The sequence below is a fragment of the Crinia signifera genome, chromosome 6 (genome assembly GCF_055691185.1).
Source record: "Crinia signifera chromosome 6, ASM5569118v1, whole genome shotgun sequence".
Taxonomy (NCBI): domain Eukaryota; kingdom Metazoa; phylum Chordata; class Amphibia; order Anura; family Myobatrachidae; genus Crinia; species Crinia signifera.
In genome coordinates, this window is record NC_139222.1 from 119,854,803 (window position 1) to 120,143,160 (window position 288,358).

Below are 288,358 nucleotides of genomic sequence, written 5' to 3' on the forward strand. Positions count from 1 at the left end.
AGGGACCTCCAGGCTCTCCCTGAATACAGGTACCTCCGCGCCGCACGGACCCCCCTGCCAGCTCCCTGCTGCACCCACAAGCAGTGGGGAGCTGGCAGAGAAAAAATAGCGCCCGCAGACCCCCGGCGCCTCCCCGCCACCGCGGGGGCTGCGGCCTTATAGTTACGCCAGTGTTCCAGTTCACTCTTTCTGACAAAATCCTTTTTAGATGGACAAAACCATGTGCACTGCAGAGGGTAGATGTAAATTGTGCAGAGATAATTAGATTTGGGTGAGTTATTTTTTCTGTGCAGGAAAATACTGACTACTTTATTTTTACACTGCAATATAGATCTCACTTTGAAGTAAAACCCCACCCAAATCTAATTCTCTCTGCACAAGTAGTATCTGCCCCACCTGCAGTGCACATGGTTTTGTCCATCTAAGAAGGATTTTGTCAGAAAGAGTGAACTAGAATAAGGCCCTATGTGTATTCAATGAGCACCATATCCGACCTGCTCTGTACCTCACACTTTATATAATCCACACTGTATCCAACCTGCACTGTATCTAGCCCAAATTGTATCTGACATGCACTGTATCCAACCTGCACTACTGTATGTCCCTCACTATATCTAACCTGCACTGTGTACAAACCGCAGGGTATCCAACCCAATCTGTACCCTGCATTGTATCCAGCCCACGCTGTATCCTGCACTGTATCAGACCTATACTGCATCCTCCCCACATTGTGTACCACATTATATCCAACCTGCTCTGCAAGCCGCACTGTATTCCAAACGGGATACAGTCGTATCGTCGACCCCACTTAGGTCCACAGTCATTAGGTCGACACCATTGGGTCGACAGGCAACACGGTCCACATGGATGAAGGTCGACAGGTGTCTAGGTCGACATGGGACAAGGTCGACATGGTTTTAGTTCGACAAATGGGTTAGGTCGACAGGTCGCGAGGTCAACATGGGTTTTTTCACAGTCTTTGAGCCAACATGTGACGACAGGCGGTATTTCATGCCCTACCATCCACTAGGGCGTAGTGGGAGAATAAAATAGTGTGTCGAGGCACCATGCCCGAAGCATGCGAGTGAAGCATGTTGAATGTGTCGACATTCTGGTAAAAAAACTGTGAAAAAACCCATATCGACCTCGCAACCTGTCGACCTAAACCATGTCGAACTAACGCATTTGTCACACTAAACCCATGTCGACCTTGTCCCATGTCGACCTAGACACCTGTTGACCTACTTGCCTGTCGACCTAAGTCAGTCGACAATACAATCCACACCCTTCCAAACAGTATCCAACCTGAACTTTATCCAAACTGCACTTTATCCCACATTGTAATCAACCCACACTGTATCCAGCCCACACTGTATACCGCACAATATACAACCCACTCTGTATCCTCCATTGTATTCAGCCCGCACTGTCCTGACCCATACTATATCCAACCTGTACTGTATCCAACCTACACTATATCCCGTACTGAATACTGTATTCAAACTGCTCTGTATCCCACGCTGTTTCCAACTTGTGCTATATCCAACCCACGCTCTATGCGACCTGTTGCCAGCCCCCACCATATCCTGCACTGTATCTGACATGCACTTTAACCAACACTGTGCCTGACCTGCACTGTATCCAACAACCCACACTATATCCAGCACTATATCTGACGCGAAGGGAAAAAAAGATATATAGATATAGCTAGGGTGCTATATCTAACGCGCTGTCTAACCGACACTGTATCTGGCCCACACTGTATCTGGTGCATTTTGCACAGTATCTGACCAACACTGTGTGTTACCTGTATTACCTGTTACACTGTATCTAATGCTCATTGCATCATTCACTGTATCCGATGCACACTGTGTATAATGTTATTGAGGTTAAAATCCAAAACCAGTCAAGACGTTTTGGCAAATCCAAAACCGGATGATGAATCAGAGCCAAATCCAAATCCAGCAAAAACTACCCAGTGCACATCTCTGGTGCTTACTGTACTGATCATACTGATCTGTGCAGTGATACCATTTGGACAGTTTGGCGTTGTTTTATCCCTTCTATTTGCCTTTGGTGTTGAACTGAAAGATAAACTGCAAGGTGAACATCAAAATCATTTAGAAGAGCATAATCCAACTGACATCGCAGTCAAGTTTCAATTAAAGGTGAACCTCGATTCATGATAAAATATATACGGATTATCAAGTCAATTTTTGATTTATTAGATTGTAGATTTGACATTGACCTTAAAAATTCTACCTTTACCACTTAAACGCGCTGTCAAGCCTGAACTCCACTAAACTTTCCTCCAAGCTCACTCAGCCATTGATATCTAAAGGAGATTAATTGCATTTAATGTCTGTGATTAGTTATTGAAGACAAAATAAAGGCAGCTACTAATACAGCGTATGTAATTACACATTATATAACCACAAGTTATCCTCACAGGAGAATCTATGGATCTGAAACCAACAATTGCTTTGCTAAAATGGACTGTAATCTTTATAATATCAAGCAACTAACACCCGTGTCCCTTATTGCCAGCTACCGCATACAAAATTATCGCATATGCTGTAACATATAATTATGGCAAAGGACAGCTCTTGCGTTAAGAGCTGTCCTTTGCGGTGAGTCAGCAGGTCCCATTGGGACCCGGCGGCTCGCCCCTCCCTTACCCAGCACTTTGCTGCTGCTGCTGGCTCTCCTCCTTCCTGCACCCGGAAGAGGATCATAGTGCAGGGAGGAGGAGGTCAGAGGTCTGGGCAGCACAGCTCTGTGCTGCCCGGACACAGGTGAGGGGAGGTCGGTGTGGGGCGGCGGTGGCTTGGTGCGGGGCGGTGGGGGGTTGCGTTAGAAGCCCATAGGCTTCTATGGGGCATCCCCCGGCGGGGGATGTAAAAACACAGATAATGGGGGTTTTACTGTATTTTAAGTTTAGAGAATCCCCCTAAATCTGTGGGACTATTTATCTTCTATATTCTCCTGTATACCTAGATTTTTTTTAGGTGATATTAGTAACTCATTTAAAGTATTAGTATTAATAAAGTAAAAAAAAATAACAGCTTTTTTAATTACATTATAATTAGTTTTATTAGTACCTGCATACAGTATATTAATATATATATTTTATGTGTAGTAAATTGGATTCCATAAAACCAATAATCTTCCATTTGGTGCTGCTGTCAGCCTGTATTTCTACACTGGGTGAATTAATAGCAGAGACATCTACAGGAAAGACACAGAGACACTGGAGGGGAAAAGCATCTTTAATTATATATTGAAAGCAGGGAAAAACGTATGCTTGTAAACAAAGCACAGCTCTATAGACGGAACCACATTGGCTGTCAGCCGATAGTCTAAGCCGGCATGTCCAAACTCTGGCCCTCCAATGGGTTGTTGCCATATTTTTAGCATTCCCTAATAACAAAACTGTGGCAAGGCATGATGGGACTTGTAGTTTCACAACAGCTGGCGGGCCATAGTTTGGACATGCCTGGTACAGTATGTATCTCACATTCACTGCCGTTTTATCTATAATGGGTGCACACTGCATAAAAACACAGGGGAAATGGCACTTTTAGTATTTTAGCATTTTGTATACAAACAAGACTGAAAGCCAGTCCTTACATATAGAACCAGCACTAGTGCTTATAGGGGGAGATGCTCTAAAGCGAAAATGCATTAAAAACCCCATTACCCCATACTCTAAAATGCCCGCACACCAGTGCAGCGATACGGAGTGTATCAACAGGTTTTTTTTGTCGATACTCTATAACAGCCTATGGGCTTCTCTCCACAGCACTGGCAGAGGGATCCATCACAGAGGCATGCAGTCAGAGGCATGCAGTCAGAGGCATACAGTCAGAGGCATGCAGTCAGAGGCATGCAGTCAGAGGCATGCAGTCAGAGGGATGCAGTCAATTTACCGACGGTCAAAATACCGATAACAATTGCCAGACAGCCAATATACAGAAAGACAGAAATCCACTGTCAGGCTTTCCAACTCGCACAGTTAGTAAGTAACAGCAAATACTGTACTTGTGAAGTTGCAGGAAGCAAACTGCAAATCTCAGAATCACATCAAAATACACCAACAGCCAAACTCACTGCACTTTCCATAGGAAACAACTACACTCACAAATTTACCAAGAAGTAAGTTTTGAAACTCCCACTGGAAATGAACAAACTTCCACCAAAATAGACTTTTCAAATATGCTCCTGTACCTCCTGAGAGAGTATTTGCAGAAGCGCTGCACAAACCAGTAAAATCCATGCAATGCTTCTAAAGGGCCACTTTACTAAGATGGGAGTTATATTTCACATGGGTTGTTGCTGTGTGCAACCAATCAGAATCTACTTCTTAAATATTCAGCATCTTCTAGAACAGGGGTAGCCAACTCCAGTCCTCAAGAGCTACCAACAGTTAACATTTTCCAGATCTCCTCACAGATCACAAGTAATTATCTCCACCTGTGGATCTTTGTAATTTGCCAGTGAGTAAAGAGTGCACCTGTGCACCTTCTAGGTCACGGGTGTCAAACACAAGGCCCGCGGGCCAAATCCGGCCCGCCAGACCTCGTCATGTGGCCCGCGCAGCCGCCGCCACCCACCCCCGCCTGGCGCCGATTACAATACTGCGGGAAGCCATCACAGTGTGAGTGTCACATCACATTCAGTGACACTCACATGACGACTTGAGACTGAGAGACATACCTAACAATGTGAGGAAGCCGGGTGACACACGGCGCTCGCTGGGAGGAGGAGGGAGGCAGGACAGTGGACACAGACTTGTTAGTGTCACTGTGTGACGTGCCCGACTCCTCCCCGGCTCCTCCTGCGGGCAGCGGCTACGGCGCTGCCATGTGTGACACACGCCCGCCTGACAGCAGTGCCAGTGACACCGTGACGTGCATGCTGCTGCGGCTGCCTGCCGGACTTGGACGCCGGCCCGGCGGTGAGCTGCCTCCTGCCTGTGGTGCCGCGCTGCGCAGCAGTGGCATCAGTTGGTTCAGTATATTTACTGTAAGTTCGGCAGTGGGGTGGGCACAGTTGTGTTGTCTCTTGTTGTCCATACCAGTCTGTCCAGTCCAGAGTCCGTGGCCGGGCAGGCAGAGAGCCAGGCCAGCAGCACACAGCCGCAGCCTGAGCCCACAAATCTGCAGTGCGGCTGCCTGTGTCTAGGGTCATTATCATTATCTGTCCCACTGTCACCACCAGTCCAGAACTCTAGCAAGATTCCTGCGAACCCAGAGGCCCAGGTCACCTGCTGGGCGATCTGACATCACTGTGCCCTGTCCCAGGCCCCCAGCCAATCTCCCTGCTAGTTATTACTTACATTATTACAAAAAACAGTAATAATTGAATGCAGTGACAATAATTTATGATAATAAAGAGTGGACACATAGTCCTACAGATACAACCGGCCCTTTGAGGGTGACCAAACTGCTGATGCGGCCCCCGATGAATTTGAGTTTGACACCCCTGTTCTAGGTGGTCTGGAAAACATGAACTGTTGGTAGCTCTTGAGGACTGAAGTTGGCTACCCCTGTTCTAGAAGATAATATATAGGGTACTTGTTTCCTAGAACGGCGCCCACTAAGCAAATTGCTTAGTGGGCTATTCTGCGTAGGGAAATCGCATCGCGTACCATGTATAGTGCTGTTCGATGCGTGCGATGCGATGTTCATGCTAAGTGCCCAGGAATGCTTATACAATTAAATATCGCATAGGATCGCATGGCACCAAATGCGATGCAATGTGATGCGATATTTGATTGTATAAGCACCCATGCCATAAGATGTGATGGGTGCTTACTATGCCTTGTGATGCAATGAGATGTGATTTGTGCATAGTATAGCATGTGATGGGTGCATACAATTGTAAGCACATGAGACTTGTAGTTTCACAACAGCTGGAGGGCCATAGTTTGAACATTGCAAAAAATGGGAGTTTCTGTAACTTGCGCCCCCAGGGTAATGTGTTTGTGTGTACAAACTTAGTAATATGAACTGTGTTTGCGGAAAATAAAGCTGATGGGCTGATTGGGTACAAAGTAAACTTTATTAGGATAAATGGTTAGGAGGAAAAAGGGTCTGTGGGGGGCTGGGTTGAGGGTTCAGGTCTGGGTCACCTCTACTCCGTGGTCACCTCTACTCTCGCTGCGCTCGCCACGCTTCGGGCTCGGTGGCTCGCTGCGCTCGCCACACTATCTAAAATCAACTCCACCCGACATTAATAGTGGGGGTATGAAAAGGTCAAAGGACGCGTCCCGCCGCCGCTCGCCACGCTTCGGGGTGGCATGGATAGTGGAGGTGTTTTAGGAACACTTTCACAACTGCATTATCATATAACTGACAAAATAATGACGACATGTGTTAATGTTACGGAAGACAGGGAGTGAGGGCCTGCGCTCAGGGTGTGTGAAAATAAAGATGGATGATGCCGATGTTAGAGTATCTGAAAGTTTTATTTCACTGACAGTATACTGTGCACTATACACGTAGTATGGAAAAAATGGGGGTAAAAGTACAAGGGTGGTGGTAGGACAGTGGTGCTGTTGATGAAACACAACACTGTGTGGGTGGGGAAAAGGCAGTCAATGGGAGATAACACAGTCACAGGTTGCCAGGTGTAAGTGGTGCGGGGGGCTGGCGTCCCGTACCTCCCGCAGTGCACTTTTACCTGTTCACCCCGTCCGGGTGATGCTGGTCCTTGAAGTCTTTCTCCTATGTCCGCTCTCGCACACCACGGCTGGATCGGCGCCTTGACCGCTCGATCCGCCGGTATCCACAGCCTAACACAGACGAGACTTCCGGGGTTCCGTCTCGCGGGATTTCGCCGCCGGCGTCTGACGTTCTGTGTCAGTGCTGCGCGCTCGACTCCCAGCCGGGAGGAGACTGGGTATAGGTGTTAGTGATGAATCAATTGAACTCCAACGCGTTGCGACCCTAGTGGGTCTTCTTCAGGGAGTGATGTGGAGTCTCAGTTCTGGCCCTGGTTTTAACCCCGTGTTAGCCCTAATGGGTGCACACAGCCGCAGCCTGAGCCCACAAATCTGCAGTGCGGCTGCCTGTGTCTAGGGTCATTATCATTATCTGTCCCACTGTCACCACCAGTCCAGAACTCTAGCAAGATTCCTGCGAACCCAGAGGCCCAGGTCACCTGCTGGGCGATCTGACATCACTGTGCCCTGTCCCAGGCCCCCAGCCAATCTCCCTGCTAGTTATTACTTACATTATTACAAAAAACAGTAATAATTGAATGCAGTGACAATAATTTATGATAATAAAGAGTGGACACATAGTCCTACAGATACAACCGGCCCTTTGAGGGTGACCAAACTGCTGATGCGGCCCCCGATGAATTTGAGTTTGACACCCCTGTTCTAGGTGGTCTGGAAAACATGAACTGTTGGTAGCTCTTGAGGACTGAAGTTGGCTACCCCTGTTCTAGAAGATAATATATAGGGTACTTGTTTCCTAGAACGGCGCCCACTAAGCAAATTGCTTAGTGGGCTATTCTGCGTAGGGAAATCGCATCGCGTACCATGTATAGTGCTGTTCGATGCGTGCGATGCGATGTTCATGCTAAGTGCCCAGGAATGCTTATACAATTAAATATCGCATAGGATCGCATGGCACCAAATGCGATGCAATGTGATGCGATATTTGATTGTATAAGCACCCATGCCATAAGATGTGATAGGTGCTTACTATGCCTTGTGATGCAATGAGATGTGATTTGTGCATAGTATAGCATGTGATGGGTGCATACAATTGTAAGCACATGAGACTTGTAGTTTCACAACAGCTGGAGGGCCATAGTTTGAACATTGCAAAAAATGGGAGTTTCTGTAACTTGCGCCCCCAGGGTAATGTGTTTGTGTGTACAAACTTAGTAATATGAACTGTGTTTGCGGAAAATAAAGCTGATGGGCTGATTGGGTACAAAGTAAACTTTATTAGGATAAATGGTTAGGAGGAAAAAGGGTCTGTGGGGGGCTGGGTTGAGGGTTCAGGTCTGGGTCACCTCTACTCCGTGGTCACCTCTACTCTCGCTGCGCTCGCCACGCTTCGGGCTCGGTGGCTCGCTGCGCTCGCCACACTATCTAAAATCAACTCCACCCGACATTAATAGTGGGGGTATGAAAAGGTCAAAGGACGCGTCCCGCCGCCTCTCGCCACGCTTCGGGGTGGCATGGATAGTGGAGGTGTTTTAGGAACACTTTCACAACTGCATTATCATATAACTGACAAAATAATGACGACATGTGTTAATGTTAAACTGATATTTACTTAAAGAATTAAATAATCATTAAATAATCATAAATAATTAATAACATCAATTACAAGAATGATTGATAATTGATTACAACAAGAAAATATAACATTAAGAAAACATTCACACAAACCTATTCGTCCTTTGGGAGCAGTTTAAGTGCTTACAGAATCCTTTTGAAAGGATCCTCAGCACCCAGTGTCTTTCGCCACATAAATTCTATGAGGTAAGATTCAAGCTGATGCCTGGCTGTTCCTCTATGGCGCTTGTTGCGCCATTTCAATTGGCCTCACAACCTCTCCACAGTTTGTGTGTGAACACCTGTTGCTGGATCAATAAAGTTATATGTGTGATTAACAGTAAAATGGTGGTAGCCAGCCTGTTCTAATTGTTCAGAGCTATATGCCCTCCAGCAGTCGGTGTACACATTTGTGCCTGCCTCTACATTCTGCATGATGCAGTTCATCAATGTGGCCGTTTCCTGGGTGGCCAACTTTTCCAGAAAACATTGTCCAATTTCCCAGCATATGCCGCCAAAGATCCACTGCTGTATAGCACTGTAGTCTTCTTGGAGATGTGGAGCTGCTGCGCACAGTACTCCACAGATGTCATCTCCTGTGCCCACGAGTACAGGAATCGTACCAATGTGAGAAATGCTAACCGGCAGCCAGGGAACCGTTGTGCCGCTCGCAAACTAACCTTAAGGCAGCATGCCTTCACGTGGCACTGCCACATCGCCTCCTTAATTGCAAGGCACATCGTGTGGCCATTTGCACAGTTTACGGCAACTGTCCATGGTCCTGAAAAAACTTAATCGCCTCCTCCTCGGACTGAGGCAAGGTGAAGATATCCAATGAGGCTGCCATATCAATATTTAATACCAATTCAATAGCGTATATTAATACAACACCAGGAGCTCTGAGTGATGCTTCCAGTAGTCACAGAAAATCACCTCAGAGTAATTTCTGACAGAATCCAACAGGGGGCGGGAATGTCAGTGAGCAGGAACCTGAACGGTACTGAAATTGCATCGCATCGCACGCATCGCATGTCACGCAATATCTGTATGGTACCGTACTCAGAAAATGTGGGCGCTGTGCTAGGAAACAAGTACCATATATAGTACCAGAGTGGTTGCCCATAGCAAAATCCCATGTGAAATACAACTCCCATCTTAGTAAATTCCCCCCTGAATTTGTTAAAAATAAAAGAAACAGCGTGTCCCCACCATTAAAATAACCATCATGGGCTATTTGAGCTGGCATTTGTTTCCAAAATAATGGGACAAAATCCATAGGGTTCTTTCGTGATTTATAAACCAGCATCGAGCTCTTGGCCCCGATGCTGGTAGAAGAAATAAGTGGAATATATTGCGTGAGGCCATGGGCTCCTATAGCTGTCCATCAGCTTGCTGTGCTATCCCTTTGTGTTACATCCAACCAGAATTGACTTTTGACATCATCGTGTTCCAATTGGATGCCTCTCATGGAGTAATGTGAGTAGAAGCCATCTAAGAGCTTGATGCATGTGCAGTAAGCGAACAAACCTTAGAACACAGTTTTTTTTGCAGTTTGACCACAAAATAAGGCTTGATGCATCCTGTACCTTGTTTTGTGCCTCTTCTCTGCTCCTCTCTACTGGTGGACTGCCCTGCTACTACTATAAGCAGGTAATAACATGGCGAACTATGACTGACTTCTGTGATTGGCCAGCTCGTGGAGATCTCTGCTTGAATTTAAATGTATACAGATTCAAGCCAAACATGGATTAAATTCCTTGGAAATGTAGCAGGCTGAACTAAAAATGACACTGGTAAAATCTTAAGAAGATCCTTATTATTCCCTAAATCCTTTTCGCATTCTGATCTTCTCCACTACCAACATCTTTACCGCCCTGGCCATCATTTTCTTATAGCATTCGGCACCATTTTTCTACTCCAGCTGGGCAATCTCAAGTGTAAACAAGGTTCAGTTCTGACCAGCACCTTTTATGTAGGACATTTGTATAATACGATCACTAGATACAGTATCTGTGTAGGTTTCCACCCACATTCCAAATACATAGGGTCTAACTTCTAGTGTTGCAACCAGGGGTGTAACTCTCAGAGGCATTGGAGACTCCTGCCTCTGGGCTCCATGTCCTTATGGGGCACCTGCTGGTTCACAGTGAGATCCAAATGTGACTGCAGCTATTCCAATTGAGCTTTGAGGCACACCCGCTACTGCTGCACCATTAATCAGCTGTGTAACAAATGCCCTGCTAAAACCTCCAATAGTGGAGAGGACGACTCCTGCCTGATACCAGTCAGCCGGCGCTGCACCAAGCAACAGTGCACCCTCCACTTTACCTTTGCAATGACACTTGCAGTGAGGAATCAGTAGAAGAGTGATTAAAAGGAAGACGCTATTTGGTGAAGGTAACAACAAGGAGTGTCTGAAAAACCCGGATGTGTCATGACAATATTCAAGCCGTGTTTCAGCGCGCATATTCAGACTTCGTCATATACCTTGCCATTCAGATTTTAAGCAAATATGATTGATATAAATTAAATATAATTCATGTAAAATGACTAACCCACATGAATTATCATTAAAACTGAAATATAAAATTTAGAAAGAGAGCAGTCTGCTACCCACGACCTCACTTGAAAAGAAATGTCACCTGCTTACAAATACACAATTGCCTGTTACACTTCAAAAGAGTCACTCAATTACCAAATCATTTATACAAATGCACATGAAGTAACTGGAGAGAGATTATCCATGTTCTTTATTCAAATGGATAGCATTAATAATACATTTACAACTCACATATTCTGTGCAAGGTTACTTAGGAAGTGAAGGGTGTAGTTTAAGCAGTTGCTCTGCAAACACTTCACCTTTGCTGCTCTTGGAAAATGAACTAGAACAGTGGAATGTAATAGGAAAATTAACGCTTTTTTAAAGTGTTCTATTGTTCAGTGCCCAACTTTACATCCCCCTCATTTATTATACTTTTCACAATTTCCATGTGCAGTATCCATCAGTTCCCCTCCTCTCTAGCCAGTCAGCAGCATATTCATGTGTGCACTGTCAGAGTGTGAGGCTGAGTGCTAGTAGATTCTAGCGCTATGCTAGAGGCTACTGTGCAGGTCTCTTGAAAAATGGCGTGGTGGTCAATTTCCTGGCAATTTCCCTACTGCACATGGAAAAGATGCCACTAGATTAGTCGCCACACCATTTTCCTGGTGATTTTGCATTGGTACTCTAGAAAGGTAACTGAATAAATGGGTGCAGCATGTACAGTGTGGGCCACTCTGGACTCAGTACTACACACACAGCTAAATTGTATGCTGATTGATGCTAAATTGTAGTGGGCTAAAGGACCTTCCACGCCCAGGGGGAGGAGCAAGGCCGGGGGGCTTGCTCCTTCACTATCCACGCCACCACAGGTTGCCTTTAGTAACCAGGTGGCGAGTGAAGAAAGCCACCATGCCCGAAGCGTGGCCAGCGTCCGTTTGGGACCCTTCTTCCGACCTTGCTCCTCCTCTCTCCACCCCCTCTCCTCCCCTGTAACGTCAGGAGGTCCTTTAGCCCACTACAATTTAGACCTAACCAGCAGCCCTCCCTAGTGTCTAACCTTAACCCAAACCCCTGTACTTACAGTGCATCCGGAATATGTTGAGATTCTGACTGTTGAGATCCCACTATCAGTGGCGGGATTTCGGCCACATAGTTACCAGAAAGGGATCCAGATGCACTAAGCTTCAAAAGTGATAAAATAGAGAGTGATAAACAGCCAGCCAATCAGCTCTCCCGGGCATGGCTAGCACGGCCAGGAGCGTCAGCATTGCACCACCTGAAGGGAGGATGCCAAGCAAGTTACCACAGCGTTCGGCTGCGCACTTGGTGACAGCGGCGCCCCCCTCTCGCCACCTGACACCACAGGTATATACCCTAGGGGGGTTTCAAGCGCAGGCTGCTAGTCCTGCTAGTTTTTTGGCAGCGAGTACCCCCACTCACCCCCTACTCCCGGCAGACACGTGGGCTTCCCCCAGGGCATCCACACCAGGGGCAGCCCATTACTGGTGATTACGGGGGGGTCCTGGGGTGGGGCCAACCACCATCTTGGGGCCTGCCAGCATGCCGGTCACTGGACAACCGGCCATCCCCAGGCATACATGGGGGGGGGGAACCCCCCACCATCTGGCGCAGCGGCCCAACCTTGTTCCCCTGCAGCCCCAGGTTCCCTATTTTACGGGAGTCTCGGGTGGGCGGTCTCAAGTGGGAGACATGGGGTTTTCCTCACGTTTATGCCCAGTGGTTAATACTATGCATGTTTCTCCCGAGTTTGCTGCAGGGGCAGGTTTGGATGCTACATCCAGAAGGTCTTCTCGAAGAGAAGAGCTCAACACCTCGCACGAAGCGACAGAGTCAAGGAGGCCACTGATACCGCCCGACACGAATGTAGCCAACAGGAGAGCCTCCCCGATTCCCCAGGCCGAGGATCGCATTGGCCCTATTTCCCAGGGAGCAGGCCTGGTGGCACCGTTGGTTTCTGCCAACACCGCAACTCCGGCCCCGACGGCTGTCGAGCAAGGAAAAACGTCCATGGGTGGTGAGCATACTTCTATGTATGACCCAATTTGGCTTCTATAACTTAAATAAAAATCGTCGAGAAGGCGCTCTCGACCAGCAGTCAGGTGAGGTGTGAGGTGGTCACTGTGCGGTATTGCCCCTGCTTTGCCAAGGCGGCTGGTGAGTACCGACTCACCAGCGGGGGGACGTTGGACACTTCCTGGAAGTGTCCTTGCCATGCCATAGAAGGGGCAGTGAGTCCGTCAGAGTGTGGGCTGTACCTTACGGTAAGGGGTGTTATCGGATTGGGGCGTTTTCAGTCGCTTCCATGATTAACACCGCTGACTGGGGCTGGTCTCAAGTGCTTTCTTTGCCATAGCTTAGACAAATAAGGGTCACACCATTTCAATAAATATATATGACCATTTTAAACTTATGCAGTTGATGTCTATGTCATCATTTATAGAATAAGGTGTCTGTGTGAGTTATTTCTAGGCAATTAAAGGTTAAGTAAAAGTATAGGCCAAGCAGCATAATTTATTAGGTGCCTTAAGGACTGTATTATAGTAGAAAAGGCTTGATCTTAACATTATGAAAACACTTTATTACATTATGCAATTAGTGGCATCACTATGGGACAACACTGTTGACTCTGCCTGCAAAGCCATGCCACCTGACATTTTAGAGGCATGACCGAATGTCACATCCCCCGTTGCTGGGGGCTTGCAGCCCTTTCCAGCACAGTGAATTACATGTGCATGCCATGTCATCCATAACCGCTGCATGAAGTGATTTTGGAGGAGGTGTTTATCAGGAGTCCAGCCCATTTCAGAATTCAAATAAGCATGCTCACAAGAAGTTATAACTTATGTATAGTCTGTGTATGGATTTAATGTGTGTTTTATACCCCTTTCACACTGCACTTGTTAAACTGTATATTGCAGTTTTTCCCCTTTCAAAACGTTTAAAGCTGCAGTGGGAAAGCGCCAGAGTTGATTTACTGGTTAAAGATAACTGATATTTCAAAACGTGTAAAAAGCAGAGTCCTACACGTTTCAGAGCCGTTTTTATGCAGTGAGAATGGCTCTGAAACGGTATTTAGTAAAAACAACAGATTACAGACCTGTGATAGACTGTCCCCTGCATTCTGCCTTGAAACGCGTTCAGGGGATTAAACGGGTTGACTGATGTGTATGATACTTAAACGGTATTTAAAACGGTAATCTACTGCAATGTGAAGGCTCAGACCCATTTTAATACTGTTTAAAAATACCTTTTTTTAAATCGTTTTGGCAGTGTGAAAGCGGTATAAAACCACTATAACCTGCTACACTATCAATGCCCTCTCTGTGTTTCTAATGTATGCAATTTTTTTCCAGGTCCTGTCTAGCAATGATCTACAGACTAGAGCAGCAACTTATTTTTTTATATAAATATTTATAATATAAAGCTGTACTGAATGAAAAAAAAACTCTCGGTTTCATTGGATCAACAATGACGGGATAACAGTTACTAAAGGTTAAACATGAAGGAAGTGTAATCAAACTTCAGTCACGGCACTGAAAACATTGAAAGTTCCCATTAAAAAATCCTACGTATATCTTCTCCTGGAACCCTTCATTTGATCTTAAGCTGAAGGTGACAAAAGGATGGCATCATCACCAGTGGTTACGTTATTGCCATTGTGTATGGTCTCTTGGCGTATTCAGAGGCTGATCCCATTGTACAACAATTCAAATATGTTGATGTTTTTTAAATGTTAATTAGTGGTTTGGTAATAGCAGCCACTTATGCAGGTTGTTGTGAAGTGGAACCCTATAATTTATAAATGCAAGCTATAGTTTATCATGTCGCCCCTGCAGGAGAAGCAGCAGGATAGAATTATGTTCACCAAACTTCCAAGAAAGCTGCCTGCTGATGTGTTATCGGCTGTTCACTGAACTATTAATAAACCCCCAATATTTTGCATCTGTTTTCCCAACTCTGGGCTGAGTTTGGCAGATATACAGAGAAAGAGCAGAGACAGTGATAGACTGAAGGGTACAGCACTCGAAGGAGGTTTGAAATGAACACACATGTTAATTGATACGGACTGCAGAGACCGTATGTGCAGTAACAGTTTGGGTGGATGGGTTTTTACCTAATTTTCATATGCAATAAAGCCAGAAAAGATATGGCGATACCTTATAGAAGCCTATGGGCTTCTCTCCACAGCGCTGTGTAAGGGATCCATCACTGATCCCTCCCAGTATGCCCTGGGGCCAGCGCTGTCACTCTGAGCATGTGCAGAGGGACTCCTGGGTCTCAGACGCGGAAGTCCAGGGACAATGCTGCAGCGCAAATGAGAGCACTTATCGCAAGATCTGTCCTTTGCAATAATAATTGCATGTGTTAGTGCATATGGATTATTCTGGACACGGTAGCCGGCAAAGTGCTACCGGGGTTGTTAGTGCATCCTGCCCTTGTTTAGACCCGGTTTCCCGTTGGTCCAATCTGCCCCTGTTTGGACCCATAAACCACAAAAGGCCACTGATTTCTAAAAGCATGCTTCAATCAGATTTGCATGCAAATACATCTATTCTCCTGTATACATCTATGTGGCTGCCTGCATATCCATCCACTTCTGCAAGTAGCAGTCAGCACTTCTCCCAGCTCAATCCTTGGTGCAAGACATCTCTTCATACAATCTCATATACAGTAGTTGTTCAAAGTTGTTGCTACAAATCATGGCATTGGCTGCAAACTCTAAATCTCCCTATTTCATTTTGCACTCGCTGGTATGAGGGATTTTGCATTTTTTCAAACACTCTCAAACAGTGGCGTAAGTTCATTCAAGTTGCCCGGAGGCAAGATATATATTGGTGCCCCCCCACACACATACAACCCTATATAACCTTATATAAAATATATATTTCTGTTTAGATAGATAGAGAACACATATATTTCAGAACTCGGCCACAGAAGCAATATTATTGGCTTTTAAATAACTGATTTAAACTTCCAGGGAGAGGAGAGTGCCCCCTTGGGAGCAGGAGCCCGGCGGCAGATGACTCCAATGCCTCCCAGAGTTCTGCCTCTGCTCTCAAACACAATGATACTATGTTTGTGAGTATGGTCTTCATGTTTTGGTTCTAGGTTCCCATCACTGATCGCCTATTTCATGCTGGACTGTGGTCGGACAAGATGCCGTATGCACTCACCTACATGCAACTTCGTACACATCATGCAGTGCAGAATTTGTTGTGCAGTACAATCGCATTTACAGTTGCCTTGAAAACTGGATATGTGTCTGTTGTAACAGATGCGTTCACCCCAGAAACATAACAAGTACAACAAATTACAGATGAATTAGGTGGGTATATAAGCAGCAAAGCATACATTCATCCCAGTCATACGGAGGCCAGATTGATTTTGGTGCCCCCCCTGGCAGGGCCCCAGCTACACTGTGTGACAATGGCCAGTTGGTCAGCGTCAGACATGAGAGGTAGCCGTATGCAGCAGCAGAATCAGCATTCACCAGTGAGTATCATCTCATAGTCCAGCAGCAGAAGCTAGTGCACCATCACTTGGTGCAGTGCAGGCTTAGCGCTACCAGGCTGAAGCCGTTCTGTCCCCCATTGCAGGTGTTAGCACTGCAGGGCTCCTGGGACAGAGCCAATACCTCTGCAGCAGTGGGTGTGCTGCAGAGCTCTGCTGGAAGAGCAGCGGTCACAAATGGATCCTGCTATGATCCGCACAGGTGCTGCTTGGGGTCTCGGACACTGGTGTCTCCATTGCATCTGGGATTTAAGCACCATTGCATCTGGGATTTCAGCAAGATGACATCATTATTGGATAATGCTTCACACCCGCTCAAAAAACGTTTTGACGGATCTGTGTAGCACTTTCAGTGATAGGTTGCTTCAGCCACGATGCTCAACGGAGAGGAATCGCAGATCGTTCCTTCCAGCTGCAATTAGAATGTACAACTGTCATGTTTTGAAGAAGACCTGCATGCAGGGCCGGATTAACAATGGGCCTGATGGAGCTACAGCTCCAGGCCCACTCTCTAAATAGGCCCATTTTGTAGCTGAGGGCCAGAGCTTTCCAACGAGCCTGGCACTGCATTGCTAGCCTCCCGGGAACCAGAGATACCGCCAGGCAAAGCTGGAACGTTTTGCCCGTAGGATAACATGGAACCCGCTAATTCCAAACCCACCCGGTTCCAACGGCTGACAGTTTCCCCCTCCGGCATCACAGAAGCTTGAGGTTGATCTCAAATTGCTGGGACTTCAATATGATACCAGGCTGGTCCATATGGGTTCATTGGTTCTAGAGATATTGCGGGTAAACCAATTTTTTTCATTTCTGAAATTTAATTTCATGGCTGTTCATGTTGTTTGAGGGCAGATTTCTCTGGAACCAAATGGGCCAGATTCACAGCACCAAAATCATTTGAAGCCCTCATGAAAACGGGTCAGTTGGTTCCGAATATATAGCTGGTTGTTTAAAGGGGGGGTATCTCCCCCTCAAACCAGAAAATGCAGGGACTAGGCTGGTATAAAAGGGGCCAGCCCGGGAATGGCCCTGCATGACCATATTATTGGGTAAGAGTGCATAGCCACTGAAAGCAAAACCAACCCAAAGAAGTTACATAACAAGTAAACGTTTAATTAAGGAAAACATAGGCCCACTAACTGATACTAGTGGAAAAAGTGTTACTGAGGAAAAGGGAAAAGCAAAACTGTTAAATAAGTTCTTCTCATCAGTATTTACATAGTTACATAGTAGGTAAGGCTAAAAAAAGACTTGCGTCCATCTAGTTCAACCTGGTATAGATATCCATTACTGATTTGGTAGGTTCTGGTATTTTACAGACAAATTATATTTCTTATTTGTACCCATGGATGTTTTTCTCCAGTAAATGTTTGTCCAACTTTGCCTTGAACGCATTTAATGAGCCAGCCGTTACCACCTCTCTGGGAAGAGAGTTCCAGAGTTTGACTGTTCTGACCGTAAAGAAATTCTTTCTACTAGCTGAATGAAATCTTTTTTCTTCTAATCTATACTCATGCCCTCGCGTCCTAGATTCCTTTCTAGTAGAAAAGAGGGTGTGTGACAGTTCCTTATATTGGCCCTTGATATACTTGTACATGTTGAGCATGTCCCCCCTTAAACGTCTCTTTTCTAATGTAAATAGTCCCAAATTGCTTAATCTCTCCTCGTAGCTTAAATTCTCCATTCCCCTAATAAGCTTTGTTGCTCGCCTTTGGACTTTTTCTAATTCTATGATGTCCTTTTTATAGTGTGGGGCCCAGAACTGTACTCCGTACTCTAGGTGAGGTCTCACCAATGCTTTATATAATGGCATAATTACCCTTGAGTCCCTAGTTTCCATTCCCCTCTTAATACATGCCAGAATTTTGTTGGCCTTTTTTTGTAGCTACATTACAATGGGCACTACATCCTAGTTTGCTGTCTATTTGGACTCCTAGATCCTTTTCAAGTATGGAATTACCCAGTTCCTCTCCGCTAAGGTTGTAACTTGCACACTGGTTGAGTCTCCCAAGGTGCATAACCTTACATTTATCTACATTGAACCTCATCTTTCATTTTTTTGCCCACTCATCTAGAATTGCAAGATCATTTTTGAAGCATGGTGACATCTTCTGATGATTTGATGACTTTGCTAAGTTTTGTATCGTCCGCAAAGATGGATACATTGCTGAGTAACCCTATCCCAATATCGTTAATAAAAATGTTAAACAAAATGGGCCCCAAAACCGAACCCTGGTGCACTCCACTTAGTACCGGTATCATATCTGATACGGCACCATTCACAACCACTCTTTGTTCTCTATTACATAGCCAATTCCCTACCCATCTGCAGATATTTTCACCCAATCCTAGGTTCTCCATTTTATTAATCAATCTCTTGTGTGGGACAGTATCAAATGCTTTAGCGAAATCTAGGAAAATCACATCTACAGCATTTCCATTATCAAGGTTTTTGCTAACCTCTTCATAGAACCCTAGTAGATTAGTTTGGCATGAACGATTTTTCACGAACCCATGTTGGTTAGTACTGAGTAGACAGTGATGATCTAAATATTCCTGGATACCATCCCTTAAAAATCCTTCAAATAGTTTACCCACAATTGATGTTAAACTAACGGGTCTGTAATTAGCGGGATCTTCCTTTTTTCCTTTTTTGAATATTGGCACTACCTCTGCTATTCTCCAATCTTTTGGTACTATACCTGACGATAGTGACTTGCTAAAGATATAATGTAGGGGGTAGCTAGTTCATGCCTTAATTTCATTAATACCCTCGGATGAATCCCATCTGCCCTGGTGATTTATTTGTTTTGAGTTTGCTTAGCCTCAGTATTATTTCCTTCGGCGTGAAATCCACAATGAGATCTGGCTTATTTGTCCCGTTTGTGGTAAATGTTTGTTCCACAGTCTGCCTAAGTAAATACTGATGAGAAGAACTCATTTAACAGTTTTGCTTTTCCCTTGTCCTCAGTAACACTTTTTCCACTAGTATCAGTTAGTGGGCCTATGTTTTCCATAATTAAACGTTTACTATTTATGTATTAAAAAAAACTTCTTTGGGTTGGTTTTGCTTTCAGTGGCTATGCACTCTTCATATAATATTTTAGCTGCTTTGATTACCCCTTTAGAAGTTTTGTTTGATTCTTTGTATTTTGCGAACGCCTCCTCATTCAAGTTATTTTTATAGAATTTAAAGGCTCTGGTTTTATTGTTGATAGCTGACCTTACTTCTTTGTCCAACCATGGTGGCTTTTTTTTGTTGAATTTACCTTTAGTTACTTTAGGAATGTATTCAATAGTTAGTGAATCAAGCACCTTTTTTAGAGTATCCCACATTTCCTCTGCATTTTTTCCCTTCATAACCGTTTCCCACCCAATTCCTGTTAGGGCTTCCCTGAATAATTCAAAGTTCGCTTTTCTGAAGTTTAGTATTTTTGCAGATCCTTTTTGATGTAATTTACTGAAGTTGATTTCCAGTGAAACCATATTGTGATCACTGTTCCCTAATTGTTCAATTACTTTTGTGTTTGAAACTAAGTCTGTGTTATTTGTTAATACTAAGTCCAAGAGTGCCTCATCACGAATTGGAGTTTCTACCGTTTGTGTAATAAACTGGTCTTTAAGTAAGCTTAAGAACCCATTGCTTCTTGCTGATTTACCTGTTTCGTTTTCCCAATCAATGTCGGGTAAATTAAAATCCCCCATAATTAATACCTGACCCTGATTTGATGCTTGTTTGATTTGGTTTAAAAGAAGAGACTCTTCCCTTTCGTTTATATTTGGTGGTCTATAGCATACCCCTATTATAAATTTGTTTTTTGTTTTTTTATTATTGTCGGTTATCTCTGCCCACACTGTCTCCGAGTTGTCGTCTTCCAGGTCTGTGCTCATATTTTTCTCACATGATGTTAAGTTATTATTTACATATAGGCACACACCCCCACCCCTTCTATTTTCCCTGTCTTTCCTGTAGAGTGTATATCCCTCCATGTTTAATGCCCAGTCATGCGACTCATTACACCATGTTTCTGTAATACCAATGATGTCGTAGTCGTCCCTCCTGATCACCGTTTCTAGCTCCCCGATTTTACTCACTAAGCTTCTTGCATTAGCCATAAAGCATTTTAATTAATGTTTATTTTTAGATATGGCTCTAATATTGTGATTATTTTCACCCCAGGACCCATTTGAATTCTTTACTAGCTTCCTCTTTCCCCTCTCCCCTTCAATAGACTCTCTACAGGCCTCCCCACCATGCACACTGCCTGCCCTCTTTATAGTTCTGGGAATTCTTCCTCTGTCATTCCCTCCTTCCCGTATACTAAGATCATCTGTACCTAAGAACTGTAATGGGGTAACGTGACTGTTACAACATAACATTTTATTACATGACATTCCTGATGCACCCTGAGAGTTACCCCCGATTATACCCTTGTTATGTCCCAGGACTTTGTCTATGTCTCCGTCCCCCCCCCCCATCTCCTTCCCCCATATGATTCCTGATCCCAGTCCGGCTTCTCTCCCTGATGGTCCCATAATGTCTTGCTGCCCCCACCCCCCCCCCCCCCCCCCGTTGCCTAGTTTAAAATCTCCTCCAACCCTCTAACCATCCTTCCCCCCCGCACCGCAGCCCCCTCCTCGTTCAGGTGCAATCCATCACGGCAAAAAAGATGGCGCCTGACCGAGAAGTCCGCCCAGTGTTCCATGAACACGAATCCCTCTTTCCTACACCAATCCTTAAGCCACACATTTACCTCCCTGATCTCCCTCTGCCTCCCTGAGCTAGCGCGTGGCACTGGTAATATTTCCGAGAAAATTACCCTAGATGTCCTCGCCTTTGGAGAGCAGACTGTGGAACAAACATTTACCACAAACGGGACAAATAAGCCAGATCTCATTGTGGATTTCACGCCGAAGGAAATAATACTGAGGCTAAGCAAACTCAAAACAAATAAATCACCAGGGCCAGATGGGATTCATCCGAGGGTATTAATGGAACTAAGGGATAAACTAGCTACCCCCCTACATTATATCTTTAGCAAGTCACTATCGTCAGGTATAGTACCAAAAGATTGGAGAATAGCAGAGGTAGTGCCAATATTCAAAAAAGGAAAAAAGGAAGATCCCGCTAATTACAGACCCGTTAGTTTAACATCAATTGTGGGTAAACTATTTGAAGGATTTTTAAGGGATGGTATCCAGGAATATTTAGATCATCACCGTCTACTCAGTACTAACCAACATGGGTTCGTGAAAAATCGTTCATGCCAAACTAATCTACTAGGGTTCTATGAAGAGGTTAGCAAAAACCTCGATAATGGAAATGCTGTAGATGTGATTTTCCTAGATTTCACTAAAGCATTTGATACTGTCCCACACAAGAGATTGATTAATAAAATGGAGAACCTAGGATTGGGTGAAAATATCTGCAGATGGGTAGGGAATTGGCTATGTAATAGAGAACAAAGAGTGGTTGTGAATGGTGCCGTATCAGATATGATACCGGTACTAAGTGGAGTGCCCCAGGGTTCGGTTTTGGGGCCCATTTTGTTTAACATTTTTATTAACGATATTGGGATAGGGTTACTCAGCAATGTATCCATCTTTGCGGACGATACAAAACTTAGCAAAGTCACCAAATCATCAGAAGATGTCACCATGCTTCAAAATGATCTTGCAATTCTAGATGAGTGGGCAAAAAAATGGAAGATGAGGTTCAATGTAGATAAATGTAAGGTTATGCACCTTGGGAGACTCAACCAGTGTGCAAGTTACAACCTTAGCGGAGAGGAACTGGGTAATTCCATACTTGAAAAGGATCTAGGAGTCCAAATAGACAGCAAACTAGGATGTAGTGCCCATTGTAATGTAGCTACAAAAAAGGCCAACAAAATTCTGGCATGTATTAAGAGGGGAATGGAAACTAGGGACTCAAGGGTAATTATGCCACTATATAAAGCATTGATGAGACCTCACCTAGAGTACGGAGTACAGTTCTGGGTACCACACTATAAAAAAGACATCATAGAATTAGAAAAAGTCCAAAGGCGAGCAACAAAGCTTATTAGGGGAATGGAGAATTTAAGCTACAGGGAGAGATTAAGCAATTTGGGACTATTTACATTAGAAAAGAGACATTTAAGGGGGGACATGCTCAACATGTACAAGTATATCAAGGGCCAATATAAGGAACTGTCACACACCCTCTTTTCTACTAGAAAGGAATCTAGGACGCGAGGGCATGAGTATAGATTAGAAGAAAAAAGATTTCATTCAGCTAGTAGAAAGAATTTCTTTACGGTCAGAACAGTCAAACTCTGGAACTCTCCTCCCAGAGAGGTGGTAACGGCTGGCTCATTAAATGCGTTCAAGGCAAAGTTGGACAAACATTTACTGGAGAAAAACATCCATGGGTACAAATAAGAAATATAATTTGTCTGTAAAATACCAGAACCTACCAAATCAGCAATGGATATCTATACCAGGTTGAACTAGATGGACGCAAGTCTTTTTCCAGCCTTACCTACTATGTAACTATGTAAGTCCCTGCATTTTATGGTGTGAAAGGGGTATTATTTCAAATAGCCGGGCCCTGCAGTGCTCTGAATACAGCCGGGCAGCCCCCTGTTCTCTACCCAGCTGTCCTTTCTGCCCGGCGGCGGCTGTCCCCCAGTTACTGCAAACATGTATTCCCCATTGGTAATGAGCATGTAATCCCACATGGCAATGAGCATGGAACCCCTGGCAATGAGCATAGAACCCCTGGCAATGAGCATGTAGGTAAGCAGCACTTATGTAGCATAATTTTTAATAGGCATTATGGAGTTTGGCATAATACGTAATGGACATTATGGTGTGTGGCTTTAACATGTAATGGGCATTATGGTGTAAATTTTTAGTGCGCGCCTTCGCCGCGCAATGCCCTAGTGCTTCATTGCTCAATTTGTTTTGTATAGTGTTTATTTTGGGTCAATCCATGTGGCAAAATGTGAATTTTGCCTTAATCTGTGTGACATAACATGAATTATGACTCAATCCATGTGCCATAGTGTGAATTTTGGCTCAGTCCGTGTGAATTTTGGCTCATTCCATGTGGCATATTGTGTAAGAGGCAAGTACAGTATAAGGGGGTTACTATTGTGTTGCATGATTTGTATAAGGGGTATATGGTGTGGTAAACAGAGGTGAACACATAAAAGGTGCTGAAATGTTGTCTACCACGTTTCGGCTTTCAGTATTTTTTTTATGACTGGAGTACCGCCTCACCCCGCAAGTATCTTAGGGCATCGGCATCCTGCAGGTGCACCTTTGGAGGGCACTAGCCAATATATCTCCCTGCATTTTTCCTATGCCAGCCCCCTGCCTTTTCCAGGCATATTTAATTTGTTGAAAGTATTTAGACAAATAGAGACACACCCATGAGCAGACCACCCAACCAGAACACTGGTCACGCCCCCTACATTATTAGGTGCTGGCCACAACCCCTATCATTGCGCATAATAGGCCCTTGATAATTTTCAGCTCCAGGCCCATTTAGACCTTAATCTGGCTCTGCCTGCATGTTCCTAGATTCTTGAGTTATATTGTTTGGATCTTATCTTATTATGTGTGTTCTTATTATTATGCTATTACTCTTATCTGTACTTGAACCTTGCTGTAACGATTGAAAATGTCTCCATTGTGAGACGAATAAAGGAATTCTATTCTGATAAGCAGACCTCTTAGTACCATTTTCTAATCCTCTGAAGAAGGCAGTGAAGCACCAAAGAAACCTAATGACAGTAGGTGTCTCCATAGTGTTGTTGTTTAAATGAAATGTAAATAGCCACTTCTTCCACTTGAACAGTTTTCATATATTTGGCTACCTGCCATGATGACTTATTTACTGACTGGATCCAATAGCTGGAGAAGGCATACTCATTGTTAACAAAATCTAAAAGAAAATATATTTTAGCCTAGTTTATTTAAAGTTAAAAAAGTTTACAGTATATCATATACTAGGGATGTGCGAGTTCGGATTGGGGGAAATCCAGACACCCCCGAACACCCTCAATCCGAACCCACTCTCCTAGCCTAGTATTTTCACCCAGACTTGGAGCGTGGGCCTCCGGACCCTATAGAGGGGCTATAGAGGGGCATGCGACCGGGCGCAATCTTCACTCCAGTCTAGGAGAATGAAGACAGCGTGTGTCCTGGCCACCTGCATGCACGCCTGCTCGCCCGCCCACTGTCCCAGGCCAATACTAGTATAGTACTAGTAGTAGAGGGCAAGAGTGGAAACAGTAGTACTGTCTGCAGCTGTTGTGTTTGTCCAGTCCAGTGATAGTGTTGTATAGGCCAGTCCAGTGATAGTGCTTTATAGGTCAGTCCAGTGATAGTGCTGTATAGGCCAGTACAGTGATAGTGCTGTATAGGCCAGTCCAGATTTAGTGCTGTATAGTCTAGTCCAGAGATAGTGCTGTATAGTCTAGTCCAGAGATAGTGCTGTATAGGCCAGTACAGTAATAGTGCTGTATAGGCCAGTACAGTGATAGTGCTGTATAGGCCAGTCCAGAGATAGTGCTGTATAGGCCAGTCCAGTGATAGTGCTTTATAGGTCAGTCCAGTGATAGTGCTGTATAGGCCAGTACAGTGATAGTGCTGTATAGGCCAGTCCAGAGATAGTGCTGTATAGGCCAGTACAGTGATAGTGCTGTATAGGCCAGTCCAGATTTAGTGCTGTATAGTCCAGTCCAGAGATAGTGCTGTAAAGGCCAGTCTAGTGATAGTGCTGTATATAGGCTAGCCCAGTGAAAGTGCTGTATAGAAAGTTTATTGGTACTGCTGCATAAGTCCAGTAATACTGTCGTTAAAGTGCAGTCCAGTGATATTGCTGCATAAGTCCAGTGGCACTGAAGTAAAAGTCCATTGGTACTGCTGAATAAGTCCATACTGCGGTTAAAGTCCAGTGATATTGCTACATAAGTCCAGTGGCACTGAAGTTAAAGTCCATTGGTCACCTAGGGACATCCCTGTTTATGCATCACCTGAAGTTTGTTCATTAGTCACTGTTTAGTTCAGAAACTGTGTATAGGACCGTAAGCAGTCCAGGGACACCTAAATCCCTTGATCCTGTTGTATCCAAGCACCTGAAAACCACACCAGCAAGTCACTCCTTTTCAATTTCCTCCTCGATCCGATGGGAGGTAGTCCTGCAGGCCATGTCACCAGCAAGACTGACTCCTCTTCTATTTGGAATTCTTCCGGAGGGTCCTGAAACGCTACACCTACTGCTGCCACTGCCTTTGTTGCTGCAGGGAGTCGTTCATCATCCCAGAGGGGAAGTTGGAACACCACTATGTCTTTTACTAAGCAATCGACCATCCAACAGTCATTTTTGGTGAGGATGAAGTATGACAGCGGTCATCCTATCACGACCTTGACAGCTATGTCGGTGTTAGACGTGCCTCTAGTGTCAGCCATCCGTGGAGTGGGATTAAAACGATTGATGGGGGTATTGTGTTCCCGGTACCAAATCCCATCTACCAAATCCTCCACTTCACTAGGCAGGCGAAACCCAGGATGCACAGAGTAAGTGTCCTCAGTGCCCTGAAAAATGCATATGTGCCCACTGTCCACTTAACCACGGACATGTGGTTCAGGGCAAACTAAGGACTGCAGGGCTCTCCTACCTCCAAGTCTGTCTGTTGTTACCCAGTTTGTATTTTCACTGTCTACTATTGTAAAGCACAACGGAATCTGCTGCACTATATAAGAAACTGTAAATAAATAAATAAATAAATAAATATGTCTGTGACAGCCCACTGGGTAGATGCATCCACAACCGCAGCAACAGCAGCAGCATCTCTGAAACCCTGTACAAACTGGCTCTACTTTACCTCAGTTGTCCCCCCTCCAGTGTGTACTCCAAAAAAAGTATTTAGTGCTGCCGGGAACCTGATCAGTAAGCGGCGTAGGCGGTTGTTTCCGCCAAATGTGGAGAAGATGATGTTCATCAAAATGAAGTATCAATTCTTCAACAAAGACCAGCAATTGCCTCCAGAGACTACAGAGGAACCTGTGATTGTGGAGTCCAGCGGGGACAAATTGTTAATGTGTGAGGATGAGGATGTACCTAATGAAGGGGGTGAGGAATCGGAGGATGAGGATGATGACGACATCTTGCCTCTGTAGAGCCAGTTCATACAGGGAGAAATGATTTGTTTCTTATTTTCCGGGGGCCCAAACAAACCAATCATTTCAGCCACAGTCATGTGACACACCCTGTCGCTGATTGGTTTGTTAAAGACAGTGTGTATGTCCTATTTATAGAACAAAAAAGTGTGCATAGGCAATAATAGCGCTCAGTGATAGCTATGTTTCAAGGTGTTAATAGCCTTGCAGGTAATGATACAAAACCAAATACAACTTGAGCCGGTAACACATATATGACCAAAATCCAGATGGTCCAGTGGTTATATCAACTGCTCCCATGAGATGGTTATCGCGTCCTCCTTCAGTCTGGGTCCCTTGTCCAAGAAACAAGGGGGGCTCAGTCCAGGGTTCGCCAATCTGCAGCTGTCCAAACAGGTCCAAACGTCAAGCCGGATGGTAGTACGTCCTATTTATGCAACATTTAGGACCCAGGACCCAAGGACAATTCCATCTTGCACCTATTTTCTTAGCATTATGTGCTTTTTGGAGCTTTTTTTGGTCAGTTTTTCAAACTGCCAACCTGTCTGCCGCTGCAGTGCCAATCCTAGATGGGCCACCTGTTTGTGCCACCCACTTGTGTCACTTAGCATAGTCATCCAGCTACTTCAGTGCAACCTTTTGGCCTAAAAACAACATTGTGGGGTGTGAGGTATTCAGGATAGACTGGAAATTAGTGGAAATGTTATTGAGATTAATATTAGCGTAGGAATAAAAAAATAAAATTCTGCAATTTTTGCGATTTTTATATATATACAGATCCAAAACATGAAACACAACAAACCCAAAACACTGGAGGGTGGTGTTTCGGAACAGATCCACATTCAAAACACTGGCGGAGATACAGATCCAAAACACATTTCACAAAACACTAAAATTGGCCGGTGAACATCCTATTATATACAGTACGCTTTTTAAATTGCTAAAAATATTTGAAAGAATTCTGCATGTGATAACATTATTTAATACCATGAACAAAGCATTTGCAATACGTCTGTTTCTGTGACACCATCTGTGGATAAAGGTATTATACTGTAGCAAGAAGTGCGAATGTTAGACAAATAAGCTCCCCCCCTACTTGTATTATTACCACTGGAATCCCCATCAATAATGTTTGAACCCCTGGTTGGAATTTGCCAGCCAGAACCAGCGTTTTATTTATTTTTTTATGAATGAACCACTAGTTAACTGTGTAACTTCTGCACCTGTTAAACAGACTGTGTTCTAAACTGTGCTGAATGGAATTACTGGCCAGGTGACATGACAGCCAGCATTATCTAGTAATAAGTTACTCTCTTTCTAAGTACTGTGCACTTACAGCCTATTAAACTGAAATCAAGGTCATAACTGTATTGAGTTTTTAGGCAGCAATAAGTCTCCACAGTTGTTTATTTTCAATGCAGCTTCCTGCTCACAATGAAATCAGAGTGGTGCTTCCAAGGCCAGGATCAGCCACATTAAACTGTGCTGTGCTATTGATCGAGAAATTGGCTTCTTTATAAAATTCATTTTGTTTGTTCTCTCTGAATTCAGAATCTCCAATTACCCAGTCTATGGTGTGATGGCTTAGCAGAAAACCATTTAACCCTACAATGCCCACAAAAATTTCTTGAAAAATGGTGCTTGGCAATCATTTCATAAAAAAAAGTGTTGCTATCATGTCCACACTGAAAATAGTAATTTAGTTGGTTCATATTGGCTACTTACACTTACGACCTTATTCTGGTTTGGTCGGTGAAACGTACGTACGGTCCGTTTCACCGTACGTTTCCTGTACGCGGACGGTGAGCGAAAGTCCGCCGACAAAACAGCCGCATACAGACGGTCACAAACACCGACAATGGGGAGTGGCGTACACTTGAGCGTTCGCCACCGTATATGGATGGGTCTTCTCTTAGACACCATTAACTGGCGTACAACAGAGCGTACGCCACCATATACGGATGGGTCTCGACGGTTTTCACACCGACATCTTCCGTATATCTGAGCGTACGCCACAGTGCATGGACGGGTCTCGCCTTTTTTCAATTGAAAACTCAGCGTGTGTCACCGATCGTGAGAGTGAGCATACGTCCATGCACGGTGGCATACCCTTCACATATATGGCACTGCAAATCAACTATCAACTATAATTAAGACAATTAATTAATTATTCTAACTGTTATTCAATAATTGTTTTCTATTAACTCAATTGTCTACCTTAATAAACACCCTAATAAAACAACATGTTAACCCTCATTACATGTATATTTATTATGTTCTAATGTGGCATTTTAATCACTATCTATGTGTCCCCACATTGGTTTTACTTTTAAATAAAGTTATGTTGGTGTTACAGTGAAAAAGTTGACACATGTCGACTTCTGTGAATTGAGTGTCCTGCTTTTTAAAGTATACAAAAACACTTACTGAATGGGTGTAGATGGTTATAAAGGGGGAAATTTACTAAAGGAAATTTGTAAAAAATAGGTGTATTTGTATCCAGAAATACACTCATTTTTGACATTTACTATCCCGAAAATACGGCAATTCGTAGTCGTATTGATGCGCTATCAATACGAATATGAATTGCCGTATTTTCGTGATAGTAAATGTCAAAAATAAGTGTATTTCTGGATACAAATACACCTATTTTTTACAAATTTCCTTTAGTAAATTTCCCCCAAAATAACTACCTTGACATATATAAGCAGGTCTTTGAATGAATCTTACCTAAAATGAAACCAACCTTTACATGAAGAGAAGTGTAGAAAGATATGCTTCTAGTGTGTTTGAGGGCTGTGTGTGGCTTGCAGGTAGTGAAATAATGGTTTTCACTTAATAGCCTGCAGCATTGCTTATTACATTCAGGTGTATGTGTTTGTGTAGTAATCAGCGTTAATTAGCAGACCCAGGCGTCCGCTCTCATACGGTATCTCTAGGGGTGGTCTGGAGCTATCTTTGGCGTCCGCCTGTTTTTGGGCCGATCGAGGCGGTTGTAGCACCGTACATTTTTGGTGCACACCCCCGTGTATGCCCATGTTTACGCCCAGTTTTCCTCATTATTCCAGCCGCTCTCCACTAAAAACGCCCCCATGCCGCCCCCATGCCACTCTTGCGGACAGGTTTTTTTGCACGGAGAGACCCATCGTGAGTGGTGTGAGGTCGCCGCACATGCGCATAGCGAAAGCTACGCATGCGCAGATGAAAAAAAAACCTGATCTGCCAGTATACGGTCCCACCGTACCAAGCAGAATAACCCTCTTACTGTTTATGGCAGGGGTGGCCGCACCGGTCCTTGAGATCTACCAACGGTCCACGTTTCCAAATCACCTAGCTGGTGCACAGCTGTAGTCATTACTGACTGTCGCATTTTCAAACATGCTGCATTCATTCTTACTATATATCCACATGTTGCCTGCAAAAAAATAACTGTTGGGGGACAGGTTTGGCCACCCCTGGTTTATGGCTTACCTTTTACCCAAAATAATAAGGTCCCTAGGCCTAGATCCATCCTCTGTACACCTCTGCTGAACATCCAGGCAGGGCCGGATTAACAATGGGCCTGATGGAGCTGCAGCTCCAGGCCCACTTTCCAAATAGGCCCACAGCACCTGCAACCAGTGGCAGACTCAGGATGAGGGCACCCAAGCACGTTCCCCCTCACCGTAATTTCTGACATAGCTCATTTTGTAGATGAGGACCGGGGCTTTCAAACAAGTCGCTAGCCCCCCAGAAGTCGGAGATACCACCGGGCAAACCTGGAACGTTTTCCCCATAGGATTTGGTTTAGGACCATTCCGACCCCCACCCAGTTCCAATGGCTGCCAGCAGGGCCGTTTCTAGACAATTTAGCTCCCAGGGCGAAAAAAAAAAAAAATGCGCCCCCCCCCCCCCCCCCCAAAATACAAAACATGGCATAGAAGAAATTGAGCGCGCAGGAGGCGCGCGCCAAAATAGGGGTGTGGCTTAATTTAAAGGGGTGTGGCTTCATATAAGGGCGTGGCCTAGCCGGAAAACAATTACCTTACATCACACTTTTGCGACCTGCATGACCAGACATTGGTTACCGCAGGAGTTGTCATTGTCCTCCTGCACTTTTTTATGCCACACAGTGACATAAAAAACATAAAGGCCCACACAGTGACCTAGAACGCCTCACGGATCAAGGCCAAACAATGACAGGCAACTTGAATCATTATACACTATTTATCCGTGATGCCAATTACACATGACGCCGCACACCGTGATGACAATTACACATTACGTCGCACACTGTGATGACAATTACACATTATGCCACACACTGTGATGCCAATTACATATTACGCCGCACACCGTGATGACAATTACACATTACGCCGCACACTGTGATGACAGTTACACATTATGATGCCCATTACACCCCACACTGGGATGGCAATTACGCAATACTCCCCACACCGTAATGCCCATTAAACATTATGCCCCACGAGCCGCTGCCGCACAACTGATGCCATTTACTAATATGCCCCCACAGTGCCAGATATGCCCCCACAGTGCCACACATATATGCCCCCACAGTGACACACATATGCCCCCACAGTGCCAAATATGCCCCCACAGATATGTCCCCACAGATATGCCCCCACAGTGCCAAATATGCCCCCACAGTGCCACACATATGCCCCCACAGTGCCACACATATGCCCCCACAGTGCTGGATATGCCCCCCACAGCGCCACACATATATGCCCCCACAGTGACAGCTATTCCCTCAAAGGCCACACATATGCCCCCACAGCGCCCCACAGAGACAGATATGCCCCAACAGTGCCAAATATGCCCCACAGTGCCACAGATATATGCCCCCACAGTGCCACAGATATATGCCCCCACAGTGACAGCTATTCCCACACAGTGCCACACATATGCCCCCACAGCGCCACACATATATGCCCCCAGTGACAGCTATGCCCCAACAGTGCCAAATATGCCCCACAGTGCCACAGATATATGCCCCCACAGTGCCACAGATATATGCCCCCACTTTGCCACAGATATATGCCCCCACAGGGCCAAATATGCCCCCACAGTGCCACAGATATATGCCCCCACAGTGCCAAATATGCCCCCACAGTGCCACAGATATATGCCCCCACAGTGCCACAGATATATTCCCCCATAGTGCCAAATATGCCCCACAGTGCCAATATGCCCCACAGTGCCGGAAGCAGCATACAGTAACTCACTGTCTCACTCTCTGCGTCTCCCCCTGCTGCCATCGCCTCTGCTGCTGCCTCTTCTTCATCTTCCTTGGGGAGGGGAGGGGAGCGCATCGCATGTCTCTCCTTCCCCTTCACTGAGCTGTCAGCCATTCATACATCGCGGGCTGTCTCCTGATTGGCTGACAGCCCAGTGACACAGTGAGAGAGGGGAAGGAGATACGCACGATGCGCTCCCTCCCCTCCCCTGGGAAATCAATCAGCGGCGCCGGCGGTGGACCGTGAGAGCTGAGAGGCGAGCCGGAGAGGGGGAGGAAGGGAGTCAGCGCTGGGGGGAGCTGCTGCCGGGCGCCCCGGCTGTTTATTAGAGGCGGACAAGCCGTGCGGCGCCCCGGGCTGCTGCACGGCTTGTCCGCCTCTAGAAACGGCCCTGGCTGCCAGTACTCCTCTTCCGCCACCCGGCATCACAGATGCTCGAGGTTTGAACCCAAATCGCTGGGCCTTTAATCTAATACCAGGCTAATGGGTTAATTGGTTCCAGAGATATTGCGGATAAACCGATTTTTATTTCTGAAATGTAATTTCATGGCTGTTCATGTCCTTTGAAGGCAGATTTCTCTGGAACCAAATGGCCCAGTTTCACTGGACCAAAATCAATCAAAGCCCACACAAAAGTTCTTCAATATGATACTGATCTCATGTAAATGGGTCAGTTGGTTCTGAAGATATAGCCGGTAAAACGATATAGCCGGTTCAATGGGGGGGGGGGGGGGGAGAGACAGGTGTCCCCCTAACACTAGAAAATGTAGGCACTAGACTGGTGTAAAAGGGGCCAGCCCGGGAATGTCCCTGCAAGATCCTGGGACCATATTCCCAGGTAAATCCCTGCATTTTCTGGTGTGAAAGGAGTATTATTTCAAATAGCCGGGACCTGCAGTGCTCTGAAAACAGCCGAACAGCCCCCCGCTCTCTGCCCGGCTGTCAATGGCTGTCACTTCTGCCCGGCAGAGGCTGTCCCCCAGTTACTGTGAGCATGTATTCCCCCTTGGTAACGAGCATTGAACCCCTGGCGGAACCAGGACAAGGGATCTAAAGCAAAAAGATAGAACACCATTAGGTCAACACCATTAGTTCGACAAGCAAAAAGGTCGAAATTCAAAAAGGTTGACATGAAAAAAGGTCGACGTGAAGAAAGATCGACATGCAAAAAGGTCGACATTCAAAAAGGTCAACATGAGGTTTTCACTGTTTTTTTGACCCGGTTGTCGACACAGTCGACATGGACACAGTTTGAGGTGCACCACATCCCCTCACTGAGCTCACAATGCTTCGGGCACACTATTTTATTCTCCCTCCACGCCATAGTTGATGGTAGGGCATGAAATACTGCCTGTCGGCACATGTCGGATCGAAAAACAGTGAAAACCCCCATGTCGACATTTTGACTGTTGAACTTTTTCATGTGGCCCTTTTTGCATGTTAACCTTTTTTTCATGCTGACCTTTTTGCATGTCGACCTTTTTGCATTTCGACCTTTTTGCATTTATACCTTTTTGCTTGTCGAACTAATGGTGTCGACCTAATGGTGTTCTATCTTTTTGCTTTAGATTTAGATTTGCTTTAAATTTTTAATGCACGCCTTTGGCGCACAATGTCCCGGTTTGTAAAGCATATTAAGAATTTTGGCTCAATCCATTTGGTATAGTGTGTATTTTGGCTCAATCCATGTGGCAAAATGTGAATTTTGCCTTAATCTGTGTGGCATAACGTGAATTTTGATTCAATCTGTGTGCCATAGTGTGAATTTGGGCTAAATCAGTGGGAATTTTGGCTCATTCCATGTAGCATAGGGGGAAATTTACTAATATGAAAAACCTAGTTTTTTTTAATTAGTATTTTCCCTACGACTGCATACGACTGTTTAAGTCGTATGCAAAGTCGTGTTCCGGAGGGGGATTTACAAAGCAGTCATATACGACGATGTCGTATTCATTCGTATTAGCTGGCCATATATACGGCCGCTAATACGAATTTTTCTAGCAGTCTACACGGATCAGTCAGATCCGTGCAGGCTGCAAGGTGAAAAAAAAATTAGAAAAAAAAATAAATATAAAAAAAAAATCGGCGTGGGGTCCCCCCCACAGCTGTAAAGGTGCCCATACACGTACCAATTACCCGGTACTTTTTGTGCTAAAATAGCATCGCATCCCATGCACAACATATGCACAACGATGCTATTTTAGCACAAAAAGTACCGGGTAATTGGTACGTGTATGGGCACCTTAACCAGCACCAGGCTGAAAGAGCCGGGGCCGGTAATTAAAAATCAGGGAACCCGACAAATAGGGGTTCCCCGATTTTTAACAACCAGCCCCAGGCTCCAGGTCCGGGGCTGGTTCCCAAAATACGGGGGACAAAATGACTAGGGGTCCCCCGTATTTTAAGAACCAGCCCCAGGCCAAACCAGCCAGCAGGGTAATGCCACAGCCGGGGGGAGACTTTTTATCCCCCCGGCCAAAGCATTCAGCCCTCTGGCCAGTCAGCCTGGCCAGGGGTCCTGGGGGAGTGGGGACCCCCCCAATAAAGCCCCCCCCCCCCAGGACTTACCTGACCAGGCTGAAGCCTGGTGCTGTCCCCGATGCCCCTGGGCGGTGGGCATCGGGCTGATTCTGGTGTAAAAAATAGAAGAATAAACTATTGTTTTAAACTGTAGAACTATGAGTCCCAGCAAGCCTCCCCTGCAAGCTGGGACTTGGTGAACCACAAGTCCCAGCCTGCGGGGCATTAAATGGCCCGCTGGGTCTTGTAGTTCCACAGTAAAATAAATATCACCCTCAGTATTTTTTTTTAGTGCGCATATTAGGCCCTTGATAATTTTTGGCTCCAGGCCCATTTAGACCTTAATCCAGCACTCCATCCAGGTATATACAAGGGATGAGCACCAACAGGGGGGTGCCAGGGGTACAGCTGTCCTGGGCCCCGGCTTCTGGAGGGGCCCTGACAGCTGCCCACAGTGGCACGGCATACCAACCCCCCCCCCCCCGCCGGAGCACTCACTGCACAGTGCGCCAAGCCTAGGGATACAGAGGGGCTCGGCGCACTGCAGGCTGCACTGTGCAGTGAGTGCTCCGTCCGAGTCCCGACGCCTGGAGGGAGAAGATGAAATACTGTGCTGCCGCCACCGCAGGTAAGTAATAGTAATTGGCGGGGTGCCGGCACGCGAGGGGGGGTGCCAAGGTCAGTCCTGGGCCCCAAAATTACTAGCGGCGGCCCTGAGCAGTATTGAATCCCGGCGGTCGGGATCCCGGCGTTCAGAATCCCGACGCCGGAATCCCGACAGCCAAAATGCCGACAAGGGGGGGGGACGTGGATCGCCCCCCCCCCCCCCCTGCGGGCTCGCTGCGCTCGCCACGCAGCGAGCCCGGTGCCTCGCTACGCTCGGCACACTAATTTATTCTCCCTCCAGGGGTGTCGTGGACACCCCAGGAGGGAGAAAGTGTCGGCATTTCGGCGGTCGGGATTCCGGCGTCGGGATTCTGAACGCCGGGATCCCGACCGCCGGGATTGTAACTGCATCCCCTGAGCACCGGGGTCGAAGATTTGTATTTGGCTTTGTCGCCGAGATTTGTATTTGGCTTTGTCGAACGGCGGTGAAAAGCTTTGGATTTGGATTTTTTTTTAAATGGTTAAAAACGGCCCAAATCACATAATTTTGGTGGTTTTTTTTGTCCCTGGATTAACCTCAATAACATTAATTTCCAGCCCTTTCCAGATTATTTTGACCACTTTCTATCTCACAATATTTTTTTAGGGCAAAAAGTTGCACCGAGGTAGCTGGATAACTATACTAAGCCACACATGTGTGCGCCACAAACACATGGCTCATTTAGGAGTGGCACTGCAGCAGCAGATAGGATTGCAGTTTGAAAAAGTAGGCCTCAAAAAGCACATAATGGCAAAAAAAAGAGGTGCAAGATGGAACTGTCCCTGGGCCCACCCACGTACCCTTAACTTAACCCTTAAATACACATTGCACACTTAAACACAAACCAGCGACGGCATTAGTATTAGTAGTAACATATTCGTCACCATGAATGATGGCAGCAGCTGATGCAGGAGTATTTGGTCCAAGCTGTTGTCCATTTTTAAATTAAACTTAAATAAGTGCAAAATATTTTTTTTCTTGTTTTTGAGGACAGAGCTTGTATAACGCTGCGTGAAGGCCAAACAATCACACACACACCTTCTGACAGTATATACTATGGGTGCACCACACGCAAAGAATGAATAATTAAAGATGAGAAAAATGTATTAAGATTTTTTGCATTTAATTGGTTTATAATGTGCAGCTTGTATAACGCTGCTTAGACGCAGAACAATCACACACCCACCTTTTGACAGTATATACTATGGGTGCACTACACACAAAGAATGAATAATTAAACACAAGAACAATTGATTAGGATTTTTTAAATTTAATTGTTTTTTAATGTGCAGTTTGTATGCAGAACAATCACACATGCAACTATTGGGGTGCAGTATACAGCAAAAAAATAAAGAACAGCAAAATGTATTTTATGTTGTATTTCTTTTTTTATGGATGGGCCTTTGATAACACTGAGTTGACCGGGGATGCAGAACAATCACACACGTAACTTTTTCTGCTTCTGATTCCATGGAATCTGAATCGCTCCAAACATAGCCGGGCCGAGTGCCCGCAAGCCACGCTCGCGAGTTTCTGGCTTTGTTCAGAAACCCGTGCGCAGCCGAACATGGGAATCTGGCATCGGATTCTCGCGAGACGCCGAGTCTATAAAAGCTCAGCGTCCCGAGAATTCTGCGCCATTTCACCCTCACGCTTCCAGCTGCGTACAGTTTTGCTAGTTGTGCTGCGTGCAGGAGCCTGGGTGAGCTTGAATCTTCAATCACTTGGAAGAAGCCCTGGACTACTGCGGACCAAGCCTGAAGAACTTCCATGGAGGACCTGGGTGAGTTGGATTTCCTTCCACAGGTCCACCTAGGATTTCTTCGGACTCGGACCGGACACCGACATGAAGATCGACATGCTGAAGAATGACGACATGGATCCAGAACCAGGATAAGGCACCGGTTCAAGACCCTGGGACCTACCTACGGGATCAAGATAGGTAAGTATCAGTATGTGTGTAATGTATGTATTAAACTTTTATTTTTCATGTGTCAGTGTGTATTTATTTAACTATTTTTTTTACTGTGGAACTACAAGACCCAGCGGGCCCTTTAATGCCCCGCAGGCTGGGACTTGTGGTTCTCCAAGTCCCAGCTTGCGGGGGAGGCTTGCTGGGACTCATAGTTCCACAGTTTAAAACAATAGTTTATTCATCTATTTGTTTACAACACTATCAGCTCGATGCCCACCGCCCAGGGGCATTGAGGACAGCACCAGGCTTCATCCTGGTCAGGTAATTCCTGGAGGGGGGGGCCCCACTCCCCCAGGGCCCCTGGACAGGTCGGTAGGGTTAATGCTTTGGCCGGGGGGACTTGTATAAAAAGTCTCCCCCCGGCTGTGGCATTATCCCGCTGGCTGGTTTGGCCTGGGGCTGGTTCTTAAAATACGGGGACCCCTAGTCATTTTGTCCCCCATATTTTGGGAACCAGCCCCGGACCTGGAGCCTGGGGCTGGTTGTTAAAAATCGGGGAACCCCTATTTGTCGGGTTCCCTGATTTTTAATTACCGGCCCCGGCTCTTTCAGCCTGGTGCTGGTTACGGCTGTGGGGGGGACCCCACGCCGTTTTTTATTTATTTATTTTTCCAATTTTTTTACTCCTTGCAGCCTGTACGGATCTGACTGATCTGTGCAGACTGCCTGTAGTTATTCGTATTAGCGACCGTATATATGGCCAGCTAATACGAATTACTACAACATCAGAGGGTTACAAAGCCGTCATATATGACTGCTTTGTAAATCCCCCTCCGGAACACGACTTTGCATATGACTGAAACAGTCGTATGCAGTCGTAGGAAAAATACTAATACGAAAAACTAGGTTTTTCATATTAGTAAATTTCCCCCTAAATATTTTGATACTGATAAGCAGTATACAATACAAATACCACAAGTGTGTTCCATAGACCAGAAATGATACAATGGAACGCGGTGCAGTAGTACATATTAAGTCAGGTCAGAAAGTGTCCCTTTTCTGATGAATTCCGGGTGATAGAAAAATGAATAAAAGTTGCACAATCACGACTTCCGTGTTAAGGCTATTATCTTGATAGCCACAACGCGACTTCCGCGTCTCAAAACACCAGAAGTGACGTTGGCACAGAGCAATATAAACAAAGCCTGATATCTTTGTTATCGGCAACGGATCTGTAGTAATCGACTACTTATACTTTGAACCATTAAGAGATCACTATTCTTATAATTTTGGAACTATTTTATATTATATATTATTCCATTTGAGGTCTCTTGAGACCAGTGGTTCCACGTGACCTGGGAACGACCTGGAAATGTAGCAATGTGTGTTGATTTATTAAAGTGTTTTTAGATGAATTTTGCCGTTCATTTTATGAATTTTTTAATCAATATTGATGATATTTGTGGAATGGGATTCTGTCTCCGAGTATTATTATTTAATTAAATATACAACTGAATCAATCAATTATGCTAATGACCCAACAGGAAGTTTGGGTATAAATATCAGCACAGGCACAACAGTGAGACAACTTGAAAAAGCTGACAGTCCGTTCAGCGAAACACATTGGTGTTATCAGGCCCATTTGATATGAGGACCCAATCCTTTCCTGCTCATTTATCTGGATGGACGGAAATTCTTCTCGTCTTTCTGCATTCTTTGTGTGTAAAGCACCCATAGTATATACTGTCAGAAGGTGGGTGTGTGATTGTTCGGCCTCCAAGCAACATTGTTCAAGCTGCGCATTAAAAACAAATTAAAATCAATTTGGTATTAAACTGATAAAAACAGATACATACTTACCGAACAAGTCAGTGGTGCACAAAACGCCCACGGCTCCTCGGCTGCACATCGTAAACACGATCAAGCCAGATAGGGATCTTTTTGGATGTTAACAGACACGTACGATTAGGAAGGAAGCCCCCGGTTTCGGAAAAGGTATACAGCTCCAACCCAGGGGTAAAAGTAAACCTAGAGAGGTGGGGGGACTCTTTTTCCATCTGTCACCTAATTTCCCCCCTCCGCTCCACCCATTAGGCAATGTATTGAGAGAAGACTGGTAATAATCACAGAGTTGAGCAATGAGATTATTATATGTATGGATCGCTTGTCGTTATTATATGAATAATGGGTGGGCCCAGTGGCAATTCCATCTTGCACCTCTTTTGCCATTATGTGCTTTTTGGAGCTTAGTTTATTTTTTTTAGGCAGCTTATTGGGTATTAAACTGATAAAAACAGATACACACTTGCAGAACAAGTCAGTGCTGCACGAAACGCCCACTGCTTCTCGGCTGCACATCGTAAACACGATCAAGCCAGATAGGGGTCTTTTTGGGGCCTAGTTTTTCAAACTGCCATCTGTCTACCACTGCAGTGCCACTCCTAGATGAGCCATGTTGTGCCGCACACTTGTGTGGCTTAGCATAGTTCTCCAGGTACCTCGGTGCAATCTTTTGCCCTAAAAACAATATTGTGAGGTGTAAAGTGGTCAAAATTGTCTGGAAAGGGCTGGAAATGAATGTTATTGAGGTTAATATTACTCTAGGGACAAAAAATGCAAAAATTACGTGAATTGGGCGTCTTTTGGCCATTTAAAAAAAAAATCCAAATCCAAAGCTTTTCACCGCCATTCGACAAAGCTAAATACAAATACAAATCTCGGCGACGAATCCAAATCTTCGGCCCGGCGCTCATCCCTAATCTCTAGTATATACTGTATTAAATGTACACACTATTGTGTGACCACTGCCTCGCTAGCCATTTCACATAGGGCACAATTAATTCAACATAAAGTCATTGCCTGATCTGTACCCAATGATATTTGAAGGATCGCATGTTAATCAGGAACATGATTTGACTAAAGCCTCATCAGATAGAAATTTTCTCCGACCAGGAATAAAAATACCTATTTGGCTGTCAAAAACACAGCTTCTATAAAAAGTTATATATTAAATAATTATGTAGTTGAAAACTTGTAATAAGCAGAAATTTCAATTTATACAACATATTCTACCACTTCCATTTCAAGCAGGGAAATCAGTCTTCCGCCCTCCAGCTGTAGATGTTCCCATAATGCACTGTGCACAGCTAGTCAGCAGCTGTCTAGCAGCACAATTCATGTAGTTCAGTCATAGTTGGAACGTAAATGCATGTGTGCCTGTGTGTATCAGCAGGTCAGTTAGTGTATGTTGTTTTTGTATTAATTTTGATCAGTATCGTCTCTATAATATTACTGTATGCACCCACTAAAACATTTCAGCAGTGTGTTGCTTTATCATTATTCCCTTTAGCCTGCCACCCTGCCAGAACACTGGGAAAATGTAGCATTGTAAAATGAAAATGATTTTTTCAGAAGCTAATCTCACTGGTTTCCAGAGGGTACAATGCATAAAACTACTATTATTCCCCTCCCGTTCCTTTGTCCATTTTCCTAATCTCCATTTTGAGTTGAAATAACAAACTAAATATTTAAACTAGAGAAAATGAACCCAGGCGCAGCAGGGCTTAACGGCCCCATTACTCCACACATTTATTGTATTTTATAATAAATAACCCCATTTTTCTTTGTGCAAGCTGCAGAACTTATTAAATGAATTTCCTAATGGAAATGCAAACAGGATGCTATTTAAATATTAGGGTAAGTCATTGTTTTTTTGTTTTTGCTCATTTATGTATTGTTGAGCGCTGCGGAACCCTTGTGGCGCCATATAAATAAACTATAGTAGTAATAATAATAATAATAATAATAATAATAATAATAATAGTAATGTCTTTTATCACCTCATAGTCTGCGATTTGGAATGAGGAAATTTACTACGGGACTGCTACCAGGACATGGGTACCAATATCCTGGTGGGAAGTAAAAAGTAAACTGATAACTAATAATATCACTTCAGTTCTGGTTTAGACCTAGCTGCGCCTTTGTGCATGAGCAGACATCCAGCCACTCTTGTGTAATATCTAGAATTTGCAATGGGCATCGCAATGATCTCCAGCCCAATCATTTTTAGATGATGTTACCATTCATAAAGAATCTTGTTATATAGAATGCTGTGATTTTTGTGCTTAATGTCTGCGTTACCAAAATCGTGTGGAAAGTGATATTTTATGATTTATGTATATTATGTCAGAGGTTGAAACTACCATTGGTGCAGCAGGTGCAATGCAGTGCAAAGGGCTGTCACCCTCTTTTTTCCCTCTCTCCCTGTCACCTGTCATAAAATTTTTGCTCCTGGGCTCATCACTTACAAGTTCAACCACTGTATTATATTATGTTATGTATAGTATATTTTATAATATGAAAGACCATAAGGCTAGATAAATAGGCCCCTCGGACCATATAAATACAACACAAAATTGCTGTAACTCATACGGCAATGCAGTCTTTCAGCACAAGCAAAAGAATTGACATGTGATGAAGGGGTTATTGTAGTTCATACCACAGGGGCTGGGTGTTTTATTTCTGCTCAGGTGCAGATGAAGGGTGCGAGCGGGCTCGGCGAACTACATGTTCGCCGCCCCTAGCAGTGTAGATGGGGGGCGGCGAAGCCCATGAGAATGCCCAGTATTTTGTGGGCATTCCTATGAAAATGCCGGGCATTCCACTGAATGATCCCCCCCCCCAGCTGCGAATGGATGATTATAGAAATCATCCATTCACAGCCTTGCAGGGGATTGCAGCGTGCAAGGGGGGGTGGGCGGCGGTGGGCGGTGTTTGGTGGACTCACAAGACTGCGAAATTCGCAGCCTTGCAAGTCAACCAGAATAAGGTCCAGAAAGTCATTTAGAGTATATGCATATGTTTCCTTATACATCTAACCAAAATAAGCCATGTAGCATGAGATGTCTGCCGTCAGTGAGCCGCACAACTCCGCTAGCATTAGAAGTCTTTCATTAGGACTCTTTCTATGACGAAAAATAATCTCAGTCTCTCAGCTAATCAGTAGTATGTCACCTTGGTAGTGGCTGCTGATTGGATCGGAAATACAGAAATGCATTACTGGTAAAGAAATAAAAGAGATGAGTGCCAAAGGTGCTGAACTATTACCCCTCACCCTCTGGTCCAGACATGACCACATCCCAGTGGAGACTGGACTCAATACTGGCTAATATGCTTTGCTCCAGCTTCCTCTACAAAAGCTTCAGAGCTATCCGAGGAGAGCCTGACCCTGCAAATTAAGTGAAAGAGTGGGCGGTCTGTCTTCTCTGTCACTGGCAAGGGCACCCACTTACTGTCAGACCTAGGGGATTACTCTGCCCAAGAAGGCCCCCAATTTATTGGTATTAGGGGTTTTTGACTCCCTTATCCCAAACCCCCCTCCCACATCCTGTGTTCCTTTATCCTCCACCCATACCCTGTGTCCCTATGAGCTTCCTTCCCCATTATGTGCGCCATAAGCATCCCCCCATACCCTGCTGTGCTCCCTGAGCACCCCCCCCCTTACTACAGTATGTGTTTCCCCGAGCATCAACCCTTACTCGGTGCTCCCCTGAACATTCCCTTAACCTTGAGCATCCTTTCCCCCAATCCCTACACCTTTTTTTTGCCAAAACTTTGCTTTCAATTCTCAATTGTTTGTATGTTTAATTTGACTTAATTGGGATGACTTTATCAATATTAGATGAGTTGCCACAGACACAACAATATCCTTACACAGAAGTGACAGTAAATTGACTTTTTTTTTTACAGTAAACATATAGCTCAACCTTATATAAATGTGTATGAGTGTTCTCTACTGTGAGGCACTACAAAAGACACCAGTAAATAAAGATTGTTTATGGATTGTTTATGGACAAAGGGTCTGCCTGCACTTGGTTTCCGTTGGGATCCAAAGAAATGGTCCCCGCTGTCGCTAAGTATCTGTGTGTTGGAATGATGCTGATTCTGGTTACATACACATAGAACATGCATGGACGGTGGTAGTTCATTTGTAAACAATCAGAACCGCATGTACCTTGTCTTCTTCATTAATCCAGTCCTCTAGAAAAGATACATTCTAATTTAATTTCAGAACTAGTTGTCTGAATGTCTTCTAGGATTGCTTTACATCTTGCTGTTCAATAAAATCACATAACATTATGTTATACCACAATAGCTGTTTGCTGAATCAAAATGCAAAAAAAAATGAAGCATCCTCAGAACCCTGAGCCACCTTGAGTGTCTCCCCAACCCTGAGCCACCTTGAGTGTCTCCCCAACCCTGAGCCACCTTGAGTGCCCCCCCAATATGTGCATGTGCAAACCACAGGAGAGAACGCCTTCGGAGCATTCGCTCATTGGTGAGTTGGAAGGGGGCGGACGCAGGGGACCGCCCAGCATTTTATGGGAGTGCCCACAAAATGGTAGGTGCCCCCCTGGAAACGCTTGGCGTACCCCTGCAAGCACAGGCATGTCCATGCATCCTCAGGGCGGGTAGCTTACATCACATGATGTCAGCACTCACCCCTGATTCGCCAGATAGTAGGAATCTGAAAAGTAAATATAGACTAGGGTACACATCTGCTCGCATACTAGTGCCGGGATTCAGGCATGCGGGGCGGAATTTACGTGCTCGTTAGGCAGCGAATATATGTAGCCTAGCGAGCAGGTCTGACCCAGGCCCACAGTTACACTGACAGCCTAATCATAGGTTATAGAAAACAAAACAGTGCCTCAAAAACTGTCCATTCATTGTAACCAATCACCTTCAATAAAACAATAATTTGTGGAAAGAATCAAGTTTTACAATTATTTAACAAGATACAGAGGGGGAAATTTACTAAGATGTGTATTCTACTTCACATGTGATGTTGCTCTGGGCAACCAATCAGATGTCTACTATCTTCTAGAGGGTGCTAAATAAATAAGAAGTAGCTTCTAATTGGTTGCCTCTAGCAACATCACATGTGAAGTAGAATACACATCTTAGTAAATTTCTCCTAGTGTCTCCTGTTGTGGGATCAAAAGTGCCTGTCTCTGTGAGGATAGCATTAAGAAGCTATTTAATACTAACTAAGCCCACTCGAAGCAAGTGCTTCGAAAGCTAGTTTGCTACCTTGTAATTGCCTCTGTGTTTCTGTATGTGTGATTGCCTCTGTTTTCCTTTATGTGTGAAAGAGAAAGAGATGTAGTTTCACTCGCTGCCAGCAGATGGAAGTATTTCGGTTACACACGGACACTAGACAGGAAGCCTATGTCCTTGCTGATGTTCAATAACCCAGAAAATACATTCCAACTGGAAACAAATTTGCAGTGTGAATTTTCAAGATTATGCCACATTTCTTCATAAATAGGTCCCTAAATTTATCCAATTCAGTGGCCTATACACCTGCTTAGTATTTACTAAATTTGAAGCTTATCTCTTTAGAATCTGTGTTTTTAAGACATTTTATTTTTTAAATCTGGCCCTGTACCAACATATGTGATCAGTAACACAAAGGGCAGTGATCATCGCCAGTCTCTAGACTTCCAGGTTTACGACCCACGAGTTCTTCTGCATATGTGCTGAAGGACTTGGCAGCTATGTGGCATGCTGGGAGGGATCTGATAGGATCCATCTCAGCTAGAAATGTGAAAAATTAGCCCGCGGTTTCGTCTTTTTTTTTTTTGCTTTAGTAAATCAAAGTGATACTCAAAATACAGTAACAGACTTGTTTGCTGATCTTCCAAGCCACTTTGAGTGGAGGGGTTCCATTGAATAGATATTGTCTAGTTCGACATTCAGTGGTTCAACCCCATATGGTCGATATGCAATAGGTCAACAGTTATAAAATGTTGACAGATAAAAGGTCAACTGTACCTAAGTCAACAGGTTCAAAAGATCGGCATGACAATGGCCGACACTCACAAATGGTTTTAAAAAAAATGTTCAACTTTTGTACAGTACATCTACGATCCACGTGGAGTATGAATGGGAATAATTACCTGCCTTGTCTTGATGGTACATGTTTACATTAATAATGATCAAAGGTGATGAATGGTACCCAAAATACTAAAAACCTTTGTCGCCATTTTGAATTTGTCGATCTTTTTACATGTTGACCTTTTCCACGTCAACCTTTTGACCCTGTCAACTTTTTGTACTGGCCATTTCATGTTGACCTTTTGACCCTGTAGACCTATTGCATGTTGACTATATGTGGTCATTCTATTGGCTGACTAACTAAGGGCTAGATTCTCTACGCTTCAAAAGTGATAAAATGTAGAGTGATAAACAGCCAGCCAATCAGCTCCTACCTGCCATGTCACAGACTGTGTTTGAAAAATGTCAGAAAGGAGCTGATTGGCTGGCTGTTTATCACTCTCCATTTTATCACTTTTGAAGCTTAGAGAATCTGGCCCAATATCTGTAGCTCTATTATACCAAACCTAGAGCAGGGGGCAAATGTGCATGTATGACCTGGAGAGCTAGGCTTCAACTTTCTGTTCCTCTTACAAAAACGAAACATAAGCAAAATGAAATGTAACTGAATACAATGAAATATGAAAAATGGACATATTGTTCATTGAAAAAAAATGTTTTATTAACAATATTACTTTTGGCCATTCACCTTCCTCTTTTATCCTAAGATGGACTGACCTTTCTCACCGATTTACTATAAACCTTCCTTATATCTGCAGTTCTAACTCATTATAACACTCATTTCTTGAATTATAGATTTGTTATTCCACTCTGCTTTCTAGGAACAACATGGTTCATATCCATTATGTACTGTTCTCTTCAATTATCCCTATAGCACTAGAAAACACTGGTCTATACTTTGTGCAGTCAATTCCATGGCTTTCATATAATGTGTTCATTCTTCAAAAAAAAATAACTCTGGTTATTTATACTTTATCCAAGAGAGTGAAGGAATCTAGGGATTAAAGGGGTGTTTACATTTGTGCCCCACGCAAGGGCCCGTGTGCCAACGGAACCAGCAGCCAGGGCTGCCATCAGAAATTGTGGGGCCAGGCACTTATAAAATAGGCGGGGCCCCTACACCCAGACACATCTGGTGTCCGCAGCATTGGCTGCATTCAGGGCAGCCGAGAGGAATGCCGGGCCCCGGTAAAATTTTGGGGGCGTGGCATAAGTGTGTGTGTTGTGGGAACCTCCCACACTTAGGCCATGCCCCCGAAATGTTTAGAATAGGGTGAAAGAAAACTCTAAAAACTGTAATCTCAGAAGCAGCACACACCTACAGCATGTGCTGTGCTGACAGCAGGCTCAGCATGACCTCTCACGCTGTCAGTGAGATGCTCATGCTGAGCCTGCTGTCAGCACAGCACATGCTGTAGAAGTGTGTGCTACTGTTGCTACCCGGGAGGGATGGAGGGGGAAGGGAGGGGTCAGACCAGGGCCCCTGCGGGGCCCCTTCAGCAAGCCTGGGCCCAGGTAACTAGTACCCGCTCTCCCCCTCTCTCGGCTCCCCTGGCTGCATTACTCTATACCTGCCTGCTCCATTCTCTTACCCTGTGTTCCAATGCACCTAGACTACAGTGAGTGACAAGCTAGTGGAGGATTATGACAAGGGTAACAACACTATTAGTGGCAAGATGGTGTGTCAGTGACTCCTAACTATGAATGATCAAAGCTGTGAGTCCTTGAGACTCCACTTCAATGTCTGCTACAAAACTATGACCACTATAGAGAATGATATCATGATCTGCTTGCCAAACAATTACTGTAGTAGTGTTTGACATTAGCATATGAATCATGTTCTGTGACAATACTATACTAGATAATCGGGCACAAAATAATTAAGGAAATTTAGGTATGGCAGCCCCCACTAAGGATTAGCTAAACCCTTAATAAAACCGCAAGAAATGGCAATTATTCAGAATAATTTTGAGAGCGCACTGAATTGTTTACACGGTGGTATTTTATTACAAAACAATTAATTACACTGTATCAATAAAAATATAAAACCAATATACAGTAGGTATTATTGCTCAATTTAATAATACAGCTGATATCATACTCTGATGTTCATAAATATTATATATTAAACAGATACATTTATGCTTTAGTCCAAAAGTGCTCTTAGCCACTTTGGTTGGTAGATGGTACGTCCTGTATCAAGCAAAGAGCCAATTTTAGATTATGATGTCATATGAAAGTCACTGAATTTATATAGATGAAATTTAATGAATTAAGTCCATGTAAATAACTATATTCTTAGAACAGACTTGGTACTCGTACAGGGCCAGGTGTACTAAGCTACAAAAGTGATAAAATGGAGAGTGATAAAAGCCAGCCAATCAGCTCCTATTTGCCATGTCACAGACTGTGTTTGAAAAATGTCAGGCAGGAGCTGATTGGCTGGTTGTTTATCACTCTCCATTTTATCTCTTTTGAAGCTTAGTACATCTGGCCCATATTGAGATGAAGTTAGTGGGCAGTACAGCTGGGCAGATGAAATTGATGTAGGTGCCTTATAATAACTCAACTGGCATGGAGCTGCTGGAATTACCCCACTGCCGGGAGTGAGCGCAAGGAGAGAGATGACAATGTGGCTGTGCTGCAATCGGGTGAGTCGCTTCTACAGAAGGAGTGCTATGGCACGAGCGCCAACGTCGGGAGTGACTTCTCCTCAGCCGCAAACACTCACTTTAGAGATGGGTCGTTCGCGAACGAACCGGATCTTTTGAACAGATCCCATCCAAGAATGAATGAGCCGCCGATCCCAAAAAAGGTGATCCGTTTCAGTTCACAATGCATTTTCCTGATCTCAGTGCTGCCACCTGTGGCAGCTGAGATGTACTACCTCTGTAGACTGAGTACAGTGCTGTGACTACAAGTGATAGAAAGATTAGCTGCTGCTGCCAGGGATGGCCATCGGTGCAGACGCCATCGATGGTTGCCATCGATGGTGATTCTGCACGCAGCCATCGATCAGTGTTTATACTCGGTCATGTATTTCCCCCCTTTTTTTAAAGCGAGACGGCGTTTTGTCTAAAAGATCCGTATCTTTCCGCCGAGAGATCCGGCGGATCCCGGCTCGGCTTAATGATACGTTTTGCCCATCTCTAACTCACTTGCTGGGCTTCCTGTGCTCATGGCGTCCTGCCGTTGGAATAGACACAGAGGGATCGCCGCAGGTCTCCCTCTGGTTTATACAAAGAAAACACTAAATCAGGCGCACTATTGGGATCTAGTATTATAAATCTCTAATTGGTATTAATTGGTTGATCATAAATGATCAAAAATAGATAGCTGGATAACTGTAATAGACAAATATTAAGGAGCTCCCAGTAGCAAATTGGATATTTGCTTAAACGGCCAGAAATACCAAAGAATATAAAAGATACATATATGTGTGAAATTAAATCATACACAAATTTACTTTTATGATAGAGCGCCACACAGCTGAGTATAATTAATCAATTTATTTTGTTATTAGCATATTAATCGGTACTCTTTACTTAGAAGGGCGCCCACGATTTTGATCGTGGGCATCGTTAGTAAAAAATCTCGGGCATCTCGGGCATTGAATGCACTAAAAAATCGGGTGCGATCAACCGACGAGATGCCCGAGATTTCCCATAGGGAACAATGTTAAATGTCTCAATTGACCCAATTTTCCTGTTCAATGCCTCAATTGACCCGATTTTTCCATAGGAAACAATGTTAAATGGGCCACAGAGGCCAAATAGGCACCCTGAAGTGTATAATGGCCACCCGAATTGTTAACGCCACCCCACGATCAACGTCAACCCGATGCGTGGCGAGCGCAGCGAGCCCGCGAGGGGCGGCGGTACGCGTCCTACGACCTTTTCATACCCCCACTATCCAAGTCGGCGTGGAGTTGAGAATAGAAAGTGTGGCGAGCGCAGCGAGCCACCGAGCCCGAAGCGTGGCGAGCGCAGCGAGCCCCGCGAGGGTACGCGGACAGCTGTGAAGCCCGCGAGGGGACGCGGATACCTGTGAAGGTATCCGCGTCCGCTCGCCACGCTTCGGGCTCGGTGGCTCGCTGCGCTCGCCACACTTTCTATTCTCAACTCCACGCCGACGTGGATAGTGGGGGTATGAAAAGGTCGTAAGACGCGTACCGCCGCCCCTCGCGGGCTCGCTGCGCTCGCCACGCTTCGGGTTGACGTTGATAGTGGGGTGGCGTTAACAATTCGGGTGGCCATTATTCACTTCAGGGTGCCTATTTGGCCTCTGTGGCCCATTTAACATTGTTTCCTATGGAAAAATTGGGTCAATTGAGGCATTGAACAGGAAAATCGGGTCAATTGAGACATTTAACATTGTTCCCTATGGGAAATCTCGGGCATCTCGTCTGTCGCATCGCACCTGATTTTTTAGTGCATTCAATGCCCGAGATGGCCGAGATGGGCGCCCTTCTAAGTAAAGAGTACCTATTAATCAATTTATTCTTATATATATATAACACATACAACAGTTATAAAAACATGATTAAGAATTTGATTAAGAATTATTATTATTATATGTTATTTATATTTCAATTATTCCAATTTTAGGAAAGCAAAGTCCCGTGCTGTGTGTAATGAACAGCAATGCAATATTTTGCGGCACTGTTTAGTTGGTTTGGTAATGGTATCCACAAACAGTTTGCGATCCTTTATGCAAATATGGCAAATATATATCCACTTTAATATTGACTTGTATAGTAATAATTTTGGGACAGGATGATGCCCTGTTTATAGAAAGTGTCCGGAGTAACCAAGGTTGGTTAAGTTGGACGGCTCCAGCTCACCTGTGCGGCTATCGCCGCTTGATGTTGTACTGCTAGATGACGTTTGCAGGCAGGGAGCGAGCCGTCCGTCTCCGCTTCAGGAAGCCACCATACAAGTGGACTCGCCAGGAGGATCAGATGGTAAATTGAAGCCGCAAAGTGTTTTTATGATGAATAACAGCCGGGATCTATTTCAACGCCAAAAAGGATGTTTGTCGGCAGGGAGCGTAGATATTTCCAGAGACCCCTTAACACGTTTCTCCACTGTGGGTTAAGTGTGGTGGTTTCATCAGAAGTAGTGACTACAGCTATGCTAACATACAGTATGGTAATTCAGTAGGTTCAGTTGGTATAAGTAGAGGCCTCCTGCAAGCATGTGTGATCCAGTGCTGTGTCTGAGGAGGCAGCATCAGATCACCTGCAATACCATAGGCCAGCTGATTAACCCATGAGGTTATGCAGACTGACCAGAAAATCTGGTCTCGGCACTCCCAACAACATGACAACATGATCCCCAAACGGTTTCAGAATTTCAATCGAATGACATCTGCAGCCCCGCAGGACACAGGAGTTGTGTATGCCGTATGGGTGTGGCACATACACAGTATACAGAACAGCAGTATTGTGCCACTGGCGTCGGGGCCTGAATTAGGCCCAAAGTTGTGAGTAGGGTGTCACTATGGAAACAGACTGGTTGGGGGGGGGGGGTGTTAACAGTGGTGTTCACCCCCCAAAAAAACTTTTTTTTCCCAGCATAAACTAATATATCAGTGTGCATATTTTTTCACTTTTGATGTTTCTAATGCAAGTTTAGTGCATAAATGTGAACATGACAGTCACTTTTGCAGACCACATCACACATATTGTATTGCAGCGTTTTCTTTTCATTCCATCTCTTACATCCATCTCTTGGGGAGCACAGCGTAAACGCAGTGCAGTTACTTAGTATTACCATATGCATTCCCACATGCTTTGGATAATTACTTCCTGTTTTGCCACAATTGGATTGCATTTGTGAATGTATATTAAATCAACAGCAAATGCCAGTACAGTATGTAGGCAGGTCAGTGAAGATGTCTACCTGAAAATGACTTGCAATGATTTACTTGTCCCTGGCCTTGTACAACTTTTACCAAACACACTTCTGTACCTCCGTGTATGCTAAAAAAAACTCATTAGAGCCTTGTGTTTCTATAGCCTAGGAATCATTGTTACCATGCATAAACATTGTGTCATTTCCAAGGACAGCAAAATAATACTGTAAATTCTGTTTAATTCTAAAAATACGTGAATAAAACACTATAAAGAAAAAGCAAAGCATAGTAACATTTTCAAGAGGGTATATGCAATGCAATATTCTCTTTTGTAAAAGCGTTTTGTTGCTAAGACGTATAAGCATATATATAGCATATTCTGATTTTTGTGTAACCAATACTTCAGCATAAACATTACTAGTGGACAGTCACCATTCCAGCTGCTATTGCTGCACTTCTCCCTTACCAACCAGGAAGCATTGTTTGCTCATTAACTAGATGTACTGTACAAGAAACAACACTGCATATTGTAGCCAAACACACAGATCTGTTCCAGCATTCAGCGTTTGATTTACCAATAATGCAAATGCAATATCCTCATACTGTATACAGTATTGCCCTTATTTGATACATTTATTTTGTCAAACACTGCTCCCTACCTGTACATTGTGCTTGCTAAACCAAGGAAAACAGGCAGGTGCATAACAAATAGAAGAAATGAAATTCACATTTTATGGAATAATTGTTTTGTATCTGCTATCATCAGCTGCCAACCTTGGTATATTCAAAATTAACCCATGTTGTGCTTTGTACAAGTTGATGCATCTTTGACTCTCAACAAGGCAGAGCATGATGTGAACTGTAGTCAGAAGCTGCATATACCTGCACGCATACAATATCACATTCACATACTGTATTACACAACATAACACACATATAGATGCAGTACTTCAGTGTGTAAATGTACATTTGGCAGGTAACAACAGATTGGACCACCGTGTGTAAAGTACAGGAAGTAAATGACCATAACAAAATACTCCAATGAGGTTTTGTGTGAACTCTCCCCCCTCCCCTAAGAGATCCAATAATTGTCCCTTCACTAACATGGGCAAAGAAAATAGAAATGAGTAAGGGTATTGTAGTGCCTGATTTATTATACATTCCATTGTTTGTTCCAAACCTTACACCTGTTAATCTCAGTCGTCTATCCAGCTCCAAAGCCCAAACTCTGTACCTAAGCCAAACAATTGTGTTTATTAAATATAAGTCACTCTGCAGACAATCAGGAATGTGTATAACTCTAACCCATGCATTACGATAGACAGGAGTTTGGCAGGCCTCATCTCCACGTGCCACTCAGGCTTTCAAAGATCCATGTACAGTCTATTAAGTGCCAATTGAGCTTTTTCACAGAGGTATTAATATATCAAAGACCTACTCTGTAACTGAACTTGGTCACAGTGTAAAAGGCAGCCAGCGGAAAGTGTTAGAAAGAACTTACAAACCTGAATAAAAAAAACTTAACAATACTCAATACAACGAACTGGATTTATTTTACCATAGAAGACAAATAAATAAAAACTTTACATAAACTTCTAAGCAAATGTTTTTAGATACCAATGCTCCAGAGCAAGTCCCCATTCCATATTTTAGGCCTATCATCATTTAGACAATTTTAAATTTATTTAGGAACCAAACATGTAGGTCCAGCCAAACTGTACTCACTGTTCGGAAGTCTCTGTGATTGCACTCATGGCCTCTGAACTTGCAGTAAAGCATCATGTCTTTCAGGTCATGACCTGTTCGCTCCATAAACTCCCCCATACAGAAGGTCTTCGGTTTGAACTGCTTGAATTTGGTCTTTTCTTCAAGAATGGCCAGCACCTCTGGGTCTGCCTGATGAGGTTCTAGAATTTGACCGTTCACATCCAGGAGCTCCAGCAGTTCTCCCGCATGGTATAAGTCATTGGTGGTGATTTTATTGAACCGAAAGGAGTTGAGATTACAAATGGTAACCGCAGGAAAGACGAGACTCTCTGCTACCACTTGGTCCACTTTGGAAACATGTTGGTATGATAAATAAAAGGCCACTCTCTCTGAACTTTCCATAAGAAGAAGGCCTAACGAGCACAGAAAGGCAAGTGTCCACAAAAAGCGGCGGAGCGTTAGTGGGCCATACACAAATATATACCGAATCCCATGGAGGGTAGATGTGTTGGCAAAGATCTGTACGCTGGAGGGGTGGAGGCTTCCCAGGCTGTCCTCACTGGGGCTCTCCTTCAGATCCATTTTTCCAGTTGGAGGGTACAGCCTTGTCACCTCCAGTTTCTATTTTGTTTTTAAACCTCTCTACATGAAATATCAGTGTGGAAGAAACAAATCCACAGTACTTTCTCCCTGCCAACCACTAAAGCACGCTGTTAACTCAACGATTGCCTGTTGGGGGTAAATGTTTATATATAAAATCCATAGAAACTCTGGCTGTAGATTTCTTCATTGCGATAAGGAGGGTTAGATGTGCGTGGGGAGACACCAAGGTGAGGTGGAACTGCTGTGGGTGGGGTGAGAGACAGACACTGGCCAATAGAATCAGAATTCATCCTTTCTCCCTCTTGTTCCATCTCCACCTCATTCTCACACGCAGACAGGGATGAAATGTGATTAAACAAAACCAAGCAGGCTGATGAATAAAAGGATTTCAAACCAGTGTTCAGTTGTGTGTGTTAACTGGTGCAGCAGCCAGTGTCTGTACTTCCTTGCTGTAGATTTCACCGGGGGATTTTTCCTTGATGACCAAACGCTGGAAATAACCTCTCTTTCTTTCAGATCCTCATTCACCCACCTTCCCCTAGCCTCTAAACCCAGACGGTGGCAGATTCAGTCCTCAGTGCGAGAGCAGCAGAGGTGATGAGGGATGTGGTAGATAAGGGGGGGGGGGGAGCAGGAAGAGCATCACACTCTGTGAATATATTTTTTCTGAATATCCACAACACATCAGTGGAAGACCTCAGTATATAAAGACTGAGATGGGTGGAGGCAGGGGGATATTTTACATGCTTCCAGTGTAGCAATACGCTGCATCGGAGAACTCCTTTGGAGAGTCAGTCAGCTAGGGAAAGTCAAAATATATTTTATGGAACAGTAAATCTTCAGACAGGAACGATGAGGGCTGTAGATCGATCTGAAAGCAGATGAAGAAGCTACACAGATTTTATTGTGTGAGAAAGTGATCTAGTGATAACCCTATACCACATATACTTTCTCATCTCTCTCACACACACACACACACACACACACTCAGCTCTCATCTACAGCTGTGTCGCACAGTGATGGCAATATCTGGGACAGACAGACAGCAGCAGCAGCAGCAGACAGTTGTAGAGCTGGTAAAGTGAAAATAACTCCAGAGATTAATTAAGCTTTACAGTATCTCCGAATGCAGGAACATAGGCAGTGCAGACAAGTACACAGCCTGCTGTCTGAGGAGGCAGCTACACCAGACCGAGCACAAATTGACAAGTGTAGTCTCACTGGGATGCAAAAACCATGTTAGATGCCTCTCTCTTTTTAATTCAATACATTTTATACAGAACCATTATCTCTAAAGAAAATCCCCATGAAAGGCTGGATGCTACAAATCTTCTTTATACAGGTATGGGAACATCAGTTTTGACTCTTACACCTGTAGCAAACAATCCTAGCTTGCAGCAGGAATTAGAAATAAATAAAACACACATCAGAGATCTGATATTATTCTAATTGGAATGTTTCATTAGTTCCCACGCACATCATGTATGGAAAATTTACTGGGGGGGGGGGTTTATTCACCCACACCCAGTGTTGCAAAGTACCAATTTTAAATACTTTGAGCATGTGCCGGAACCGATCTGCGTTGTCATGTCCTGCAGCATAGGGTTTGAGGTGGGGGCACAGATGGGCTCCGTATGGAAAAACAGAAGTGTGTGACTGTGACCGATGTTTAGGGAGTGGGACGAGGCGAGGGATCTCCATCGTAGGACAGAGATTTCCTGGTCTCTACAATGGGTGGCATCAAGTGTGCCACACGCTGTCTGATGGTAGGGGCTTTGATGCGATGCTGCGTACTAGGACGCAGGTTGCATCACTACTGCAGCAGTCTGCTTGTACTAGACGCCTCCTGCTGCATTACCGTACAGTGCTATCATAGGAAGCAGCAGTGATAGCAGCTCTGAGCGCACCTGAATTACCCCCACACCATCACTGTTGTATGGTCAGAAGTTACATCTTTTTACCTTAATATTAAAAAAGGACCTAATTCGTGTTAGAGGGTGGTAAATTCTCAGTGCAGTAAATTGTTATATAATTGTATATATAATTATTAGATCATTCTACAAAGGGCGGTACATCTCACCTCCCCACCGTGCCCTGAATTTGCAGGCCGGGCGATAATTGAATGACTACGCATGCACATGGCTCTTAGTTCGCATGTGCGAGGACGGTCATCCTGCAATGAAGTCCTTTTACGTGTTTTATTTTTTTTATCGCTGACCATACGCAAGTTGATTGACATGAAGCCAGTGTTTGGGGGGTGGTAACTGTCCGTTTTCAGGGAGTGTCAGGGAAAACGCAGGCTTGTCCAGGCTTTTCAAGGGACGTTCTTTGATGTCAGCTTTGGCCCTCATCAGCTTGTTTGAATCATACCTGCCAAATAAGTCCTGGGCTGCACACACGGGAAAAATCATTTTATATTGAGTGTCTTGCATATATATTCGCTGCTAATCGCAGTCATTTTCTCAAGCCATTTGCATACTCAGCACAGCAATTTACAGGCTTGCACAGGGCGGTATTTCACTCTGGCTGAGCTATTACCTGATTGCAGGGCTCTGCAAATTAGCAGCCCAGGGATCAGGTCTGAATAACCCGCCAAGTGGAACCATCCTCATTTTTTATGTCTTTCCCACTGTAACAATCATGCCTGCAACCCGATCCCAATCTTCTGTTGCCTGCAGGAGTCAGGGAAGAGGATCCTGCCCTTGCTGCTGCCTTCCAACTTTGCCAGTCCCTACTGTACATACAAGAAGGCTGAACCCAAATGGGAGATTGCATCTTGCATTTATTGCAGTGTCAGAAGTCTGTCCCCGCCTACCGGGGCCAGGGGTAAAAAAGGGAATGACAGCTGACACTACCACTGTGCAAGCCCTTGAATATGACGCCCAGCAAGCAGGCTAGGTGCCTGTGAGGAAACGTCGCTATCAAAACTTTCCACCCCGAATGTCAAAATCCCCAATGATGTCATAAGAAAGAATAAGATGTCGGCGCCGTCTAACAGCTCTCTGCCCCCTAGCATTTAAGCTAGTTGCTACCATCTCCCCGGCAGCAGCAGGATCACAAGCTGCCAAAACAACACCCACTCTAGTAGCCCCTATAGCTCTCCACCCCCTCCTAGCCTGCATATGTTGTGTAACAGTTTCACATTCCCAGCTTCTGCAACTGTGCCCCCTTTGGCTGCCCGCAGGTCATTACCCGCTGTGATCACCCTTTAAGTGGGAGCCAGGGAGTGAGCTACAATGCAGTCCCCCGCCCTCACAGTAACAGGGCCAGTGACCGCTCTCCACATGGCTAACTCATACCCAAGACCCAGGTCAGCTGCTCTCTGTAATTAATGTGCACTACCCCAGCAGGTGGGATCTACTAGCTGCGGTGACCCTGGCTCCTGTATGCAAGGAGGCAGATTGGTGTGCGTGTGCAACAGGGCCTGTCGCAGGCTGTGCACAGACCCCAATGCATGGCGATCACTACGTGCCAGCCCCGAGAGAGAGCCAGAGGGCACCCGCGTGGTAGCATGTACTGGAGTATGACCTCGGCCGCAGCCTACACGAGCCTCCGCGGCTGCAGGGAAGACCACCACGGTGGGACTCCAGGAAGTCTGATACAGCACTGGAGGCCTCCGCAAATCTGAGTGCCTGGGCCTAGACATGATTGAGGACAGAAAGAAATGAGAAAAATAAAGGAAAGAGAAGTAAGTAGAAATATAGAGGATATACTGTAAGAAATAAATAAGGCAAGGAAAGAAAAAGAAAGAGGCATAAAGTAAGTAAAGAGAGAAACAACTAAGCCAAATAAGCAAATGATGGTAAAGTGGGACACACTAATGTCACAACCTTACCTCACAAAAGCTTCCTAGCAAAGAGGCAGAACTTTACCACTACTTCCCTGACCTACACCCCTGTAGCTCCCCCCCTCACATACTATATCAATCATGACCATCCAAAGAATGATACATTCCTCACCAGATAAAAGTTAACCCCCAGTTGCCTGGTTATCAAATGCTGCCTCTGAAGATTCTGTCACTTTAAGTACTGTAGCTAGTGTTAAGTTTACTGTGAGATCTGATGATGTGGTTCCTTCTGTTTTATCTAACGATTCCTATATATCCCCCCCTTTGTGGCCTTCTGTCTCTATATTATTTTCATACTTTACCTAATCTTTAATCTTTCCTTATTCGCTCTTGCTGCTTGGCCTAGCCATGCTGCGCCCTCGACACCAGTGCCACCAGGGACACCAGGGCTGCTGGCCCTCCAGCACTGGAACCTGCGGCGACACTATAGGCTATACAGCAATTGGTGGGTATTTTAGCCCCTTTGCTGAGACAGCTTTCACCGCAACCCCAGGGTGCTGGTACGTCGTTACCGGCACCCCAGCTGGCGTCTGTGCAGGGGTCATTGAGTTCTGTAGCCACGCAGGTCTTTGCAGCCTTGGGCCTCCAGACCCTATTGTTGTGCCCATGCAGGAGTCTTCATCTGCTTCTCCCAATGTCCCTTTCCGATGTTGGGTTGGATGCTCCGAATGTAACTGTTTCCCCAGAGCCTGTTCCAGTCATCATGTCCAAAGGTGCAGCCATATCAGCTGGTGCATTGGGTGAGTCCCCTGTCGAAAGGTATCTCAGGTGGGTCATCTTCTAATGTTAGGAAGCACAATCGCCATGCGGCTACTGCATCCTCCTCCTCCGGTATAGACACCTTGGCAACGGTGTAACTCTGGGAGAAGGCAGAGCTAATCCCAGTCCACTAGTGCTAGATCCAGCTCTCCACTATTCCCCAAAGGGAATGTGGTACATTGGGAGAACACAGCCATTCTCAGGGGTCTGCCTCGTAGTATCGAAGACTGGAATCGGGAGGGAAAAATTTCTTCACCATGATGGCCCAGTCCGAGAAGGGCGGCAAAGCGTTGCGGGGGTATAGGCGAGAAGGCATTTTGTACTTCTTACAGGTGGCAAACCGGTCTGTACATGTTTGCTGCCTGCTATTTAGAGACCAGGAGCACATGAATATCATTCGCTACATGCACATGATGCATGAAAAGTTCCTGTCTGATGGCGATTCTTCATGGAGGTCATATGACGAGGAATTTCGACTAAAACACTCGGGTTCTGCGGTCATTGACTTCGGGTGTAAGGACATGGAATCATGGATGAGGCTGAAGCAGTTGGCATCCCCGTCATTGTGAACCCCCCACGGCAGGCCCCACTTAATTTTCAAGGCAGTTCCGCACCTATGAACACTGATGGTGCTACACATTCAACGGAGCTGATTGCTCGGCGGGGGCCCATTGTAGATTCCATCATGCATTTACACGTTGTTGGAGCCCACATTCGGTGTAGGAGTGCTCCTGGCCAAGGGCGGGGGGTTATTCTCCCAGGCCTCCATCGGGAGGGGGCTCCTAAGTAAAGCTGTGTCCCCTGTACACATTGACCAGATAGATCGATGGCTGGGGATGTACCCACGCTGGGAGGAAGCTGATTTTCTGAAATGTGGTTTTAGATTCGGCTTTCGCCTCCGTGTCCATGGGGAGGTGTTGGCCATGGTACCTAAGAAACCTGAGTCTGCCTTTGAGATGCCTTAAGTGGTGTTGGAGAAGGTGTCTAAAGAAGTTGGTTTGGGTAGCATGGCTGGCCCTTTCCCTGCATCATGGGTCTTGTGCTTTCCCCAGTGAGTGTGGTCCCAAAAGGAGGCTGGCAAATACCAGCTGATTCAGCCTTTGTCTCACCCTCTAGAATCTTCTGTGAATGATGCTATTCCCGTGGAATTGTGTTGGGTGTGTTATCAATTGTTTTACTAAGCGTTGGCGCACATATGTGGGTCTTGTGATGGTTCGCTTTTGGCAAACATAGATGTGGAATCATCTTTCTGATTTTTTCCACTCCACCCGGACTTGTTCCGGTTCATGGGTTTCCATTTACCCAGCGGCTTTTATGTGGATAAATGCCTGCCCATGGGCTGCTCGATCTCCTGTGCATATTTTGAATACTTTAGCAGTTTTTGCATTGGTGTGTGGTGGCCGGGACAGGAGAGAGCGGGGTGGCTCATTACCTCAATGATTTCCTGTGTGTTGGCTCAGTCGACTCTCCTCAGTGCGGGGAGCTGCTTTATTCCATGCAGGGTTAGTTTGTGTTCTTTAGGGTTCCCATTACGAAGGACAAGATGAAAGGCCTGGTCACGTGCCTTTCCTTCTTGGGAATCGAAATAGACACCGTGGTGGGTTGCTGTCGTTTGCCTCACAAAAAAACTAGTCAATTTCCTGGGGGCTATTGCGCTTGCATTGGCTGCTGGTAAGTTGCAATTGTATCAGCTACAGTCTCTGCTTGGGCTCCTTCATTTTGCTTGCCAGGTGGTGCCCATGGGCCGAGTTTTCTGCAGAAAACTCGAGGACTCCATGTCTGACGTTAAGCGCCCCTATTATTTAATGTGCTTGTCTGAGGAGGTTAAGCGGACTTGCGAGTCTGGGAGGTTTGGTACTTGTGTAGTTTCATGGCGCCGTGCATCTGAGTCCCCTTGCGGGCTCAGTGGCTCGCTACGCTCGCCATGCTATTTAAAATCAACTCCATGCCAACATGGATAGTGGAGGTATGAACTATCCATGTTGGCATGGAGTTAAGTTACTTTTTTAAACATAGTTTGTGGCGAGCGTAGAACCCGGAAGTAGCACGGCACCATGCTGGCGGCGTGAAACTACACAAGTACCGGAGGTTTTTCTAGATCAGTTCAATGGAGTCTTGATCTGGCTGGCTCCCTCCCATAGCAGTCGACAGTTACAGCTGTTCACGGATGCTGCAGGGTCTGTGGGTTTTGGAGCGTTCTTCCATGAGACCTGATGTGTTGCCCAATGGCCCCTGAAGTGGATATGAGAAGGACAAATTACACAATTCTAGCAATGTGTTTTGGTGCAATAACCTGGGCATGGTGCAGGCTATCAACCGACAGAGTTGTTAATCTCTTCTGGTTGTTCATTTGTTGTCCCGCTTGCCTTCTCCTGAATATTCATTTTGTGGCCAGGCACGTCCCTGATCTTGAAAACTCTATTGCTGATGCACTGTCTAGATGTGACAGGGCACGGTTTAGGGCCTTGGCCCCTATGGCAGATTTGGTTGGTGAGCCCTGTACTCTTTGGCAGGTGATCAGGCCTGCATAGAGGAATTAGCAATGCGGGCCATCACCCGAGGACTTTGCGATGCTATCAGATGGGATGGAATGAGTGGGAACAGTTTCAATTGTCTGTACCACAGGCAAATAAGAGCCCCAGTAGGGGCATGTTGGCCTTTGTGTGGAGTTGCCGCTGTTCTTGTCCTGCAGTTGCTGAATCCCTCAGGGATATCTGCCATTCCCCTTACGAGGTTCTGTTGTTCCAGTTGGCATATGCTATGGCATTCCATGGGGCCTTCCGAATCAGTGAGCTGGTGGTCACTTCAAAGCTGTTGCCTTCACCCCTGACTGCGAAGGACATTGTGGTACAGTCTGACTGAATATTGTGCCAACTGTAATATTTGCAGTTGGACTGGATATCAAGAAGATGTGGGTTATGGGCCATTCTTTTGTATTTTGCGCTTCCCGGTTGGCTTCTGATTTGTTTTTTTTTCCACAGGCTGGCTCGGTTAGGTGGTTAGGATTCCAGGGGCTGCGTTGTTGCTCGTTACAGGGTCAGCTTTTGTGAGCATTGCAGGAATTTGGTGTCCCAGAGGTTCGGATACTGCATTTGGGTGGCAATGATGTTGGCCATGATACCGCCTTAGAGCGGCAGTCGGTCATTATACGTGATTTGCACATCACTGCGCAGGGGTTGCCCTCCTGTCAGCTGGTGGGGTCATCTGACTCCCAGGAGGATGTGGCATAATGCCAGATCTGGTCCTTGCTTGGATGGTGCCCGTACAAAGATCAATGTGGCAGTCGAGAGGTGTTTGTTGGCGAATGCTGGGGGTGTCATTCACCATGATGGCATCAGGTTTGAGCAGGACAGCCTTTACCGGAGCAATGGTGTAAACCTCAGCTCTGAGGGCACTGCTATCTTCTTAGCAGACTTGTTTGGTTGGTTGAGTACTAGGTGGTGAGCATTTCCGTTGTGGTGTGGCGGTGCTATGGCTTAGGGTCTGGCTTTGGCAGTAAAGAACGTTTGCTTGTTATATGAATTTATTTTAAATAGCTATTGGGTGCGCTCTCCTGACATTGCCATATGTCATTTAACCCATTGTCCTGGACGGGCGATGGGTTTCCACTTGGAGAGTTGTTTACCAGTGGCTCTTTGGTATGTGTGCATGTTTATGTTACCCTTGACCGTTCTTTAGTGCCGCCACCACTTATAGTCAGATCTAATAGTCAACTTGTCAATCAAAAAATTTGACATTACTTTGAAACATCAGCACTTGTGTTCATGTCTTCTTTCAGTGGTTAAGGGTTTAAAGTGTTAAGTTATTTTGAAGTGTGATGCATGTAAGATACCCAATGGTGAGTTTATGGATGCTTGTATGATCTAGTTTTGGAGAGTTAGACACAAAGGCAACAATTATTTTGTGAATCCAGTGTGCCTATTAATGCATGCTGTGGTCAAGTCTTGCATTTTTTTCTTAAGATAAGAACTGCAGAAGAAACAAGTGCTGCTGCCGGGGTGGAAGGAGGTGGCCCTCCCCTAGTAGCAGAGCACATGTCCTACAGTATGAGAGCAAGCAGCTTAAATGCCTGCATGATAGTGACAGGCCTCCAGCCAAACAACAAGCTGGTGAGTACAGTCATGATTTTACTCAGAGACATATGTACTGTTTATTGTTTTCCCATTGCTTTAAAATAATAAATAAAAAAATAAATCAATGCAAACAAGCTGATAATCGTAGTACACAAACATGCCAAGTGTTTGACATGTTTTTATAGTATTCAGTGTATACATTGATAATCTTTATAAAATAATTGCATTAGCAAGTCCCTCAGGCAGACAACCCGAGGCATCTAAAAAGGAGGAGGAAACCCTTGATCCCATTATTAAAGAGAAAAAAAATCAGCATGTGACCGAAAAATTAATCCTTACACATATTAGCCCTTATTTAGATCTGTTCACAGTACAAATTTGTTCTCAAACTGGGCAAAACCCTGGCCTTTATTCAGATCTGATCGCAGTACAAATTTGTTTGGAAAATGGGCAAAACCATGTGCAGTGCAGGTGGGGCAGATGTAACATGTGCAGAGAGAGTTAGAATTGAGTGAGTTATTTTGTTTCTGTGCAGGGTAAATACTGGCTGCATTATTTTTACACTGCAATTTAGATTTTAGTTTCAACACACCCCACCAAAATGTAACTCTCTCTGCACATGTTACATCTGCCCCACCTGCAGTGCACATGGTTTTGCCAATTTCGAGAACAAATTTGTACTACGATCAGATCTGAATAAGGACCATAATCATTTGCAATGCCAGCATTTTGACATACTGAAGAAACATGGCGGAATGTAATAAAGGCCGAATTTGCTGAAAAGTGGAAGATGATAGGGAGGGCGTCAGTCTTGGTCATATTCAATATGTAGTAAGAAGCTGTACGGTAAGGGGTACATTTACTAAAATAGGAGTTCTATTGAAGATGGGATGTTGCAACCAGTCTGATCTATTTATTATCTTCTAGAAGGTGCTATATAAATAAGAAATATAATCTGATTGGTTTCTAATTTTTTTTGTCTTGTCCTTCGCGACGGTGGCTCCTCTCTCAGGTACTGCTCACTGATAACCTCATGTGTGATGGTGTCATGCATGACATTCTGTGCAACCACCAGAGGAGGACAGGGGGAGGAGGGATGCTGGCCAGCACTAACGGTATTGGTATAAGCAACTTTTACTTTTGATTTGCCCTGTCTTAGGCTGTTCTGGGGCCCCTATGTTTTGTGGGGCCCTTGGGCAGTAGCCCACCAAGCCCAGTCAGGAAGATGGCCCTATATATACTGCCAGAAAAAAGGACAATATTCAACCTCAGAGACCGAACCGTAAATTTATGGGCAAACAATTTGCCAGGTCTATTACCAACAAGGTCACATTTCTGATAGCAATTTGCTTCGGACCAGAAGAAGTTTCTGCAGACATTTCTTTAGGGATAATTCAGGATTTGTTAGCTTTATTTCTATTCTCCAAATTACTAAGCTTAGTTTTTAATTATAATTGCATTTCTGATTCTGGGGCAGATGTATCAACTAGTGTTAAGTGCATTTTACACTTAACGCTAGTTAACTGGTGGGGAATTACGTTTTAACAAATGTAAAAACAGCGAACCTGACATGCACTAGAGACCGCCCACCGAGTAACGCTCGGCGAAGCTGTACCCTGCAACCCCCCAGTAATTAGTGGCCAGGGCGATGTACTAACAGCCTTCAAGGCATTAAATCACCCTGGCCACTTTACCAGCCCAGGACTAACGTTGTCCTATCCCCCCTGCTGGCTCCGGGCTGTGCTGGAGATCTGGCAATAATAGCGAGATCTCGTGCATGCCCAAAGAGCCAGCCTGGGGGGGGGAGGTTTTTTTTAAATGCACAGGGCTGCCTGGGGCGTTAATAAGGAGAGCCATTAACACTGGGCATAACGGCTCTTCTTATAGGCAAATGGGGGGTTAATACATTTGGCCGTAACGGGTGCATGCTTCTCCTCGTTATGTGTGAGAAGCAGAACCCATTATTTTTCAAACGGAAAAGGAATGTTACATCTGCCCCTCTGTTTCTTAAGATGAGCACCAGCCTAAATAGCAGAGCCCCTTACTACCACCTAAAAGGCACACCAAAAAATGTCTAAGGTAAATCTAGAGGCCAAAAATAAAAAAATGCTGGGCCTTATTCAAACCTGATCGCTGCTGTGCAAATTCCCACAGTGGCTGAATTTCGATAAACTGCGCATGCATGCTGCCTGTAGTACATATGTGTGATGCCTGCTAGTGAGGAAATCCTGCTACCTTGTTCCATCATTAGCCATTCATAATGGGATTGACATTAAGTAGGCATCTGGGGGTGGTAACCGTCTGTTTAGTGGGTGTGACAGAAAAAATGCTAGGCGTGCCTAGGGAAATGCGGAGTACCCAAGTATATTATGGGAGGAGGTGTGACGTCAGTGGCAGAACAAGTCCCTGGCTACTTTTAGCTTGCAAAGACTGGAGCCCAGTGGAAAAATCATTCGATGGGGACTGTCTAATGAATGGTTTTGGACATTTTTGCTCGTCTGCGAATTAATCATTAGCTGTACACATCTGTTTGCACGTCATGCACATTAACTGACAAGGCAGGATTTTTACTATAGCTGGGTGGTGTCTACCTGTTCAATGACCACTGCTAATTCGCTCAGCATCAGGTCTGAATTGGGCCCACTATCAACAATGCACTTTTTGCCACCTGGTCCAGAAGCAGATGAGGAGAATGGCACCATGGACTTAAAGTTGAGCGATGCCACAGTACTGGGGCATGATCTGACCACAAGATAGGAATGATATCACCACGCTGTATAAGGCCTAGTGAGGGACACCACCTGATGGATGGGCAGAATTATGTAGTTTAGGATCTAGCATGAGGTTGAAATTGCCAAACCCTATAAAGAGGACTTCTGTATGGTTAAACATAAATTACGCAGGAAGGACACTTTGCCGTAGTATGGGCATACAGGAAAACAATTGTCACCAATTTTTCCTCTAACATACCGGTCAAAATTAAATACTGTACCGGACATTTTTTTCTGCCAATTCAGAATGTAGAACAAATTAAACGGTGGTATGAAGAAAGAATGGCAACACCATTCCTTTTAAAAGGGCCATTTGCAAAATATCCTTGAGTGTTTCTGTGGTCTTTTAAGACCAGGTGACCAAAAGTGGGTTTTCTGTAATGCCACGATATCAGCCTCCTGTTTGTAGAAGGTGAACAAAGCCAACGTGTGATGTTGGGGGGAATTCAACCACTTAACATTTAACAATGCAATATGCACCATGGGACTAAATAAAAAGGCAGCAAAAATGGTGTCAAAGGCACACATAAAACTGATCAAAACATACAGGGCGGTATTCAATGAGAATACCTGCGAGGTGCAGCGAATCCTTTTTAGGATTCGCTGCACATTCGCCACGTTCCGGAGCCGGCGGGCTCCGGTATTCAACGTGTCAGGGGCTCGCTGCCCCTGACTGGCGAATATGAGCTCCTGCGGCGATTGCCGCAGGGAGCCTGAGGACGGTGGCAGGCAGAGAGATGGAAGTCTCTCTGCCTGGCCCAGAGCGTTTGTGGGGGTTAGGTGGGCTCCCCGGGTGCCAGGCAGCACAGCCTGCCCCCCGGGGGTGCCAGCAGGGGACCTATATTCACTATACCCGATCATAACGGTCGGGTGCAGTGAAAATATGAATATGTAATGAGCGGCTCGGCTCCGGCACCCCCTGCTGGCTGCTGTGTAAAAAAAAAAAAAAAAAAAAAAATTTTAAATTAAATATATATTCAGGTGCTTACAGCACATGAATAAAAATAGCATGCCCCTCCTCAGAATAAATCAGAATAAATGAATCAGGCTCATTGAATACCGCTAACAGTATGTGTATACAGCATTGTTAATAAGCATAAATGTTTATGAGCAACACCTACACATGAAGAATTATTCATTGCTTGTTTGTGTCACATCTCCCACCACCTGTGTATTATCCACATCAGCTGTTATTAGCAATCTTGCTTCTTTCCTGTCTCTTCATGTCTACAAATAGGCATATGTTCTTGCTGCAGAAGTCAGCAAACAAATGTGGTAATAGCCACTTGACAGGGGCATGAATAAGCCCACAACCAGATTGTGGCTAAAATAATTACAATTTTTATCATGTACAAAGGCACCAGCATATGCTTGCACTTGTAGAATCACGAGTGCACAGATGGTTTAATGTAGGATGGTCCCATGTGAAGTCTCAATGTGTGTTCCCCAACCTCTCCTCTAGCTGGCCCAGTTGCAGAGTATACTCTGGTTTTGTATCAGAGTATGTTGCATGTTTCTCTGAAAACATGGCAGATGCGCCATTTTCACAGTGTTTTTTGCAGTGCCAGACTCCAGGGAGGTAAGTATATGGGTGCAGGGCATGCAGTGTAGGTCTCGTGGGACCAGTGGCTCATAGCCCACTCCCATCATGAAATAACAATTCTCGGTACTTGTTTCCTAGCACGGCGCCCATCGCATACCATAAGGCATACAAAGGTATGCGATGCGATGTTAGCCGATGTTATACAATTTTAAATTGTATACCATCGAATTGTATGCCATTGTATGGCATATACAATGGTATACGATTTTAAATTGTATAAGCACCCTAATGGGTGTTTTCAATGTTAAATGTGCCCCCTATAACATAAATAATTGTATAAGCACCGTAATAGGTGCTTACAATGTTAAAAGCACCCCCACGCCACCCGTACTATCAACGCCAACCCGAAGCGTGGTGAGCGCAGCGAGCCCGCGAGGGGCGGCGGTACGCGTGCTCTGACCTTTTCATACCCCCACTATCCAAGTCGGCGTGGAGTTGATTTTATATAGTGTGGCGAGTGCAGCAAGCCACCGAGCCCGAAGCGTGGCGAGCGGACACAGAATACATGTGAAGTAATGCGCGTCCCCTCACCACGCTTCGGGCTCGGTGGTTTGCTGCGCTCGCCACACTATATAAAATCGACTCCATGCCAACGTGGATAGTGGGGGTATGAAAAGGTCGGAGGACGCGTACCGCCGCGTTGGCGTTCATAGTGGCGGTGCCGTGGAGGTGCATTTAACATTTTAAGCACCTATTAAGGTGCTTATACAATTAAAAATCGTATAGGGGGACCATTTAACATTGAAAAAAACCATTAGGGTGCTTATACAATTTAAAATCGCATTGCATTGCATTGTATGCCATATACAATGGTATACAATTTTAAATTGAATACAATGCCATACAACTGAATATCGTAGGCGCCGTGCTAGGAAACAAGTACCCAATTCTCTATCATAAATAAATGCTTATTAAGTCAATTTCTTAAATAATAATCACAGCATTTTTTATATTGCACTTTCAGAAGTTGATTAATAATAAGCGTGTTCCTATACAATAAAGCTGGGTACACACTAATAGATATATCTGCAGATATGCATATCTACATAGCGTGTTCTCCATACATACTGCCCGATCCCTCGGGACTGACATCACACAACTTATATAGACAGAAAATAGATGTTCTGGCGCCACCTCTGCTGCAGGTCACTGTTCTCCCAAATCCAGGACTACAAACACTGGAATGATGTGAACAATATAGAAAAAATAAAGGAAGATGGTGTCTTGCGCTGATAGTTCCAGTATTGCTTTCCCTTTTTATATGGCGTGACTCTGGAAAAAGGGATCCTAATGTATGTCGAATCGATCCTCATAAAATGTGATTTATTACTCCAATTTGTCCAAAAGCCATAAATGGAAGAACCAATACAAAATGTGGTCAGTGGGGTATAATATTATAATTTCTGTGTCGCCACTCGATTAAATAAGAGGGACATGAGTCTCCTCTAGAAAAGAAGGGGGAATTGCTCACATTCGTCTTACATAAGCTAGAGTAAAAATAAGCCCAAACCAGGTTTCTTTTATCCCCGTAGAACAGGGCTGGGCAACACCGGCCCTCCAGATGTTAATGAACTACACATCCCAGCATGCCTTGCATCAGTTTTAGCATGGCCACATAGCAAAACTAATGCAAAGCATCCTGGGATGTGTAGTTCATTAACATCTGGAGGGCCGGTGTTGCCCAGCCCTGCCGTAGAAGAAGGTGCTTGAAAGGACGTTATTCCGTACACTAAGACACCTCTAGGGAATAAAATTATGGGGTGTGCTTACAGAAGGCTTACATATAATTATGTTTGCTGAGAGCATACAACGGTATCTTTATCCGTTAAACAGAAACAATGCTGTCAGCATTCCAGTATTAAAGTGACATACATGTAAATGTTGCTCACATTTTTGCTTACACTCATGTGGAAGAGGTCAAATACATCATGGTTTCTTTAGAATCTCCATACACCTCTTCCACATGAGTGTAAGCAAAAAGGTTTGCAACATTTACATGTATATCACTTTAATACTGTAGTGGTGACAGTATTTTTTTCTGTTTCACGGCTAAAGATACCGTTACATGCTTTCAGCAAACATAATCTTATGCAAGACGATTGTGAGCAATTCCCCCTTCTTTCCTAGAGGACACTTACTGTATGTCTCTCTTATTGTAGTCGAGTGGCAACACAAAAAATATAATATTATACCCCACTGACCATATTTTGTATTTGTTCTTCCTATTATGGTTTTTGGACAAATTGGAGGAACAAAACACATTTCATGAGTATCGACATATATGAGGATCCCTTTTCCCAGAGTCATTCCATATAAAAAGGGGAAAACAATACTGGAACTACTGTATCACCATCTTCCTTTCTTTTTTCTATATTGATCACATATGAACTATCAATCACCGGCGGCTCCCAGCGCGGCTGCACGGGTGCTCACAGGTTGTCAGCGGATTGCCCATACATACAGCACAATGCGCCAATACAGTATATATTTAGAACTACGCCGTTCACAGATGTATTGCTCCTACACACTGGCCGATGGTGCATTGATATATGGTTCAATTGAATGGCCGATATATCGGCAAGTGTGTATGCACCATAAAAAGCTAACGCTGCTCTTGACCTCTATCGAGGGAATTTAAGTATTTTGCATGCCAGAGGCCACTAGCTGACACACAATTCAATTCTATTGAAGATGGGATGTTGCTATGGGCAACCAAACAGATTCTATCTATTATCTCCTAGAACAATATGCATTTCCCATACTACCAGTCTAAGTGTACACTTTAAGTCAATAGGGCCTGATTCTGAGTTGTGGCAATGTTTATTGGTGGTCACCCAACAGTAAGTTTATGCAAATGGCCTACAAACTCCTTCCCATCTGTATATCCATACAGCCAAAAGGGCAAGGAATGAGACGCCCACTCTGAGCATGAATATCATCATTCAACACCACAGGAACTTGCTCCAGCCTTATGGCAGGTGCAGTTTCGCCATCATGCATGGCCTGTTATGTGAGCAGTCAAGAGTTGTGAGCACAACCATTTGCATTGACACGACTTTGACATTCCCTTGCCCATGCGTCCTCCGACCATTTCAAACCCCCACAATCCACGTCGGTGTGGAGTTTATTTTATATAGAGCCCGAAGCGTGGCGAGTGCAGCGAGCCCCGCGAGGGGATGCGGAATATATAGGATAGGATAGTGGAGGGGTATGAAAAGGTCGGAGGACGCATACCACCGCCCCTCGCGGGCTCGCTGTGCTCGCCACGCTTCGGAATGGCGTTGATAGTGGGGTGGCGTTAACAATGGGGGGGCATTTGACATAGTCATTACCCATCAGGGTGGGTATACAATTAAAAATCATGTCTGTGGGGGGCATTTAACATAGGAATCAGGCATCTAGGTGCCTGTTTGATTAAAAATCGGGTCCAATCGCGTCGTATTGCATCGCATGCGATGACAATTTTTTGGTTGTACAATGCCCTCCGATGGAAAAGGTGGGTGCCGTGATAATACACAAGTACTCCATATTCTGATTCACTTGCAAAACCAATTTCTCTCTCTAATGGACAAAACCATGTGCAGTGCAGGTGGGGCAGATGTAACATGTAGTTAATACTGGCTGCTTTATTTTTACACTGCAATGTATATCAGTTTGAACTTTGAAGTACAAACCCCACCCAAATCTAACTTTCTCTGCACATCTGCCCCACCTGCAGTGCACATGGTATTTTCCATTAGAGAGAGAAATTGCTTTTGCAAGTGAACCAGAATCAGGCCCTTGGTCTGAATAACCACTGACAAGTATTTTACTGTAGGCATTGCCATCACCTATTGACCATTGATGGCTAGCCAGTAATGAATTACCATCTCATTAGCAACAGTCGAATGTTCTGCTATCAATAGCGGAGGTCTGATGTTTATTAGGACGCAAAGTTCTTTTGTTTATTAAGATATTGTCATTATTTGGCAAAAAAAGTCATTATGAAACCACATTAAAAAAAAAGAATAGACTGCTACAGCAATTAAAGTGAGACATTTATATGAAAGAGGGGACGCAAACATTTTTTCTTGCCCCAGGCCAACTTGGATGAAGTCAGACCACCGGCTGATTGGTAAGTGCTTTATCTCTCTGCACGTTCTCTCTTTCCAAGCGTTGATACATCTCCCCTTTGGTGTTTATAAGATCAATTCAATTTTTCAAAATCCCAGGTTAAATTCAAAACAGATTGTACAGTTCTAGCCTCACTGAGCATGAAGGAGCGGAACGCTACATAAGGGTATAAGTGCAGACTGATATTACTTTTCTCAGTTTCAAGGCAGTGAGGCCATCAACAGTAAATATCCAGGCTTTATGGATGATTTTATGTTGAAGCAACTGATAATAAAGACATTAAGCAAAGCATTGTTTTTAAGTACTATGAAGATGTGCCAGAACAATACACAAGTGCTCATCATTTCAGCCTACACAATAAACTCTTCTAAACAGATTAAAAAAAAAGAATTTATTGTAATATAAACATAAACTATTAACATGCAAAATATAATATAACATGTTTAAATAGTAACAGTGGGTCAGTTATTAAGTTATCATGTAATGAGCCCGATTCAGACCCATTTGTATCAGGCCAAATTCGTCCACGTCGTCGATGGTCGGGGTTTGCGGATGAGCGAATGCCTTTGGCGGTTTTCACACTCAACGAGGCTTTCGCACAGTAATGGGAGGGAAGGGGGGGCAGGGTGAGGAAGCAGGGGAACACCCAGTGTTTTATGGATGCAACCATAGAAATTCTGGGCGTTCCCCTGTCCCGGCCAAGATAATGTAAGTCTAGATGGACTTTTAGGTACTTATGTAATATCTGGGCTCCCGGTTTTCTTATGAGACCGCGTCTGCTCGCCACGCTTCGGGCGCGGTGGCTCGCTGCGCTCGCCACACTATATAAAATCAACTCCATGCGTAGTTGGATAGTAGGGGTATGAAAAAATGGGGTGCATTTAACATGGGAGTCCAGATAATACATAAGTACCGACTTTTATTTATCATTCGATGGTCAGCAATCATTGAATGATTTTTCACCCATGCGGACGCATGTGATGGGATGGTAAGCATACACATCCCCTCACATGCGGGGATTAATGTGGTGGGGGGGGGGGGGCATTCGGTCAGGCGGCAGGTGGCATTTACCTGTTTGCCAGGCTGTGAACAAATGCAGCCTAGTGGACAGGCCTGAATCATGCCCTATGTGACATCACTACAGAAAATAATTGTTCAATAAAATGTCATGCTGGAACAAAAATTAATAAGTCTTTGGTATTATCCATATGTCCTTTTGCTTAAAAATATTCACTAAATATGTAAAAATATAAAATACATACCTCCTAACTGTCCCAATTTCCGGGGGACATTCCTGGATTCTTGAGACTATCCAGTTGTCCCACCTGCAGACATCAGTGTCCCACAGCGGGGGGAGTATAACACAAAAATAACACAGAAAATGAGAGACTGATACTGGGTGCTGCGGCTCCCGAACCCGCGGCACTGTTGCTTGCCTCCTCTGACTGTGGCGCACAATCACTGTGGTCTCTGCCCCATTGACATACTGTTAAATACTCTGGTGAAACAGGAGGCGTGGGTTTGGTTTTCCTGCCTTGGCAAACCCAGCCCTCTTGCTTTATGTATGAAATTATAAAAGGCGATGCCAGGGAGGAATCATTTTAGTGGCTATCTTTATTACAGCTCCTCCGTGGTGTATTCTGCTCTCTCCAGTGCTTCACCCTATTGGATCAGCTTTTTTCCTACAGTGGCGAATGCAGTTTTTTTTTGAGTACCCAGAACCCCCCCCCCAGGAGTCTAAGGGCCCTAGGAAAGCTGGGCCGTGGGTGGCCGACGTGCTGTGAGAAGTACGTGCTGCAGTAGGAGCAGGAGAGCAATCAGTCAGGGGCCAGGCTTCCCTGATGCTGGTCCCTCCCACCCACTTACACAGGGGGAGATTCTCTAAACAAGGAATGCAGTAAAAACCCCGTTATCGGGGTTTTTACCGCATTTTGGGATGCTGTAAGCATCCCCCGCCGGGTTAACGCGGCGGGGGGCATCGCCAGAAAAATCTGGCGATGCCCCATAGAAGCCAATGGGCTTCTACCGCATCCCTCCGCCGCCCCGCGCCAACCCCCCGCCGCCCCGCATCGCCCCCTCCCCCCTCACCTGTGTCCGGGCAGCACAGCGCAGTGCTGCCCGGACCTGTGACCTCCTCCCTGCACTGATCCTCTTCCGGGTGCAGGGAGGAGGAGAGCCCGGCGCAGCAGCAGCAGCGCCGGGTGTGTGAGGGAGAGGGGAGCCGCCGGGACCTGCTGGGACCCGGCGACTCCCACCGCAAAGGACAGCTCTTAACGCAAGAGCTGTCCTTTGCCTTAATTATCGCATATGTTACAACATATGCGATAATTAAGTATGCGATGGGCGGCGATGGGCGGCGAAGGGGGGCGGAGATTCTTAGAGAATCTCCCCCACAGTGAGCTCCGTTTAATGCTCTTCCTGCTCCTGTCACCGGCTGCCATGTGCTTCCTCCACCACACTTCCAGCTCCCTGCACCTCCCAGGAAGGGACAACACAGACAGGTGAGTGCTGTGTACAGGGGGAGTGAGGGGATGTGTGTAATGTGGCACTTGTATGAATTACTGTGGGGCTATGTGTACTAGTCTGGGAGTGAGAGGGCTGTAATATGAATGTGGGTACTCTGTGTAATGTGTGTGGGGGGGACTGTGTAATGTAATATGGGGGGGGGGGGGCTGTGTATAAAGTAATATGGGGGCTGTGTATAAAGTAATATGGGGGACTGTGTATAAAGTAATATGGGGGACTGTGTATAATGTAATATGGGGGAATGTGTAATGTAATATGGGTGGCTGTGTATAATGTAATATGGGGGGGCTGTGTATAATGTAACACAGGGGGCTGTGTATAATGCAATATAGGGTGGGCTGTGTATAATGTAATATGAGGGACTGTGTATAATGTAATATGGGGAGACTGTATAATGTAATATGGGGGAACTGTGTATAATGTAATATGGGGAGACTGTGTATAATGTAATATGGGAGGCTGTGTATAATGTAATATGGGGGCTGTGTATAATGTAATATGGGGGGGGGGGCTTTGTATAATGTAACACAGGAGGCTGTGTATAATTTAATATAGGGTGGGCTGTGTATAATGTAATATGGGGAGCTGTGTATAATGTAATATGAGGGGACTGTGTATAATGTGATATGGGGAGACTGTGTATAATGTGACACGGGGGGGCTGTGTTTAATGTAATATGGGGGGCTGTGTATAATGTAAAATAAGGGGGGCTGTGTATAATGTAATGTAGGGTGGGCTGTGTATAATGTCATATGGGGGGACTGTGTATAATGTAACATGGGGGCTGTGTATAATGTAACATGAGGGGCTGTGTATAATGTACTATGGGGGGCTGTGTATAATGTAATATAAGGTGGGCTGTGTTTAATGTAATATGGGGGGGTGGGCTGTGTATAATGTAATATAGGGCTGGCTGTGTATAATGTAATATGGGGCAGACTGGATGGGCCAAGTGGTTCTTATCTGCTGTCAAATTCTATGTTTCTATGTATAATGTAACATGGGGGGCTGTGTATAATGTAATATGAGGGGGCTGTGTATAATGTAATATAGGGGGGCTGTGTATAATGTAATATAAGGTGGGCTGTGTATAATGTAATATAGTGTGGGCTGTGTATAATGTAATATAAGGTGGGCTGTGTATAATGTAATATAAGGTGGGCTGTGTATAATGTAATATGAGGGGGCTGTGTATAATGTAATATAGGGTGGGCTGTGCACATTGGGCCAGATTCAGACCTGTTCGTATCGGAGCGAATTTGCAGCGGCCAGAGAGCAGTTTGACCTCTGACCTGCTCCAGTAAAAGCCCGCCTTGTAAATCAATGTGCTCGCTGTGTGAATGGATGTGTATGGCTGCACATCCGTTCATGCCTGTCCTAATATTCACAAATCCCATTGGATGCTTCTGCCCATCAAATTATATTTAGACTGGACACCAGTGATCGCAGCCGCCATGTAGCCCAGGACTTACTCGGTGGCTGCCATGAAAACAGGCATACGGTACTGGCCTGGTGCTGATGTCACACCCTCCCCCTAACAGGCTTTGGCAAGCCTAGTGTTTTCCTGTCACTCCCAGCGTTTTCTTACGCACACCCAGTGTTTTTCCTGGCACTTAAAAAAAAACCGGTCATTTTCACCCCGCACGCCCACTCTCTGTCACCTTGGGAGCGGCCAGCAAACAAATATAGTAGCAGGATTTCATTGCAGCACGGCCTCATACATGCATACACCGAACTATACGCATGCGCAGTTCACTGATAATCGGCCGCAATACAAATTTGCAGCCACGCAAACAGGTCTGAATTGGGCCCATTGTAATATAGTGATGTGTGTAATATATGGGGCCTGTGTATAATGTAATATGGTGCTGTGTGTATGTAGTCCAATATGGTGTATGTGTGTGTATGTAATGTAGCTTGGTGCTGTGTGTACAGGGTGTAATACTTGGAAGGGGTGTGCTGTGTTACCCATACAGACTTGACGATTTGCATTTTAGAGCAATATCATCAAGTTTATTATCATGAGCACTCCTCGTTCATTGCATACAGACAAGGCAATATTATGAATGATATCACTGTCAACAACCAAAATGAGAGATATTGTTCATTATATTGCCATGTGTGTACTCACCCTAAAATGTAATGCACCAAGGTGTTGTGTGTGAATGCTGCTTTTAGTACTATAGCATACCTCCCTACTGTCCCGATTACAGCAAGACAGTCCCACTAATTGGTGACTGTCCTGCTGTCCTTGCCACGGAGGTAATTGGGGTGAGCCGGAGTTTATTGCTGCTTTGCTCTGCAAAGCAGCTGGTAATCGCTGAAGAGATCGAGGTTTTAATCAAAAAGAGTTGTGAGATGTGCTATAGTTTTCACCTGCCAATGCAGAACACACCCCTGAGTGTCAGTAAATTGGTGGAGCCAGACACACCCTTTGAGGCGGAGCATGATGTGTCGTCGTCGCCCCCTCCCCCCCTCAACAGAGCAGCGCATTTTACTAACACCTGGAATCTCCCTGACTAGTTTTCAATAGTGGGCAAGTATGACCTACTGCGACATACATTCAATATACTGATCTGGGCTGCAGAGTATTCCACCTCTTATGCTGAATTTTATTTAAATGGCTAGGTAATCATATTTTAGAATTCTACTGCAGAATATTGCTTTGAATCTATAAAAAGCTGTTATTGTGGTTTTTATCTGAGCTATGTCAAGAACTTAGAAATATTGGGATAGTGTTACTGACCTTACATTTGTTAGGTCTGATTAGCACCTTTTGCTGGTGGGGAGGTGTATTGGGAGGGGCAGTTAATTCAGGATGGACATATGTTTCTTTAGGCTGATTTATTCAGTATAGGTTGGGACGTCAGTCCTTTAGGACATTAGTGGTCTAGTGTCTGAAGCGTCTAGTTATAAAGGGTCAGCTTTAAATTAATAGCAGTTTTATACCGGCGTTAAACCAAAGAAAACCAGAAGGCAAACAACAGACCAACATTACTTCTGAAGATTTAGGAACATTATGTGGCCTCAACTCACCTTTGCCATGAGAACACCTGGACCAGGCCCACCACCCCTACAGCTGAGAACACCAGGACTGCTCCCAGGCCTACCCCTCATGATGAGCATGGAGCACTGAGGGGAAGCACCAGGGCCAGCCTATGTAGCAACACTTCCGCTATACTTGAATGTGCCCCCCTCTTTCTCATAACCACCTGTACTGCTCTCATGTTTCCTGGACATTGATGATTCTATGAAAATGATTTCAAAATATTTCCCTATCGTCAGTCCCTGGCAAAGGTGTGTTCATGTCTTTTCTCTCCCCCTCCCTTCTTGCAGCATACTGTATATATATATATATATATATACCCCACCATGTGCTTTTCCTGTAATGTGTACTTCCGCAGGTTGCACACCCTTCCAGCGCTGACCTATGCAGTGCACCAAGCTGGTTGTCCCAGATGGTATCTCTGTGGGCAGCATGTGGGTCACGTGGATGTTTCTGTGCAGGTTTTATCATACTAACCACACAAGTATTTGCTTTCCAATATATGCACTGGGTTCTTGTATGGCTCGCCTCCTACAGTGTAACCTTCGTAGTGCGCCCACCATGGCTGCCTCATCTGGTGCACTTGTAGATGGGATGCAAAATACATGGACCTGAGTATACACTAAAATCACCCATTTTGGGTAAATTCTTTTAGGGGTAATCTATTCCACCCAGGGTAATCCTACGCAGAGCGCCTAAAATGGCTGCCGCACCTGGTACCTTGTCAGGGTGGAGTACACAACCCATGGAAGTTATTATCCAAAATGCTGCACCAATCCTGCATTATGCTTACTGTGTGCTAAAGGTTTTTTTTTTTTTTTTTTTGGTCTGTGACTTGTCTATTACTGTACGACCAACATCCTCTGTATTATGTGCATTTTTCTTTTTATGTCTGTAAAGCGCCTTGAGTCCTTTTGGAGAAAGTGCGCTATATAAATTAAACTTACTTACATTACTGTTTGGCAGACATGGCAAGCTGCAGTGATACTTTGATTACTTATACTGTCCTGCCCTCTAGTGGTAAGTTAGGAGATGACAATTTGAGTTATGGCCATACATTTTCACTTCTGTCACTCTGTTTAATACCCAAAGAAAACTGCAGATCAAATTATTTACTAGCCATAAAACAACACAAAACAGTTCAAAGGCTTCTCCTTTTAATGCAAGGGACCAAGCAAATATATCCAATCACAAGTCAGTAGTATTTGGACAAACATAGTAGGTCAGATGCATAGTAAGGCAGTGGTCATTTTTTTCACTTGAATCAAGACAGATCTGAGAGTTACAAAGTGGACAAAGCTTTTTGGGATCTCCCAGTTAGTATTTCCTTAAAACAAGAATAAAACAACGTTTCCCAAATGTAACATACCAACTTTTTGGTAGGGCAATCAGGTCAACAATGGGAAGGAGGGGGTGGGGTGCAGCCAAGTGTATGGTGCAAGAGGGGTGATCCCGTGTTCACTTCAATATGACCTTACCCTGCTATACATTGTTGCAATTAACAGCACTGCCAAGTCTGGGTAGGGGTAGGACTATGATGTCTGGATTCATAGATGGCCTCCAGGAGACTTCTGGAGGGCCTCCAAAAGACTTCTGGAGAGCCTCCTGTAATTCAGGAGTCTCTTGGATGTTTTGCGCAAGTAGTCAAATATGAAATAGCCTGAAATTTGTTGACAATTATTCATATAGCTGCTAGATATAAAGCAGCAATTAGTTTGAAAGAAAAGGCAGGTTGGTTTAGCCCAGTGGTAGCCAACCCTAGCCCTCGAGAGCTACCAACAGTTGCAAAACATGTACTGTGTAGGGTCCCGAGAACCAAGTTTGAGAACCTGTGGTCTAGGGCAGTGCCAGATTAAGCCTTTGGGGGCCAAGGGAGACCCCTTTGCACTTGTCATTACTGGCCACAAACTGCATGGGAGAATATTACACTGTCAAAACACAGAGTAAAAGCAGTATAAACTTGGTCAATGGGTGACTGCAGGAATATATATATATATATATATATATATATATATATATATATACTGTATATATATATATATATATATATATATATATATACATACAAACACACACACACATATATACATACCACATAAAAAGCCTGTGTTTGTCCCTCTGAACCTTACTCTGTAGGACTGTAGGAGACCTCACGGGCTCAGTGCTGCCTCTGATTAAAAACCCTCCCATGACTAGGCTGCTGCTGTTGTCCTCCATGAGCCTGAGAAGCATGTAATGAGCTCCACCAATCAGTGCTCAGCACAAACCTTTCAGCCTCTGCCCTCTTGTGCATAGTGTCATGGGACTTAGTCAACTCCCAGTAATGCACTGCACACTTATGCAGTCAGTGTGCTTTGGCACCCGAAGCACAGCACCAATAATCATTGTCACATTGGCAGATAGATGAAGCTGCAGCACTACCTCACTCCCATGCACAAAACCTTTAACTACATTTTTTAAAAATACATGCCAACCACAAGGTGCCCCTAGCTAGAGGAGGGCCCAGGGGTACTGACCTCCTTTGCCCCTCCCTTTAATCCGGCCCTGGTCTAGCGTATTGTTCTTATGTTTAGGCCCAAGAGTATTCATGTCTCTTTAAAAACAATAATGTAAAATGTTTCACGGGGCAAATTGCAGCCCTCTAGAAAATGTAGCGTAGTACAAAAATGCTCACACATCGTGGGACAGGGAATGACTATCTTGAACATTTGAGGTCAGGGCCGGACTGGCCATCTGGCACTTCTGGCAAATGCCAGAAGGGCTGATGGCCAGGTGGGCCGATATTGAGTCCCGCTGGCTGCTGGTGCCGGCTGGGACTCTCCTGTGTTCGGTGGCACTGGCTGCGGCTCTAACAATATGGCCGCGGCTTCGGGAAATGGCCGCCGGCCTCCTGCACTGAGGACCTGTCTAGACAGTGCAGGAGGCCACTACAGAGGGCGGGGCATTGGGCGGGACGAGGGGCAGGAAGGAAGCAGCGCAGCATGCCTTTGCTGATCCTCACAGCACCATACTTCCTACTTCCAGCCAGCTTGTGTGCACATTTCACCCTGCTAGTGCTGCAAGCCTGCAGCCTCGATGTCCATGCGGTGGTGAAATCAGCTTCACAGCCTCAGGTAAATAGCACATGTACAGGGGGAGAACAGACAGAACAGGACTGGCTTCTCCCAGACAACTTCTCTGAGAGAAGCCTGTGGTGTCCTGACTCCTCAGTCCTGTTATTGTTCCGGGGGAGCAGCCTGTGGTGCCCAGTTATTGTACAGGGGGAGCAGCCTGTGGTGTCCAGTTATTGTGCAGGAGGAGCAGTCTGTGGTGTTCTGTTATTGTGCAGGAGGAGCAGCCTGTGGTATTCTGTTATTGTGCAGGGGAGGCAGCCCACAATGTGTTCCATAATGTGTAATGCCTCCTTTTTCTGATGCCACGCCTCCTTTCCATTAGACCACGCCCAATTTTCACAGCGCAAGGGTCACACCTACTTCAGATGGGCCTGTGTGCCAAAAATGCCAGGGCTGATTTCCGTTCCCAGTCCGGCCCTGTTTGAGGGACATACAGTACTGCACACTTACCTTGCAGCGACACCAAGACAGTAAAAAGACTTGTCTAATAAACTATTTTGTTTAAAATATTAAACAAGATTCTATTTTTAATAGTTGGTATGTGAAAGAAAATGTTTTCAGTCCATAAAAGTCACATATTGCTAGCCATGGACAATTCATTTTTATGCAGGATATAAATCCAAACGACATGGTTTCAAATTTATGGTTTGTATTTTTTAGTGCTTCATAAAATACCATTGTTTCTCTGTATTCTGACAGTGGATTTCAAAGAATACATCAAGATGTAGTAATGTTGTTTTTTCCATTTCCAGATATGTTGTAGATGTTTTGAATACAATGAGCTGGTTGTAAAACAAGTCTTTCCAAATGTCTAAATTCAATTCTTTGCAAGACATACATACTACTCTGTAACTGATTGTCAACAGGCATATTGGGTTCAAGCTGATTTCTTCGTGATGCCCTTAAGGGGTGTGCACACATAGCGATTTAGGGGCATTTTTAAGCAATCTTACTAGATCGCATAGTAAATGTCCCTACATCGCTCAGTGTGTGGGGGCCATGCACTGCCCCATGCGTTGCTATTACTTGGTGATTAGTATCCAGCATGTTGGATATCAATCAGTCAGGGCCAGTGTTCTCATCAGAAAACTAGAGGATGATTGAATCATTTAGATATGAGTTTGAAAACATCCCTCTTTAATCTAAATCTCTTGCACGTGTTACTGCCCCACCATTGGGGCAACTTGCTTTTTGCTTTTGCTCACCTCCCTCCCTTCAATGACATCACACAAATGTTGTCATGTCATAAGTCACCCCAATGACATCACAGAAAGAGAATGTGTGCACTCTCCATAGACTATTCCCCCGATTCATGGCGTTCAATGGCATTTTCTGTAAAAGTATGGAATCACATTAATCAAATAATTAAATATCTAAGGTGGAGCCCAAAGAAAATAATCATAAAATATCAGCAATGGTATTACATCTTTCCCCAGGATGTAGTCAGAATGGATTAGGATCAAGGGGTAGGGTTCAGCTGTAGAATGGGTGGGTTAGAGTTAGAATACTCGTGTGTGATCCATTGGCATTGTTACTGTCAGGATTTAGCTGTTGGGATTCTGACCGCTGGCATTTCATATCGAAACCCTCTCATCTTATTTTGTATTGCAGGAATAAACAAATATTTAAACAGGGTGCTTGGCCTCACAATCACGAGTGTGAAAGCATGTCTGCATCATCATGGAGGTATGGTCTCACATGGTGTGGGCAGTGCAGGGACGTGGACTGATGTTTGCATCAGAGTCCTGCCCCCACTATTCAATGCCAGATTACCAGCATTGTAAAGTAGGGAGAGGGCTATGATGAAACAAATCTTGTCACTGGCCTCCCTGAAATGGCCAATTTCAAAGACAGCTGCGGTGGTGGTGGGAGGATTTGGGGGGGAGGGGGCTGCAGCCAGCTCTGAGAGACTTTTCTAGGCTCCAAGGGGTGGGAACGACACCCAATTTACAGTATGGGAGCCTCATGGTCAATCTGGAGGGTGCACAAGTATAAATATGGCTTATGTCATATATGGGAAGATTGAGCCTAACTCAGACTCGATCAGACGGGTGCTAATTTTTGGGAGCCCTGCGATCATATAGCCGCTGCTCCGCCAGAGTGAAATCCTGCATTGTGCAAGCCTTCTACAGGCCTGCGAAAATATTACAGTCCTTCGATTAGCTGCAAATCCATTCGCAACTGCCCACAATCTAATTCTTTTTTTTTTAGTGTGCAGTTTGTGCGCAGCCCAGGACTTATCGTGGCTGTGAAAGAAACAGATTGAGTCAGAATTGGCATCATATGCCTTCCCCTGAAATGTCTGGGTAAACCTGCATTTTCTCTGACACTCCTAGAAAACGGACAGTTACCACGCCTAAACACTGACTTTTTGACAATCAACTCGCGTTCAGCCAGGGATAAAAAGAGTAGCAGGATTTTATAGCAGTATGGCCTCACATATGCGTACTACAGGCAGTACGCATGCAAAGTCTATCGATAATCATTTGGCCAGCGAATTTGCAGCCGTGCAATCAGGTCTGAATGAAACCCAGTGTTGCTAATATTCCAAACTCCAGACTTCTGAATTCATATATTGCTTGAGTAAGGTAAACCCTCTAGGGCTACTTGTTGCTATGTGCCATCAGTACTGTTACAGTGTTATGATCCAGGGAGTGAACCCGAAAGCAGTGACTGCTGTTTAGGACGGTCACAGCAAGCCCCTACCTCTGTTGTGTCTCCCTAGGAATGACTAGATCCTGCGGTGCTAGGCTTCACCTTTAATTGCAACGTTTGAAGGGTTGAATTAGGTCCACCCCAACTCCAGTGCTGCCAAGTCTTGCGTGGTACAAGAATCTTGAAATCCTTTGAGGTAGGCAAGAAGAGAACTAACTAAAAGACTACCTGCAAATGGTAACAACTAAATAAACAGAGACCTCATCGCAAATAAAAGAATGTGCGCGCCCGATTTACATACAATAAATACACCATGCCAAAGCACAGTAATTAAAATACATCACACAAAACACACTAATAACACACCACACAAAAGATATGGTGACAACCCGCAGAACACAGGTAACTCATGGACTGATGAACAAGTCAGTGGATGAAATCACCAAAAGGTGGTAGAGGCGGTGGAACCACAAGATGGCACCGGCAATGACTGGAAGGCAGTAGCACAAGGTGGCACAAACCAGCAGCTAGGAAGAGCCACTATCCTGGGCATCTACTGACAGGCCTGGCTTCCTTAAAAAGAAGCCACTGGCCAATCTTGAGAGGCCAAGCAGACCAGCCTCCAATCCCCCTGTTTAGTGTACCTGCTGCTGGGCTTGCTAGCAGCGGTGTCCTGGCTGCTAAGCAACAGCCAGGATGCTAACCTCACCGCCCAGTGTTTTCCAAAAGCTAGGCAACCGTCCGTCAGGAAGACTGGCGATGTAAGTGACAAGTAGCCTAGCAACAGCTGGGACCCGGCGCGCTGTCCTGCTCCTGCTGGTAGTCTCCGCCTGAACCTGCAGCCACTCGATAGATCCCAGGGACCAGTCCCGCATTCTTAATATACAGGGCATTTGCCACTTAAACCTGTGTTTACCCTTCTTGGCTTCTTTATAGTAAAAAGCTAAACAAATGAAGCAATAAGTTCAGGACTGAGCTTTCTTGAAAATGACAGTGATATAACTCATGTTAACCTCATTACCCAGGTGGCACTAAAAATAGAGAATTCTGCATAAGACTGTAATAATAGAAAACATTTGGATCTTACTGGACCCATGCTATATTCCATCAGTTCAGGTAGCCATTTTTAAAATAAAAGGATGGTTTTATTCTACTTTTTGTATTTCTATTCCTACTAACTTCTATGAATTCAGGTACAATGATGGGGGCACATTTGTTTGGGGGGGCACTCTTATTGTTATAATATTTAACTTTTATTATTTAGTCAATTTAATGTTTTTATGGATTGCAGATGTCTAGTATAGGTAGGAGAAAAAAATGGAGGGTTTTAGGGTTACCCCCTCATCCCTTTAATTCTGGACACATATTACAGGTTCTGTGGTTGATTAAAACCAGGTGAAATGGAGTCTTGAAGTCAGCCAGTATTAAGGGGATGAGGTGGTAACCCTATGGGTGTTTAATGATAACTGTACACGTGTATATGTGCAGAAAATATGGTTTTGCCCAGATCAAGCAATCAGAATCTATTTGTATTTTGTCAGGCCCAGCCTATTATAGTGCAAGTTTTGATGATGCGACCAATAGTGCAGTGATATTTCAGCATCTATAGACAATGATAGTGGAAATCTCAATCCTTGCACATTTGAACACATGGATGCAGGGGCAAAGAGGGGGGGGAAGGGTGGGCCCAGGTCTGATAGAGTGGCCCAGTGTAGGCCCTGGTCCTCCCCCCATTACCTGGAAGCGGGAGCTGCAGCAAATCTTGTCCTCAACTCAGCACATGCTACTGGGTGCTGGACTTTAAAAGCAAGAAAAGAAAAGAATGTCCCAAGGCGCAAACTGAGAGTCCTTGCATGCTGGAAGAATAACGTTGATGGCGCTTGACTCTGTATGATATGTGATGGTAATTGTGTACTGTGGTGGATGAAGACAAGAAGAAAAAAACCATATCAGTTACTCTATTATTGTTTCTGATATCTGATGCTATGGGGGATACGATGATATCGTACCAGACTCACTGGATAAAATGATAAGATCCAGTGCATCAAGGTTTCTTTATCGGGTCACCCTCTGTGTCAAAATTCATATATGGGTATGTGGTGTACCATACTCACATAGAGATAGAGGAAGAGACCCCTATAATGGTTTCTTTTGGGTCCCCTCCAACTCAGAGATTCCCACAGCGAATTTTTCATGTGATGATTAAATACCGAAGAGAAAAGAAGGAAATATTTGACTCTCTAGAACCCACCTATGTATAGTCGGGGATATAGGGGGAACCACTATGGCGTACCAAACTCAAAAGGTTTCTCCTAAAAATGTTTCTTTTAGGGATATCACCTCAAGTGGAACAATCCTTATAGTGTGGAAATGCGTACAGGTTGAGTATCCCGTATCCGAGTATCCGTTATCCGAATTATTCCGAAAACCAGACATTCCAGAAAGTGAAAAAAATTTTTTTTTTGCTAAAAACTCACTGGGAACATTTGTAACAGCATTACTGAGGACATGATATGTAACTGGCACTATATATGTACAAGAAAATGATTGCTTGGCATTGAAATTCAATATCTGAGATAGTACACAAATTTTGTTTCATGTTTTGAAACCTTGTTTTTTGAACAAATAAAATATATTTGTGTGTATTTTATGTGGTAATAAAATATATTTGTGTGTATTTTATGTGTTTATACAGCATACATGCAAGATACTTCAAAAAACATCATTGAAATATTAAAATATTCCGAAATACGGAATAATCCGTTATCCAAAATTCTCCTGGTCCCGAGCATTTTGGATACGGGATACTCAACCTGTACCATTACTTACAACATGATAAGTCGGTACATATATATAGCGGTTTCTCAGCTACCATATTGCCAGCTATATGTGCTGAAATCACCCCCGTGTGTACACAGCTTTAGTCACATTATGGCATACAGGGCCAGATGCACTAAGCTTCAAAAAGTGATAACATGGAGAGTGATAAACAACCAACCAATCAGCTCCTGTCTGACATTTTTCAAACCCGACCTGTGACATGGCAGTTAGGAGCTGGTTGTTTATCACTCTCCATTTTATCACTTTTAGAAGCTTAGTGCATCTGGCCCACAGTGTCTCCAGTTCATATTATGCTACATTATAGTTTCCTCTGTTCATATTATGAAACATTATAGTGCCTCCAATTCATATTGTACCATATTGCAGGATCAAGTTCATATTATGCAACATATTTATGTTATTACCTCCAGGTAATGTTATACCACATTACAATAAAATATCCAGGGAATAATAGATACATTGCAAGCCCCAAGACAAAGGTTTGTAAGAGCGCCTTTGTACCAAAAAATGGTGAAAATTGTGCATAACACATGCAACTTTAACAGGAAAGGTGGGCCCCTCTCAGCTCTGGGCCCCATAGCAGCTGCACTCCCTGCACCTCTGGTAGCTATGCCCCTGCATAGGCATACATTATGAAATTCTTAAAATACTTACTACTTTCACACTGAAGAAAAATGACAGTGTTTAAAAGATCTCCGGTACATTCCAGTATGAGCAGACGTCTAACAATTACTTCATAGATACATACTGTCACCACAAGATGGCGATGATTCTTTTTGGAAAATATATAGACAGGGCTATGATAACAGAAGCTGAGGCAGCTACAAATAGATCAGTAATTACACAGCAAGAGAAATAAATGGAAAGGCTGGACAATAAAAGGAGCTCAAATACCCTCACTGAATTCTAAAGTATAATGGAAGAGTATAGGAGGTGAATATTTAACCCATAACATGTAAAATAGTGTATTCAGATCTTTTCAAATCCTTGGCCCTTAAATCTTGTGTTCAATGCATTTTTAATAAGCATCTCACGCCATGACCAAATAATCACCAGGTCTCACAACCTTGCAATCGCATTGCTAATATATGAGCGCTTTGCTATACAGCAAAGCACTCGCATGTTACCAGTAGCCCCCTGCCTGTGCAACCTAGCTTTGAGGCAGTGCTTGTCTACCCACCTGGAATGGCCAGGAGCCTCCTGAAAATCGTGTCCTTCTCCCGGCCCCCGGGAAGGTGGGCAAGTCTCCCGCTTTTTGGTGATAGCCCCCGATCCCCCCTTGCCCGCTGGTTTAATTACCGTAAGGTGAGGGCGGTGCTTAAATGACGTGATCGCTGCATTTTGCGTCATTTAAGCCCCGTCCCCTCTCCGCAGCCCGTGAATCACAGCGTTTTCCGGCATGGGGGGAGGGGCAAGTGATGACAGCCTTGCCCCCGCCCCCCTGACGTGTTGCCTCTCCGGGCTTCTCCCGGAGAGGTGAAATCTAAAGTAGGCAAGTATGCTTTGAGGGCAGTCGGTGGGCCTCCATGTTTTGGGACATAGTGGCTGCAGGTGACATCAAGCAGCAGCTGTGGCCCAACCTGAAAACTTTTTAGAGAAAAAACTTTTTAGACAGTGCTGGAGCGGGCAGGGGTGTCCGTGGAGCGGGGGTACCTGCGGCGCTGTCACTGTATAAAGCTGCTGGTGGCAGCGGGGTCCCTGCAGTGAATAGAGAATAACTAGCGCTATGTGCGCGATGGCGCGGGAAGCGCTTCTGATTTTGAAAACACTTGCCGCACACTGATTGGCTGAATCTCAGCCAATCAGTGTGCAGCAAGTGGTTTCAAACCCAGAAGCCCTTCCCGCGCCGTCGCGCACATAGCGCTAGTTATTCTCTATTCACTGCAGGGACCCCGCTGCCGCCAGCAGCTTTATACAGTGACAGCGCTGCAGGTACCCCCGCGCCACGGACACCCCTGCCCGCTCCAGCACTGCAGGGACGCCGACAGCGTCCACCATAGGTACCACCCCCACCACCCCCCCCCCCCGGGCACCGGGGCGCCCCCACCCCGACTCGCCTGGGGCGCTCCGGTGCCTTGCACCGGCCCTGCACCTATCGTCACTTGCACACCTTAGTTTAAAATGTGACCTTGTACATCCACTCAGAAGAAAGGGAGATGACACTTGTGGCACCTCAGAAAGACATAATGGGACTGTTTTTTGGAAGCAATGTACAGGAATATGTATGTATATCTGTTTTGTTATGGAAAACATCCATGTGCTTTATTTATTCTGCTGCCTTATTTCAGGGACACTTTTGGTAATTTTTTATTCATTTATTAACAGTTTCTTATATAGCGCATACATATTACGCAGCGCTTTACAGAGCATATTTGACACATACCAAATTACAGCACAGGACAGTTTAGGAGAAGTACATGGTTAATACAGATAGTTGCATCAGGGCCCAGGACACTGAAGCAATCATCAGGGTGGCAGTGGTTTATATATTCTAAGAAAGGCACATGAGGAGAGAGGGCCCTGCTTGTGAGAGCTTACATTCTAAAAGGAGAGGGTTAGACAGACAGGGGTGACACAGAAGGGGAAGAGGTGAGCATAAACAGGTTAGGATGAGAGATGGTCAGGTTTTATGCAGGAGGGTGGGAAGAGGTCAGCTTAGTCTTTGATATTTTAAGTCTAAAAAAGCGCTTGGTCATCCAAGAGTAGACAGCAGAGAGACAGTTGGAGATATGAGTGAGGATAGAGGGAGAGAGATCAGGAGAGGAGAGGTAGATTTCAGTGTTATCAGCATAGATGTGATAGTGGAAGTCGAGTGAGCAAATAAGCTCACCCAGGCCCTTATTCTGATCGGTGCGGCCCGATCAGAAATATGCGGTGATGTCCGTCTTGGCGAATCCCCGCCTTCCATACGGATCGCCACCTCCGTCCGTACGCGGATATGTGGCGGTCCGCATGAATGTGGACGGGGATACGCCTCCTCCATGGTGGGAGCAGCCCCTGCATTCGATGGTCGCTGAACATCGAATGCAGGGCCGCACGCTCCACCAGGTCCCGCAACACAAGACCACACGGACACTTGTCCGTGTGAAATCTTGTATAGGGGCGGGCAGCTGACATCCGGCGATGTCAGATGCCCGCCCCGTACCCACGCGTCACGGCCTCATTACCATGCATACGCCCCGCGTTTGCATGGGAACGCCCATGAAACGCGGGGCGTATGCATAGGGTAATGAGGCTAAGTAGCCCCTCACGCCCCTCTACGCCCCCTGTGCGGCGTATAAAGAATCCATGCGGCGAAATCGCCTGCACATGCGCAGAGTGACCTCTGCACATGCGCAGACGATAAACATCGGCGGCACGTACGCAAGCGGGAATATCCGCACCGATCAGAATAAGGGCCCCAGAGAGGATGTATAGCAGTGGTCAGGGAACTCAGTCCTCATTACCCCACACAGTGCATGTTTTGCTGGTAACCCAGCAGGTGCACAGGTGTACTAATTACTCACAGACACATTTTATAAGGTTCACAGGTGGAGTTAATTATTTCACTTGTGATTCTGTGAGGAGACCTGCAAAACATGCACTGCGTGGGGGTAATGAGGACCGAGTTCCCTGACCACTGACGTATAGAGATAGAGAAAAAGAGGGCCAAGAATACAATTTTGGGGGACACCTACTATCAATGGAAAAGCAGGAGAGGTGAAGTCATTAGAGGTACAGCTGGGCATTTTCAAAACTGACCGTGCAAATACAAGCATTAACAGTGATAGTTAAAGTTGTTTGCAAATGTAAAAAAGATGATATTATGGTTGAATAGCCAGATTAAGCAGCCAGGAGTAGTATATTGTGAGAATGAATTGAACTCACTCAAAGCAGTCTTTGGTTTTATCAGTTGTTGTTTTCTGTCCTTCTGTTTCACTTCAGTATAACTCTACAGTTATATTTAAATTATGCCGCACTTTAAAAATGATGCACTTCAAAACTAATATGCACACAGCTAAACCATGCACACAGCCTATATAGTGATCTTTAAATGCATGTGCACTCATTAATTGGACTCTTCCCACCCAACCCCCCCTACTACAATGAATGGTAATAAAAGTGGCTTACATAAACACCCATGCATTCCAAGATAGCATGTGTCATTAAGCATACCTCCCAACTGTCCCGCTTACCGCGGGAACGTCCCGATATTCGGGGACGTTCCCGCATCCCGCCCGGGGCCGCCATTGTCCCGCGGTGGGGTGGGGACAGTTTGGAGCCCCCCAGCTTGCCAAGAATAGACGCTGTGACGAGCGGCGAAAACGGGCGCGTGGCCGGAGTTCGCGTCACCCTGCGAGGCCATGCCCCTTTTCGGGAACGTCCCGACCTCCCAACTTCAAAAGTTGGGAGGTATGCATTAAGAGTTATAAGATATTTCTCCCTTCACATAGGCAAATTTGCTTTTTAACTTGCAAAATTAAGTTTGTCAATAACACATTTCTGATATCTAAAGCAGTGTGTGGTGCACGGTGTACGGAGGGAACGGGTTCCTCTTACCTTGCGTCTTCAGGGGCGACTCCGGGTCGTCCGTTCTTCTGTTACCCGGTGGACCAGAGAGGGACACTCCAATGAAGAGGACACGTTCTGCAGTGCAACTCAAATTTATTGTGAATTAGATACAGCCTCTGCCCACTGACCCTCACGGCTGAGCAGTGACTGCGGGTTAAGGCAATGGTAATGACCAACAGGTAATTAGGATAACGGTCGGTTATCACATGAAACAATAATGCGGAGTCAGAATACGTACATGCCCGCTTGGGCCTATAGGCTTCACGTGTTCAAAGTACCGTGACAGCTTTTGGGGTCAAGCACCCCCGCTTTAACGTTACTACTAGGTCAAAGAATCGACGCGGTACCGTTAACACTGAAGGCTACGTTCAATATGTACACATAAATCGCACATGTAATAAATACCACAATGACAACCATAACAGTAGGCAATGACCTGACTAGCTGGTGCACCTATACTGGCCTACTGGCAATTAACCTGAGGTGACGTCACCCTTAGAGGCATTTTTAGTCCCGGGCAACCTGCGCGCAGGGGTTTGGGAAAGTGTTAAGTCCACACAAGCTTCGGTGTAACAACCGAGGTGAGATCCTTTAAGCAGAACAGAACCTTAACAGACAGTCGGCTGCATGCGGCCCTTAAAAGGGATTTCCTTGCTGGCGAAGGTTGGTGTTCCACATTTGGCCACAAGGTGGTGCTGTCCCCTACCAAACTGAGGCGTTCTATGAGGACCAATATGAAGTCCCTTCCAGCTATGGCATGAACAGCAAGGGGGTCCCTGGTGGTGACCCACCGGTGTCTCTGGCTACTGGGGGCCCCAACCTGCTTGGAACAAATACTTATAGGGGGAAAACTGCAGGGGTCCACTTTTGCCTTAGAGCGCCCGTGGCGCTACCATCCTGCGTCCGGGTACTAACAGTGCCAGGGCGTCTGGCATACTCCGGCACTGAAAGGGTGCCTAGTGCTGGCGGGCAAGGGGTGGCAGCGTGAGTGGGGAGGACAAAGTACCTGTGAGGCTGCTCTCTGTTGCGGGCTCCTGCCCGTCGCGGACTGGACGCTCCTGCCGACTGCTTCCTCCTTCAGGCGGGGGTGCACTAGTGTGGGCACTGCAGGCGCAGCGTTGCCACACTCAGTGTCTTCCCCGGCCCCGGCCTGACAGCTGGGCGCTCTGCGGCTTCAGTCTTCACCGCCGGGTCCTCACGCGTCACTGCGGGGGGGTCCTGATGACGCCGGCGGCTCTCTGACGCGGCTCTCGGCGTCCTGGGACTCCGTGCTGGAGCGCGCGGGGGAGATCTGTCGCCCGGCGCGGCTGCTGCGATGCGGCTGCTGGCGTCGGGTGCTTCAGCCCGTCCCTGTGCAGGACCTGGGGCTGCTCCGGAAGGCTGCACGCTGCTGGGGAGGGCAGGACACACGTGCCTCTTCCCCGCGTCTCCTCACCAGCCCCCTGTCTTTTTCGCGCGCCGTCCTGACTCCTCCTACCTCCTAGATCCAGCCTCGGCGCGAAAGTCCTGGGGGAAAATTAACCCCATGTGTCCCGGCTGAGGTGTTGGTTAACTTAACCCTTGGTGGCCCTGAGGGGACTTTGGGGGCACCACATTCACCCCTGCTTTTTCAGATGCGTGTCCCCGCGCATCATAACACAGCGAATAATTGTCCTTTTCTTTTCTTTTTTTTTTTACACATTTACAACCTTTATAAGAACGTTATAATTTACAAGGTATACAACAGGGTATAACCGATATCTAATCCTGGTACCGCCGGGGAAGTGTACCCCGAGTACTCCTTTCGGAGCGCCTTAGCTCAGGCTCGGGGGCCACCTCCTCGGCCATTATTTCAACTGGCGGCCTAGGCTGGGCTTGCCGCGGCATAATGGACCAGCCCACCGCCATCAATAGCTCGAGAGGGTCAGTGGGCAGTGGAGGCGAGAGGACCGCTTCACCCTTCGGCTCTTCATCCCGGTCGTCCTTTGGTGCTTCCTTTAGCTTTTGGTCCGGTCTTAGGCGGGGCCTGCGCTGACTTCTGTGGGCCGATGCTGGAGGGGCGGCGTCGAACTTCGAGGTCTGGCCACCCGCCACTATCAACATGGATTCGACTGCGTTCGAGTTCAGCCCCTGCTTGGGGTTCACTTCGGTATGTGACCGCTTCTTCCTCATTGGCTCACTCTGTACTCGAACCTGAGAGCTCCGTTTGCCACATCCGTACGCTTTCCCATTACTTCTTCCTACCCCATCTTCTGTTTCTTCGGGGTACACACCACTCCGCCTGGGTGGATCTTTCGGGGGGTAGTACCGTGGATGACTTCTGTGGCTTGGGTAATTCCAACGGCGCTCTCTTCTTGCGGCATACCGGGTGCCTCTGACTGGAACGCCACCAGGGCCAGTGACGTTGGCTGCCTGGAGGCCCTTTCTTCCCCTGATGATGTCGAATTCCACCAGCTCCCCGGCCCCAAGACTTCTATAAAAATCCCTTGCATTCTTCTTCGGGATAGCTGTGAAATGGACGAAGATATCCCTTTCTGTATCGGCACAATTGATAAAACCGTATCCCCGTCGTACAGGGAACCAGACCACCCTTCCCTGGTTCTTTACGCGGGCTGAGGGGTAACGATCCGATGCGGCAGGTAATTCACTTGCACCGATATAGCATTGTCTGCCATAGCAAGCCTGCCCGTCTTCTGGGGCTGGACCTAAGCTTCCCGTCCCCCCCGAGGTTCGGCCCTCGACCTCGGGGTGTTGGGGTTTAACTCTTCATCCTGGTTGCCGTCTCTCTCTGTGCTTCCGGCCTCCTGGCTTCGGTAGTACGTCGGACGTCCCTGCCCATCAAACTGGTCGGGGGGCTGCCGTCCATACTCTTGGGGCGGTCCCCACCTACTTCGGGCCGGTCTTTGCCTTTCGGTTCTCCATCTTTGTTCTGCATAGCTCGGTGCCGGCGCACTTGCCATCCGACGCATCTCTCTCTGCATCTCCGCCATCCCGACGGCCAGTTCCTCCATTTGTTTCTGGAGCGTCTGCATCGCGTCTCTGTCGGGCTGTAGGCCACCCTGTACTGCCAAGTCGTGGGGCCATTTCACCTTCTCCGTGCCGCTGGCTGTGGCTCCTGTCGGTTTCACTCCTTCTCTGAAGCCAATCAATTCTGGGTACTCTTCCTCCCTTCCTTTGGGGTTACCGACGATGGCGAGGGCAGCCGTCTTAAAGTCCCCGAAGGTCTTGCCTGGCATCTGTGACTTCAGCAATCGCAGTTGAACCTTAGCGTTCTCTTGGGACGCTCCTTCAACGAATTGAGTCGTTAGAGCTTCGTCTGCGTTACGTATCTCCTCCGGGTCTACCGCCACGATGGCCTTTAGCATCTCCTGCAGACTCAGGGCGTAGTCCCGTAGGGACTCATTTGGCCGCTGCTTGCGGGCATACAATTTCATCTTCAGCTCAGGGATGGTCATCGTTTCGAACGTGGTGAAGATTTCCTTCAGCATGTCCGTCACACTTTTTCTCTCTTCCATTGGCCATGAGGCCACTTCTCTGCGTGCCGACCCCGTTAGCTGTCCCATCAGGATTTCCACCTTCTGCTGCTCGCTAGGGTTATACATCCGGAACGTGGATTCGAGGTTGTTCCTGAAGTCTGCAAATGAGGTCTTCTGTGGCTGGTCATCGTCTCCACTATAGGTCGGGAGCCACGGGGCCCCGAAGTAGTACGGCAGAGTTATGGCCGCGGCCGGTGTTGTGTCTTGGACGTCCTGTTGTTCTTGGTTTTGCGGATTTGCCTGCTGCACCACTTCTCCGCCTTGTTGCTGCTCCATCTTTCACCGAGTTGTCGCTCTCCTGATGCACCCGGATCCTGTTCGTGACGCCAAAAGAGATGTGGTGCACGGTGTACGGAGGGAACGGGTTCCTCTTACCTTGCGTCTTCAGGGGCGACTCCGGGTCGTCCGTTCTTCTGTTACCCGGTGGACCAGAGAGGGACACTCCAATGAAGAGGACACGTTCTGCAGTGCAACTCAAATTTATTGTGAATTAGATACAGCCTCTGCCCACTGACCCTCACGGCTGAGCAGTGACTGCGGGTTAAGGCAATGGTAATGACCAACAGGTAATTAGGATAACGGTCGGTTATCACATGAAACAATAATGCGGAGTCAGAATACGTACATGCCCGCTTGGGCCTATAGGCTTCATGTGTTCAAAGTACCGTGACGGCTTTTGGGGTCAAGCACCCCCGCTTTAACGTTACTACTAGGTCAAAGAATCGACGCGGTACCGTTAACACTGAAGGCTACGTTCAATATGTACACATAAATCGCACATGTAATAAATACCACAATGACAACCATAACAGTAGGCAATGACCTGACCAGCTGGTGCACCTATACTGGCCTACTGGCAATTAACCTGAGGTGACGTCACCCTTAGAGGCATTTTTAGTCCCGGGCAACCTGCGCGCAGGGGTTTGGGAAAGTGTTAAGTCCACACAAGCTTCGGTGTAACAACCGAGGTGAGATCCTTTAAGCAGAACAGAACCTTAACAGACAGTCGGCTGCATGCGGCCCTTAAAAGGGATTTCCTTGCTGGCGAAGGTTGGTGTTCCACATTTGGCCACAAGGTGGTGCTGTCCCCTACCAAACTGAGGCGTTCTATGAGGACCAATATGAAGTCCCTTCCAGCTATGGCATGAACAGCAAGGGGGTCCCTGGTGGTGACCCACCGGTGTCTCTGGCTACTGGGGGCCCCAACCTGCTTGGAACAAATACTTATAGGGGGAAAACTGCAGGGGTCCACTTTTGCCTTAGAGCGCCCGTGGCGCTACCATCCTGCGTCCGGGTACTAACAGTGCCAGGGCGTCTGGCATACTCCGGCACTGAAAGGGTGCCTAGTGCTGGCGGGCAAGGGGTGGCAGCGTGAGTGGGGAGGACAAAGTACCTGTGAGGCTGCTCTCTGTTGCGGGCTCCTGCCCGTCGCGGACTGGACGCTCCTGCCGACTGCTTCCTCCTTCAGGCGGGGGTGCACTAGTGTGGGCACTGCAGGCGCAGCGTTGCCACACTCAGTGTCTTCCCCGGCCCCGGCCTGACAGCTGGGCGCTCTGCGGCTTCAGTCTTCACCGCCGGGTCCTTACGCGTCACTGCGGGGGGTCCTGATGACGCCGGCGGCTCTCTGACGCGGCTCTCGGCGTCCTGGGACTCCGTGCTGGAGCGCGCGGGGGAGATCTGTCGCCCGGCGCGGCTGCTGCGATGCGGCTGCTGGCGTCGGGTGCTTCAGCCCGTCCCTGTGCAGGACCTGGGGCTGCTCCGGAAGGCTGCACGCTGCTGGGGAGGGCAGGACACACGTGCCTCTTCCCCGCGTCTCCTCACCAGCCCCCTGTCTTTTTCGCGCGCCGTCCTGACTCCTCCTACCTCCTAGATCCAGCCTCGGCGCGAAAGTCCTGGGGGAAAATTAACCCCATGTGTCCCGGCTGAGGTGTGGGTTAACTTAACCCTTGGTGGCCCTGAGGGGACTTTGGGGGCACCACAAGTGTGCAGAATGATCAATTACCAAAGCATTTAAATACTGTACACCCAGCACATGAGGTGGAATAATCTGCAGCCCAGCCAGACCAAGTATGAAGAATGTTGGTTACCTTGATGAGAAGAGATGGTAATGCAGAGGTTAACTTCTTCTCTCATGTGTCCACATGTATAGCATGCACTTCCTAGTGCATAAGTGCAGTGCACTGATTGGCTCATGAAGCTGACTACACATGCACAGGATGAGGCGAAGAGTCTTTAGAAAGTAGGGATGGCCATCGTTGCCTTTGCCATCGATGGCAAAAGTGCAACTTCCTATCGATAGTGTATAACCATTCTATAAGGTCATGGATGACCATCAATGTTTTTGCATATCGATGGTCATCCATTTCCTCTGATTGAGTGGCCTGTGGGCCAATCAAAATGCGGGGGCGGGGCTTTGCGTGTGTCGGGGCGGGGCTATGCTCAGTGTCCCGGCACTGTAGGGAAAAAGCAAAAACGAAACTATTCGTTTAAGCTTTACATCGATGGTGGGAAACCATCTGGTTCTCCCCCATCGATGGCAAAACTATTCGACATTGGCCATAAACGATCGATGATTTCTAATCATCGATGCCATCCCTATTAGAAAGTGAAAGTAAACAGAGGACTGAGTTATCCAGCATATAGAGAGAGCATGGTTGCTGATGCTGCTTTCCCACTGCCTACCACAAAGAGCCACAAAGACCCTTTCCCACTGCAGCTTTTAAACGGTAAATTACCGTTTAAAAGCAGTTTTTGTCCCATTCACACTTACCCGTGTAAACCACAAAGCAACACGTTTAAACACATAGTAAACCTTGCCTGTCATTAAAAATTGACCCACAGGCCCACACTGATGACTTTTTTAGAGCACAAAAGGAGGGGGTAGGGAGTGGTCTGCTCAGTGCTACAATAATGGCAGACCAAGCACATGTCTCTGCTGAGTTCACGGTTGTTTCTGCAGTTATGCTGTGTTTGAGTGTTGTTTTTGACAAAGCTTGATGCTGCCATCATAGTGCATATATTTTTGTATATGGCAGCATCTTTTACTGTGCCAGTCATCTGCTGCATTATTTCATCCTCCCCCCGAATTCTGAGGAGTTCCCTAATCTCCTCCTCTGTCCAACTTGGCATGGTAGCGCAGGATACAGCACAAAAAACTAAAAACGTGTTGCTCTTCCTTGTGCTGTCTGCTCGTGATTACTTCCTGTAACATCACATGCACCAATCATGTTCTTAACCTTTATTATTTCTAAATACCATTTAAAACCCTTTCCCATTGCCAAAAAAAACTGCTCTTACACAGGTAAAACACTGCTTTTTACCCTGTTAACAAATACCGGTATTTGTTACCCGGGTAAAGCAACCTGGAGCTTTCCCACTGCAGCTCTAGCCGCTTAAAAAGGCAAAAAAACCCGGCATTTTACCGTTTAAGAGCTGCAGTGGGAAAGGGGCATCAGTGATAGCTGCTGGAGCAGTCAGCATTAATACAAGGAGCAAGGGCACTGACCTCTCATGAACATAGCCAGCTAAGCTGCAGAGAAAGACTTTGGGAAGCCCTGGAGTTTATCTGATCCCTCCATAGCCACAGTGAGTGAAGCTATAAGGTCATCAGTGACCCAGCAAGTAAAGACATTCCCAGTCAAGCAAACTTATATGTGATTAGTCTGTATTTGGTCATCCAGTCTTTGCAAGTTTCAGCTATAGCTATTTGTGTTATAATACTACAAAGTTCAGTCCTGATACTGCAAAAGACAATTCCATGCATAGACTGTTGGTTTAACATTTGGACACTGTGCAAACCGTATAATGTGCTGAACATAATGCAAGATACTAAAGGTTGCATCTGCAGCATTTATTCAACTTTGATTCTGTTGTTTGAGAATGCTGGAAAAGACTATATACTGTATATGGGTTCAGTAAGAAATCCCGGCGGTCGGGATCACGGCGTTCAAAATCCCGACCGCCGAAATCCCGACAAGGGGGGGACGTGGATCGCCCCCCCTTGCGGGCTCGCTGCGCTCACCACGCTGCGGGCCCGGTGCCTCGCTACGCACGGCACGCTAATTTATTCTCCCTCCAGGGGTGTCGTGGACACCCACGGATGGAGAAAGTGTCGGCATTTCGGCGGTCGGGATTCCAGCGTCGGATTCTGAACGCCGGGATCCCGACCGCCGGGATTTAAACTGCATCCCCTGTATATATATATATATATGCTTGAGATTGTGGCTGCAAAGCAAGGACCAGCTTCTCACCCATTGTGTGCAGCAGTCAGCTTCTTCAGCCCTCCCTTCCCTCCACTTGCAACAGTGGCCAGCTTCTCAGGGACCCCCTACCCCACAGCAGCAGCGTGCAACTTCTGAAACTTCCTCCAACAGCAGAGACCCATATCTAACCCCTATCCCTAGCAGCACCCCATGCGCAGCAGCCAGCTTTTGAAGTCCCCTCAACAGCAGAGTCCATCTTCACCCCCCCCCCCACATGCACAGCAGCCATCTTCTCCCAAACTCCCCACACATACACACACAGCATCCGCAGCCAGCTTTTTCCTCCCCCTAAACAGCAGAGGCCAACTTATGTGCCCACTACACTTTCCCCCTCGCAGTTGTGCCCAGCTTCTCCATCCTTATTTCACTGCCCCTTCCCATTAAGCCCAGGGACTTTCATTTGCAATGACCCTTTCTCATCCAGTCCATAGTAACATACAGTAGTAACATACATAGTAACATAGTAATCATTGATGGTGGAGGATACACAGAGGAAACACTGGAGGCAAGTACTGTATATGGCTCAAGCAGATACCACTAACATAGGCAAAGAAGCGGTCCAGCGATGATGACTGTAACCAATGTTAATGCATCAACGATGTTGTCACTGAGCAGGTGGCTGGTAATAAGGGTGGTACTGGGTACGCAGGTAGCAATATAAGTGAGCAGTGAAGGCTAATGAGCGATGGTATCACAATGGTAAACAGGAACCAATGTAAAGCACAATAGACTTGTATGGGACCAAAGCAATTCACAATCTGGACTCTGGAGGAAGTCAGGCTGCAGCAGTATGGAAAACTGCAAGTGCTGTAGAGCGCAGGATTCACTCTGGAGCAACTGGAGACACTGCTACCCCAAGGACATTATTGCACTGACTGTTTGCTTAGCTTATTTCCTGGATATTTAGAGAAAGGGAGTGCAGATTGGTTGTTGCAGGACAATGTCAGAATGGCTTTGACGGGATTGGCTGAGAAGCATTGTGCGAAGAGAAAACCAATATGGCTCTGCCCATGCTGGGAATTGGAGGGAAGTTTGGCATGCATGTGGAATGGGCCTGAAGCCAGCAAATAGTCTGGGGATTAACACTGTGGAAGACACTGTCAGAAAGGCCGCAGGCTATGCCAACGGCACCCGCTGGGATGGAAATGCTGGAGTTGTCAATCACATGCTGCCTGTGCTGGCCGGAAACTGGGACGCTGCAGTGTGACAACAGGAGAGAGTGTCTGAGCAAGCCTAGAGAAACACCTGGATGGTAAGTGTTTTTCTGGGACTGGTGGATTGTGACACCTAGCAGCCTATAAACTGTCAGCTAGATGATCATTGTTTGCAATAGGCAGTTGCTACAGTTTATCTCTCTCAAAGGTTTGATACATCCAGGGGCACCTACAGGTCTGTCGGGCCCTGGTAATGTGAGGATGCATGACCAGTGGGGAGGTGTGGCCAGTCCCTCTCCTTAAAAAAAATAATATTTTGTATCTGCGGCTGTGTGAAATGCGCTGGGGAAAGAGAGGCTGTTGAAGCATGCAGCTGTCAGTCATCTCTCCCTGCCTGCAATGGTGAAGGCGGGGGTATGGGGGTCCGCATGACCCGGGTAAAGAGAACAGAGCCACTGGATATATCTCTCCCAGTGATAAAATGAACTGTATATCCAGGCTTCATTTCATGGACTCGTGAGCAAACCGCTCTTAGAAACTGGGGTTACTGTCCTTTAAATGAGTATAGTTATACAGTATATTAGTTGGACTCTTTCCAAATGGATGCATAGATTTTAAAGATGTTTTCGTTAAGAGGTAAAAGGAGTAGTGAAACCACTCTACTAATTGAGTAAAAAGTCCTCAAGAAATGAACTGGCAAATTAGTATGATTTATTAATCATGATGCTTTTGCATTACTATTCTGCTGTTGTATAATAACTGGCTGTTTATATATGATAATGTTGTATTTTTGTTGTAGAATGGATTTCATCTCACTCTGCTGATGTTGTGTATTTCTTGTTTTTTTGTGAGCTACATATTTTTGCCTCCTTAACCTCCTGTAACCAAAAATACAAAAAATCAGGGCCAGTGTTAACTATAAAACTATAAATTTGCTCCCTACCTCCCATATATTATAAAGGGACAGTACATACCACAAAAAGGTGATGGACTTACACAGAAGGGGCATGGCCACACAATAGTATCCCCAATCTATATGCATAACACAAAAGCACAATTTCATTCACATTATACTGCATGAAGTGCCCCTGATTATTATACCAAATAGTAGTGTCCCATTTTCAAATTACAACACAGTAGTACCTACAGCAGGGGTGGCCAAACCTGTCCTCAAGATCTACCAACGGTGCTTGTTTTCCAGGCAACCTGTGGATCTATAGTAGGAATGAATGCAGCAGGGTTTAAAATGTGACAGTTAGTAATGACTACAGTTGTGCACCAGCTAGGTAACCTGGAAAACGTGGACCGTTGGTAGATCACGAGGACCGGTTTGGCCACTCCTGACCTACAGTATAATACACATTAAGCCACACCGTAGGGTCTCTTATTCATGTTACACTACACAGTAGTGCTACTTATACAAAATACCTACAGTGTTATCCTTTATACAGAATACCTACAGTAGTGCCCTTTATACACACAGGGTGGAATTTACTAAGATGTGAAATACACTTCACAGGTCATGTTGCTATGGGCAACCAGTCACATCCTGTCTACTATCTTCTAGAGGGTGGTAAATAAATAAGAAGTAGCTTCTGATTGGTTGTCCATAGCAACATGACCTGTGAAGTGGATTTCACTTCTTAGTAAATTTCACCCACAATGTCAGGGTCATTTAAGTAAAGGTGAAGCTGTGAAGGGGTTAGGTTAAATAAAGGTGGAGCTGGAAATGGAGGTGGCTTTTTTAAATGTACAGCTCGAAAGGGGAGTGGTGTAATTACTTAAAGGGAGTTGGGGAGGTAGATAGTTTTTAAGCAAAAATGGAGCTGAGAATGGAGTGCATTAAGTAAATGCGTAGTTAGGAAATAAGTGACTGGGAAAGAGGGTGGTTAAAGTAAATGTGGAACTGCGACAGTGGTGGCATACAGAGGAATCAATTATAGTCTATCAAAGGTATTGAAAATGTGTCTGTGGTTTTGTTCATGTCAAGTAACAGACCGCATTCACACCCCCCCTTGACAGTCTATGTTACCCCCACTGTTACTTGTATACCTTCCAGGAAGTGTGGGAGAGGTGCTAGAGCCCAGACAGGCAGATACTGTATGTACACTGTGCTTTATCACTGGGGGAAGTTTCAGAGGGGCCTCAACAGCTGCCTGCAACAGCCGATGTCCTGTCCTGTTCTGAGGCACATCAGAAGAAAGTAGGTGTGGGGCTAACACGGGTACATCAGAGTCAGGTACAGCCCCTTCCTTCAGCATTTGTGGTGTCTCAGGCTGGCAGAGCCTGGTGACCCTACACAGGTAGTTACTTAAGTATTTAGTGTATAGCATAATTGGCAAAACTTCTATACTCTGTATTCAGTACTAAAAACAGAGTACGCTATGCTGCTTAATGTGAGTATTCCATGTATGAACAAAATATGAAGTATCAGATCAGATCTTAACCCTTTACACATCCATTTCTAAACTGAAGGGTATTTTTACTCACTCACTGCGGTTCTTTCCCCAATTCTTAAGCCTGGAGGGTGATCCAGAATGGAAATCACAGGTAAAGTCATTTTGTTAATATATTAAGGTGAATTGTAGTCCATCCTGTGCAAGACAAATTGGATTTAAGTCACATGAAATACCGGCTTAGAGAGGACACTGTGGTTTCACTTTGCGGCTCGGCCGGAGGTTACATAGTTCTTATTACTCTCCTCTTGCTTCCACTCATTTTGTGAAAACCATAAAATCTAAATCATGGGCGGGGGAGAGACAGAATCAATACAAGTGAGAACAATCAATTAAATAAAGCACAGTTTAGCTTCATTTTAACATGGCAACATTAGATAAAACTCTATGTTCCAGTACAAAAAATGTAACTAAATTGTACTCCACAATACTTGCATACAAGAATGTATTATGCAGACATATTATTTTTCTGATATATCACTAAGCCCGATTTATCATCATCCGCATCTGAGGATGCAGATGTGCTGTGATAACATTGGCCCAAATTGCAATGCGAAAAATGACATATGACATCATTGCATGGATGTATTAATTATCGTATGACGGGACAGAACATGCAAAAAAGTTCTGTCCATGGGTCATCCTCAACATTATTAGTGTATTTTTGAGAAAAAATACCCCGATCATAAGCTGCACATGGGCAGCTGTCAACATCACTGCTACCGCCACTGCTGTCACCCTCCTCCCCATTACGGTTACAGTGCTGCTGGGATTCCTCTTTGTCTGACCCCCTGTACTGCTCATGTGAACTGCTGCTCTAGTTCTGGACTTCCTAATGTATGATTGCCATCACCTGTGCTAAACAGGTTGATTGATTAGAAAGGTGTTTCAGCACAGGTGATGGCAATCATACATTAAGAGGGAGTCCAGGAGCAGAGCATTGTGTCCCTCCTGGAGAGAGTCATGTTGGGAGGTATGTGTCCATCAGAAACTGGTAGCTAACTACACAGGGCCAGATTATAATGGGGGCCCAGGGGGTCAGTACCCCTGGGCCCCCCTCTATCTAGGGGCCCGCTATGGTTGGCATGTATTTAAAAAAAATATTAAGCTTCACCTATCTGCCAATGTGACAATGATTAATGGTGCTGAGCATCAGGTGCCAAGGCACACTGACTGCATAAGTGTGCAGTGCATTACTGTGAGTTGACTAAGTCCCATAAGACTTTGCACAAGAGGTTAGAGGCTGAGAGGCTTGTGTTGAGCTTTGCTTGGTGGAGCTCATCATATGCTTCTCAGGCCCATGAAGGATAGCAGCAGCAGCCTCGTCATGGGAGGGTTTTTAATCAGAGGCAGCGCTGAGCCTGTCAGGTCTCCTACAGAAGAACAAACAAAGGCTTTTCGGTACTTGTTTAGTTTCACGGCGGCAGTTACGTACTTAGCGTAGCGTCCCTTTCAGAATCGGCCTCGTGTTCCCGCGCCCTAGCTCCCCACAGGTGATGGCAATCATACATTACCAGGGAAGTCCAGAAACAGAGCATTTTCTCTCTGAAGGAGAGGGTCAGGTAGGAACCCTGATCTTATTCAGGCTGACATGCTGATGTGAAGGAGAAGTGTTGCTTGGCAATGATGTCACAACCAAGGACTATGGGCCTTTCAGACTTGATCACAACGCACATTTTTTCTCAACTGGGAAAAACCATGTTCACCGCAGTTGGGGCAGATGTAACATGTGCAAAGTGTATAAAGGTGCACATACACTGGTCCGACTTGTCTGACGCACAAATCGGACCTGATTTCCCTTGAACTTCCCCCTCAGCTCCCCAGGAGGGCTTCCATACAATTTGGTACTTGATGTGCCATCTTTTACATGAGATAAATGCAGTACACATGGGCTGATACAGCACACATGGCAGCACCCCTCGAATTATATGACATACATGGCAGCACCCCTGGAATTATACAGCACGCATGGCAGCACCCCTTAAATTATACTGAACACATGGCAGCACCCCTGGAATTATAAAACACAGTAGGCAGCACCTGTGGACTGATATGGCACACTGGACAGCAACACTTGGACTGATATGGCAGACACATGGCAGCACTGCAGTGAAAAAAACTATCCTTTTTCATTTTTTTTACTCTTAATATTTTTTTTGTGTTTTTTAAGTAAAGCTGTCCATTAGTAGTTCCCCTCTTAGTATTTCACCCCAGCAGACCTCCACTTAGTAGCCCCCTGCAGTAGTCCCGTAGTCCCCCACAGCCCCTTTGTAGTCTCCATAGCCAGTTAGTTGTGCCCCCTTCCCCCTCTTGCAGTAGACAGCAGGGACACATCCGTACTGTCAGAAATCCACAGCCAGAATGAAGATGGGGCTGATCACCGCGACTTATATAGGGTCCGGGTCTATTGAGAATCCGACAGCGGGATGATGACGTTAAGCCTCATTCTGGTTCCGGAAAATGGTACGGAAGATCGGGTATGGGTCATAGGGTCGACAAGAAACAAAGTTGACAGCCATTAGGTCGACCACTGAAGGTCGACATGCATCAATGTCGACATGGGGTTAGTTCGACAGGGACATTAGGTTGTCATGCACAATGTTGACAGTCATTTTTTGTCCCGGATGTTGACACAGTCGACATGGACACTAAAAAAGTGCTACGCTTGACACACTATTTTATTCTCTCACCACACCCTTGTGGATTGTAGGGCATGAAATACTGCCTGTTGGCACATGTCGGCTGAAACAAAAGGGAAAAACCTCATGTCGACTTCTTGACTGTAGACCATGTTCTTGTTGACATAATGCTTACATAATGACTCTGTCGACCTAACCCCATGTAGAACTTAAGTCATGTCAACCTTCAGTAATTTCTACCTTCAGTGGGCGACCTAATGACTGTCCACCTTCCTCTTGTCGACGGCAGGTTCAGGCAGGTTCAGTTATCTAGGAACAGAATCCGCTAGTCCCTAGTAATAATACAAAAACTCAATGAATTTCAAAATAGGGTATCAATGCAAATTAGTTTGGGAAATATTTATCGACGCTTGGAAAAAGATAAAGTGGAAAGAGATAAAGTCACAATCAATTCGCTAGTTGAAATTTTTCAAACACAGCCTGTAACATGACAGAATAGGATTGGTTGGTACTCTCTCGCTCCATTTTATCTCTCTCTCTCATTGTACAGCAGTTATCCCCTGTTGCTTCTCAAATAATGAATCACTGGGGTGATTCATTCACTGGGGTGCAGGGTCACAACACTCTCACGGAGCCAGAGGCAGGAGTCCTGTGTGAGCTGCAGCAGCCTGTCAGCCCACCCTACCACCGTGGCCACACTGCGTGCTGTAGAGAGCGATCGCCAGCTGCTGGAGAGAGACCAATGTGTACCATCCCCCTTAAGAAGAAGCCACACCCAGCATACAGGAAAAGCCTGTATGAGTAGTGCAGTGCCTGCTGCTGAATTCCATTGTCTGCTACATTTGAGGATGCATTCCTCCCGGCCTCCGCAGGTACTGTTCATTCTGGGTTCGGGAGTAAGTTGTGGTGCCTGGTCCCCTTCAAATATATTTTACAAGTCTCAGTGTGTTGTGTCACTAAAAATGGGAGGGGGCGCTAGAATTTTTTTTGGCTGGGTGGAGCAACATTTCTAGCTACACCACTGGTGCTATGGATTGTTGGAGGGGAGTGGGCCCCAAATCATCTTGCCTACGGTCCCATGAGGTCTAAGTATACTAAAAACAGTTCCATTTTTTTTTTAATTCTTTCATTTAAAAAAAAAAAAAACATAATGTTTAAATATTTCACTTTATTGAATAGAACAATCCCGAAAAAAATATAAACCAAAGTAAATATCCAAAGGAAAAAAAAAAAGAGATAAAGTATGTTAGATGTACATGCTTAATTATGCTATCATCAATGCAATCAATGCATCTGCCCAGTGAGAAAAATGATTTGTGATTGTAGCTGATGTGAAAGAGAATTTAGGGTACTTTTGCTTATCATTTTGTTGCCCAAGTTTTATGAAAAAATACCATGCTGCCATGCAATCTATCATATCGGTGGCAGTTTCATTTGGATACACAAAACAGCGGAGATCTCAGTTACAGTATGTGTACCAAAGTTTCACACAAAGGTTCAAATTTACCTGCCACACCCCAGGCACTTTCTTTGAATTATAGGAATATTGGGGCAGATGTATTAAGCCTGGCGAAGAGATAAACTGGAGAAAAAGTGGAAGGAGATAACGCACCAGCCAATCAACTCCCAACTGTCATATTTCAAACACAGCTGATTGTCTGGTGCGTTATCTCCTTCCACTTTATCTCCAGTTTATCTCTTCACCAGGCTTAATACATCTGCCCCATTGGATGTGCAGATGGCTGGGACTTTAGGGGTGGCTGGAATCCAGCTAATTTTTCACTTGAATAAAAATCTACTTTATCATACTGAAGAAGTACTCCACTGTAGCTAACTCCTTATCGTTGGCTAAAATCGAATGCAAAGTATAATGCTGTGTACAAATTTAGCTATTTGCACTATCGATTTTTGACTATATAATCAAAATGGCATAACACATAGTGCAAATCCCACCATGCTTTTCAGCACTCGACCCCACGACATTGTAATCGAATGTAGAAATAGACTGTGCAGCACAGTCTACAGTATTTCTACTACCTCAGAATTAGGGCCATGCTGCTCAATGCAGCATGGCTCCTGCACACCCCCCTCCACCGTCCCTCCCTCCCTGCCAGCAGATGCCTGATCCCGGCGAACACCAATATCGAATCTATATCGGTGGCCACCAAATCGCAGCATGTGTGCACACCTTAAGTGGAAAGTCTAACAATGTTTTCAGTAATGTTTTATTTTTTTAAGGTCTTTCCCAACCTCACAAGTATCAATGAGAAGATCAAAGGATGTTCCAGTATGTTTGCTTATTATACAAGGCAGGGTTCCTTGGCTTCTACACAGAAAGTTGCAACAACCCAATGCACAACATAAATATGCAATCCTGGTGTTTACTTATTGAAAATGCATCTTAATTGGATGGCTGTTTCTGAACTCCTTTAATGACATTGAATCTCTATATCACTTTTCAATGATTTCCATATCCAGAGAAGCATCCACATTTCAAGATACTGTTTGTACACTTTCTGGAGATTGATCCTTCAATTGCTAATTCTATAGTGTGAATTAATTCCTTAATACCACAGAATATCCCATTATTCCTATAGTTGTATAGTATCCATATTATACCCATCACATACTCAATCTGAAGTTGACAATTCTCTACATGACATGTCAAGCTCAGCTCAATATGGAGCTGTCCCTGATAACGAGGAATACGGAACTGCTTGTAATCAAGGCTATATGAGACCTAGAAGGAAGTAGGTCACAAACAAACCCTTGTATAGATGTTACCATCTGAGCCTAAGGGCCTTATTCTAGTTCACTCTTTCTGACAAAATCCTTCTTAGATGGACAAAACCATGTGCACTGCAGGTGGGGCAGATGTAACTTGTGCAGAGAGAATTAGATTTGGGTGGGGTTTTACTTCAAAGTGAGATCTATATTGCAGTGTAAAAATAAAGCAGCCAGTATTTACCGTGCACAGAAACAAAATAACTCGCCCAAATCTAATTCTCTCTGCACATTTTACATCTGCCCCCCTGCAGTGCACATCTAAGAAGGATTTTGTCAGAAACAGTGAACTAGAATAAGGCCCTAAGTCTCTTCTGCATTTAACGGCAATGTAATGTGTGTTGGGCAAATTATTATGAACACAACCCCTATGCTTTTATTTACTTTATACAGATTTGCAGTATATTATTGTTAGTGCTGATCTCCAAAGCATTTCATGAGTATTGAGCTGTCCATGGTACTTGCAGACAGCAAGTGATACTGTATAATGGAGGATAATACAGTGGATTCCAAAAACAAGCACAATCCTACTATGTGGGGTGTGTTCAAACAGAAATCTAAATTGCAGTGTAAAAATAATGCAGTCAGTATTTACCCTGCACAGAAACAAAATAACTCACCCAAATCTAACTCTCTCTGCACATGTTACATCTGCCGCCTCCCACCCACCTGCAGTGCCCATATTGAGAATACATTTGTCCTGCGATCAGTTCTGAATTACAGTAGGAACTGAGTATGAGTCATTGTGTGACCAATGTTGCAGACCTTTACTGCACGTGCGCAGTACAGACCCAACCCATTTATGTCCCTAGTTTATGTCCATTAAATAGTTCATGTTGGAGGGTACTCAGTTCTTTTGTAAATATGTCACTCACAGTAAGACAACACTGTTACTTTTAACTTCCTTCAGAGGCTGGGATATTGTATTAGAGTGTCTATTCTCTGGACTGGGAGTCTAGAACTCTGTTCTAATACTGTAGGAAGCGAAAAGAAGTTGCTTTAGCACATATATATATATATACTTATGATGGGTGATGTGGAAGTCTCTCTCTCTCTCTCTCTGTGAGGGGTATTCAAGGTCCCAGGTGGAAAGCTATGACAGCGAGCCCCGCCAATAGTTCAACGTCAGAGTACAGTATTCAACTTGCTTCTTCCACCTCGCTGGTTCCATTTGGCAAGATGGAAACGGCAAGTGTGGCCTTTAAAATGGCGGACTTGCTGCATTTGCGGAGAACCTTACTGTTTAAGGGGATTCTTTCTGTACTCTCACGGCCAGGATTTCTCCCTAACATTGAACAGGGCAAGGGGGTTTGACAGTGAGGATATATTTTCATTGCCGGAAATAAGCCATTCTCGCCATAGAAAACCCTCTCGCCCTGGCATTGTGTCTAGCCAGTCACTCTGACCTGCATGCAGCAGCCACTGTCAGAATCACAATTACTGTCCTGGTACAGTGTCATTTAATATAAGACTGTGGAGCTTTGCATCAGTGCCTACAGGAGGTGCTGCCAAAAGAGAGTTACTGGGAGGGGAGCCATATCACCTTTTCTATGGATGTGAATGTGCCCCTGCATCAGTTGCGTCACCACAGTCCCCAGGCCACATCCATCAATAAGATTGCTGCCTTTTTTGCCCCATCCATTACTTGTCAACCATTGCCATCAGATAAAAAACAAAAGATTCCCAACTCCACTGCGCCACTCAGATCGGCTGCCCGGTTCGTATCAAAGGAGCACCACTCCGCACTGACCTGAGTGCTGGTCCCTATGTGCACGTAGTATTTTCTTTCTCTTTGAATTCCTATTCAATAACTGTCTATCACTCTGGAAACCAAGAACTGACATTATTGACCTGAACAAAGGTCCCTATGTTCACGTAGCAGGTTCTTTACAGCGAGGGGTACAGGTCATTGCGGTCCAGTGGATAGCCACGTGAATACAGACAACTGCTTGGAGGTCCAGGGAGAAACTATATGGACTTTCATTCAGTAAAGTAGATCAGCACCTGGTTACTATCTTTTTGTTGGACATTGCCATCAGAAGCTGAGGGTGTGCTCAGGGAGTCTCTCAGGTTGCTCTTTCGCTAATTTTGGTCACTGGGAACAATGGGGTAAATTTGCTAAAATAGTAGCTCTATTGAAGGTGGTATGTTGCCCATACCAACCAATCAGATTATACCTCTTATTTATTTAGCACCTTCTGAAGATAATAGATAGACTCAGATTGATTACTATGGGAACATCCCATATTCAATAAAACTCCCATATTATTAAATTTACACCAGGATCTCTCACAGTTTAGTTGCACAGTGTCTCCTCACACACCATCTCCACTGCTCTCCCTTAAGATGGCCCAACTGCCAACAGTAACAGCACCTGGCACAAAACATGACTTTCACGACTGCATGTCCAAAAACAATCAGCCTGGCCTGTAGTATGTAGAGGGGTGGAAAAGGGCACAGAAGATGGTTAAATGTAAGTGGCAGATCTGATGGGGTATATTTATAGTTTCGCACTGTATATACCGCAGTATATTCTGTTGTGCTTTACAATTACTATATATACAGTATATGATGAGATATATATATACTCTTTAAAGGGGATATTTACCTGGCATAATTTAAACACCACCAGAGCCAAGAACATGTATTATTTACACATTTATATGTTCCAACCTCTCCTATGGTGTTGCACATGGGATGAAATCACTTTGTCAAAAAATACATCAGTAATACCACAATGTAGACAACATGATGCCTCCTTGATACGGTGATATACTGATATGAAACATGTTGACATTTTCAATATGCAGAAATGCAACATTTTCAATATGTTGGCATCTTCTATAAACATGAAAAAATGTCAACAGTGTACAGAATGCTCACACCACAGAGAAGGGGGTTAGGGTAAAACACTAGGGGTGAGTTAAGGTTTGGAGCAGTGGTTCCCAACCTGGGGTATTAGTACCCCTGGGGGTACTCTGCAGACCAGTTGGGGGTACTTGAAAATAATATTGGTAATGGCGGAAGATGAAAAAAGTATTTTGATGGCAGAAGAAGAAGAAGATCCATTGCTATGGAGAAGAACCATGTTGTGTCACTTATTCAGCGTCATCAGCGTCTCATTGTGCTTTTGCCTGACCAGCAATCCAATGGGAGCTACGCATGCTGCCCTCAGACATCAGCAATCATCTGCCCTGCACTGACATGAGTGGAAGAAGCAGAGGCATTAATCCTACAGGTGTAAGTGGAAACCCTGGAGACAGTACACAACCAGCGGCCAGACATGGAAGCGCACGATTCCTGTCCATTACTCCTTAATATAAGGACATGCATAAGGATACGCATACCGCTCACTTCCACTCCACTCATAAGTACTGTCTATATTTTAAATTGAGAGGGGTACTCATCAATGAAAAGCCTAATCAAGGGGTACGGGAGAGAAAAATGGTTGGGAACCACTGGTTTAGAGGTTCCACCACCACATGTCATTATGCTGACTGTACAAAATATGCCAAACTCGTTGTGCCTTACTTAGTTAGTGTGCCCTAAAAACTATGAATAGTGCTTGATATTGCCCAAAGTAGCAAGTACAATATCTGACTTTGCAGTATCTTGTGAAGTGTCCTTGATACCTCCCTTCTCTCACAGAGAACTTAATCCACAAAAGCATTTCATGAATTAATATATTCTATCCAGTTAAGCCAAGTAAATTATTATCAACACTTCATAAAAAATTGTTCTTTACAATATTCATTGGTACTGACATAACCAGTTTTCCTCTTTAAACAATGACAATGAGCCATTCTTAAATAAATAGTCTTACTGTTTGAATAATATTAATTTTTAATTGAAATATTAATTTCAAACACTTCACCAAAACTAGTGATGTCATCTTAAGACACATTATTTAGGTCGGTGTTGTAGACAGAATAAATAGTGGTTATACTGTACATATTTGCCAATAGCTGATAATATTTCTGCAGTGACTGGATTCCTTGTCACCTAAATTGACCATATAGTATGCAGATTTGTCAAGAGATTAACACTGGCTACAGTTTACAGTATGTAGTTAATTTACAGACAGACAAAATACCGATTGACAGTATCCCCACAACCAAATGCAGACGCACAATATGCGGTGAATGGTGTAAGCGCCTTATTGGTGGAGAAGAGAAATATTGTCCTGCCTCCTCTTCATTCTCCCCATCACCTTTATTGTACAGCTGCTGGCAGATTCTCTCAGATGATCCCTGTAAATACTTATGTCCTCTCATCCACTTGTTTGTACTGTAGCATGGAGGACAGATCTCAAGGTCAGAGATAATGTATAAGAATATATCATGTTACCATCTCATGTGGGAAGCTCATAACAACAGTCAAAAACTATGGTCAAATTATCCTGACACATGTAATTGCAAACAGAGCATAGTTGCCTACCCTCCTGCATTCTGCAGGAGACTCCCTGAAATAACAGAAATCTCCCTGATTAGTCTAGCCCACATTACACTGTTACATTTTTGGGGATAAAAGGAATGAGAGATACAGTAGATACAGTTACATTGAATCATCAGCACCATTTCCCAGCACTTTACCAAGTATAGTATTTCTTACTAACTGCTTTGGGGTTCATCTACATTGGGATATAAGTCATTTTACAAGATTCCTCTCAGATGTAGCAGCACACACCCACACTTCTAGGTGCCACGTTCACAATCTCTCCATATATGGAACTAGACACGCCCTTTTGGTGGAGCATGACACGCCCCCTTAATGGCGCGATGTGTAAAATTCTACTGCCAACTATAATCTCCCTGAAACTAGTTTTCAAAAGTAGGCAATGAACCAGAGACATGCCATTAGGAGCATCGGTCAAAAAGAGATGGGAGTGCCAGAAATACAGGATCTGGGCCATTGTTATTTGTTACTACTATGTGCATGCGTGGCTACAGACTGCTTGTGTAATGATAAATATGGATTGCAACTAATCAAGATGACTTTATTTCACCATGTTGGTACATTGCTGTACTGCTGCTGATTGCTGGAGGGGTGAGATATATGAGTATCAGGAAAGAAAAAAAAATTCTACTGCAAAGGGATGATCAAGGCTTGAGCTGGCGTCACGCACCCTCACTGAAAATGCCTGGGCACACCTGCGTTTTTAGTGTAACTCCCAGAAAATATCCGGTTACTCCTCCTAAATGCCGGCTTCCTATCAATTCACTTCTAAAGAAGATTTTAACGGTAGTTGGTCTTGAACTGTATGCATGTGTATTCTCTCAATAATTCACAGCCCAGCAGTTAGGTCTGAATAGCCCCCACAATGGATGCTTTTACTAGAGATACCCCCCCACCACCACCAATCACCGCTGCAGATAATACACTGCACAATTCAGCATCGGTAGTAGCCTTTTATAAAGAGTTAAACTCTATCTCTTCCAGAAATAAAGCTCTTTTTTTTGCCAGTTTTTAGTAATTCTCGGATTTTGCAGAGGTTGTGTTAAAAAAATAAATCTCCATTATCATCCCTTCAACACACAGCCACACACACACACACACACACACACACATATATTATAGACATTTAAATACTGTCTTAATTGGAACTGAATCATTTCAATAAAAATGCAGTATTATGTGGACTATGAAAACCTACAGTAGGCACAATACATACTGTAGAACCAAGAAAGACACAATGCACCGCATAGTGACACAATGACACTAGAACGTAGCACAGAAAAGGTGCGGTCAGTAAGAATTCATTAAGCTGACAATAAACGCAGAACCTTCCAGCTATAGATTGTAACAGTTGTCCGGCTGCTCCCTTCTCACAACGTCTCTTGATTATATTAAAATTCCTTCTTAACTTATTATCTTTCCAATTTCATCTTCTCACCCTCTCTTGCAAAAATTGTAATAAAGGAATTAGTGGAAATGTGAATGCCAGGTCCCTCGCCTCGCCTGTACCTTTAATTCAAATTTTAATGAGCTGCTCTGGCTGCATCCTGGTGCAGTGAGGACCCTGGCCATGTAATTGTATTTTGCTGTACATAAGAAGTGAGTATTTGTCTCTTCATCATTTTAGTTGCCTCCTGAATCCTCTACAATTGTCAGGAGGTCGCTGTACGTGACCCTGAATCAATTAACAGACGAGTAATTTGCATCTTCTATGCACTTGTCAGAATGCTCCAATACAACCCTGGCTTACTTTCGTGATATGTGAACCTGCATGAAACACACACACCAGCAAACAAATGTATTTTATGCAGATAAGATTGTGTATTTTTGTGTAACTGAGCACTGCAGGCTTTGTGTCTGTATAGCTAATTGTGTCTGTTTTGTATAGTGTAGACAACATAACCTTTCACATTGCATAAATCACGGCAATGGCTGTCTCTGAATTCGACTGTATCTGGGAGGCAATATATGTGCACAGTGTAATTTACTGTAAGCCACCTTTGAGTGCTGGTGGTGTCATGTGGTGGTATTATTGTAATGTGGGAGACTATGGAGGGGCTATTATTGTTATTTTGGGGCTGATTTATTTATTTTTTGGGGGTTTTTTGTTGGCTTTTGTGCGAGTATTAATATGAAGTAATGGGGACTCTTACTGCCAGTGTAGATTATCGCCCACGATAGCAGTGTTGTAGCCAGTGTTAAATCGTATGATGTATTGTATGTAAACAAAATAAATTCTCCATAGCATCCAGTTGTGCTTTTTGCCCTTTGATAATCAACATACCTCCAAACATTGGTGGTCATTGGAGCAGGAATTTTTCGCAAACCAATGGCATGTACTTGACTACAAATGGGGCTGAGCCTAAGGGAAATGGGTATGGTTTCGTGGCGCCACAATTTCTGTAAAAGTTGTGATCTGCCCAGAACTCTGGTAGGCTGTGGGCCATGCCCCAGGTTCCCCCTACACCATGAATCTATTCACCCATCGCTTACATGCTGCTCTGCATAAGCAATCCCCCAACCCCCCCCCCCCTACTGCAGGACACTGTGTCCAGGTGGGACAGCAGGATAGTCCTAGGAAAACAGTTTGGAGGAATGATAAAGTATATGTGTATAAAAGCTGTAAAGGCCAGATGTATAAAGCTTCAAAAAGTGATAATGTGGAGAGTGATAAACAACCATCCAATCAGCTCCTACCTGTCATTTTTCAAACCAACCTGTAACATATCAGTTGAAAGCTGGTTGATTATCACTGTCCATTTGATCGATCACTTTTTGAAGCTTGATACATCTAGCCCTAAATAAGAAGAAAGGAAAAACAATGTTGGGAGCATGGACAGTACACACTAGAAGATATATCTGCAGATGATTTCATCTTCATCTGTATCTCTCATCAGATTGGGCAGCATGTTCACTGTACACATTGCCCGATCTGTCATGCCTGATGTCACAAGCGGGTGGGCACACTTACATGTGCCTGCGCAGTTGAGCAGAAAATGACTGTCGGCTCCTGAGCAAGTGTATGAGTGGTCGGCAGATTGCTCGCACACACAGCACAATGTACCATTCATAGATATATATGCGACCCCGTTCCCTGCCACCAGGACTGCATATCAGATTGGATGTTAAATTTGAGAAAAAGAGGTACACTGCGCTAGATAATGCGGGATAATTAAAATCATATTTGTATTGCATCAAATTATAAATGATATTGTTATAAATCAATGAATATGGTGCCAATTTAGGTTAAGAAAAACTATAACATTTAATGAAAAAGACAAGTAGACATTAAAACACGATGTATCATGAAAAAAAAATGAATAAAAAGTCTGTGATGACAAAGGGAACTGGTAATGAATTTCAGTCCATACGGTACCGTATTCTCGGGGTCCTGTGTTGGAGGGGTCCGTTCCTATAATGCCTTATGGGGCTACTATAAGCCCATTTCTGGTATTTCCAGCAATTAGGAAAATGGTGCTGTAGTAAGTCCAACTGTACCGCGGTGTTATGAAGGGATGGCTCTCCCAGATGGATTGGGAACCTCCGTTCGGATGAAAAGAGCCAAGTGATCCGTCTTAGTCGGAATGGATGGTGAGTGTTGGTCTTTCAGCAGAGATTTTGAGAGACTGGTCCGGAGCCCAATGATGGCAGGGGCAATGGTACAGGATGGGACTGAATATATGCGTTCCCTTGAGTCCACCAACGCGTTTCGCCGTTATCGCGGCTTTATCAAGGTGTACAGAGCTCTGGTCTTGTGGGGTTTAAATACCCTTCTGACCATATTGATTACAAACCTAATTGGCACATGTGTTTCAACATAATTAACTTAAGTTCAATAAAAAAACAACCTATGTCAGGAGCCCTGAACCTTGGTCTCAACAGAGGTTTACACCAAGGTCTAAGTTGCTGCTGATGACCAACCTGTTGGTTGGTTTGCCAAATGTGTGTCAGCAGTACGAAAGGAAAGAAAATAATGATGTGTGCCACAGTCGCAGCCAGCATTTATTGGGTCAGATCTTCCAAATACTTCAGCTGCTAGCTCCATTCATATAGCCAGGCATTAGGTTGCCTTGTTGGCAATCTGATGTTGCCAATTACGTATTACAATTGACGTACCTAAAAGAAAAGACACAATTTTGTTATAATAAAGGTAGATGGTATACATAAAAAAAAAATACAGTACTTTGAAATCTATGGTGATTTTTGCGGCTACGAAAAAGTTGTTTGAAGTTGGACGTTAGAATGTTCGAGTTTTCTTCAGAACTCAGCCAATGTAATGGCGTATGTCTTTAACGCTCCGAATGCAAACCATATCCACCTTCTCACTGTATTTATAGACCTGTAAGGGTACGATTTTTTAAGACCAATCAGAATGCTCCATATACAGTAGTAAAACAGTTGCCGTCCAGGATATAGAAAGTCGGATACAAAACAGCTCTATAAAGATGGACATAATTAGAGCTACAGAATGTGAGTTTTATTCACCAATTTCATTTCACGAACAAGTACAAATGTAGAGCACATTTGTAACAACTAAACATTCTTAAAAATTATTTCTAATCTCACATCGACCTGGTTATATGTTTAACAATGGCAAAACATCTGAATCCGACTATTTACCTGCAGCTCCTACTAGGAGCTGAAAGTATCTGACTAGTTTTAATGAGCTTGGAAGCTTTTATATTGCCCGACTTTGCAAAATGTGTAACTTTTGCTAAATCAGACCCAAATCGGCTCTCATTAAATCCCAGGCAATATAAGCTCTGTGTACTGTACTTCAGCACTATTAAAATACTCAAACTCCTTCTAATATAAAATATGCAAGTTTTCACAAAATCGTTATTGTACTGGAGATTTAAATATATTGCCTCAGAGTTTCCTTGTATAATGCCGTTTTTCTGCTGTTGTTGTTCTTTACAATGATTCCCATTTCCCTCTCCATCACTCCTGAGACCGACACGAAGCCCAAGCTATAAACCAGCTTATAGATCTTCAGCTTACTGGTCCAAATCTCTCTATATTCATTCCCCCAGGATCACACAAAAGAAACCAGCAGTGGCCAGCTGGAGGCAGAGAAAGGAGATATTTTAAAGCTGAGATTGCCCAGTATTGTACATATTTTTATTAACACATTCTTCTTTTTTAAGTGCCTCATAAGTAATGGGTTAAAGTCATTTGTAAATTCCTGTGGATCCGAGCTACTTATGGGTTTGTGTGCAAATCCTCTACAAGCGTAATAGCCCAGTTCACATGAGATTACCCAGTATTTTGATTATTACAATAATATGCTTTAGCCCTTATTCTTAAGTATTCAGACGCTACAGTTTTCTCTTTAATAGGAATAAAATAGCTACAGATAAAACCGCTTATACACAGTAACCTGTAGGTAGGAATAAAAATCAAATGATAGAACCACCATGACAAATTAAATTTGAATGGACTGCTGGAAAGAATCAAATCTGAAGGGAACCTGGAACCATTTTAAATCTGAAGGGAGAATTGGAATGAATCAAATAGTAAAGGACTAATGGGACACATCCAGAGACATACGTTCATCCAAGTTGCCCAGGGGCAAGTTGAAATTTGGTGCCCCCCTCCCCTTTAAAAAAAAGTGTGACAACGGCAGGTGGGTTTGGGTCAGACTCAGCAGTCTACTGTATTAATCAGCATCCAATCTCACAATCCAGCAGTAGTGGTGGGTGCACTGTTGCTGCAGCACAGGCTGAGAAGTACCAGACAGGAGCCGTCTTTTCCCCAATTGCAGCGCTTCTGGGACAGAGCCAATTAACTCTGCAGCAGATGCACCAAAAAAGCTCCTTTGCAAGAGCTGTGGTCACACTTGGACCCTGCTGTGATCCAGCAGGTGCCTCTTTAGGGCTTGGTGCCCGGAGGCTGGTGACTCCATTGTCTCTGGAAGTTATGCCCCTGGACACACATTAATAAATGTTGCTATGCATGTGATATGTGGCGGGATGTATCTGCATACCCTCCAACCTGACCCAATCCATTAGGTACAAAATGCTCTGTTGCTGGACTTCCCTGCTAGTGGCAGTTACAGAGGTTGGACTCCAGCACAGTCCAATATTCAAAGACGGGGGTCACATCAACTGCCAGTGAGTCCAGGACAGTCATGTTTGAGGTGGCATTAGGTGTGGCTCCCCTATTTCAATATTGCACAGTGCTGCAGCCCAACCTCTGTAACTGCCACTGGCAGGGAAGTCCAGAAACAGAGCATTGTGTACCTAATGGAATGGGTCATGTTGGAGGGTATGTATCTGCAATGCATGTAGCATTTTGCCTACAGAACTACAAAAAATTTAAACTATCTTATGACAAAGCAGTGTTAAGGTGCCCATACACTATGTGACTTCACTATTCAATCACCCTCCAGTGCAGGACCCACCCGGGATTGCATGCGATACCCACTCCCTGCCGCCAGGAGGGGTCCAACACGGAGATCATACGTACAGCACGTATGATCTCTGGGTCTGACCCGATGCACACTGGACCATACATCAGATTAGATCAGATGTCAGACACATCCGATTTGAGCCCAATCTCGGCCTGATCCATTGGAATTAGGGATGAGCGGGTTTGGATCCTAGAGATCTGAAACAACACAAACTTACCTTATACAAGGCCGGATCCGATAAGTCCGCCAGGTCCCGCCATTTTCAGGAGTCCAAATTGAGGCCAAAACGTCATCAACCTTCATCGGATTCGGATCTCTATAAAAGGTCCGGCTCTGGCGCCATCTTCATTCTGCATGTAGAAGTCAGACAGCACGGATGTGGCCGTGGTGTCTGCACAGAAGTAAAACCTATGAGGGACAAAAAACCACTGTGGGGGGATATACTAAGGTGGGGCAACTAATGGGGGACCAAATAGTGGCTGCATAAACTGAGTGGGGCTGCTCAAGGGGGACAACTGTAAAAGTTTGGAATCTAAAGGTACATTTACTAAGGGGGAACTAATGGTGCAGGAACTTTTGTACATCTACTAAAGGGGAACTACTAAGTGGAAAACTGTTCAGGTTACAGCTACTAAGGGGGCATTACTAAGGCTACTACAGTGGCGTAACAATAGTGAGGCAGCCACCGCGGTGGCTTGGGGGAGCCAGCCGACTGGGACTGCGTGCAGGGCGAAGTGTAAAACAAGCTGTGCTTCGCTGCTGCAGGGAAAGGCAGTGCAGCGCGACGCTCCCGGTTCCTTGCTGCCATGTGATTGACAGCTGCTGTCTCCGACTGCTAAAGTCCCGAATCCCAACTAGAAGGGAAGCACCGGTCAGCAGCAGCTCGGCGCTCCCCTCTGTGTCCTAGTTTCTCGGTGCTCAGTACTAGGCTGCACAGCCTGCACTGTGCCTGACTGAGGGCACTGGGCAGTGGCTGGAAGACATAAAGCAGAAGGGACTGGGAGGAGGGAGGGAGCCGTGGATGTCAGTGTGGGACTGAGGAGCTCACCTGCCTGCCTTAAACAGGGGCTGAGACGAGAGTCTCCTTCCCTCCGGAGCTGCTTCCTGCCCTGAAGCCCTGTCCACCAGCTTATCTCGTCTGACTGTCCCTCCCTCCCCCTGCCAGAAGCACAGGCTGGACGGACAGCGGAGAGGTTTATGCACATACACCCTGCCCTAAATGTCTGTCCGCACAGGCTGGCAGAAAGTACAGCAGGCTTCTCCTGCTATGTCTATGAGGCAGGGAAGGAACTCTTATCCGTCTGGACACTCTGATTACTGGGACCTCCCCCGGCCTCTACATGCTGCTGCACTGTGGGAGCCAACAGATGTAACCCTTTCTCACCTGGATATTTACAGTAAGCAGCTGCAAGTGTGCTTTTAACTTTTCCAAAGCCATATTATTTGTGTGTGTGTATATTATATGTATATTTACATAATTACATACATATATTGAAACTTTCAAATTTGCAGATTGTCCATAGTAGTCAGTCCAGGGGTGCAGTCAATTTAAGTGAAAGGTAACACTTTTAATAGTACACAAATACCTACATCTAAAATAAGATGCAGTTTGCCTAATGTCTCGATTGCTGGTGCTTTCAGAAACCTTCGGCACAGCGTCACGTGCGCCAGTAGCGAAATCGGCCTCCCACACATCCGCTAGCCACACTACGGGCTAGCGGACATGACACTCTGAGGTGGGGTGGGCGCCAGGAACGTTTTTGGCAGGGGGGAGCACAATTTATAGTTACGCCACTGGGCTACTACTAAAGGGGGCTGTTATATGGGACTACTGTGGGGGACATTTAAGGGGGGCTCTCTGAAAAAAAAGTTTTTTTTATTTAAATAAAAAAAGTGTTTTTTCCCCCTTAACCTGCAAGGGGAGTTAAGTGTGCCATATCAGTTCAGCTGTGCTGCCCAGTGTCCCGTATCAGTCCTGTGGTGCCCGCATGCGTGCCGTATAATTCCAGGGGTGGCCAGTGTCCCATATCAGGTGCCCCCATTTGTCCCGTCTCAGTCCAGGGGTGCCCCCATGTGTCCTGTATCAGACCAGCCCTTTTTTTATGAAAATAAAAAAAGGTGTTTTTTTTTACGGCAAGGGCTGTTAAATGTGCTGTAGGGGTGAGCCAAGAGTGCCATATAATTCAAGTGGTGTTACTAAAGTCTGCTGTATTATTCCAGGTGTGCTGCTCTTTTTTTTTTATTAAAAGAATAAAAGTTTTGGTACTTGTTTCCTAGCACGGTGCCCGTGCTTAAGGCATGCGATCGATGCAATGGACCCATTTTATGTCAATCAGCAGTTTATTTGCTGGTAAAAGAGAAAATCGCGTTGATCGCGTCCATCTCGGGCCATTATAATGGGCCGCGATGCCACTGACGCGATCAACGCGATTTTCCCATAGAGAATAATGTTAAATGATTTTTAAAGTTAAAATCGCGTTGATCGCGTCGGTCGCGGGCCATTATAATGGCCCGCGATGCGATCGACGCGATCAACGCGATTTTACATAGGGAACAATGGGAAATGGGCCAATATGGCCAATTTCTCATTGTATATGGTTATAAAGTATGGTTAATGCCCCCCATTGTTAACGCCACCTGACTATTGACGCCAACCCGAAGCGTGGCGAGCGCAGCGAGCCCGCAAGAGGCGGCGGTACGCGTCCTCCGACCTTTTCATACCCCCACTATCCACGTCGGCGTGGAGTTGATTTTTTAAAGTGTGGCGAGCGCAGCGAGCCACCAAGCCAGAAGCGTGGTGAGCGCAGCGAGGGGACGCGTATAAGTGTGAAGTTATGCGCGTCCCCTCGCCACACTTTTTTATGATTAACTCCACGCCGACGTGGATAGTGGGGGTATGAAAAGGTCGGAGGACGTGTACCGCCGCCCCTCGCGGGCTCGCTGCACTCACCACGCTTCGGTTGGCGTCAATAGTGGGGTGGTGTTAACAATGGAGGGCCATTTCACCCATTAGGGGGGGGGGGGGTTCCTATTAAAATGGGGGGTTTTGGGGCTTTTTACATTGAAATCAATGTAAAATTGGGTCTCAGGGACCATTTTACATTGATTCCAATGTAAAAATCGCGTCCATCGCATGCAATTTGATGGTTGGCATGCGATGCGATCAACGCGATTTTTCCTACCTGATCAATACAATCAAAATCGCGGGCGCCGTGCTAGGAAACAAGTACCAAAGTTTTTAATCACGGAATTATGAACTATATAATTAATTGTTTTAAATAAACAAAGATATATGTAACAATTGTGAAAGGGGTAAATATCAATGATAATACCACACACTAAAATTAAACTAAGAGTGTTAAAACTTGCACTACACTTATTAATACAGAATACATAAAAGAATATTATGCACAGAATATATGTTTATACACAATATATGTTTATACACTATATAATTTTATAAGCAAAAAAAAATAAAAAAGAGCGATGTAGCTTATAGCCCCAATAGAAATAAATGGCGTATGTAATTGTCAAAACTGTGCATCATGTGTCATACGTAGGTTAAATATACTAGGGTTAGTATAGGGAAGATATTATATAGTGGGGATACCGGGGAAAGGACTCGGATATGGATGTGAGGGAGGAATGGCAGGGTTTGTACGCTAAGTTTTATCTTGTTATGTGTGTTAAAAAATATATGTTATTTTTTTATACTTATTGAAACAGATGATATTGTCGTGTATGTTATTAAATTAATGGACATGGAGTGTCGCCATGTCTGCCGTATAATTCCATGCCTGCCGCCATGTGTGCCATATCAGTCCATGGGTGCCGCCATCTGTGCCGTATAATTTCATGTGTGCTGTATCAGGTCAGGGGTGCCCGCATGTGTGACGCATAAATCCTGGGGTGAGCCAAATGTGTCATATACATACCTCCCAACTTCTGTCCGTATGAAATAGGGACACTCGCGCGGCGAAGCGCCCGAAAAGGGGGCGGGGCGTATGCAAATGAGGGCGCGGCTTATGCTAATTAGCAGCAACCTCATTTTCATACGAGAATAGACGCTGTGCGCATGCGCACAGCGTCTATTCTACTAGATTGGGGGTCTCCCAACTGTCACCCCCCCGCAGCGGGACAATGCCTGCCGCGGGTGGGACAGCGGGACAGGACCCGAAAATCGGGACTGTCCCTCTAAAATCGTGACAGTTGGGAGGTATGCATATAATTCATGGATCGCTGCCAAGTCTTCTGTATAATTCATGGGGTACTGCTAAGTGTGCTGTATCAGTCCAGGGGTGAGCCAAGTCTGTCGTATAATTCATAGGGTGCTGCCAAGTGTGCTGTATTAGTCCAGGGGTGATGCTGAGTTTGCCGTATCAGTCCAGGGGTGAGCCAAGTCTGCCGTATCAGTTTAGTGTTTGTGCCGCCCACTTGTGTCGCTTATCATAGTTAGTGTTTTGGCAAAACCCATTAGAACCCAAAACCTGAAGGTAATCAGAACCCAAAACGTGAAAAGTGGCTGGTGCACATCCCTAATTGGAATCAGGTGAAATCGGGTCCAAATTGCACAAATGTATGGGGGCCTTTATGTAAGAAGGTAAATTCACAAACTGGGATCCCTTGGAACTAGTAACATCCAGCCTTAGCAGCGGAGAGGCAGCATATGGCAGGGTGATGCAGAGGTCAACTGGTGAGACAGTGGGTAACTGTAGAGGCAGTGGGTGATAGGGAGATGCAGTGGGTGACAAAGAGAGTTAGAAAGTGACAAGGAGCGGATGTGTGTTACAGCGGAAGGCATGGGATGGCAGAAGAAGGCAGTGTGAGGTGGTGGTGGGATGTTCTAACCAATTGCGGTACATCCTGCCTCACATCCCATTCATACTATTGGCATACTGTATATACTATATACTATCACATGCAAAGTATAGCAAAGAACAACACTCCCAATAAGAGATGCCCTTTTCGATTAACGCCAGTCGCTCCACTTCTGAGTTTCCCTCCCCAGGATTTATGGGTTCTAACCGTATTTCTGATGCTCATGTGCAGAGGGACGCATGAGCATCAAAAATACAGTTAGAGCCCATAAATGAGCTTTTGTACACATTTTCCCTTTATCACATCCCGACCTGGGAGTGGAGAGGGTGGCTGTGCCATAAGCACACAGTTGAGCATGGTGCGGTCACCACATTTGATGTAAGTAGCTGTCCTGATCTGAATATAGTGGTGTGATAGTAGGCCTATCATTGGTCCTGGCAATGCGGTAATGGGGAGGGGGTAATTAGGTGGCAGAGGGAAATTAGTTCCCCCACTGCTCCAGAACCACTTTACACCCTGCTTCCTGGGATCTTTCTTGGCTTCAAGGAAGAAAACACTACTGGTATGGAGAACCAAATTTTCTTGGATACCTCCCCTTAGAAAATAATAACCCTATGCTAATATTTAAGTGCCACTGCAGCCTTTTTCATATGGCACTACTGACCCCAGCAATCCTTAGCTGTGTTTGTGTATGATGATACTGTTCATGATGTATTGCAATTGTACATGCTGGGCTAAATCACGCATTTATTAATAGATGATTTTTCATTTTCATTTTAAATACTAAATGTGTGTTTTTAAAGCTGAGAACATAGCTACAAATTGTCATATTTTTAAATTGCTAAATATTGATCAAAAGTGACCCTGATCAAAATCCCTAATAATGCACTATGGAAAAATACACGCACACAATCCTTATTTACCGCACTGCTTAGGAAAGGTACGCTACAGTGCTCCACCTGTCCTGGTACTTGTAGGCAGTTACACGATCCCTGCCTTCCTTTCTATATCCCTATCCATTTGTTTTTTCCTTTATCTTTTCAATCTGTAAGCCATTCTGAGCTCCATGTAATCAGGTTTCTTTGGAGTGAGTGCTACACAAAAGCTACGAGTCTAATCACAGATCAAGCAGAAATCCATGCACAGTAGTCACTTGCAGGGATGAAGAGGTTAGCTCCCAAGCTCCGTACCTGCTTGAGTCTCGAATGACTGGGTTAATCAAACTTCAATCCAATCTAACACATAAATAAATTAGTCTAATCAGTTACTGCACTGCAATGTCTTTGGAGATATAGGTATATATTCAATTGATGCCGGATCCATTCCAAAATTCTTTTGCCGAAATGGATCCCGCATCCATTACTCAATGCAGTGGCAGATCTGTTCCAAAACACCACCCTTCAGTGATTTATGTTTCGTGTTCTAAAAAAAAAAAACCATAAGAATCGCTGGATTTTTTTTTCTCTTACGCTATTATTAACCTCAATTACATTAATTTTCACTCATCCGATGGCGGGATCTCGCGAGGTCCGGATACCCGCACTCTCTGGGTGGGAATTCCAGAATGGTCTTAGAGCGTGAGTTCAGATTGGCGATGTTCGGATTCCCCAATATGAACTCGCACATCCCTACTGTACACTGCTATGACCTCTGTATTTTCCATGGATTCCAATATTTGCACCTGTGGTATCCAGTTACCACTATTCATTATCTCCAGTGTCCTATGCTGAGGCTAATACCTGTTTTCTGCATTATCAGCTAACACCGTGAGCACCACCTGTCACTGCTCCCACTTGTGAGTCTGGGCTCACCACTTTCTCTGGCCCTCAACATTGGGTGTCCGTGCAGGCTAAAATGTACACTATTCAGTTAGTGACAGGTCTTCCTGCTCTGAGTACTTACATCTGGTTCTAAGTGTTACAGGAGCTTATTCCAGGGCTGTGATCAGCATGTGGTTCCAGGGCTGTCCTGAATTCTTTGATCAAGGTTTTCATTGTTTCAGATCCATGTTCCAGTTGTAGGTCAGAGCAAGATCCCTGCTGCTGGTTGCAATAATTATCAATCATGTGTTATTTGATGTGAATTTTGACTACAGTTTCAGTACTAGGAAAGGCTCCAGAGTTCTTATAAAGAGTTCATGTCCTGCTAGCAGTGGCGTATCTATAATGGGTGCAGTGTGAGAGGTGCACATGGACCCTTGACTCCCAAAGGGCCCACACCACGCACACTGCACCCATTTTGGAAACATCTACCCTCTGAAATCCCACGGTAAGACCACTGCAAAAAAAATTGAGCAGCAGACATTTTTCCGGTGATCTGTGCATGCGCAGTGGAGTCTGAGTGCACTGGCCTCCTCCTCTTAAAAGATGCATCTGCCTGCTAGCCAATACGAGGTTAATTTTTTGACTTAAGAAAGTTCAAGGTTGACCTCACCTGTTACAATGCCATACCCTAGCATAACTTAAGTCCAGTGGTTTCCCTTCTATACTAGTAGTGTTTACTACCTTTTACTATCTACTCCATGAGAAAGTATTAATGACTCCACATTTTACCTTTTGCTACAGTTAAGCCCAAAGGTCCCAAGACAGATCTACAGAATACCCTATCAATGAAAACAAACAGTTGCACAATTCGGATTCAAACCAGGAAACCGATGACTTATGAAGCCCAAAGTAGTGGAGGGTTTGTTGGAGTGCAGGTTGGTCAATATTGTAAAAAGAGACCATTAGGTCAAAAAGAATAGAAATAGATAACTGGATTGCCAAAAGGTAAAAGAGAGATGGGAAAGTAGATGACAAAGGGTAATTTTAGAAGAGTGTTTATTAATATTGGAGGATCTGAATGAATGATGACAGAGAGATGCCAGAAGAGGTGAGAGATAAATTGATGCAGTGGGAATGTTTGAGCATGCTTTAGATGGTATCAGAAGAGGTTGGAGGAATGTGGTCAAGTAGCAGGTAGTGAGTGAAGAGGATGATACTGTAGGAAGGAAATTACTCTTTATAAGACCAGGGTGAAGTACTGACGCAGCACATAGAAGCCAAGCTTTTGCGCATGCTCATTACCGCCTCTGGTACTGTGCATGTACAGGGCCCGGCAACTGTATTTTACAGTTGCAGGAACCCTGGCAGCAGGGAGCGGTGGAGACCCAGCAGCAAGGACCAGCAGAGATCCAGGAGCAGCGACCAGCTTAAACCCGGTGACATGGTCAGTGACAGACCCCTCCTACTCACAGGTAGCAGCCACTGCTGATCTCTTACATTTTGTAGGTAAAATGGGTAGTAAAGTTAAGTAGTGTAATAGAAATTAGACAAATATCACAATAAAAATTGCTCCGTCTACAGTATATGATGGAAGAATATATATCTATATATATAAATATCTATATCTATATATATATATATCTATATATATATATATATAGATATATATATAGATATATATCTATATATATATATATATATATATATATAAATATAGATATTGGCTGCCGGTCGGCACTCTATGCTGTAAACCAGTACTGGGGTCCGGAGCTCAGTCTTCCCTTCCTGGGATAAATACACACTCCAATCGACGGCTGCAACGGACTCACTTGTAAATAAAACACTTCACGCACGGCTTACTGTCAGCAACGTTTCAATGTGTGTTACATTGTCATCAGGCTTAACCAGTAATAGTAAATGCATACCTTATATACACCAGTGTCTCCTCAGTGCAAACAGCATTTCCGGGCACGGGACTGCACTCCCGGCCCGCCAACGCGAAACTGACGTCATCAGGCAATACCCGTTGTCAGGGACGCCTTGCGACGCTCAATAGTGACATATTAACGTAGCAACCACCACCACCAATACAAAACCGCATCTGAAAAAAAAGAAAGAATTGCGCTATAAATACAATATAGATTTGAACAACAATATACGCGTTAAGTATCAATATACATCATACATTATGATTAGTATATGTTAAAAGCAACTCAAAGAGAGCTGATCATTGAGACCGTATGGAGCTAAGGATTTTAATCTATGGATCCACTGGCTCTCCTTTCTAAGTAATGCTGATCCCCTGTCACCACCTCGCCTCAGCGGGGGGACATAATCTATCATACGGTATCTGATAGATGCCAGAGAATGTTTCCTGAGAACGAAATGATGGGCGACAGGTTGATCACTGTCACCCGTTTCCAAGGCCAGTTTAATGGAGGATCTGTGGGCAGCCATACGTTCGCGGAACGTCCGTTCCGTCTTGCCCACATATGACATGCCACACGGACAAATTATCTGGTACACTAGGTACCGCATTTTACATGTCAGATGGTACCTGATCTCGTACATTTTTCCGGATAATGGGTGGGGGAATTTGTCACCCTTAATCAAAAAACCACAAGTCGTGCAACCGCAAGGGAAGCATCCATTTTTAGGCTGTAAAAAATGTTGGTGTCTAGTAGGTTTTGACATATCGGTATGTACCAAATAGTCGCGTAAATTCCTGCTGCGTTTATAGCAGTTCAGGAATCTGGTATCACTGAGACCCAATGTCTCATCTGTGCTTACCATTGGCCAGTTGCGCTTAATTACTGCTCCTGTGCACTTACTACAAGGATTAAATACAGTAACCCACGGAAAAAAAAATTTCTGTACTTTCGTTTGTTTCTTTAACAGATCGTTTCTATTTAAATGCAATGCTCTGTTTTTAGCTTCCATTAGCAATTGTCTGGGATAACCACGTTGTTCAAATTTGCTAACCATTACATCTATCTGTTTGATAGCAGTTGTATGGTCACTGTTAATTCTCATAACCCGCAGAAACTGGGAATATGGTAGTCCAGCCTTAAGCGGGGTAGGGTGAAAGCTGCTATATAACAGTAAATTGTTCCGATCTGTTTCTTTTGTGAAGAGTGTAGTCGACACTGTGTCGTCACTCCTCACAATTTTTACGTCCAAATATGATACCTCTTCTTTGCTCATGTGGAAGGTGAATTTAATGGGACTAGGGCCTGCATTGTGTGTGCCCAATAGTTCTTTGAATTCCATTTCAGACCCCCTCCACATGATCAGGAGGTCGTCGATGAACCTTTTATAGAAAAAAAATTTTGAGGCCACATCTGGGTTTGAAAAAAACACGGCCTCCTCCACCATGAACATAAAGATATTAGCGTACGATGGGGCCACAGGGGACCCCATCGCACACCCACTGACCTGTAGGAAAAAATCTTTCGAATAAGCAAAGTAATTTTTGCAAAGGATCGTCTCTAATAATTCAAGGATTAAATTAATATCAGGACCAACATACAAAGGATGATCAGTGAGGAACCTTCTCACAGCCTGTACACCTGCCCCATGAGGGATCGAGGTGTACAGACTGCTGACATCCACTGTGCACATCCATAAATCTTCTGGAATTGAAGGAAGATGTAATAATTGAGACAACAAGTCTGTAGTGTCCAACAGATAATACTTGTGTGCTTGTACACACGGTTGGAACAGTTCATCCAAATAAGTCGAGACCATTTGAAATAACGACCCTCTCGCCGCTATAATTGGTCGACCTGGGGGTTTTAAAGGGTTCTTGTGGATCTTGGGGATTAAATAGATTAGAGGGACCTTAGGGAACTCAGGGATCAAAGCCTTAGCTAATTTCTTATGAATGATGTTTTTAGATACCGCTGTGTCCAATATGATCTTTAGTTCCTTTGTGAACTTAGTAGTTGGGTCGCCCGGTAATTTGCGATAAGTCTTTTCATCATTCAATTGGCTCACCATTTCCCCCTCGTAATCTTGCACATCCATGATAACCAACGCACCTCCTTTATCCGCGGAGCGGAATATTAACTGATCATTCGTAGATAACTTCTCCAAAGCTGTCCATTCTTCACCCGATAAATTTTCTCGATTGTAGGATGATTTCTTTTCACCCATGGAAGGAGTCGCCTGTTCCATGACCCGCATAAATGTTTTTATTGTGGGGTTTGAGGATGGTGGATCGAACTTGGATTTTGGAAGTAACTTGCGGACTTGAGGTGGTATTGGATCAGGTTCTATGTTGATAGGAGGATTTTTTGTAAAGAACTCTTTGATGCGTAGTTTTTTCTGTAATTCATGTAGTTCCACTTGGTGCCTAAGTGGATCATGTTTGCTAGTTGGCACAAAAGAGAGTCCCTTCGATAATAGTTTCCCTTCACTAGATGACAAAGTGTAGGAGGATAGATTATAAATTACGGACGTCTGGCGAGCAAATCTTCTACCACGGCGGAAAAATGTTTTTTTGTTATCATGCTGTTTATTCCCCAACCACTGATAGACTGTGTGGTGTTCGTAATCAGCCTCTACCTTGCTGAATTTTTCTTGCTTGAACCTTATGAGGTCACGACGATAATTTGCCACTTGCTGGTTCAATTTGTTAAACCAGTCTGTATCTTTGTCTTCCAGTAATGTCGGCTTGTGCAAAGCTTCAAAAGCAGTGATCTTTTCTTTTACGGTTGCCAGCTCTTTGTTAGAGTGCTCAATGATCAATAAAACCAAGTCTAAGGAGCACTTATTTAAGATAGCGACCCATCTTCTACAAAAAGAAGGGTCATTCCTCCCGATGGTTGGGCAATTCTTTACCCTTAGGCCACGGGGTATTTTTTTGGCCCTATAGTAATCGCTGAGTGAAACACTATGGCATTTGTAATCAACCTCTTTGCGGTACATTCTCCATAGGTCTCTGTATAACCCTTCACAGGGTGTTTTACCAGCTTGCTCATTCAAGCAGTCTTTGTCAAGAATGGCGTCAGCTTCTGATTCTGAAAAGGTCAACAGTTCACCCACAGGGTAATCCAGATAGGAGAGGTCAATGCCTCCAGTAGCAGCAGTAACAGGGGTCGCCATCTCAGCTCGCACTAGACCAGCAATCTTTCAATTGTACATCAAACGACAGTCCCATAAAGTGCATAAAGTGCCTTCACCTAAAAACCTTTATAAACAAAGGTACAATGTCCAGCAATAAATGATCGCTGTTTCCACCTCAGTTGATGACACCAACTTGAATCTTGTAAAACATTTCTTAGTAATAGGTGCCCTGCCACGAGTACTTCACCTTTCACATAGGCGATGTCTCCATATATATTGGCTGCCGGCCGGCACTCTATGCTGTAAACCAGTACTGGGGTCCGGAGCTCAGTCTTCCCTTCCTGGGATAAATACACACTCCAATCGACGGCTGCAACGGACTCACTTGTAAATAAAACACTTCACACACGGCTTACTGTCAGCAACGTTTCAATGTGTGTTACATTGTCATCAGGCTTAACCAGTAATAGTAAATGCATACCTTATATACACCAGTGTCTCCTCAGTGCAAACAGCATTTCCGGGCACTATTTAATCCCCAAGATCCACAAGAACCCTTTAAAACCCCCAGGTCGACCAATTATAGCGGCGAGAGGGTCGTTATTTCAAATGGTCTCGACATATTTGGATGAACTGTTCCAACCGTGTGTACAAGCACACAAGTATTATCTGTTGGACACTACAGATTTGTTGTCTCAATTATTACAGCTTCCTTCAATTCCAGAAGATGTATTAATGTGCACAGTGGATGTCAGCAGTCTGTACACCTCGATCCCTCATGGGGCAGGTGTACAGGATGTGAGAAGGTTCCTCACTGATCATCCTTTGTATGTTGGTCCTGATATTAATTTAATCCTTAAAATTATTAGAGACGATCCTTTGCAAAAATTACTTTGCTTATTCGAAAGATTTTTTCCTACAGGTCAGTGGGTGTGCGATGGGGTCCCCTGTGGCCCCATCGTACGCTAATATCTTTATGTTCATGGTGGAGGAGGCCGTGTTTTTTTCAAACCCAGATGTGGCCTCAAAAATTTTTTTCTATAAAAGGTTCATCGACGACCTCCTGATCATGTGGAGGGGGTCTGAAATGGAATTTAAAGAACTATTGGGCACACACAATGCAGGCCCTAGTCCCATTAAATTCACCTTCCACATGAGCAAGGAAGAGGTATCATATTTGGACGTAAAAATTGTGAGGAGTGACGACACAGTGTCGACTACACTCTTCACAAAAGAAACAGATCGGAACAATTTACTGTTATATAGCAGCTTTCACCCTACCCCGCTTAAGGCTGGACTACCATATTCCCAGTTTCTGCGGGTTATGAGAATTAACAGTGACCATACAACTGCTATCAAACAGATAGATGTAATGGTTAGCAAATTTGAACAACGTGGTTATCCCAGACAATTGCTAATGGAAGCTAAAAACAAAGCATTGCATTTAAATAGAAACGATCTGTTAAAGAAACAAACGAAAGTACAGAAAAAATTTTTTCCGTGGGTTACTGTATTTAATCCTTGTAGTAAGAGCACAGGAGCAGTAATTAAGCGCAACTGGCCAATGGTAAGCACAGATGAGACATTGGGTCTCAGTGATACCAGATTCCTGATCTGCTATAAACGCAGCAGGAATTTACGCGACTATTTGGTACATACCGATATGTCAAAACCTACTAGACCCCAACATTTTTTACAGCCTAAAAATGGATGCTTCCCTTGCGGTTGCACGACTTGTGGTTTTTTGATTAAGGGTGACAAATTCCCCCACCCATTATCCGGAAAAATGTACGAGATCAGGTACCATCTGACATGTAAAATGCGGTACCTAGTGTACCAGATAATTTGTCCGTGTGTCATGTCATATGTGGGCAAGACGGAACGGACGTTCCGCGAACGTATGGCTGCCCACAGATCCTCCATTAAACTGGCCTTGGAAACGGGTGACAGTGATCAAGCTGTCGCCCGTCATTTCGTTCTCAGGAAACATTCTCTGGCATCTATCAGATACCGTATGATAGATTATGTCCCCCCGCTGAGGCGAGGTGGTGACAGGGGATCAGCATTACTTAGAAAGGAGAGCCAGTGGATCCATAAATTAAAATCCTTAGCTCCATACGGTCTCAATGATCAGCTCTCTTTGAGTTGCTTTTAACATATACTAATCATAATGTATGATGTATATTGATACTTAACGCGTATATTGTTGTTCAAATCTATATTGTATTTATAGCGCAATTCTTTCTTTTTTTTCAGATGCAGTTTTGTATTGGTGGTGGTGGTTGCTATGTTAATATGTCACTATTGAGCGTCGCTAGGCGTCCCTGACAACGGGTATTGCCTGATGACGTCAGTTTCGCGTTGGCGGGCCGGGAGTGCAGTCCCGTGCCCGGAAATGCTGTTCGCACTGAGGAGACACTGGTGTATATAAGGTATGCATTTACTATTACTGGTTAAGCCTGATGACAATGTAACACACATTGAAACGTTGCTGACATTAAGCCGTGCGTGAACTGTTTTATTTACAAGTGAGTCCGTTGCAGCCGTCGATTGGAGTGTGTATATAGATATAGATATATATCAGCAGAATATGGCACTCCCGCAGTCGAACAAAAGAACACAGCACACAGTTGATGTTCAACGTTTTGGAAGCCAATTTACTTCCTTTTTCAAGGCAAAAAAGTGCAATACTTTGTCTTGAAAAAGGAAGTAACTTGGCTTCCGAAACGTCGACCACCAGCTGTGTGCTGTGTTCCTTTTGTTTGCCAAGACCATGGGTGTGACATATTCTGCTGTCATATTTAATGTTTGTATTGGCACCCCGGCAGCTCTGTGCCATGGATTGACGTGAGTGCCTGCGATTTGGATGGAATCCGAACCGCTCATCTCTAATATATATATATATATATATATATATATCAGCTGGCCGCGGCACTCAGGACTTGAACAAGGACAAACCACTCGTAGCCAAACAACTTAGTGTTTTTTGACGTTTCAACCCCTCCGGGATTTTATCAAAACAGCTTAAATAAAGAAATTGTGTACACTCACCTCGTTAAATAGTGCAGTACCATCAATGTATGTCCAGGTTGCGGACTTCTGGACGCCTGATGGACCGTTGCCGCAGCAACGCGTCTGTAGTGAAAAATAATCCTATGATTAATATGAATGGACAGCCTGCTCTTTTTAACACAAGCCCGACTGCCCATATGTTTAATTACCAATGTGGAAACAACCATATGGAATGAAATCTATTAAATCTTTTTTTAAACAAAGAATGTTTAAAGAATTTAAAAGTGTGAAGAAGTGAACAAAGAAAAATAATGTAAAAATATTACGAACCGCTCATCTCTAATTTTATATATATATATATATATATATATATTCAGAAGAAAAAGCCGGCACTCCACTGCTTGATAGACAAAATAGCACCCTGTGCCTTCCTTAGCAACAGGCTGTTTCCAGGCTGGCATATGTATAGAAGAACATAAGCGGCACTTGGGCGTCTTGGAGAAGAAAGAGACCACACACAGGTTCAAGATCTTTCGAGATTTAATCTCGTCATCAGGATTAAATCTCGAAAGATCTTGAACCTGTGTGTGGTCTCTTTCTTCTCCAAGACGCCCAAGTGCCGCCTATGTTCTTCTATATCTATATATATAAAATATACAACCAAACAAACGTGCAAAACAAGCAAAAATACCTGCAGCCTTCCTGTCAGTCCTCCCTGCTCAGCTTCCCCTAGGCGTCTAATGATTAAAAAAATAAATTTTTTTGTTAAATTTAGATAATGTCAACACATTTGATTCGGGTAGAGTGTCGACCTTTGATGTCGACATTTTCACAAATACGATGTCAGTGGTTCCCAAATAGAACAGAAAGTAGGGGTATGGCCAACAGGCCACCCATTATAATAACAAGCCCCCCAGAGAAGTGCTTGTAACTGTCAGCAGGTTTTTAAATGTATGTGTTTGTGTTTATGTCAGCACATCAGTCACATGATTATGTTTTGCACATGACTGTTTTTTTTCTATGTTTTTTAACTGGATCGATGGGTCTTAGTATGCACTTAGCACTTTTGGAGTGGAGGCGATGTCCTGCCGGAGCTGGAGGGGGCGGCTTTATTGGCTGCCTGCCGGTTCCTGCAGAGTATTGCACCTCCACGGCACAATGCCACATTGCTGCAGATTCATTCAAAAGCAGCCTGAATTGATGTCAAGGACGTCTCTTAATGCACAAGTGTATGCACAAGTGCACAAGTGTATGTTATGTTATGTTTTTGATGTATTTCTTTTCGTTACAGATATTGTTTACACACAAGGGGGGCGGGACCTCTCGGTATCCCAGCCTAGCAGACTCCAGTGACGTCATCATTAGACGCCCAGGGCAGTAGCGCACGCAGGGGGGGTTTCCGAGTACCCAGAAACCCCCCCAGGGCCATTGTCTGAAAGCTGAGGGTCCCCTCTTTCCAAGGGTACAAGAATTTTTAAAATCGGACCTTGGGAACCGGAGATATCTGACTTCAAAGCAGTGGTCCCCATCCAAGCCTGTTCATTGCTCTTCCCAGTCAGATATTTCAGGTTCTGTCTGACATAGAGTTTTTCTGAGGATATATTCCAAAAGCTAGGACTCTCCCTCTTTGAAGGACACTAGAAGCTTGTATCTACTGTTCCCAGAACCAGAGATATCAGCCTTCAAGCAGCTGGTTACTGCTCCAGCTCCACACACCTGGTATGTAGTTTTATATACTCCTTGGCAGATTGCTCTGCCTCCTGAACTCTGATCCCCTCGTCCCCACTACCATTTGGTAGGTGGGATTCTCTAGTTTTTAATTCCATTAAAATCTAAGAAATCTATTTCCGGGAACTGGAGATATCTGCAGTCAAGCAAGTTGTCCTCCCACCAGAAAATTATGAATAATAAGCCCACTCCACTATACACCCCTCCTCTGCATAATAAACATCCTCTACCACCCTGGAAGTTATGTATCAGGACCCGTTCATTCAGCCCAATGCCCCCTTCTCCCACCCCATCTCCCACCATCTGTGCAGTAAAGGGGTAATTAGTGGAAATTACTGATCCAGGCCCTACATGCTGAGCGGTTGATATAATACCCCCTACCACCCGCGGGACATCAAAACATATACTGGGTCACCTAAGTGTCCATCTCTGTACTTTGCTCCGCCCCTCTGGAAACCCCCTTCTGAAAATCCTGCGTTTGCCCCTGGCCCAGGGGAAGCTGAGCAGGGAGGACTGACAGGAAGGCTGCAGATATTTATGCTTGTTTTGCACGATTGTTTGGTTGGTTTTTTGCACTTGATAAAGGGGCAACACAGCCCCAAAACGTTGTAAGAAAGTGGTCTCCTGTGTCTTCATTTTGCGAGTGCCGCCGTCCCCCACAACCATATATCACAAAGAGTCCTGAACCAGAGCACATCTCCAGAAGGTGACAATTGCCTCCTGATCTATTCCTGACTTAGTAGTGAATATACCAATTTATATTCCAATTAAGAGACGTTACTGGGAATATTTCTGTGGTTCTTAAAAGAACCATACATCGGGTCTGCAGAGACCAAATGAAGCTACCAGTGTTACTCTAATACAAGGGATATGGCCACTTATGAGAAGTAATGGGCCCTAATCATTGACTCATCATCCGAATGAGAAATTTAAAGTGATAGAGCACCTCAATTTTATAAAAGGCCCTCTTACCTTATTGTGAATACACTCCTCCTGTGAAAGCTGTCCGAAATAATTCCCAATCTGTTGTTACTGCCGATTGCAATATTTGCCCCTGATGATGTCATGATATGACGAAACGGGTTGGGCCACCTATATGTGATCAAGAACTCCTGATCTGAGCAATTATTATTTATCTCTGTTCACCATTTGTGTACCTGTGATACCTTATTAAGGGTTTGTTTTATTTCTGTACATTATGTATATTTGTACATTTTATATTTTAGATTAAATATCTAATTTTCAAAGCTGTATTGATTGTATACTAGCGCACTCTGATCCCCCCCTTTTTTTCCATATATATATATATATATATATATATATATATATATATATATATATATATATATATATATATATATATATGTATATATTGTAATTTTCATTACTAGGCAGAAAACAATCTTTATCACTTAATGATAAAGGCCCCTACACAGCCAACATGTCGCTGTTTGGTGGTCTGTTACAGAATTTGGTGTTTATGGCTCTTTCTTTTTTGAGGAGTAAGGCCAAATGATTACAGTAGCTTTCCATTGGTATATGTAGATGCTGCGGAAATTCTTGAAAACTCTGTGAACTTGGAAAACTAGATGTGATGGAATAACTGCTCATATTGTGAGAAGGTCAATGGAAGTTATGCGAGAACTGTTTCCAGGGCAGTTGGACTTGTTACGCATTAATGTATGGTGGCCTGCACATTCATCACAGCCTGCCCCTTGTGACTTTTTATTATGAGCCCATATAATAACTGAGGTCTACAAACATTGACTAAGAACATTTAATGAACAGAAGGCTGCTACACTAATTGTAGTAACACTGGAAATTACTCGCTGAGTGATGAAGATCTTCTGAAATGGACTAGGAAATGTATATCGCAAATGAAGTCCATCATCGGGATGATATCATATTCAAAACCAATTGAAAATAAACTGTTATCCATACACATTTAGACTATTTATTCAAATTTTTACTAGCATTTACTGTTACTTTTTTGTTAACCTTTAAAATCTTGGATTTTGTTTTTTGCCGCCCCCTGTGCGAGACATTGGGTTTTTAAGGTACATTTTAATGTTTATTGACAAAATCTGATGAATCTTAAATCTTAGAAACAATACATGGATGTCACTGACTATTTCCCCTTAGCGTCATTTATTTTATTGTTTCAACTACTGGAACTCATTAGACTGTTCATTTGATGGCTTTTAAATTGATTGTAAAACGATGTAAAAGGACACTGAACTGTCTGGGACAATTAGCTGTGTGCGCTATTGAATGAGGAGAGCCCTTCTCTAAGTTGCCAGTGTGACCTACCATGCAGTTATGCAAAAATCCAGTCATTACTTATCTTCATAGAAATTGCATTTATCCTCCAATCTTAAATCTAATAGAATGATGTACTGTATCAAAGGCAACATTATGATCTAAAAATAGCACCAGTAGATGTAAAGAGTAGAGGGAGGACCTTCCTCCACTGTGATTCACCCTTTATATATGGATCACTTAACCACTGCATTGCTAACATCATGCAGAAAGTTACATTTATATCATATTATGTACACTACACACTGCCAACAAGAGGATTCATAGATAAAGTCTCAATTGAACAAATTGAATGTAAATATTAAAAAAAAAAAGGATTATACTGTATATAGAGGTGACGATGTTTCAGCACACAATAAACTGAGCTGGCAGCATACAATCTTGTAACCAGCAAGACATTAACATATAAAAGGGAACCTTGGGAGAAATTATTCACATCCCTACTCTAGAAACAGCAGAATATCAGACTCCACTCGCACAAAACTAAACGGCTGCTCTGACCAATTTGTCAAGAATCTTTCAAACATCAGTGAAATGCTCTCAGCATAGCTTCTCGGATAAATGTCTCACAAACGCAACCATCGTAATTTATATGCTCACATTTCTTATTTTCATCCTTCAGGGTTTTTGCACCAGCCACCACAGACACTTGGCTAACTATCAGGGGATTTTGGTGTAGTTTGTAATGATATATATCTTTACCATTCTCCAAGGTTTAGTACATAATCTCCTATGTGTGGATCAAGGCAAAAGTCATACCTACACTTTATTAAATGCAATTAACCAAAGAGTAAATTCAATTGTATAGGTAGAGTAATATTATTTTTTTCAACTTCTTCAGTTTCATATACATATGGTAAATTAAGGAAAGTATACCTTGTATAAGGTACACCACAATAAATATGCAGGTTCTTCTCTTTATTAAACTCTTAATCTGGGCATACACTACTGGGATTTCTCGCAGCAGTGTACGCCCAGCCGATCCCCTCACTAGCCACCCGGGACCTTTCCGGGCGGCAGGGTCAAATGCGATCCATCACATGTTGTCCTTTTACTTGTTGTCCTTTTAATTGCCTGCATGCCGGGCCAACCTCCGACAGGTCAGATGCATACAGGACCACGCATCAAACCTGTGGGCACATCACCCAATTTGGGCCGATTTCTCAGCCCATTCCGTTAGTGTATGGGGGCCTTTACCTTATGCAGTATGTGGCAACTGGAAACCTTTGTGAATGATCTTGGCAAATCCCCTGCCCAATTTGTCCATTTCCAAAAATGTTAATGCCTTTGCCAACATATTTGATTCTGGCCAGAACATCATCTTAAACCATACTTCTTGAAAGCAGTTTGTCCTTTTAGTATAGTCATCTTCTACTTTACCAGTTTGATTGCTTTTTATTAAATTTTTTGTTTTTCTTTAGACTACTTCCTGGTTACTATTACTTGTTCCCTGGTCATTCAGTCTACTTTGTAGAAATGGAGGCTGATTTTTCCAAATGTCTAGAATTCACATATAGCCAAATAAATCTACTGGGAAAAAAGTACTCCGAATACATTTCTGACTTTGTTTCTTACAGACTCTCTTATAGACAAAGGGCACATCCAATTAAGCTCAAGATTTTTGCTGCAAATTTTTTAGCGGCTATCACACACTTTTTAAATTGCCAAGGGCATGCAAACTCACGATTCTCTTGATATACGATAATCAAAAAGTCAGGCACAATCATTTTTCTGGTAATAACTGTGGGGAAGTATTTTAATGTGGAAATCAGCCTATCCCTCTTAAAACTATAAATAAACATTGGATAACAGTAAAGATGTCTACTCTCCCACAAAAAAAAAAAAAAACTCTGTGTTCTTGCAACCAGTTCTTTAATCCTGGTTTCAGTCCAGAGTTTGTGCGCATGCACAGATGCAAAACACTGGACCCCGGTGCGAATGCACGGGGACCGAAAAAATTAGAATACCCCCATAAGTCCACTCCTCCTGCCAAAGGACTTCCTCCCACAACAAAAGGGCACTAATCAATTAAACCAATGGTGAGAGGACAATCTATCCAACACTGATTCATAATAATTTCCCTCTTTAGTTTTTACAAGTAGTTTAAATTCTGTAAAAAACAAAGAGGGAAATTATTATGAATCAGTGTTGGATAGATTGTCCTCTCACCATTGGTTTAATTAATTAGTGCCCTTTTGTTGTGGGAGGAAGACCTTTGGCAGGAGGAGTGGAGGATTATTCTAATTTGTTACATACTGAATTACCTATAAGTTTCAAAGCTGCACTACAGAAATACAAGGCACCAGTAACTGTTGGGTAATGTAGTCAAATTGCCTATCAGTGTAAAATACAGATTCTCAAAGTCAGTCCTCAGGACCCCATACAGTGCATGTTTTGCAGTTTTTCTCACAGAATCACAAGTGAAATAATTAGCTCCACCTGTGGCTCTTTTAACCCCTTCATGACAGAGCCAGTTTGTGCCTTCATGACAGAGCCCTTTTTTTCAAATCTGACATGTCTCACTTAAGTGGTGATAACTTTTTTTTGCTTTTACTTATCCCAGTGATTTTGAGATTGTTTTCTCGTGACACATTGTACTTCAAGTTAGTGGTAAATTTGGGTCGATACAGTCTGTGTTTTTTTGTGAAAAATACCAAAATATCGTGAAAAAATGGAAAATTTAGCAATTTGCAAAATGTTAAATTTTCTGCTTGTGAGACAAATAATCATACCACTCAAAATAGTTAATAACTAACATAGACCATATGTCTACTTTATGTTTCCATCATTATTTCAACTTCCTTTTAATTTTTTTGGACACTAGGAGGCTTACAATATGAATAGCAAATTCTCAAATTTTCAAGAAAATTTCAAACACTGATTTTTTTAGGGACCAGTTCAGTTCTGATGTGACTTTGAGGGACTTGTATGTGAGACACCCCCATAAATGATGCCATTTCAAAAACTGCACCCCTCACAGTATTCAAAACAGCATTTTGGAAGTTTGTTAACCCTTTAGGTGTTTCACAGGAATTAAAACAAAGTGTAGGTGAAATTTCAAAATTTCTTTTTTTTTGCAGAGTTTCAATTTTAATACATTTTTCTAACGAATACAGTAGATTTTACTAGAGAAATGTGACTAAAAATTGATTCCCCCAATTATTTTGTTTTCAAAAATATCCTATATGTGGCCCTAGTGTGCACGTTGACCAAACCACAGGCTTCATAATAGAAGGAGCACCTACTTGATTTTGGAGCCTCCTTTTTATGAGATTTTTTTTTAGGCACCATGTAGGTTTCTAGGCACCATAAGTGCTAAAAGTTAGGAACCTCCCCCACAAGTCACCCCATTTTGCAATCTACACCCCTCAGGGAATTCATCTAGGGGTATAGTGTACATTTCAAACCCCCAGGGGTTTCACCAATTTTGGTACAACTGGGCTGTGAAAATGAAAAATTACATTTTTTTACACAAACATGCACTTCTGGCTCAAATTTTTTTTTATTTTCACAAGGAATGAAGGAGACAAAGCACCCCAAAGTCTGTGCCCCAATTTCTCCCGAGTACGGCAATGCCTCACATGTGACCAAAAAATACCAGTTGGGCGCATGGCAGGACTCAGAAGGGAAGGAGTGATTTTTGGATTTTGCAGCACAGATTTTGGTGGAATGAATGGTGGGTGCTATGTTGCATTAGCAAGACTCCCAAAGCACCAATACAGTGGAACCCCCCCACAAGTCACCCCATTTTGCAAAGTACACCCCTCAGGGAATTCATCTAGGGGTATAGTGTACATTTCAAACCCCCAGGGGTTTCACCAATTGTGGTACAACTGGGCTGTGAAAATGAAAAATTACATTTTTTTACACAAACATGCACTTCTTGCTCAAAATTTTTCATTTTCACAAGGAATGAAGGAGACAAAGCACCCCAAAGTCTGTGCCCCAATTTCTCCCGAGTACGGCAATGCCTCACATGTGACCAAAAAATACCAGTTGGGCGCATGGCAGGACTCAGAAGGGAAGGAGTGATTTTTGGATTTTGCAGCACAGATTTTGGTGGAATGAATGGTGGGTGCTATGTTGCATTAGCAAGACTCCCAAAGCACCAATACAGTGGAACCCCCCCACAAGTCACCCCATTTTGCAAAGTACACCCCTCAGGGAATTCATCTAGGGGTATAGTGTACATTTCAAACCCCCAGGGGTTCCACCAATTGTGGTACAACTGGGCTGTGAAAATGAAAAATTAAATTTTTTTACACAAACATGCACTTCTGGCTCAAAATTTTTCATTTTCACAAGGAATGAAGGAGACAAAGCACCCCAAAGTCTGTGCCCCAATTTCTCCCGAGTACGGCAATGCCTCACATGTGACCAAAAAATACCAGTTGGGCGCATGGCAGGACTCAGAAGGGAAGGAGTGATTTTTGGATTTTGCAGCACAGATTTTGGTGGAATGAATGGTGGGTGCTATGTTGCATTAGCAAGACTCCCAAAGCACCAATACAGTGGAACCCCCCCACAAGTCACCCCATTTTGCAAAGTACACCCCTCAGGGAATTCATCTAGGGGTATAGTGTACATTTCAAACCCCCAGGGGTTTCACCAATTGTGGTACAACTGGGCTGTGAAAATGAAAAATTACATTTTTTTACACAAACATGCACTTCTGGCTCAAAATTTTTCATTTTCACAAGGAATGAAGGAGACAAAGCACCCCAAAGTCTGTGCCCCAATTTCTCCCGAGTACGGCAATGCCTCACATGTGACCAAAAAATACCAGTTGGGCGCATGGCAGGACTCAGAAGGGAAGGAGTGATTTTTGGATTTTGCAGCACAGATTTTGGTGGAATGAATGGTGGGTGCTATGTTGCATTAGCAAGACTCCCAAAGCACCAATACAGTGGAACCCCCCCACAAGTCACCCCATTTTGCAAAGTACACCCCTCAGGGAATTCATCTAGGGGTATAGTGTACATTTCAAACCCCCAGGGGTTTCACCAATTGTGGTACAACTGGGCTGTGAAAATGAAAAATTACATTTTTTTACACAAACATGCACTTCTGGCTCAAAATTTTTCATTTTCACAAGGAATGAAGGAGACAAAGCACCCCAAAGTCTGTGCCCCAATTTCTCCCGAGTACGGCAATGCCTCACATGTGACCAAAAAATACCAGTTGGGCGCATGGCAGGACTCAGAAGGGAAGGAGTGATTTTTGGATTTTGCAGCACAGATTTTGGTGGAATGAATGGTGGGTGCTATGTTGCATTACCAATACAGTGGAACCCCCCCACAAGTGACCCCATTTTGCAAACTACACCCCTCAGGGAATTCATCTAGGGGTATAGTGTACATTTCAAACCCCCAGGGGTTTCACCAATTTTGATACAACTGGGCAGTGAAAATGAAAAATTACATTTTTTTACACAAAAATGCAGTTCTGGCTCAAAATTTGTCATTTTCACAAGGAATGAAGCAGACAAAGCACCCCAAAATCTGTGCCCCCATTTCTCCAGAGTACGGCAATGCCTCACATGTGACCAAAAAATACCAGTTGGGTGCATGGCAGGACTCAGAAGGGAAGGAGTGATTTTTGGATTTTGGAGCACAGATTTTGGTGGAATGAATGGTGGGTGCTATGTTGCATTACCAATACAGTGGAACCCCCCCACAAGTGACCCCATTTTGCAAACTACACCCCTCAGGGAATTCATCTAGGGGTATAGTGTACATTTCAAACCCCCAGGGGTTTCACCAATTTTGATACAACTGGGCAGTGAAAATGAAAAATTACATTTTTTTACACAAAAATGCAGTTCTGGCTCAAAATTTGTCATTTTCACAAGGAATGAAGGAGACAAAGCACCCCAAAATCTGTGCCCCCATTTCTCCAGAGTACGGCAATGCCTCACATGTGACCAAAAAATACCAGTTGGGTGCATGGCAGGACTCAGAAGGGAAGGAGTGATTTTTGGATTTTGGAGCACAGATTTTGGTGGAATGAATGGTGGGTGCTATGTTGCATTACCAATACAGTGGAACCCCCCCACAAGTGACCCCATTTTGCAAACTACACCCCTCAGGGAATTCATCTAGGGGTATAGTGTACATTTCAAACCCCCAGGGGTTTCACCAATTTTGATACAACTGGGCAGTGAAAATGAAAAATTACATTTTTTTACACAAAAATGCAGTTCTGGCTCAAATTTTGTCATTTTCACAAGGAATGAAGGAGACAAAGCACCCCAAAATCTGTGCCCCCATTTCTCCAGAGTATGGAAATGCCTCACATGTGACCAAAAAATACCAGTTGGGTGCATGGCAGGACTCAGAAGGGAAGGAGTGATTTTTGGATTTTGCAGCTCAGATTCTGGTGGAATGAATGGTGGGTGCTATGTGGCATTAGCAAGACCCCCGAAGCACGGTGAAATGATGAACCTAATAATCCATAGATGTGTGGTATATTTTGAAACACTCCTTTATACATAGGCCGGGTTTGTCGGGGCAAGTTTCACAGTGGAAAATAGTTTCCTTTCTTATTCCCTTTTTATAGCAAACTTTGCACCTTTTTTGTGTCCTGCCCTTTCTTGCAGTGGAGGGGATTTCGTTGGGAAAATGCTGCCCTGGTACAATACGGGGGCCAGTACTAGAAGTACTGGGGCCCTCTGCCTGCTGGTTCCCAAATATTAGGCCCTTTATGACTTCCTCTTGAAAGTGCATAAATGTCCCCCTCTGGCCGGTAGAACGGAATAGCACGTAAGCGTTATACAGTGCCATCTGGATGATATACACGGCCAGCTTCTTGTACCAGATATTTGTTTTCCGCAGGGCACTGTACGGCTTCAGTACCTGATCTGAAAGATCCACTCCGCCCATGTACTTATTGTAATCTAGGATACAATTTGGTTTTGAGGTGTGGGTACTGGTACCTCGTACAGGGATGGAGGTGGTACTGTCTCCATGAATTGTTGTCAGTATAAGGACATCCCTCTTGTCCTTATATTTGACCAACAACATATTTTCGGTGCATATTCCCCTGCTTTCACCCCTTCTTAGTACTTGGGCAATGTGCGTTTTGGGGAGGCCTCTTTGGTTCTTGCGCACAGTACCGCAAGCTGCTGTACCTCTTGAACCAAGGGCCTTAAACAGGGGGATGCTAGTGTAAAAGTTATCCACATAGAGGTGATAACCCTTATCCAGGAAGGGGTGCATTAAATCCCAGACAATTTTTCCACTAACACCTACGAGGGAGGGGGGGCATTCTGGCGGTTCAATTCTTGAATCCTTCCCTTCATATACCCTAAACTTGTGGGTGTACCCTGTGGTGCTTTCACACAGCTTATACATTTTTATGCCATACCTTGCCCTCTTACTGGGAAGGTACTGGCGGAATTTAACCCTTCCTTTAAAATGTATAAGGGACTCGTCGATACTAATACATTTATCAGGGATGTATAGCTCTGCAAATTTGGCACTGAAATGATCAATGACCGGCCTGACTTTGAATAGCCTGTCAAAGGTGGGATCATCTCTGGGTGGGCACTGTGCATTATCGGTGTAATGTATAAATTTATGGATCGTCTCAAATCGAGCCCGGGGCATGGCCATACGGTAAAATGGGGTGCTGTACAGAACATCTGTACTCCAATATTGCCTAATTTGTGGCTTTTTTACTATGCCCATATGAAACACCAGACCCCAAAACGTCATCATCTCTACTGCATCTACAGGGGTCCACCTAGCAAATGATGACGTGGGGTTTTGAGCAATAAACTGCTGGGCATATAAATTAGTTTGGTCCACCATTAAATTTATAAAATCATCAGAGAAAAATAATTTGAAAAAGTCAATTTCTCTGAGACCTGTGGAATCAAATTGGATTCCTGGCATGGCCAAAAACTCAGGAACCTGGGGCTCAAAATTGTCTGGTGGTGGGGTCCATACGAGATCAATTATTGGGGGGGGGTCTCAGCTGCTCTACGGGGGCGTCTTTGAGGGGGTCCCTCATCACCAGAGGAGGAAGAGGAGCTTAAGACGAATCCTTCAAATTCCCCGCTTGCCTCACTGGCTGTGTCAGAGTCAGAGGCAAGCATGGCATATGCCTCCTCCACTGAATACATTCTTCTGGATGACTGGGATGACATTTGGGATGACATTTGGGATGACATTTGGGATGCCATTTTTATTTTTGTGTTACTGGTAGTGAAATGTTTCAACACGTGTATAGTGTAGGGGGGGGGGTACAAACTTTATTTCAACCCGGGGGGTATGTAGTGTGTAGTGTGTATGTAGTGCAGAAAAAAAAAAATACTTTATACAAAAAAAAAAAAATTGAAGGGGTTAAAAAAAAAAAAATTGAAGGGGTTAAAAAAAAAAAATTGAAGGGGTTAAAAAAACAAAAAAAAAGGTCCTGTGCCAAAAATTGAGCACAGATGTTGGTCAGTAACGTCCGTCACTGAACAGCGCTCAAAGGCAACAGGAATTTGATCAAAAAAAAAAAAATAGATCAACCCTGTGCCGAAAAAGCTGATCAGTGATGTACGTCACTGATCAGCGCACAGTGGCCACAGGACACCCACAAAATCACAGTGTGTGTAAAAAAAAAATTAAAAAAAGACCACACAGCACCCACAAAAAAAAAAAAGGTGATCAGTGATGCGACACTGATTACCAGTGAGGGGCAGCAGGTGCACAACCTTTGGTGCAACTGACAGTGCAACTGGCAGCAACTGACAGGTATATATAAAAAAAAAAAACCTCTGCGCCCCCAAAAAGTTGCTGATCACCTCAGATATAGTGATCAGCACAAAAGGCGGGGGTAGCAGACACAAAATATACACTCTCTATCACTCTCTGTCACTATCTCTCTCTATCTCTCTATCTCTCACTATCTATCACTATCTATCACTCTATGACACTGCAGCAGCAGCACTGACAGTTATATATATAAAAAAAAAAACCTGCACCCCCAAAAAGGGGGGGTAGCAGACACAAAATATAGCTCTCTCTGTCACTATCTCTCTATCTCTCTCTATCTCTCTCTCTATCTCTCTATCTCTCTATCACACTGCAGCAGCAGCAGGAAGTCTCAGGAAGTCAGATCCAGGAAGCGTCCAGCACGCTACAAGCAGTGATCAAGTGATCAGGTAAGGTATTTGCAAGGATCAGGTAAGTATTAGCAAGGATCAGGTCAGTATCACGGCAGATAGGCACGGTGACCGCTCTGCACGCTATTCCAGACCGGAATGGCGTCTGCAGCGCAGTCACCGTTAGTTTAAATGTCGCGCCTTGGCTGTGATTGGTCCGTGGGTCCCACGGACCAATCACAGCCTTGGGGGCAGGTGGGGTGAGGGTGGGGTGAGGTGTCATCGTCACCGATGACCCCCTCATGCCCCCTGATGCCCGGCGGTGATTGACACCTGTGTTACCGAGCGTCTGATTCGCTGGTAACACAGGAAAACGCTGTGAATGGCTGTTCACACTGAACAGCCAATCACAGCGATCGCCGTCGGGGGGGCGGCATCGCAGCCCCCCCTGGGCATGCAGGGACATGTCTGCTGTCAGGGACAGCAGACATCGTCCCTCTGTCACTGCGTCTCTAGACGCAGTGACAGTTTAAAGTCATGACGTATATATACGTCATGTGTCGGGAAGTACTTCCCGGCCATGACGTATATATACGTCAAATGTCGTGAAGGGGTTAAAATGTGTCAATGAGTAATGAATGCACCTGTGCACCTGCAGGATGACCTGAAAAACGTGAACTGCGTGGGGTCCTGAGGACCGAGTTTGAGAACCCCTGGTTTAAAAGATGGGATATAGAAATATAAGACAGCAGTATCTGATGGGTAGTACATTTACCCATGGATGATAAGAACTGAACAGTTACATCACAGTCCATTTACCGCCGGCCGTGCAAAAGCCCGCCCCCCCTCCCTGCAGCACTGCAAATGGATGTTTTGCATAAACATCCATTTGCAGGCTTGCGTGGGGACCTGAAATTATTTGATGGTCCCAGCTTTTCATGGGCATGCCCAGGTAACGCCCCTTGCCCTCCTGCCCCGAGGGTGTCTGCAGTGAAGACCTGCACATGCACATATTCATTTATGAGATCTTCACCATCGAACTCCGAAGTACGAGGGAGTTTGTTAACCAGAATGACCCCCTTTAGGTGTAGAATTACATTTTTGCATTTACCTAACTTACAATTTGTGTGCCTATATCAATCACATAAAGGTTTATTTTCCAATGGAAGATATTTCTATGATGTTTTCTCATTGGAGAATAAATAACGACCCGAAAACAGAAAAAGTAACTATTCTGGACGTGTTTTATGCTATTTTGGAAATAACTGAATCGAGAGTGGCCTGTATCAGGTCCATTTTGTCTATGGTTGGTAAGTGTTTTATTGTCATATCCAATGTCTGGGGTTGACTGTTTTCCAGTTTTCCCCATTGGTCAGATTGTATAGAGGTAGTGGCAGGGGTTTGTTCTTGTGGCTGAGATTTTTTAGGCGACCTCTGTTTACATCTCTGCGTGTTGTGCTGTGACTGAAAATTTACTTCCACCGGCTCACCTAGGGAGCTGCCTTTTAGGATTCTCCCTTACACTCAGGGCAAGCATGATGTGGCGAGGGCCATCGAGTCACTCCACGGGGGGCTTGAGGTGATGTGGCAAGGGCCGCCAAGTCACTCCATGGGAGGTGGGAGGGGGGGTGTCATGCGGCGGCCGCCGAGTCGCTCCACTGGGGGGAAAGTTGTGGCCACTGCCACCACTGAGTTGCTCTCCATGGGGGGTGGGGGGGATTTGCAACCAGCCCCCGCTGCTCATCCACTCTATGGCAAGAGGGGGGGGTTGCGGCCACCACAGAATCGCTGGGGGGGAAGGGTGGTGGTGCGGGCACCTCTCACTTTCATCCAGGGGGGGGACCTGCTCCCAAGTGCCTCCCTCTAGTGGCTGGCGCCCCCAGGCAAATGCCTAAAGCTGCCTAGTGGTGGCGCTGGCCCTGCCTAATCCACAATAAAACAGCACGATAAAAGTAAAAAGAAAGAAAAACAGAAATCCATATGACACTGGTCACCGATATGCCTTGAATCAGATTGAACAAATAGATGTTAAATGGCCCAGCCTATTCCTCAGGTCTTTTATCATAAGAAAACTGCACTCTATCCAACGAAGCCTTCCAATATCCTGGTGCAAACAAAAGGTACTCTTTTATCAATCCCTTTACTTATGAATCAAAATACACCTCACTCAGCAGTTTCAAGACTGTGATTGAAATACTTTATAAGATTGTCAGCTGGTTAATTTGAAAGTGAGCACTTTTCCATTTTAACAAGGTTTAGCATAGTTTTTCAGACATAACACGTACAGAAAAGTCAAGTCACAAAAATAAGATAGAAGTACAAATATCCATAGGAGGTTCACAGTTTTGATGACAATATCCACAGGCACTTCTATACCTTCCCACACACTGATCCTTTTAAGCAGGAATGGATTAAACTAGGCTGTATCTTAATTGTAGCCAACTTAGCCCATGTGGCTGAATAGTCCTCCTTTTGATTATTCTCTTAATGATACACCTTCTCCTTGGTTTATATAAAGACATACTAGCCAATGGCGCTGACATTAAGTTTTCAAGGGTGGGATACACTTCAAGGGGTACCCCTTTCCCCAGTACTCCTCTGTCTTAGTTTCCCTTGGAAGTCCCACAACAAAATCCCAGCCCATGTCACACAGGCCCATCCTTGGCACAATGCAGACTATTGGATAGCTATTTAGCCATTTGTGATTTTATTTACAGAAGCCATAAAGCTGTCCACAAAGTTTGATGTAAGGAGGCTCAATAGCCAATTCATAAACAGTCTTCCCTTGAACATAGCAGCAGTCGGGGAGAAGTCACTACAATTTACCAGCACCAGTGTATGCTCTTTCTATATTCACATTTTCCTTTCTTTCGGGCCTTGGTCTGTTAGGTCTGACTCTCGGGAGACTTATAGTGCTTGTAAGGCACAACCTGCAAGTAAGTATGGAACCTCCCCTGGCTCCGCAGCACAAACCCACCCCCCAAAAGGACCTGAAAGGATCCTAAAGAGGTTTAAATAAGTCCTCAATCATTTCATGGAGTCCCTGCCTTTAGCCTAGATCCTGGTGTTCTCACAGGGAGGCTTATACTATTGCTGACGTGTTAAACATCACATGCAGGTTCTCTTGTCACCTTCATCTCTGCTGGGCTGTGACACTCCTCATCCAGAACAAGAATCCTCCTTTACCCAAAAAGGCTGTCCTATTTCTCTCTTGGACCAGTATTATACATTATAATTGATGGTTATACCCCTGGATACTTTTTTCTGCTAAAAAAAAAACAAACTTTTTTTAAATGTCTCAATTTAATCTGCTATTACACCCTTCTGTCAGAAGGATCCATATCTTAACTGCCCTTACTGTAAAGAAACCTTTCCTTTGCTCAGCGTGAGTAGAGCATCAGGCTCCTATCACTCAGATGGAGCCAGCATTTTGGTGTCACCCCATGCAAGGTGACACCTAGGATCGGCCAACACCCACACACCCCTAGTGATGCCACTAATGTTACAGTATTTTCTCATGTATTAGCTTGATAAATATTCCCCAATGTGACTAATTCAAAACACATTTATTTTACACTTTAAATTTTCAAACTGCTTAAACTACATCTGCCAGTAAATAATTGCCACTAAGAAGCATCTTCAGGGACTTCCGGTTCCGGCTCCTTGATGAGAGGAGGCTGAACTCTGCAGCTCCGCTCACAAGGCCGCCCAAAGCAACTTTTACAAGGCAATTTCGCCTCCCAGACGCCGCAACCCACCACCCCTTCCTCCCTAGAAGCTCACCACTGCATGGAGGAACAGCTTGCAGCGATGCTCGCCTCCAAAAGCCGCGCACAGCGCGAGGCTGAAAAGAAAGCAAGAGAATCCGAGATGGCGCCCAGCTTTTCAGACGCCGCGCCCGGACCCCTTCTGGTGCCTCCTGACACCCCAGCACGCCGGACATCACCCACAGTGGGGACACTATCGCAGCCCCTCTCCTAACGGAAGATAGCTCTGCAGACTCTGTACAGGTACTTCCGGCGCCCTCACACCCAGTCACATATGGGGATATGGTACAAGCCATAAGAATAGCCATTGGTCCTTTATTAAAAGAGCAAACCGCAGATATTAAACATCAGATTGCTCAACTTACCCAGAGGACACTGATAAATGAACACAGGGTGGGAGAAAACTTTATGGCAATTGCAGAATTAAAACAAGAGTCACACAGGCACACCAAGGAGCTGTATCAGGTCCATAACAGGCTTCAGGACCTGGAAAACAGGTCCAGAAGAAATAACCTGAGGATAATTGGCCTGCCAGAATCAGTCAAGGGTCAAAACCTCTATGACTTTATAAAAATTACACTCCCAAACCTGCGTCAGATACAAGATCGCTGCTCAGATATGGTTTTGGAGAGGGCTCACAGGCTAGGCCCCCAGCGTTCACAGGAGAGAGCCAGACCCAGGGCTGTAATCTTTAAACTACTTAACTATCTCCATAAGGAGTTAATCTGGAGTGCCTCCCGCAGACACAGGAACATCGAATGGGAGGGGAATAAAATACTACTATTCCAAGATTTCTCAGCAGAAGTCGCTAAGGCGAGGAAAGATTTCTCCCAGATATGCTCTAGGCTGATCAAAGCTGAAAGAAAATTTGCACTTCTATTCCCGGCCAAGCTGCGCATTTTCGATGGGAACTCGTACAAAGACTTCTCTACCCCCCCAGATGCGGAGCAATACCTTGATAAGGAGGCTCAGACCCACACTTCGCCCCGCTCTATGTCCGAATGTGACTAAAGCAACTACACATTCTGTTCCAGAGATACTCAACTAGCTTCACCTATCTTTAATCCACACCCCCTCCCAGCTATAAACGGTCCGAAGATCATCACGCAAAGACACCCATATACCGTTTTTACTGTGTAGATAAGTCGTGACCTACCTGGGAACCCCACCCCTCAACCCCCCTAGCACATACATGGAGGAATCAAACACCTAGACTACCCGTGTAATTATTTCTTCTTCTCCCCAGACCTCCACGCACTTTCTCAGCTGCTGTAATTGGGGTAGACATATCCCCCCCCCCCCCTTCCCCCTATCGTCTGCCACCTCACCCAGTCCGGAGACAGGATATAAACCCCCAGCTCCAAACTACAGCGTTCAAGAGTCCTTCCCCGGACGTTTTGATTTCTCATCCCCCCCCCCTCATGTTGGCGTTACAGTTCGTAATTAAGCTTTATGGGCAAAAGTGCCTTGGGAGCTTTGTGCGTTCCCATCTGTGATGCACAAGGTTGCATTTTCTAGTTCTTCTTCCCCCGAAAGTTTATTTGTTATAAGATTAATGGAAATGTTTTCCTTTTTTCTCTTCTTTATCTGCTTTTCTTCTCTGCTCCTCTCCCAACCTTTTCTTCCCTCCCCACCTCCCCCCCCCAGCGCGTCTACATGTGTCAGATTACCTTATGTGAGTATAAAACCATTGGATACCTCTTATGTTGATGTTTTATGTCTGTTAAGTTAGCCTCCTGGAATGTAGGTGGGATTAATTCCCCCTGCAAGCGAAAGAAAATTCTATTATATCTAAATAAATTACGGGCTGATATTGCGTGCCTTCAGGAGACACACTTGACTGCTGCCGAGTCTCTTAAATTGTCCATCCTGGGATGAAAGGTACAAGCCTCGGCCCCATACAATTCCAAGGCGAGAGGCTTAGTGATATTATCTAGAGCAGGGGTGTCAAACACAAGGCCCGCGGGCCAAATCCGGCCTGCCAGACCTCTTCATGTGGCCCGCGCAGCCGCCGCCTCTTCAGCGCATGCGCGGCAGCCTTCAAGCCAGAGAACGTCTGCCCTCTAGCGCAGTGCTGCCGGTCGTCAACCCCTCCTCCGCTCCCACCTGCTGTATAGGAGCCAGAGAGAGGAAAGAGCAGGTCCGTCATGGTGAATGGTGCTGCTGCTGCTGTGCGCTCCAGGTCACTTACTGCTGAGTGTGCACTGCACAGTGACCGGGAGCACGCTGCCCCCCACTCCTGGATAGATAGTGCGAGGAGCGCTACTCACAGGAGGGAGGGGGAAATGCGCCTGTGTGAGAGTGCAGCTGTGTCCTTGGTGGTGGAGCAGCTCAGACTTGAGTGGACGCATCAGAGCGGGTAAGTGTCAAACTCTCTGCCTATGTGTGTGTGTTTGCACTGGCACATTGCAGCCCATCATTAATTGCTGTGTCCCATGATAATAAGCAGGACATATGCCCTAAGACTGAGTGCTGCCCCCCTGTGCAGGCAGCGTGTGCCCTAATGCACTGCAGTTCACAGCAATAGCAGGAGGGAAATGCTACTGCTGAGTATACAATAATTGAATGCAGTGACAATAATTTATGATAATAAAGAGTGGACACATAGTCCTACAGATACAACCGTCCCTTTGAGGGTGACCAAACTGCTGATGCAGCCCCCGATGAATTTGAGTTTGACACCCCTGATCTAGAGGCTCAGTCCCAGTGAAGGTGGGGCATATAGAACCTGATCCAGAAGGCCGTTTTCTGTTGTGTCATTTAACAATTTCTGATAAAACTTATGTTTGTGTTAATGTCTACGCTCCAAATGTTTATTCAAAATTTTTTTTAGATAAACTTGTCTCCTTGATATCCCCTCACTTGCATCTCCCATTATTATTATGTGGTGATCTCAATATGTTAGCCCACCCTGTGTTAGACAAACAGGTGCAGACTAAGACCAAAAGACGCCAACCCAAGTTTGGCGTGACAGCATTGGCCTCAAAACTCCACCTTGTGGACGTATGGCGCACACTTCACCCCACTGATTCTGAATTTACATGCCTCTCGGCATCCACGGGAGGCCTCTCCCGAATAGACTATATTCTGGCATCGTCCACTCTGTTACCAAATATTGAAGAGTCTACAATAGAGACCATAACACTCTCCGACCATGCTGTGACCTGGGTAAAACTGGCCCTCACCCCCGAGCCTTCCATGTTAGGTGCCCACCTACCTTGGCCTCCTCTGCCTCACTGAGAGAGGAGGTGCTGAAGGCGTGGGAAAATTATCACAAGGATAACTCAGAAACCCTCACCTCCAACCCTATACTATATTGGCAGGCCTCTAAAGCGGTCATTAGAGGCGCAATAATATCCCTCTCCACACACCAAAAGCGTAGGTTAACCGCAGATTACATCTCAACACAAACTGCTCTCACTGATGCATATCAAGCATATAAATCCCACCCCTCCCCACAAAATCGTAGCACTTATAACCTAACTAGAGCCCATTTTGATAAACTACTTACCAAACTTGAGGCACGATATACTTTTAAAAAAGAATATAAATTCCACAAATATGGCAACAAGTCAAGCAGGCTTCTAACAAACCTCCTGCAGGGACAAAAACCCCCATCCATGATTCATCCCTTAACTAAACCTGATGGCACCCGTACCACATCCAATAACCAAATAGCAGAAGTCCTGAATAAATTTTATGCTGATCTATACTCTCTCCCGATCTCAGAGGTCAATCACGAGACCACTTTTGGGAAAACATTACATTGCCTCAACTAGATGAAGGGACAAAAGAAAATATTATTTCTGAAATTACGCTAGATGAAGTCACCAATGCTATCTCCCATTTAAAACCAGGAAAAGCCCCTGGACCTGACGGCTTCACGGCCGAGTATTATAAACTTCTTTTACCCCATATAGCCCCGTTCATCACCTCTATGTTTAATGCCATCCTACACTCCAAAACTCTCCCAATGTTGTTCAACTCTGCTAATATCCGGGTAATACCTAAACCGGGTAGAGACCTCTCGGGCCCGGCCTCATACAGACCTATATCCCTGTTAAACCTGGATTATAAGCTTTTAACTAAAATTCTTTCAGATAGATTGAAGCCGTGGTGCCTAACTTGGTCCACCCCGACCAGACTGGATTTGTTGCTGGGAGACATCCGGTGACGAATATCAGGAAGGTTCTAACAGTACTCTCCCAATCCCAGGGTTCTGTGTCGGGGCCTTCGAGGGCCATTCTCTCCTTGGATGCCGAGAAGGCCTTTGACATGGTCCACTGGGACCACCTATATTTTACCCTTAACCGATTTGGCTTTCCAGAGGTATTTATATCATGGCTACAAACTCTGTATGAGGCCTCGTCTTCGAGAATTATCTGCAATGGCTCCATCTCGGAACCTTTCAAAGTACTCCGAGGTACAAGACAGGGCTGCCCCTTGTCCCCTCTTTTATTTGCCCTCGCTTTGGAACCCCTAGCTGTCGCTCTCCGCTCATCTCCCCTCTATACAGGCATTAAGGTAGGACACTCAGATGTACGTGTGTCTCTTTTTGCTGATGACATGCTACTTTTCTTGTCAAACCCCCAACATTCAATCCCCACATCCTTAGAGATCATCACTCAGTTTGGAGCCTTTTCAGGTTATAAAATAAATATAGGGAAATCCGAACTACTTACCATCTCTGGCCTACCCCCGGAGTTCCCAAATAGACCAGATTTAAATACCATTAGAATACAGCCCTCCCATATCAAATATCTCGGCATCCTCATACCAAGCAAACTTGAAAACCTATATAAATTAAACTTTACCCCCACTATACTGAAAATAACCAACTCCCTGGAAGGATGGAAGGATCTCCCTTTGTCCCTACTAGGACGCACAGAGGTAGTAAAAACTATCCTGCTCCCTAAGCTTACATATGTCATGCAGCTTCTTCCAATCAGTATCTCCAGAAAAGATGCCCTACATACCACAAAAAAATGCAGCTCCTTTATCTGGCACTCAAAGAAGCCTAGAATATCAATCCAAAAGTTGCAACAACCTAAACAACTCGGAGGCCTGGGTTTCCCTGATCTACTTCTTTACTCCAAAGCCCTGCTCAATAGATATGCTCTAGATTGGATCCTTGACCGAGACCATTATGCCATCCCAGATCTAGATAAAGCGATGTTTTTTCCTTATTCACCATGTGCGCTGCTTCACTCCCCCAAAAACTTAATCCCGACCCTGATACACTCCAATGTCTTTTTTAAAGATACATATGAGGCGTGGCACTTCTTATGTAAAACTCTCAAAAAGAATCCTTCTAATTCCCCTTGGCTGACAATCTGGGGGAACCCGATGTTCACCCCGACTGTGAATTCTGCTGTCTTTAACCGCATCAAGGCAAAGGGACTATACCTCACTTCCCAAGTCTATGACCCGGGAGGAGATATATACACTTTCTCACAGCTACGGGAGAACTTTGGACTTCCCCACAGCACTCTATTCCCTATCATGCAACTCACGCACTACATTAAATTCCTCCCAACTGACACATTCACCCAAAACTCTCTAGACCCATTTTACAGGATCACCTCTAAATTCCAATCCAAAAAATTCAAAACGAGATTGATTTACGCTGAATTACTAGCCCCCCTCACCGAACCCCTCTGGTCCCGCATCACGCAATCATGGGCCCAAGACCTCCCAGACATGCTATCCCAGGATACTCTATTTAAATATCACAAAGACATAATGAGCACATTGAGATCCTCTTTATTGCAGGAAACACACATCAAGACACTCAACAGAGCATACATATCTCAAGCTCAAAGGAGCCATTATGTAGATGGGGAGACAGGTCAATGCCCAAAATGCAGAGGCAGCTCCGCGACGATATTTCATAATCTGTGGACCTGCGGACACATCAAAAAATATTGGAACAAAATCATTAATTACATCAAGACTCATTTTGACATCTCCCCCCCTCTTCACCCTATACCTATGCTATTTGCCAACTTTGATCTATGGCAACTAACTGCCTCACAGGCTCGACACATACAGTACCCTTCCTTACTATATTGGTAACGGCAGCAAAGAAACTGATCCTCAAACAATAAATCTCCCCTCACACCCCCTCTTTACAAAATCTACTTCTCATGATATCCAAAATAATGTACTTCGATAAGTATGACTCCTCTTTACCGAGGTCAACCAGTACAGGATTTTTCAGAAGATGGGAACATTATGAGAGAATCTCAGAAATGCAGGCTACTTGATCAGATGCACTTCTACTGATGTTTACAAAAGGTTTTGACTCCTGAAGTGGTACTCACTGTAATAACAAACAGACAAAGGGCGTGCTACTCCAAGTTACCCCCCCCCCCTCCCTTCCCTCCTCTCCCCTCTTCTATTCCACTTTTCCTACTATTTTCAACTCTCTTTTAAGTGCCTTAAATGATGTGTTTTTGAAGAAAGTACTTAGTGTTATTTTTATACTCAGAGTTGATAAGGTCAGCTACATTCTGTTTAAATGACCACTGTATCGAAAGGGATACTGTTATAACCGACAGATTAATTGCAGGGCTGTGTCCCTACCCCGGCAAAAGCACAATATACCGGATCCCTCATAGAAGCCATATGTGGTACATATGACCATACAGCAAACAAGGGCCAAATGCAAAGACCTATGCCGGCTTACATTCTCTGTTATGATCACTCTGTATGTTGTTTGTTTTGAAGATTGTTACTGATACTGTACCTTTTATACAGACTCATTTGTATGCACTTTAAAATCAATAAAATTTGTTTGAAAAAAAAAAAAAAGAAGCATCTTCAGAAATAGCCATGAAAGTATTTCTGATTTTCTTTTACACAATTTTGCTGTTTTTTTTCTCTCCAATTTGTGTTTATATGACACTTCAAACTTTGATATTTTGATTACTGGCATATTTTGAAACATTTTTCAAGTCATAGAAGAAATTACTTTATGTCATTCAGCGTCCAGTTCTGTCTCATTGCTTGGGGCGGAAACGCCTTTCTCATCAGTGTTTGTCAGTGACAGTTAAGACAAACTACACAGAAGGTTACATCTTTACCATGCCGTGGCTTTGGTAAATGACAGTATGAAGGTCCTTTGTCACCCAACAGACTATTGTGGGACTTGATGTCACATTCTGTTACAAAATGTGACAGTTGTACTGACAGTGGAGTCTGTGCGTCTGTGCACTGCTTGCGGAGAACAGCAAAACTTGATGGAGCGTATGGCAGTGGTTGCTGATAAGAGGTGGACTGGGAATAAACTGTCACTGTGCTTCTAGAGGAGACTGTTCTACCTTCTGTTTATGTTAAGGTGTCGGTACGTAATGTAAGGGGCGTGCTTCCTGTTTATTTGTTCCTTTGGGCTTACGGCACATTCAGAGCAGACCTTTTTGAGTCTCCCCTTTGTCTTACATTTTTGGTGCATACCATAGGCAAACACTGGTGAGGAAAGTCAACTGGAAACACCTCCCGGTGAGCAGCTTAAGTCATGACACAATAGCAGTAGTACATATACTACATTTTACTACACTATGGCATCAGCATGCAATAAAAGGGACAGCATGGATCACCTAAGCATGTCCAGTGGTAATAGCTTCTCCTATCCAGTCTGCTATTGATAGATCTCGGTGCTTCATCAGTGCACCAGGGAGCAGCTGCCAGCAAACAGAGACAGGCCTATTGACATGAGGTGGTAAAATGTTTTTTGAAAGCTCAGTTCCCTCACATACTGTACCCGGACACCCCCAATCAGAACTCGGGAATCAGAACTCGGGAATTCCCGCCCAGACTCGGAGCACGTGTCTTCTGACCTAGCGAGATCCCACCATCGGATCTCACGAGATCCGGACCCTTTGAAGGGGTGGGCGACCAGATGCCATCCTCACTCCAGTCTAGGAGAGTGAAGACGCAGCACCACCTGGCCACCTGCCTGTCTGCCTGCTTGCTCGCCAGCCGTCCAGTCCAGTGATAGGGCTGCCTTGTCCATTGACTCAAATAGTGCTGTCTTGTCCAGTCCAGTGATAGTGCTGTCTGCTGTACTAGTCCAGTCCAGTGAAAGTGATTTATTGTCCAGTTCCAGTGATACTGCTGTGTAGTACAGTCCAGTAAAATTGCTGTATAGTCCAGTCCAGTGATATTCTGTGTATATATCAGTCCAATGAAAGTGCTGTATAGTCCAGTCCAGTGATACTGTGTGTATAGTCCAGTCCAGGGAAAGTGCTGTATAGTCTAGTCCAGTGATACTGCTACAATAGTCCAGTCCAGTGACAGTGCTGCATAATTCCAGTCCAGTGATACTCTAGAAAGATAATGGAGAACCAAAATTTGGAGGATAAAATAGTGAAAGAACATGAACCACTTCTTCCTAGTGCTGAAGCTACTGCCACTAGACATGACGAAGAACATGAAATGCCGGCAACGTCGTTTGCCAATGCCGAAAGTACTTATAGAGGGCATGTATATCCAAAATGGCAAATTTCAGTACCTTGAAGAAAAAATATAAATGTGAATCGTTTGAGGAGAAACATAAGCTTGCCAATAGGCCATTTACTACATGGAGTGGCAAGGAACAGCTAAGGCCCTGGCCTATTATCATAACTTGTGGTTCAGCTTCACATGACGATCTAAACAACTGTGCCTTCTAAATACATGGTATCACAAATCTCCAGGGAGAGTCCAAGGGTGTTGGTTGTTGCGATGCCTGACCTTTCCATTACTGTACAGAGGTGGCTCCTTCCACCATTTGCATGCCCTTTGCATATGCTGGAAGGATCACCCACAGTACAGTTCCTGATTTTGAGATTGAATGTTACATAGTTACATAGTAGGTGAGGCTGAATAAAGATTTGTGTCCATCTAGTTCAACCTAGGTTTATAATAGTTTATCCCTTATTGTATAGTATGTTCTGATATTTTAAAGACTGATTATGTTACTTATTCATACCCATGGATGTTTTTAACCAATAAATGTTTATCCAATCTTATTTTAAACGTATTTATAGTGTCTGCCGACACCACGGGGGAAATGTACTAAGAATAAGAATACGAAATTTCATATTCGTATTCTTAATATGAATGAATACGACTACATATGGCTGGGGAACCCCTATTTGCCAGGTTTCCTGATTTTTTAATACCAGCCCTGGCTCTTTCAGCCTGGTGCTTGTTACGGCTGTGGAGGGGGCACGCCGTTTTTTAAATTTATTTATTTTTCTATTTTTAACACACTGAAGCCTGCACTAATCTGACTGATCCGTGCAGGCTTCTGCCAAATACGACAGGAAAATAAAGTGTATTTTCCTGCCATATTTGGCCGGCCATTTGCGGCTGTTTTACGCCAATTAGCTTAGTAAATCAGGAATCAACATTCTTTTGAATGGTGATTCCTGTCGTATTCTTTCGATGGTGTATTCATTAGTATTGTAAATACAAATACGAATGTCCCATCAATACGCATATGAAAATTCGTATTTTTGGCATAGTATATGCCAAAAATACGAATACGCTCCCAAAAAAATTTAATTTTCCTATGAAAATACGATTTTTTTTTTACGAATTCATCTTAAATTTCCCCCAACTTCTCCAGGAAGAGAGTTCCAAAGTTTGACTCCTCTGACTGTAAAGAAATTTTTTCTTCTAGATGAACAAAATCTTTTTTCTTCTAAACTAGACTCCTGCCCTCGTGTCCTAGATTCCTTTCTAGCAGAAAAAGGGTGTTTGACAGTTTCTTATATTGGTCCCTAATATATTTATACATGTTGAGCATGTCCCCGCTTAAACGTCTCTTCTTTAGTGTAAATAGTCCCAAATTGTTTAATCTTTCCTCATAGCTTAAATTTTCCATTCCCCTAATAAGCTTTGTTGCTCTTATTTGGATTTTTCCTAATTCTATGATGTCCTTTTTATAATGTGGGGCCCAGAATTGTACCCCGTATTCGAGGTGCGGTCTAACCAATGATTTGTACAGAGGCATAATTACTTTTTAATCCCTAGTTTCCATGCCCCTTTTAATACATGCTAGAATTTTGTTGCTCTTTTTTGTTGCTATACAGGTTGAGTATCCCGTATCCGAATATCCGCTATCTGAATTATTCCAAAAACCATACATTCCAGAAAGTGATTTTTTTTTTTTTTTTGCTAAAGACTCCCTGGGGACATTTGTAACAGCACTACTGAGGACATGATATGTAACTGGCACTATATATGTACAAGAAAATGATTGATTGCCATTCAAATTCAATATCTGAGGTAGTAGACAAATTTTGTTTCATGTTTTGAAACCTTGTTTTTTTAACAAATAAAATATATTTGTGTGCATTTCATGTATTTGATGTGTTTATAGAGCATAAATGCCAGATACTTCAAAATACATCATTGAAATATTAAAATATTCGGAAATACGGAATAATCCGTTTTCCAAAATTCTCCTGGTCCCGAGCATTTTGTATACGGGATACCCAACCTGTATTACATTGAGCACTACACCCCAGTTTGTTGTCTATTTGGACTCCTTTTTGAGTACTGAATTTCCCAAATAATCCCCGCTTAGCTTATAACTAACACACTGGTTATGTTTCCCAAGGTGCATGACCATGCATTTGTCCACATTGAACCTCATCTTCCATTTTTTTGCCCACTCATCTTGATTGGCAAGATCATTTTGAAGCGTGGTGACATCTTCTGATGATTTAATAATTCTGCTCAGTTTTGTATAGTCCGCAAAGATGGATATATTGCTGAGTAACCCCATCCCAATATCGTTAATAAAAATGTTAAATAAAATGGGTCCTAGAACCGAACCCTGAGGCACTCCACTTAGTACTGGTATCATATTTGATACGGCACTGTTCACGACCACTCTTTGTTCTATATTACACAGCCAGTTCCTTACCCATCTACAGATATTTGCCCCTAATCTCAGGTCCTCCATTTTATTTATCAACCTCTTGTGTGGTACTGTGTCGAAAGCTTTAACAAAATCTAGGAAAATCACATCTACAGCGTTTCCATTATCAAGGTTTTTGCTGACCTCTTCATAGAAACCAAGTAGATTAGTTTGGCATGAACGATTTTTTACGAACCCATGCTGGTTATTACTGAGTAAACTATGAAGGTCTTAATATTCCTGGACTACATCTCTTAAAAATCCTTCAAATAGTTTACCCACTATTGATGTTAAACTAACATGTCTGTAATTAGTGGGATCCTCCTTTTTTCTTTTTTTGAATAATGGCACTATTTCTCTGCTATTCTCCAGTCTTTTGGTACCTTTCCTGATGATAGTGAATTATCAAAAATATTATGTAGAGGGGAAGCTAATTCCTCCCTTGATTCCATTAGTACCCTAGGATGAATCACATCTGGCCCAGGTGATTTATTTGTTTTGAATTTGCTGAGCCTCAATATTATTTCCTTGGTAGAGAAATCGATATTGAGGCCCTGCTTGTTCATCCCATTTGTGGTCTGCTCTCCCTTAGGAAACACTGATGAGAAGAACTCATTTAACAGTTCTGCTTTTCCCTTATCCTCCGTAAAACTTTTTCCAGTGATATCGGTTAGTGGGCCTATGTTGTCCTTAATTATATAGAAAACAGAAATTTCAAACAGAGATATTCTGGCGCTTATACAACCCAGTACTTCCCTTTAAGTGGGTATTCTTTCAGAGATGGGTCCTCTGATGCTCAAGATCCAAATATTTGGTGAATGTTCATGTGGAATATGAAAAGAGAACACATAAAATAGAACAATGGTGAGGATTGTCCCAAATCAGAAAACGACACGTGAATAATCTTTGGTCTGTTCTTCACCCGTGTGATTGGGCCTACAGGGCTTGTGTTAATTAACCCTTCACCCGTATGAAAGGGTTTCGTACCCAACTCACATCAATGGTGGGTAAAAAACACCTATCAAGGTATCTTTATATAACTCCCGGATAAAATATGTACAGGTCAGATTATAGGAATGAGGTGCATACCCCAACTCACTCAGCAAGATGTTGGTACATTCCCATCAAGGTATCTTTATGGAGACAACACCGATAGATTTTCCCACAAAACACTTTATTTACACTGATCCTCCAACAGCAGGATGCACCATAAACAAACAATAAAAAAGGTAGTGAGGACTACAAGAGCTTCCAGACTTGTTAGAGATGGGCAGATGTTTAGAAAACAAAGTCTACAACCTGGAGTGGTGTCCGGACTCGCATCCCAGGTGTGTTTGACTTTGGGCCGTGTTCTCCAATCTGGATCCAAATGTTGTCCTCCTTCTCTGCTCCCCTACGCGTTTCGACCCTACCTGGGTCTTTATCAAGGCACCTAAAGGGAAGTACTGGGTTGTATAAGCGCCAGAATATCTCTGTTTGAAATTTCTGTTTTCTGTGTATGTTTCGGGGGAGGGGTGTCTCCTCATCAGACATTGAGATTGTTTTTGGCTGCTGCGCCAGAGGAAGTGTCTCACTCATTGTTCTTTTCTGTCCTTAATTATATGTTTACTATTTATGTATTTGAAAAACTTCTTGGGGATAGTTTTGCTTTCAGTGGCTATGCACTCTTCAGAATCCCTTTTAGCTACTTTGATTGCCCCTTTGCAAATTATGTTTGATTCCTTGTATTTGGTGAACGCTTCCTCATTTAAGTTATTTTTATAGAATTTAAATGCTCTTGTTTTATTGTTGATTGCTATCCTAACTTTTTTGTCCAACCATGGTGGCTTTTTTTTATTGAATGTACCCTTATTTACGTTAGGAATGTATTTAATAGTTAATGATTCGAGTACATTTTTTAGAGTATCCCACATTTCCTCAGCATTTTTCCCCTCAAAAAACGTTTCCCATAGGGCTTCTCTGAATAATTCGAAGTTAGTTTTTCTGAAGTTTAGTATTTTTGCCGATCCTTTATGATGTAATTTACTGAAGTTGATTTCCAGTGAAACCATATTGTGGTCACTGTTCCCTAGATGTTCAATCACTTTGTGTTTGAAACTAGATCTATGTTATTTGGTAATACCAAATCCAATAAGGCCTTATTATGAGTTGGAGCTTCTACTGTTTGTGTGATAAACTGGTCTTTAAGTAAGCTTAGGAACCCACTGCTTCTTGCTGTTTTACATGTTTCATTTTTCCAATCAATATCAGGTAAATTAAAATAATTAATACCTGACCCTGATCTGATGATTGTTTGATTTGGTTTAAAAGAAGAGGCTAATCCCTTTCATTTATGTTCACCGGTCTATCGCACACCCCTATTAAAATTTTGTTATTAGGTTTTTTGTTATTGTCAGTTATCTCTGCCCACACGGCGTCCGTGTAATCTTCCTCTTTACCTGTGCTCATTTCTTTCTCACACGATGTTAAGTTATTTTTTACATATAGGCACACACCCCACCCTTTCTATTTTCACTGTCTTTTCTGTAGAGTGTATATCCCTCCAAGCTCAATGCCCAGTTGTGCGACTCGTTGCACCATGTTTCTGTAATACCAATAATGTCCTGATCATCCCTAGTGACCACAGTTTCTAGTTCACCGTTTTTACCTGCTAAGCTTCTTGCATTAGCCAGTAGGCATTTTAATTTATGCTTATTTTTAGTTGCGTCGCTAACATTGTGATTTATTTCTCCTCTGGACTTATTTGTATTCCTTACAAACTTCCTCATACCCACCTCCCCCTCAGTAGACTCTCTACAGCCCTCTTTATGGACAGGAAAGAATGTCACTTTGTGGTGCACCTCATAAAATTTTTATTAAAATGTAAACTTTATTGATATGCGTTTAAAAAATATATTCATGGCGATAATAAAAGACACAAAACATGAAAACATACACAAAAATTGTTAAAAAAGGATATAAGTATCCTTACAACGTGGGACCCCACACTCCCAAATATCCCGAATTTTCTCACTATAATAGTGATATCTATATTGTCTAGTTAAGGTGCAAGAAGGTTTTCAAATAATTTTCAAGTAATAATGTACGGCGGTGTGGTGAATTGGCAAATTATTATGCCCATACGTAAGTCAGAATTGACCTCTGCCCATTGGTTTAAATAGAATTTTCAGTATATCCTCCAAGGAGAGAATCTGAGGTATGTATTGGGCTTTGTTAGCAGTGTAACACTATTAGTTCATATAATAGTCATTAGGTCCTGACGAAGCTCACTGGCGAAGCGTACGCCGACCGTACACTTTGTGGGCTACCCCCACTCTCCCTTCCCCTTTGAAATGTACTAGAAATTTTGAACTGTCTAGCTTAACAATCTGGTGCGTGCGGTCCGCCTAAGTTATCAGCCCGTCTGGCTGTGAGGCACGATAGCACACATACCAATAGACCACCGCTGCCTCTCGCCTGACATTGAGTGTGAGACGGTGAGCGGCTCGTGCATAGACAGCCGGCTGGCTGAAGTACGTGACGGAGTGTGTGCTAACATATCACCGCTACCTCACGCTGTATGTAAACATTAAAACTGCGAGTTATATGGTGAACTATTAACCTACTCCGCTGTAACACAATAGGGCAATATAAAAGCAGTATCGGTATCCCTCGACTTACAGTTAGAGCGAGACGGCGTGTCTTCGTGGAGCGCCCCGCATCCTGTAGCATACGGAATTAAGGGGACTGTTCATTATTTGCAGCCTCCTAGCCCACATTTCTGATAGGGATTATAACCTAATGACTATTATATGAACTAATAGTGTTACACTGCTAACAAAGCCCAATACACACCTCAGATTCTCTCCTTGGAGGATATACTGAAAATCCTATTTAAACCAATGGGCAGAGGTCAATTCTGACTTACGTATGGGCATAATAATTTGCCAATTCACCACACCGCCGTACATTATTACTTGAAAATTATTTGAAAACCTTCTTGCACCTTAACTAGACAATATAGATATCACTATTATAGTGAGAAAATTCGGGATATTTGGGAGTGTAGGGTCCCACATTGTAAGGATACTTATATCCTTTTTTAACGATTTTTGTGTATGTTTTCATGTTTTGTGTCTTTTATTATCGCCATGAATATATTTTTTAAACGCATATCAATAAAGTTTACATTTTAATAAAAATTTTATGAGGTGCACCACAAAGTGACATTCTTTCCTGTCCATAAATCCTGCTGTAAAATTAAATGTCCCGTGGTAGCACACCCTCAATAAACTGTACAAATTTGTACTAAATAATTGTATGAGGGGCCATCCACCCAATTGAACCATTTACTCTTCCTGTGCGATTACCATTCCTTTTTTCTTCTCTCTACAGCCCTCCCTACCATGCCCACTGCCCAACCTATTTACAGTTTGGAAACTTCTTCCTATGTCGTTTACTCCTTCCCATACCCTAAGGCAGGGTTAGCCAACTCCAGTCCTCGAGAGCTACCAACAGTGCGCGTTTTCCAGGTCTCCTCACAGAATCACAAGTAAAGTAATTAGCTCTACCTGTGGATCACTTATAATGTGTCAGTGAGTAATGAGTGCACCTGTGCCAAAGCTAGGTGATCCAGAAAATGTGAACTGTTGGTAGCTCTCGAGGACTGGAGTTGGCTACCACTGCCCTAAGGTCATCTGTACCTAAGAGCTGTAATGAGGTAAGATTACTGTTATTACATAATATTTATGAAGAACCCTGGGAATTACCCATGATATTACCCTTATTAGTACCCCGGACATTGCCTGTAACAATGTTCTCCCCCCTCCTCCTCCCCCAAATTGATTCTTGACCCCAATCCTACTATTCTCACTACGGGTCCCATAGTATCTAGCTACCCCCACCCCACCCATCGCCTACTTTAAAATCTCCTCCAACCCTCTAACCATCCTTCCCCCCAGCACCACAGCCCCCTGCTCGTTCAGGTGCAATCCATCACGGCAAAAAAGATGGCGCCTGACCGAGAAGCGCGCCCAGTGTTCCATGAACTTCCTACACCAGAAGGTGTCAATGTTGTACACCAGGAGGATGATTTTGATGCAGCTGGCACTTAGGAGTAAATTGATGACCAGGATGCTGCTGATGGTGATGTGGTTTGCTTAAATGAGGCACCAGGCAAGACAGTTGTTGTCCGTGGGATGCAAAAGGCCTTTGCCATGCCTGGGCAGAAGACCAAAAAATCCACCTCTGTGGTCTGGAATTATTTTTATCCAGATCTGGACAACAATTGTCTTGCCATATGTAGATCATGTAAAGCTGCAATAAACAGGGGTAAAGCCTTTGGCCACCTAGGGACAACCTCGCTTATGCATCACCTGAGTTTCATTCATAAGTCACTCTTTAGTTCATAAACTGTGGCTAGGACCGTAAGCAGTCCAGGGATACCTAAATCCCTTGATCCTGTTGTATCCAAGCGCCTGAAAATCCCACCAGGAAGTCACTCCTCGTCAATTTCCTCCTCAATCCGGATCGGAGGTAGTCCTGCAGGCTATGTCACCTGCATGACTGACTCCTCTTCTATCTGGGATTCCTCCAGAGGACCCTGCAGTGCTGCACCTGCTGCTGCTATTGCTACTGGTTCATCATCCCAGAGGGGAAGTCTGAACACCGCTACATCTTCCACTAAGCAATTGACCATCCAACAGTTGTTTGCGATGAGGACGAAGTATGACATTGCTTATCCCATGGCAAAGCAGATAACTGCACCCTTGACAGCTATGTTGGTGTTAGAGGTGCGTATGGTGTCTGCCATCAGAGGAGAAAGATTTAGATGATTGATGGAGGTATTGTGTCTCCGGTACCAAATTCCACTAGATTCCACTTCACTGGGCAGGCGATACCCAGGATGTAAGGAGACGTCTGAAAAAGTGTCCTCAGTGTCTTGAAAATGCGGTTGTACCCACTGTCCACTTAACCACAGACATGTGGACAAGTGGTACAGGGCAAACTGAAGACTATATAACTGTAACAACTCACTGGGTAGATGCATCGCATTCTGCAGCAACAGCATCTCCAAAGCACCAACTCCTTCCAAGGCAGGCTATGCTGTGTATCACCGGTTTCAATAAGAGGCACAATGTCGACAGCCTCTTAGAGAAACTGAGGGAGATCATCGTGCAGTTGCTTACCCCACTTAGACTCTACTGGGGATTTGTGGTATCAGACAACGCCATTAACATTGTACAGAAATTTATGGAGAAGGGGTTTTTGGGTAAGGCGCTAGAATCACTCTGGGTGAGGGAGCTGCTCAACTCGAGTGGTCTATGCTCATTCAAGTACAATGCAAAGGATGGATAGTAAAGAACATAGACACATAAAGAAAGCTCCTACACATGGACTAGACGACACAGAAATTATAACAAAATGGAACAATACTCTTAATGAGTGCTCCAGCAAACTGATTTCCCTCATAATAGAGAAACATGACCGTGAACTAGCTAGTCTAGCAACACAAATAAACGGCACCAACACACTAGTCGAACCATACACCAAAGAACCAGGCTACATAGCTATTGAGAACATCACCAAACAAAGATTAAACAATAAAGAAGATAACATAGTTAAAACCAAAATCACAAAAATACATAGAGACCTCAAACTCAAGACCGCGGGGCAACCCAGCAGGACACAAGGCGGTGCAGCCTTGCCCACAAAACAACCCACACGTACTAGAAGGACACTCCTGACTCACACTCCCAACAAAAGACTACACACAAACTGGAAACCCCAAAATACACCTAAAAACACACGCAATACCACGCTATACAAAAACACAGGCTTGACATACCAACAATACATGAGCAAACTTCACACTAGCACAACTAATGACAATAACATAGCAACAAACAACCAACCAGACAACGTCTGCGACACCACTCTCGAAACAACCACCACAGACTCAGATAGCGAAACATCCTTCTCAATACATGAGATACAAGACGACACAGAATACGACAATCTTGCACGACTATCATTTGATCAGGGTTGGGTTACCACCATTAGAGATTACCAGACAGACACCCAGAACACAGATAAAGCATCCTCTTCCACAGCACAATGGGGCGATCATTTTTTAGATGCGGAGACAGGCCGGCTAGCCTGTCTACCAAAAACCAGCACACAGACAAACACAAAGAAAAGGCCCATAGAACCAGAAGAGGATGCAGAGGAGGCGACACCAAAAAAACAAAAACAAACAACAACATAACCACAATACCTCCACACACCACAGACACCACAGCCATCTTTAACCTGAGCCACACACCACTCACCTCTGAACAAGAACAAGTCCTATCCAAAGGACTAAAATTCGCCCCCACCAACAAACCCAACAAATTTAATATCTACTGCGACCTACAGGCATTCATCAGAAAAATTACCCATAAAAAGTACTTTAACTCCAATCCCATAATCAGAAATCACGCTGACTCAGTTGACAAATACCAGCACTCCAATCTCAAACCCAAATCCACATTTTACCCTGCACATGTCAAATCACACCACATCAAAACCTTTGAGACACTGGTTGCCAGAGATCTCGAGGACATGAAAGACACCCATACACACCTACATAGACAAACAAACAACATGACACAAAGAGAGATCAAAGCTCTGAGAGAGCTAGAAAAAAATGAACAACTCATTATCAAACCGGCGGATAAGGGGGGAGGTATTGTGATTCTAAACAAACAAGATTACCAAACAGAAGCCTTACGCTTACTGGGGGACACCACCACATACACACCACTTAAAAGTGATCCCACACCCAAATTCAAAACCGAACTAGACACTCTGCTCAAATCAGGAAAGGAACAAGGTATCATCAACAAACAAGAATTTCAATTTCTCCAACAAAATCACCCCATCATACCCGTTTTTTACTACTTACCGAAAATTCATAAAAACCAAACACACCCCCCAGGTAGACCTATCATTTCTGGCATTAATTCACTCACCTCCAACTTATCACAATATGCAGACAGTTTCTTACAAAGTCTGGTCAAATCACTACCTTCATACATTAGAGACACTACTGACATCATCAATACTCTGCAAACCATCGACTGGCAATCCGACTACTGGCTGGCCACCAGCGATGTCACATCTTTATACACCATCATAAGACACTCCCAAGGCATGGACAGCACAAAACATTTCTTAGACAAAAACACAGAACTTCCACCTGAACAAACAGAATTCATTCTCCACACCATTGACTATATCCTGCATCACAACTACACCTGGTTTAATGACATCTTTTATCTACAGACAACTGGGACCGCCATGGGATCGAAGGTGGCGCCCAGTTATGCCAACCTGTTTATGGGTAAGTGGGAGGAGGACCATATACAGAGTGGGCATGACTGGGCCTCTAACTTGATCCTATGGTGGCGTTACATTGACGACATAATATTCATCTGGAAGGGCCCACTGGAATCACTCACAGCTTTCACACACTACCTAAACGACAACAACATGAACCTCACCTTCACAACCAATATAAGCCAAACCACAGTGCAGTTTCTAGATCTTGAGATCTACATTGACAACAACACAATCCACACTAAGACCTTCAGAAAAAATGTAGACGTTAACAGCTATATCTTGTACACAAGTGCACATCACAAACCATGGCTACAAAATATACCAAAGGGACAGTTCCGCCGCATCAGAAGGAACTGCTCCAAATTGGAGGATTTCAAAACACAAGGCCCAGAACTCATACAACAATTCCAGAACAAACATTATGACACCCACATAGTCAAATCAGCCTTCGAAGAAACAATAACACTAGACAGAACCACAATACTTCAAACCAAACACAAACCCAAAACCACCGAAAACAAAGAAACCACCTTCATCACCACATACAACAGATCGGCCAAAATATTCAACAACATATTACATAAACACTGGCACATTCTTCAACAGGACCAAGACCTCAAGACTATACTTACAGACAAACCCAGAATCATATACCGCAAAGCACCGGACATCCGACAGAAATTGGTACACAATCACATCAAGCCAAAAACCCTAGTTCAAAGTACACTAAACTCATGTACAGGCTTCCACTACTGTGGGAAATGCACAGGGTGTACAAACATGACTAAAATTACCACCAAAAGTATCCAAACCTTGACATCGACCACCACTGGACAGACCTTTAACTTGACACAATCCACATCTTGTGAACACGCAGGCACCATATACATCTTGAGATGCCCCTGCGGACTTGAGTATGTAGGTAGGACAATACGACCACTAAAGAAGAGGATATATGAGCACATAAGAAACATACGGATAGGGTACGAAAACCACAGCGTGTCACTGCACTACAAACAAAAACACAACAGCAACCCCCAAGATCTATTTTTTATGGCCATTGAGTCACCAAAAAGGAATTGGAGAGGGGGGGATTACACAGAGACCCTTAACAGGAGAGAGCTCTTTTGGATTTTCACGCTTAAGACAATGACACCTAGGGGTTTAAACTTTGATTTCCATAATAGCCATCTAGGATAACAGTAGATTATTTCTACATTAATACCATCCTGCATTCTTACATTCATCTCCTTCTTTCATTTTTATTTTCAAATACACTGTACATACTATCACCACCATTATTATTCTGCATTTCCCTTTTCTTTCATTCATGCTTATTTTCACACACTTATCCCTATATCTATTTCATTTAAACAGATCATACCTCCCCTTTATTTTGATACCATGACACCTATCCTCACTCTACAGCAATACTCATCTTAATACATGTCCCTGTCCCACATAGATCTGCCGCCGTCCCATCCCCCCCCCTTTTTTTGCTCAAATCATCATGCTCCTTCATTACCCCTCACCATTCACCAGCAGCGCAACATGAGACTACCACATTAGCAATCTCACCTGTTGACAACAGGTGTGCGCAACATCCCACCTACCAGAAAACAGACACTCATTAACATGTCACAAAGACCCGCCCATTGCCCATAAATACACTGCCTTCAGCAGCACAGTGTATCCTTGACAAAGGCCCTGAGAGGCCGAAACGCGTTGGTTCAGCAACATCAAGCAACATTCAATTGACAGCACACGTCAAAGTCTCCTCCCCTGGGAGTCGAGAGAACGGACTCCCAGCTACGTCACTCCGGGACAAGTGGCGCACAGCCATTCACCGCTACCCGGAAGCGACGCACTCAGTCCGTCCAGCCGGGCAGACGGGCAGCGGCGGACAGTGCGTCCATCCCCTAGCCGCATCGTCTGCTTTTCCAGCTACCAGCAGGCTTTCCTCCACGCACAGGACCCACATCACATGGGGCATCATACCCAGCTCAGACACGCATCCCCGCCGCCGGCTGACAGGGTAAGTGGTTAGTGAGTGGGACGCCGCTCACTGCCAGCACACCCCTTCACGGCACAAACTTTAACTTTAACTGTACCACGTATCAGGCTTCCGGATACCCCCACAACCACCGCACAGTGCATGGGACATAAACCTGGGAGGTTTATGGTTACAAAGGGATCCGTTGATTCCCTTATTCCCCACCGGGGCCTAGCACACCATTTCATTCACTTTGAGACATAAACTGCAGGAGGTTTATGGTAAAAAGGGGTCTGTTGACACCCTCATTCCCTACCAGGGCTCATTGTCGTTACCACTGACTGTACCTTCATACCCGTACAGACTACTACCCTTACCCAGAGCACCCACACCCCATGTTTTTTACTCCCATCCATTTGTATATACCATTGTTATTTAATAAACATATTTTTCCCTACATACTGTTTTTGCATCATATATATATCACGCTGTACATACACTAGGTGAGCGCTTTACTATCCATCCTTTGCATTTTACAGAAATTACATATGGGCAATTTCCAACATGTGCTATGTTTTGTCCACACAATAAATTTGGTGGTGCATCATTTTCTTAAAAGTGACAGGGGTGTGCAGGAGATGCTTGTGGTGGCCCGCAAAATTGGGGGACACTTTTGCCATTCTGTCACTGCCTGCCAAAGACTGGAGCGCCATCAAAAACTCCTGCCCTGCCATCTCCTCAAACAAGAGGTCGTGATGCACTGGAACTCCACCCTCTATATGTTGCAGAGGATAGAGGAGCAGCAATAGGCCATTCAAGCCTACACAGCCACCTATGACATAGGCAAAGGAGCGGTGGATGCACCTGACCCAGGTGACTGATTTCTGTTGTGCAAGGTTCTTCAGCTGTTTGTACCTGCGACATGTGAAGTCAGTTTTGACATTGCCAGCTTGAGTCAGGTCATTCCCCTGATCAGGCTGTTGCAGAATCAGCTGGAGAAAGTGAAGGAGGAGCTAAAGCATTGCGATTTCGCAAAGCATGTAACTCTTGTGGACAAAGCCCTTCATATGTTTGCCAGGATACAAGGGTGGTAAGTCTATTAAAGTCAGAGGAATACATTCTGGCCACCGTGCTTGATCCTCGGTTTAAAGCATATGTTGTCTCTCTGTTTCCAGTGGACACAAGTCTTTAGCTGGTCAGGAGATTGCCATCTGAAGCGGACCGTGACATCCTCTTGCCTCTTTAGAGCCAGTTGGTACAGGAAGAGGTGAATTGCTTATTTTTTGTGGGGGCCCAAACAATCCAATAATTTCAACCACAGTCGTGTGGCAGACCCTGTCGCTGAAATTATTGATCTGTTAAAGTGTGCATGTCCTATTTATGCAACATAAGGGTGGGCAGGTTAGATGGGCCCAAGGACAATTCCATCTTGTACCACTTTTTTTGGCATTGGGGTCTGTTTTTTGAAACTGCCATCCTGTCTGCCGCTGCAGTGCCACTCTTACATGGGCCACGTGTTTCTGACACCCACTTAGCATAGTCATCCAACTTGGTGCAGCCTTTTGGCCTAAAAACAACATTGTGAGGTGTGAGGTATTCAGGATAGACTGTCTGGAAATTAGTGTAAATGAATGTTATTGAGGTTAATACTAGGGTAGGAGCAAAGTAAAAAACCCAAATTCTTTATGATTATTATTTTTTTAAATACAGGTCCAAAACACAAAACACTGAATGGGTGGTGTTTTGGAACAGATCCAGATCCAAAACATTGTTGGAGATACAGACCCAAAACACTTTTCACGAAACACTAAAAATTGCCGGTGCACATCCCTACTTAGTTATTACAGTATATTATATATTAATATGTTTTATAAGATATTTAACTTTCTCCTAACCACTTACAGTATGTTATGCCCTTTCAGCCTACAGTATATTACCACATAAAGTTTTTATTTTTAATACTTTATTACATTCACGTTACTTGTGTAGTTTCATGGTGCCTCGGCCCACGCATCGCATTGTAATTTGCATATGATTTGCATGTAATTTGCATACAATGCGTTTTGGCACCCCCGCTATCCACGTCAGCCCAAAGTGTGTCGAGCGCAGCTTGCCCCGCGAGGGGACGCGGTACATGTCCCCCGACCAGTTCATACCCTCACTATCCACGTCGGCGTGGAGTTGATTTTATAAAGCGTGGCGAGCGCAGCAAGCCAAGGAGCCCAAAGCGTGGTGAGCGCAGCATGCCCCATGAGGGGGCGCGGAAAACGAGCCCGAAGCATGGCGAGCGGTCGTGGATTACTTGACGCGTATTCTGCTTCCGCTCAAAATGCTTCAGGCTCGGTGGCTCGCTGCGCTCACCACACTTTATAGAGTAGACTCCATGCTGACAAAAACATACAGCTCATTGGTACTGGCCCTACTGATGCATGTAATGTTTTACTGTGACCACTGGCCATGTATATTTCTGAAGTATTAAAAATTTGCAATTTGCATCAGCAAACTTGCTTTCAAAACCAAACATTTGGCACATCCACCCTCTATTGAGAATAATCCTGCATTTGCCCCTGCATAGATTATGTAAAACTTGAACCTAAATAGCAAAAAACTTACCTTAGAGTAAGTGATTATTGTCAAGATATCATAGGGCCTTGCATAAAGGTCGCAGTATGCATGCATGAGGCCTCCGTCCGATGAAATCCTGCTACTTCTTTTCATTGTGGGCCATTCGCAAGTTGATTGATGGGAAGCTGCCATTTCTGGGCGGCAACCTGCTGTTTTCAGGAGTGTCAGGAAAAATGCATGTGTGCCCTAGCATTTTCAAGGAGGTTCTGTGATGACAGCTCTGGCCTCGATCAGGATGATTCTATAGCAGTAGCTGAGTAAGTCCAGGGCTAACCAGAGACTGCCACAGTGAGGAAATGGTGAGTGAGTTGCGACTGGATATGCAGCTTTTCACTGGGGTGCGACATATTCACTATCCATTTGTAGGCTTGCAATGGGTGGGATTACACTGGCTAATTTGCTGCAGTCAAGACAGGTTTGAATAAGGCGGCCTTTAATGCAGACTCCTATTTAGGTCCTCTATATAATATCCTGGATTTGGCTCTGATTCGTCATCTGGTTGGATTTGGATTTGCCAAACTACCATGACTGATTTTGTATTTTCATTTGGATGTTTTTTTTAAAAAAAGGGGAAAAAAAGCTAAAAATAACATAATTATGGCCTTTTTTTGTTTCTAGAATTTTAATAACCTCAATAAAATTTATTTCCAGTCATTTATATTCCATGTTGACTACCTCACAGATCACAATATTGGCCAATGGATGCATCCAGCTGGCTAATTACTACACAACAAAGCAGTAGCTCAAACATATGTCAGTTTGTAGCCTTATATGTTGGATTTTAAAAAGGGCATGTACACTTTTACAAACCAAGCACTTCAGCTACAGGGACTTCCACTTTTGTGGCTGAATTGTTTGATTTGTTTGTGCCCCACACAAAAAAAGTTACCAGTCGGCATAAGGCAGCTAAGCTAATAGCTGTACAATGGCAAGATGTCATTGTCATTGCCATTGCCATCCTCATTCTCACCCTCATTAGTTAGTTAGTTAGCTGTGCTGATGTCATGATCCAGTTTCTGAGAAACACTTACCATCTAAGTGTTTCTTCAGGCTTGTTTAGAGACTCTTCAAATGGTCACACTGCGGTCCTCTGGTGTTCTGCTGGCACCAACTTGCTGGTGACTAAGCAATACTCACATCATCCTCAAAGCGCTAAGCACTGATGCTGCCTGCGGCCTCCCTGTCAGTGCTCCACAAAATGTCACCACTACCTGGTGGGCATGCCTCAGGCCTATTACACATGCATGCCGTATTCCCTCCAGTCCAAGCCTTCTCCCTATTGTGTAAATGGGAACCAGATCGCTCACTTCTGGTTACCCATTTATACTGCCCAGCAACCCAGTTCCAACATGGGTAAAACCCTTCTTTTAACCAGGGTCAGAATGCTGGGTTGCTGGACCCAGGTTTTTCCAAATAATGCTTTCACACCGCATAGGGACCCTTGTCGGATCCAAGTTACGTGTGCAGTATGAAAAGGGGTGTGAGTGAAGCCGTTCATACACTGAGTAGCCTGCCTCTGAACGAGTTGGCGTTGTTTATTAGATACTGCTTCTGCTAAAGATGATTCACCCACCTAGTAGGCTGCCACAGTCATGTAATCTTTAGTTTGCCCACTACCGATTATCTACATCTCTGTGGTTAAATAGACAGTGGCTACAATGGCCTTTTGTGTGTCAATTCGTTTTTTTATGACCTTGTAAAGCTGGGGAATGGCTTTTAAGGTGAAATGGGACTGAGATAAAATTTGGTACCAGGGACACAGGACCTCAATTAACTGTCCAAAACCCACTGCATTAATAGCAGGTATTGGATGTACAGTAGATTTAATATTAGAATAGCCACCATGGTGTTAGTGATAAATTGTGTGACTATGTGGTAGATGTATGAAGCAGTAATAAGGGAGATGGAGTGATCCAGAGGAGAAGTGGCCCATGGCAACCAATCAGCACTGAAGTAACATCTATAATTTGCATAATATAAATTATGAGTCTTTAAAGAAACCATTATATGTTTCACTACTCTTTTCTCTTGAGTGAGGGCGGTATGCATCTGAACACGGGGATATTGATTTCCTCTGGTATAGAGTGATTTATCATACATCACGCTGTAACCCTATAGAAAAATGCCAAAGATACCTTTATATGCACATCTTCGCTTACTATACAGTGAGATGGGTACAATCTTACTTAACCTAACATTGGATAAATATATGGACCCCCTTTTCTTGTAAAAAAATAGTTTACATTATTGTATTATTTATACATTGCATTTTATTTCTTTTTATACATCTGTATATATCGAACAACGACGAGGGATTTTATGCACCTGTCTATGCTTGCCATTTGAGATCTACTGTGACAACAAATCCAGCTCCAACAGCTCCGTTTGTTTTTTGAAATTCACACTAGTGGGGACGCTTCTGTGGTCCTTGGTCTGGTTTGTGGCTATACGGATTTGCTGCGCCTTGGGACTATATCATTCTTTTTCTGTTTTAGTTGGTGTGGTTCCCCTATTTGAGTATTGGAATATGCTGCAGTCCAACTCCACAATTGCCACTGGCAAGGAAGTCCAGGAACAGAGCATTTTGTCCCTCCTGTAATGGGTCTTGCTGGGAAGTATTCTCTCACCGAGTCCCTTCACTGTTCTAGATGCTGGACACAGCAGCCATGTGCAGCATCCGCAACCCTGACAATGACAGTGGGGAGGCAAAAAGAGAATCCTTCCCAGCTGTCAGGTAGATATACTCAGCTTAGCAGTGGCCCTAGTGCTGCATAACTGCATTGGCCCACAGGGCACATGGCCCCCTGGCCCCTCTCACCCCCTCCTTGAGAACAAATGTCGGGATAGTGATGTTTTGCCTCAATGTGAAATCCGAGCCTGGCAGGAAAATCCAAGCTGGCCCTTGGATATCAGAAGTTTGGGTGGACATGGTTTCCAGAAAATTTGGCCCACTCATATGTAATTTAAAATATATTACAATTAAACTACATTATTACATTATTTGCAAGTGGTGAGCAAATTTAATTTTGGTATCTATAGAATTAAAATTAACCATTTAAAAATGCCCAAAGATTATAAATGATTTATTTGTATATGTTATATTGGGCATAAAAGTTAGTCTACTGCAGCTGCTAATGTATATGTGATTACCATAATGAATAATGAGCATTAACAGGTAATAATTGTGCTCTAGAGATCAGGCATATGATGTCTGTTGTCCATCCTGTCTGTTCACTTCTACTTTTACAGCTAATGTGCTGCTCTGTTCTCCTCACCTAATTTCACCTAACTACGCCTGATCTCCCCACTGAAATGTGTAATTGGGCCTTTAGATTTGCCCACTAATGGATCACAATGCTACTTCTAATGTCCCAGGTTTGCCTTGTTGCAGTGATTAAAGTTAATTAGATCTTGGACACCGCCAAACACACTATGCACTGTGATAAATGGGTATGCTGCGAGCAGAGATATTCTGCGAGGACATAACCTCACGGAAGAGAAACTAATCTTTGCCTTTTCTTGCAAGGAGCCACCCAATTTCCATAGGATGCACGCAGCACCATAGGATGCTTAGAAATTCTTATGATTAGAATGAATCAAATATTACTAAACTACAAAGTTTCTAATTCTTTAATAGAGATATACTGGAAAATGCATAGTTTTTGCATGGACAGAGGGTCATTTTTGTTAATATACTGTATGTATTAATAACTATACCTCGGATTTAATTTTGACTTGACTTTTTAGTGTAATAACATTGGAAAAAACATGGGACATGTACAGCAAAGACACAGTCCGTGGTGTAGAAATGCCACCACAGGTCAATCAATGGCTTGAAGGAGCGGTCAAATGATCTATGCAGGTACCATATGGTCTGGGTGTCCCCATGGAATCAGCTGATAATAACCCTCCAAAAATGGATGCCACCTTGGAGGAGATTGATGCTAGAGGTCCTTTATGACCTCTAGAGTCTGTCATGGATGTGCAGCAAGTATAGGGTTACTCAAAAGTGTTAGATTCCAGGAGGGTTGTCAATGAGCAAGAAACCCCTGGCAATGAGCATATAGGTATATGTATATAGGTATGTGTATGGGTGGGGGAAGTGTCATTAACTTTCTTGGCAGGGGGGTACCTCGGTGCTGCAACAGCTCCCCGCTCCCAGAACCGGAGCAGCAGCGCCAGCAGCATAGTGAGCTGTGTCCCCAGCGGGACCAAGCCCCAGGCAGCGGGTCGAGCTGTACTCGGCCCCAGCATCTGATGCCAGATGCTGCTGGGAGGTGGAAGAAGAAGGTGCGACAGCTGACAGGAAGCTGCCGAAGATCAGAAGACAGCAGCAGCACAAAGAGTTCAAAAGAGATGCTGGAATTAAGAGAGAAGAGTCCCAGCGCCATCTGGCAGTAGAAATTACCAGGATGTGTCAGCGGTAGAAGATTGAAGAAGGTCTGTTGGAGAGGTAAGAAGGGATGGGATGCAAGAAGAGCTAACGAAGCCTCCCCCCTGTGGCCTCTCAAAACTTCACCTACCTGGATGCAATAAGTAGGTGATGCTAAGCACTAGGCTCAGTAAGTACAGATGTAGAGCCATTCATTCAGCCGGTGGCTGGCGATAGAATCACCAGCCGCTAGCCCCCATCAGATGCTGGAAGGGGGCGAGCGTGCACAAGACTCACGCATGCCCCATTCCAATGGAGCTCTCCTCCGCCTCCTGCTGCCTCCGCGCAAACACCCCACCCCAACCGTGCCAATCTCCCTGAAGCGGAGACTGGCAGGGTTTCCACTCCCCGCTGCCGAGTGCGTGTGAGATGCTTGCGCATCACAGTCAGATAGAATGCCTCTGTGCCGGCGATCGCCAGCAGGGGCATTCTGCCCATTCCCACCAATAAATAAGAGGCGCTTCATCTGCCTTTGCACAACAATAAAACCTATACACCAATCTGGTAATTCAGTAAGGATTGCAAAAATATGTGCACTGCAGGTGGGGCTGATGTAACGTGCAGAGAGTTACATTTGGTGGGGTGTGTTCAAATTTAAATCTAAATGGAAGTGTAAAAAATCAAGCAGACGGTATTTACCCTGCACAGAAACAAAATAACTCACCTAAATCTAACTCTCTCTGCACATGTTACATCTGCCCTACCTGCAGTGCACATGGTTTTGATTGTTGGAGAAAAAAATTGCTTTTGTGATCTTTACGGAATTACCCACCAAGTTAGATGTGTATCTGCAATGCTTGGCTCTAAACTGCATCCCACATTCAATATTTATTCACAGTCATATTCAACAAAATATATTGAGGATATACCCATATCTAAAGAGACTGCAAAATATTCATGCACTTCCTACATTGAATATTGCAATGCCCCCATATAAGAGTTGTCTGTTCATCTCTGGAGGAAAACATTTCCCCTTACATTCAACATCCCCTTCCTACAGCTGTCTGATTGCCTGCTAACATCTTTAAGAAATAAATGGAAGGAGCAACATTATGGATAAAAAAAATAGCATGCTCGTGCAAAAAAATAATAATAATTGCAATTAGCAATGAGAGACTGAATGTTGCAATTAGAAAAGCCCACATCAAAGGGAAACTTAAAAGGGTAATTTGCAACGGTGTCTTAGAAAAGAAAAGTGTGTCAGCTCAGAGAACCTCCAAGACCGCTGTGGCTGCTTCTCTGCTGGTGCTCAGCATGTTCCCTACAGATAAATGTGTTCATATGGCAGCCAATTACTTAAATAGCACTCAACACAGTTATGCGAGGAAAAAAGTAGCCACCAAGACAGCAATATATAGAAGAACTGATGCTTAGCTATACCAAAAAAGTAGATTTACGTGAATATGTTAATACATCACCACTGCATCCAGTCCTGCTTCAGTACCATTTGTGCCAGTTGATTTGGCATGGTTATGGTACAGGTGATAGACAGTCATTAGGTGGACCACTAATGGGCGACACATAAGAATGGTCAACATACCCTATGTCTACATTGACAGAAGGTCGAGAAGGGCTTTAGGTCGACACGGACATGGTCAATATGAACCAGGTCAACATGAGTTTTTTGTGTTTTTATGAAAAATGGACACCGTATAAGTGTACCGTGTCGCTGCCCTCGCCATGCTTTGGCTCGGTGCCTTGCTACGCTCGGCACACTGTTATATTCTCACACACAAAAAAAAAACACATAAAAAATGCATGTGGACCCTTATTATGTCGACCATGACCATGTTGATCTTAAGCTTGTGTCGACTTCCTGTCAATGTCGACCTAGAGCAGGGCTGGGCAATTGCGGCCCTCCAGATGTTGATGAACTACACATCCCAAGATGCTTTGCATTAGTTTTGCTATGTGGCCATGCTGAAACTGATGCAAGGCATGCTGGGATGTGTAGTTCATCAACATCTGGAGGGCCGCAATTGCCCAGCCCTGACCTAGAGTATGCACCAAGTGCAAGTTTTTCCTAAGAAGCGCTGGGATAGCTACTATTAAGTATTTAGCAATTAAGAAACTTTTTCAACATACTTTTTATAAATCTCCACAACAGAGATATATTTTATTTTATTATATAACCTCTCAAAAATTTCACAGTGCACTGTATATTTAAAATAAAATAATAATAATAATAAAACAACCCCCAAACAAGACAAACAAGACAGACTACATATACCATCCACACTGAGAGATAATCTGGGCAATTAGCATGATTTCACTTTTATAAACTCTCACTATTAAAAGTCCACTTTCCAGCTAGGCATAATATGTTTTGCATATATAGTTACCAGCCCGCTTATTAATGGTATTTAGCAGTCAGTAAAGTCCAGCTCCAGGCAGGCAGACCCAACCTCATGTGACCAGAGGTAACCCCACGATGGATAGGGAGATCAGGAGACTCAAGCCTCAGGTCTTACACCATGCACCGGTAGGAGAACTACAAGTCCCAGTTAAACGCCAGCGGGATCCGGCAGCAGACACTTAGATGTGCAGATGCACCCAGAACGCGTTTCTCCGCCTCACGCTCGGCGGCTTCCTCCCTGCTGCCGGATCCCGCTGGCGTTTAACTGGGACTTGTAGTTCTCCTACCGGTGCATGGTGTAAGACCTGAGGCTTGAGTCTCCTGATCTCCCTATCCATCGTGGGGTTACCTCTGGTCACATGAGGTTGGGTCTGCTTGCCTGGAGCTGGACTTTACTGACTGCTAAATACCATTAATAAGCGGGCTGGTAACTATATATGCAAAACATATTATGCCTAGCTGGAAAGTGGACTTTTAATAGTGAGAGTTTATAAAAGTGAAATCATGCTAATTGCCCAGATTATCTCTCAGTGTGGATGGTATATGTAGTCTGTCTTGTTTGTCTTGTTTGGGGGTTGTTTTATTATTATTATTATTTTATTTTAAATATACAGTGCACTGTGAAATTTTTGAGAGGTTATATAATAAAATAAAATATATCTCTGTTGTGGAGATTTATAAAAAGTATGTTGAAAAAGTTTCTTAATTGCTAAATACTTAATAGTAGCTATCCCAGCGCTTCTTAGGAAAAACTTGCACTTGGTGCAAATTTTTTTTCATTTCTGTTTGCTTGTCTGGATACTGGGGAGACACCAGCCCCTAATTAAGAAGCTGCAGGGATTGCACCTGTGTGGAAATTAAATTGAACCAATTGTGTGGCATCTGTTAGATTACAACCAACAGCGCTTCTTTTTGGGCCCTTGTTGGTCCACCCTGTGTGCACTGACCTAGAGTATGTCAACCATTCTTAGGTGGCAACCAAAACACTGTCAACTATTAATGGTCAACCTAGTGACTGTGGACATAGACACTGTTGAGCCAGGGACAGCATACCCTTGGCATACCGTACATACACCTAGGTTCCCTTATACACACATCCAGGTCAGAAGCACCAAATGTCATAGATACATTTGTTATTCATTTAATTTAAATAAAACCTTACATACTGCACAACAGATATACTATTTCTTATTATACTGCTACAAAATAAACATATGCCTACAAAGTCATGATCTATAGATATATATGTGTTATCAATAAGAAAAAGTGTCGAGGTGAGTGTGTACTCAGCTAATCTGAAAAGGTCAGCTGCTGCTGGTGACCATCATCAGTGTGTATAACAGGGTAGACATTGCCTTGACAAGCCCACAAAATGGAGCTGGCACTTCTCTGTTTTGTGGAATGGACCAGGTTGCCTTCCCCTTCCTGTTCCCAAATGACCTCATCCTATCAATCAGGCTGGGGCATAGTGGGCACTGTGTGCAAGAACTCAGGACCCATTCTGCACATGCACACAATCGGTCCTGTGCATGGATTTGCACGTATATTACACCATTGGGTCTGAATCTGGCCCTATGCTACCTAATCCCATAATTGTTGTGTATAACTGAATTATGTCTTGGCTGCCTGGATTCCAAAGATAAAGTCATAGCAGGGAACAATTGAGCTAAGTAGTGGCTAATTTCTTCCTGATTTTGTCTCAGAAGGATGGATCTGCTTCAACTGTTTGTGCCCCCTCAGATACTTCTGGTTCCATCTCCACCTCACAACTGAAATATGTCTCCTTCTATAGACATATTTCTATGTGTGCAGGGTGTACAGAACAGGCAAGCCCCTTGAATCATAGGACCCTGCAATAACCATCATGCACTCGGAGCATATTTACATCATCTGTGTAGTTGTATTCCCAGTGACAGCTTCAATAGGATGATGCTGAACAGTGAAAAGCAGAGGTGAAAGTATGGTGGTACAGGCCGAAATGGAATACCATTAATAGATTGGCAAACGGTACGCCGTACTGCTCGTCACACCCTCTTCCCACAGCCAGGGCTGGCAACAGAAATCTCGGGGCCCGGTACACTGATATATCTTGGGGGCCCACTACCCTGCCCCCATGAGCAGAACATTTTTAGTACACTGCATATTGAACGTGTTTTTTTATTGTTACAAAAGAAACATAATTAATATTCACTAATACCGGAGGGGGTTCCAGGCAAGTACCCTTACAGGAATCCAGGCGGGTGCCTTTATAAACCATTGATAGGCACTGCAATGCCGCAGCCATGCTTATAGCCTATGACCCCTCAGAACCTTGAGGCCCCTCACAAGCTTGGGGCCCGGTACAGGTGTACCCCTTGACCCCCCCTGTCGCCTGCCCTGCCCACAGCTGCATTGAAAACTTTAAAATTAGAAACCATGGAATAACAGGCCGCTGGTTGGCTGAGAATGACGACTGTCTCTCAGCTAACCAGCGGCCTTCTAACATGGTAACTGCCGCTGATGAGGTAGGGAAGCAGCGATGTTCCCTGCTGTGCATGTCCTCTGCACCTTGCCCCAGCATGCTCACTCTCCACTGCTGCGCCTTCCACAGAGATATGGCAAGCGGGCAGCGCTCATTAGTGTGCACCTTCTGGCTACCATAGCCCAAGCTCCCCCAGTCTCCATCTGGGCATTGATAGTACAGCGGCGTCATGGCCGTGTGTACATCTTTGATGCTACCGGTGAAGATAAATATATCCACTCCAAAGACAGACTGTGGCAGCACATTGGAATTTCATACCTGAAAATGCTGAATTACGGTAGTAAAGGATGGCCTCATGTTTGCAGATAGTAATGTCCGCACTCTGCTCCCTGTGTCCCCCGTTTCCCCTCTGTGGTCTCACTGTCCTCCCTGTGCCCCCACTCTCCCCTCTGTGGTCCCACTGTGTACACTACTATCCCCTCTGTTGCTGATATGCCCCTATTACCCATGGCCACATCCCTTATTCCATGTGGCAATGCCCACTTTTTGTTGCGCGCACACAATACCACTATGACATTTTTTCTACTTCGCATTCGCTAAATCGAATGTAAAAAGTGCCAAATCCAATGGAAGGACTCCCAGGGATCTGCCGGGCGAGTTCAAAGGAAATCCGACATGACCTAGCCCTTCAGACAAGTCGCACTTATGCAACGGGGCCTTTTATATTTACAGTACATGGTAAAAAAAAAAGGAATCAATCCTCGATTACTACACTATGCCTGCCACTATGCTGGTTATTGTGATGCAGCTCATGTAATGGCTCCATTAACCTTGTGTCCAATGAGATGTTCATGTTCTAGAAAGCCTGGAGAAATCCCCATACTATAAGGAAAACGGGGCATGGGCAGGGGCAAACATGGAGGAAAATAGAGTATGTATGCACTCTACTGATAACTCTACACAGGAAAACCAATTCTGCTGGATCACTGTATACCCCACAACTGGTGCTATTTTGGTTAGAAACAAAGCAAATCCTGATAGACATGTTTATATGATTCAAAATGAACAGTCAATAATCCGCTGCGCCTTGAAAATGACCTAATATGATTTTTATACTTTCTTCTAGTGAGACAAATAAAAATATGATCAAGTCTGTAAAGGGCTTTGTTCAAATAGGATTTATTGGTGATGTCATGTAAGCATTCTGCCATTTTATTACATTGTTATATTGTTCCCTTATGAGCAATGTTTAAATTATATTAACAAAGAACTGTTACTGCTCCAACAATATTTCCATTTAAAACAAATCTCCTTTGTTAGTTTTCAGGAGCATGGAACAGTCCATTTTAGGAGTTGTTTGCTGGGCAATTTGAGTTTGTCAGTGGTCAGCATATATTTCCATTTGTGAGTCTAATTATAACCCAGGAGAGTATGCCAGCTCTAGCATTGTTATAAAAGGAAACTTTTGGACCTGTGTAGATAGATATTGACTGATCATGTTATATATTACATTACCTTCCAGAAGAACAAAAAAAAGTACAGGTTCCATACAGTACTTCCATTACCAAGCAATTACCACCGTAGACAGCTACAGGCCAGTACTAAGCTTAAAAGGTAAAAAATGGAGTGATAATCAGCCAGCCAATCAGCTACTATCTGCCATGCTAAAGGCTGTGTTTGAAAAATTACAATTAGGAGCTGATTGATTGGTGTTTTATCACTCTCCATTTTATCACTTTTAAAGGCTTAGTACATCTGGCCCTTTGTGTTAATTTATACTTTTATGTTGTCTATGTCCCTCGCATGGGGCACATAGGAGTCCAGTGCTGTGATCAACAGGTGCAGAGGAAGCTGTGTCTGCAGCAGGACACAGCTCCAACCAGGGCCGGTGCTAGGGTGTTCGGCGCCCTCCTGCAAACTATAAATTTGCTACCTCTTATACTTCACAAAGGGACAGAGTATGGCCACACAATAGTACCCCATTCCAAATGTCACCATACAGTAGCACAATCTTATTCACATTACACAGAACAAGTGCTATAACTAGCCATTATGGTGCCCTTTGGCAATTGGTGACTACTCCACCACTACAGTAAAAACTGGTAGAGTGCTCGCCTAAGGCGCGCTGCAAAAATGTAAGACTGTGGCTTTATGGGGAAGGGGCATGGCCATATAAAAGTACCAATAGCACGGTAATGCCCATAACACATAATGCTACACACAGTAATGCCTATTACACATGATTCCACCCACAGTAACTCCCATTATATATTATGCTACACATCCTGATGCCCCTAACACAGTATGCAGCACACTGTAATGCCCATTACACATTATGCCATACATCATGATGCCCCTTACACAATATGCGGCACACTATAATGACCATATGACATTATGACACACATTATTCTACACTTCTGCATATACCTACAGTACTTGTGCATATACCCACAGTAGTATTGCGGCTTATACATAACGCCCACATTTACCGACAGTAGTAGCGCTGCTTATATATTTATATATATATATATATCCTATATATCAACTGTCGGTCGTATAATTTTATAATTTTAAATGATTTGGTTTGCTGCTAGCCAGAAACTAAAACGATATCATTATTCACATATTCCACTGCCGAATAACTTATACAGTGTATGCTTTACAGTTATTCAATGTCTGATCTAATTAGTATGTACCGTTATAAATGAAACTGAGTTGTAAGATGAAAACTCCCAAAATGTATTAACATAATATATGAAAATTTCTGCCCTCCCATTGGGCCTTATTCTAGTTCACTCTTTCAGACAAAATCCTTCTTAGATGGACAAAACCATGTGTACTGCAGGAGGGCAGATGTAAAATGTGCAGAGAGAATTAGATTTGGGTGAGTTATTTTGTTTCTGTGCAGGGTAAATACTGGCTTCTTTATTTTTACACTGCAATATAGATCTCACTTTGAAGTAAAACCCCACCCAAATCTAATTCTCTCTGCACAAGTAACATCTGCCCCACCTGCAGTGCACATGGTTTTGTCCATCTAAGAAGGATTTTGTCAGAAAGAGTGAACTAGAATAAGGCCCATTGTCTGGAGAGGTGGATAAAGAGCCGGCCTTGCGTCAGTCAGGCCACCCCACTGACAAAGTCCATGACGAAACGCGTAGGGCGTGTCCTGACTGATGCTGTTCCAGAAGCAGTAGACGTGAGTTGACACCAGCCGCTGTGCTATCCTGCTGAGTGGCTAGCGCCGGCCCTGGCTCCAACCAGCAGTGGCATAAACTGTCTGATTTAGGCACTGACTGTGCTGCAGTGGCAGGTGTTTGGGCCGAGACCATCTATTGGTTCCTGGTTCCTGATGTCAGATGCCACCTGAATGGGAAGAAGGCAGTTGGGCAGTGCAGAGAGAAGACGGATGCCCGAGGAAGAGTTTGAGTGACCACAGAAAAGGCTAGAAGTTGGCAGGATCAAGAATGAATAAGCCTGGGGCCGACTATAAGAAGAAAGGAAGAAGCAGTGGCCAGGATGGAAAAGTGGCAGAAGAAAGAAGCTGAATAACAGAGAAGCTAACAGGGAGGAAAGCAAAAGCACCAAGTAAATCCCCACCACCCCAATTGTAGCCTCTTACAATGGACAGGTAGGCCATCGGTGAGGGCACCTTTCATCTATCCCCACCCTAGGCCACTAAGGAGTGGGTGCTAGGCTGGGGGGGGGGGGCATTCAGACACTAGGCATGTGATGCAATGGATGGGACCCTTTGCCTGGGGTATGGTAGTTGGGCACTAGCCTGTTGCCATATTAAGGCATTAGGTCTGGGGTGATTCGAAGGCTAGGACCCGGCAATGCCTACAGGTGACTCTGGTCACAAGGCCCAAGTCACCTGTTCCCATCCACTGTTAGGCAGGACTAGGCCTGTTGCTGCAAGTCAGACCTTAGGCGTGTCAGACCATTAGGCATGTGGGCACTAGGCCCAGTGTAGATGCACCCCACCAGGTGAATAAGAGTGATCTGGGCACTAGGCTCAGGTCACTCCAACTGTCTCCAAATAGGCAGAACCACAGGCATGAGCCTATTTTTGTTTCTAAGGTGACCGTGGTCACTAGACTCGCCTATAGGTAAGTGCTATGCCCAGTAAGGAGAGTCCCGGTGTGTATTTGAACAGATGGACAGGCTGCGTGGCTGTCTCCTTTTCAGTTCCCCACTTAAATCACCGTAGTTCACCTGTAGTAATACCTGGGGTTGTAAAAGGGCTGACCAGCTGTAGCTAAGTAGGGGCTGATAACAGAAGTAGGCAGGTACTTTATAGGTATTTTATAGGACAGGACCATTTTTTTATTCTTGTACAGTGGTGTTATTGTGTTTGTCATTTCTGTGCGGGACACAGTTTGGTTTGGTCAGAGTTTGCATTACACCACACACACATTTTCAGTTCTTCAGTGTTGAAGTTCCTGTAGTTGTACTGTATGTTACATTTAGTAAGGTTTAGGCCCTTTAAATACCAAGAATATTTTCATCATCCTGCTCGCTTTACTAGGAAGTAGGTGGGATGCGTGAGATCTTGTCCGTCTTCCGTGGCTGCGTAGGACTAGCAAAAAACTGTCAGTCTCCTGAGAAATTGCAGAATAGTAGGTAAGTACTGTGTCTACTTAGCACCCATACTGTAAGTGTACATTTTAATGGCTGAGAAACAGCTGAAATAGGTACCATGCGAAATTGTGCGTATTTGGGCACATAAGTGTGCAGCACAGGATTCATGGCAGTACAGTACATGAAATGTTGCTAGAGGTGGTCAAGTCCTACTTTTTATCATAAAGAAGAAAACACTTTCAGGAAATAAAAGTATTTGTTTTTTTTAAATGTAAGAAAGATAAAGAAAAAAATTGTATATTCTGCTACAAACACAGAAAACATCACACTGTGTATACAGTATGTAGTTTTTTTTAATGCACAATTGAAAAGGTCTGTTCATGGTGACAAATCAGTAAAAATTTCTAGAAGCTTTATTTTCAGCAGTAAATTTACATCTGTCTTGCTTTCCAACTTTATGTTGGTTACCGCAAAACTTTAAACTGCAGAAGTCAGTGATTGCAAAAGGTGATTTAGGGCAAGCAGTCAGCCTGAGCTGTGTAGTCAGAGCAGCGACAGCTGCGATAGGATGCAGAATGACTTACTTTAAGCACAGAAATAAATTTATATTGCCAAAATAGGGCTGTGTAATGTGACTTTTTATATATGCTGTTCGCTCCTAAGCTTAACCCATGCATATACTAATTCCTATCTTTTCTAAGCTCACTTTGGTCTTCCCATGTGGTTAAGGGAATGAAATAATTGCCTTTAATCATCCCCACATGACCACTTTTATACTAATGGACACATTCTGACATGTTGAAGCACTCAGGAAAACTGTCTTTCACCCTTGTTGCATACATGCTTTCAATAACTGATTTGACCACTGTTTAGCACAAAGATCCAGTAGGACGCGTGTTAATAGTCCAAGACTGCTGAGGTCAACGAAAGATCAATCTCAAAGCTGCCATCTTCATAAGCAATGAGACTATTTTCAGCTCAACAGGACTGCCCCCACTTATAGTTGCATCCGTAATGAAATTGAAGCAGCCTGCGTTCTTACATTAAACATTGATTTTTTTTTTGAGGATATATGAGAAGCTTGATCGATTTTTTCTCCTCCTCTTTTCCCCAGTGGTAAGTGGGAAAGAGGCACTACTTGGTGGAAACTGGAAGTAGGTTTCAGATATAGACCAACTTCACTGACCTCTGGATTACATTGTGAGCTTGGAAGGTCAGCACAGTATTGACATGCAACTCTGTCCTATAAACTCTGAAATGTAATTTATTCATTCTCTTTGGATACCAGCATTGTTTATTTTTAGACTTACGAGCTAAGATTTCCAAACAGCCTTTGAATTGGGACTCAGATGTCAGACACAGACATCAATTATTACACTGCTTACTCCTTAGGGATAATACTCAATGTCACTGTCATAAAACAGGCTGTCTATGAATACTGAAATCATAATAAGAAAAAAAAGCTTTCACTTCAGTTATTACATTGTCTGTGTATTGTATTGTATCTGTCCAAATTTCCTCACACATCTAATAATGGTGTTAGATTTCTTTGTCCTTTAACCTTCCCAGAGAATTCTTCAATGTGAAACTAGTCTTTTAAGAGCACACGGTACTTGTGTAGTTTCACGGCGGCAGCCTAAGCTACGTAGCCCAACGGCTGCCTAGCGTAGTCAGCGTAGTGACTCCGCGGCAACCCACGTAGTCAGCGCAGTGTCCCCGTGAGGCAGCTACTCACCGTACCGCAAATGCGTCTCATGCACAATAAAGGAGGCATTTGCTAGTGCTCCATGTTGCATACTGGCAAATGCCTCCATTTGAAACCCACACTATCCACGCCAGCCAGACGCATGGCGAGGGGACACGATACGCGTCCTCTCGACCTTTTCATACTCACACTATCCACGTTGGCGTGGAGTTGATTTTCTAAAGTGGGGCAAGCACAGTGAGCCACCGAGCCCAAAGCATGGCGAGGGGACGTGGATTACATGTAACGTAATCCGCGTCCCATCGCAGGGCTCGCTGCACTCGCCATGATTTGGGCTCGGTGGCTCGCTGCACACGCCACACTTGATAAAATCAACTCCACGCTGACGTGGATAGTGGAGGTTTGAAAAGGTCAGGAGGACGCGTAACCGCATCCCCTTGCGGGGGGCGCTGTGCTCGCCACGCTTTGGGGTGACGTGGATAGTGGGGATGTGCAAAATAGCACACAATAAAATCGCATGGGTGCTTTAAAATTAAGTACCATCACACCTCATCGCATGGGTGCTTATACAATGAATTTTCCGCGATTTTCCAACGGTGCCGTACGTATTTAAATTGGGCGCCCTGCAAATGCACAAGTACCCATTTTATTATTATAATACTGGAATAATGGTGGAAGGCAGGTATGTTTCTCCAGTGTTTCTTAGCTATGTTCTCCAAATCCCCATGATTATTGTATTGAATCTTTGGCTTTTACTAATAGCTGGAGAGGGTCGTGGGTTTGGATGGAAGAAGAGAGGGAGTGTTCTCAATCCATTTAGGCCCAGTCCTGGTCTTTGGGCTATTAGCATCACAGAAGTCTAATTCATATACAGTATGCCTAGACCAGAGGTTCCCAAAGTTTTTGAATCACAGCACCCCAAAGCATCAGAAAAGTTTTGGTGGCACCCTTAGGCTAAAGGTTTCTCATTGAGAGAGTTAGAAACAAATATTAAGTTAAATAAATTGTGTTTATATCTCATCCTTAGGATCAGTTATGTGGTAATGGACAGGATTTCCTTCTGTTTGTCCACAATTTGTCTATTATAATGGACATGAAAAACTTGAATTGGTCCTGGACCACCAACCCAGGGCACCCCTGCAAGTCCCCCAAGGCACCCCAGGGTGCCTCGGCACTCAGGGGCAGATCGTTTAAGCTTGGAGAAGAGATAAACTGGATATAAAGCAGAGAAAAGGTAAAAGGAGATAAAGCACCAGCCAATCAATTCCCAACTGTCTTTTTCAAACACAGCTGATTGGCTGTGCTTTATCTCCTTTTACCTTTTCTCCGCTTTATCTCCAGTTTATCTCTTCTCCAAGCCTAATAAATCTGCCCCACAGTTTGGGAACCACTGGCCTAGACTCTTTGACATAGTAGCAATCTCCCTGATTCCTTGAAGAGTCTAGCAATCTCCCTGATTTCACCTAGCCCATGTTATGCAGCTGTTATATTGTTGGGAAATAAAAAAGGTATCAGAGATATATTCAAATGGAATCATTAGTGCTATTTCCCTGCATTGCTTATAAAGCACAATGATCCATATGGCTACATGCCTTTTAAATACGGTTTATTGTGGCCACTTATACGGAACCTCGTGTAAAACTCAATATATATTATAAACAAGCCTTGACAGGTATCAGTATTTCCTTCAACAAGTAGAACTTACTAACTGCTTTGGGGCTCATCTACATTTGGATGTAATTAGGACATAAGTCTCAGATGTAGCAGTACAGGTCAGCACTTCTAGGTGCTACCTTCACAATCCCCCTGACATGCTTTTTCAAAAGTAGGCAAGTATGGGATAATTGGGCCTTCATCTGTTTGGATGTATTAAAAGACTGTCAGCCTGGTATTAAGGCTCTCACACTGCTTGGGGATGAGAGACTATGGAGTGTCTGGACGAGATGTACTAAGCCTTAAAAAAAAGTTGACTACCCTCCTGCATTCTGTAGGAGACTCCCCGAAATAGCAGCAATCTCTCTCTTTCCCTCATTAGTCTTGCAATCTACCTCATTTCACCTAGCCCACATTACACTGTTACATTTTTGTGGAAAAAAGGAATGAGAGACAGATACATATACATTGTATTATCAGCACCATTTCCCAGCACTATAGCAAGTATAGTAGCTCTTACTAACTCCTGGGGCTTATCTACATTTGGATAGAAGTCATTTTAAAAAATTCCTCTCAGATGTAGCAGTACACACCCACTCTTCTAGGTGCCACATTCACAATCTCTTTTCACAATCTCTCCATATATGGAACTAGACACGACCTTTGGGTTGAGCGTGACACGCCCCCTCATTGGAGCACTGTGCAAAATTCTACTACCGACTGTAGTTCTCCCTGAAACCAGTTTTCAAAAGTAGGCAAGTATGGCCTTCAAAAATAATAAGTGCTTAAGTACCAGCCAATGAGCTCCTAACTGTCATGTTAAAGGCTGGGTTTGAAAAACAGGAGCTGATTGGTTGGTCATTTATCACTCTTTATTTTATTACTTTTCAAAGCTTACTACATCTGACCCTCTGTGAGGCATACCTGCTTTGAAATCCAGTTAGCTGTGAATTGTAAAAACTTCTTGTATTGTTTTTTAGTGAGTCAGGACCTATTCTGTGTATTTATTTTTATACACATTGATACCCCTTTCACACCGTTTCAGAGACATTTTTTATGCAGTGAGAATGGCTCTGAAACTGTATTTAGAAAAATCAACACACTACCTGTGATAGGCTGTCCCCTGCATTCTGCCTTGAAACATGTTCAGGGGATTAAACGGGTTGACTGATGTGAATGGTATTTAAACGGTATTTAAAATGGTAATCTACTTCAATGTGAAGGCTCAGACCCGTTTTAAATACTGTTTCAAAATACCGGTTTTTGAAACGTTTAGGCAGTGTGAAAGTGGGATTAGTTAAGTGAAGCATATACATATCTACTGTACTGGTAATTCTGAGTCAAATGTAGTAACATGTCCACTTGTTACTGAGAGGGTAACTGAGGCATTTTTACATAGGCTACGTTTAGTGAGGATGTACGGTAATTAAGGTCTATGCTGAGTTACACTAAGAGTCATATGATATCAGTGGCATCAGCTTGCACTAAACTAGGTGACGGTCTCTACTGACCAGAGGACCAGATGTACTAAGCTTCAAAAGTGGTAAAATAAACGTGATAAACTACCAGCCAATCAGATTATACTGTATCTGTCATGCCACAGGCTGGGTTTGAAAAATGACAGAAGCTGATTGGTTGGTGGTTTATCACTGTCCATTGTATCACTTTTCAAGGCTTAGTACATCTGTCCCAATGTACAACAGTATCAACAGTAAGCAGAGGTAACCTACGTTGTTTGCACACATTGGATGGTATCGGTAAATGATATGCTTGGTTGACAATATAGTCAACATTGGTTATGCAGCACAGATGACGGGGACGGGATATTGTTAACCATATTAAACACACACACACACTAAGCGATTTTTCAAAGGATATCACTCAGAAGTGATAAGCTATATCTTTTTAAAAAATCATATATGTATGAGATTTAAGGATAAGCTATCTACAAGTGTGTGCCTATGGTGATTATGGTTGTTTAGCCAAGAAGATGGACATGGCTGTCATAGATATGTACTATTCGGCATAAAGGCAAATATCAGCATTTGGGAGGTTATTCTGGTTGGTGCGTAAATTTCCGAATTCTTTCGGAGCGGACCGCACGCCACGCTGTGCGGACATCATATGAAGAAACGCCCACCGGTCCTCCGCATTCGGACGGACTCACTCTTTAAGAAGAGGGCGTGTTTACGGACGACATCCAAACCTTGCGTGTGCGGTGGCCACACACATATTCTGCACGTTCTTACAGCGTCTGCACGGTCTTACCGCGTCAGAACAGACGGGAACCTGCCCGTACGCACCGATGCGGTGTATTTCCACAAAACATACTAGTATCATCGGAACTCATACATCACACACATGACACACTTATGCAATTAGGCTACCTCATTAAAAAGGGATTGTTTTTAATGGTCATCTATTATTTTTCGAATTGATCATTAAACACATTACTACCACTTTAGATTAACCCTTACATCATGCAAAGTTCCAAACATTCTTTCTTGCCCCTTTACACCCATGTGTTATGTATGCATGTATAATAAATTATTCTTCAAATGCAAACACACACATACACACCAACACACTATCTACATCTTTACATTACCCTTCACCCAGCCGTGCTTTCAGCATATATTTGTGTGTTTAGTAATGGTCCATTTCGGCTGCAATGGTTCCAATTGAAGCAATGAAAAGAGTGTAATTAATGAGTAATGAGTAGAGGAGTGGATTGTATTGTGTTCAGCTGACTGTGGTTCAGGTGCGGCCGTACTAATTGGGCGATCCGAATGCCTAGCGCATGACCGAGTGGTGTCCGCAAAGTGAAACTTGCTTATGAAGACCGCATATTTCCTGGCTGTTGGTTCGTTTGCAGTCGGTGTTCTGTCCGAATGCACGCCTACCAGAATTAGTGCACTCCCTCGTGTACGCCCATGTTTACGCCCAGTTCAGCACACTTTGAAACTACGCCCCTTTGTAGTTCCGAATGACGCCCATATTACGCCCATATTTCACGAGTGAATGTGGTCCACATTTCTGTACGGTATTAGTGAGAACGAGTACGGAGACCGTGCGTGGCACATGCGCATAGCGGCTAAAAACCGCCAACCGAAAGAATTCGGAAATTAACGCATCGACCAGAATAAGGACCTTAGTTACATCCATGCAAATCTTAAATGAATCATGTGCAATTTTATTTTTTCATTATGTGCACTCCTGCAGGTCGTTATCAACCCCCTCTGTTGTCTGTACATGCTTTGGGATGCGGCCACTGAACTATATCAACGATACACTATATTGTTTGACCGGGCATTCCAGGAAGTTCATGTGAAAAAATTGTTCATTATGTCATTCATGGACGATATCATGTAATGTGTCCCCAGCTTCACCCCCTCCCCACTAGTGCATAAACCTATTTAATGTTGGGATTGCAGCACCAGTCTCCCAGTGGTAGTCAGGATGCTGGAGTTGGTATAGTTATAGCCAGCATCCTGACACCTGATACCTAAAGTTGGGTACACACTGTTCACAGATCTGAAAAGTATGACCTTGACAAGGGTGAAATTGAATTTGCCTCTCTAAATTGAAGGAGTTGCTGTGCATTCTAATTGAAGCTGGTGAGCTGTTCTTACGGTGTTCCACTCCACTGGATCAACTTACCTCCTTCATATGGCATCCTGATGTGCTCTAAGGGTTCACTGTGCCTGTCCTGTCTCTTGGATTGCCCTGTGCATGCCTACTCTGCATTATGTCTGTTTTCAGTATGACCGTGTGACTATGCCCAGCACATCATAGGAGCTGCCACCTAGGCTGTCACCATGTGATAGCTCATGCACCTATCTATTTCATGCATTATTGCACATGTTCACTGTAGCCTATCTGCTCCCAGGACAGCCTATTTAAACCCTTCCATTTTACTAGTACAATTCCAGGCCAACTGCACGCTTTTTCTATTATTCCTCTCTGTAAGTTTGTGACATCACTACAGGGGTGCTGGAAGTACGGGCAGCACCTGGTTGTCAGCCACCAAGGAGTGGCATTAAAGTGCCTCTTCAGTGTGCCCTTCTAGGAGCCAGCACTGCACTCACACTTGTCTCCGGGGTAATCCAGCATCTTCGGGACCCACTGAGTGTCAAAATGGGGGTTCAGCCGATTACCTGCGGGTCCTACTACTTATCAATGAGACCATACCTCTTTTTGCCAAATCACTGGTGTCACCATTTTTAATTACGCCCATGCTGCAAGCAACAGGATTTGTGCTCCCAAGTCTCAGTATTGCAGAGAGCATTAGTTTTCCGCCTAAAGTTTCAATGTATTTTTATTTTGTTTCTTTTTATTCATGAGAATATCTCTCGTTTAAAGTGCTTCCCACCTGCGGTGCTTCAGCTTCAATCATTACCAGTGTGCAGTGTCTTATATCAGCTGGCTATAGATCCAGCTGCATTCTACTAATTAGTACAAGTGTATAACAACAGCCTATGGATTCCCTGGTTCCTTGTATACAGTTTAACGCGTTATATGCCAGTTTCACTACTGCAACAGAATGCTCATTCCCTCTGGTTATTATCGCACCTCTCTCCTTAGAACCTTAGTGGCTTATATACTCCTCAGCAGTAGTAACGTACACATAATTGTGAGTTGATTTCTGTAATTGTGAGTTCTGTGCTATCATAGACCAAGCACTACTCACTCACACTGGAAGTATTCTATTGTGTACTCAGTATCCAGCACTACTGGTCCTAGCCCAGTTACTAGTTTCCCCATTATCTCCAGACGGTCACCTCCTGTCCATCACTTATCGATCAAATCCTCATTGCGAGCAGGATTGCAATGGCATCTTGATGCATGCGCATTGCGATCACAGCACACATGCAGTTTGCTGATATTTGCTCCATTGCATGAACATCGGACATTTCATACAAACATAAGTTAGGCCAATAGTTGTCAACACTTCAAAAATGTCAGGGAGACTTTTTAAATATAAAATGCTCTTTTATTTAATTTACAGGATAATCTGTCAATCTCCATTCCAGATTCAGAAAATAAGCAGCATGAGAATGTGATTTGCACCATAATCATACTGTGGTGTGACAATGTGGTGTGACAATGTGGTGTGCATCATCATCTCGATGCAGTGGTAAAGGTATTATCATATAAGTTTTACTCACTCCTGGTTCTCCTCATTTCCGGAGAATATTTCTTAAAAGTAGAGATAAACACTGACCACCATGTTATGATTTTGCTATCTGGATTCATCTTTGTGTTTTGGTTTTAGTTTTGAAAAACCCACCATTTCATGTCTTTGTATTGTAATTTTTTTTTTTTTCATTAAAAAACATAACATAAAACCATGGGCTATTTTGATTACTACAATTTTAATTACCACAATAACATTAATTTCCAGTTATTTACAGTCATATTTGACCAGCTCACAGTTCACGATATTGTCCACCAATATTAGCTAAAGACTGGTTGGCTAAACTAGGCAACAGAGCAGCGGCACAAACACATGGCAGTTTCTTTAACAATATACAGATGGAGCACCTCTCAGCCAGTGCCGGGGCTCGAAAGAATGCCCTCGCTGGCGATCGCCGGTGGAGATTCACTTCATCTGACTGGGATGTGGAAGCGTTTCACACACGCGTGTCCCAGTTTTCTGGCAGAGGGGGATGCGAACCCTGCCTGTCTCTGCTTCAGGGAGCTTTGGAATCATTGAACAAGAATCATCAACTAATTTTTAGATCAGCTGACAAAGGGGGAGCGATAGTGTTACAGGATAGGGACCAATACATGGGAGAAATTTACAGACAGCTGAACGATGCCAAAGTATATTGGAAGATTGGTGAGTCTCTGACTTACATCTTCAAAAAGGACTTAGATTCTTTTCTCAACTACGTGGTCCTTAACGGGATAATTGACAACATCACCAGAGAAGCCTTCACAGTAAATTTAGTAGTCCCTATCTGTACAAGCTCCCCAAAATCCATAAAAACCTAGAGGGTCCTCCCGAAAGGCCCATCCTTTCGGCCTAAGATTCCTTAAGTGGACAAATATTTAAATTTTTTCTTACAACCAGTCATACAGCATGAGGAGACCTTCTTAAAGGATACTACAGATCTGCTGGTTAAATTGCAAAAAATTAATCAACATCCAGCGACCTGTGTCTTAGCATCTATAGATGTTTTGTCATTGTACACAAACATTCTGCACCACAGAGGCCTTAGTGCCATAGGAAGGTTACTGGATGGCAATCCTCAATACCATGGCCCAGAGATATAATTTGTACAACTATTGTAAAAATACTGAACAATAATTATTTTCTTTTCAACAAGGAATACTACATGTTCAACTACTTGGGTGCGCTATGGGGCCAAATGTAGCCCCTAGTTTTGCAAACACGTATATGTTCGCAATAGAAAAACGCCTGTTTCTAAACAACTCAGATTTTTCTTGTCATCTATTACTTTTTATGATATATAGACAACATTCTGGTCTTTTGGGTACTAAGGATGAGTTCAGTAGCCAAATGCAGTAGAATAACCAAATGGATGACACCATACACTTCACCTTTGAATGTGACATCACCTACATTAATTATTTGGATGTGAAGATTACACGTGTTGAAAATCATCTGGAAACAGATATTTTCTACAAAATTACCGACAGAAACACAATGTTGCATGAACAAAATCAGCACCCCATACCCCTAAAAAAATAGCTGCCATTTTTACAATTCCTGCGTATTAGTTGAATAACCAGTAATGACAAGCAAGCATCCATAAAGATGAAGGCAATGGAGAAAAAGTTTTAAGACAGAGGTTATTGTCCAAAAGATATCAAAATAGCAATGAATAAAGCGCTAAGTCATCCTCGCACTGTTCTGCCCCTGGTTACTACATTCACACTAACAAGTAAAATTATCATGAACACCTCTAGGCAATACCATAAGCGTAGACATAATATCAAGGATTGGATGGTCAGAAATTACAGTCATGCCTAATGCCAAAGGACATTTTCTAAGCAGGAAACAAGTAGTATACAAGTGCACCAATTGTACAACCTGCCGTTTATGGAAACTGGGAACTATGTAGTACATCCCCATTCAGGACAGAAGATCTACATGAAGCAAGCGCTCACTTTCAGTAGCAAATTTGTTATCTTTCGATGCCCATGAGGCTTTTTGTACGTTGGGAAGACGGTCTGCAGCTTCAAGGAGAGAGTCACACAACATCACTCGGCGATCCGATTGGCATTGGAGAGCAAAGAGTGTGACCAGCCGATGGCATGCCACTTTAAAGAGGCACATCATACATTAGCCACCTTCAGATATAAACCGTTTGACCATGTGCCGCCATTGACCAGAGGAGGAGATCGTCACATAAAAATACTAAAATTGGAAGACAACTGGATCCACCAGTTGAATATAGTGGATCTGGCTGGCTTGAACGAAAATCTGTCCATTAGCTGTTTTTTATAATAACGTGACGTTCTCTCTCCTCTTGTAGCTATAGTAAATATGTGACATTCGGTGCAAATTTTCGATCTTTATTGCTACCTTGTATTTTCTGCCTGATGTGCTATATATTCTGTGCATTGCAGTAAATATAATTTCATTATTTGGGTATGTATAGGGGTCAACGATATTATTTGCATGACATGTTTCAACATGGATATGCATGTTTTTCACGTTTTTTCACATTATCTTTATCTACCATTCTTTCTTGTCTTTTCCGTCCCTTTTTTCTCTGATTATGCTCATTTTAAGCAGTGTGTCACTACAGATATTTTACAGGTGTTTAAAGTGGTTGTGATGAGTTGGTCGCATTAGGTGCACATGTAAATGTGTAACATGGCCCTTTAATATCTATTTAGAGATAATATCTTTCTCTCTATAACCTATGTGTGTATAGGTTTGCTGCAGCGACAAAAAAGTTTTTGCTTTGTTAGTCAGCGCAGTTTTTTAGTTTGTTATTAGATTTTGTACACTGAGAAGAATTTGTTTCTATATCTGTGTATGTGTACTCACCACGTCCATCAGCCAGCGCCGGTGTGCCAGTTTGTTTCCCATTTTCTTACATATTAAAGGCATTCAATTTTGTCTTCATGCTCTGTTAACGCCAGTACTGTATGTGTGGAGTGCCATTACAGCATACCTCCCAACATCACCCTCTCCAGGAGGGACAAAATGCTGTGCTTCTGGTCTTCCTTCTTAATGTATGATTACCTTGATCTGTATTGAACAGGTTAATTAATAAGAAACTTGTTTCAACACAGGTCAATCATAAATTAAGACAGAAGTGCAGAAGCGGAGCAATGTGTCCCTCCTGGAGAGGGTCATGTTGGAAGGTATGCTGCAGGGATAAGCTGTAGTTCGGTTTCAGAGCGACTGTATACACGTTGCCCAGCAACTACAATCCCGTGCAGCGGGATGATGATGCCGCGTACCCACGTGATGCGCTGCATTATTCGGATGGGACTCGGAAGTCATACTTGCCTATTTTTGAAAACTAGTTTCAGGGAGATTATAGTTGGTAGCAGAATTTTGCATAGCGCCCCATTGCTCCACCCAAAGGGCATGCCTAGTTCTATAAATGGAGAGATTGTGAAAAGAGGATTGTGATCGTAGCACCTAGAAGTGTGTACTGCTACATCTGAGAAAAATCTTTTAAAATTACTTATATACAAATGTAGATGAGCCCCAAAGTAGTTAGTAAGAGCTACTATACTGTACTTGCTAAAGTGCTGGGAAATGGTGCTGATGATTCAATGTAAATTTATCTGTCTCTCATTCCTGTTTTCCCCAAAAAATTTAACAGTGTAATGTGGGCTAGGTGAAATGAGGGAGATTGCTAGACTAATGAGCAGGGCCGAAACTAGGTGTTTCGGCGCCCGGGTCGGCAGTCATTTGGTCGCCCCCCCCAAAAAAAAATATTAAAAAAAATCACTGCCTTGGGGTCAGGCAGCGGGGGTCCGGGAACTGGAGAAGGTTAACTCCGGCTCCTAGCGCTGCCGGGCGGTGGGCGGGAGGCAGATTTTGAAATGACTTGCCGGACGCTGATTGGCTAGTCTTTTCAAAATCATCAGCGCTTCCTGCCGCCAGGCAAATAGCGAGCGGCTGTGTATGTGAAAGCTGCCGCTACACCAGTCCCTGGACCCCCGCTGCCAACATACCTGTGTGTAGCGTCCAGGGACTGGTGTAGCGGCAGCCTTCACTCACTCCGTCTCCTAGCGCTATCTGCCTGGCAGCGGGAAGCGCTGATGACTTTGAAAAGACTTGCCGGACGCTGATTGGCTGAATTCAGCCAATCAGCGTCCGGCAAGTCTTTTCAAAACCTGCTTCCCGCCCACCGTCCGGCAGCGCTAGGAGCCGGAGTTAACCCACCAGTCCCCGGGACCCCGCTAGGACCTGGCATTAACCCACCAGTCCCCGGACCCCCGCTGCTCATCCCAGGGACCACGCTGCTGGGACACCACACTAGCGCCCCCACCCTCCAGCGCCCGGTGCGCGTGACCCCCTAGCCCCCCCCTAGTTACGGCCCTGTAATGAGGGAGGCTATTTCAGTGAGTCTCCTCCAGAATGCAGGAGTTTAGGTAACTGTGCCAGAAGTTCCCTGTGCAGAGGGTAGCGTGCCGAACGGCGTTGTAAGTATAAATGTATTGTCTTGTCTGTACAGTATATGTTTATTCCTGACGAAAATTGCTTTACGTAATTGAAACGTTGAAACTTTTCCAATACTCTGTCTCTTGGTGTGGTTCTTGAATTACACGGAGAGCTGCCTCATTACAGTGCATTTGTTGGATTGCAGCAGTTTGCTGCCTTTCAGAGGATGTCACCCAGGTACAATTTTATTCCTACTCTATATGGAGAGCCAGTCCCTTTGCTATTTTATATTATATTATATATATCGAAATGAAGAAGCAGCACTCCATCATTGGTGCAAAAAAGATATACTGGGGCAGATGTATTAAGCCTTAACAAGAGATAAATGTAAGGGTAATAAAGAGAGATAAACATCCAGCCAATCACCTCCTTACTGACTTTTTTCAAACACAGCCTTAACATGGCAGTTAGCAGGTGATTGGCTGGACGTTTATCCCTCTTTATCACCCCTGCATTTATCTCTTGTTAAGGCTTAATACATCTGCCCCATTGTGAGGTACAGCAACATTTCAATGCGCACGGTGCATTGTCATCAAGCTACTTGCGTGCGCATTGAAACGTTGCGCATTAAAAATGTTGCTGTACCTCACAATCTATCTTTTTTGCACCAAGGACGGAGTGCTGCTTCTTCATTTCGATATATATACTCTGTTTAGTAAGCTAGCACCCGCCCAAGGACTCTAATGCATTGGAAGTGCCGGGCATATATATATATATATATATATATATATATATATATATATATACACACACACATCTCAAAGTTGTAATTGGCACTCCAATGGTAACAAATACCAGTAACATATATATATATATATATATATAATGTCTTCTTCTTCTTCTTCTTCTTCTTATTATTATTATTATTATTATTATTATAATTATATGGAAACACCCTGCTTTCTTTCTCCAGAAAATATTAACATGCAAATATAAGTATACAAAGTGTCTATATGATATTATTTATTTTATTTTCATTGTGAACAGGCATACAAATGTATATATCAAATTTTACTCAAAACAAGACTGTGATCCTCAATTAGTCTCATGTAATCGCCTTTGCCAGGGATATTAGCTGTAAGCCACCTGTAATAGACTTTGATGTCTATTCTCTCTGAGTAAATCCTCATAGCAGCAGTCTAATATGCAGTAGCTGATGGTAATCCTCATTATAACGCTTGATACAAGTCAGTAGGATGGGCAGAGAGCACAAGAGGAAAGTGGAAGCCGGAGCAGAAACCGGAACAGAAGCAGGAATGGCCTCCATACACTTACATTAAGCTGTTATAGTGCCAGATGCATTAAGCTTCAAAAAGTGATAAAATGGATAGTGATAAGCAGCCAGCCAATCAGCTCCTACCTGTCATTTTTCAAACACAGCCTGTGACATGGCAGTTACGATCTGATTGGCTGGCTGTTTATCACCCTCCGTTTTATCACTTTTCAAGCTTAGATCATCTGGCCCTATGTTTGAAAAATGTCAGCCAGAAGCTGATTGCATGGTTGTATATCACTCTCCATTTTAGCACTTTGGAAGCTTAGTGCATTTGGCCCATAGTGAGGTGCCGCTAGTATTGTTAAGCGTACTGACTTGTACTTGCACAGTTATTAGGAGGACTACTGTCAACCCACTGCATATTTGCCTGCTATATATTGCCAATTTGAGAGGATGGACATCCAATTCTGGGGTCTATTTACTAAGACGTGGAGAGAGATTAATTAAACCAAGATAAAGTACTAGCTACTTAGCTCCAAAACTGTGATTATTTTAAATACGGGTGCCAAACCTATTAATTGTGATAAATTCACTGATGCAAATTATCACAGCAGCAGCCACACTTTATGGCAGCCGCAATTTGCACATAAGTGATCCCTGACCCATAGGGTAGCAAGCTATTTTGAGGGAATTCGGGCTGAAACCAGCCTTCAAAGGAATGGCACCTTGCACCCTTCGCAATTAATAGGATCAACCTCACAGACTGCAACATGACAGTTAGGAGCTGGTTGGTTGGTAATTTATCTCCGTCCACTTGATCTCATGTGATTTACTTGAATACCCACTTTTATTGTTGGAAGACAGTTTAATTGGGTCAGTGGCTCTGCAAACTCAGTTTAATCTCAAATTCTTTTAAACATGGCCTCCATGTCCATGGATCTGCCTTTGGGAATGCAGCGGTGGTCACTGAAAATTCCATAGTAAATATTTTGTAGCCCTATCACCCAGAGGCGGAACCAGTGGAGCACGGGCTCCGGGTGCCGAAATGTCACCGGGCGCCTGAGCCATGCACCTTGCCGCCGGCTCCCCCGCCCTGCTCTCCTGCTCCCCCAGCACACCCGCTCAGTGGCGTAACTATGCTGCCTGCAGGGAGCACCAGGCAAAAAAAATGCTGTGCAGGGATTTGGGACGCGCTGTCCCAAGCTGTCAATCAGTGGTGCCGACAGGAAACTCTCCTGACCTTTAACCCCTCCCGACCTCACATCCGCTGTTTGCGGTCTCACATTCAGGAAAGCACTGCTGGCACCTACCTGCATTGTACACAGCATTGCCATGGACAGGCACTTTCCCCACTCTGCAGCTTGCATGCTCCTGTCAAACAGCTGACAGGCCAGTGCAAGCTAAAGCAGAGTGTACTTTCTATATCCATGCCTCTTTCCTGCCCATCTGTGCCTCTGATAACTCCTCCTCTGTGTCCCTGCTCTCCATGCCATCTTACCACTGCCACAATCTTCATGTGTCCCCCTAGTATGTAATGGGTATCTCAGTGTGTTATATAGTATGTAATAGGCATCATGATGTGTTATATAGTATGTAATGGGCATCACGGTGTGTTATATAGTATGTAATGGGCATTATAGTGTGTTATATAGTATGTAATGGGCATTACGGTGTGTTATATAGTATGTAATGGGCATTACGGTGTGTTATACAGTATGTAATGGACATTACTGTGTGTTATATAGTATGTAATAATGGGCATCATGGTGTGTTATATAGTATGTTATGGGCATTACGGTGTGTTATATAGTATGTAATGGGCATCATTGTGTGTTATATAGTATGTAATGGGCATTACGGTGTGTTATATAGTATCTGATTGGCATTACAGTGTGTTATATAGTATGTAATGGGCATCACGGTGTGTTATATAGTATGTAATGGGCATCACTGTGTGTTATATAGTATGTAATAATGGGCATCATGGTGTGTTATATAGTATGTTATGGGCATTACGGTGTGTTATATAGTATGTAATGGGCATCATTGTGTGTTATATAGTATGTAATGGGCATTACGGTGTGTTATATAGTATGTAATGGGCATTACGGTGTGTTATATAGTATGTAAGGGGCATCACGGTGTGTTATATGGTATATAATGGGCATTATAGTGTGTAATATAGTAGGTAAGGGGCAACACAGTGTGTTATATAGTATATAATGGCCATTACGGTGTGTTATATAGTATGTAAGGGGCATCATGTGTGTTATATAGTATGTAATGGGCATTACGGTGTGTTATATAGTATGTAATGGGCATCACGGTGTGTTATATAGTATGTAATGGGCATAACGGTGTGTTATGTAGTATGTAATGGAAATTACGGTATGTTATATAGTATGTAATGGGCATTACAGTGTGTTATATATTATGTAATGGGCATTACGGTGTGTTATATAGTATGAAATGGGCATCATGGTGTGTTATATAGTATGTTATGGGCATTACGGTGTGTTATATAGTATGTAATGGGCATTACAGTGTGTTATATAGTATGTAATGGGCATTACGGTGTGTTATATAGTATGTAATGGGCATCATGGTGTGTTATATAGTATGTTATGGGCATTACGGTGTGTTATATAGTATGTAATGGGCATCACGGTGTGTTATATAGTATATAATGGGCATCACGGTGTGTTATATAGTATGTAATGGGCATTACGGTGTGTTATATAGTATGTAATAATGGGCATCATGGTGTGTTATAGTAAGTAAGTAAGTTTTATTTATATAGCGCACTTTCTCCAACAGGACTCAAGGCGCTTTACAGACATTAAAAATAATGCACATACTGTAATACAAAGGGTTGTCAAAACGGGCAACAATGGCAGTACAGATATACATCACACATACAGATATGCACTAGATGCATTCTAATGAGGGACATGGACAACATATTTACTGAGCTGTACAGCACCCAGGCAGCCATTCGTCGGCGCCACATGGTGATTGCACCAGCCAGAAGGGTAGACAGGTAAGACAGTACAGATATAGGACACATACAGATATATACTAGATGTACTCTATTGAGCGACACGGACACGGGAACATATATTTACTGAGCTATGCAGCACCCAGGCAGCCAATCAGCGGCGCCACATGGTGATTGCACCAGCCAGATAGGTAGCCAGTAACAGTACTGATATATATATATATACTAGATGTATCCTGATGGGGAACACGGGGACAGGGAACATATATTTACTGAGCTATGCAGCACCCAGGCAGCCATTCAGCGGCGCCACGTGGTGATTGCACCAGCCAGATGGGTAGCCAGTAACAGTACTGATATATATATACTAGATGTATCCTGATGGGGAACATGGACATGGGGAACATATATTTACTGAGCTATGCAGCACCCAGGCAGCGGCGCCACATGGTGATTGCACCAGCCAGATGGGTAGACAGGTAAACAGGTAAAACAGTACAGATATAGGACACGTACAGATATATGCTAGATGTATCCTGATGGGGGACACGGACATGGAGCACACAGTGTAGGTCGCTGCTGTCAGGCTATGCACAGCAGAGGCGCAAAACGCGGTGCAGGATAACAGGAATAAAATTTAAGAGAATACTACAGTGGCATACAAGGCAGTATTAAGACAGTGGTAAGGTCAATAAAATTATATTTCACATGTTTCAGGGAGCAGCAGATGATCTTTGTAGCAATAATGGAGCAAGGTGGTCCAGACGCGCGTGTGGATGATATAGTCAGAAGGGTATACAGAGCAAGTAGGTAGATGAATGCGGTCCTTAGCAGAAGAGTTAGCTGACAGGATAGTCTCCATTGTTCGTCTGATGTTTCCCTTCTGTTTAACTCCTGTATAACTCCAGCTTCGATATAACTATTGTAATATCACTTTGAACTGATCACTTAGAATCTGATCAGCCTTGGCTATATCAGCCTAGCACTCACTAATGCCCATAGTATGTTATGGGCATTAGGGTGTGTTATATAGTATGTAATGGGCATCATGGTGTGTTATATAGTATGTTATGGGCATTACGGTGTGTTATATAGTATGTAATGGGCATTGCGGAGTGTTATATAGTATGTAATGGGCATTATGGTGTGTTATATAGTATGTAATGGGCATTATGGTGTGTTATATAGTATGTAATGGGCATTACGGTGTGTTATATAGTATGTAATGGGCATTACGGTGTGTTGTATAGTATGTAATGGGCATTACGGTGTGTTATATAGTATGTAATGGGCATTACGGTGTGTTATATAGTATGTAATGGGCATTATGTTATGTTATGTAGTATGTAATGGGCATTACGGTGTGTTATATAGTATGTAATGGGCATTACGGTGTGTTATATAGTATGTAATGGGCATTACGGTGTGTTATATAGTATGTAATGGGCATTACGGTGTGTTATATAGTATGTAATGGGCATTACGGTGTGTTATATAGTATGTAATGGGCATTATGGTGTGTTATATAGTATGTAATGGGCATTACGGTGTGTTATATAGTATGTAATGGGCATTACGGTGTGTTATATAGTATGTAATGGGCATTACGGTGTGTTATATAGTATGTAATGGGCATTATGGTGTGTTATATAATATGTAAGGGGCATCACGGTGTGTTATATAGTATATAATGGGCATCACGGTGTGTTATATAGTTATATAATGGGCATTACAGTGTGTTATATAGTATGTAATGGGCATTACGGTGTGTTATATAGTATGTAAGGGGCATCACAGTGTGTTATATAGTATGTAATGGGCATCACGGTGTGTTATATAGTATATAATGGGCATTACGGTGTGTTATATAGTATGTAATGGGCATCATGTGTGACCTTATGTGTAATTGGCATTATAGCATGTGGCTTTATGTGTAATGGGTATTACAAAGTTCACTAAAATGTACAATAGGCATTACAATGTGTGGAAACATGCCCTTGCTCCAGGCACCGTGGCACCTAGCTACACCACTGCTATCACCCATATGTACTGTAGATGCAGGTGAAACAAATAAAGTAAGTATCTGAAATCTCAAATTGTAACTACTGTAGAAGTATGTTGTCTCTGAATACAATTAACTTTTATCAAAGAAAAAAGCGCAAGTCTTAGATATATTTCTTATTGCAAGCAAATTGGAAAATTGTCTATTTGGCTTTCGTTATGGGAAAATTAGATCAAGTATGAAAGAAAAGCATCATAGGTTCTAATTACTATAACTGTCCTAATTGTGGCAAATAAGGAAGCCTCATCCTTCTCAGCCAGAAACAATGACAACAAGAGAGCCCAGGGGGCAATTATCTCTGTGTCCCATTTCACAGATGGGCCTTGAATGAAGAGGTACAAAATGCTTATAGCCATGTATTGCTAATATTTTGAGACTTGCGTTTCTTACCTAACACAGCGCGAGACTCTAAGAATAGACTCTTTACTTATCCTCTTGTACTGTTATTCTCTTAATTAAAAGAAATATAAATCCCTATTTCTTCTTCAATAGTCTTTAACAACGTTTCCCAAAGCTCTCATCAGGAAGCCAATCAGATGTGACCCCTGCTGGAGAACAAGTGGTATAATTACAGGCTCTGTCAACTGTACCAATCTACCTCTTTATATCACGTCCTGTGCTGGGTACTTGACTGGAGGGTAAGGAAATATTGATCAATAGCATAATAAACAATTATGTCGTACAGCATCTCTGTCACTATCAAGTTTAACGCTTTCTGTTATACAGGGCATTGATAATTTACAAGGAATCAAAGTGGATGGCTGAAATAGGAATGCTTATAGCTCACTGTTTCTATGAGTTACTGCAGCAGGCTCGGCAGCAGAGAGCATATTCAGCTACACATGCTAGATGTTTAAAAAAAAAAAAGAAATAAGAAAAATCAATGCCAATATGCCAAGGAGTCACCCTGGGGACAGCAATTTAACTTGGCTGGTATTACAAGAGTAGCAAATTAGTTTGGAGGCAGCAGGCTGGTTACTGTTGATTGGTTAGGTGGATGCTTGAAACCATTCAGTGTAAAACACTGCAAAAACAGGGATCATTAACTTTTGGTTTCCCAGCTTCAAGATATATATTAAATTAGCATGGATAATTAACAATTACCAGTTACCGTAGCAACCAACTTAATTACAACAGCAATTTATTTTGGTTTTAACTTTTATTTATTTGCAGTGATGCAAGTAGCAATAAAAGTATTTTCAAAGTCCAAAAACATACTGGGAGGTTAATTGGCTTCTGACATAAATTGTTCCTAATTCACTGGTTTCCAAATGTGGTTTCCAAGGCACCTAATGGTGCCCACACATGGTGTGATTCTCAGATGTGTTTTGAACATTTGAGTTCAAAAGGTATCACTTGTAGTTCAAATTGATTGCGTGTTTCTTTTGGCTTGTGAAGCGTAGTTCATATCACAAGCCAAAAAAGTATGTTCCTTATTCTGGTTCGCTGGTCAAGGAAAATTCCTTCTCAAATGGACAAAACCATGTGTACTGCAGGTGGGGTAGATGTTACTTGTGCAGAGAGAATTAGATTTGGGTGGGGTTTTACTTCAAAGTGAGATCTAAATTGCAGTGTAAGAATAAAGCAGTCAGTATTTTCCTCGCACAGAATCAAAATAACTCTCTCTGCACATGTTACATCTGCCCCACCTGCAGTGCACATGGTTTTGTCCATTTGATAAGGAATTTGCCTTTGCGAGTGAACCAGAATAAAGGCCCATATGCAGGCAATGCCTTGTGCAATAGATTGCATTGCATCTATAATAATAATAATAATAATTTTATTATATAGCGCTCTTTCCCCAATAGGACTCAAGGCGCTTAACAGATAGAATGAATGTAATACAGTATAGAAACAATGAAGTACATAAAACCTTTACTTAAACAATACTTAAGGGAATGAAGGAAATGCTTTAGTAAACAGGAAAGTCTTGAGTCTGTTTTTGATCTAGTTCAAACTGCAAGCTGTTGTAGCATATCACATGCGATTTGAACTAGATATGATGCAGGATAAAGGATTTTTATCCAAAACGCGTTTATGTTCTGCTGCCGACGCTGATATATTGGAATCAGCGCTATATGTGGATGTCCGTCTATAAGGAGTCCGGGTCTCTCTCGCATGTGTCTGCAGCGGATGTGACAGGGGAAACGGTATTTCCATCAGGCTGGACTCCCGTGCTGTACTAGAGGACTTCATCTGTTTTATGTGTCTTGTGGATTTTAAATAAACGTCTTACCTTTTCCATTCTGCCGTGTACCTTAAAGAAACCTTTGTGGGCACTCGTGAAAGAATAATAAAGTTAGTTTGTATACTTCTTGCTTGACACCGATTTCTGAATATTATTTATGCTGTGAAGTTTAAAGATACCTTTGGATGAACTCGAGATAGAATTCTGAAGTAAGTGCAATAAGGCTAGATTTAATTTTGTGGATTCTACAAAGAGTTCAAAAGAAACTGCTATGTGCATTCGAGGGAGAACTACAAAGTAAGTGTGGTTCCAACTACTTGGGAATTACACCACCTGTTCCCCGGGCTCGCATACGAGTTTCAGCTTGCGCTGGTTACTCCCACCATTCTGTTTTAGATATGATGCAACCTAGTACAAAACACATCAAGCACAAATAGCGCTGTGTGTGGGCACCTTTAAAGCTAGTGATCTACAAGTATATCTGGGAGTGCGTATCCAGCTTAAAAGTCCAGGTTTTAAGGTGCCCATACAATAGGCGATTCACATGCTATTTGGGCTCTCTGGAAAGCGTTGAACTTGCATAGTGTTGACAGCAGGCCCGATGTGTTGCACAGGACCGTTGGCATCACACCGAAGCCTGCGAATCACACTGGCTGCAGAAGCAATCTGTTGGATCATATCAGAGCAGGGCAGACTTGGCTGGGATTACATGCAATATATCACATGCAAATGGACCACATAAGTCATGTGACATCAGCCGCCCACCCCATGCAGTCTTCCCCACGCCTGCATTCGCATGGTGACACCCAGTGTTTTTGTGGGCACGCCCCAGGCATTCCCATGCGCCAGCCCCCAGCCATTCTCCTTGTAAGCCCACCTCAAGACTCCGATTGGCTTGGCTGTGAATTTGCAGGCTCTGTGATTATCGATATAGACTGCACATGCATACGGGTCATAGTACTCATGCACGGGGCCATCTTGCCATAAAATCCAGCAACTTTTTTGATCGCTGGCCATACGCAAATTGATTGACATGAAGCCGGCATTTGAGGGTGGTAACCAAACGTTTCCTGGGTGTGTTAAGGAAAACACAGGCTTGCTCAGGCATTTGAGGTGAGGGGGTATGACATCTGCTCTGGCCTCCCATTAGTCTGCTTCTATCTCAGCCGCTGAGTAAGTCCTGGGCTACGCACACACTGCACACACACTGGAAAAATCTTTAGATGGTTAGTATCTTGTGTATGGATTTGCATCTAGCCGAACACGCTAATTTGTGCAAGCCATGCTAAGCAATTTGCAGACTTCCACAGGGCGGGATTACATTCTGGCTGGGCGGCAATTACTTGATTGTAGAGTTCTGAAATTTAGCAGACATCAGGTCTGAATAACCCCAGTCCCCCACAGTTTCTTTCCTGCTAAGGCAAGGAAAGCTCCTCTGCAATGGTGTGTTTTTTTCATTGGATGATAGGCGTATGAGGGAAGATAGGAGGATTGATTATGCATAGCTATCAAAATAACATACATGCCTGTGCACCTAAAACATTTATTGATTTTAACAGCGCAATCAGAGCTGATGTTATCAGCCACCTTAAATGGATTTCTGTTTGCTCAGTCAACTACTCAGATACACTCACTTCAGTAAGTTACATGTAAAACATGTCATGTCTCACAGCAGCATTTCAGGATTCACCCCCTTCGCCCTCCAACAACAATAAAGAAAAAATCTACACAACATTTTTATAGGCATCAAACCATTTATTTTTTGTATACCAAGCATGCTTCAAGGGTGTCTCAGGAGCAGAAATGTAGTTTTATGAGCCCCGTAGCATATGTGCATATTTGGGGCAGTTTCTAAACAGCCACATTTATCAAAGGTCATTCTACAGAAAAATGACTTTCTTGATTTCTATCATATTAAGAATGCAAATGATGCTGCAATGCCAGGCAAGCTGGGGTTATTGAGAAGGAAGAGCTAGCTCAAATCTAAGTTTGCACCATCTGGCTTGTCAGCATGCGTAAATAAGAAAGCAGTGTAAACCCATCCCCATTCTTTCCTCTTCATTAGCTGTCCTCGCTTCTTAGTAGTCTACAGGGATGCTCCAGATGCAATATGAATTACCCATTAAGCCCACCTACTTAAAAGATTGCCATCCGATCTCTGACGGATCTTCTGATTGGCTGGCCATCTATTAAGTAGTTGGGTTTTCTAGACATCATCTTCTTTATTTTAATGATGAGGTAAGAAAAGAAGATTGTAGGTAAGTCTTTACGTATACTACTAAAAGTGGCCATACATCAGAAAGACATTGCACCCAATCATGCAATCTCAATGCATTGTAAAATGGATTGTATGCAGATTGTGTGCACATCGTGTGTACACAATCACACAATCTCCCAGCCACGGGAGATTGGTCCTCTGATATGACGTGCTCTACGTCAGATCAGTTGGGATTGGGAGCAGATTTCATGTGCTTTTAAGTACATGCCATTTGTCTTTAGATGGCTCATACAATCAGAGTCATGTGACACTACCTCCCTGACTAGCAGAGAAGAGAGGTGCAGCTTCCGGCAGCCCATGGCAGTGAAGATGCTGGGAGTCACAGAAGTTTCCAAATGGCAGCCGGGCAGGCAGGTGAAGAGAATTATGCACAATTACAACTCTGAAAACAGTTTTCAGAGGAATGCTTCATTAGGGCTATTTGATAATGGCATAACACAGCAGATGTGAGCAGATTGGTAGTTGTAACCTGTAAATTAAAAAAAAAATGCATTTTTGGTACTCCTAACCTTTTGATCATAGAAGGCCAGCCTCTTATTTAAATGAAGCTTCAATCATACAATCATGCAGCAGATGGATTGTATGACGGATTGTTTGACAGATTGTAAGTACATTATGGGGGGAATTTACTAAAGGAAATTTGTAAAAAATAGGTGTAAAAATAGGTGTGCAAATTTCGGGGGTTCCCCAAACGATGTTGCGCTTTGTGGTGGAGCAGCCCAAAAGGAATTATCTATACAGTGCGGGGTGTTTTTTGCTGGAAGCAAAAGGGATTATTAGGCGCTTGTCCTGACAAGCGCCTAATAATCCCTTTTGCTTCCAGCAAAAAACACCCCGCACTGTAAAAATAGGTGTATTTGTATCCAGAAATACACTTATTTTTGACATTTACTATCCCGAAAATACGGCAATTCGTATTCGTATTGATGTTCTATCAATACGAATACGAATTGCCATATTTTCGGGATAGTAAATGTCAAACATAAGTGTATTTCTGGATACAAATACACCTATTTTTTTTAGGTTTTGATGGTGCTTTGGGGATCATCAAAGATTTGGATATTTTTGTTTAACCAAACCCGAGTTGTACTCAACAAATTTGGAGAGCTTTTTGGTCTTCATGGTGTGGTGCCTCTTGCTTAGTGGTGTTGCACCCTCTGGGGCCTTTCAGAAAAGGTGTGTTTATACTGACAGATCATTTGACACTTAGGGGGAAATTTACTAAAGGAAATTTGTAAAAAATAGGTGTATTTGTATCCAGAAATACACTTATTTTTGACATTTACTATCCCGAAAATACGGCAATTCGTATTCGTATTGATAGCACATGAATTGCCATATTTTTTTTACAAATTTCCTTTAGTAAATTTCCCCCTTAGACTGCACACATGTGGACTTCATGTCACTAATTATGTGACTTCTGAATGTAATTGGTTGCACCAGAACTTTTGAGGGGCTTCATAGCAAAGGGGGTGAATACATTTGCACATGCCAAATTTCAGATATGGGGACAGATGTATTAAGCCTTAACAAGAGATAAATGCAAGGGTGATAAAGAGAGATAAACGTCCAGCCAATCACCTGCTAACTGCCATGTTACAGGCTGTGTTTGAAAAAGTCAGTAAGGAGCTGATTGGCTGGGCATTTATCTCTCTTTATCATCCTTGCATTTATCACTTGTTAATACATCTGCCCCATTATTTTTATAAATATATATATTTTTCTAATTTCACTTCACCAACTTAGACTAGTTTGTACAGATCCATCATATACAGTAACATTCAGATTTAAAAAAAAAAAACAATTGAATTACAGAATGTAATGTAACAAAATAGGTAAAAAGCCAGGGGAGGGGGTGAATATTTTAGCAGGGCACCGTAGAAGAGAAAAGAAGAAAAATATAGGAACCCTGCACTTCCTATTGGGGTTAATAATATTTGAACTGAATTGATCTTTTCTGTAATGGATAATCCTCCTTCTTTGGATTCACTCCTCCAGATTTGTACCTCAAAGATAAGATAGAAATAATCTCATGGTGCAGACTTCCCGTAAGTTAAAAAATACAGGTCACAAAGCAAATATATATGGGTGCCCGTACCGTATTAGGACCTCTCCTTTAGATACAAGGGAAAGAGGTTATGGATCCGCACAGACTTTGGTCATCATTTAGAACATTTCTGTATGATCATCTGTTTTACCAATATGAGGGACTACCTTTATAGATTTTTGTAGTCTTGGATTGGCGGTGCGCCCAACACATTCAGTATTTGTAACTGAATAAGAGGAAGTTTGTTTGCAAGAGGCAAACGAAAAGACAAATGTGCCTTTTTGGGCGCACTCTTTATTGTATTAGATTAAATGGTTTATTTATTCACTTAAAACATAACTTTTAATGGACTTCTTTGTCTAAAATATATGGAGCAATAATTAATTAAAGATCAGTCATTTAATTCATTTATAATTAGACTGTCAATCAAAAAACACACAACACACAGACAAGACAAAAAAACATACTGACGTAGACAAACATGATTTTTTGTAGGTATGACAAATTAAATTGTAAAATTTGTTGTAAAGTTTTTTTAAACTCTTGTAGGTTCGCTCATATGCCCTATTTCAATTGCCTCAGCAAATAACTTTGTTCAGCTTAGCCAAATCGGCCCAAGTGTTTTCCACGTAGTCGTTAGATATAATCTAATTTCGATTTTTGTTACCAGTGCAATATATCATAGATGATTGTGTCCAAATCTAGTAGATACCATGGGGAAGAGCTGGTATGGTAACACAGGTATGGTGTTTGAACAGTAGATACACAGGAGCCACCGGTTGTAGGAGCAATTTTCACGTGGGACTACTCTGATCACTGGTAACCATACCTCCCAACTGTCACGATTACAGCGGGACAGTCCCGATTTCGGGTCCTGTCCCGCTGTCCCACCCGCCGCAGGCATTGTCCCGCTTCGGGGGGTGGCAGTTGGGAGACCCCCCAATCTAATAGAATAGACGCTGTGCGCATGCGCACAGCGTCTATTCTCATATGAAAATGAGGTTGCGGCTAATTAGCATAAGCTGCGCCCTCATTTGCATACGCCCCGCTCCCTTTTAGGACGCTCGCGCGGCGAGTGTCCCTATTTCATTTACTCAGAAGTTGGGAGCAGTGCTTAAAGTGGTCCAGGGGAGGTGGTGGAACTCACCTTTGCTGCCATTCGCGCCCCCCCAACAATATATGTCACAGCCAGGATGGGTGCTAGGGTGTTAGCGCCACCCTACAAGCTTTACATTTCTGGTCTATCATACACACACCCATGAATAGAATCATGTGGGGCACATAATGCCACCTCTAATTGAAATTATGGTGAAAAGTGGCAAACAAGCCCCAAAAAAGTAAGAACCATAACAATGCGCGCCGTAGGCGCGCTGAAAAATTTAGGGCATGGCTTTGTGGAACATGGGGATTATGCACACCGTAATAGCCATTACATACTGCACATCTACATTACACCGCCTACATAACACCGCACGTCCGAGTCTCCCACATCACGCTGCCCATCCCCATTCCCTACATCATGCTGCACATTCCTGTACCCTACATCACGCTGCACATCCCTGTACCCTACATCACACTGCAAGTCTATGTACTCTACATCTCACCGCCTACATAACACTGCATGTCCCTGTCACCTACAGTACATCACGCCACACATCTCCAACCCCATGCATCACGCAATACATCTCCATCCCCTAAATCACACTGCACAACCCCACACCATGCTGCAAGGTTCCGTTCCCTACATCATGCCGCATGTCACATACCCTGCATCACACCCCAACATGACATCATTTGCAGAATAAGGACATCATATACAACATTGGCACATGTGTTAAAGTGACAGAATTATAAAACCAATGATGTCATGGCCAGCACAGGGCCCCTCACCTTGATCTTTTTCCTGCTCTCTCCGCTGCTTTGGCCTGCACTGATCTGGACATACTGCTGCTCCCCCAGGCCCCACATCATTGAGATAACAGCTGTGCAGTCAGTAGTACACAGCCTCAGGCTCTGTGACCATTACCATTTTGTTGGTGAGTTAGTGTACTGTACACTAACTCACCAACAAAATGGTAATGGTCACAGAGCCTGAGGCTGGAGCAGGAGGTGGAGGAGAAGCAGACTGAGTGCGCACTGCGCAGTAAAATGGAAAATGGCGCCGAGGCCAGAGAAAAGGCCCGCCAACGCCACCCCCCCCCCCTCCCTAACTCAATCCCTCCGCGTCCCCCACCCACCTCCCCACAGAAGCCAAAAGCACAGACTTACTTGTTGGGGGGGTAATATAGTTGAACAACTTGTCCAACATGTATGATGTCTCCTGGCGGGGGCTACTAGTAGCGGAGGCAGCGTGTGGTAAGCGCTGGAACCGAGGCTACACAGCGTCCACTACGCTCGAGCTTGCAGCCGTGACAGCCTGCGCATAAGCGCAGGTCCCTCCTCTGTCCCCCCTTGGTGGCCAATCCGAACAGCAGGAGGGGGAGGCAGTCAGGTCAGTCCCCGCCCGGCGCTGTGTACCGCTCGGCGCTCATAGTCACAGCCGCCTGTCACTCAATAGAGTCTCTATTGTGACAGGCGGCTGTGACTGTGAGCGCCAAGCGGTGCACATAGACACAGTCACGGCAGCCGCAGCAGTAGCACTAGCACCCACATCGGCGTGTCCCGTCCCCGCGCATTGAGAGATCCATATGGATTCTCGGCAGGGCGGCAGCAGCAGCAGGCTGGGTGGGCGAAGGAGGCGGAACTGAGTTCCGGCTTCAATTTGAACTGCCGGAACTCAGTTCCGGTGCGTTCCGGCCCACTTTAACCCCTGGTTGGGAGGTATGCTGGTAACTACTACTCTGTTACACTAGAGCAGGAGTGGCCAACCGGTCAGAGGTAAAGAGCCGAAAAATATTGGTAGTCAAGCTAAAGAGCCGACATCATGCTCGCGCCGAAGGCGCATGCGCCAAAAAAAGGGTCGTAGTTTATTTTGATCCCTTGGGTGGGTGTGATACAAATATGCCTCCAATAGTGCAGTGCCATATATACATATGCCCCCAATAGTGCCAGATACACATATGCGCCCCACGGTGCCAGGTATGCACCACACGGTGCCGGGTATGCCCCTATGGTGCCAGAAAGCTGGTATGCCCCCACAGTGCAAATTTCCCAGCAGCAGCACTCACCGTTGTTGTTTCTGCTGCTGGTGGGCGGGGAGAGGACAGTCTGGTGTCCCCCTGCAGTCCTCCTGTCATGTCACTGATGGGAGGAGAGCACAGCACATCGCATGTCTCCTTCCCCCTCACTTCCCTGTGACTGGGCTGTCCACCAATCAAAGCTCGCTGGCCGGCTCCTGATTGGCTGCTGGCCCTCGAGCTCTGATTGGCGGACGGCCCAGTCACAAGGATGCACAGTAAGGGGTAGGAGAGATGTGCGATGCGTGCTCTCCTCCCCTCAGAAGGAGAAGGGATTCAGGGAACCGGCAGCAGGGGGGACTGGGACGGACCGTGGGCGGCGGGCAGCAGTGGGAGCAGGAGCCTCACTTTACAAGGGGGAGAGCCGCATGAGGCTCAAGAGCCACGGGTTGGCCACCACTGCACTAGAGTAACAAACCACAATTTAATAACAAAGAAACCTATTGCAGTTCATTTCCACTTTTGGCTTTGCAAATACATTGTAATTTTATTATCCTCTGACCCTGAGGAGACTTTGAATTTGAGATTAAATCAATACACTAGTTTGACAGCATGACTTAAGATGACAAAAAAAAATCACTAGTTTTCCTGTGCAAAGACAGTGGTCACTCATCTGTCTAAATCTGTCACACATGGGATGTGTGTGACAGCAGATGGGTCATTCTTTAAATCAATAATTAAAAAGACAAGGCAGGATTAGTTTAAGGAGTAGTCTACTGTGGTTGATTTGGGGATAAGTAATGGTGAAATGCGAATGTTTAACCAGATTCTATGGGGCAATTGTGTGTCATTTTGGTGGTGGTTAAACAGAACAACTGTTGAATAGAGATTTTAATGAATCTATAATTGAAACTGTTCAACAGTGTAACCTGCAATACTAGTGTACATTAGTATGTAATGTTAATGTGGCATGAAGCTGTTTAAAAAATTTTTTTTTTAAATAATAATGACAATAATAACACTGATAGGCTTTTTAACTTCAAAGCACTGTACTGAAAATAATGAGCAAAGCTTCTATTGTGTACTACTTCATAATGACTCCTAAGTGTTCATGCTTTCAAGTGACAGTAACAAACATGAGTGGGTACATTTATTCTGACGGTTAGCTGAATATGTTTGTTTTGACTCTTTTATTAAATTTTGGCTCAATATATTGTGACAAGAATCACATACACTGGATAAGATGAAGTCTTGGTCTTTATTTTGTAGCAGGTTAACAGCATACCAGGCACACTGCATAGGCAAGCACGGTTACAGCGTTGCAGCATATAGGTGTCACAGCATAGTTCAATCTCCTCACAAGTGGTTTCAGTTGTCCCTACCATAGCCCACATTCCCGACCTGGGTGACTATTCCACCATCTGCCCTGGAAACACTTATATCAGGAAAGCACAGGTGCTGCTAATCAGCCTAACCCTGATCACATCACTTTTCCTGCTGCTGCTGCTCTAAAACTTGAACCGATCCTCCACATTACCTTCATATGGAGGAATGCTGTCCCTGCCACAATATGTCCACAACAATGTCGGCTATTAACAGAATTCAGTTTATCAATGTTTTAGATTGTTAAAGCATAAACTTACCACAGAAGGTATATGAAATGAATCAGAACACATTAATGCCTTTGCTGAACATCGGAATAACAGTCATGCTATGTCAATCAAAAAACAAGTAAAACAAATATAGTAATGTGCATTTATAATATTCAAATGATCATGGCCAGTACACCCATCTCATCCTTGTTCCCTAAAGCTATAAACTCATCATTGTGGATAGAAATAGTCTGTGTCACAGTGATCTTACTGGATTTCTAATTTAATTTTTAAACTTCATTACTGACTGAACATACTGGGACTTGTTCACAAACAGCTTGAGATGCTTGGGTCGACTAGCTTGGTATTTATAAGTTCAACTACTGTATATGAGACAGTGAAGTGGTCTGAACAACACTACAGTACATACATTTGCAGTACAATACAATATACACAGAAGTATTATAAAAGTTTTACAATTATGACTTATGAAAAGCTATAATACAGAACCTGAAAACTGCATGTACAGTTCCTGGCCTCCTGTGGAAAGCCAATTTCCATCTCATTCTTTAATTCTGCAGCACCAAAATGAGACCTTCCAAAAAGTACTCAGAGTAAGTGCTTCACTCCAACTTTTTAAGTAACTAAAAATATGTTGTATTATACCACGGTATGAAGACTTTGAAATATACAAATGGATTACTAAAATCACATTTAAAACTTAAGTTTAAAGAAGAAAATGTTTTATTTATTTTATTAAGCAGCGGGGGGTGGGCAGCTGGGTCCGGACAGCTGCTGGTGGTGGTAGGGGGTAGGCAACCCATAGTTGCGGGCAGCGGGGTCCGACTGAGCAGTGGCGGCGGCTGGGAGCTTGTGGCCACATTTTGCCGGGCGGCAGGCGGGATGCGGCTGCTGAATATTTTGAAATGACTGGGTGGACACTAATTGACTGAGAGAATTCTCTCAGCCAATCGGCATCCTCCCATCTGATTGGCCAAGAGAATTCTCTTCTGATTGGCCAAGAGAATATTGCTACAATAGAAATCAGGGTGTTTTAGAGGAGTAGAAAAGAGAAGTACATGTTTTTATTTATCCAAAGATGCTACCATAAATGATGTCGGATTTGGGGGTGTGCTAGTTATCCACCAGCTAAGATCTGAGCCATAACTAGTGGTAGGTGAACAGTGCCATAATGGAGGGCTCTGGGGATGGCATCATTAGTGCCCCTTAGCCAGTGCAGAGGATTTAGCCTTTTACATATATATATAGAGAGAGAGAGATAACCAAATACAATTATTTTGCGCAAACAACAGACAGCTGCACCTCTAGGAAAGTCTCCTGTTAGTGCGACCTTATAACCAATAATAGAAATCCAATGAACTTAAAGAGTGTGCCATACACCATGGAGGTTATTCTAGTTGACATGCAGCGCTGCGAAGTTCGGATTGGATATAAGAATAGGGGTCCTTTAGGTTACTACTTTGTATAGGTCAATTATTGGTTCCAGTCTAGTACTACTTTCATGGAATAATTGGTACATGCTAAAATCCATATATGTTATACATTTATATCTTTCATATGCTTGAATCAATGCCTCCTACGTCTATTGAAGTTTTAAATTTCACTACATAATTTTAATAGCTTTAATTGGTTGCAAATGGTGTTTTGGTATTTTGTTTTGTTTTCTACACTATGATTACATACCACTAGTGTTTCCAACATAAAATAAATACAGATCTATTATTAAACAGAACAGATTTAATCCATAGTGACAGTTTTCTGATCACTGCAACAAACTCTACTCCATGTATAATAAAGATTGGGTACTTGTGAGTTATCCGGGCGTCCGATTTTAAAATTGTATGCCTTAAGTTAAGGCATACAATCAGATGCGATGCGATACGATATCGCATCGCATCGCATCGCATGCGACCATCGGATGCGATGACCCGATTTTTCCATAGGAATCAATGTTAAAATGGACTGAGTCCATTTTAACATGGAATTCAATGGGAAAAAGGGGTCCTTTTCATACCCCTACTATCCAAGTGGGCATGGAGTTGGATATAAACCTGTGGCGAGCGTAGCGAGCCACCGAGCCCGAAGCGTGGCGAGCGAAGCGAGCCCCGCGAGGGGACGGTATTCCGTGTCCCCTCGCGGGGCTCGCTACGCTCGCCACGCTTCGGGCTCGGTGGCTCGCTACGCTCGCCACAGGTTTATATCCAACTCCATGCCCACTTGGATAGTAGGGGTATGAAAAGGACCCCTTTTTCCCATTGAATTCCATGTTAAAATGGACTCAGTCCATTTTAACATTGATTCCTATGGAAAAATCGGGTCATCGCATCGCATCGCATCGCATCGCATCCGATGGTCGCATGCGATGCGATGCGATGTCCCGATCCGACCCGATTTTAAAATCGGACGCCCGGATAACTCACAAGTACCAAAGATTGTAATAATCTTTATCTGAACAGGACATAATATAAATGTATATCTCTTACAAATGTATAAATATATGTTTAAATAGAATGGTTTAATTTGAAAGCGCAGGAAATTGACTCACGAAATTGACTCACGATGCACGGGAGTCGACTGATCACAAAAGGTTCTGGCCTAAATATGGGTGGGTGCCGAGGGCACCCACAGGTGGCTGCAATCTTCACCGGTTAGGTGAAAATCATCATCGGCACAAGGCCTCAGCCACCCAAAATTCACCTACTCGCACTCTCGCACAAAGGTGTGTAGATGGATTTTCTCACACAGCCATGTGAGAGCCACTGACCTTCACTCGGGGACAGGACACACAGAGCAGAACTGCGGTTATTCTTGTCACTTTGCTAGAGTATTCCTGCACCTGGGGGGGAGGGGGAGGGGGGAGAATGAAACACAACTGTCTCTCTACAAAACTACTGTATACAAGCGTAACTAGGACTAAACAACAATCTGTTCCTACTAGAACACAATCATAAACTAAACAAGAACAGTTTTGCAACCCCAAATGGCGCCAGTGAGCAAAAATCCTGACTGAATCCCACAGTCAGTATCCTCTGACTGTGGGATTCAGATCATTGTACAAAAGGAAGTATATGTCAATCTTGTATTGTGTCCTCACCACACCAACCCACCATTGTATCATTTTTTGCTCACTGGCGCCATTTGGGGTTGCAAAACTGTTCTTGTTTATCTGTTTCACTGTGTGGAGGGATTTTTGGGATACCCTCCTTTGCAATTTCTGTGGCAGCCTAGCGCAGAACTGAAGTGGACATCATTTATTCTGTTTACAATCATAAACTAGGCTGACACAACAAATCTAGCAAGCTGAACTAGCAGATGAATACTCAAAGGATGATTTATACAACAACAAGAGATAACCTTACCAAATTGTACAGGTGTGCATGTGTGAAGGCGATTCCCTAAGATGCACCACATGCGCAATACAATCTAATGCAGGTGCAATACCTGAGTAGACAGCTGACTATCCCTGTATCCAAAGCTGTAGGGAAAAGACTGGCACCACCTATGGCTTCCTATTAGCACAGGAAACAACCTTCCTTTTGCCCTATGCAATCCTAGACCCAGGAAGAGCTGCCGCAAAGCCCACTGTTCCTGGGACCCGGACTCTCCAGGAGTGCGTGTTTCCCCTTATCCGATTAAGCCACAAACCAAAACAAGAATCTTGGCCTTAAGAAGCCTAGATAAGGGGTGCAAGACTTACAGGGCCTAAAATGGTGGATGCAGACCTTAAGGCCTAAAATGGCTGCCAGGCCTAAGATGGCTGACAGGCCTAAAATGGCTGATAGGCCTTATTCCTAACTGGAGCGCAGGCCTAGAGCCTAATTGGGGCACAGACCTAGAGCCTGAATTTGGGAACAGGCCAAATGCCTGAATTAAGCACAGGCCTGAGAACTGGATTGGGTACAGGTCTGAGACCTGAATGGAGCACAGGCTCGAAGGTCCTGAATAGAGGCACAGACCGGAGGCCTGAATGGAGCACAGGCTGGAGGGGCCTGAATAGAGGCACAGGCCAGAGGCCTAAATGGACCACAGACAGAGGGGCCTGAATAGAGGAACAGTCTGGAGGGGCCTGACTGCTGTGACACAGGTGGGAGGGGCTTGATTACACCCATGGGCATAGCACCTGAACACCTGGTGGTCTAGGGGGGGAAACCTATGTTGTGGCCTCCCACAGCCACTCACCGGTCTTTTGGAAGAGGCTGCAGCAGGGAGCTTCATCAGCTCTTTTGCATCCAACATGCTGCAGCACTCTACGGTCCTTTCTTCTGCAACTTCTGGCACCACCATCATCGGCTTTTCTGCTGCTTCTGGCACCACCGCCGCCTCTTCTTCCACTTCTGGAACCGACACCACCTCCACCACTGCTTGGCCTCTTCTGGAGCTCTACCTTGCTCCCTTGCCGCCACCGGACTGAGCTCCCCACTCTGCAGCATCTATTATAAGATGCTGGGAGGGGAGGAGCTATGACACGCGAGCCCTGATTGGCTCACCATGGCCTCTCCTGATTGGCCACCCAGGCGCAAGGCTGAATGTCTATTGGAGGAACTTGAATCCTCTCGGATGCAAGTTCCTCCAGGCTGGGGACCCGCTGCTGCTGCACACACACCACTGCTGAACTGATGGGATGCCACCCAGAGGGTGTAAATTTTATTTCTGCCCCACCTGCATTGCAGATTGTTTTGTCCATTAAAGAAGGAGATTGCTTTTGCAAACCAACCAGAATCACCCCCTTGGTTTTGAATAATTTTAGTTGAAGTCTATCCTGTTGGAGTACTGGATCACCTCTAGGTGGGCATTCATCATATGGTCAGTGCAAAGGTTATTTGGTTGTAGGTATTACTGGTTAACACCACACAGTTGACAACCATAACTTTCTCTAGATTATATGTATCAAAATTCCCATGAGTTAGTTTTCTTGTCACATAAAAAACTTTTACAAAATACATGACTACTACTTCTACAATTCAATTTTATTTTCTGCCAGACTGATGGAATTAGAGTCTGGAGTCAGATTACCTACTATTTATATAAATAAATGTAAAACCAGATATTTACTATGCCTAGCGACTGGGGCTAGATTGATGTACTAGTGTACCATACTGTATATACCTGGTTTTTACAGATGCCACCAGATTTCTATCATCATTGTATACTATTCACGATATTAGAGTGTTTTGCATACTAGCCAACACATTTGCCTCAGATTTGCATATTTAAATTTAGAATTTTACTTAACTATTAGTACTCTACAGGGAGGACTATATACCGGTTAGGGATAAATAATTAGGAGTATAGCTGGTGAGTGTTATGTTTATGGCTTTTCACAGTAAAATACAAAATATACAGGGCTTGATTCTGGTTCACTCACAAAAGCAAATTCTCTCTCTCTAATGGACAAAACCATGTGCACTGCAGGTGGGTGGCTGATGTAACGTGCAAATAGAGTTAGATTTGGGTGTTATTTTGTTCCTGTAAAGGTCAAATACTGGCTGCTTTATTTTTACACTGAAATATAGATACCAGTCAAATGTGACTCTCTGCACATTTTACTTCTGCCCCCCCCCCCCCCTGTAGTGCACATGGTTTTGCCCATTAGAGAGCAAATTTGTTTTTGCAAGTGAATCAGAATCTTGGGCAAATGTAATAGCCTCCGAATTCATCGCTGTGCAGGATGCCAGCCAAACTAGGAGGTTTTCTTAAGGGGCAATTACTTGCAAGGCATCTAAATGCCTTGTTAAAAAAATAATCAGGGTTGTTTGTCAACAGCACTCAAGTGTGGAGAGGTCAGAGATGGTTGTGAGATGTTTGTGAGTCAGCAGCCACCTGAATGGAGGAATGCCAACCTCCGATTAACAGATGTAAAACAGACAGGGGTTTTCAGGTGGCGCAATGGTTATGCCTTGTAAGGGATTGCCCCTTTAAAAAACCTCTGAGTTTGGCCAGCATTCCTGCTCGCATCCCTCTGGAGGTGCAAGCAGAGTTTAATCTAGAATAGTGCTGTAATGCTGTTTTCTGTCTTTAGTGCAGCACAAACAGCATTGAGGCATGCAAAATGCAAGTTACCACGAATAAATACATGATTTTTGGTGTGGTAACTGGCATTTCCTGACTAAATGCAGGGCCTGAAGGGAACAATTAAATAGCTGAGCCCTCTGCTGTTTTACTTGTATTTGGCTGAATTGAATTGAGCCCTACAGTATGTGTGTTAATAAAAGTAATTTATTTAATATCAATAATAAAACATATACAGAAATGGAATAAAAACACATTCAGGTAAATCTAAAGCTAACTTCTTAAATGTCACATGTATCCCATCACCCTCCAAGTCACTAAAATGTGCCTTACATGAGTCGACGACCTCTTCATCTCTGACAACTTCAACCTGCTGGCTATTACAGAGATTTGGCTCACGCAATCAGACACCGCTTCCCCTGCCGCACCATCACATGGTGGTTTCCACTTCACATACACCTCCAGGCCTGGTAATAGTAAAGGAGGTGGGGTAGGTATATTACTGTCCCAGTTGTGCACATACACAGTCCTACCACTGGTTCCATCACTCACATTCACATCATTTGAAGTTCACTCTATCAGGGTTTTCACCCCTTTCTTTCTGACCACCTGGGATTCCCAAAAAATAATTTCTGGACGATTTCTCTGCCTGGCTCCCATACTTCTGACATCTCCACCATCATGGGTGATTTCAATATCGATATTGACAACCCACTTTTTCCTCATGCCTCTAAACTCCTCTCTCTAATCTCCTCTCTTGGCTTCACCCAATGGTCTGACCCCTCTACTTGCAAGGAGGGCCACTGTCTTGATCTTGTATTCACTAGGCTATGCTCTGTTTCTGAATTCACTAACGCCCCATTCCCTCTCGGACCACAACCTTATCACTTTCTCAACCTCCTTCATTTCTTCAAACTCTACAATACCTAAATCATGCAAGCCTCCTCTAACCCGCAGAAATATTAATGCTATTGATTTTCAACAACTTTCTACCTCTCTGCAACAACTGCTCTCACCCATTTCTACACTTGCCTGTTCTGAGACAGCTGTATCCCACCTTAACCAGACTCTAAAAACTGCCCTTGATGAAGCTGCTCCAGCTACTCCTCACAATCCACGTAGGCTTAGATGCCAACCGTGGCACTCTAAATTAACAAGAAACCTGCAAAACTTATCACATAGATTTCAACGACAGTGGCGTAAATCACAAAATCCAAGTGACTTTGTCACATTTAAGACTACCTACCTATCCTATCGTAATTCTCTGGACACTGCTAAACAAACTTATTTTCAGCCTCTCATCTCTTCTCATGCCACTAACCCCAAGCGACTTTTTAATACATTTAAATCACTTATTTACCCTCCTTAACCCTCCCCAACTGCCAATATCAGTGGGCAAGAGCTTGCTTCCTTATTCAAGGAAAAGATTGCTAAAATCCAAGATGAAATGGCTTGCTCTTCAGCCAGTGACTTGCTTACTTCCTTTCCCGAGCCTTTTGCCACTTTCTCCTCATTTGACCCCACAAGTGAAGATGAAACATCCACACTCTACTCAACTGCTTCTCCACTAACTCTCCTCTTGATCCTATACCCTTACAAGTCAGTAAAGCTCTGTATCCTGTGCTTATCCCAAGCTTAACTAAAATCTGTAACCTCTCTCTACTGGTATCCTTTCTTCTCTGTTCAAGCATGCACTTATTACTCCCATTCTAAAAAAACACAATTCTGATCAAAACTGTCTCTCTAACTACCGTCCTATCTCTCAGCTCCCTTGCCTCTCCAAGCTACTTGAGAGACTTGCCTACACTCACCTCACACACTATCTTAACTCATACAAATTATTGGACCCACTCCAGTCAGGCTTTTGCTCTCAAAACTCCACAGAGACTGCACTGACTAAAGTAGTCAATGATCTAGCCACTGCTAGATCTAAAGGCAATTTCTCACTTCTTATTCTTCTAGATCTCTCAGCTGCCATTGACACTGTCGACCACTCTCTTCTCATACAAACACTACAATCCCTAGGTCTTCAGAACACAGCCCTTTCTTGTTTCTCTTCCTTCCGATCTAATCGCTCTTTCAGTGTTCACTTCTCTGATTCTACCTCCTCCTCACTACCTCTGTCTGTTGGAGTACCACAAGGCTCAGTCTTAGGTCCTCTGCTTTTATCAATCTATACCTCCTCACTTGGGAAACTAATCAACTCTTTTGGATTTCAGTATCCTCTGTATGAATTGTCACCATCAGTATTTCTCCGTGTCTCTGAATGTCTCTCTGCCATTTCATCTTGGATGTCATCTCACCACCTCAAACTAGACATTTCCAAAACAGAATTAATTATATTCCCACCAGCCAAGAGTAGTTACCAACCTGATATCATTATCACTGTTGAGAACACAACAATTGATCCTACTCCACAAGCTCGCTGCCTAGGGGTCATCCTCAACTCTGAACTGTCCTTTATTCCTCGCATTCAATCTGTCTCTAAATCATGTTACATGCATCTAAAAAAACATATCCAAAATTAATCCATACCTTACACAAGACACTGCAAAAACTCTAATCCATGCACTCATAATATCACGCATTGTCTATTGCAATAGCCTCCTTACCGGTCTTCCTAAGAACAGACTCTCACTACTACAATCCATTTTGAATGCAGCTGCAAGGCTGATCTTCCTGGCTAGACATTTGTCTGCTGATCCGCACTGTCAGTCCCTTCATTGGTTGCCTGTATAGTACCACATTCATTATAAAATACTTACATACAAAGCAATTACTCTGACTACACTGACTTATATCTCTTCGCTTATCTCAAAATATATCCCAAACCGACCTCTCCGCTCTGCACAAGATCAGCGTTTATCATCCACACTCATTACTTGCTCCCACTTACACTTGCAGGATTTTTGGCGGGCAGCACCCACCTTATGGAATGCCCTTCCACGTACATTAAGACTCTCCTCTAGCCTCCAAACTTTCAAGTGTTCCCTGAAAACTCACGTCTTCAGGCAGCTTATCATATTCAGGACCCCCACACAAACTCCGGTAGCATTTATATCTAATTGCATCCCATCAGGACTGTTTTGTAATCTGATGGGACTGCCATGCTATGGAATTATATCTTTATGTATACCTCCTATTATCCCTATAGATTGTACACTTGTGAGCAGGGTCCTCCCACCTCCATGTCGGTTTGTATCTACCCAGTTTGTTTAATCACTGTTGTCTCCAATTGTAAAGCACAACGGAATATGCTGCGCTATACAAGAAACTGTAAATAAATAAAAGCTGGCCATACATCTACAGATTAATTGTTCGATCTGGCTGGTTGAAAAAAAAAAACCTGGTAATGGATGAGAGCAAATGACCATTTCATTTAAAATGCTGGAAAACTGGCAAAACCTGTCATTCAGATACAGTATGACCAGGTGTTTGTTCCAACCAGCCAGATCTGACATTAAGGGGGAAATTTACTAATATAAAATACCTAGTTTTTCGTATTAGTATTTTCCCTACGACTGCATACGACTGTTTCAGTCGTATGCAAAGTCGTGTTCCGGAGGGGAAATTACAAAGCAGTCATATACGACTGCTTTGTAACCCTCTGATGGTGTATTCATTCGTATTAGCTGGCCGTATATACGGCCGCTAATACGAATTTTTCTGGCAGTCTGCACGGATCAGTCAGATCCGTGCAGGCTGCAGTGTGTAAAAAAAATAATAATAAAAAAAAAACAGCCGTAATCAGCACCAGGCTGAAAGAGCCGGGGCCGGTAATTAAAAATCAGGGAACCCGACAAATAGGGGTTCACCGATTTTTAACAACCAGCCCCAGGCTCCAGGTCCGGGGCTGGTTCCCAAAATACGGGGGACAAAATGACTAGGGGTCCCCAGTATTTTAAGAACCAGCCCCAGGCCAAACCAGCCAGCAGGGTAATGCCACAGCCGGGGGGAGACTTTTTATACAAGTCCCCCCCGGCCAAAGCATTCAGCCCTACCGACCAGTCAGCCTGGCCAGGGGCCCTGTGGGAGTGGGGACCCCAATAAAGGGGTCCCCCCCCTCCAGGACTTACCTGACCAGGCTGAAGCCTGGTGCTGTCCCCGGTGGCCCTGTGTGGTAGCCACCGGGCTGATCTTGGTGTAAAAAATAGAACAATAAACTATTGTTTTAAACTGTGGAACTATGAGTTCCAGCAAGCCTCCCCTGCAAGCTGGGACTTGGTGAACCACAAGTCCCAGCCTGCAGGGCATTAAAGTAAAAAAAAATAGTTAAATAAATACACACTGACACCTGTAAAATAAAAGTTTAATACATACATTACACACACTGATACTTACCTATATTGATCCCGTAGGTAGGTCCCAGAGTCTTGATCCGGTGCCTTGTCCTGGTTCCGGATCATGTCGTCTTTCTTCACCATGTTGATCTTCATGTCGGCGTCAGGTCTGGGTCCGAAGAAATCCATGGTGGACCTGTGGAAGGAAATCCAACTCACCCAGGTCCTCCATGGAAGTTCTTCTGGCTTGGTCTGACATTGTCCAAGCATTCTTCCATCTTCTTCCATCTTCTGGCTTCTTTTTCAAGCTGCCGGCGAATCCAGAAAAGCTCCCCGACTGTCAGAGCCGCAGAGATCCTTCCTCCTCGGCGTCTGGACTAAGACTGAATTCTGGCCAATCAGAAGCCGACTTTCCTGGCTCCTGATTGGCCGCTAGGCGGCTTCTGATTGGCCAGAATTCAGTCTTAGTCCAGACGCCGAGGAGGAAGGATCTCTGCAGCTCTGACAGTTGGGGGGCTTTGCTGGAGTCGCCGGCAGCTTGAAAAAGAAGCCAGAAGATGGAAGAAGATGGAAGAATGCCTGTGTGGCATCCTACAATATGATTGTATATACGTGTAAAAAAAATGAAGAAACCTTTTATAAATGTACTAAAGATGTGTCTTCCTCGCAGAGGGGAAATATTGCATTATTTATGTGATGTTTGGGAAGGACTTTATTGGATTGTCAGCAAGTGGCGATTATTGTGTTAAAGTGTCCCCATAGACTTGTCACAGTATACAGATGTCTCGCTGATGGCTGACGGTTGTCAAGTGGGAGATTATAAGAATAATAAAGTTGGCTGAAGTGTGGCTGGCACCAGGACAGCTGTAATTACCTGGCAGTTCCCCTCAGAGACGGGTAGTCAGCAGAGCTACGCAGCAGGCAGGGCGGATAGCGGTGCTGTGGAAGGCCGGGACACTGACAGCATCCAATATGGGGAGTGGTGAGTGTTGAACCCTGCCCCGGCAAGCCCAGCACTGCCTTATATGTTTAGTGACGCCCAGGATTACCTACACATTGAGAACAGCCAGTAGAAGGGGACTAAACCCGGCCGGCTTACCTGGCCTGGGGACGTCCCTACAGAATCGTCATTCTGCCATTAAATAAATAAAGAGCACACAGTAACAAGCTAAATCCAGTGAAACGCTCCAAACTAGTGCTAGTTATACTTCAGGAGACTTTCAGAGATAGAGAAAGGCTTGACACATTTAGCAAGAGGAGAGCTGCTATCGGTCCTATCTGAGTGGCAGGCAGTTAAAGGACAGTTGCAGCAGCCATTTTGGTGACACGGAGAGGAATAAATCTGCATCATCACACATTTAGTGTTACCAGAAGCGTTATTAATAGATTGCTCTGGATGACCACAGTGAGTGCAGCATATCAGAGTATCCGACTAGCCTAATTTGCAGAGAGCCATGGATGCCTGTATAGACGTATAAAATATCTTCTGAACTGTGTTAAATACTTATTAATTTCGAGGTCAGTAATCTCTACATCAACAGTATCTGCAGCATGGATATAATGTTATCTCTTCATTCCAAAGGAAAGTTTATTATTACAGGCTGTGCTATATAAATCTCTAAGGAAGGAAAGAACTGAGATAAACTGTGACTCACCTGTAGTTGTATCCCGGATTCTTGAAAGGGGACTGTAACATTGAGGACAGTGGCCAGCGGGAGGGACTCTGTGTAAAACAAAAGCGCTTTTGAGTTGTTTAGGAAAGGTAACAAATTATTGCGCAATAATATAATAGTAATTATTTAAAGGAGCAATTATAAGCAAAGTGCAACTGTGTTAAAGTACATTCATGTTCATACTTTTGTCTTTATTATGGTATGTACGGTAAGTTTATATATTGTTAATGTGCTAAGAGGACTGGAACCGGAGCGGAGCCCGGAGGAGTGAATTCATGTTCCAGTTTCCTCCTGCTTGCTGCACTACAAGTCTCAGCAGGTAGCACCTCATATGTCCAGGGTGTGCAGTTTAGGGCCCCTCCCCCTATGTACTATATATTGTGTATTCATACACACTGGAAGGAACTAGAGACGCCTTCCTCCTTAACTAGCACCCCACCCACCTGTCCCAGATTGATTTTAATTAGGTTGGAGTCCCAACATTCAAGACTGCACACCTCAGCTTGGCACTATGAGGGTAAGTCCTACTGTACATATATGCTGAGTGTTGGTCTGTGGGACTGTGTTTGGGGCGCTGGGCTCTTTGGCAGTGGCGTAACTAGAAATTTTGCTCCCCCCTGCCAAAATAAATTGTGCCCCCCCCCCGCCCTATTTTTTTGGTAAAACAAGCAGGACTGGCTCTTGCCAATTCAGTTCCCAGTGCGACCTGTCAAAATATCCCCTCACAAACTTAAAAAAAAAAACACAAAGAATTTATGAAGAACATAAAGAACCTATAGCGTGGCAATGCTTAGTAGAAAATATGCCGCACACTGTAATACCCCTTACACAAGATGCCAAACACCATAATGCCCTTTACACAACATGCCACACACCGTAATGGCCCAGTACTCCTGCTTATACATAGGATGCCTACAGTAGTGTCCATTACACAATGCCCTTCATACAATGCCCCCAGTAGTGCCTCTCACTGTTCTGAGTAGGCCCCATACTCCCATAGGTCATAAATGCGACATTCATGAACACAGTATCTCAGCACTGCCTTATTGCTTGCTTGCCAAATAATATGCAAAAAAAGCCCAAGAAAGGGGGGATTGGGTTTAGGTGCTAGTGATTTAGGGTTAGGCTGTGGAGGGAGATTTTAGGACATGCAAGGCAGGGGTTATGGTCAGGCTTAGGGGCTTGGGAGGTTTGGTTTAGACATAGCCCAGTATATTAAGATTCACACACGGCACAACAAACCATGGGGTAAATTTACTAAGACGTGAGTTCTATTAAAGATAGAATGTTGCCCATAGCAACCAATCAGATTCTAGCTTTTATCTTGTAGAATGTGCTAAATAAATAAGTAGTAGAACCTGCTTGGTTGCTATGGGCATCATCCATAGCACGCCCATCTTAGTAAATGTACCACCATGTGTGCCCAGGTCGCGTGGGTACAACTGTAGGTGCTGGATTGCATGAATACTTTGGATAAAATCATTATTTTGGGACTATATATAAATATATCTGATATATATAGATATAGAGATGATATACTGTGTATCAGAAATCGTCAGACTCCATAACAGATCCATTCATACATATACACTTAACCCCCCCCCCCCCCAACACACACTCACATACAATCACATAAACAAATAAAATAAAGGAAAAAACAGCCCCCATGTACTGTACACACACACACAGCAAATAAATACACAAATGATTGCCACACTGACACTCCACATATACAGTATATTTGCCCCTACTAAAGCAATTACCTGTAGTGTATTCAAAAGTGAAGAGCCTTGCAGGACTCGGAGGCTGGGCTGATGCTGGCTGGGAGGAGACGAGTCAGTGCTGCAGAAGGGAGGTCAGGGGACAGGAAGGGAAGACTTTGTATATGACCTCTGCTCATTGGTGGCAGGTCCCGGGGGAGGGGCTGGCTCCATAATCACGGACCCAGCAGCAGCTTTTGTAACTCAGGAAGCTGCGTGTGATGTGACACACTGACACTGCCAACTGTTCCAGCCCTGAACCTCTACATCTGAGGACAGGACATGCTGGGGCTGCGGGGCAGGTGTCAGACGTTCAGAGCAGCCAGGAGAGCACTCTTCATTCCTCCCGGCTGCCCCCTGCCCAGCCCGCTCTGTCTGCCAGCATATAGCAGTCAGCCACAGGGAGCCCAGAATAGATAGCAGCGCAGCGTGCAAGGTGGGTGGGCAGCGGGCAGGGTGGAAGGGGGAGCGCTCTCTGGCTGTCTGTGTGAGGACGCTCAGTGACCCTGTCGCTGCGTCCTCACACAGCCAGAGGCGTATCCTTATTGGCTGCTGCTGCTCTCTTGCTGCTGGCTCTGGAGCGTGAATCTGCGCCCCCGGGGCACCTGCTCCCCCCCGCCATTGCGGGGGCTGCGGAGCCTTAGATACGCCACTGCTCTTTGGGCTGCTGTTGCTGGGCTGCTCCATGGCATCATATCGTACACTTTCAATCACCCCTTTAGTTTGTCTAATATATATGTAGCACCCTTCACATTTATTATTACTTCTTACCTAGGTAAGTCCTATCACATAAAATTTCCCCTATCCCTTTTACTATCACTTTCATTTCACACTAATGTGATGCCATGGGGTGGTTCTGCTGGGCTGGCCTGGGGGGCCCTGTGCCCTGGACCTGTCCCAGAGTAGTGTTAGGGAATTGTCCTATTGAGGTAACCTGGATGCGGTGGACAAGCCCATACTAATGGCCATTACTATGCTAATAACCTCAAATGCAATATAGCAAGATATTAAAAGGTCTAGCATATATATTTAGTGTGCACCTGCAAACTCCTCCTCCTACCTACCTACGGGATCAAGATAGGTAAGTATCAGTGTGTGTGTAATGTATGTATTAAACTTTTATTTTTCAGGTGTCAGTGTGTATTTATTTAACTATTTTTTTACTGTGGAACTACAAGACCCAGCGGGCCCTTTAATGCCCCGCAAGCTGGAACTTGTGGTTCACCAAGTCCCAGCTTGCAGGGGAGGCTTGCTGGGACTCATAGTTCCACAGTTTAAAACAATAGTTTATTGTTCTATTTTTTACACCAAGATCAGCCCGGTGGCTACCACACAGGGCCACCGGGGACAGCACCAGACTTCAGCCTGGTCAGGTAAGTCCTGGAGGGGGGGGACCCCTTTATTGGGGGGGTCCCCACTCCCCCAGGGCCCCTGGCCAGGATGACTGGTCGGTAGGGCTGAATGCTTTGGCTGGGGGGCATTACCCTGCTGGCTGGTTTGGCCTGGGGCTGGTTCTTAAAATACTGGGGACCCCTAGTCATTTTGCCCCCGTATTTTGGGAACCAGCCCCGGACCTGCAGCCTGGGGCTGGTTGTTAAAAATAGGGGAAATCCCTATTTGTCGGGTTCCCTGATTTTTAATTACCGGCCCCGGCTCTTTCAGCCTGGAGCTGGTTACAGCCTGCACGGATCTGACTGATCCGTGCAGGCTAAAGCCAAAAACGACAGGGAAAGCAAGGTGTATTTTCCTGTCGTATTTGCGTGCCTGTTTTACACCAATTAGCAGCCGTATTATCAACACTGCTGCTTAGTACATCAGGAACCACCATTCTTTTGAATGGTGATTCCTGTCGTATTCTATCGATGGTGTACACATTCGTATTTGTAAATACAAATACGAATGTCCCATCATTAGGAATACGAATTGTTGTATTTTCGGGATTGTAAATCCCGAAAATACAAATGTGTAACAAATAGGTGTATTTCTGCCTACGAATACACCTATTTTTTAAGAACCCATTTTGGTAAATTTCCCCCTAAATCTGTAGATGTGTGGCCAGCTTTAAGCAGCTAAATTGCCATTGTTAATTAACGTATGGATGTTGAATACCCAACGCATGTATTCCTGTTGGACTGGGACAAACATATCCAGTATATAGTCAGTGAAATATAAAGGAATGCAGTCAATGAAAATCACATATCCACTAAAGCAGGGGTCCTCAAACTATTTTGCTGTGGGACCCCAACAGACAATAAAAATAATTACAGGACCCCAGCAAGTTGCAGAAGGTCACATCACATGTGTAGACCGTAGACAACACATGCATGGCAGCATTGCAAAGGCACAAAATAATGGGTCTAAAATAAGACAATTCAACAGATTTTTCAGACTCTTTGAATCACTGACTGAGATTATAAAAGTAATCAGCCTGATGGTCAGCAACATGCAGGGCCGGTGCAAGGCTTCTTGACACCCTAGGCAAAATGTCTGTCAACCGCCCTCATGTGCATACAGTGGGTGCCGGACAGCCCCCTGACAGTCTGGATTCCGACTGCTCCCTCGTGGGGGTCCACGACCCCATAGAGGGAGAATAAAATAGGCGAGCCCGCAAGGGGCTTCATTGCGCTCCCAACGCTGTGCAGTCGGGATTCCGACATCGGAGTACTGACTGTCGGAATCCTGACTATCGGGGTATTATACCACACCCGCATACAGTATATAAAACATCCAAACACTGCCTCTCTCCTACATAGATCCATACAATTATACACTGCATCCATATCAATCCCCTTCTCCTCTCCAACCACCGCACCTCTCGCCCTGGAGGATTTAGGAGGGTAGACAACTGTACTCACTGGTTTCTTTTTATTGGGCTGTGACAGAAGACAAAATAGATGGTACTGGTGGTGCTGCAGCATGTTGCAGTGAATGTAATACATGCAGTGACAGGTGTGTAGTTTACATTTTTTGGGTTGAAGTTTGGACCCCTATATTGGACCTTGTGGCAACTGCATTGTGTATCTGTTAACAGATCCCTCTATGTTGCATGTGCTATAGACGATCTTACATTCAAGTGTTTGAAAGGTATTACAGATTAATACTATTTAACCTGTAATAAATATAAACATGTTAGGAAGTCAGCACTGTCTTCGGCTGTAAACTACATTCCTCAGGGGGCACGCTAGAAGCCCAGCTGCACTAAATCTTAATGACACCCTGTTAGGTTATAAGGACAAAAGGATCAAGGTGAGGGTGCTTGGGCTGACTGGGACACGTCTGTGAGTGAAGCTAAAGGGAGAGAAGGAGGAGGAGGGGGGCTGACAATAACGGGATATCTACAACAAGCTCAGCTGTGACAATCTCACTGCTGGTGCAGGCTGTGTCAGTCTCCAGCAGTGTGACACTGAGTATGTACCTGCAGAACTCAGGAGGATGCAGCCAGTATGCACTGCACACATTCTTCTCGTGGGCGGGTTACACAGTAGTCACTCAGCTCCGTGCTGCTTCTGCTCTCCTCTGTCTGCTCTTCCAGCTTCTCTCCCACACGGGTGCTCTCCCTGAACGTTGTGCACGATGATGTTACACCTGCATTGGCATTCTGGGAAGGTGGGAGGGACTGTGCAGGTCATCAGTCAACAGTAGCTGCACTGTGCGGCTGTAGCGTATAAAATATTTACTGACAGTGGACAGACAGGTAATCCAGCGTTGTGCTAGTAACGGGTGTGAGGTCGGGCAGGTGGGCGGCTGCTGCTGTTGAGGGGCAGGAGTCGGGCGGCTGCTTATAGTTAAGGCCCAGTGAAAAATGCAAATATCGGACCTACTTGGGTTAAACAAAGTGCGCCCTCTAGTGGCCGGCGCCCTAGGCAGCTGCCTGAAGCTGCCTAATGGTAACGCCGGCCCTGGCAACATGGAGTCAAGACCTCATGCTGAGAAGGTCGGGACCCACTTTGAGGTCAGGACTCAGTTTGAGAACCACTGCAAGTATTCTAACAATAACTGAGAATAGACTTTAGAAACTTGTTGATTTTTTTTATTTTTCATTTGTACTGTATAACAATCTGTGTTGTGTCAATGAATGCAGTAATGGCTGATTCAGAAAGCAATGAATGTTTCTTAGGAATTTACAGTAATTGTGCAGTGACCTTAAATGCTCACAATCACTTTATCTACCTATGCGTACACATTTATACTCACACACAGTTTTCTGTGTAGGTGTTTGTGTAGGAGGAATTTGTCACATAAGTTTTCTTGAGTCAGAAAGTGCTTTTAAAATGAGAATAATTTTGTGACTACACAATGTCTCTATAAATTATTACTTTTATTTCAAAATCTGTATTGTTGCAAGAGGTTAATGAAGTATTGATTTACTCCATTAAAGACAGTCTATAATTATGGGCCTTATTCTAGTTCACTCTTTCTGACAAAATCCTTCTTAGATGGACAAAACCATGTGCACTGCAGGAGGGGCAGATGTTACTTGTGCAGAGAGAGTTAGATTTGGGTGGGGTTTTACTTCAAAGTGAGATCTATATTGCAGTGTTAAAATAAAGCCGTCAGTATTTACCCTGCACAGAAACAAAATAACTCACCCAAATCTAATTCTATCTGCACATGTTACATCTGCCCCATCTGCAGTGCACATGGTTTTGTCCATCTAAAGGTGCCCATACACGTTACAATTATTGTATACAATATTGTATACAATATCGCATCTCATTGCATCTCGGTTTTGCCATGAGATGAGATCTAGATCTCATCTCATGGCAAAACCGAGATGCGATGAGATACGATATTGTATACAATATTGTATACAATAATTGTAACGTGTATGGGTACCTTAAGAAGGATTTTGTCAGAAAGAGTGAACTAGAATAAGGCCCTATGTTATCCAAACCTTCTTAATAATATGTATGAACGGGGCTGTAACAAGGGTGGTACAGAGTGTGCTACCATACATTGAGCTTCCAGGTAGGAGTACGCTGTTGGTGGAACTTGTCAATTATCTGTTTTAATTACTTTCACTTGTAGTTTTGCTATTTTTTTAGGCCCAGCATCTCCTGATCACCCATACACTACCCCATTTTGTCACTAATACCTATACAATATTCATCAACTTAACTTGAGAGCGCTTTGTTATTTAGTCACACTGCCCTTTATTACATTTCAGTTTGAGATATATAATTTGTGGAGATGATTGGCACTCCAGATGGTAGCTGTGTGAATTAGTGCCTACAGTAGGTGCCTTCCCTTGTGTGGGTCATGGTATGCAGTAAGGAATCGGGTGGGTGGCACTCGCAGGCAGGGCCGGACTGGGACCAAAAATCGGCCCTGGCATTTTAAGCACAAATGGCCCACCTGCCGGGCATCAAAAGGGTGTGTGGCCTAATGGAAAGAAGGTGTGACATCACAAAGGGGCGTGGTATTACACATTATACTACACACCGTAATGCCCATTACCCATTTTAGCAAACTCTGTAATACCCATTAAACATAAAGGCACATGCCATAATGGCAATTAAACATTATGACACATACCGTAATGCCCATTACCTATAAGGCTACACAATTTGTTATGCCCATTACACATTATGAGACTCACTGTAAAGCCCATTACAGAATATCACACAATCCTTATGCCCATTACACATTATTATAGAAAATAAAATGGAATTTATATATATTCAAACCAGGTAACGATTCACATGCACCAATATTTGATATATCAATTATAAGTATTTTAACTCCATGACGACATGGATAGTGGGGGTATGAGTTTACTAACTATAGTGGGCGCCCAACTAACATATAAGCAGGGCTATTTTTCAGTAGGCTCCAGCAGGAACTGAGGCCCTTATTCTAGTTCACTCTTTCTGACAAAATATTTCTTAGATGGACAAAACCATGTGCACTGCAGGTGAGGCAGGTGTAAAACCCCACCCAAATCTAATTATCTCTGCACAAGTAGCACCTGCCTCACCTGCAGTGCACATGGTTTTGTCAATCTAAGAAATATTTTGTCAGAAAGAGTGAACTAGAATAAGGGCCTCAGTTCCTGCTGGAGCCTACTGAAAAATAGCCCTGCATATAAGTACAGAGAATTGAAAGCTGACTAGAAACAGTAATCCTGCCATAGCATCAGACTGAAATAATGTTTAGAGCTCTCTCTGAGAAGTTGGAAACACAGAACTCAAGGCCAGTGTTCAGAAAGCCAAGAATGTGACTGACAACATTTGGTAGCTAGAGATTATTTGAATTGTTCCTCATATCCCCTTAAACTGTGATGGGATTGATAGAGAAGGTCACATGAGGGATTGGTGCTTCAGCAGTCAGCTGACCAGATCCAATAAGGCGGCGTCAAGCACTCGGAGCCATGGGAAATACCACAGCGTATTCTGAATCCCCAAATGGAAAATAAACTAGGTGACATCATACTGACTACAGAGGACCTCCAAGGAACCTGGAACCTCCTCCAACACATAGCAGCACAACGTAAAGGTGAGTGCTAGGGTGCTCCTGGAGAGTTCTGGCAATAGCCATTCTAAAAATCTGCATGCTTCATGTCTATAAAAGACGTGTAACAGCAATGGGTACAATTTTGGACAATGAAAGGTAGACATGTACTCCTTCCTAGCACAAGATAAATTTACCGTAAAGGTTTTGCCTATAGGACCTTATGTTCCCACAATGACAATCAGGGGACATTCCTGGGTCGACCCCCAGTGTTACATGGGGGCATGCGCACAAAATGGTGGGCGGGCGCCCATAGAAATGCTGGGCATGCCCCATTGAATGCAGGTGCTCCCATGCCTGCCCAGGATGGGTGCATGAGGTTGGCGCCTGCCCTGATTTCGCATTATTACAAGTAGCTGCTGATTGACTCCTGGGTCACATGTCTGCTGCAAGCACTGTGCAGAGGAGGAGAAATCTTTCTATGGTAAGTAACCATTGAATGGTTTCTACTCATTCCGTTTGCAGCCCTGCACATGGGCTTGGTCGGCATTGAGGCTTGCATATGAAAAAGCGACGGGCGGCATTAACCTTTTCGTTAGGCTTCGAACACATGCAGCCTAGCGAGCAGGTCTAAATTGCCCCATAGTGCGGGTTAGATACAGTGTGGGTTGTATAGGATACATTGCAGGATGGATAAAGTATGGTTCAGATACAATGTGGGATACAGTGCGCACTGGATACAATGTGGGATGGATATGTGACAGGAGCCCCCTGTGAGTGCTGTCGGTACCACCACGTACCTGGATCTGATAACGGCAGAGAATTCGGGTTTCTTCACGGCCCTTGTTAGTCGATGACAGACACTGGAGGCAAGAGATGGGACACCCCGGGAAAGCCCCACAAGAAAAGATGGCAACCACGATTAGCAGCAATGAGTATTTATTAATAAAAGACGTAGTGCAGTTGCTGCGATACCTTCAAAGACTTTGTGTAAACATCAAATGAAAGAAAGACATTTAAATACTTCTGTCTGAATTTAGTAGCCAATGCTCATTTATGATTCCTTATCAAAAGACAATAGCATTCACCCGTTGTATATGCAATGACATAACATAATGACTTCAGAAAGATATTACTATAGGACGTAATTAAAGAAGACACTGAGAAAAATGATGTCAAGAAGAATAAGACTAGCATTTAGCTACGCTACTGGAAATAAACTGTGACACCTCTTAATGTTCGCCAGGTGGCGCTATACCTTACACAAGTGTATGTTAACATTGTAGACTAGCTATACACAGTCACTGAGTTCAAGCAAAGGTCCCACGAAGATAAATCCTCAGGGGAAGAGTGGGCCCTGCCTTAGTGTGCACACTACTATGAATCTGGCTAGAACAAGTTAACAGTCCCCTTTTAAAGGAGTACAGGCAAGTCCCCGTTATATAGGGTGACTCCCTGCTGGGGATGCAATGGTCTTCCAAGGTGACTTAAACTGAACAACAACCTCTGAGGAGGGACAAGCGAGCTCCCGTTACCTGGGGCAGCTCCTTGTAATAAATGCGCCAGACTGACAGTGAGTAAGTCTTGCTCTACAATGAACCCTGCGAGGGGGTCAAGGATCCTGCTGGTACTCTCTAAAACAATGAGGTCCCTCAATGGCCTCTCTTGGACCAGGTGTGTGAAGCCCCTTTGCACTCTGGGGTCTGTGGGGCTGCGACTGAGGGCGAAAGACCTGCCTCAATAAATGGCTGATACTGAGGTATTGCTAGGGCAATCCCTGTTTAACAAGGGGTAAGGCGGGATAGCCTGCTCCGGGTCCCGTTCCCTGAGTATAACACACTGTCCTGCATAAGGGCTGGGTAAAAGGGGACAGGTGAGCCAGTGGCCTAATTGGGTGCTCTGGGAGGCCTTAGGCTACTTTGCGTGGGGTTGAACCCTGTGTACCTGCTGCGTCTGCTACAAATGCCGACTCCGTCCGGTAACGATTCTTCTGACTCTCCCGTGGCTACTGGCTCCTGCTGTGACACTTCCCCTGCGCCCAGGTCTCAGCCTGCGGCTCTGCTGCCCATGCCCACCTCCTGGATCAATGCGCAGTCAGCATCTCCTTCTCCTCCCTGCTCTGCTCAGCGACTTGGCCCAACTCGCTCTCCGCCCGCTGTCAATCACCAGCCTGGGCTTTGCGACAGCGGGTGCTCTTCTCCCTGCTGACTCCGGCTGCACGCTGCTCCTCTCCAGACGCCCACTGTGCACCATGTTCCTCTCCTTTTCCTCAGCACGATTCCGCCTTCACGCTGCTCAGCTCTGCCGTCCCCTTCACCTCTGGCCTCCTCTTCTCCGCACTCTCTAGCCGGCCAATCAGGAGCAAGACATGCTCCTTGCACGTGAAAGAGAGCTGGGGCGCTTGCTGGCCTGGTTAACCCTCTCAGTACTGGACAGTAGGAACAGGGTCCCACCAGCAGAATTGGCCACCATTGTTGAACTCCATTTGGGTGCAGGGGCAGTTCAGGGGCACCCCTGCAGTGGGGTGCCACAGATACAGTGTGGGAAACCACTGGCTGAGAGCCGTGACAGTGGACGCCTATTGATTTCACTGGGACTTTTGAAATCGAATGCTTGTCCACAGCTGCCGCTGCCTTTCCCCACTACTCCTCTGTTCCTTGGTGCCAGCCTTTCTCAGCAGTAGCTGGCAGCAGGATGCAGTGCGGGAAGAGCACTTCTCCTGCCTAGCTCCTCCCAGCTCTGCAAACTAGGTGTGTGCCAGCGGATATGCCTACTATGCCTCTGCACTGTGGGCAAGACACCACTGGCACACATGGTTGCACTAATGGTTCAGCAAATACTGTGCAATTCCTGAAAGTAGGGTATGCTAGATCATAGCATAGCCTATCCAACAGGGCACAGTACGTGCATGTAGCATACAGAAGCAACCTGTAACCCCATGTAGCAGTATAGAATCACTGAGGAGGCATTTGTAACAGGTACAACCTGGTACTATTCAGTTAACAATTAAAAAAAGCAGAATAGTAGCCAAATGCACTACTATGCTAAATACAAAGGTCAAATGTACTACTGCACTACCATAAGGTATACACGCAGGGGGCTGTAGATTAGTTTTAGTGAAAAATCTACTTTTTTGAACCATTGTGAAAGAAAGCCATTCTTCTCTTATTTTTCTCAACTATTTGTCTCCTCTTCTTGGTCAGATACATTTTTTTCATATTTTCTATTTTGTTTTGGTTTTGAAAGTGACAGAATGTAGCTTGGGGTCACTTTTTGTAGTATAGCAATCAATTCAATAGTGATTTCTCTAAAGACTGCCTTCAATGTCCTAGTCTAGTTGGCAGGGTTGGTGGTAAACTGTCAGACATACTTTTCAGTCCTTAATGTTATATATAGATATCCTTAAGTGTTATAATTTCTGCAGGGTCTCATATTTAGGTCACTGAACCCCCCGAGTTTGTGTTTTACTTAACAGGGTCTAATGTCTTTTTTTACTAATTAAGTTCACTTTTAATGCACTCTCATATTGCATTTACTTATTCAACTGGCATTTCTCTATATACTCCATACTCTCCCTGGACACATTTTCAGATCTCCTTTAAGTGATGCAATTGCTTTCACATGAAGTGGTAAACTTGTGTCATTTAGAATGTTAAAAGAACATTATACGTAAACTGTGTGGTTTTTGTATATACTTTCATATGTCTGCGTGTGCTCTGCCTTCCTTCCACAATCCCAGGGCTGTAATAATTGCATTCCAGCGGTGACTTGCCCACAGCGCACTGCTGATATCCACCTAGTCTGCAGTCCTATTTGAAGTTTCTGCTGATCACAGCTGATGCAAATAAAATAAATATCACCAAGTCCTTCTTGATGGGGCTCAATTAAATGGAAATTTCTGAGTTGAGAGTCTAGTGTAGGTTCTTATCAAGAACATTATCAGGACGCTCTCTCTGCAGTATCCTCCTCGCTCTGCATTCAAAATGAGAAATGATATTTATTTTATTTGCATCAGCTGTGATCAGCAGAAACTTCAAATAGGACCAGCCACACAAAATCCACTCACCCATTGGTTCTTACCCCTGATGAAGTCTTAGAGACGAAACGCGTCGGATTTCTTCACCAATAAAAGAACTATTTACCCAGAGATGGACTGAGCTTATTCATTGGGAACATCCTCAAATACAAGAACACTATTTCAGAAATGTGTACTCTGTTTTGAAATTGTAATGTTTTATTGGGAGGTACAGTTTCTATACTAGGTAGCGCACCCCAATCACCCCCCACTTCCCTGATTACTACACCGTTCCTCACTAACAGGAGGAATTTTGGTGGTGCTGCAAACACAACCCAGCGCAACTCAGAGTCAAAAACCCTTTCATATATATATATATATATATATATATATATATATGTCAAAATAGAACAAAGGAGGAGCGCTCCATAGTGTAAAACCACAATATTTTAATGGGCAGTAAAAAGCTCCAAGGTAACAGCCAATATAATGCTCGTACCAAAAAACACACTGCTGTGGGCTGGCTACGACACGATATTATATATACAATCCAGGCAATCACTCCTACCGCCTCCGGAGCTCTGGGGGAAACCACAGCAAGGAACGCTGGTCACTCCACGTGGACTCGGCGTCTCGGGCACCCAACACAGGAACAGCGGGTAGTAGGGGGATGCCTGGTAAGGAGAGCGATCGTCACCTGGCTCCACACTAACGCGTTTTGTATTAAAACTTCGTCAGAGGGCAAAGTTTTAATACGAAACGCGTTAGTGTGGTCTGGCGGCACTGATGCTGGACGAGAAGGGCTTGCTCATAATCTCCATTCAAATTTATCGAAGGTGCTTGATGTGGTTGAGGTTAGGGCTCTGTGCCAGCCACTCTAATTCTTCCACACCAAACTCATCAAACTATTTCTCTATAGTCCTTGCAAAGTTGGAAGCATAGCTTTGTTCAAAATGTCTGAGTGTGGTGTAGCATCAAGCTTGCCTTTCACTGGAGATAAGGGGCCTAGCCCAAATACCATTATTATCCCTCACATTCTACCAGCACCCACCAAACCCAGACTTGCCCGTCTGTCAAAGAAGCGAGATTTGTTACTTCACGGAACATATTTCCTCTGCTCCATAGTACAGTGTTGGTGTGCTTTATTCCAACCTATCCATCACATGGCATTGACATTGGTGATGTGAGGCTTGCATGCTTGAATCCCATTGCATTAATAACCTGCGGCACAGTTTTTGTGCTTATATTAATGCCAGTGGAATTCTGTAACTCTTCAGCAATAGAATTAGCAGAGCGTTGATTAATTTCACACATCATGAGCCTTAACATTGACCCCGTTCTGTGAGTTTACATGGGCTTACACTTTGTGGCTGTTGTTCCTAAACACTTCTAATTTCTAATAATATCACCTACAGTTGACTGTGGAACATCCAGTAGAGATGACATTTACTGAACCATCTTATTGCAAAGGTGACATCCTATCACAGTACCGCGCTTTAAGCCACGGAGCTCTTCAGAATGACCCATTTTGTATTACAAATGTTTGCAAATGGCTAGGAGCTTGATTTTATACACCTGTGGCGTCTGGTCTGACTGAAACCCCTGAATGCAATAATTATCATGTGTGACCAATACATTTGTCCATATACTGTAGTATACATTAAAAATCAGTCTGTGACCACTATGGCACTATTTTTTTTTTAGAATTAGGTACGTATCTCATAGCAGCAAACACCCACCCCCTTGACACTTAGGTCAATATTAGATCAATAAACTAGAAACCACTTAGGACTCCTGATTATTTTTTTTAGTCCTTGTTGCATTCTAAGCAGAATATAAAGCAAGAAAATCATTATGGAAACTGGGTAAAATACAGGTCAGTAGAGTTCTACAGTATGTTGTATTCTGCCAGTTGTCCACACAGACAGAAATAATGTGTATAAGGAGATGACCAATGCCTGGAGGGCTCACATTTATCACAATTAGAGCAGAGACTAGAGCCCACCCTCCTATTAAACTTGTCATCCTTTATGACCTGATAAAAAAAAAATGCAAAGATTCGGTGCATTCCCTTTTGATCTTGTGTTCCTATATTTCTAAGTGTTCAGTGAAGCACTCAGGCTGCATTGTCCAGGTATAACTGCATAGTAATTTTGTGCAATAGTTTGAAAATGTTTTATTTGAAGGGGTATTCAATCCGTGATTCCGACTGTCGGAACGCCCCGACAGTCGGAATCACTGGCCATTTTCGTTTCACTCGACGGTAACGCAACAGACGGAATTCAATGTTCCAGCAGTCGAGTGCCGGAAACTCCAAAGATACATCTATTCCTCTAACTCGACCAGTGAGCTTGTCTGTGGTGATGACAATACTACCATTATAGAGTTTGACACCTCACACATAGGGGGACATTTACTAAAATGGCAGTTCTATTTCACATGGGATGCTGCTATAGGCAACCAATCAGAATCTACTTCTGATTTATTTAGCAACTTATAGAAGGTAACAGATACTATCTGATTGGTTGCCCATAGCAACATCCAATAGAACTCCCATTTTAGTCAATTTCCCCCACAGTATCTTACTCTGGATGACACATAGAAATTAAGGGTGACATTTAATGAGATGCGAAAATGTGACTTTTGCAATATTTTCACCCAAAACGGCCCACTTTTTCCCGAATTCGCATATTTAGGGCCAGATGTATCAAGCTTCAAAAAGTGATAAAATGAAGAGTGATAAACAGCCAGCCAATCAGCTCCTGCCTGTTCATTTTCAAACCCAGCCTGTGACATGGCAGGTGGGAGCTGATTGGCTGGTTGTTTATCACTCTCCATTTTTTCACTTTTGAAGCTTGATACATCTGACCCTTAATGAAATGCGAAAACGGCAAAAAACTATGATTTTGCCGCGAAGTCGCACTTTCTAAAAGTGCGATTTTTACTTGCGCCGGAACTCGCATCCAGATGTTTTCCCATTGAAAAGTATCCAATTCGCATATTTAATGAGATGCAAATTTGGGAAATGTGTCTTAAAATCGCCAAAAATTCAGACCAGGTTCTGATATGCGAATTGGCCAGAACCCTGCACACATCATTGATCTGTGTCTGTGTCTGAACTACGTTCTGGAATAATCCAGCGCAAATCACTTTCTGACATAACAATATCAAGCACAACTGTTTTTATCACATGTAATCATTTGAAGCTAGTATAATAAAAGTTAAGTTTGAAATTTACAATATATACATTATCCCTAAAATTAGTAGAGATACAATACAATCTTGCAATTTACAGTATACCACGTTGTCATGTACAGTATGTCTCCTAGTTATCTACTTAGTACCAGTAAGTACCATTTTAAATAATCTCTCTCTCTCTGCTTGTTATGTATAAAACTGTACTGACTGCAGAGTCATTTGTGGAATAAGATGCTACTGAGCTAATTAAAATATGCTTTAAATTAACTTATATCTTAATTACACTGCCAAAAAAGAGACAAATTGAGTATCCCTTATCCAAAATGCTCAGGACCAGAAGCATTTTGGATAAAGGATTATTCTGTATTTTTGAATATCTTTATATTTCATATTTCAATAATGTATATTAAAGTATCTTGCATTTATGTGGTATAAACACATCAAACACATAAAATACACACTAGTATATTTTATTTGTGCATGAAACAAGGGCCCTTATTCAGATCTGATCGCAGTACAAATTTGTTCTCAAAATGGGCAAAACCATGTTCACTGCAGGTGGTGCAGATGTAACATGTGCAGAGAGAGTTAGATTTGTGTGAGTTTTTTTGTTTCTGTGCAGGATAAATAATAATGGCTGCATTATTTTTACACAGCAATTTACATTTCAGATTCAGCACACCCCACCCAAATTGTACTCTCTCTGCACATACTGCAGTGCACATGGTTTTGCCCATTTTGAGAACAAATTTGTACTACGATCAGATCTTAATAGGGCCAAGGTTTCAAAATATGAAACAAAGTTTGTGTTCTATCTCAGGCACTGAGGGTGTTATTTTGGTCTTTCTGACAAATTCCTTCTTAGAAGGACAAAACCATGTGCACTGCAGGTGGGGCAGACGTAACTTGTGCAGAGAGAATTCGATTTGGGTGGGGTTTTACTTCAAAGTGAGATCTATATTGCAGTGTAAAATAATGCTGCCAGTATTTTCCCTGCACAGAAACAAAATAACTCACCCAAATCTAATTCTCTCTGCACTTGTTGAAGTGCAGAGAGAATTAGATTTGGGTGAGTTATTTTGGTACTTATGTAATATCTGGGCTCCCGTTTTTCTTATGAGACCGCGTCCCCTCGCGTCAGAATAACTCACTGCAACTCATATGGTTTCAGCAGTACTCTATTTTTATTTAACGTAAGAGTCTATGTACCGTTTTGAACAGGTGTCATATCATATTCAGAGCAGCTGGGGTGCTCCACTGGAAAACCATACTAGGCTCAGGTAATATACACACTGGGTGAGATTTAATAGGATGAGAGATTCAGAAAGTGAGAGATTTGGTAAGAAACCTCCAGTTTTTTTAAAGCGGCAATCATTTACACTGCAAAATCAAACTGGTTTTGCAGTGTAAATGATTGCGCTTTAAAAAAACCCTGGAGATTTCTTACCAAATCTCTCACTTTCTGAATCTCTCATCCTATTAAATCTCACCCTTTATGTCTATATTTAGAGCTAAAGGAGGGAACTCACCAGGTCATCCAATGCATACAATAAATTTAATAAAAGGCCATAATTGAAGTCTACATTTTGGTGCGGAGTGTCTTTGTCAAGAAAGGTGGTGGTCAGCATACACAGGCAGCAGTCACCTCCACTGATCTGTCTTGACAAAGACCCTCCACGGCCAAAACGTCGTTTTTTTTAATGGTTTTCAATAAATGTACTCATTGCCTTTATTTGGCTGTTGATCTAGCTTTTAACTGTGTGTATATATATATATATATATATATATTTAAATACAATTTATTCTTGAGTATTTTTCTTGGGGTGTCACAAATCATGTGTACAAATAATAACTTAACATCCTGTGAGAAAGAAATGAGCACAGGTACAGAGGTAGATAACACGGAGTCCGTGTGGGCAGAGATAACCGACAATACCAAAAAACCTAAGGTACTGGTTTAGTTTAACGGCGGCAGCGTGTGCCGCTCTAGCTATGAATCTTGCCAGCCTGCCAAACTGTCTTACTTCTCTAAGCTACATTATCAGCGTAGTGCCTGTTTGAATCCTGTCAGCTCGCCAGCTGCCTTACTTCTGCAATCTACGTTATCAGCATCCTACGTTGACTCCGCTGAAGCCCAGCGCTGCTACGCCTAAGCTTCTGTCAAGCCTAGTGAGCGACTCTCACACAGCGATGGCACCCGCATGATATCCTCTCTTCTGTGGAGAGGGGATCATGCGGGCGCCGGCAGAGAGGCACTAGAAACAAGAAACATAGGGCGAAATTTTTTATTTATTTTTTTGTGATTTTTTTTCGCAAAAACTGCCGTTTTCGGCCATTTTCCGAAAATCGCATAATTTATAGGGTGGAGGGGGTGAAGGTGCGGCACTCACGGCTCTTGCAATGATGCACGAGGAAACCAATGTGGTCTTTAAACTGTAAGTTCTTATCACTCTCCAAGACCGGCCAATTATTTCTGACCGTTGAAACAATGACATTGGAGGCTGCATTATACCACGTCACCATGGGTATAACGCTCTCCAATTTTTCTTTAGGGACCTTCCTCTGGAACAATGAGTTCCTGTCTAACCTAAGCACTCTCTCTTTACAGGCCAGTAATTCACGGTAATTATAACCGCGTTGACATAATTTGGAAATAAATTCATTAAGTTGTTTTTCACAAATATCATAGTTACTATTAATGTGTCTATACCTTAACATCTGCGAGTAAGGCAGACTTTTAATAAGCTTGGCCGTATTGCGATCGGTTTTTTTTATGTACACACTGGTAACCAGTGTGTCATCAAGTCGACAAATGTCGACGTCCAGAAAATGCGCTGAAGAAGGACTTATGTCAAAAGTAAATTTGACTGGGGAGTCGGAGGCATTATGTAGGTCAAGAAGGGCTTGGAGACTTGATGGGTCACCACACCACAAAACAAACAGGTCATCTATAAATCTTTTAAATAATATGCAATTTTCAGTAAACAAAGGATTAGAGAAAAAAAAACATCAAATTCAACAGAAAACATAAAGATGTTCGCATAAGAAGGGGCGACTGATGAGCCCATAGAACAGCCCTGCAGCTGTAAATAATATTCATTATTATAGAGAAAAAAATTGTTATGCAACAAAAATCCATACACAATATAATAAATTCAACCTTCAGTACAGAAAAGTCACTCTCTGACTCCAGGAATTTCTTTAAAGCGGCCAACCCCAAGGAGTGGGGGATGATGGTATATAGGTTAATGACGTCAATAGTCACTAAGTGACTGAGGGCAGGGGTCTGCAAGTGGGGCTGAAGGGAGAGCAAAAAGTCAGCTGTATCCAGTAGAAAGGACGGTTGTTTTATGATCAAAGGTTGAAGGAGATCATCAATAAATGTCGCCAACGGCTGTAATAAAGAATCATGTCCAGCAACAATTGGGCGACCTGGCGGGGGGTCGATACCCTTATGAACTTTGGGCAGTGTGTACAATATTGGCACTTTAGGGGCCATTGGTAATAACACTTTCTTGATAGACTCAGTGATAATGGACTGTTCAACTCCAACTTTCAAAATATCACTTAATCGATCTCTACACAACTGCATCGGGTTGCTGGGTAATAATTTATAAGTGGCTCTATCAGACAGATTTCGACGTACTTCACGGTCGTAGTCCTCCACATCTTGAAGGACCACTGCGCCGCCTTTGTCAGCAGCTCGTACAATAAGGGAGTCGTTGGTCATTAACTGTTTCAGGGCATAACGTTCATCACTAGTTAAGTTAGGATGCGCCATAGGTAGGTATAATTTATAGGGTGCGATTTTTGAAAAAAAAAATCATAATTTTTCTCGCTATTTCGCACATTATATATCTTCAATAGGTGGCAAGTGCGGACTAAAGGCTTGAATCAAGCCCATATATATAACACTTGTAAATAAATAATTTTATTTTCCCAGAAATAAATTAATTACTCTTTTACTACCACTAATTGCACTTAGGCCATTTATAATCAGGACTTGACATTTCCCGAACCTTTATACATAACATCTCTTATGCATCACGTATCACGGATGTTATGAGTGTCATGATGCGGTCCACGCAACTGGCACCTTTTCAGCTGCACAAACTAATGTAGATTCCAGAAAATATGTGGGTCACGATGCGGCTCAGCGAGCCGTCACTTCCGGGAACCCGGACTTCCGGTTTCCGCCGGGTGTGAACCCTGCGCGGCGTGGACGTCCACAGATTGGTGCCAAATGAGCAGTAATCAGATGATTAGAAGGGGTATAAATGTCGGGCCCGGGCAGCCTCATTAAATGTGCTGATTCCTCTCCCTAGAGGCTTTTTCTATTATACTACGTTGATGGCTATGATCTCTTCTGAACCAAGTAATGTATAAGATTGTGATTTTTTTTCTACATGTGTTCTTTGAATATGTTATTGGTCTGATGTTGGACCACTATCTGTTCATTTACTGAATGGCTATATGCAATTTTTGTATGTGTTTTAGGCTCCTTGACAAAGGTCCATGTTAAGGACCGAAACGTTGGGGCATATTGAAGGATAATAATACTTCAGCACAATCTGATTTATCTTTGGAATAAAAACTGTATCTTCTATGAATTTATAACAAAGTTCTGGATACTTGTTATTACGGCGAGTGCCTCACATCCCGCATTTACTGATTGTGGGAATCCTGGGACTATATTTGGATGTATGCACACAACATGCACCTCTCGTGAGGCACCCCCAGTTGCACTAAATCTAAGTGAGAGTGCGGTCCTTCCTCGAACTATATATATATATATATATATATATATATATATATATATACAGTCGGGCAAAAAAGTATTTAGTCAGCCACCAATTGTGCAAGTTCTCCCACTTAAAAAGATGAGAGAGGCCTGTAATTTTCATCATAGGTATACCTCAACTATGAGAGACAAAATGAGGAAAAAAAATCCAGAAAATGACATTGTCTGATTTTTAAAGAATTTATTTGCAAATTATGGTGGAAAATAAGTATTTGGTCAATAACAAAAGTTCATCTCAGTACTTTGTTATATACCCTTTGTTGGCAATGACAGAGGTCAAACGTTTTCTGTAAGTCTTCACAAGGTTTTCACAAACTGTTGCTGGTATTTTGGCCCATTCCTCCATGCAGATCTCCTCTAGAGCAGTGATGTTTTGGGGCTGTCGCTGGGCAACACGGACTTTCAACTCCCTCCAAAGATTTTCTATGGGGTTGAGATCTGGAGACTGGCTCGGCCACTCCAGGACCTTGAAATGCTTCTTACGAAGCCACTCCTTTGTTACCCGGGCAGTGTGTTTGGGATCGTTGTCATGCTGAAAGACCCAGCCACGTTTCATCTTCAATGCCCTTGCTGATGGAAGGAGGTTTTCACTCAAAATCTGACGATACATGGCCCCATTCATTCTTTCCTTTACACGGAGCAGTCGTCCTGTTCCCTTTGCAGAAAAACAGCCCCAAAGCATGATGTTTCCACCCCCATGCTTTACAGTAGGTATGGTGTTCTTTGGATGCAACTCAGCATTCTTTCTCCTCCAAACACGACGAGTAGAGTTGTTACCAAAAAGTTCTATTTTGGTTTCATCTGACCATATGACATTCTCCCAATCCTCTTCTGGATCATCCAAATGCTCTCTAGCAAACTTCAGACGGGCCTGCACATGTACTGCCTTTAGCAGGGGGACACGTCTGGCACTGCAGGATTTGAGTCCCTGGCGGCGTAGTGTGTTACTGATGGTAGCCTTTGTTACTTTGGTCCCAGCTCTCAGCAGGTCATTCACTAGGTCCCCCCGTGTGGTTCTGGGATTTTTGATCACCGTTCTTGTGATCATTTTGACCCCACGGGGTGAGATCTTGCGGGGAGCCCCAGATCGAGGGAGACTATCAGTGGTCTTGTATGCCTTCCATTTCCTAATAATTGCTCCCACAGTTGATTTCTTCACACCAAGCTGCTTACCTATTGCAGATTCAGTCTTCCCAGCCTGGTGCAGGTCTACAATTTTGTTTCTGGTGTCCTTTGACAGCTCTTTGCTCTTGGCCATAGTGGAGTTTGGAGTGTGACTGTTTGAAGTGTTGGACAGGTGTCTTTTATATAGATAAAGAGTTCAAACAGGTGTCATTAATACAGGTAACGAGTGGAGGACAGAGGAGCCTCTTACAGAAGAAGTTACAGGTCTGTGAGAGCAAGAAATCTTGCTTGTTTGTTTTTGACCAAATACTTATTTTCCACCATAATTTGCAAATAAATTCTTTAAAAATCAGACAATGTCATTTTCTGGATTTTTTTTCCTCATTTTGTCTCTCATAGTTGAGGTATACCTATGATGAAAATTACAGGCCTCTCTCATCTTTTTAAGTGGGAGAACTTGCACAATTGGTGGCTGACTAAATACTTTTTTGCCCGACTGTATATATATGTAGCGAGTAGTCAGCACTTGCTCTCTGCTGCAGTAGCCTAAGTAGCCTTGAAATCCTTTGAAAAGAGTGAGTGCCGGTGTTCATCTGTGTATATATATATATATATATATATATATATATATATATATAGGAACAAGAGATATAGAGAGCGCTTTCACCACCTAATAGAATTTTCACCAATAGTAATGATATATAGTACAGTGACCCAATACAATGTATGATCTTAAAACCAGAATGCTTTATTATGTTTCAAGAACCACATCTGGACATTGTATCCTTTTCGGAATGCGACATCAATAACCCGACACGTTTCGTCTTAAAAAAGACTTCATCAGGGGTTTTACACTAGGTATAATATAAAACGCTTCAAATGCGTATGGAGTATCCACAACCTTCTATTTAACGCCTTCGGGGTGTAATAGGTAAGTAGCTGTTGGGTGTTATGGCCTCCCCATCAGTTGGGTAAATTCTGGATCACAGATATCCGATGTATCAAATGTAAGGTAGAAGTGTCCACAAGTATATGGGGTGTCCACGCCTTCTTAGTACACCTATTTCTGGTGCAGGTATAAGATGTCTTAATTTTAAGGGACCATCCCATCTATGAAGCACTGATGACCAAATCTGTGTGGTACTGATGACCAGATCCACAATATCCGATGCTCAGTTGTAAAGTGTATAAGATACGTGTGGGTATAGGCTGTAGGCATCTCAATTTCTGGTTGAAGTAGAATGTGCTAAACAGAACTGTCTGCAGGTGTGTGTATATATATATATATATATATATATATATATATATATATATGACAATAGGGTGTTATAGATGTGCTGACACCTGCACATTCATTAAACCTTTTAGAGGGTAATTAATGGTATTATCCTAAAAATCAATCCAATCTGTGCACTTGTCCTTTTATTATGGACCGCTGCATATTGATACAGATACATAGATGCATAAATAAAATAAACACTTATTGCACTTTATATATAAATGCATAATATGAATCTAAATTCATATCATTCATAAACCATGAATTATATGAATTTAGATTAAGATTATGCATTTTTATATAGTGCAATAAGTGTTTATTTTATTTATGCATCTATGTATCTGTATTAATGTGTACTTTTTATTTATTTATATGTATAAATGTATATTATGTCCTAGTATTGTTATCAATGTTACTAAGACGAATATCATATTTTAAATTATTTGATAATTATGAGATCTGTCTGTTCAGATGATCCGAGTATATGCTAGCTATTTATACTTACCTATGACGCCCACTGACACGCCTCCTGATGAAGTCCCCTGTGATGAAACGCGTTGAGGGTGTGTCTCCAGTGATGCTGAGAACCGGCTGGTCTTGTCTCAAGCCGTGGTGAATCCCTGCTGCTGCTGCACTGCTGTGGAACCGCTAGCTGCTGGCTTGAAATTGCCTTATGCCCCGCACAGACGTTGGTGACTGAACTGCTTTGTTCATCTTTTGAAACTTAAGTGTATGTGAGCTTTTATCGTACTATTAAAGTATTTTTTATTACATGCTCATGCTTTGCGCCTCCTCCGTTTCTCTCTCTCTCTCTCTCTTTCTCTCTCTCTCTCTATATATATATATATATATGTATGTGTGTGTGTGTGTGTGTGTGTATACACAGATATACACTTTTTTAGCCATTTATTGGCTTTTTACAAGCATAGCAAAACATACAGTATATATATTTATTTTTTTATAGCACTGTTTACCTTAATAGGAAACCACAGCAAACTGCCCTTTGATGAGTCAAGAGGCTCATTATACTACAAGAGGCTTGTATTTCTCATTAAGCCATCCAAAATATCCTTATATTTCAAGGTACACCACACTGACCTGTTCCTCGAAAGGGTCTATGTTAGTCATCTACTCACTCCAACTCTTGCCAAATATAAATATCTCATAATATGAGCTAGTTACTTTACTCTTGACATTTATTACCTCCCACTATCCCCAGGGGAGCTGAAGCAACCTTATATTGTACAATAAGTTCACAAAGGTCTGACGTAGGAGGTATGCGCACACAAAACCACATCATACCATAACGTTATGCTTTACCATTGTTAGGCAATATAACTTTCTGGTGCAATTGTGATAACCTGTATACTTTTGGCAATGAGCAACATTTATACTCTCTTGCAAGGTATGAAGTGTTACTGTGTTATTTTAATGACAACTAGTCACTGTCTCTTGGTAGTAATTTACATTATATGGCAGTATGGTAATGATTTTCACAGGTCATATTGATAATCAGTGAAGCTCAGTGCAACTCCATCACAGCAGGCCTTGGAGTGACTGAAGATCATCAGTCAAGACTTCATTGGAAGCTCACTATTAGCCCTTGAATTACTGAAAACAGTAACTCTGACCAAACAAGTTGACATAACTCTCTGTGGGCCAGATGCACTAAGCTTCAAAAGTGATAAAATGGAGAGTGATAAACAGCCGGCCAATTAGCTCCTGCCTGACATGTTACAGGCTGGGTTTGAAAACTGTCAAGCAGGAGCCGATTGGTTGGCTGTTTATCACTCTCCGTTTTATCACTTTTGAAGCTTATTGCATCTGGTCCTGTGTATTTTATTGTCTGGTTAACTACATTTTACACAGTTTGTTTCCATGTTTCACATTTCAAAAACAAATCCTGTACACATTGCTATTTAGTCCTTTTTTATATTGGGTCCTACACACGGGGCAGCACTGCTGAGAGATTTGAGCACAGTGCGTTGTGTGCTGAGCCATCTGCCAGGGCCAGTGTTCTGCGACAAGAACATCGCTATCACGATGGCCCCTATACAGGGAGCGATGTAGGTGAATTTTTTAAGCAATCTAGTCTGATTGCTTCAAAAATGCCATGAATTTGTCCCATGTGTAGGCCCCTTAGCAAATACATCTCATTCCTGGGGACATAGGGGGAGATTTATTATACAGTATATTGTATAGAGATAACCGCTTCTGTCATTTTTCAAGCACAGCACTTTAGCTCGCTCTACTTGATCTCTCCCCAAGACCTAAATGTCTTTGTAATTATTTTTTATTTACTAGTTGAGGTACTCGGCGTTGCTCGGGTTTGGTTGTACAATTAGCATTACTTGCACTTTATATTTATTTTGATTTAAGCTTAACCGCTCGCCATGCTCATGGTGTGAATGGAATACACCTGTCTGTGGTGGGCTCCCACACCTGAGCACATTTTTTTTCTTAAACCTTATGTCCTCTACCCCTTTTATGTTAAGCGACTCTGCCATATCTTGCATCCATGACCCACTTTGTGTAGTGGCCCATACCACTTTTTGGGCCCCTGGGACCCCGGTAGTGTTACGATATCAGGTGTCAGTGGCTGTGAACCTAATCTGGACCCAATCAATGTCCTCTATCCCATCTATGTTATGCAATTCTGCCATATGTTGCGTCCCTGAGAAACTTTGTATAGTGGCCAGACCCCTTTTTAGGCCCCTGGACCCCAGCGGGGTCAGGATTGCGGGTCTATGTGGCCGTGAACCTAATCTGGACCCAATGTCCTCTACCCCCTCTATATTATGCAACTTTGAAATACCTTGCTTCCCTCACCCACTTTGTGTAGTGGCCTGACCCCTTTTGGGCCACCCAAAAGGGCTAAGGGTGTCTTACCTCTACAATATTTTTTTCCAGATTGTAAGTAATATGTTTACCAAGTTGGATGTAATTTCCACCAGGCATTCCAGAGTTATACTGGAACATATATACATACGTCAATTTTTTTTTATATAATTGTGGTTTTTAATTGATAAAAAATGAACTGTAATAAATTTAGAGTTGGAATCTTTTAATTTGCCTCGGCCGTGTTTTAATACGCTTGTATGTAAAATTTAAGGATTGTCGCTTGTAAACTTTGGATTTGTATAGAAGGACGGAAGGACAAATTTTCGCTTTTATATATATTAGATTTTCTCAACATCATGTGACATAAACATATAAATCTATCATTTTTTTGCACACCTGTGCATTTCATTCACCTTACGTGTATATACTGCAATCTTGCAAGCAGGTACTTCTTAAGAACCCATAGTTCTGTTAATGTCTATTCTGATTTTAATACTATGCTTGTTCCCAATTGTAAAGCACACTTTTATTTACTGACACTACAAAGTAAATTTGATAATTGTGGGTCAACAATACATATGTACTAAACCTTGAAAATCAAGTGGAGCTTGAAAAATGACAATCAACCTGAAACGTGGCAGATAGGAGCTGATTGGCTGGCCTTTAATGTGGCAGATGTATTAAGCCTTGGGAAATGATAAAGTGGATATAAAGTGCAAGGTGATAATGCACCAGCCAATCAGCTGTGTATGAATTTTTTTTTTTTAACACTGTATTACCAGATATGTAGGGGGGAATTTACTAATATGGGAGTTCTATTTCACATGTCTGTTGCTATGGGCACCTTCCAGAAGATAATAGATAGAATCTAATGTGTTGCCCATAGCAACATCCCATGTGAAATAGAGCTTCCATTTTAGTAAATTTCCTCCGTAAGGTACTAGCAAGTTGTTCTGTGTAAAGATAGACATTGTTGCTGTCACAGCCTGGCTGACATGGAACCAACCTCTTAGGGAGAATATATACGGATCATTTTTCTCTTAATTTGTTTTTCTTAGAAACAGCTTCCAAATTTTTGAAGACACTGGGGCAAATTTACTAAGATAGGAATTGTATTGAAGATGGGATGTTACTATGCTATATATTATCTTCTAGATAAATAGAAAAGAAGGAAAATCTGATTGGTTACTGGTCCCATCTTCAATAGAACGCCCATCTTAGTAAATGTACTGCATTCTGGGCCTGATTCAGCAAGGCTCGCTAAGCAGCAGTGAGCCCTGAAACACTGCTTCACCAAATGTCGCCCCCCCTTCCGCCACGGAATCCCCATGGCATCATGCGAGGGAATGTACGTGAACACATCCCCTCGCATGCGGCCAAAGGGGAGAGAGGAAATTTGATGTTCGCCAACTATCAAATGAGTTTGCTCCCATTCAGAAATAAAAGTCACTCTGAACAGAATTATATATCCGACGGTGTCCACCGAAGAGGGGGCAGGCGCTGACGTCATGTTACTTCAGCCACCTGCCCCGGCAGGCATTGCCCACCCGTGTTCCCATTGGAACGCCCAGCATTTTCGTGGGGATGCCTGTAAAATGCTGGCCATTCCCCAGCTCTAGACCCTTCCTATCCTCCTCCCTCCCCGTGCAAAAGCCTCTGTGACTGGCATTCGTAACAGCGACAATACATGCATGCTCAGAGGCACACCATCGGTCCCCAGTCCAAATACACTGGGGACCAATCAGTATTGAATTACCCCCTCTGTTTGTTGTTTTCTGACATATATTCATACTACTTTGTGTTATTATTTATATACTGTATAACTTCCAGATACTAAGGGTTCAAAAGTGATAAAAAGGACATGTCATAGGCTGTGTTTAAAAAATGTCAGGCAGGAGCTAATTGGCTGGCTTGTTTGTCACTCTCCATTTTATTACTTTTGAAGCTTAGTGCATCTGGCCCACAGTGTGGTGAAACAAAAAACCTTGCAACTGTAACTGTGCAAACTTTGAGATATCACAACGATTATATTTATTGAAAACATTGGGGGTCATTCTGGTTGATTCGCTCGGAGTTGAATTCGCACCCTTTCTTGTCAACCAGAACCCGCCCTGCAAACGGTTTAATCATCCCCCCCCCCCCCTCGCAGCATGTTCACACACAGGGCCTGCAAATTGATCTTCAACATAAACATCCATTCGCAACCTGTTGGTAAACCCCCACATTATTCGATGGTCTCCGACCTTCGAATGATGTGGAACGTGCACGCATATCTAAGTAACGCTCAGGTCACTTATATTTGCGTGCAACCTCCAAAGGAAGTGGGTGGGCAGCTGACATCCGGTTATGATGTCAGCTCCCAACCCCGGGCACCCACGTCACGGCCCGATTACAATGGGAATGCCCAGCATTTACATGGGAACGCCCATGAAACATTGGGTGTTTCCATAAGCACGTCTATCCACCACCGCCCCATCCCCCCCTGCATATGCAAATGCGGTCCCTGTGCAGACATCGGCTGCGAACGGACCAGAATAAGGTTCATAGTTCCTACCTAGTTGTGAAACATGGGCCCTTCAAGCATGATTCAGTCTAAAGAAAAAGATGGGGGGGATTTAAAACTACTGTTCTTTTGTTCTTTAGCAGAGAAAGAGACTGAGGGTACATTTACTAAAGCTTCTAAATATTGCCCTTAGCAACCAATCAGACTTCGGCTACCATTTTCTAGGATGCAATAGAGAAATAATAGTCAATATCTGATTGGTTGCTGTGAGCGACATCCCCATTTGTAGAAGCTTTAGTAAATTTATTCCAGACAGTCAGACAGATCCATAGATCTATACATAGATAGATGTCATTACTGGGAACAGGTACTGTACAGCTTTGCAACTTCAGAACCATGGACAGGGTCACTGGGAAAAAAAAAGTACAAACAGAAAATTCAGTATTATGGTGCTAAGCAGGAGTATGTGGAATCACACATTTCAGAATGCCCCACCACATTTTTCTATTTAAGCATGCTGGGATGTGTTGTTCCATACAGCTTGAGGCAAATATGTTGAAGACCACATATATACAGTATCTACAGGGAATTGTGAATATTCAAGGCAGTACGCTGCCACCAGAAAGTGCATTCTGAGGGCCATAGGCGCAGATTCTGTGGGTGCTCAAGGGCCCGAGCACCCACAGAAATTGATGAGCACCCGCGGGCCTGAGTCCCGCTACTGGGCCACCATATTAACTTGCTAATTTGCGGCTGCAGCACCCACATTGCCTGACCCGCCACCTGGGAAACAGTATGCCGTGAAGAGTGTATTCTGTCTGCGGAGTACCTGCACTGTGGGGGCATTTATGTACCTGCACTGTTGGGGCATTTTTGTACCTGCACTGGGGGGGCATTTATGTATGTGGAACTCTGTTGCCGTAATTTGAATATTGGAGACAACTGTGCTCCATATTATAAATTGGTATTATTTTGTGGCTACACCCCTTCCCCATGAAGCCACTCCTCTATATTTTTGGCATGCCACCCACCAGCAAAAACATAAATCGGCACATATGCTGAGGGCTTACAATGGCAGTATGTGATTAGGATATGTGATTAGGATTCCTGACTTGTGGCCCTGTTGGTTCAATTCTGTCCAGGGCCATGTAGATGTACAAAGAGTGGAACCACAAATAAGAATAATTTACAGCACAGCATGTGTTAGCTCTTTGGCAAATATAGCATGAGAAGTTAGTGTGGAAAAAAGATTTTTTTGTAACCTTGTGTGTAACAGCAAAGCACACATACAGGTAATAGGAACAAATGATAACTACAGAGTAAGGGCCAGATGCACTAAGCTTCAAAAGTGATAAGATGGAGAGTGATAAACAATCAACCAATCATCTCCTACCTGACATTTTTCAAAACCAGCCTGTGACATGGCAGGTAGGAGCTGATTGGCTGGCTCTTTATCACTCTCAATTTTATCACTTTTGAAGCTTAGTGCATCTGGCCCTAAAGGTCAGAGGCATAATTCAGTCCTGGATGAAAAACGGATATTTGTGGTCACATGTATAGTGTATATGGTCATTCCATACAGCAGATTGAATAATCAGGGTCATAACTAAAGGGTCATTCCAAGCAGCAAACAGTGCACAATACAGCTCATAGAAGAGGCAAATGCATGGAACAAGAATGGACTTCCTTCTTCAGAAAATAAAAAATGTGATACTTTAGCCTATAGGCTGTAACGGCTAACATCATCTAAAGATGGCATTAGCTATCGGGGGCCAAGCTCAGAGAAAAGCCAATCTTTACTGGGCTTCTAAAGTGAGCATTTGGGCATACCTCCCAACTGTCCTGCTATTCGTGGGACAGTCCCATTTTGTGGGGACTGTCCCAAGTCCCACTCAGGGCCGACAGTGTCCTGCGGTGGGGGATGCTGGGAGTACCCCATGCTACTCGCTGCTCTGTTTAGCATGCGCACATCTATTCACTAAAGAGAGGGACAGGAGCATGGCCAGCAGCTTACATATGCTCCCCAGTGGCAAAAATTTGGGGAATGACCTTGCGAGAGTGCCGCAATCATAAGCCATATCTCTGACCAAGAGGCACCTGCAGGATCACTCAACAAAGTTATAAATCGCGCAGCCCCATAGAAAGATATGAGTCACCGCATACAAAAGACCACCAGGAAAACGTTTTTTTTTTTTTTTCTGGAGGAATGAGTGAAATTAATTAAATCTGTTTATTGTTTTTCTAGGTTGCTCATGTGCCTCCTGTTTTGACCTATAATATAACCTTTACATATGATTATGCTTCCGATATATAATCTTATGGTTAAATACTGTAGGATCCAGACCCTTGAGCAACCATCTGAGGTGTTCTGTGTTTCATATTTCTTAGATTCCATGTTAAATATTTCACTTCATCACATCAGCAGGGCTTGTACGCATGATCAGAGATTTATTACAGCTCCCTGGCAACCTGCTTAGTTTTGCTAAAAATAAAGTGTTGTCCTGTGGATAAAGAGGTCGTCCGCCTCTTGTCTACTAATTATAGCGGCTGTAGTGGTGTGTATTTACTGTTTATTTGATTGTGCATATAAGCGTATATTTTATATGATCACAACTCACTACCCAGAAAAGGAACAGTGAAAGCTCTCTGCCTTATCCATTTATTACTTCTTCAGTACAATGAGAAATGTATTTGCTCTTTTAAGCTGGATACACTCCTAAAGATTCATCTGTGCAATATTTCCGGTGGGACAAAAATGTGGTATCTATGGCAGCAAATGAGAATCAAACAATGGAAAACAAACAATGCCCATCTTGGCAAATTGGTTAAATCCATTGATTTAATAAATTTATCTGAATAATCGTTTTTGTTTTTCAGTGTTTGGGAGTGAATGTTTGATTGTCATTTGCCCCCATACATTTTCATATTAAGCTACAGTTGTGTACTGAGCTTTATTCCAAACGACATCAAGCAGGAGAAACCTGTGTATTCACTACTCACTGATACATTTTAAATGATCCACAGGTGGAGTTAATTTCACTTGAAATTATGAGGAAACCTGGAAAACATGAACTGCTTGGGGTCATGAGGACCGAATTTGGGAACCTGTGTCTCAACGTATACTATATAGTGACTTACCTCAGGAATGCTATCCTCCATATTAAATCCTTCATATTTCAAATCCCGTAGTAAACCTACAGTAGAGAATATAAGATTATTATCTTTCATTAATAAGGATCCATAAAGGTCCAAAATTTACAGATAATTTGATTCCCTTTCAGGGAGAAGCCCAGAGAGGATACAAAGATGTCCACTTAGGGGCAGTGCTGGGCTTTTTAAGACATTATGCAAATGACATCATTTTAACCTCGCCCCTTCCCCACAGACTCACGATTCCCCAGTACTATTTCCAGGTCCTGCTCAATAGGAAGTGGGCAGAATGCACTCACTCTTCTGGGGTTCAAGGGACTACCTCTTCTGTGAGAGTAGGTAAATATGAACTAAAAAACAATGTACAATAATTAAAAACAACATAAAAATACACAATAAACAAACAGCAAAAAAACAAAATACATAGTACAGAAGTGGGCCTGGGGACAAGGAGGTAACTAACCAATATGAGGCTCACCATGGGAAATTTCTATTGATGTCCCTGTATCTACCGTAATATTATGGCTAAGTAGGAAGCAAGCTTACATTGTGGGCAAGATGTACCAAGCCTTGAAAAGTGATCAAACAATATATAATAGCTTGTAAACATGGTCCTCGGAAGAAGAACCTCTTTTGTGTTTGATAATCAGTGGGGATTTTCAGAATATTTGCAAGCTGCACTATAAAGACCAGCAGGCATTGGATGTCAAGGCATGTAGCGTTCAATAATGTAACATTTAGAAATGCCAAACCCACTTCACTCAGGAAGAGTATCTCTGCTATAGTGGCACCAGCATGTTGAATGAATACCATAGGGTCAACATGAGAAATTGGAAACCAGGGATTTTGGGTGTGCTTTGTTGTTAAGGGCACAGATGTAATCGGGGCATAAGCATACCAAAAATAATGCCCTGACTTTGCATCTTTGGCCGACCCTGAGCCTAAACAGTTACTTTTCTCTCAGCCCCTATAGGTATTTACAAGAAAAAATCCTGCTTTTTTTTTACAATATCAATAGTACGTATACTTTTCTCCCACATCCAGCAGGGGACACTGCCTTATACCATGGGGATTGGGATGTGGTCTGGAGGAGCCGGCACTTTAAGAAAATCTGTCCTGCTGGCTACTTCCCCTCCCATTCCCCATCAGACTCCAGTCTTTGGAAAAAAGTGTCCGGAGGAGTCCCGGCCACGTCTCTCTGGAGACCGAAGATTTTTTATTTTATTTTTATTTTTGTAGCAATAGTCTACGGTACCTTAGGGGGGAGCCAGGTCGGCGCTGCTTGCAGGGCACCTCCTGGACTCGGCCACCGGAGTTATCTTTTGAAGAAATCCCGGGGGACCGCCGCAGCTGCACGCGGCTTGCGTTACGGTCCCATAGGCTATCCCACACACCCCTTATAGGATTTTTATTTTTTGGTGTGGTCCTGGCATTGCTGGGATATAGGCAGCACCCGGGCCCTGTTCCATCTAATTGGGGGCGAGCAGCGGCATGACTGATATGCGGGGCACGCTTACCTGAGCGTGTGTAGGTTCTGGCCGGCGTCTTGGTTCCGTGTGCACTGTTCCCGGGGGGGAGGTTTACAGGGCGGACGGCTGGCTGGAAACAGGAAGTAGGCCTTAAAGCCGGAAGGGCAGTTCACTGAAGTGAGTCTGCCTTCTGGTCGGCGTAGCATACAGTCGATAAGCGGTGTCTGGTCTCCTCAGCAGCGGCAGCTCCCAGTGGCAGGGTACCTGCGCTGTATGATTCGTTTGTCCCTCTCCCATCCCCAAGAAAGGTATTGTGGTCTGGGGAGTTGGACTGGGGGGTGGAAGAAAAAGCAGGGTTGCTGGAGCTTCTCACCTGTTCCCTGACAGACACAGCATAGATTCACTGTGGGTGTGCACTGTGAATGATCATGGCTGAAAGGAGGGCTTCTAAGGCTTCTCTCAAGCGTTATACATGTAAGAAATGCAAGGTGCAGTTTAAACAGCATCTAGAAGGTGTGTCTGTTTGTGAGTCATGTTATAATGCACCGCAGTCTGCAGGTATGCATCAGCAGACGTCGGACTTAACTGCAGTTCTGGCAAATCTAACAGCAGAACTGGCAGCGTCTCGCAGAGAAAGAGAAGTTCTGCATACTCAGATACAGTCCCTATCATCAGCCGAGCCTCCCTGGGCGACATCTCTTTTGAGGTCAGTAGATTCTTTAGCAAGATCTTTTCCCTCTGTTTCTCAGGGCTCTCCTAGGATTAGGAGGGCTGAGGTTTTATTTCAGTCAGATGAGGATAATTCCTCGGCTGAAGAGGGTGAAGTTGCTGGAGAATACTTTGAGGCTCCAGTGGAGGAATTTATTGAGGAGGATCCTCAGGGCATGGACGCTCTTATAAGGACAGTAAAAGAGACCTTGGAAGTCTCTGATCCAGAGATCCCGGCTCCGGTGTCCATTTTTGGGAAGATTCCTAAACGTCAGGTTTATTTTCCTGAATCTCCTGAACTGGATAGAATTTTATTGGAGGCGTGGCAGTCTCCAGATAAAAAGTTCCAAGTTTCCAGGAGGTTTAAAATTTTGTATCCCTTTGCACAGGATTCTAGGAATAGATGGGAATCCCCGCCTCCGGCGGATACATCTGTGTCCAGGCTGTCAAAACGCACAACCCTTCCTATTCCAGGGGCTGTGGCGCTAAAGGAAGCTCCAGATCGTAGACTGGAGTCTACTCTGAAGTCTATTTACTCAGCCTCTGGTTTTCTCCTAAGACCCGCTTTGGCGGGAGCGTGGGTGAGTAAGGCGGTTGAGAAATGGGCAGCCCAATTGGCGGCGGGCCTGAAAGGTGATAGGCCTAGATCGGAGCTGATACCTTTGGCTGAGTATATCCAGGATGCAGCTGGATATTTGGTGGAGGCCGCCACGGATTCAGCTACCTTAGGTGCCAAGATTTCTGCATCCTCGGTGCTGGCCAGGCGTTCTCTGTGGCTCCGTTCTTGGCAAGCGGAAGCAGAGATTAAAAAGGCAGTGGAGGCTCTTCCATTTAATGGAGAAATTTTGTTCGGTCCTGAGTTAGACAAATTAATTTCCCAGGCCACAGGTGGGAAGTCGACTTTTTTGCCGACTCAGGCACCAGCTTCCAAGAGACCTTATGGGGGTCCTTCCTTTCGGGCCTTTCGAGGTGCAGGGGCGAACAAAGGTAGAGGCAGAGGGTTTTCTGCCTTCAGAGGTAAACGCGGCAGAGGAGCAGCCGTGTCTTTGCCTGCAGCGCCCTCAGCTCGCCGTCAGGAGCAGAAGCCCCCTGAGAAGCCCGTTGCATGACGGGTTGCCCGACCATCTGGGGAGTTCCCAGGTGGGTGCAAGGCTGTTGTCATTCGTAGGAGTTTGGCAGCAGGTTTGTATAGATCCTTGGATTCTCCAAGTTATTTCAGAGGGTTATCGACTGGAGCTTACAGCGTTCCCTCCCAAAAAATTTTTTTCTACAGGTCTCCCGTTAGGAGAGCAAAAGAGAGAAGCTCTCAAGCTGGCAGTAGAAAAACTGGTACAATCAAGGGTAATTGTGACAGTTCCAGCAGATCAACGGGGGCTAGGATTTTATTCGAATCTATTTCTAGTGCCCAAAACAAATGGGACGTTTCGACCAGTTCTCAACCTAAAGAGCTTAAATCAGTTAATTTTGTACCGCAGATTCAAAATGGAATCAGTGCGGTCGGTAGTGGCAAGTCTAGAGCCAGGGGAATTTTTGATGTCCCTGGATATAAGAGATGCTTATCTCCACATTCCCATTTGGGAACATCATCAGCAGTTTCTTCGGTTCGCTATTCAGGAAACTCATTTCCAGTTTCGCGCTCTCCCATTCGGCCTGTCGTCTGCGCCTCGGATTTTCACAAAGATAATGGCCTGCATGGTGGCAGCGCTTCGTCGGCAAGGGATTGTGATCATACCATATTTGGACGATCTACTGATCAAGGCTCCATCGAAGGAGAAGTTGATGTCAGATTCTTTACTCACTTACCGTTTTCTGATACAGCACGGGTGGATAATAAATTTCCCGAAGTCTCAGTTGCATCCGACACAGACCCTGGTGTTCCTAGGGCTGTTATTGGACACGGTCCAACAGAGGATTTATCTTCCTCGGGAGAAGATCTTGTCCCTGCAGACAATGGTGAAGCGGGTACTGGAAGAGAAATTCTTAACAGTTCATCTGGCCATCAAGCTTCTGGGGAAGATGGTATCCTCGTTCGAAGCCCTACAATACGGGAGGTTCCGATCCAGGGAGTTCCAGTTGGATATCCTTTCCCAGTGGTCGGGGTCTCACCTCCACATGAAAAAACGGATAAGGCTGAAGCCCAGTACGAGGCTGTCCTTGCTGTGGTGGTTGGACAGGGACCATCTGTCAGAGGGTCGCCAATTCGGTCCTACGGATTGGACATTGGTGACAACCGATGCCAGCACCAGAGGCTGGGGAGCGGTGGTCATGGGTCATTCATTTCAGGGTCGTTGGTCCTGGCAGGAAGCCCAGGTTCACATCAATATTCTCGAATTGAGGGCAATTCGGTTGGTATTGTTTCATGCATCCCAGCTTCTTCAGGGAAGAGCGATCCAAGTTCAATCCGACAATGCCACGGCAGTGGCCTACCTCAACAGGCAAGGAGGCACGAGGAGTCGTGCAGCAATGAAGGAGGTTCGGCCAATTTTTCAGTGGGCAGAGCGGCATGCCTTGAGCCTGTCAGCTGTGTTCATCCCGGGGGTGGACAATTGGGAAGCGGATTATTTGAGTCGGAAAGATCTTCACCCCGGAGAATGGGAATTGAATCCAGAGGTGTTCCACCAGTTGACGGTCAGGTGGGGGGTGCCTCAGGTCGACCTGATGGCATCCAGAAGGAACAACAAGGTGCCTCGGTATTTTGCTCGGTCCAGAGACCCGGCGGCAGTGGCGACAGACGTATTCTCCGTTCAGTGGCAATTCAAGCTAGCCTATGCATTCCCGCCTTTCCCGCTTCTTCCTCGGTTGCTCAAGAAGATCAAGAGAGAGTCATCAATAGTCATTCTGATCGCTCCAGATTGGCCGATGAGATCGTGGTACGCAGACCTGCGAGGCCTACTGGTGGACGATCCATACAGACTACCGCTGAGAGAGGATTTGCTTCTTCAAGGGCCGTGCATTTACCCAGGCTTACGTCGGCTTCATTTAACGGCCTGGCTGTTGAGTCCGAATTACTGAGAAGGCGAGGTATTCCGTCCGCAGTAATTCCTACGATGGTGAGAGCAAGGAAGGATGTCACTTCAGCCCATTATCATAGGATCTGGAAGGCATACATTGTGTGGTGCGAGGGTCAGCAGCTTCCAAAGGCAGTATTCTCTTTGCCTCGGTTTCTACGTTTTTTGCAATCAGGATTTTCGTCTGGTTTGAGTTTGAGCACTTTAAAGGTTCAAGTGTCAGCTCTATCAGTCTTCTTTCATAGAAGGTTGGCTCTGATTCCAGAAGTGCAGACGTTCTTGAAGGGGGTGCTTAGATTAAGACCACCTTTTTCTGCACCCACAGAACCATGGGACCTTGGTTTAGTTTTGGATTTCCTACGGTCAGAAAGATTTGAGCCTTTGGAAGTGGTGGATCTACGATATCTGACATGGAAGACTCTGATGCTTCTGGCGTTAGCTTCAGCGCGTAGAGTCTCAGATCTAGGCGCCTTATCTTGTCGTTCGCCTTTTCTAGTTTTCCATCCAGACAGAGCGGAGCTCAGAACTCGACAGGATTTTTTACCGAAGGTTGTCTCGGCATTTCATATTAATGAGCCGATTGTAGTACCAGCATTTTCAGGAGAATTGGCATCCTTGGATGTCGTCCGAGCATTAAGGTGCTACGTGCGACGTACAGAATCGGTCAGGAGGACTGATTCCTTGTTTGTCCTTTATGATGCAGCAAAAAGGGGATCTCCAGCGTCTAAGGCGACATTAGCTCGCTGGATATGCCTAGCTATTCGAGAGGCTTATTGTTTTGCTTCTCAGCCAACTCCGGCAGGAGTGTCAGCCCACTCCACTAGGTCAGTGGGGACGTCTTGGGCGGCAGCCAGAGGAGTGTCCTTATCCCAGGTATGCCGGGCGGCTACTTGGGCAGGGTCAAATACTTTTGTCAGGTTTTACAAATTTGACACTTTTGCACGGCCAGAGGCAAATTTTGGCAGGGCCGTGTTGCAGGGAGAGTAGCGCTGACCCACCCGTGGGGGTAGCTTTGGTAATATCCCCATGGTATAAGGCAGTGTCCCCTGCTGGATGTGGGAGAAAAGAGGAATTTGGTACTCACCGGTAATTCCGTTTCTCCTAATCCGCAGGGGACACTGCGCGCCCTCCCAGCGCTTCTTCTTTTTTTTTTCTTATCATATTTTTGGTTATGTCTAATTTACTGCATGGACCAGTAAGAAAGTGTGTCTGAGTGATTTCACTGGTGATGGTTTTTTTGTTGGTAATATTAACTGTTGGCTTTCCTCTCTGAGGTTCCGGGTCTCCTCTCCTCTCGGACACAGTTTTTTCCGTAAGACTGGAGTCTGATGGGGAATGGGAGGGGAAGTAGCCAGCAGGACAGATTTTCTTAAAGTGCCGGCTCCTCCAGACCACATCCCAATCCCCATGGTATAAGGCAGTGTCCCCTGCGGATTAGGAGAAACGGAATTACCGGTGAGTACCAAATTCCTCTTTTCTATTGAGATAGAGAGAAAAATGCTTGAAAATATATTAATCTAACAAATGCCACATGTACTAAGCCAAGAACTCCAAGAGTTGATCATTTGCTGTCTCCCCCTTTGTGTAGTAACTTGGGATGACATCACTGTTGTGTAAGGGACAATCCTGGAAGACAGTTTTTAAAATTAAACTGATTACAGTTGTGTTACTTTCTGAAGGTGCCCATACACAGTACAATTATTGTATACAATATCGCATCTCATCGCATTGCATAGGTTTTGCAATGAGATGAGATGAGATCTAGTACAGCAGTGCAGCACATACTTTTTGAGCTGTTCGATGAGATGTGTGATTGGAGCGTGCATCTCATCGCACCCAACAATTGTACCATGTATGGGCACCTTTACTCATAAAGTATGCTCATTATTTTTCAAATAAATGCCTTTCTTGACCTAAACAGCAGGATTGCAAACATCTTATGACCATTCACACTGTCCCAGCCTACATGTGGTACTATCTGCATGCACCCAAAATAATGGGCCTGATTCAGACTCATTCTCCGAAGGGGGCACCTCTCCTCAAAATCAGTTCATTAAAACCCATCAATTATCGCTTATGTGGGTGACTCCCTGTCCTACAGGACAATAGAGAGCACACTCTGTTTTTTTCTAAACATAATTTTTGTAAATGCCACACCCTTTATTTAGCTATTTGCTCCTACATAGGAAGTACTGTATGTGAATTCTACTGTACCTATATGAAGTTACTACACTACATAACTCTACCCAATATTAATTGGTTTGAACTAACATCGGTTTGAACTAACAAGTATGTATAGTCACAATATGCATATAGCTCTATCAGTAAGGTGTCTGCCTCCAGTGAAACAGCCAGATGAACTAAGTATTTTTTTTTTGTTTGTTTAAAGAGGAGGTCTCCTCCCATTGGCAATGCCCCCTCATTTTACTGGGGCCTGGCAGAACTGTTGGCACCCCTGCTCACACATAACTAATGTGGACACCCCTAGACTCCGTTCAGGGAATTTTCAGCATACAGTTTGTTCCTGAGCCTTGTCAATGTAATAGGGTACGAAAAGCTGGAGGTGTGGGAGTTTGTGCTATTTTTATAGCAGCAATCATTTACAATGCAAAACCATATTATGCTGCTAAGCCAATTCATTTTTTGGACATAGGACCTTATTCTGGTCCTTTCGCTCCCCTGTGTATTCGAACAGGGGAGCGATGTTTCGCGACTGCACATGCGCATATACTTTTATGCACATGTGAAGCCGCTTGGTGTGAGCGGGCATGGTGAACTGCCTGTTCAGCTGTGCAGCAACGGGTGACGATTAAATGACGCGCAAAGCTGCGAATTGCACAGCTTTGCGTTTCAACCAGGGCCAGCGCTACCCACTCAGCAGCTGAAAAGGCGCTGTCTCCCTCCCTGCTCAGCTAAAACTGCCTCAGCCCTCACTGTCTTTGCCTCCTGCACGCCGCCCTCAGCGCCTGTCTGACAGCGGGTGAGCGGCAGTATAAAGAGCTGCTCCCTGCACCACGTACACACTGTCCTCCTCCTGCGACCTGCCCCCTCTTCCTCACGGACACTTGCGCTGAGGCATGAAGCGCTGTCTGTGAATGCCTGGATGACATGTCATGTCCGGATCCACCCACTACCCATTGCTCCCTGTGCCTGTCAGCTGTCAAACAAATGACGAACAGGCAGCAGCGCCGCCCTTCCTTCCCTCTTCTCAGTGTGCTGTGCCAGTGCCACTGTCAGTCCTCAACACTCCGCCCCCTCTATATCCTCTCCTCTTCTTCTATCTCCTACTTCTCTCTCCTCCTTTCCCCCTCATTCACGAGAGGGGTGTAATGGTGTCCTCAGCGTCCTGCCTACGCAGATAGAAGAGGAGGGACTGCACAAGAGTTAAACACAGCAAAAGAACAGTGAGTATTTTATTATACATGTTTATAACAATTTTTTTAATAATTGTAGATTTTTTTTATATTCATTTAGACACTTTTTAAAAAATGGCCTGGTTATGTGCCTAATGGTGGCCATACACGCTGCAATAGCAGCGTGCGATACGATGTGCGCTCCTGCGGGCATCGCACAGTACAAAAAGTATGTGCTGCACAAACTTTTTGTACTGCTTTCGGATCGCATCGCACACACATTGCATGCATGCCGTGCGATGCGATCTAGCCCATAACGTATGCGATTCTCGCAGAGTGTATGGGCACCTTTAGGGCCTGCAACATTTTGCAGACACAGCACTGAGATGGTGTATGCATACATGTACATCCTCCATAAGATCGCATGTTGCATAAGCTCCCACAATCGGGCCGCAGCTTGTTGCAATGGCAATGTGAAAGGGCGCAAAATTTATGGTTTGCAGGAGGGCGCCGGACACCCTAGCACCGGCCCTGGTTTCAACTACAATAAGGTCCATAATGTTGGATCTGTTAAAGGGTACTTACAGAAAACACAACACTGTGGAGACAGTTAAACACACTGAAGAATGTACAGATCGCAGTGTGGGTGCATATCTTAGAAACACATTTATATGTACTTTGATATTTTAAACATGTGGGAGTAAGTGTTGCTTCTCGAGAATTATAACAACTGTGTAATATCAGGTTGAAAAAGATTTTTTTCCCCTTTCTTATAAATGTAATTACATAGTAGGCTTTTTATAGAAGTTTTATTTGACCTTTTCTCCTTGTTAAAGATGGTTATATTATTTATTTTAACAAGTTATTCTATTTGCAAAAAATATTTTATTATATTATAATATTAAAGAGGTCAAATAAGGCACCGAGGGCCAAATTTATTCTGGTCTGGAGAAGTGATAAAGTGGCTGGTGATAAGGCACCAGCCAATCAGCTCCTATGTGTCATTTCTCAAACCCAGACTTTAACATGGCAGTTAGGGGCTGATTGGCTGGTAGTTTATCTCTCCGTTTTATCACTTTTTGAAGCTTAGTACATTTGTCCCTCAGCTTGTAACTTGACAGTTAGGAGCTGATTGGCTGGTACTTTATCACCGGTCACTTTATCACTTCTCCAGGCTTAATAAGTCTGCTCCTGTCTCCTTTATCCTCAGTATATTATTAATATCCCTCAGTCAGACTGGCTGAGGGATATTGAGAAGCTATAGACCTTCAGGTTGTTATTGCATTCAGGATATCCACCCTGTAATCATTTGAGCCTTATTTGGACATAAGCTGTCCCTCACATCTAATGTCGATTATTAGAACGGAAGCGTCCTGTCATTTTGAGATATACTCTTTACGAATGTCCCGACTTCTGTATTGAGATATCGTGGGATTAGTTGAAAAAAACGATCTTGTACAGCATCTAAGATTCATTACCTTTTGTCTGAATCCTGTAGGGTGGTTTGAATTTTCATCTGGATATGAAGGATCAGACGTGGATTCTGAATGTTTTTTAATAAAATTTTAATATACAAATTATATTGTATTTGATTGTACTTAATTTTTGCATATTGCTGGTCAAAACCAATCAGGCTGTTACACACCGCAGTCCGGGATCTGCTGCACCCGGACGGACGGCAGCTGCGGCACGGAGGCTGGAGGCGGGGGGCGTTGCTAGGCAGCGTCCCAAGCCTCGCTCTAAGGACGGGCGTCGGGGCGTTGCCTAGCAACGTCCCCGAACTTCCGCCCAGCTGATGGGGAACACGCGCGCGACTGAGTGACGTCAGGCGGTGCGATCTTTTGATAAATAGCCGGCGTCTGCTGGGCACAGACGCCGGTTATACAGATTGCTTCCTATAGCAAACGTTACCCGGTCCCTGGAGCTGCTGTTCCAGCTCTACCCTTTCAGTCCGCTCTACTCTCCTGGTTCCCTGCTGCCCAGCCAGCTCCTGTGGATTTCCTGGCCTGGACTAGTGCCTGCGTCTGATCCACACTTCCCATCTGCTTGTGGGTCACGTAAGTGCTCCGTAAGAGCCCGGTGTTTTCTACCTCTTTGTTATTCTGTGGCCCTCCGTGGCCTTCCCCCGCCGTGGGGCCCGTCTTTATTCTTTGGTTTTATTGTTTTCTCAATTGTTCGTTTGTCTGTCGCCCTAGCTCCCGTCAGGTAGGGGTGTACCCCTCTTTATCTGCACCCGGCTTTGGGGAATCACTTGTCTAGGTGTGCCCCCATTCTGAGATTCCCCTTGGTATCTCTTGTGTCTGCGACTGGGTCGCGATTCCCGTCCTTGACCTGGTGTCGGTTAGTCAGGGGTCCCTTCCAGCTAGGCCCTTTAGCCAGTCATCCTTTTGAGATACTCCCTGGTGATCGCTCACCCCTTGTCTTTAAGTAACACCTGGCTGCATCGGGGTCAGAGCCAGCTTAACTGGCTCTGTCGAACGGGGCGGCTACAGGCGAAGCCTAGCACTTGCAGGGGTATTCCATCTGCCCGGGGGACTCAACAGAGTCAGTGTAGGTTTTGCTGTGGCCGTCCTAAACAGCGGTCCCAGCTACGGGCTCACGCCTGACCTATTGTCTCTTGCCAGCTGTCATACTCCCCATAGCCCTGCCGAGTCCCGTAACACAGGCGGTGGTCCACATGAATATAATTATCTCCTTAACAAAACTCCACGTATTGCAAGTTTCAACCACATCCCAAAAATCCACAAGTGTATGACCAACCCCCTGGATGTCCCATAATTAGCGGGATAGGGTCACTGACATCTAGAATGTCCGAATATGTAGATACACATATTAAAAAGTATGTACCCATGCTGATACACAGGACTCTACGCACATCCTACAGATCCATAATGACTTGGCATGGTCAGATGAGTATAAATGGTGTACAGTTGATGTGCAGTCACTGTGCTCCGCTATTCCTCATCAGAAAGGTATACAGGTGATCTATGAGAGGTTGCATGAGGACCCAGAAATTGGGGCAGAAAAAAGTAACTTTATATTTAAATGTTTGGATTTTGTATTAAAATACAATTATTTTGTGTTTTTGGAAGAATTCTTCCTTCAGCACTGTGGCACAGCTATGGGGAGTATCTGTGCCCCCAGTCTGGCCAATCTCTACATGGGATACTTGGAGAGAGATATCATCAAGGGCCCCTATAAAGACAAGTTAATTGTATTCAAACGTTACATAGATGATATAATCATCGTATGGAACGGAACGACAGAGGAGTTTGAGTCCTTTATAGTTGAGATTAATACGAACAGTTACAACCTTAAATTTACCAACCACATACACAGCACAGACATTGAATTCTTGGACCTAGTGATAACTACGAAGAACTTTGCCAATACGGGGTTAATAGACACACACACACTTCAAACAAGTTGATAGTAACAGCTATCTGGACTTCCAGAGTTGCCATGTAGCACGCTGGAAACAGAATATACCCTACACACAGTTCACCAGGCTGCGCAGGAATTGTACCAATGAGGAAAAGTTCACAGAACAGTCCAAAATATACCAAGAGAGATTCAAGGAGAAGGGATACCCTGATAACATCATAACAGAAGTGCAACCTAAGGCGAAAAGCACTGAAAGAACAGACCTTCTGGTTTATAAGAACAAGGATAGGGATATGAAGGAGGGTGCTTTCTTTTGTCCCTTTGTCACGAAATATAGTGACTCAGAACGAGAACTTAAAAGATCTTGAAACTAGACCCAGTTCTAGCTGAGCACATACCTGCCCAGCCTGATATAATTTACAAAAAAGCTAGGGATATAAAATCAATGATTTCCAGAAGTTGCCTGGAAAAAATTCCAGAGACACCTGCAAGGAAAATGTTTGGAGGTGTTGTAGGATCCTTCCCCTGCAGTAACTGTAAGATTTGCTCACGTATGAAGAAAGGTTCAAAGACATTCAGTGACCAAAAAGAGGCGTCTGAATTCAAAATCAAAAGCTTTATTAACTGTTTATAAACATTTATCATATATATGCTAATATGCCCCTGTGGATATAAATATATTGGTAAAACAAAAAGACCATTAAAAATAAGAATCCTTGAGCATACAAGGAACATCAAAAATAAGGTCACCAACCATAGTGTCCCCTGTCATTTTACGCAACATCATAATGGGGACCCTAGCCTTCTTAAATTCATTGGGCTTGAGCATGTTCCAGTGGACAAGAGGGGAGGGGATAGAGAAAAGATGTTGATAAAAAGAGAAACATACTGGATTATAACATTGGATACTTTAATCCCGAGAGGGTTGAATGAAAATTATGAAATAACCCCTTTTATCCAGGATGCGTAGATTCAGGATGCTCTTGATTAACACTACTAGGCTCGTACTGAAATGTGTAATGTTGTGGGTAAAAAATGTTTGTAAAGTGTGTTCCTCTCTCATGAACAGCTATTAGGTAGCCTGTGAGTAATGGTTAATCCAAAACCTGCATCTCAGATAATTTATTTCCTTATACTTTTGGATTTTTGGGATTTTTCATGTTTTTTGGATTTTTCATGTTTTTCTAGATTTTCACATTTTTTTAATGCACTGTCACTTTAAAAATTTCGATTCTCTAATAGACATTGCTGCAATGTAGAAAATTGATTCCTTGAAGGTTAAACACATCTAAGAACTAGCACAAGACGCAGAAATACTTAGAATGTGTATCTTTGAACAGTGCAAGATTAAGCGACACTGCTTGCACGGCTCTAGTACGAGTAATTACAACAACAAAAAAAACATGAAAACGGGCTGAGAATAGTCAGTAATATCTTGTTTGATCACACAGGTATACACAATGTTATAGGGCTCCCCCTTGGAACTAAAAGTAACTAAAACTAAAAGTACAGTAGCTGCAAACTAGCCGGGTGTAAGTTTTTCCTGAGGGAAGGAACACACTCCGTGATAATTTGTATATGCAAATTAATGTGTGACGATTGGCTGGAGGTCGGCCAAAGGGAAGAGTCAGCGTCACTGTGGCCACCCCTCTGACAAAGTCTGATGACGAAACACATTGGGGCATGGCCAGAGTGACGCAAGACGGTCTCCCACGGACGGAGCTGCAGCAGAAGTTGCAGGGACCTGAATTAGACCCCGACGTTGCTGGACATTGCCGGAGGTCACGTGAGTCCGAATCTGACATATAAAGGCTGTTCTGTCTGGGTAGCTGCCATTGCCAGTGGGAGATTTTAAAAAACCATGTGGTATTATTAGCCCACAGCGGATGATTTATTCTGTATGGATGCTATACCGTTACCTTTTATGAATTGTCAAGTGCTTGTTTTTTAAACATTAAAAACGGTAATACACCATAGGCGCCCTCTGTGCTCCTTCTTTTCCATATATATATATATATATATATATATATATATATATACATATATATATATATATATATATATATATATATATATATAAAATATGTAGTCTGCTGTGAGCTTTAGACCAGATAGCATGCCTGGAATCAAACATTAATGTGATAGCTATGTGTATTGTAGCCATTTTGGGCAATAGTGTTAGGACCTGCAGAAAAATGGGGTCCCTTGAAGGGGGCTGCAGGCTTAAATGCATTGATCAATTCATGAACTAAATCTCCACTATTTATAAATATCAGTTAATTTAGTGTGTGCAAAGCCCCTATAATGTCTATATATATATATATATATATATATTATATATAGATAGATAGATAGGAGGGGGGATCCGGCTCTCCTGTACCGTGTTGTGCTGCGTCGGGTGCCCGGGCAAACGGATGTAGTATAGCAGGGGACGGGGCTCGGCACTCCAGACGACTTGATTAATTTCAGGCAAACACAGATATCAAGTACAACGTTTCAATGCCTTTTATTGTGGCATTTTCGTCAGGTAGTAAAAGTAAAAACAGTCTCTTACCTTATAAAAGCACCCTGTGAGCGCGGAAAGACCCGGGGGCGGGGACGCTTCCCAGGCACTAGTCGCAAGAAGATGACGTCATCAGACGTGATGTCAACGTGCAGACCCATCACCATAGCAGCACATAAACAAACTGGAAAACAGTATCAGGACAGTTATCAACATACATATGGCAGTGCTCTATGATACATATATAATATATCTACCAATGACACCTAGCTAATGGCATCTATGCAATATAATCATAATCATAGAATACATATTAATAACATTTGCATTTAAAACCAGGACATAATTAATCATATCAGTGAGCTCAAACCAGAATGCTCATTAAGACCCATCGGGGCCAAAGTGCCCAATCGATGGATCCAGCGAGTCTCCATTTGGATCAGTTTCTTAGACCTATCTCCTCCTCTAATCGATAGGGGTAGGTGGTCTATCATACGATACCGAATATGTCTAGTGTCCGTGAGTCCATCTGCTGGCCTTTGTTAAGACATACCACCCAACTGTCCTGATTACAGTGGGACAGTCCCACTAATAAGCGATCATCGGTACACTGATCTGCAAAGCAGCCGGTGATCACTGAATATGCATGTGCATGGCATCTACTCAGTGCTGGGAGAAAGCTGGAGGGATGGAGCCAACCCTGAAATTGAACAGGGGTTGTGGCAATTAGTCACACCCCTCCCTGTCGCCTCACCCCCTTCCATCATGGCTCTTTTCAAGAGCAGGAGCACCTCTGGTACTGATGCTCCTGACAGGACCGCCAAGAGAAATCATGTGCCCACGGACAGACCTCCCCACACACTGCCGGTGCTGCCTCGCCTAAGCCGCCACGGGGTCTGTGGACCCGTTGTTCCGCCGCTGCTTCCAATGTGTGAACACTGGGACAGTGCACGGCTAAGGCGTGCACCAAAAAAATTACGCTGTAACGCCTATTACACGTCACACACCCATTACATATTTTACCACATACCATAATGCCCATTACACATTATGCTCATTATATATTATGCAACATACTGCATAATATTACATATAATACCACACATTTTATGCTACATAAGTGACGCTTACCTAAATGCTCATGGTTATGGGTTTCATGCCCTGCCAGGGGTTAACATTCTTGTTGCCATGGGTTTACATGCTCTGCCCGGAGTTACATGTTCTGCCAGGGGTTAACATGCTCATTGCCATGGAGTTACATGCTCTGCCATGGGTTACATGCTCTGCCATGGGTTGCATTCTCTGCCAGGGGTTAACATGCTCATTGCCATGGAGTTACATGCACTGCCATGGGTTACATGCTCTGCCCAGAGTTACATGCTCTGCCATGGGTTACATGCTTTGCCAGGGGTTAACATGCTTGTTGCCATGGAGTTACAGTACATGCTCTGCCAGGGGTTAGATGCTGACTTCCAGAGTCGGATCTCAGCCCCAGCAGCATGCAGATAGGCAACAGGCACAGAGCTCCCAGCAACCCACCTTCCACCTTGGAACACAGTGACCTGCACATGGGTGGGGTACCAGGTCTGGGACTCCTGGGCTGGAGACATAGCACCGGCACCTGCTGCAGCTGGGAATGTGGGGAGCGGGGTGGGCAGGATGCTATGGAGTGGGCGGTACTCCCATGGAAGGTGGCCTCTCTCTGTTCCAGCTCCTCCCAGCACTCAGGGACTATATACTGCATACCCGAAGTATTCAAGTATCCTCCTGTTGCCGAGCCACAGTAAACTCCTGAGTCATGTGGTGGGCTCTCAACAGGCCCTGGAGCCAGAGCCACGTCTGTGCTCCCTCTGCCACCGCTACACAGCTCTGGAACACTCCGACCAAGCGTACTTGCCACCAAATTTATAAAAAAAAACCTGTGTGTGTGTCCAAACCCCCCCCCCCCCCCTCCCCTGACAGGCCTGGCTCCTGCTATTAGTATTGTAAAAGTTGGAGGTATGGTTAATATGAGGGGGATGCAGAGGAAGTCAGCTATCATTGCTGTCAACTGCCACCTGAGGTCCTCATTTAGGGATCTATTTTTTGATTACTGAGAATTTGCAGGGTTTTATTTTATTTATTAACAATTTCTTATGCAGCTCAGAATATTTTGTTGAACTTTACACTAGGAAACAGTGATACAACCAAATGGGCATTTTCCAACAAAAAGGTAAGAGGGTCCTGCTGTCCATTTATAGGGTTAACCTATATCTTGTTTTGCTACTGTACTTAACACAACAATACAAAAAGTTCTAACATTGTGATTCTTATTATTCACCTTCCCTGCAAAGTCTACTCCTCCACAACAAAGAACTGTGCAGTGTCATTTTAAAATCCAATTTAAAAAATAGTCCAATCCCACCAATCGGAAGGAGCATAGATCATACCGGACCATTTATGTCAGATACAATGGCGCCTAAGTTAGTGTACAGTTTTCAATATAAACTGCAGATGGTTAAATCAAATTGACTGAAGTACTAATTAAGTCATCTATGCTCAGGCATGGACATAATTAAATCTCTGGGAATCTCTGCCAGAATGTCCTCATAAATGGTGGTAGCTGCCACTGAACATTGGATTCATAGATCCAACCCCTGTTTTACTAGAAAGCATGATACCAAAGATAAATACCAAGTTACACACAGATATAGTTGCACTCTGATGCTTCAAGCAGACAGATTAGCATGCCAATAAAATCAAGTGCCGATATCCTAGCCCAATTTATTTATTTTGTTTATTAACAGTTTCTTATATATCGCAGCATATTCCGTTGCGCTTTACAAAAGGAGACAGTGATACAACAAACAGGGTATTTAAAGACAGTGAAAAGGTATGAGGGCCCTGCTCGCAAGCTTACAATCTGAGCACAGTCTCCAGAATCAGAAGAGAAAGGAGGATCAATCAAGATAATCAGTGAATGAAAGTTATGGATTACAGCAGTTAAGGGTTTTAAGATTTAGGGGTTCATTTATCAATCAATATTTCGGGCTACTGTATTTCACCCAAAACACCTGTTTTGGGATTTGGGACAAATATTAAGTATCACAGAGGGTGTACAGCAGGAATCTCTGATCCCTGCTGCGATCCCTCCTGTCACACTCACAGCCACATCCTCCATAGATTTCTATGGGGATGTGATGCTGCCTCATGTACCTGCTGCTTGGTGTACCAATATCTGTAATCTCAGAATGGCGGTAGACCATTTTAGCCTTTGGGCAATTTACCACACTTTCGGCCGGAGTGGTCAGCAGGTAGACTCAAGGCCTGGATGGACTGGGCCGAGTCACCGTCCGGATTAGGGGAGTACACACTGTATTGCACTTGTAAAGGTGAAAGTGGGTAAGGAACTGACACGTTTCACTGTCTCAGCGGCTTTATCAAAGGCCGTTGATAAAGCCACTGAGATGGTGAAACGCGTCAGTTCCTTACCCACTTGCACCAACAAAGTGGACGGTAACAATAGTTCTTACTCTTGCATTTGCACTTTATGCGGTCCTTTGACTTTTCCTAACTTGCATCCAATACCAGCCTTTTTTCCCCAAACGGTCACTCATTGTATTAATAAAATGTATTTATTTTAAGGTGAAATCAGTCCAATCTCCATATGATTTTATTGGTTTAATTGGTATTAATTTCTGCACAGTCAGCGCTGCTTCCCAATTTTCTTTTTTTTTTTCTTTAGTTCAGGCCCAACTAACCTAACATTTTAGCAGCTGCTAGTAACTCAGCCCACGTCACAGTGCCACATTCCCTTTTTCCCCTTAAAGAAGACCACACAGCTGGAAAACTATGCTTAACCACACAAGTGGGCGGCAGAAACACGTGGATCATCTAGGAGTGGCACTGCAGCGGCACACAGGATGGCAGTTTTAAAAACTAGTCCCCACAAAGCACATAATGGTCAAAAAAGAGGTGCAAGATGGAATTGTCCTTGGGCCCTCCCACCCACCCTAATGTTGCTGAAATAGGACATGCACACTTTAACAAACCAATAATTTCAGTGACAGGGCCTACAAAACTGTGGCTGAAATTATTGGTTTGTTATGGCCTCCACAAAAAAAAAAAGCAATTCATCTCTCCTTGTATAAACTGGCTCTACAGAGCCATATAGTCCTTCATATAGTCCTTAGTTTGCCCTGATCCACTTCTCCACATGTCCGTAGTTAAGTGGACAGTGGGTACAGCCACATTTTTCAGGTCCCTGTACATTCCGGGTATCGCCTGCCTAGTGATGTGGAATCTAGACGGGATTTGGTACCGGGGACACAATACCTCCATCAACCGTCTAAATCGCACTCCACTGATGGCGGATACCGGATGCATGTCTAACACCAACATAGCTGTCAAGGCCGCAGTTATCCGCTTTTCCATAGGATGACTGCTGTTGTATATCGTCCTCATGGCAAACGACTGTTGGATGGTCAATTGCACAGTGAAAGACATAGCGGTCTTATGACTTCCCCTCTGGGATGATGACTGACTTCCAGCATCAGCAACAGCAACAGCGGCAGTAGTAGGCATAGCGCTGCAGGAACCTCCAGAGGAATCTATGGAGTCAGTCATGCAGGTTACATGGCCTGCAGGACTCCCCCTGATCCGGATCGAGGAGGAATTTGATGAGGAGGGAGTTGGTGGTGTGCTTTTCAGGCGCAAGCTCCAAAAGGAGGACCAAGAGATTTAGGTGTCCCTGGACTGTTAGCCGGAGTTCCTGAACTAAACACTGATTTTTGAAGGTTGTTCAGTTGACGTATAAGGGAGGATGTCCCTAAGTGGGCAAGATCCGTACCCCTGCTTATTGGAGTTTTACATAAGCTACAAATGGCAATACATTTGTTGTCCGGATTCGGATAAAAAAAAATCCAGACCGTAGAGGTGGATTTATTGGTCCTCTGCCCAGGCATGATGATGGGCTTTTTCATCCCATGGACAACAACTCAAGCCCCCCCCCCCCCTCAGGTGCCTCAGTCCCCCCCTGGTGCGTCATTTAAGCAAACCACCTCTGCATCCTCCTCGTCAACTTCCTCCTCAGCGCCAGCTACATCAATATCCTCCTCCTGGTGTACAACATCACCTTCATTATTAAAATCTGGAACTAGACTGTGGGTGATAGTTCCAGCATATGCAGATGGCGTACTGCAAATGGGGGAAGGAGCCACCTCTTCACGTACAGTGATGGGAAGGTCTGGCATCACAACCACTGACACCCTTGGACTCTCCTTGGGGATTTGAGATTTGTCTTTAGAAGCCAGAGTTGTTTTCTGAGGGTTTTTTTGTCGGTGTCAGCCTAACTCTCTAAAATTTACTATAGGGCGGTGGGAGAGAAGGAGGACTTTGATCGTCATGTGAAGCTGAACCACTAGTCATGAACTTAGGCCATGGCCTTAGCGGTTCCTTGCTACTCCGTGTCATAAATGGCATATTGGCAAGTTTACGTTTCTCTTCCAACGATTTACATTTACTTTTTCGAATTCTTCTACGGAACTTTGGTTTAGATTGTACATGCCCTCTGCTTTCACACTGGGCATCGGCCGTGGCAGACGACGTTGTGTGCATTTCATCGTCTATGTCATGACTAGTGTCAGCAGCTTCAGAACTATGAGGAAGTGGATCTCCCTATTTTTTTATCCTCCATATTTTGGAGGATCGCCATTATTTTTGTCGAGTTATGTCACAGGACAGCACCACTGGAGTGCAATTATAATACGTCAGTAGGTATGCATCAGCATATATACGGCAGTACTAGGCACCAGACAGGTAGATACGGCAGTACTAGGCACCAGACAGGTAGATACAGCAGTACTAGGCACTACACAGGTAGACACGGCAGTACTAGGCACAAGACAGGTATATACGGAAGTAGTAGGCACCAGCCGGTAGATACGGCAATACTAGGCACCAGCAGAATGATATTATAATAATAATTATATTGCAGTAGGTACTGGTTGACAGGGCACCAGCAGCCTGGAATTTATTACAGTTACAGCACTGCAGGACAGGTATTATTTATTAATTAAATATAATAGCCTAGTAGGTACTACTAGGTAGGCAGTAGCACTGGCATCGGCACGAGTGGACTGAGTAGGTACTGGCAGCCTTTATTCAGTGCAGGCACTAGCAGCCAGCACCAGTGGACTATATATATATATATATATATATATATATATATATATATATATATATATATAGCAATTGGATATAGTGGCACTCCGTCTTATGGCTTAAGCAGCGATGTACAGCTAATTCCTGGTGCCCTCCGTGTCAGCCAGCAGGGTGCCAGCTGAGTAGATACAGGATGGGGGGGGGCGGCGGCACTCATCAAACAAATAAGACCAGGACTCTGGTTAAAGTCACCAACGTTTCTGAGCCAGTGCGGCTCTTTTATCAAGGTGCACCTTGATAAAAGAGCCGCACTGGCTCAGAAACGTTGGTGACTTTAACCAGAGTCCCGGTCTTATTTGTTTGCTGAGTGCCGCCGCCCCCCCCCCATCCTATATATATATATATATATATATATATATAACAAAGAAATTTTCCCAGTGCGCCCTATGTATAGATGTCCACCACCAGACCAATAATGGAATACAGTATTACTTCTGTAACAAAAATATTTAATACAAATGATTTAAAAGTTATAATAAAACATCATTTTCATCTGTATATTCATTCCAGTCAGTAACAAAGAAACCCAACGCGTTTCGTCGACCCAGCGACTTCCTCAGGGGTTATTTAATCCAACAATGGCTCAGGAGTGTATATGGAGCTTTCAGGATTCTGACTTCAAATATAGCGGATGAGTCCTTATAAGGACTTATATCCTATACAGTGTAGTGTGGATTTATCAATTTCCAGGTGGTGCCTTTTTTATGCGAAAAAAGGATGAGGGGGAAGGATTCAAGATGAATCAAAATAGATCCACTGGTTCCTTACGTGACTTTTCACACCACCAAGCACTGGACCAAACTGGAATGAATATACAGATGAAAATGATGTTTTATTATAACTTTTAAATCATTTGTATTAAATATTTTTGTTACAGAAGTAATACTGTATTCCATTATTGGTCTGGTGGTGGACATCTATACATAGGGCGCACTGGGAAAATTTCTTTGTTCTATCTGTCCTTATCCCTTACTAACAGAGGGGACTTCCCTAGTTGCTGCCCATCCATATCCATTAATCTACAGCGCATTGAAGGGGTACTTTTCTCATATATATATATATATATATATATATATATATATATATATATATATATATATATATATATATATATATATGACAATTGTATCTGCCACTCCCTGTTGCTGATGGGTGAAGCTGCCCTGGTGCCCTCCTATGAGCAGGATATCTCCTGCCCTGGTACTGGTATATGGGAAGCAGAGACGGGCGGCACTCAGGTGAAGGTGAACAAAACCAAGAGGGTTATTGGTGCATAACAGGCAACGCCCCTTTCTCAAGCCAAACAACAACAAGATATATAATATTATTTTGTACAGTACAGCCCCAGAGGCAGGCCCTAGCACAGAGGAGACAGTAATACTACAAGTACACAGTTACACACACAGCAGAATCAGTTATCACTGTTACATAGCTGACTGTCCTTGCTGGGGTGATCCCACCCTAAGCAGAGAGGAGGACAGAGTACACAGCAGCACTGAGGGAGACAGGCCCCAGCAGACAGCCCCAGCGACAACTTCAGTTCAAGCCCCAGCAGCAGCACCAACACACCCTCTCCCAACCCGCTCCTAGACTGGAGTGAAGAAGGCGGGCTGGGGAGCCGCTATTTAAAGCCTCGCGTAATCCGGCACCGAGTGATGACGTTTTGCCCGAGCGCCCGGATCCAAGTCAGGCAGGAAGCTCTGAGCGCTGCGAGCATTATGTCTGCGCTCTGCTCCTTTTAAGAATATATTTTAATCAGTCCACTTAATTTTGAATCCCACGTACAGTTGCCTTTGTAGTGTCAGACCCAGAACAGATGAGGCCACGCCCAATGTATTTCGTCACGTGATCGGACTTCATCAGGGGGTATGGCTTTTACCCGATATCCACATCCTTAAATGCTAGTCTTTAATAGATCACAGGTGCAGGCAGGCAAGTTACATTAATACAACACAAGGGAATGCATAACAAACCATAAATTGGCAACAATTATATTAACTACATAACATATATATTATGCATGCTGTCGCAAGATGAAAGATGTATACAGGTTGAGTATCCAAAAACCGAAATATTCCAAAAACCGTGGTTTTCCAGAATATTTAATTTTTTCCCCTGCCCCTTTTTTGAAACGTACCATGTCCCCCGGGATCCACGGCGGGCTTCAGGATCCTGTTCTGCTGCATCTCTGGTCCCAGGGGTGCATTGCGACATCACCGGCACGCCTGCAAACTCGCGCAATGCACCACTGGGACCGTCGAATAAGTACATGAAAGATTTTTCAAATATACATAACTGTCTATATACTGTATAAACTAAGTACATATTAAGAAGTGCTAACTAGTGATATCAATAGAGTATATATAAGAATAAATTGACATATGAATATCGATAAAAATATCTAAGTGCATATTTATTAACATTAATGTAGATCTAAGGAAAATAATAATAGAAAAAATATATAAAAATGTCCATCAACAGCTTTCATCGGTGTCAGCCTGCAAAATTCACAGAAGCAGTTATAAATGTTAAATACATTAGGAATACATACATACATATATCACTATCTTTTAATAAATACAAAAAAAGATATATACTATACAGTGGCATAAGTTTGTCCCAGTTGCCCGGAGGCAAGATAATATTGGTGCTCCTCCCCCCCCCACACACACACACACACACACACACACACAAACACACGCCAACTTATTATATGTTTGTGTGCATGTATGCATGTTATGGATAATTATGTTTAAAATAAAGAGTGTGACATCTATGGTCCTGCTAAGAGGAGAAGTCAGCCACGGAAGCCATATCAATGGCTTTCAATTACCTGATTCAAACCTCCTTGGGAGCAGGAGTCCAGCGGCAGATGACTCCACTGCCTCCCAGAGTTACACCTCTGATACTATATAATAAAATAATAAAATAATAAGGGCAGGGTATAAATTTAGTAGTTTGGATACGTTAAGTGTGGCATGAGAAAATAAAGAGATCAACTACTACACATGGAACACATAGGAAGCACCCCCTATTGCTCCAGTTGGTGGGGCTATTCACCCAACAGCACCACTGAAGTAGTGGATACCCCGAATAAGGACCATTAGTGTATAAAAGGAGAGATCTCACAGCCTTCATTCATGCCTATATTATAAGGGCACGTTCGTGCCCTTATATTAAGGCTGAATCCAACGAACGGATTTTTCCCATAAGGAACTTTTCGGATGGGGGCATGGTGTTTGAGGGACTGCACCTCAAAAGTGACTGGACGTACTGAGCTGAAATTTGGCACGTACGCGTAGAATCGTGAACCGGTGCTGCCTGCCAAATTTCAGGGCAAAATATAAAAAAATGACCAATTGGGAGCGATCTAAACTTCCAACTGTCAGTTTTTTTCTGACACTTGAGAAATTACACTTTGTCACCCATGTTAGCCTATGAGGGTTTTTTTGGGAAGGCATAACTCGGGGTAGGGGAACAATTGAGACTTGGGGTTTGTTTTATTAGGTAGATATTGTCCCAGTGGAGTGCCTTTTGGGGTTGAGGATTTTCAGATAAGTACAGTTTTTTTATAATTTAGTGAAACGTCCCCCATTATAAAGATAGGAGAGCTCAACTTGTTGCGCAGCCGCAGAAGCGACTATAGGGGGTGTACACAGAGTGGCTTCACTTGGGTGCACCAAGATGGCCGACGGAGATGCGACCTCCGAGCGCCCGCTGTGACGAGCTCATACCTGCTCCCTGGTCACTAATTGCGGGCAGGACTTGGCTAGTGGGACCCCTCTTGATCCCCTGAAGCGGGGGATACGGCTGGCGTGGAGCAGCGGAGATGGGGCGACCGCTCGCGGCCATCTGCAGATTGCGGCCTACACAGTAGCCGGAAGCCGCGGCCTAGATTTGAAAGCCTGGCCGCGGCGCGGGTTCCGGAGTGGACGCACGGCACAAATTAACTTTTACACTCCGCCGCAGCACATGCTCTGAGAGGATGGAGAGACTGTATGTCACCGGCAGCAGTTCACGTGTACCTCCAGGTCACGGAGGTATAGTGCAGAGGGAGCTGTCAAATGCAAGTGCTCTCGGGCAGCACACTGTCACAGCAGCGTCTACCCGGCAGCTGCGCTTGACGTAGCCGGGACCCGGGACAGGGGGACCACCCTATCACCACCTGCCACACGGGGATTCGGGACAGAGGCGACCGGAAACACTCACGCTCCCAGGAGGCGCACAAGCCATCAGAGCCTGCCAGAAAGTTGGACTGGTAGAAGCCATCACGCAGCCAGAGGGACCTGTTAAATTACACCCATCGAGATCCCACCATTGGTGGATGGAGCACCGGGGGACCTGCAGGTATTTGCCTCAGAGGAGGTAGACATTACCTCACTGTCCCCACGTGTGCGCTGTACCTCCCTCACTGTCCCCACATGTGCGCTGTCCCCCCTCACTGTCCCCATGTGTACGCTGTACCTCCCTCACTGTCCCCACGTGTATGCTGTACCTCCCTCACTGTCCCCACATGTGCGCTGTCCCTCCCTCACTGTCCCCGCGTGTGCCCCCGTGTTTGTACGCTGTCCTCCCTCTGTGCCCCCCGTGTGTGTACGCTGTCCCCCCTCAGTGCCCCCGCATGTATGCTGTCCCCCCTCAGCCCCCCTCCATGTGTGCTCTGTGCCCCCTGTGTGTGCTCTGTGCCCCCTAGGGTGACCAACTCATCCCTTTAATCTGGGACACATATTAATTACACAGGTTCTGTGGCTGGCTTTCACCTGGTTTTAAACTGCCACATCTCAGTACTCCATTTCACCTGGTTTTAAACTGCCACAGAACCTGTGTAATTAATATGTGTCCCGGATTAAAGGGATGAGTTGGTCACCCTAGTGCCCCCCGTGTGCGCTCTGTTCCCCCCGTGTGCGCTCTGTGCCCCCCGTGTGCGCTCTGTGTCCACCCACCCCCCCCCCCCCCCGTGTGGTCTGTGATCCCCTGCGTATGCTCTGTGCCCCCCCCCCCCCTCGTGTGCTCTGCGCCCCCCCCCCCCCCTGCTAAACACCTGTTTTCTCTCTACAGAGGACGCCGAAGAGAATCCCTCCTAGCTGGAGACCTGAACAAGTCCCAGTGAGTGTGTAGCGTGTCGGGAATTAGACAGTGACGGCAGGAGGACACGGAGAAGGAGCCGGAGGGTGGAGTAGGGCCCTGGGAGAATGACGGAACAGCCGCAGCAGGAGGAGGTAGGTGTCTTGTATATCCTGGGCCTAACACTGTTTCTGCTCATACTAGGGTACATCACTGTCACACTGTCCCCCCTCACTCTCCCTATGTGTGCGCTGTCCCCCTCGCTCTCCCCATGTGTGATCTGTCCCCCCTCGGTGTCCCCATGTGCGCGCTGACCCCCCTCATTGGGCCTATGTGTGCACTGACACCTTTCAGTGTCCCCATGTGTGCGGTGTCCCCATGTGTGCACTGTCCCCCCTCGATGTCCCCATTTGTGCGCTGACCCCCTCATTGGGCCTATGTGTGCGCTGTGCCCCCCGTGTGTGCGCTGTGCCCCCCGTGTGTATGCTGTGCCCCCCCGTGTGTATGCTGTGCCCCCCGTGTGTACGCTGTGCCCCCGTGTGTACGCTGTGCCCCCCGTGTGTACGCTGTGACCCCCCGTGTGTACGCTGTGCCCCCCCGTGTACGCTGTGCCCCCCCCGTGTGTACGCTGTGCCTCCCGTGTGTACGCTGTGGCCCCCCTGTGTGTACGCTGTGCCCCCCCCTGTGTGTACGCTGTGCCGCCCCCCCCCCCCCCCGGGGGAACGCTGTGGCACCCTCCGTGTGTACGCTGTGGCACCCTCCGTGTGTACGCTGGACCCCCTCCCCCTGGGTGTACGCTGTGGCCCCCCCTCCCCCGTGTGTACACTGTGGCCCCCCTCCCCATGTCTACCTTGTGGGCCCCCTTCCCCCGTGTCTACGCTGTGGCCCCTCTCCCCCATGTGTATGCTGTGGCCCCCCGTGTGTACGCTGTGCCCCCCCGTGTGTACGCTGTGCCCCCCCGTGTGTACGCTGTGCCCCCACCCCCTCCATGTACGCATTATTATTGTTATTGTAATAATTATTATTATTATATTTCCTGCCCAGACTCTGTCCTCCCCATGCTGCCGCCGGGACTCGTCGGGACCAGGTTCAGCCGCTTCCACAGCCTGCAGCCCTAACAGTCTGGTGAAGCCCCGGCGTTGAGTTGCCTCCGCCACCCGGAAGACAGAAAGCAGCCACCCGGGCCATCAGAGGAGCATCTGCACCCAGGTAAATCCATCCCCCCACTGTCCCTGTGTGTACCCTGTCCCCCATCCCCACTATCCCTGTGTGCACCATGCCCCCCCAACTGTCCCCCACACCACTATCCCTGTGCATACCCTTTCCCCCGTCACTGTCCCTGTATGTACCCTGCCCCCCCAGTGCCCGCCATGTGTACGCTGTCCCCCCCAGTGCCCGCCGTTTGTATGCTGCCCCCTGTGTGTACTCTGTCCCCCCTGTACTGCAGCTGCACCCAGGTAAATCCATCCCCCCTCTGTCCCTGTGTGTACCCCCTGTCCCCCACCCCACTATTCCTGTGTGTACCCTGTCTCCCACCCCACTATCCCTGTGTGTACCCTGTCCCCCCCAGTGCCCCCGTGTGTATGCTGCCCCCCCAGTGCCCCACCCCCCGCATGTACGCTGTCCCAGGGGTGTGTTATCATTAAACATTTAAAAAATCTAATTTTATTCTTACACTGAAATTTAAAATGTAAAATAAATTAAAAAAAAATTTGAAAAAAGCTATGAAATTACATTGACAAAAAACCTTACGGTTTCACATGTCCCATTAAGGATTCTTACACATGATCTGGCATTTCTGAAACCTGTTGTAACTCTTCCACTCAAACGCCAAAAAGCAATGAAATTACGATCATTAAGGCTGACGCCTTAATGGACGTGTTCCTTGCGCAATACAGATATGGTACGCCATCACAGCCTGTGGGTAAGTGCAGATTCAGCACTCTCACAGAGTGAGATTGCTGTCACTCACACAATGGTGGAGCTGCTAATTCACAGATTTGTGTGCTCATTGGAATACACACATGCAGTCTATGCAACTGAAGGTCTGAGCAGTTATGTGGCGCACTCATCCTAATAAGTACCCGCAATAATCTAAAACGGTCTAGCCCACTGAGTTACTATAGTGTTCGTTCTAGCACCCACCATCTTTGAAAACCCATGCAGTTCCTCTTCCCTGCCTGGGGTGTAGCTGTCTGCTTTAGTGCTTCTAGCACAGTGTGATCTGTATATCAGCACTGCAAACCAGACCTGTTCTAGAAACACTACAGCAGACAGCAACACCCCAGACAGGGTAGAGGAACTGCATGGGTTTTAAAAGATAGTGGGTGCTAGAATAAACACTATTACTAGAACTATCCCACTGAGGGTCCAACATCTTTCACACTCACTACCTGAATCCATTTCATTTAGTATTCACATGCAGTTACCAGAAACATCTTTCATAATTGCAAATACTATAATACTCCAACTACTATGCATCAACACTTTCTTCTCCTATACGCCTTCAGGCTGCTCTGTCTTCCCTGAGACCTACTGCTGTGTGTATTCCCTCATCTGCACCAATGTGTATTTTCCCATCTGCCCTGCCCTGTCTTTCCACACAGATGCCACTGTTTCCTTCTACCTGTGCCACTGGCTTCCCCTCTATTAGTGATACTCGGGCTTCCCCTCTATTATTGATACTCGGTGTCCCCCTCCATCCATGCTGCTCTGCCCGCCTCATCCATGACACAGTTTCCTTCCATCTGTACTGCTGTCTCCCCTCTCCATCTGTACTGCTCTGTTTTCCCTTTATCCCCTTTGCTCCGAACCCCCTCCCCCATCAGTGCTGTATTTCCTCCAACTGCTCCTCTGTTTCCCATCCAATCGCTTCACTCTGCCTTACCTTCCCCAATCTGTACCACTGTTTTCCACCCATCTGCTTCCTTAGTCCCCATCAGTGCTGCTTAGCCTTCCCATTATCTACGCATTTCTATTCCTCCCCATCCACATGACACTGTCTCCTCCCCCAATCAACACCACTTTTACCCCATTCGCTCAGCTCTCTTTTGCTCAGACCTTCAGTTGCATAGACTGCATGTGTGTATTCCAATGAGCACACAAATCTGTGAATTAGCAGCTCCACCATTGTGTGAGTGACAGCAATCTCACTCTGTGAGAGTGCTGAATCTGCACTTACCCACAGGCTGTGATGGCGTACCATATCTGTATTGCGCAAGGAACACGTCCATTAAGGCGTCAGCCTT

General features: G+C 44.2%; 2 protein-coding genes across 7 annotated transcripts in view; both read right to left on the reverse strand.

Moving 5' to 3' along the window:
- ASIC2 (acid sensing ion channel subunit 2) overlaps window positions 1-53,592 on the reverse strand; it is a 679,528-nt gene extending 625,936 nt beyond the window's left edge. The window contains exon 1 of the mRNA XM_083146954.1: window positions 52,348-53,592. Within this exon, the coding sequence (XP_083003080.1) occupies window positions 52,348-52,911 (564 nt within the window). The 5' untranslated portion in view covers window positions 52,912-53,592. The remainder of the gene's footprint in view (window positions 1-52,347) is intronic.
- A 59,791-nt stretch (window positions 53,593-113,383) lies between these two features.
- On the reverse strand, window positions 113,384-233,670 carry LOC146007043 (uncharacterized). Of its 6 annotated transcripts, XR_014444216.1 has the most exons (7): window positions 230,062-230,214; window positions 228,281-228,348; window positions 219,101-219,172; window positions 131,859-131,904; window positions 131,207-131,290; window positions 125,014-125,189; window positions 113,384-114,211 (listed from the first exon to the last, which is right to left on the reverse strand). XR_014444216.1 is itself a non-coding variant. In XM_083145436.1 (5 exons), the coding sequence occupies exons 1-5, from the start codon at window positions 233,514-233,516 to the stop codon at window positions 114,197-114,199; spliced, it is 282 nt and encodes a 93-aa protein (XP_083001562.1). In that variant the 5' UTR covers window positions 233,517-233,670; the 3' UTR covers window positions 113,384-114,196. The 6 variants fall into 6 exon arrangements, 1 of the variants encoding a protein (XP_083001562.1); XR_014444213.1 differs by lacking the exons at window positions 131,859-131,904; window positions 230,062-230,214 and adding an exon at window positions 233,474-233,670; XR_014444215.1 differs by lacking the exon at window positions 131,859-131,904.
- Between the last annotated feature and the right edge of the window lie 54,688 nt (window positions 233,671-288,358).

Coding starts and splice junctions, on each gene's coding strand:
- LOC146007043 (XM_083145436.1), bottom strand. CDS start 233,516: ATGTGTGCAGTGCATACTGGCTGCATCCTCCTGAGTTCTGCAG. Junction 228,349..233,473: donor CATCCTCCTGAGTTCTGCAG/GTACATACTCAG, acceptor TGTTTTACACAG/AGTCCCTCCCGCTGGCCACT. Junction 131,291..219,100: donor TGTCCTGTCCCCGAGTGAAG/GTCAGTGGCTCT, acceptor TTTTCACTACAG/ACGCGTTGCTGCGGCAACGG.